The sequence below is a fragment of the Manacus candei genome, unplaced genomic scaffold, assembly GCF_025592945.1.
Source record: "Manacus candei isolate 608988 ecotype Guabito, Panama unplaced genomic scaffold, ASM2559294v1 h1tg000159l, whole genome shotgun sequence".
Lineage (NCBI taxonomy): Eukaryota > Metazoa > Chordata > Aves > Passeriformes > Pipridae > Manacus > Manacus candei.
Genome location: NW_026138207.1, coordinates 2931379 through 3211758, shown reverse-complemented (window position 1 = coordinate 3211758; position 280380 = coordinate 2931379). Strand labels below are relative to the sequence as shown.

Below are 280380 nucleotides of genomic sequence, written 5' to 3'. Positions count from 1 at the left end.
CAGGGCCGGGGCCCGGCACACGCTCCCTGCCTGTGCCCACGGGCACTCAGCACACAGTGCTGCGGCTCAGCCCAGGGCCCCTCTGGCCACCAGCCCCAACCCGCGGGCCCAGGGCTTCTGAGGGCCCTGTGCCATCGTGGGCTGAAGGACAGTCACGGCTTGGCCCCGGGCACTGCTGCCCTGGCACAGCCCCCTGCCCACCCCTCCCATGCGGCACAAGGGTCTGGGTGCTTCCTGTGCACTGCTGTGCACCCCAGCCCTGTGACTTGTGTTGGATCAAAGCTGCCAGCAACATCAGGGCACAGGCCAGCCCTACCAGCTCTAGGCATTTAATTGGATTCCAGTGGGGAATGTTGCACAGTCACTCCTGTGTTAAAAGGGAAGGTGACAGAAGAGGGAGAGTAATGGCTTTGGTGAGCAAGTACAGAACACAGAATCACAGAATTGTTACAGTCGGAAGGGATCTCTGGAGATCATCCAATCCAACCTGCCTGCCAAGGCAGGGTCACCTAGACCAGTAACACAGGAACATGTCAAAGTGGGTTTGGAATGTCTCCAGGGAGGGAGATTCCATGACCTCCCTGGGGAGCCTGTTCCCATGCTCTGCCACCCTCAACATAAAGAAGTTCTTCCTCATGTTGAAGTGAAACTTCTTGTGTTATAGTTTATGGCCACTGGTCCTCGTCCTGTGACTTTACAGTACTCACTTAAGTTCTGTATTGCCTCCAGAATATGTTTATTGTCATGGAATTTAAAGGCAGTTTAAGGTGAATACAGTCATTCTGCATAGAACTATTTCAGCCCCAGCTGTATAAAAACTTTGGAACTTGATGGTCTCTGAAGTGATGTATCTGTATATACCAATGTATACATATAATCCACATGTGGTTCAAGAAAAAAGAGGGACTTGTGTTTGCATGGGTAAAAATTGCAATTTCACGTATTTTCAGATGATGTCTGATGTTTTGGAAGGAATCCCTTTTTTTTTTTTAAAGAAAACTAAAGAAAAGCTGAAGTTAGATATAAACATTCTCAGATGTAATGGAGCATAGTAATGGAGATGGGAAACCCAGGCCATTTGATCACTTTGTAATTCAATGCTTTCTCTTATCTGTGCTGTTAGGGATATGCTTACTTTGTCTGAAACTTCAGAAGTATTTATTTTGCTACTGAAATCCTATTTCTATTAATACTGGAAAGTGTGCCAATAGCAGGGTATTTTTGCTTTCTCAAAATGACTACCACTGTCATCCCTCTCCTCATTACAGTGCACTCCAGATTGTCTCTGAAGCAGGATCAGTTCTGCTCCCAAGCTGACTCCATACATTTTTACTTAGAACTGATTTGAAATGCAATTTAGCTACTACCAGCTGCTAAAGTCCAGTTCAGCTACTGTGAACTTGATCTTTCCTTGATGTTTGTCTCAGTTCACTTGCACTTGCTGTTTCCCCAAAACATCCTAGATCAGTTTAGTTGCTCCCTAGGCTTGGAGATCTACCTTTCATTTTCAATGATATTGATATAAACAGGTATTTCTTAATGCTGCACTTTTATCTCTGCATTTTTAGAGACAGTAATGTATTATTTCAGTTTGTTTGCAACACTTTATGCTTGCCACGCATTACCAAAAGCAGAAGTTAGTCAGTTTGAAAAACGACATTACAAGTGGCTCTGGTCAAGTGTTTGAGTGAGTCATCTGCAGAGGAGTTGAGGGTAATGGAGGTGGGATATGGGTTGTTCTCATTTTTCAATCACTGTTTTTGGAATCTCCACTTGGAGTGGAGAAAGTGGCTGCAGAGCACTTGAAGTCTGCCACAAGACAAAACAGAGAGGGAGGCCTGATGTCAGGTTTAAACTTGCTGTGCAGCAGTCTGGCTCTCTGCTGGAAAATCAGGAGGTGTCTATGAATGGAAGAGTGACAGATGCCTGGATTACTACCAAAAATTATGTTTCCATAAAGCAACAATATTGCAGCAAAGATTTGGTAAACAAAGAACATAAGGCTATCAGCAGAGAATGATGTTGACCTTATGTGCTATGGATCATTAGCTCACTAGGCCTTTTATAATGGTGTAGACTGCACAATAACAACTTTCATGGTGTTTAGTAAAAGTATTGTTGTACTAAACAAGGGTAAGGGCGTTTGCTAGACTAATGGAACAAGTCTTACACAACCTTGCTGGACATTAGCCCTGCTACTCAGTAACTTGTATGACATCAATCAAAGATGATAGCGGGGTAAGACATAAACATAAACCTACAGCTTTGGTAAAAGCTGGTATATACACAGCCCAGAGATCCAAAATTAGTGCCATCACTCAGGGAAATGAAATGTAGTCCATATCTAGCCCCTATGGAGCTGCTAGCCAAGGAACATGCACACACATCCAGATACTAACCCTGGTATGTTCTTGGCCTTTCTTCAGAGCCATGGCTGCAGAATGGCTGCTCATGGTAAACAAGCAGGAGATGTAGGAGCCGTTACTACAGTAAAAGCTGTCCAGCAAGGTCAAGGCAGAGCACAAGCATGGGAGACAATACAGGTTAGGAATTTTTACCAGGAAAGAATTTCCACAAAACATGACTCCATTTTTCCTGTAGCCTTTTTCTGCACATTACCTGACTTCACAGGGTTACATCTAGTAAGTAGAGGCTTACTAGTAATAGCTAACCAAGTTTATGGTACAGAGTCCATTCTCCCTAATACACCTGCTGAAGATCATAAACCTACAAAGAGAATGGAATCATTGGTTGGAAAAGACCTCAAATGTTAACCCAGCATTGCCAAGTCCACCACTAAACCATGTCCCTAAGCACCACATCCACAAGTCTTTTAAATACCTCCAGGGATGGTGACTCCATCACTTCCCTGGGCAGCCTATTCCAGTGCTTGACAAGTCTTTCAGTAAAAAAAGTTTTCCTTCTTCTTTGGCAGAACCTGAGTTTTTTTCCTCTCAACCTATTGTTTGTTATTTGGGAGAAGAGACCAACACCCACTTGGCTACAACCTCCTTTCAGGTAGTTGTAGAGAGTGATAAGATTATCCCTTAGATTAGAGCCTCCTCTTCTCCAGGCTAAACAACTCCAGCTCCCTCTTAGGACTTGTGCTCCAGACCCTTCAACAGTTCTGTTGCCCTTTTCTATACACACTCCAGCACATTAGTGCCCTCCTTGCAGTGAGGGGCCCAGAACTGAACCCACAGTCTGAGGCGTGGCCTCACCAGTGCCAAGTGCAGGGGGACAATCACTGCCCTGGTCCTGCTGGCCACACTATTCCTGATACAGGGCAGGATGCCATTGGTCTTCTTAGCCACCTGGGCACACTGCTGGTTTGTGTTCAGCTGCTGTTGATCAGCACCCCCAGGTCCTTTTCCACCAGGCATCTTCCCAGCAACTGCCCCACACCTGGAGCTTGCACAGGTCTATCTGCATAACAATTTGATGTAGTGAAGTTGCATGAAAGGCGTGTGAATTTTTTTCAAGTATGTATAGCACAAAGAAAGGAAGACAAAAACTGCAGCAGGCCAAGTGAGTGAATTATAAGCTCAGGTTCAGATAAAGGAATTCATGGGAAGCTAAAATACAGAACTGAGAAAACACCCAAGGAGAGGGCAGGAATGAAGCTGTTGCCTGGAATGGAGAGCTGCAATTGCCAGACTTGGGAAGTACCATCAAATCAGCCCCCAGCCTACATTCTCATACTTATTTTTCCTCCGGAAATGTTGGACTAGATGACAGGGCATCAGATTTAGGAAAATTGCTTTTTAAATACATATAATGTATGTTTGGATGAGTTATTTGTATCCCAGACTCTTGCTGTTATTTTTGTCATAAATAACCAGCTGATTGAGACTGGACACTCAGCCAAATTCTATCACAAGCTATCAAAAAGCAATCAAATGCAGCTATTTTGATATGGAGAAATGATTACCATGCTGACTAATAATCTAACTGCTAACATGTTTGGTTCAGTACAGAAAAAAATCCTGGGAAGAAAAATGTGAGGAAATCAAATTAAAAATGAGGACCTGAGAGAGTCATGATTACCTGGCCTGTCAGTCTCTCCCACAGCTTTTGAACCTCCAAAGCCACTTGCAGACCAATGTGGAAGAGTAGGAGTCTTCAGAGATTTTCTACAGGTTCAGGAACAAGGGGGTGGGTGGAGATCAGCAGCTGGATAAAGAAGAACAAAACTCATGCTCCCACAAGCAGAAAGGCAGAACTAAGGAGAACGCCCCCCCAAGTATTGCTGCTTGAGGTTATTTGTGGAGGATGATACAGTCAGGGACCAAGAGCACAGAAAGACAGGTTTCATTATTTTCACTGCTATGGAACAACTCATTTTTAATTGCTAGACCACAATAACTTGGCCAATGAGTTCTAGTCTGTAGCAATTAAGAAAAACTGTACATGTCAGCACTTTTAATCAATTAACATTGCTTCTTGAGGCAGAACCATTTCAATCATCTTCAGGATAACAACGCTGCTTTTAATCTATTCTTTAAAACCACTGAACCAGGACATTTGGGCTAAGAAGGGGCAGGCAGGACACACTCACTGCTTCCTATCAGCTACTGCACATTACTGCCAGCTTTTGGTGTGGATAAAGCCTCTGGCCGTTACATTTCTGCGAGGAACATACTCCTTTTTGGTTTAGAAGTCTAATAAGATGGATCTGATCGGTTTCCATACACAAAGAAAATGAACTACAAGCTGAACTGTGTAAATAACACTGAAGAACCAACTGCACAAATAAACTGAAGTGCCGTTCTCACAAAAGCTAGGACATTATTACGCTTTAAAGATTTTATTTGCATTAAATGAAGATTCAAATATTAAAATAAGTCTATATTAAATTACAACATTAAATATGCTTTAAATACAATAAACTAAATGTTTTTAGTTTCTAAACACAAAGGGAACAAAAATAAATCAGGAGAATGCAATAAAATTAATGACACCAGATGACAGAATAAGGACTTTTAATATGTAGATCCAGATGACAACAATGTTTACTTCAAGAAGAGGTGGTGGCCTTTTAACTAATGCACAAAACCCAAGTTACATAAACTTTATAAGATATCCTCAAGAAAATATTGCTCAGTTAAATTTTTATTTATGTAGTGATCAAAACTCTCTTGGTAGCTCTTTTTCAGAATGAAACACACCCCTATGCAAAACAGGAAAATAAACAGTCTTTTAAGTATTATCACAAATGGTGTCTTCCTTATAGTTACAATTATCTAACAGATCTACAGTGTCTTTCATTCTTGAATTCAAATCGACTTACTTATATACAATATGTAACAAAGTACTCACAAAATTCTTAGTCTTTCAAGACATGAAGCTATGCTTTCACAATATTGAGACAATAAGTTTTTCGAAAAAAAGGTTTGTTGTTTTTGTTTTTTAAAGTGGAGCACACTGTACAGTAGGTTCCCTGTAGGTTATTTTCAAGGCAGAACTAAATGTTACAGCAATTACATAAACACCTGTTGCTGTAAAATGAAATACTTGTTGCCCTAAAATGAGGTAGGGCCTCTTTGACTCAGATCTAATCTTTGCCACCCAAGCCAGCAGAAGTAGTAATCATAGAACAATCCATTTTTTAGCTAAATAATCCAACAGCTCAGTACACACCTGAATGCAGTTGTCCTCTTGGCACTTCACAGATCTCACTTCAAAACCTGATTTATCCAAACCAGACTGAAGTTTGTAGTAACTTGAAAGAAAATTAACTGAACCCAAGTTTAAGGATTTTCATAACTTCAAAAATTCAGTGTATTTCAACAACACTGCTTGTACATAAGTGTTCATCAATTAAGGGTTTTTAAAAGATACCCAAGTTGTCACTGTAGCTAAAGAATGCAGCATATAGGGACTTTACGGATGCAATTAGGAACACCTAAATGAAGAAACCACACTTGCATCCATCACAGAAGTATTTCTCACACAGGTAATTTTACTTCTCCATCCAACTTCAATGACATTGTTAAACAAAACTGTAAAACTAAATTTTGAAGAACCTAGAAGAACAAAAGAGTAACGAAAGATAAAAACACCCCAGGATGTTTAAAATTAGTAAGGAGTCTTGACAAGGGTGATCAATGAACATGTCATTTTGCTTCTTTTCCACAGCAGTGCATGCAGCTGGTTGAAGAATATACATCAACCTGAAATCTGCTAAAAGGAAAGTCTGGAACAGCATAGGTATTTGGTGTCTTGAAGATATATGTGGATGATTTTGGTTTTTACTTTTTGGGTTTATTTTTTATTTTTTTAAATAAAAGTACTTCTCCATTATGCAACATAGTGGTACTGATTGGGGTTGTCTTTGTCTCTCTCCATATAGTCTCTGTCAATGAGAGATTCAATCCTCTTTTTCAAGTCTCCAGGCTAGAAGGAAAGATGAGATTAGTATAACAGTAAGTAACATAAATGCAAATATATTTTAGACAATAAGACTGCTAAAAGCCACATAACAAAATGCACCATAGTATATAGTTAATTTACTACTAAGTATCAATACCTTGATAATTAGGTTTGATTCTATGATATTTCACATTTGTTGTTCTTATGGACAAGCTGAATAGAAAAAATGTATTACATATGTTTAGATAAGCATTGGATGGTTTGACAAACAAAAACATAAGTTACCTTTACAGGAAATTTCAGTTGATTATACAATTCAGAAACAAGAAGATTATGACCAAGAGTCTTTCTCATCTTCATTATTCGTACAATAGCAGCATCAATCTGATACTGCCTGTCTTGAAATACTCTTTCAGTTGTGCTGACCTGTTCCTCAACCTAAAGAACAATAGAACACCACAAATCATATCACCTTCTATCACTGTTTTTATTAATTATATTTCTATTGTTAACCTTTACAATAAAATGAAAACTCATCTACTCTTGCTTAGCCTTGAGACAGATGCACGTATTACTGCATGTTATGAGCTAAGTGATTCTGATGTGTACTGCTAAAGCAAGTCAAAGATAAAATTAAAGATAATGTAAAGGAAAAAATAAGGTATGTCTTATTTTAAATCTATTTGATAAATTAAACTAAATCTTAAAAACTCCCTTCAGCTTTCTGAGAGAACACTCACCAGTTCAACAGCCCAAACAGTCTTTTGTGTCAAACACCAATTTGACTTTTAGAATTTTAATATGCACAGGCAAAAAACAAACAAGCCAATATTAATTAAAATATGCCACCTTTTGTCAAGCACTGGGATTCAGGTACAACCAAGACATCTGCTGCAAAGTCAGAGACAACTCTGATTTTTATAGCCCTCCTACCTGCTACATATAGAAGCAACGTGGTGACATTTGATTTATGAGTTCAGTATAGTACCAACACTTCAGCAATACCACAGAAACTTTTAAGACGGACTGAAACATCTACAAGATCCTTTCAGTCTAATATATAGGCATTTAAATTTGGAAGCACAGGAAAGAACCTAAATTTTTTTGATTCCAATGAGTTTTAAAATCTTTACTGCCTCTGTGAGTCATCCTGACTACCCCAAAAAAATTAAATACCTTTCTCTTTTCCCCATATGCAAAAACTACAAGAGAAAATATAGAGATTGTCTTTTCACATGGGATATCTAGATAAACAGTTCATATATAAACAGAATGAATACAAAAAAAATACATACTGTTTCTTTCATTTGGATTTGGTTGATCTTTATTCTAAACAATTTATGCTTGAAATCACCATTGAAGATGAACTTATCTCCATCTTCTACATCCTTGCCCTTTGGATTTTTAATCAATACTCGTGCTTTTCCACAAGCTAAAGACTGCAAGGTTCTTCTTAACTCACTGTCCTCTGTGAAGAAGTTCAAAATACGAGAGAAAGCACAACAAAGCATTAACATGAGAAGTTTTATGTGATTAATCTAGAAATACAATTGAGAAGTTACTGGTTTTATGTTAATACTTTCTTCCAGCCAAGTCCCAATTAGGAAAGAACTCACAAGCTCAGACTCACATCTTTCACAGGTAAGTGCTCAGAGCATGCACAGATTTGTGTATGTCAGAAAGACAGACTGAGGCTCATCTCAGTGAGCTTTCCATGCAAAATAGATGGAAGATTTCACATTAACATGAGCCTGGTTTTATTGTTTTAGTTTTGTTTGGTAATAACAGGACTTTAGAAGAAAAAGTCAGTGGGTAACAAGAAACTCAAGCCACCTCTTTTATGATTTCATCACTGTTTCTGACACACACCAAAACAATGTAATAGACTAAAAAAACCAGAAGCCTAAATTGACAGAAAGATGCTTTCTAAGAGGGTAGAGCTGATAGCTATTACAGTCAAACTTCCCCCACAGCAGGAAAGTAGTAGAAACAAGTGGGTTAGGAAAATTTTATCTACTAATATATAAGGCTAAAAGCATTTGGACAAGTAGATAAAATGAAATCTTAAACATTCTAATAATTATGTTGAAAAGTTTTGTATCAAGATTTTGCATTAAAACATTCTCTAGAATACTTTATTCACAATATAAGATTGTCACCAATTTTGCTGGATCTCCTGAACAGAGTTTTAGTCTAAAAATTGAAAGATAGGTTTTGCAATCTGTGCTGATGTGCAGGGTAGCTGAGTAAAAGATTCATAGAATCATAGAATGAACCAGGTTGGAAAAGACCTCTGAGATCATCAAGTCCAACCCTTGATCCAACACCACCGTGGTTACTAGACCATGGCACTAAGTGCCACATCCAGTCTCATCTTAAAAACCTCCAGGGATGGAGAATCCACCACCTCCCTGGGCAGCCCACTCCAATGTTTGATTACTCTATCTGAAAAAATTTCTTCCTAATATCTAACCTAAACCTCCTCTGGCACAGCTTAAGACCATGCCCTCTTAATTCTACTGCTGGTTGCCTGGGAGAAGAGACCAATCCCCACCTGGCTACAACCTCCTTTCAGGGAGTTGTAGAGAGTGATGAGGTCCCCGCTGAGCCTCTTCTCCAGGCTAAACAACCCAGCACCCTCAGTCTCTTCTCACTTGTGTTTGAGTCCCTTCACCAGCCTCGTTGCTCTTCTCTGGACCTGCTCCAGCACCTCAATATCCTTCCTGAACTGAGGGGCCCAGAACTGGACACAGTACTCCAGGTGTGGCCTCACCAGTGCTGAGTACAGGGGAAGAATCACTTCCCTGGACCTGTTGGCCACACTGTTCCTGATCCAGGCCAGGATGCCATTGGCCTTCTTGGCCACTTGGGCACACTGCTGGCTCATGTTCAGCTTCCTGTCAATCCAAACTCCCAGGTTCCTTTCTGCCTGGCTGCTCTCCAGCCTGTAATGCCGCATGGGGTTGTTGTGGCCAAAGTGCAGGATCTGGCACGTGGCCTTGTTGAACCTCATCCTGTTGGAATCAGACCATCTCTCCAGTTTGTCCAGGTCCATCTGAAGAGCCCTCCTGTCTTCCAGTAGATCAACACTATCCCCAACTTGGTGATGACACCCCCAACTTGGTGTCATCTGCAAATTTGCTAATGGTACACTCAATCCCCTCATCCAGATCATCAATAAAGATATTAACACTATTACTATTTTTAAAATAGTTTAGTTTTCACACAGAGAGACCTCTTCCTTTTTTTAAACTTCCAACTGCTCTATGATTACTAAAAAAACCCTTCAAACCACGTGGACTAAACAGGCTTGTATGACATTTGACACATTTTGTCTGTTTCAACTTCAGTAAATGCCGATTGTTGAGCTGTGTTTTTGTTCAAACACAAAGCTGCTGTTAAAACACTTTGGAGCTTTACTTCTGCCTTGTGTGAGAAGTTGCAGGTTGCCAAAAGGAAGGAATCTGCAATTACTTATCAATCACAGAAGTAGAAGTAAAAACTGCACCTCCTAGAGGCTTCCTTGACAATGAGAAATACTCTGCATTCTTATGTGCCTATTTGGACAACACATCTTAAAGCACCACAGTTACCAGAGAGAAGGTAAGCATTCTTTCTCTGAGTGACAGTTTATGCATTTTCTAACTCTACTAATGTATCAGGAACAATCTCATTAAAGAGACTGGTGGTAATTTATTGCAACCGTGACTAGAAAACAAATTCCAACCACAGTCAGTTAATGCCTACAAAATAATTAAGAGGGACTTTTTACAAGAGCATGTAGTGACAGGACAAGGGGGAATGGCTTCTATGGCATTGATCCTGGCCCCAAAGGAAACCTCTGGACCATAAACTGTCCTTCTTACACACATTCCTATACTACTTCTCTCTAGGGGAGAAAAATATAGACATGGCACTCAGTGCAATAACATATAGGTAGCTCCCAACTATCAATTCCAGCCAGCTGCCTTAAAAACACTATTGAAATCCTTTATTTTGTGCTATAATGGAATGGATGTCCATGCAGCAGATTTTATCTGTTGCTGTCAGGCAGCCAGAATGCAAACTCCAAGGTACAGCAATACAAGATGAGAAAGAAGGACAAAGATCAGGCTGGTGTGAACCTATGTTTTGTTCAGTAAACACTGTAGTTTCACCTAATAGGCCTCTCTGGAGGCTATCCTGGTGTTTATCATTCACACTGGCATGGATTTTCTTCAGCTCCTTTACCATTAATGGAGTAGATGACTAAGCAGCCTGAAGCATTGATGCTAAGAAGCTAGTGTACTGCCTTCTGAAGTGCAAGGATTCTTGATATCCCAATTTTACAGTATTTTACTAAATATATTACAATATTTTAGTACTTGTATGGGCTCAAATACTCTTTCAGCATTGCTGGTTTGGGTTAATCTTAAGTTTCAACATGCGAAGGGCTACTCGGTATAACGTGCTGATTGATGCAGAACTTCCAGAGAGTAAAGAAATGATAGAGTTATGGCTGTAACTATCTCAAGAAGGTGTAAGAATTTGGAAAAAAACCCCATGCAAGAACATAAGAACACAGAAGGCAGAGACTGCAGATGGTTAAAAAGAAAACTATATTTCTTCAGGTTTTCTTGTCCTTTCTGCCTTCAGGTTCAAGTGCAGAGGCAGAGTTACAAAGTATACATCCAGCACAACACTGCTGCTCTTAACAAATCAGACCAAATGGAGACTCCAGCAACAGTAATAGGAAACAGGTGGAAGAGCTCTCAAAACAGTTCAAACTGAAAATACTCTCCTGAAACACCCCCAAATGACAGCATTCTACAGCAGATCATTTTCCAAATCTAGTATGTGAACCTAATGGAATGAAAATAATTTGTACACACAACAGTGTATCACCACTTGAATTTCAAGAATTGCAATGATACGTTTTGTAAATCTAATCGGTTGTTAGTAGTAGCATATGCTGTACAGCTCTTACTATTAATTTTGTGAAGCATGTTACACACTAAGAAAAATACACTAAGAAACACCAGCAGTGTGTTTTCATTTCTTCTGGTGTCTGTATCCTATGGCTCATGAAGTTTGTCTAATGACCAAGGCAAATTTCTTAAAATTAGGCATTTACATACAAAATCATAATTCACAATCACTCAATTAATACATTTAAGAATCAGAAAGTGTTTTTCCTACCTACACCAGTGGCCATTTTAATTTCTTCAAAACTGAATTCATCTCCTTCATTAAACATAAGCAACACTAATGTCTGAAAGAGTGATACTTGAAATTCTTTCTTCCCCTAAAAGAGAAATATCAAATAATTAGAAGTAATAGTCAGAAAATTTTCTGCTGCACCCCCAACGTCTGACAAGTTACAGAAGGCATACATTTACTTTTCTATTTCTAGAAGAGATATGCATTTTAGAATGCCTGGCACACGGGCAGTATTGAGGAAACAGGATATTTCTAAAGACTCTTTTTTTTTGCTCCTCTAACAGTAGAAATACAGTACACAGCAGAAGCTCATTAGAATGGCCTGGTATTTACTTCCTATCCTTTACTTCATTTTAATTACAATATATGAAATTCTGGCATTGCCACCATCAATATTGAATCTCTTAGTAATTAACTCAAGTTTCATTTTATTGGAGATAAACTAATACAGAAGAAATCTTGGCATTGGATCAAATATGAAAGAAACAAGAAAATTTTGGTTTGCTACGACACACAGGGACAGTATTATCAGTAACACAATGTTTGTACAAACAGGCAACCTTTAAAGAACTTGAACTCTTCAGCCAGCTGTGGACATTTCTGTCAACTGACAATTACAAGCCCATCCATCTTACTCTTATGTAATGACTAAACCTCCAAGAGTCATGTTCACAATGCGTTAGCAAAAGAATTCAAGTTTTTTTGTCTTTGTTGTGGCTCAATGAAACTGCATGATTACAAGGCAAGATATAGCATGAGACAAAAGAAAACCACATTAAGAAACAATGTGGTAAATAATTCAACAAGCATTTAAAGTTTAACCACAGCCATCACATGACTAACACCCTTCAGTCTCTTCTGGTTATCAGTTAAGCATACTAAAAGCATCACTGGTATTTCTATGATCAAAACTATTCCAGATTAAAAAGAAAAAGATGCTACAATCTTCTTTCATTAATTTCCTGCTTTATCACAACTTGCTTTATCTGAATGAGCAACAATTCCTATCAAATGAGTATTACCACAAGGTATCACACTGCTGTCTTCTGTTAGCAAGGCAGTATTTCAGTTTAATTATAGAAAGCCTACTTTCTATATAAAATAACAGTGTTGAATTGTGATCGTTCCTCCATAAAAATGTTACTGCCTTTATAAAAATACAGTACATGTCTAGATTCCAAACAATTGACTTAAATTTTATCCCGACAGACTTAGCTTTAAAACAGGAAAGCTTACGTCCTTAAATTCTGCCTTTAGGACAGCATGCCCTAAAGTGGTCTGCCACTGAAGCTTTCGACCACTGTGTTTTCCCAGGTAAAAGGTTTTAAATACCTCTTGAAGCTTTATCATCTGTAAAGAAAACAGAGAAAAACATTCATTAGCATTTTATCAATGCAGTGACACCAGATGATTGCATGCGTGTAATTGCTTTATTCTCCTCAACCATGTTTCAAAATAAGTGTTTTTGTGGGGAAAACTTTAACCCAAAGAGCAAAATTCTGCTCTCAAGTACACTTGTACAACTATGCACAAAAGAAAGTCTCAATTCAAAAATAACTTAATTTCCCTGGAGTTTTTTACCTTTTGTTTTGTTTGTTTTAAATAAAAGTAAAATAACCCCCCCTGTAAAGGGTTTTAAACATCAAAAATAAATACTTTTTTGTCCTGGACTATGAATCTGACCAAAAAGTCATCAGACAAAAAGCATACATCTCACACCTTTGCCCTGGTAACTACCATCTGCTCCCGTGTTCTTCCTGTATCTTGTCCTGTACTGGAATTCAAATCTGATTCCAGTACTTTATACTCTCTTACTTCCAAGTAAGGGGTTTCTACCCCTTCATTTTCATGCTGTGTTGCTCAGGCTAGATCATTCCAAAGTAGTCTGCCACAGAGGAAAAGATGCCTCAGGAGCAAGAGCACAAAAGCTTCCACATTTTCTGAATTGAATGGGAACCCCACTCCCACCTTTGGCCTCTGAAGTGCTTCCCACAGTTCAGATCAAACAAGGTATTGTAGGAAATAGGACTACAAATACATATTTCAATCTACACCAATACCGGCAGGAGCTTTGCAAAAATATCTCAACTTGGAAGCAATCTTTTTTTGTGCAAATACTGTTTCAATGCAGGGGTTAGTTTGGTGTGACACATTGCAGGGAACAGAGGAAGGATCTTTCAGAAAAAAGGAACGTGCAGTAACATAACTATTGGCTAGATCAAAGTGCCTAACCAATGTAGTTAAAGATTGACTAAGTTAAGGTGAACTGACTTTAAGTGTTTGACTGCAATGCTAAGTGAGGATAGGAGGTTTTTTTATACTAATTCTATATTATTATTACTATTATTAAACAGGTAAAAAACCCACACTGAGTGAAGCAATCATCTGAAAAAAGTGGATTTTACTCACTACAATTTTTGCAATCCTGCAATCTTTAACATGACATAACCCCCTTAAATATCTAGCAGAAAAACATCTAATGAAGTGCATTAGTTCAGCCTGTGATAGTGATTATGATTCCACTCTCTACAGTGGATTAAGAAGAATTTAAACACTAACCTCTGAATTTAAGTGGACTTCCATAGGTGTATAAGTTGGCCAATATCCCATAGTTAATATATTTACTGTCAGGTCTATATTTCCTGGGTCACTTTGGTTCTGCATATACTAAAATACAAGAGACAAAAATCATTCAAGTATACTGTCTGAATATTAATTAGAAAATAAAGATATATTTAATTAGAAATTTAAAATTAGTTATAACAATGAAAAATTTCTACATGCCACATCCTTGGTTAGACATGCTCTGCCAGGATTTTGAATAACTATTTAAGGCCCCCCTCCCCAGTTTCAAAACACAGCAAGTGGTTTGAAGTACAAAGAAAGAACAACATGCCTTGAAATATCCTAGACTGCTGTCTCTACAGGATATTGAGTCAAAGACCTCTAATCACATGCAAATAAAGCAAAAGAAAAGCTTTTTATCATGGCAGAAGCCATGGCAGGGACCATAAGATCAACAGGATCCCCTTGGACTTTCACATCTGTTATACAAAACATTTTCATATAATTTGAGCATAGCATCAGCCAAACTAGGCTGCAAATTCTGGGATAGAGAAGTTACTTCAGTATTTTATTACTGGAGCAGGTGTCCTGGGTTTGATCTCTACCTCAGAATGCTGTCTTCAATAAGGCCCCAAAACAAGTACCCAGAGAGAACAACAGGGTGTGCATATACAGTATTTCCTCCAAGCATTCCCTTGATTACCAACAGGTTGGAAACTCTGGGGCTGAGACATGCACAGTTTCTGCACACTTAGCTACCTTCAGGGAGTTACTGTGGTGTGGGCCATTCACAAAGGATTCATCAGATCACCAACAGTTTACAGAATTAAGGGATAAAGACTTTAAAAGATGTCAGTTGACTAAATTACTATGTGGTATTTAGACTGTAATTTACTTAGAAAGCAATCAAATAAAACTATAAAATAAGCTTATCTCTGAATAGATATACAATAAATAAATTCTGTTCTGTAAAAACAGAATAGTCTATAGACTCTCTTATTATGACCAGGACCTGCTCAAAAGCTGTTTTGTTTAATTTTAGCTTAATCCAAGGTATAACAATATTAAATGTTTCCCCATGACTTCTGAAAATTTAGTTTGCAAACAAAAGGTAAATGTACCTGCTTAAACTGTACCATGACATCTTTTGACAGCTCCATGTCCTTGAACATGCCCTCCAGTTTGCTGGTAAAAGCAGCACCACATTCTGTCACACAAATTAAAGCAAAGATCCCACAGTTACAAAGAAGCACAGAACAAGCAATAAAGGTTTAATCTGAGACAGTCAAGCCACATGTGCCAGGTTACAGAGCACCCACAAATAGGTGGATTTTTAAGGATTTTAAGGATTTGGTTCCTCTGTAGGTACATTAAATGAACCAGTCTCATACCTAAGAGGTCAGCCCAATAGTTCTCACTGAGCACAATGAAAGCTGTGAGATATATATATATATAGCTAAGTACTTAAGTAAGAGTTGTTCAGTTATTACTTAAAATCTGGCTTGTCACTTCTTAAAATGAGAAAACAGGAATTCCAATTTATGTGCCAAAAAGTGATACAAATTTAACACATCTGAATATGCCTACCATGTTTAAGCTTTGACAACATGGACTTCTCCGCATCTACTGATGCACTTTTTCCAACCAGCAGTCTTTTGGCCAAGTCTTTCTTATAAAATGCCTCAAAAACATCTTTCCCTGTAAAGAAATTGAAACAAAAAATAAAATACAACTGAAATAATACACTCTATTTGCATAATTTGTGACACAAGCCTTTCTTGGGGCGTGCTGATCTCAGAAGAATATTCACTACGCAGCAGTGAAGAAAAATTTGTAGACATTTTGTTCTTTTTATATTTTAATAAATCTATTAACACATTTCGCAAAACCTTTCTTATTTTTGCCCCAAGAACATGGACTGCATTGTATTTCCCATTGGATCAGCCACAAACCACATGAAATTACTCTGGGGGGCAGAAGAAGATTCTCCCTCCTGTGGTTTGATTTATTAAAAGAAGTTATAGGGGAGGTTTTCTATGTATTAAAGAATATATTTTAAAAGTCTAAGATGAAGAAAAATTGACAGAAGTCTTCCCACTTGGTTTGCCAATAGCCTTTTGAAATGAAGCAGCCATACAGACACCCACAAACTTTCACACCTCAAACCCAAGCTTCCGCATATCTTTTCTACTGACAGTGTCAAGATATCAGCAAGTTGTTTCACTTTTAAGAGGAACAAATTCACTGTAACTCAAGGCACTATTTGCACTGCCTACAGTAGCCCCTCAATTCCTTGTAAACACCTTCCAATGTAGCAATTCCTCCCATAGTCTTCTTTCTTCTCTAACCTGTCCTCTGGTAAAGTGATGTTTCATGGAACAGCTGCAACAAGACATTACCAGAAAGTCCAATGCCCAGAAACTACCTACTAACTATCATCTGCTCTTTAAACACTAGACAGCTCAAAATAAAATTTGCACTTTTAGCTCAAAAAATATAAAGAGAAAAAGAGCTGGTGAAAATTTCAGAATTAACAGAAATTAACTTCTTACACTGACAAGTTGCCATGTTTTCAATCACCATCTCTATCTGATAAAAATCATGATGCAAATGATACTACTTTATGACTTGACTGCTTTCCCATTATATTATACTTGGTTTGGATTTTATGAAGAGAGAACCCGACAGATCTCAGAACAAACTAATACAGAATTGGGTAATACCTGCTCATTCTACCCCAGCCCAGGATACGTCTTCCACTTCCCCCAAAACAGTGGCCATGCATCTCTATTAGACTAGACCACTTTTTTTTCCTGATATCCCATCTAGAAAAAAAAAATCTCCTAACACATTTAAGGGTTTTGCTCAGATAGGGACATACATGAGGGAAGTGCATTTCAAAGGCAGTAAAACTCAGCAATAACACTTTTTCCTGTTGTGCTGAGCCCTCCGCTGTGTTCCCTCTCAGCCATGATGAGAAAAGAGAAGTCATTAGTTGCTGGATTTTCACCTACTTGCACCTACAACCTACCGAGGCAGACAGGGAAGAGAAAATCTGTACTGACATCCATTCTGTGTTGTTAGAGGAGAGGCTGTGGCTACAGAGGCGGTTAATTTATGTGAAAAAACTTCCAGCAACAGCTCTGACTCTTAGGTCTCCACCCACAGACTGCGAAAGGTCTGTAACTTTCCAATCTCCATAGAACTAGTTTGTCCCCCCGGTGTATTTATTGTGCTCCTTCAGGTGTAAGACAACCTGAATTAAAGATCAAGTAGAGCAGAAACTCATGCTGAAAAAGACCTCTTACATTCAGAGGAAAGCATCTCTGCTAGGAGCAAGGAAAACAGTTCCAATTGCATCAGCGGTGAAGTGCTATTTCTTACCATGAATGAATCTAAATATGATCATGATTTTGTCAAGGATTCTTTCCAGCTCTTCATCTGTTGCTTCTTTATTACCAGCTCTTAACTTGGAATCCACATATTTTGCTACAAATAAATAAAATCATTTAACAGCTTAAAAATAAATCTAAAATAACCAACTTAAGCATCTCCCGCTTGAAATATTACTATGTGTTAAATATTACTATATGTTAAAATACAGCATAAATGTAAAACTTTCTGTTTTCCCTTTTCACACCCTTATGTTCAGTGGGAACACAGACAGAGTCCTACTGTACTACCAGCACAATGGAAAATTATTGCAAAAAGTAACAGTCCAAGAAAAAAAGGAATACAGTATAATGATTAAAATTATCGCATTAGAAATACCCACATTTTGTGTTAGAGTCTGAACAAGCACATTTCTTGTTGAAAGACAATGTTTTGGAAGCGTACAATGCATATGAATGTATTTATGAGAAACAGAAACAAACAACATAAAGAGGACTATATTTTTTTAGAACTTTACCATGTCCCTCATGCTCCTTAGTGGGAGCATATCAAAATTTAAACAGAAGCACTACTTTGAAGTTAGTAGCTTCAGAATGCCAGAAATAAGGTTAAGCCTTGAGTTTAGCTAAGTATTTATTAAGCCACATTAGTATCCTTATACAACCTCCTGTGTAAGAAGGAAACCTTTGCAGGAGCTGAAAACACCATGATCCACAAATGACAGCAGCCCATATCACAGCTTTAACCTGTATCACTGTGTTGTGCAATCTGTCCTACATAAAGCTGATTTCAAAAGGAAGTCACAAAATAAGCTGAATAAAGGTAAAAGAATGTACAGAGGAAAAACAAACAACCAAGGAGCAGGATCCTCTCCTGGTGTAAAATGCCACAGCTCCAGTTTTGCTGCAGGCAAAATAGTCAGAATAGCTTTTGCCGGATCAGGGATAAACCAAGTAACAGTATTTTTAAAATATTTATTATTTTTCCCCCTTAATATGTAGTAGTTCCCCTTTCAAGGTCTCGAATTTCATTTCCTCTATTAAAATTCCTTGTATTTGAAAGCTTTAAAATTGTTATCCCAACCTCAGCCTTCAAGGCAGATAGATGGGCTATGCTCAGTCATTTCCGAAAGATCCAGAACGTCCAAAGAACTCCTCTACTATCACAATGAAAACCAGTTTCCTTTTATTTGCCACGGCTGCTCTTTCCCCCTAAGCATTTACTCCACTGGCAGCACCAGCCCCACGCTCTCTGAGCAGTTGTTAGCACCAGCACCGTGCAAGCAGCAGAGCGCAGGGGCAGCAGCAGGTGACATGCTCCGTCAGGACACCGTGCTCACACCTCCGGCACACCCAAGCTCCTGGAACCCGCCGTGCTCCCAGGTTAACGTTTGCCTCGTGTCCCAAAAATGAGTCTCCTAAAGCAGAATGCGTACTGCACCACTATTGCACTAGCACACTCAGCAGCAATATCTTATCATGCTTTCTATAGATTTTTGAAATATTTTACAGAAAAATATTTGTGTACCTATCAATTCTGCAGGCTTATTTGGTCTCTTGTTGATAAATGTTTCAAAGGACTCCTTCATCAAGTTTATAAATTTTTCATTTTTCTGAAAGCACACTTCTATGATATGGTCCACTTTATCCTTAAAATCTAGTAGCTCTTGCACCATATCCTTGTCTTTTTCAGGATTAACCACTATTGTTGTCCCAAAGTTCTGTAAAACAAACACTTTTGATAGTAAAATACTTTAAGAGTGCTACCTATCTCCCCCAACAGACACATTCACCCTTACAAAATTTCTCATTAGAAAGAGTAATTTTTTTTTTTTACAGAGCTACTTATGTGACTTCACGTTTTCAAAAAATGAGATGCATTGAAATTTAAAATAAAAACCCAGACACACATTAATGGATTTCATACATTATTGTTTGATTTAAAGATTATATACATTCAAGACAAATGCTAAAAAAAATAAAATAAATACACAGTAGACATGACTATGATGTGCAAGTTTACAGTTAGAGAACTACATGATTCATGTAAAATAAATTATATGGAAACTGCCTCAGAAATGTTAAGTGTAATAGAAACTTCACACTATTTTTCTTAAATCCATTAGAGAGCTCTATTGATGGAACAGGTGGCAAAAATTCAACTGCTGCTCATCACTCTAAGATTCCTCTTTCAGGAAGGGTTCTGAAGCAAAAAAAAAACAACCTAGCTGAATTGCAAGGAAACAAAACTTTCCCATACACAAGAAGCAGCCACAGACTCGACTTTCACTTCTTGTCCTATATTTATTATCTTAGATACAACACCATCTGTCTAATGACTCAAAATATTCTGTAATGGAGGATTTAAATTTACTGGACAATTTGCTTACAGTTGCTTAGTAACACTGATCAGTGCCCTGGACAGAATGGTCAGTTTTTCAAGGTGAGAAAGGGGAAACATCTGCACAGTAACAGCAAAACACTACTATTTTCATCAACTGAAGCATGTTAGCCACAACAACAGTAAAATATGGGGAAATCCCTTTCAAACCTCAGAAGTTCCACTTTAATACATAATTAGCAATTGCCATATTCATGGAGATTTTTCTCAAGTAACATTTCAGAGTGAAGCTGAACACAAAGCTGCTTGAACACAAAGGTCCTTAGATTTAACGTGTATCACGGAGTCACAGAAAGGCCTGGGCTGGAAGGGACCTCTGATGATCACCTAGTCCATCAGATCTTCCACTTATCACAGTTTCTCCTTCATTAACACAGTATTTGGGCATCTCACAGTCTCTATCAGTTCTGTTCATAAAATTGCAAGGCATTCCCCCCATTTTGCAAATGGCAAATCGAGATACAGAAAGCCAAGTACCACCTCTGAAGTCATAAAAAGGTGATGACAATACAGCACAGACCTTCAGCCCATAACTCAGCTCAAGATAAACTTTAAAAGTTCTCAAAGCCTCTCTTTAATGCATTTTGTCATATAGAATGTCCAAAATGAGATTTACTGACATACAGAAAAGGGTTTCTAACTTTTTGAGTATCTAAAAAGCCATCTCAAAACCACAGGTCTGAGTCTGTGAGATTTACTGTATGATAAGCCAACTTAGCAACCTGCTGCTGTGAAAGGAGAGGTTCAGGTCCTCCTTTCCTTATTTTCCTATCTGTCTTGAACTTCTACTTCTTTCCTTGGACTTTTCTCTGAGTCTCTTTAGTTTACTAAAGAGGCATAAAACTGACCTTGCCCAGGTACTGTGTTAAAACAGATCACAAAAGAGTCTACGTATGGAGTGGCAGGCAGCACAAGAGTTAAGTCAGGAGCCTGATCTGGGATCAAGTAGGGAGAAAGATGTTCCTCCTCAGCTACAGCAAACCATTCAACTGGCCCAGCTGCCTATGGATCCATGGACTGTGTATGGGGACACTGGATGACACCTGTGGAGTAAACTCCACCTCAGTTCTGGGGGACAGAGGGGTGTCTATATCCCACTCCCATGGGCTGCAACACTGGTGGATCATGCCAAACTCCAGACACAGGTGTGCAGGAAAGGCACCTCTGAAATGAACTGATATTGTGCACTAAGTCCTAAAGGCTGATGAACACACAAGCAATTCAGGGGAGAACCACCCCAGCAGGAATTATCAACTCCACAGACAAAACTCTTCTGTGAAGCTTTCCTGCCTTCATCTCGCAAGAGCACTAAAATGCACTCTCTGGGGCAGTATACCATATCCATATTATTCAATAGGAGCACTCCCTTCAAAATAGCTTAAACATTCATCAGCACTGCTGTAGGTTGGTTATATGTAGCACTGTAGAACAGCAATGTTCTGATGTTTCTGATGTTTTTGCAGATATGTAAACAGTTGAGTGTATTTGCAGTAAAACAACACACAGTACAGACCAGCATACTCCAAACACATGTGCATGTGGTTCTATTTAAAAGCAGAGTAAACCAAAACATCTTGTATAATGTTCAAACCTATAAGGAAAGCAATTTCCAAGTAGAAATTTAAAACCGAAACAGGTGTTGCTGTTTCTCATCATGTGATTGCTACTGGGGGGGGGGGAGCATTAACATCCCTTCCCATATTTGCTTAAAACAGAACTCTGATGCATACACCTACATATTATTCTTGGGTTTGACAGAAGACATCCATAACAGCATAAATTCTGACATCAGTAACAGATCTTAGAAATACCTTGATGTATTCACTCCAGTGTTGCAAAAGGATCTGCTGCCCACCTTTTACCCGGCTGAACAGCTGGTATGTCTGAGTCAAATCTGATATTCTATTTTCATCGAGCAGGTTATCAAGTCCTAAAAAAATTAAATTAGAAGAAATAGCAAATTTGAATACAGTTGCATAAATACATTTAGAAATATATTAGAGAAATCTATATGCAATACAGCAAAAGACAAGATGCTCCCTCCAGTGTGCTTAAAAAGTATGAAGATTTTAAAACTAAATTTCTGAAAGCAAGTGATATGTTCTCTTGTTTAAATAGGATGAAATGATTTATGGTATACTATTTTAAAAAGCATTTCAACTGAAGTACATTCCCAACAAGGTGATGACCGTAAGCCTTTTGCAGAATGGTTATGAAGAGAGCTTAATTTACAGGGTGCAGTTCTATCAAGAATCTCTAAAGAAAACAGTAAGCTAAGTAAACTGCCCTAAATTTAAAGTAAAGATAAATACTTTTTGAGATTTTTTTCTGTGGAGCATGGTGAACCATGTTTTTAGATTAAGAATGTGGTAGGAATTCTCTATGCTCCTACCAATGGAATAACACAAGACTACAAAATCCTTTCAAGCAACTTTTGCTTTACTAATTCACCCTACATGAGACTAAGCTTTGGTTTAACAAATGGAGAAGTGAAGCTCAAGGCACATAACAAGCAAATAACAACTTAGTACACATTTTTACGTTTGAGAATATAATGAATGTAGTTCCAGCGTAATCAGAGATACATTGTCTGGTATCAGTTACAGAGGCTTCAGTAATAGGGGAGCACAGCATCAAAGATTTATGACATTTTTTTAAAACCACAAAGCTTGATTTTACATGGGCTGACAATTCACATCATCAGTGTAGCTGACACTGCACAACTGTCCCACTTCACAAAATGTATTTCATTAGGCCAATTTTTAAATGGTATTAGATTACAAAGGATTTTCAATCACTACAGAATTACACCATATTCTACTGTATTTTTCAGCTTAAAAAGACTTTCACTGTGTATTATAATTTACTTACATGTTCAGAAAGGCAAGCAATGATCAAGAATGATGTCAGGTAAACTTTTGTCTGATATTTTGAGATTTCCTAAACTTTTGAGATACTAGAAGAATGAACATGCTTTAAATGTAAGAAAACAGACTACACAGTCTCAAATACAGGTGGTTTGGCATTGAGCATGGAGTTAGAATCACAGAAATCAAAGAATCATAGAAAGGCTTGGATTAGAAGGGACCTTAAAGATGAGCTAGTTCCAACCCCCTCTGTCATGGCCAAAGAGGCCACCCACCAGACCAGGTTGCTAAAAGCCCCATCAAACCTTCTTGAACACTTCCAGGAATGGGGCACCCACAACTTCTCTGGGTAACCTGTTCCAGTGCCTTACCACCCTCAAAATAAAGCATTTCCTCCTAAAATCTGCTCTTAAATCTCTCCTCTTTTAGTTTAAAACCATTCCCCCTTGTCCTATCACTATTTTTGTAAAAAAGTCACTCTCCCTCTTTTCTAAGCCCTCACTAAGTACTGGAAGGTCACAATGAGGTGTTCCTGGAGCCTTCTCTTCTCCATGCTGAACAACCCCCACTCTCTTAATTCAGAAATGCCCATTTCATCACATCCAAGCATCATCTACTACTCATTTAAAGACACCAATACACTAATTGCTTTACTACAATCTAGATCATAAAGTTTAACCTTCCCTCTTCTTCTAGCTTGAGCTCTGTGACTGAAAATTTTATCACACATTTATGTGATTAGGACATATAGCAAAGTCCACTGATTAAAAGTTTCATACAGTGTTCAGAAACCACTGTCACAGCCTTGGAAAAATTATTGTACTCACAACTGAAAAACCCCAATATCTAGCCAATGGCAGTCGTAGCGATACAAGGAAAAACAAAAGGAGTTTCTTACACAGACTCTCCATTTTTAAGCATTTTTTCTCCCATATCAAACTGACTACCTCACATGCCTTCTCTTAATGAAAAAAACCTACAAAAGGCAGTATTTTCTTCTACTTGCACAGAATACTAGGATGTTATAAGCATATTACAGCATGCTCTGAATCAAATGAATACAGAAGGTTATGCAAGTCAAGTGATGCTGGTTTTTTTCACGTTTTTCTTTTAAGTGCAGACACAGAATGCAAAAGCTGATCCAACAATACTAGAGTCCTGAAGCATAGTAACTAGAATAATGTACAAACCTCTCCATATTTACATGGATGGTTCATGTACCTTGTAAACCAAGAGAAAGTTCAATTTAAAACAAGACCACATACTTTCTGTTTAAGGCACCTGATAAACAAATGTATCACTGGAAAAGTCACTTAAAAATAATACTGAAGAGCAACCAAAATTGACATATATCAACAAAAAATAATGATTCTTACCTTTTCTGTTTATGATAAGTTTAAAAGTAACTAAGATGGAGTGACCATGCTTATTTTTATAAATATGTTGAAAACAGTGACATGACCCATTCCCAGAGCAGCTGAGAGAAAACTGTGAGCATGTGTCATCTTTAAAGGGGGCAAAGAACGACGTGGAAGGGGTATTTATAACAACATGTAAGTATTAACAAACATGTAAGTGATGGAGCTCAAAGATACCAGACTACCAGGTACATCTGTTTTGCAGCAGTAAAGGAAATAAAGATGAAAAGACAATTTGACAGAAGATCTAAAACCTAAGATATGGCTACTGCAAAAGAAGGAAAAGATCATTTAAAGTATTAAAGGATCAGGGAATACTGACCAAATCCAGAAATTCAGTGAAAAATGAGATATTAAAAGTTAAGAGGAATAAAGAAATGGTGATTTGAAGACACTAATGTCTGAATAAGGACTTCCTAGGAAGACTGCAGCTCCTACCTGAAATTGCAAGAGAGAAAGTAAAATACAGACAAAATCCCATGAAAGCTCATTGCCTCAAATGCTGCCAGTTCCAGTAACTCATGATTCTTGAACTACACAATCACAAGAATATGTGAAATTATTGAACTGGAGTTGTGTGATTATGACATAAAAGAAGCTACAACAGTAACTGCAGCTCTCATTTAGAAGTTTATATAATTCTAGGAAATAAGCAATTCCAAAGGTTTAATTCCTAAGTCCACTGCTGCAAGTCAAAGGAGATTTAGGGGCTTAGTAACCTTTACAAATATGGAATTTTATTTTAGACATTTACACAATTTACTTGTCACAATGGGTGTAATAATCACAGGGAGTTGGCTTTCTGTGTCTGTGGAAGTTTTTCCCATGGCTAATATGCCTCCTAAAGTAAAAGCTGTGAACTGTATAGCTATTGCAGAGTATGAGAGATTATCAAAGATTATATGAATTTAAAAAATTACCTTTTTGCAAAATAGCTGATAAGTGTTCTCCTAGTAGCTGCTTCTCCACACAAGCAATCAGTGGTTTCCTAAATTAGGCAAGAAAAGTATATTAGAAACATGAGAGTATAATAGAGTTGCCTTCTGTCACAGTGTAATTGTGTATAACCTACATTATAATACAAAAAAACCCCCAACAATTTTCTACTTAAAACAGAGGCTACAAATTAAGACAAAAATGTCATATGCGATATAAGACAAGAAAGACAACAATAAACCATCTATGTAATTAAAAAATAAATTCAGGTTTGAACACTAAAAATAAAGTCTTTACACAGTAGAATAGAGAAGCTGAGATAGCAAAAATAAATACAAAAACATTACTGGAAAAAAAGTTATACTGACTTTTGGAAACAAACAAGCAAACAAACAAAACAACAAAAGAAACCAAAAACCTCCAAGGGTTTGAACTCTAAACCAACATAACATAGACTGGTGATGTTTAAAACTCAATCTAATTGTGTTATATACCTACACAAGCATAAACTGAGCTAGAACCATAAGACTCAAATTTGCAAAACGTTTTAAATTTGTCCTTGAATATTCCCTATCAAGTATTTGTTTGATACATTCACAGAGTCGGAACTGAAAAATAATGTCAAGTTTTCCTTTACACCTTTCATAGCATAAAAGATGAAAGAAATTGCTTGAAATGCAAAGGGTAATTAATTTTAACATTTAAAATTCTACCACTGCTTACAATGTGACAATGTAAAGACCAACCATTTATTTCTGAGTTAACTTTTATAAAACTGGTTCTCAGATCCTTGGTTTAGATTTCCTAGAAGAGAGATGCTCAACTTGGATTTATGGAATGCTTTTACAGAGCAGCATGCACTTTTGCTGAAACATAAGTGTACCTTTGCTAAAACACTATCTTTCCTGAAAGAGGCCATCAGTGACATGCCTGACTTTCTGTACAATACACCAGTTTAGGCCCTTCATCTCAAAAAGACTAGATGAGAATTTGGAAAGGTTCAGAGAAGGGAGCAGGGATGATCAAAGTATTCAGCACAAGCTACAAGAGAGACAAATGCAATGTCAAGATTCTTTTTTCTGAGAACAAGATGACTTAACAGGTATACAGTGCATTGACAGGCAGAAATGATATGGAAAAGAACTGACTGATCACTTCTCTTTCCAATGCAAGAACTGGGTTCACTAATGATGGTATTGGCAACCAGACTTGCACAAAAGGAGGCAACTTATCACACGGTGGCTGGTGCACTGGTACAACACTTCGCCAAAGACCAGATAGAAAAGCTTATGTAACTCCCTATGAGACAGTACAAGTACTTCAAAGAAGACACAAACAGACAAACCACATCAGGTTCAGAAAATACTCAATATCCTAACAAGCAGACAAAATGAATATTTTATTTATCTTGACTGCTAGCTAAGGAATGAGCCTGAAGATTTATTCTGTATGACCTCAAAGTCATATACTTTGGTCATCTACAGACTGACAAGGAAACATGCTTATTCTGGTCAGCTGTCCAGAAAGGCATGTACTGATAGGCTAAATTAATCCTTCTGTGGGCTTCAATGACACACTTTCCATGCACTGTTTGAAGTATTTGGAATTATGTTTCCCATGACAGTTTTGTCCTGGAAATATCATTTCCATCTCAAGACAAAATCCAGTAACTAAATTTAACATCCTTTCTGCTGTTGTCATGCACGCACACACACACAGATAGTATGACCCCAGGAAAACTCAAGGGCACTAATTTTAAGAACTGCTGCTTCCCAATGTAAGGAAAGGAAATCAGTCTGAAGCCTTCTAAAAGTAGGTTTCTAAGCCTTTAACTAAGGGAAAGATTCAAAGCAAGAACTTGATGTCTATCTAGACTGAAAATACAACATACCAATCCATTTCTTAACCAAAACAGCAAATAAAAATTTATATCTGTGTTAACTTTATACACAGAAATAGTTCCACATATTTCAATGTGAATAATATTGCCAGAAAAAGTTAGTCAATCTGCAAGCAGCATTTACAGCAAGATTCAAATTCAAATATGAACCATGACACGCAATGCATGTGTGTGAGCGCATACATAAAACGTCTGAAGAAAATCCTAAGTTAAAAAGATAATTTTTATTCATTTATCCTTTTGACACCAAATGAGTGCCAATATATCATTTGGAAGACTAGAAGATAAAATAAAATGTTATCTTCTTAATAAAAAAAAAAAAAAAAGAAAGGCAAGTGCTTACTGCAGGACAAATTATGTATAGATTTAAATAGTGTGTCAGTGACTCTCCAGTACTTCCTGAATGCACATTTCAACCCAAGAAAACACAAACTATTACTCAAAACCAGGGGGAAAAAAAGGACAAGCTACTCCACACAGTGCATTGGCAGCAGCTGCACCAAAGATGATCTTCTGCTACATTCACATCCTGAACTGCTCATGAGTGATGTTCATGTCATCCTCTGTCCTTCTGGGGTTTGTTTGTTTGGGTTTTCTTGTGGTTTTTTTTTGTTTGATTGGTTGTTTTTTGTCTTTCTTTCCCGCAAGGGATTTGTGGTTACAGTTGTTATCAGTATATGAATGCCTCATTCTTACCGAAAGCATATTTTCATTTTAAAGAAATAATTTTTGATAAAAATGAAGTCTTTAAAAACCTAAGCTGTATCACAAGCACTGCCAACAAGATAATATCTGTAAGATAATGTAGAAATAGTCTTTGTGTCTCTAAAACCATGAATAATCATACTGATTTATGAAGGAGCCTTGACTTACACTAGAAATGACAAAATTTGTACTCACTGTGTGCTGTGGTCTAAATATGTTATTACTCTGTCTCCTTCTTCTTCTAAACGTTTATTAACATGGTGAAGATATTCTGGGACCTAGTGAGACAAGAGAATGACAAGTTCAGCTACAAAGGTATGAAAGACAGATAATATTGTTCCATGACAATTATTTAAACTACAAATCTGAAGAGAATATGAATTGGAAAGGACTGTTTCACCAGAATATTGTTATTTACTACATAATCTATATTTTTATTATTCTATGTTACTTCATATTAAACATATTGTAATGGCATCTGACAGAAAGGAAGAGAAAAACAGAAATCTGAGAATTTTTCAGAGTAAGTTAGTTTTTTCTCAAAATCCTTCTGAGCTAGGCTAGCCCATAAAGTATCACAGAGCAGGTTTGCAGTCGGTGTGAACCATAGAGTTCTATTATTTCAATGGCCCTTTCTCCAGTAGAGCATATTTTCCTACGGAGAGTTAACTCAGTTAGAACATATCATGACACAGGTATGTGCATGTACATATGCATCTGTGCATATATATGTGCACATGCATAAGTATGTACATGTATATAGTGTGTACATTAGGGCCTCACTCCTTTTGTCTTTTCCCGCAGCTTTCCACTAGATGTACAAAAGCAGTAAGACCCTTGATTTCAAGATCTGTGTCAAAGCATTTCACCTCAGGTCCCACTGGAATGCCAGGGAATGAGGTGAATGGTACAGAATTAGACACAAGGATTCATCTCAATGCAATGAAAACAGGCATTTTCAAAATGTTTGTAGTGACTCTGTGCTAAAATGGATAATAAACATAGTCTTCTGTATTTCAGACCACCAAGAAATACAGACATTTTCAGATACCCACATTTGCAGGCTGCTCACCACAGGACATAATTTTATCTCAAGAGGACAGAAAACAAAAATATATTAAGTCTATTTAACTAATTAAGGAAAAGAAACTGCAAAACAAATACAACAAAACAGCAAAAAAGTAAGTTGTTCACTTTGGTATTAACCACACAGTAAAATGATACCAGTGGACATTTTACAGCTCTTTGGCAAAAATAATATTGATGGCACACCTTTAAGCCTTCTGGTAGTGTGGCTTCAGCTACAGAAAATGTCACTGGGTTACTCCACACTTTATATATATCAAGTACCATGGCAATTTGGAGTCTGCTCTTCCCTTTGACACAATTGTGGTCCACACCAAAACACATGAATACCTGTCTGCCAGTAAATTTCATCAAATATTAATACACAATGGCACTACTACAAGTTCTCATGTAATCCCACAGCTGATAAAACTAACATAAAAGCAATCATCTATGGCATGCACCTACCTCTCTTTCTTGCATTAATCTTTGGCCTTCTGCAGCATATAAACAATTTGTCTCTTCCAGAAACCTCTGTTCGAATGATTCCTTGTAAACCTGCTCAAGAAATTAATTTAGTTACTTACATTAAGCTCCCAGTAACAGTAGCATATTTTGTTTGTCAGGTATAAAGGGCAAGTAAAATCTCAAAAGTGCACACCACTGTGAGAAGTGTCAGAGTAAAATTACATTAACACAGAAGTTCTGTTTGCCCACTGGTTTTAGAAAGACTGAGATCAGAGCTGACTTCCCAGCACAGCAATGGCGTGTTTCAGTCATCAGTACTCAAACAGTCTAAACTGACAGGCTTCTGTTTAAGGCACCCAGCCCAACACCAGGACCCAACATCACAGCACAGCAATGACATCGAATCCACCTGAGCTCAAAATTCCCACTGATATTTCTGTGGAAGAAAAAAGTACTTCCAACTAGTGAAACATCGGCACAAAACAGGTAATTCTCATCAGTAAAATAGTAATACACTCAGTAAAGCATCATCACATCTGCCAAGTTTCTCTCAGTGGCCCAAGAAAAAAGAATTATACCAAATAAAGTGAACTCTCTTTCTCCAGGTAACGAATAAGGTGCGCAAAAAAGGGCATCAACAACAGTCACAGACATTGAAATATCTTTGCATAAGGATAAACAGTTTATTATAGAAAGGAACTAAATTAGAAAGGACAACTATAAAAAAAAAAGTTAAAACAGTCTGAAAAAGGAAGCTAGGGGAATAATATGTAAACAGGGAGACAGTGAAAAGGGAAAGATTCCTTGAGTGTGGTAGAACAATAGAAGAAAATATTTCTTCCAAAACATATTGCTCAGCTGTAAAACTCATTACATTGTAACCACTTTTTTTCTCTTAAGGACTTCTAGCGGAAGGTTTCCAGCCCATGGAAGAGGAGTTGGAGCTAGATGATCCTTAAGGTCCCTTACAACCCAAACCAATCTATCATTTTATGACTTTTAAAGGCTTAATTTTTTTATTCAATGCAAACTTAAATATGAAACTTCTAGCTTGACAAGCATTCAGAACATGATAATTCACTAACTCAGCAGCACCAGTAGACATCAACTCATTGTTTCAGACTCCTCTTTGTCCTACTTCCACATTCAACAGAATCAAATACTAGTTTTCGTTTCTTACCTTCCTTTCTATCAGGATAACTGAAAAAAACATTAACAGTATATGCATATATGCATAAACCACATCTAAACCTCTATAATAGGAAACAGGTATAGAGTAGGATTTATGCAAAGAGGAGCCAATTTTCAGCAGCTGGGCCTCAACTGCATAATTGCCTAAAACTCAGAAACGAGTTGGAAATTAATTGTTTTAAATCAAAATACAAGATTTGCTTAATTAATCTTTCTTCAGGAGCTATCTTCTGTTCAAAGAGAGAGAAGTAAAGATCCTGGCATATAATTACAGGTGTACAATCATATCTCTATCTCAGTGAAGCAACAGCTACTATAAAAGAACAGATTAGACTGCCTTATTTGTCCTAAGGAAAAAAAAGGAAAACTACATTTTTAAGCCAGTGAAGGAGAACGCAGACTTAAATTCTGTAAGAAGGATCCAATAAAGTGGAACGTGTCCTTTCAATTAGTAGAGTACTTTGCTAAAAATTAATAAATATTAAAAAATCAACACCTAGAAAGAGATGATGCAGTTAAGAGAAACTTGGCAAATAACAATAGAGAAAAAATCTGGGGAAAAGCACACAAATCAGATCCGGACCTCCAGGTTACAATCTGAAAATCACTGACAGAAGTTTGCCTTTTCTCTTGAACAGGATAATTAGTTATTAATTCTTCTGGTATGCTAGAGAAAGCTACAGAACAAACTCAAGAGGATTACCATGAAAGGCAGAAAAACTGGTAAGCTGCCTAACCAAAAAGGACTATTTTATGCAGTCTTCCCCTTTAGGAGGAGGTTTTTTTTACCTTCAGCTAGTTTTGTAATGCTGTATGTCACTTGGAAATGGAGCACCCTCACAGTTTTTAAGAGTGAAAGACTGCTTCTAAGTTTCGTTGCACATCACACAACGCTGCAACATCAACTCAAGGACAACCTATGCTGAGGACAGAAGCACAGCATTCTTCAGTCCCCCTGGTTACTCAGTTCTGCTGATGGACAGTTCCAGCAAGTTACAGCTTGACATGATCTATTTGAAAACCTTGGCCTTAACTTGGCATCCCATTCTATCCTTGGCATTTCTGCTAAGAAGGTGCCAATACAGTCATGTTTTTGTGATACAGATTCAAGATCTGGACTCCACAAAGTGATGCCTCTTTACAGTGACAGAGTGGGTCTTTTTCTTTTCCTACATTTAATTTCACTGGGATTAGACAATGAGTGATTAAGACAGACAAAATATTGCACATACTAAAAGACTTGCAAATCTATTAGGATCTGCAGGCCATTACCTCAGCTAAGGAAAACAGGCAAAGAGGTCTCATTTAAAAGCAAAGAATAAAAGACTGTATGTCAGCTAAAGAAGAGGCAGTCTTATCAATCTAACAGCTAGACTGCGAAGCACATTTACTAGAAGAACAGAATCATTTTTGTACAAAACATGGATTAGAAGAGTCAATTTGTGTTTCTAAATGTAGGAGTTAAGTGAATGTTGCTGTACTCACCTGCAGATCAGACAGCATGCTCAACAAACTCCGCAACAAACTTCTGTCCACAGCTTCACCATTTCTTTCTCGTTCAATCAGCAGGAGAATTCCATCAATAGTCTTGGTCTGAACTTGCTTGTCACTAATGATGTGGTTTCTAAATAACTCTAGCCCCATATCCCTGTATGAATATTGAAAATCAGGAAGTCACACTGTTGATTCTTTTGAAAAATCTGTATCTCAGTTTGAAGAAAAATAAATACATGTAAAATATAGTGTATATATAATATGCAGAAAGAGACTATAATAATGGTGTGTATATTCTTTTTGACACTGTCCACTAACAAAACTATAACAACAATTATCATAAAAATACCAGGTCACGTGCTACCAGATGCATATATTTCAGCTGAGAACTGTGAGCAGCCTGTCCATCTTTCACATAATAGAGCATAACTTTCTCTGTTAAAAAACCAGAAAAATCTGAACATATACCTTAACATAAGATTCCCTGGATCAGTAAATCTCTGTGCAATTTGTAAGTTTTTTTCAAAAGCATGAATTCTTTTTATCTTTACGATCTTATCAGCTGTATCAGATTCTTTTTTCATGCCAAGATGAAGAATGGTGCCTCTATGCCATGAAGCAGCCAATTTTTAAACAGTCTTTCCCAGTACGAGAACAGACCTCTTGAACGATGTATAGTAAAAGGAAGCCAAGCACAAGGACTTGGAGAAAAGTAATGCAAAGATTGGGAAGAAAGATGTCCACTGGACAAGCAAGAGGTGGGAGAAAGATGCCAAGCTCCTCAGACAGCCTACGGAACTCATAAGAGCACAGACCAGCCAGGCAGGGAAAAGACATGCTCTTACTTCAGTACTTTATCTACAATTATTTTTTTCTTTAGAGGAAGTAACAATACCAGAAATTTTTGGCAAAGCCTGGGTTTGTTTGCTTGGGCAATGATACAAAATGCCCCTCAGGAGAGATGCTTAAAAACAGAATGCTCTAAGATTCAACTGTAGTGTGCTGAAAGTACAAAAGCATCATCTCAATGCTCTGAGACACAGGTCTCAACTCTTAAAAGGCCAGTGCTGGAAAGATAATCTGCACCTTGTCACTGTATCTGACTACTTAAAAAAACAGAGCAGGAAGTGGAATGTTGAGTTTTGTCAAAACCATAGGAGCAGCTAAAGTAATGCTGGGCCAGTACTAAGGTGCAGAGGTAGCAGTCAAGAGGAGGTTCCTCACCCGTGCTGTGACAACTACAGCTAAACATATACCTTGACTTTTATGTTCACAGACCTTCTTTTACCCTCACTTTACAATGAAATGATGTATATGCAAATGCTGACACATTTATTTCCATAAATTGACATAAAATTTTAAAGATCTATTAAATAGATCAAATATAATGTGAAAAATTTATTTTCCATCTTTGCAAATATCATAGCATGTCCGCACTCTAAAGGTGTTCAGGAATACTTACGTGGATACCTACCATATAGAAGGAAGCATTGAATTCTGAAGCACATAGGTACGATCCAAAAATAGAAAAATGCTTCTGATCATGATCTGAAAATATATAAAGAAAATGGTTTTTTCTTCACCACCATGTGGTATTTTAAATTACAGTACAAATTCTAAAAAATTACATCATATAGACATGCACTTTAATTACTGATGTGGGTATTTTCAACTCTTACGGTGACTTCTACAGTCACCGGTATGCAATTTATTAAGTTAATACTATTAAAGTACATTCCAGACAGTTTTCAAATTCATAACCATTAACTAGATAGTTTTATTAACCTGCTAGGACATACATAAGCTATTTGAACAGTACCACCAAGACAGTCAGTAAAAACCCTGAACTAGCATGCTGCCATAGTTTTTGCTTTAAAATTTAAAAAAGGCAGCTTTGTGCAGGGGCAGTAATTAGCTGTGCAACAGATCTTTTCATAATAAAAGTTAGCTTCCAAAATTCATGAAAAAAACAGAGACACATTAAATCTAAAAGGAGAAAGAAGATATAAAAATATATTATCGCATTTTTAAATTAAAAAGTGGGGGAAGGAGGTGGTTTTTTTAGCCTATTACTCTTGCACATTCAAAATCCATTTTTAACTCTGCTCATAAAACGGCTGCCCAACTCTCAAGTTTAGCATTAGCATAAATCAGGATGTCAGTAAATAATTCACCCCCAGGCCAGATACACATTTGCCCCCCTCCTTCTTCCCTAAAAGATTTCATTGCTTCTGAAGCAGTTCTCAAAATGACACAGCTTTTGGCCAAGCATATTAAAGGAAAACAGTAATAAGCCTGATTTTTTTCTTAAATACCACAAGTGCTAATCCAGTACATGGACAAGAAAGCCACTTGCTACAGGTTGTTGCTTTAAGGAAAGCAGGAAAAAAAAAAAGAATGCTCACAAGTAATTAAAGTCATTGCTCATAGTAAAAGCCTTTTTATAAAAACACAGGTTCAATTTAATTACATTTTCAAGACAATACACTTCAACTCTGTTTTCATCAGACTGTTGAGTTTGTTTCAAATAGTTTCCCTAACACTTTCCAATTTTAATTCAGATAAAAATCACACACCTCTGCCTATCCCTCACAGGGAAGGAGAGAAATGGATTTGAGGAATGAAAATAGAAATTCAACCATTTGGGGCATTTGCAGGTAAAGCTAAGTGACAATGCAATAAAAACTCATTATAAAATGCTGGTTTGGAATTATAATGATGCCTTCTTAAAAGCACAATTCTCACAGAGAGTGTTTGAGAGAAGATCTTCTGTAACATAAATCATTGTGGAGGTAGAAAACAAGAAAGGCAGAAAGAAAACAGGTTTCAATTCTTTAATCGACCCCTTTCTTTGCTCTATAGTCAGGATTATCAGCTCTGCTTTGAAAAAAAAGTCACAAATTAACCTAGTTTTTGAAGCTATCTAAAAGCTAAGATTGTGGATTCTCCGATTACTTTAAATTATAAACTGCAAACAGTTTCAGCATTGCCTGCTTAGTTTTTCTTTTCATCTACAAAAAACAAGGTGTCAATATATTTCTGAATATTTCAACTTCACATGAAACTAATGAAAGTCAGAGGTAACACAACAGAGCCTAAATTTCAACAAAAAACTGTCCTCAGCTAGCAAAGGGGAAAGCAAAAAGCAATGCTGAAAAGTTGGAGGAGGTGCAGCACAGTCCCAAGTTAAAACTATGACAAACTCGGTTTTGCCAGATTTTGTGCCTCAAGGATATGTACTGTGAACAAACATTCAACTTACCATTTGTCTGCAATGATCTTGCCAGCATTTATTTATCTTCTTTAAAAATAAAAGACTATCCAGAGAATCTGTACAGCACCCATTAAGGAAAACTAGTTTGCCAGTATCTTTTGAGGCCAGATTCTGAAGATGATCTTTGCCAGCCATTAGGCAAAGCTGCTCCACGGATATTTCAATGTTACTGTGCCTGTCAGAGATAAACCGTTAATTGCAGAGCTTCTGCCCAGCACAGGGGCTGGCAGTTCTCCAAAAGGCCTCCCTATGTTTTCAAGGAATAACACTCACTGCTCTTCAGTAATACCATCTAGTGGCTGTACTGTATAACCTTAATATAGATTTAAACAAGAAATCCCACCAGTGTCAAAAAAACCCTTGTCACCAACCGAGGTGAGAGGGATGGAAAGGTTATTTTGTTTGTTTAATGAGTTCACACTGTGCACAACAGGAGTGACCCTAATCTCTCAAAAGCAGTTACAGTTCTAAATAATCCTCAACAAATCCAAATACCACTCTTTTCATATACATCTCCAGGTCACCCTAAGTCATCTACAGACTTTCTTCATTACACAACAGATCCAACTGTTATTCAAAAATAACAGAATTTTCATGTGTCATATGAGTAAATCCAAATGAGGCTTTACCTTCCGCTCCCACACATTATCATCTCCAACTCACTCTGGCCAAATCTGATTAATCTGATCTCGTGTCCTTGGGATATAAAGTGGTATACCTGTAAAATACAAAATCCTCAACTCTCCAATCCACTAGTTCTGTCAAGAGGGCAGGGTGAAAGCAAAATTTTAAAACATCTCTTCATAAGATAATCTAAAGTCTGAAAAAGCAGGGAGGCAAAAAATGGTTGACTGTACTCTGCTTCAAAGCAGACTATAAGATTTGGTTCTCAGACATCAGGTATGTTTAAGAGACTACTGTACTGGCTAATGTGCTGTGTAGAAACCAGACTCCTTAAACTGGACTCAAAAAAGAAAACAAAACAAAAACCAACCCCAAAACATATAACCCAAAACCACGTTAGTATTTAGCTATGGAAGAAAAAAATTATCTTATTATGACTGTAGGCACCTACTTGGGAAATGCAGTGAAGTGAGAAACTGAGTCACAATCCAAAGCACATTTAATGCATTCACCTGGAAAGAAGGCTCTTTCTGGGCCCCAGTCCCTTGTTTCTTTCCTTTTATCCTATCAATTGTTGCTACTAAAATACATACAGAGACCTGGGAAACACTGCCAGCACCCACAGAACTGTAGTATCTGTTCAGTATGGCACCCTCCATTCAGCATCTGTTTGCTAATGCACTTTCCAAGAATGCAGGGACTCTACTGCCCAACAAAGTGCAGATCCAAGACTATTACACAAAATACAACTATCATATAAAGCACCTTTTCAGCATGCAAAGCTTGACTGGATTCAGACCACAGGTCTGGCTGCATCCAGGTGTCCACAGAAGATCTATAGGCACTTCTGTGACCCACTGAGACAGAAGAAAAACCCAGCAATGTAACTTCAGCAAACCAAGGCGAAATTTACCGAAGAACTTCACATGTCTGTGCATTCCAAATGATCTCCTGAACTTAGAGCTCTCTTGCAAGAACCTCTCAAGGTACACATAAGATATCTGAAGGCTTGTTGAATGCCTTTGTGACACACTGCTGCTGACCACTAGTTATTATTGGTCAAACAGGTGCACTTTATGTTTGAGAATTCTCTTACTGTTGTTGAAAAATCACTGTATTTTTTTTAACACTATTGCTGCCATAAGCATCTCTACTACTCACACGCCATAGCAATTTATACCTGCTGTGTAATCTCATAGTGCTATTAAAATTTTATAGATTAGGTGTAAAATTTGCATTGCTATTAAAATGATAAGTAAATTCTTATTTGCATGCTACTTATAGGTACACAAAAATTATTCACCCAGATGACTAAAGTTGCTAATGCCCAATTTGAAAATATGTAAGTGGTCAAAGAACCTCTTTAACAAATAAAAAATTACTGGAGTAATTTTTACAAAGTGTTGTCTTAAAAATAATTATTTAAACTAATAATTCTAACCATTTCTGTGCACGAAAAAAAGGATATTCTCTAAATTGAAGGATTTGTGCTTTCACATGTTCTTCACAGACTTGTCGTAGCTGTTTGTACAGTGTAGCAGAGACTTTGTAAGAGCAGAGATTTTCAACAGCCTAAAGAAACAAAACAAGATTACGAATGAGACAAAAAAAACCCAAATTTTTGCATCTGTATAATTGACACTGACAATAAAGGAAAAAATTCAGTATTATAGCTTCAGTGTGCGTAAAACCAAAACACCAAAACGAAATTCTGTAGAAAAATTCAGACTTCATGACTCCTTTCTTATTTTGGTCCCTTCTTATTCTGCTACATTTTGTGTGCAAACAAGGTCCACCATCACAATCTGAGTCATATTTCAGATGTGTTGTTAAACATGACCAGAACTCTACCTCCTCCAATACTGCCCAGCATCAGATTTCCTCCTGCAGGTCCATTTTGTGCATCCTTCAGTGCATGCACACATGTGCTTTTTTGGAGGGGGAACACAATCATATCAAATATTTTAATTTCTTAATAACTGTAGGGTAGATTTTTCAACTAGTCTCTCTAAATGGTAAATGAGTAATAGCTACTTTCCTGTCTTTTTATCAACTTATTTCTTTCCAAATACTAGCACTGATTTACATACTCACACTAAGGTACATAAACTGAAGGGAAAAAATAATTTAACACCATGCCCCCCCCAAAAAAACCCCAAGCCCACATTAACCCTTATCTAAAGACTTTAATTGATTTTTTGGGAGCTCATGGAATTTAGTTTAGTATTTATTCTTAGTTAACTAAGGAGATCAATTCTGCCCGAAACCAAATGTTCTTGTAGTCGCTATATTAATGGCAGCAGCCTTTATGCTATGAGGCAACACTGCAGAGAACACTGCCAAAGATTTAAAGCACTATGTCACCTGGGCAACTAGAACTGACCCAAGAATGTTTTCCTTCACTCCAGACGATTTATAATGTCACATTTTGTTGATAAATTTTTCAGTAACATCAAGGAACTTAGACAAAGTTTCAGTATTTTTGCAGTGCTAGGCCTTTATGGATTTTTTCCCAAATTCTAGCTTTCCTTAGTGTCTTATTTCTTTGTATTATAAAACATTATGGTGCCTAATGCCAGCATGTAATTCTTTACATTAGCAAAGCATTACTAGATGCAAAGCATTACTAGATGTTCTTCACTCTGTTGCAATTTAAGATCACCCAAACACACTGGCTAGCAAGTGCACAGGCCAAGAGAGAGGTGAGGGGAAAAAGAGGGCTGCTCTGAACAACCTGGTCTAATAGAAGGTGTCCCTGCCCATGAGAGGGGAGTTGTAACTTGATGATCTTTTAAGGTCCCTTCCAACCCAAACCATTTTATGATTCCTTGGGCAACAGCACTGGCTTAAAGTGTATTACAACCTGCAGCCATACCACCTCTGTGCCACCTGTTCCTGCTTCGTTTTTTGGTTTGTTTGGGTTTTTTTGGCATGAAATCAAGTAATTCCCTCCTCATTCACCATTTGTTTATTCAGATTTTCCTGCCTCTCTTTCTGAAGAAACTTGATTTGACTCTTATTCATCTTGCATATATTTCGTTTGAAAAAAAGATACAGTAATAATCACGTCTACAAAGATATCAGAGAGATAACACTTTTAGCTTCTTCACCCACACAGATCTAGTAAAAGTTTTGTTTCCAATCAACCTTTTAATAACTTGTTTGAAGCAGAGGCTTCTGTTTTAACATTTACCATGCGAGTTATTGCTAATTCTTGTATTATTTCCTCTATAGGTTCAAACACACTGAAGAGTTTGTCTTCCAAAATGTAAACTGAATCTGCTTCACAGAGTTCTCTCCATGGGGTAATTCTAACCTATCTAATGTCATTTTATTTAAATGTACATAAAAATGGCTTTCTCAATTTTGACACAACATTAAAGTATAAAAACAAACAAACAAAATTATCACACAGTGATATTATGGTTTTTTTCATCTGGTCTTAGAACAGCTAAGTAAAATGACACTTGGAACAAACAGTATTCACACTATCTGTTTTGCAGATAGTTTGTTATGTTTCCTCAGACACAGCTTTTCCTATCCACTCATCCAAACAAAAGTCTAGTCAGGACTCTAATTTTTTTCCTTTACTACTACACTGCCCTATTCTATGTCCTCCAGAAGGGCAGTGGTGCCCCACTTCAGGTTATTTAGGGCTTCATTGCAAAGGTAATTTTTTTCCCCATTATTTTTATCACTCATTCCTCAATTCTTCGAACTGCCCCAATTTCTCTATCCCACCAAGTAAAAGCTACTTCTATCAAAACTTGTGCAATCTACCACCAATCCCAGATATCATTTCTATTTTGGTCAGAAAAAATTGGCTGCCACCCTCCCATTGCTCAGTGACTATGTCTCTGCCAAACACCTTCGTGCCTGATCCCATGTTGCCTCTAATGCCTGGAAAGGAGTAGCCTTCAGGCTTCCTACAAAGCCTCATCATTGTTCTTTGGTTTCTCCTCAGCCACTGAGCCAAATTAAATAAATAAATCAGAAAGTTCAAAGGCAGGCTGGTACCCCAGCCCACTCACTGCACTAAACTCTAGCAGGCCTCTCACTTCCTTCCATAATGCTGGAAAAAGACTCAAAAAAAAAAAAAAAAAAGGCAAAAAGAAAGCCCCAATAGTAAGAACTGATGCACACTATGCTCATGAACAGTTAAAACGATCTGTAAGTACAGATCAGGTTTCCAAAGGATGCTGAACCTCATCTTTTATTCCTCTGGCACGTAAGTACCTGTCTGTGCGCAGGAACACTGACTGCTACCACCCTCTGCACAGAAATCTTGCTGATCTGCTGCTTCGCAGATTATTCGACCGGCCTCGTGCAGTTTTTACGAACAAGCAGGCAAAGAGAAAAAGCAAGAAGTACAGTTCTCCCTTCACAGTTTATCTGAAATCTCTCTTCTCCTCTTCTGCCAAAACTCAAGCCTGTACCCCAGCGATTTCATACCCATATTACTATAATCTCATTTCTGAGACTCTGAAAACAAGTTAGGTAACGCTCAAAGCATCTGTGGGATTTTCTTTTTTAGCTAGGCGTGAAAAAGCAGGATTTTTGAAATGCTGAGTTTAAAATGATAAAATGTATTATGCAATTCAAACTCTGCAAACCTGCAAGTATTAACAGATGAATACATCACAGTCAATTTTTCTATTTAAAGGGAATAAATTATATCAAGTCAATATACATGTACATAATCACCCATTTTAGATCCATATTTTATATACCCTAACTAATCACAGAGACAAGTATAGTTACAGTCAGTTCTCAAAAACAGCCTGATTTTCTTGAGCATGGACCCAATATGAACTGCTGGTCTTCTCCTCTCTCTCAAAGTCTGCACTTTGCAGACAGCATCAAACCTACCTCAACTGAACACTGAGAAAGTGTCAGGTGAGCATAATAGTATCTTAAGTCCTGATCTGCCAAGGCCATCAACAGATGGGGCATCTGCACATCAAACACCTGCACCCACAAAAAACTCGTAACTAACTTATGCTGTGTAGCACAACTTAGTGCATTGGTAATTTTTTATAACATGATCACTGTAAAAAATTACTACTTCACTTAAATACCTCAAAGTACATACATTTAAAATAACATAGAACTAAATCACATATAAATTGAGAAAGTAGAAAGAAATGGTTCATGAGTATGTCTCTCTTTTACCCTTCCTAGTCCCTGCTCTATTAGCACAGATGTTCTAGAAATACTTTTTCACCACTTCAATAAAAAAAAAATAAGATCCTGATTGTTATGTAACAGTAATCTGAAACATGGGTAAACTGACAGCTTGTTGCCTGCTCAGTTGAGATTCCTTCTCAATTCCCCAAAAAGTATTGAAGTGTTGTGTTATTATCTAATGCTAGCAAACATTTCAACTTCACTATTTACAAGAGACCATACCATGTACAAAAATCATAAAATATATAACTTCATAAGCCAGTTAGAGGAACATCCTGTTTTCAGCATGTTGAGTGGGCAGAGTATTGAAGATACCAAGAGAAATTTCAGCCCTGCCCAGGAATAGTTTTCTGTGTCTCTCACCATAAACTGTTTTTTCATGGGCCGAGATCCTGGTAACTCTCCAAGGAACTGATATATAAAACTGCAAACTGACTGGAAATGGAGCATGGAGCAAAGCGTTCAAAAAATACACTCAGCTTTTAACAAATCAAAATACGTTATGTTGAATGCGTGCTCTGTGAAAGTCTCAAAGTAGTTTATTAACTTTCTGTTAAACTCAGAGAAATGAAACCAAAACCCTATGTGCCTTACCTGGTAGAGCTCTTCAAGGTTGTATTTAATAGAAATACTACTCTGTATTGCTCCCACTGCTTCATGTAGTTTTTGCCAGGTGTCGTGAGTGTAATTCTCGGGTAATTTGGGTCTTTCTGTGAAGTAAGACACAACTAGTTGAAAAACAGCTACCCAAGAGGAGCCTGCAGCAATCTCGCTCACCCTGCTCCATCGAGTCCTGCCAAGCCATGCTGCGCTTGACCGTGTAACTCTGGCACTGCCAGAGGGAACACCAATTCCACCCGAGACGACCAAACCCTTGCACGACGGACATGATCCCCCGGCTGCTGTGCTTGACGCCCGTGTTACTTTTAGCGAGGTAACGACGCTCGCCTGGCTCTGATCAGCGCTGACACTAAGGTGGCTTTCTGCCCGCTCCCCACAGGGCGCAGCCGCCGCTGCCCCCGCGCACGGAGCCTCCACGGGCGTCCCCGGGAGCCCTGGCACGGGCACAGTGCCGGCGGCGGGCGCGGTATCAGCCCGGGGCAGCCGCCCCTCGCCCCGATAAGGCGGCAGGGCGGGTGACGGCGGCGGGGCCCCGCCGGCCCGGCCGCGGGGAAGGGGCGGGGAGCGGCCGGGGCCGCGGTAAACAAAGGTCGGGCCGGGGCCGGACGGCGGGGCCGGGCGCACCTGCTGGGGCAGAGGGCCCGGCCTGCCCCGTACCCACCTCTGAAGTTCTTGATCACGAGTTTCTTGGAGGAGGCGGTCGCGCCTCCGCCTCCTCCTCCCGCGGCGCGGGTGGCGGTGGCGGCCAGCGAGGCGGGCTTGGTGAGCCCGTTGGTGTGCCCCACCAAGGCCGACAAGTGCGGCTTCTTCTGCGGCTCGTCCGCCATCTCCGCCCCGGGCGCCGTGTCCGGCCGGGGCAACGCGCTGGGCTGGGCCGGGCCGGGGCCGCTTGGTCCCCGCCTCCGCTCCCCTCCTCCTCCTCCGCCGCCACCCAGCCGCCCTCCCCCACTGCCCGCGGGCGGCTGCCAAGCGCCGCTGGGCCGGCCGGCACCGACAGCCGCCTGCCCGCCCCGGGGCGCCTCGGCGGCCGGCTCGCCGTACGGGTCCGCGTCCGTGCCCCGGTCTCGGCCACCCGTGGCGCTCGGGCAGGGGCAGCTCCGCTCACAAGATGGCTCCCGGGCCGGGGCAGCCTCCCGCGGGCCGGGCGGGCGGCGACAGCTCCTCTCGCCATCGCCTCGCAGCCCCTCGGAGCCCCCCGCTTCTTCTCCCGGCTATGCCTGCTGGTAGCCGCCGAGGAGCAGCCGGAGCAGGACCCAAAGAGCAGCCGCGCATCCCGTCCAGAATAGCCACCAGCCCTGCTCACCGGCTCCCTCCAGTCAAGCTCAGACAACCGAGTCCAGCCTGCCGGAGCGTGTCCTTGTCTTACACGCCTCCATGGCGTTAGTGCCTTTAGGAGCAGCCTTTTCAAGAGTTAAAAGCTCCATTCAACTTTTTTGACCCAAGTTCAGCGAAACCCCCACGTAGCGCTCCCCGCGGGCAGCTCGGCTCCCGGGAGCGAGGAGAGATGGGAGGAGGGCGCTCCAGCCCTCGCGTTCTACCGGGCAAATGACTGGGGTCTCCTGCCAATGGGGTCCTGTCACACGGGGCTCACGGACGGCATCGCCCGCCACCTTTACGAGCCAACAGAACATGGGCGACCGGGGAGGGGTGGGGGGGGCCTGCCACTGCCCACAGAAATAAACACCACCCACACACCGATGAACGCACTGCGCGTCCCAGCGCACGAGGCTTATCACTGACGTGCCCTCTCTGCCCCGCCCACCACGCTTTCCCATTGGCTACCGGGGCAAAGCCACGCCCCCCGCCACACTGTGGGCGGGGCGGAGCGCGAGAGCTGCGATTGGGGGTGGAGTGGGGCAGCTGTCACGTGACCCGCCTCGGCGGGTGCCGGAAGCGCGAGGGGAGTTCCGGGAAGCGCCGAGCCGGGGCCCGGAGTGTGGCAGAGAGTGGGGACTCTTGCCTTGCCTGCTTACGGTTTAATGGCGCACATCACCATAAATCAGTATTTGCAGCAAGTAAGCCAGATTTTTTTCTGATTTTTTTAAAATTAATTTGTGGGCGCTGAGTATGTGGGTGTAAATGCGTTGCTGTAAATAGGTTGTCTTGTTTTAGAAATAGAACGAGCGATGTGGTGAAGAAATATATTTCTTCACACACGCCGTCTGAGTGCCGAGGGCCTGTACCTGGAATGCCCGAAAGGTGTGATGGTTTCTAGTGTAATGGATAGCGAGGTAATTTATCCGTGAGAACCGACACGGAGGGATGGTGAGAGAGTGCAGGAACAGGTGCAGCTCAGGGATTCGAGAAACACAGGGATTTAAGATCAGAAATGCAGAGATACTGAATGTACGGCAGAGAGGATGGAGAAACGGGAGCAGAATCACAGGGACACCATCTGGACTTAATTGTCAGTGTCAAGCTTTCAGTGTCCACTCCTGCTGGTTCTTTCGGGACCACTGCATTCTCATCATTGTTATCTTACTGCACCTGACATCAGTCAAGTCAGTTAAGTGAAGGGCAGAAAAAGAGAGCAATTGTTTGGGTTTTAGTCTCCAAAAATGGAGCATCTTGAGATCACTCTGGACAATGATCTGCTCTGAAAAGTCAACATCTTGTCCAGTGGACAGTACGCTGAATATTTAATAGGAAAAAACTAGTTAAACCCCACAAAATTAGCTCTTCCTTTTCCTGAAGGAAAAAATCACTGCCAATTTTTGAAAGAGTTCAAGCAGCTGATTTTCCTTCTTTTACTGGTATTTTAGTCTATAATTTTTTTCCCATTTTTTCCCATTTGATATATATTTCCATACAGCAAAAAGATTTTTCTTCCATATTGGGACACAAAAATATGACAAATAAAGCACAAGTAGTGGGAAATGAACTCGGATGAAGTAATATCTAAAACTACTTTCACAACTAAAGAAATTTCCACTTTGATGTCACAATAAACTGTTCAGGCAGACTAATGTTTACAAGGAGTTATCTTTAGCAGGAAGCAGAATTAAACCAGTCTCCCACAGAATATAACATTGACAGTCTTAACAGATTTCAGAAGTGTTCTGTATTGATGCCAGTCTAATATCAGATATTGCTTTTGAATGATATCTACATCTTAAGTCTGCCTGACTTTATTTTAAAGCATTACTCAAGGATTGTAACTCCACATCCGTGTTTGATGCCCATGAGTCCAACTGGAATATGGCTCACAACTGCTGTTTCACAATGCTAAGCCCATGTACGTTGTGTGGGGATCCTCTGATTTGCTTGTATCCTACAAATAAGGAAAAAACCACAATAGTGTTCACCTTGCCTTCTCTCTGGGACCTTTTTGAAAACAGGTGTATTGAAAATACAAAATTACTCATTCAGTTTTAAACCTTTAAAAACTCAGATTTGAGTGGATATTAATGAGGATGAACGGTGGTAACAAGAAGGTGACTTCTGTAGTTGTGTAAATATATTGTGTGCGTGTTGCTGGATTTTATTCTGTAATGAGGCTGTTTACTTTGGTAGGTACAAGAAGCCATTGACAGCAGAGATGGACAATTTTGTGCAGAATTAGTATCATTTAAACATCCACATGTAGCAAACCCAAGACTACAGGTGAGAATCTAGTTTTGATCTTTCTTTTGCTCTGCTTTCAGTTTTCCTAGCTTTCTATGTGGGTTTCTTTCCATTGGAGATAAATCTCAGAAACCTGTTTCATAGGCCAGAGCAGGATCCCCTTGTAGTTTTGCTTCTCTTTTCTTTTTACAGGGATATTCTATATTTCTTTTTTTTAAATTATTTTGTTTCATGAATGGTTCTTAGTGTTCTGGATAGCTACAGTCTTGAAAGTCCTTTCTCACCAGGTCTACATTAGTAATTAACATGACAGAGTGGAAGTGACTATAGAGAAAAAAAGCAGGGGGAAGGAAGGGCCTGGTGTTTGTGATCTGTGCATTTCAAATGCTTTTACTTAAGGCTACTTTTGATAAAAGAGTATGGCGTAATAAACACTTGAAGAAAAGTACCAAGATCAGTGTTTACAGAGCCATAGTGCTGTCTACTCTCTTGTATGGTTCCGAATCATGGGTCATCTACCGCCACCACCTGCATCTCCTAGAACGCTTCCATCAACGCTGCCTTCATACAATCCTAAACATCCACTGGTCAGATTTTGTGACCAATACATCTGTTCTAGAACAAGCAGCAGTCACAAGCATTGAGGCCATGTTGCTGAGAACACAGCTGTGCTGGGCAGGGCACGTCTCCAGGATGAAGAACCACCGCCTCCCTAAGATCTTGCTTTATGGTGAACTTGCCACTGGCCACCGCAAGAGAGGAGCCCCGAAGAGGAGATACAAGGACTCCCTGAAACAACATCTCAGCCTTGACCATATTGATCAACATAACTGGTCTACTCTGGCCTCAAATCAGGAGGCCTGGAGACACACCATCTATAACGCTGCTGATGCCTTTGAGAACGCACACAGGATCACTCTTGAGGAGAAAAGACAATGCAGAAAGAACCGTGTCTTGCAGAATACACCACCTAAGGAGTCTTTCTGCTGTGCCTTTTGCAATCGGACATGTCTATCTTGTATTGGCCTCATAAGTCACCAGCGTACCTGTAACAAACGTGGATAGAGCCTTCCCAAATCTTTGTTTGCAAAGCCTAACCATGACTTAAGGCTGGCTCTGATCAGGTTCTGGAGACAGAATGCACAGTAGCAATTCATTGCATTGAATGTGATTTTTATATATAATATAACTTAAGATTCTGATAGATGCCATGATACCAGATGGTCTCCAGAGGTCTCTTCCAACCCTAACAATTCTGTGATTCTGTGAAAACTGCCATGACAAAATATCCATATGACACTCTGTTTCTGGTGCATTGGACATTCCTTTAATGTTTATTTTATTCTATACTTAGCTTCCATCTCCAGAGGAGAAGTGTCAACAAGTTTTGGAGCCACCATATGATGAAATGTTTTCAGCCCACTTAAGGTAAAGATGGGCCTGGAATGTAAAGTCACTTGTGAGGCATCCAGCAGGGATGGGGAAGGAGATATCCTTAAGTTTACTTACCTATTTTAAAGGGCTTACATCTGGAAACTTGGTATTTATTACTCTTAAAAATAATGCAAGAGCTGCAGGAAATAAAGACTTTCTCCTCTCCATATAAAGTTTGCTCTGTGTATCTGGCAGTCATCTGCATATAGCCTTTGGCACAGCTTTGGTTTCAGTGTTTCCCTTGCTCTGTGTGCACTAGCTACATAAGAATTTCCAATGAAATGAATAAGAGAAACATTTTTAAAAGGGAATTTTAGTCATAAAAGTATTCTTAAGGCAGCTGTAGTACCTAAGTAATTCTGTGAGACTTTTATTTAAAAAAAAATTGCATTAACACAGTCTTTAGTTCATTTCAACAGTCTTGGATTTTTGTTTTTTATCTAATCTTGTTGACCATTTCAGTAAGTATTAGCTTAATAAAGCAAATCCTCATCCATCTCTTGGATCAGTTTTCTACAATTATCAAGGTTAGTGCTCTGTTAAAATACTTGTGCCATTTTGTTAGGAACATTCTAATCACACTTCTGTGTCTCTTAAATAAACTGTAAAACTTTATGCCTGTTAAGAGACAAAAAGAAATATTTGTTTTACATGTATTTTCTGATGCACTAATGCACCTTTTCTTTGACAGGTGTACTTATGCTGTTGGAAACCATGATTTTATAGAAGCATACAAATGCCAGACAGTTATTGTCCAATATCCTTTTCCATAACTCTTGTATATTGTTTTCAGATTAACTCTGTCTTCTTGTAGAAAAAGTTCTCCTTATGCCTTCTAAAAATCTAATAGAATGTGATTTGCTTCCACTTCAGCTGCTTAGGTTCCTAAGCAAGGAAATCCAGATACACTCTTCTTTCAACTTTCTGTAGCGCTAAGAAGGAATCTGTCACCTGGCTCTCAAATAGAAAATTAATTTCTCCCAGAGTATAGAAAACCGTCAAATCATTAATATACCTTGCAGATCATACTTGGCTAGAGGGGAAAATAATGCTAAAGAAGCTTCTATTTTATCTCTGGCCAGTGTTTCTTGCTGCTGCTGCCACATGAAGGAATGCTTGGCTGTGCTCACGTTCTTCCATAATGTGTCTTTGCATCCTCAACTACTTGATGCTTTTTTGGTTTCTAGTCTTTCATGTAGTAATATATGGTACCATTCAACTGCTGTTTCTTAAATATGTGCTTCATGTCATGGCATTTTAAATTCTCCTGAATACATTACATCTTTCCTGCGAGCATTTCAGGCACATAAAGAAGAAAATTGGTGAGTACATCGTAGAAAGCTTCTAGAAACTAGACTCATCTTTTCCATTTGATACTGTAATAGTCAAATAAAATTATGGCTATAATTTTTATTTATCCCTAGTGATGCTTAAATCCAACCTAATTGCTTTTGCTGCATGTTTGAGTTTTTATGTTCAAAAGTGTGAAAACTAAACATCTGCACCTAATTATGTAGAATGGTCCGTAAGTGAACACGTGAAGAGTTTATTCAAAGGGAGTTAGTATTTTAAAAAGTCACATTAAAAAAGGCTTCAGAAATAATAATTGCAGTGTAGATTTATAAAATGCTGAGAACTTGAAGAACTTTCCTTTTAAAAAATGCATCCATCTTTATTTAAAGATTAATGTATACTTTTCTGATTTTATGATCAACTAACAAAAAAATTGCTTTTTTCTCATGTTTTACTTATTGCATGATTCGCATATACTAAGTATATTGTGTTTTACTTTTTCAGGGCCTTACCTATTATGTATGCTGTAGCCCTTGATCTTCGAATTTTTGCTAATAATGTAAGTAGATCTGACTAAGAACCTCATTGCTTTTACCTGTTTGGTATTTCTACAATGGAAATTTTTTTAGACTTTATTGCACAGCCTAATTTTGTTCTTTAACTTGTTATTTAGGATATTGTTGACAAACTAAATTCATCCAGTCCTATTGAAAAATGAGGTTACTCAGTCTGTCCATCTCTCATTTGCAGCTTGAACTAGAGGGGTTCTGAGGACCTGCATGCAACTCCTAGCAATTGCTTAGAACTCATGAAGGGATTGAATATTTTCTTTATTGAGTAGCATATGTCACAACTCACTGTTTCCACGTGTTATCCTTGGGATTTGGTGGAAATCTTTATAAGGGTGCAGGTATCACAGATAGCTGAGCTAATCTAACCATTCACCACATCTGAAGAGGGGAGTTTCTGCTCCTTTCCCCTTTTCTAGCTGTGTGCACTGCTTTTGATACTCATTGGAGCCCTTTCTGAGCTATACAACTGCTGACATGCAAATAATCCCCAAATTTACATTATTTTTCTTGTGCTGGTGAATTGAAGTAGCTTGGGTAGAGATCTGTTGAGAACTGCTAGGCCAAGGTAAGTGGCAGAGTTGTGATTTGCTCCTAGTCACTTTACCTGAAGAGGTGAAGCTAAAGTTCAAGTTAGGTTAGAGTTTTTGTGATAATATCCACTCAGCACTCTCTTGTGCTCTTGTCACTCTTACCCACGAAACCACGCATGTGGCATGCTTGCACAGAGAATATTTTTTGTGTGTGTGACTGCTCTGTAACAAGTCTCAGTTCTCAGTCTGAATGAGACAAATCCATATATCTGAGATGCATGAGAAAGGGGAATGTTGAACCAGTCATACTGGAAGTATTTGGACTCTGTCTTCTAACTGTAGTATATTCAAAGGATGTGAATGCAGAGAAGACTTCTGTAGCAGAGGATGCATTTCCATTTCGTTATGTTTCAGCTAGTGAGAGTGCAAGCACCATAGTAAAACTTTTAAAAAAGTAATAAATACCTACTTGCTATGTTTTTTCTGTTGAAGTTCTGCATTAGTCAGTGCACGGATCTTTCCCATGTGTTGACAACTGAATTCTCTTTTTTTTCTCTTGCTGCTGTAACATAGGTTTTATGTTTCTTCTGGAAGTCTCAGGTCTCAGCATTGTGCATTACTACTGGAAAATTTTGCATATGGTTTAGAAATAAAGTCTAGTCTTCATGGCTGTGGAGAGAAACTGAATAAGGAATTCTAAAACTCAAACTCCGTAATTTTTTTCCAGACTCTTGGTCTTTGTAAACTTGAGTTGAAGTTTTAATGCTCCACTTCAGGTATTGAACCTGAATTTAGGTTTCTGAGATTTACGTATTTTCAAAGGACTGTCCTCCTGTGTATTAGATTTGGTACATGTTCAGGAGCCTCTCCAAGTGTTTCCTTTTATTCCGTGAGCCTGATTGCCTTCTAGATTTGGGAGATAGCAGGCATGACAAATCTATTGCTATAATACTTTATAAAATGCTGTATTAAGGAACTAAATTGTTTGCAACCCAGCAAACCAGGATGTAGAATTACATATTGTTTCTTGCTGTGTAATTCTAGGCAGATCAACAGCTTGTGAAGAAAGGGAAAAGCAAGGTTGGTGACATGTTGGAAAAAGCAGCAGAACTACTGATGAGCTGTTTTCGAGTCTGTGCCAGTGACACGTAAGTGAAAGACCCTCTATAGAACTTGCACTACGAAATTGTTAAGAGCTTTATGAACTTTACTTTAGCTTTTCCCACTTACTAAGGCCATGTATGGGTAAGAATAAAGACTTCTGAGTCTTGTTTCCTGTAATTTTTAGTCTGTTCTCTCTGACTATTGACTAGAAATAGAGAGCCCTCGCTTCAGGCTGCATTCCCAGCAGATGTCGTTGGGAGGGACTGATTATGTCCCTGTTTCTCAGAAAAGGTGATTAGTGCTTTTGTGCCCTGTTCAATTGTGAAATTTGCTCCATTAGGCTTAGATGGAAAAGCCTAATGAAAGATGAAAACTTTGGTCTCCAGTCTTTGCAGTTTTAACACTTCTGAAGTGGAAAAATGCTTTTTTTCCCAATCTTTCATCTCAAATATTATAAGTCACTGCTGTACTAGTGTATGTGTTACCTGCAGACTAGAGTGAGAGCCCTCATGCAGATGGATAGTACTTTGCATGACACCTTTTCATGGCATTGAGAAAAAATGTAGCAGAGGTATTTATATGGAAACACATGTTCTGTTTTGACAATGCTGGTATGCCTATAAAGAGTTTAAGGAATTTGGCAGTGACTTTTATTTTCAGACACCTACGTTTACCCTAAAAATCCATAAAATATCTATTAAGTGAATTTACTATAAAGACAAAATAGTTATTTTCTTAAAGGGTTCCGTACTAGTAGATTTTTTCTTTTTGCTTTTGACAGACGAGCGGGCATTGAAGACTCCAAAAAGTGGGGCATGTTGTTTCTTGTTAATCAGCTGTTTAAAATTTATTTTAAGGTAGGGTTCAAGTCTGGTAAGCTGTTTTCTGTATTTCATATTCTAAGTCAAACCCACCCTTTTTTATATGATGCTGTTTATCTACACTCTCTAAGTAAAATGCAATTTTTTTTTTTAACAGATCAACAAACTCCATCTATGTAAGCCCTTAATTAGAGCAATTGACAGCTCAAATCTGAAGGATGAATATAGTATGGCACAGCGAGTTACGTACAAATATTATGTTGGACGCAAAGCCATGTTTGACAGTGACTTTAAGCAAGGTACTGTGTGCCAGAAAGACACATTGAAAGTCTTTCTGCTTGGTGTGAAATCTGATGTTGTATGTGACTCAAAACATGAGTTGAAGATGCAGTTGTGTTCGCATGGATTAAAGGAAAGTCATGCTGAAAGGCCCACAGACAGACTCAGAACAGAGATGAGATTATGTGACACTTTTAATTGTAGTATATGTCCAGTTTTAAAATATTTGCATGAGGTTCAGTGAGGTTCCCTGTAGTTATATGTGTTATGTGTGTGCATTACAAAATGTATGACCATCCAGAAGAATAGGTTTGTAAAAGGTTTCACAAAGGAGGCTTTGCAGCTCTTTTGTCCTCTTCATGTTGCTGTGTGCCATGTAGGAAATCTTCAGCAAACTGTAATGTAGATATTAATTGCTCGGTGCATTGATTTTGGAAGATGTAGAAACTGCTTTTCATAGATTTCTAGTAGATTTCACTAATAGAAATGCTTCTAGAGGTAAGGTGTACAACTTCATCATTAACTGAAGCCCCTGACCAAAATCTATTCTGGAGCTGGTTTTGTTACTCTTAACACTGTCTTCTGCCTGTCAGGCTTGTCATTTTTATCTGTTATTGGAAATTGCTGAGAGATTTTCATGTTGTTATGCTGTGTGGTCTTGCTGGCACATTTCTGCAGCTCAGCAGATGTGTGCATTGCATGCAGCTTTCATCCACTGAAGAACCTAATCTGAATTTAGAAAATAGAGTGCTGTATCATCAGCGCTTCTTGAGATTCTCTGCTCCTGTAATAGGAGCACAATAATATTACAGAAATGAGCTGAAAATTCCAATATTACTTGTAACTGTTATGTCTGATATCCAGACCTTGGCAAGTTTTCTTTGACTTTATGAAGGGGAACTTACTTTTCTGGTAATACTCTGTATTTTGTGTGAATCTCCAATTTTTTTTCATGTATTTTGATTGGTGTGATTATTTTTTATGTAATTTCAGATGTCATGTTCAAGCTAGAGGTGGAAATTGAGCACAGAATTTGAGTTACAGTTTTAATCTGGTTTTGTTGTTGACTAATATTACTGGTGCTTGCATTTGTGTCTGCAGCTGAAGAGTATCTGTCATTTGCCTTTGAGCACTGTCACCGATCAAGCCAGAAGAATAAAAGAATGATTTTGATCTACCTGCTGCCGGTAAAAATGTTGTTGGTGAGTAGATGTTACTCTTCTAAATAAGGGGAGGAGGGGGACACACACACAGATAGTAAACCTGATGCTCAGTATTGTTCTTGGTTTTCCCTTACTGGAATTCAGAGGCTGTGTTTTACCCCTGTAAGAGCCAGCACATGCACACTTTGTTGTTTGAGGACAAAAAAGTCGAGCTGTCATTTATAGCAAAACAGGAAAGGGGAAATGGAGGGGTGGAAACACAGCCAAACAAACAAACAAATCCCTCCCCGGCCCACGTTAAGAAAACCAACCTGTTCCTCCTTTCCCCCTACCTTCCTCCCACCCCTCCTGAAGGTGCAATCTGATGATACTTCTGTAAGAAAGATATCTTTGAGTTCTTTGGAGAAGCACTTAACAGTGTAACTTCTGTCAGGTAGCAGTGTGCATCTCTGGTGGTCAGCTGCACAGACGAGCCAGGGAATGTGTGAATTCTCTAGGATAAATTGATCTTCTTTCACCTAGTGGAAGAAAGGAGGATGTGCAAGCAGATGGCTGAGGACTGTTGAGAGGGGTTTGCCACAGCCACAGCCTGTCTTTGAGTTTTCTATTTGCACTTTGTATATTTGCCCATGTCAGAAGGGTCATGAGGTAGAGCATTTTGGTTTTGGAAAAATCACTGAAGACTGGTTAGTATCTGATCATTTTGTATTTCTGTTAAAAGAATGAAACACATCTGCTTCTTGTTCCTGTCCTTTCCCATGTGCTGTGTTAATATTTGTCTATCCCTGAATTAGTGCAATTATGCTAACAATTAATTCAGTGTAATCGAGGGGACAAGAATTAGACTTTGGAGTTTCCTCTTCCCAGCCCTGTTACGAAAGTTACCCATGGGTAATGTTATCACCTGCCTCTGTTGAGTTACCACAATCTATTTGTGACCACTCTCCCTTTTCCATTCAATGCTCCCTGTCCAGTCCCTTGCTGTGTCCAGTGGGTAAAGGGGAAGCATAATGGGTATGATAATTGGCTTCTCTTTTCCGTTTTTTATTTATTGACTTTGTTATTGGTTACTTTCAGATCAATCAATGGTAGGGTTGATAAAGGAAAACTAACAGTCCTCCTAAAAACTGTCACAGTCCTGATTGGGTGCCTTAAACTGGTGGGTTTGGTAGTGTCTAGAATTACTGTGGCTTTTCTGGAGCAGTTCTAATGTACAAGAGCCACTAAAGAAACTAGATAAAAGGTCACTGCTTTTACAGTTACTCTTAAACATTAACACTAACCTTAAACTGTACTAAAATAGTTTGGATGTTGGTTTTTTTTAATTCCTAGCAGCTCTCAAGTAAACATGCAGCTGAGTTCTGCTCTCAGCTAATCCTCCATCCGGAAAAGGAGTTACCAATAGCATAGCATGATGTAACTAAATTTAAAGTCTGACCAAGTCAATGTGCAATCTGATCTTTGTTGTGCCAAACCAAAGTTTCCTTTTGATAGTGTAGATGGTTCAGTCTTACCTGATTCAGCAATGAGAATTAATTTTGTTTCTTTAAATTTAACATTTCCTCTCTCTCTCTTTTTTTTTTTTTTTTGGAGGGGGGAAAGGAGGTTGTTGGTGGTGCTTGTTTTTTGAGAGGACATTTTTATTTCCACATGAAGGCAGAGAGAATAAAATCTCTGCTACAGACTGAGCTGGCATTTGACAGTGCTACAGCACTGTTTGTATTCCCTTGGGAATGCTTGGTATTTCCACAGTTCTTCTGTTTGCAGATTAGATCATACAGTCATGACATAAAATTTGAATCTGCATAGGCCTCATGGCATGGGATCTTGATTTTACAAATTTGATAGCTGTTTCCTAACAATAAGTATGAAGGCTCCCTAAATCATGATAAATCAGTAGTTATTGTGAGTTGAGCTACAAAGTGTTTGACAGGGACAAGGAGATTGTCTTACAAATACTTTTATTTGCTTCTTATTCTGTAGCAAAAAAAAGTGGCTAAACATTTGTCTTTTTCTCTTCACAAATTTTTTGTAGCTTATTAGATTCTATTTAAAATGCATTTGACTTTACCCTGGAAAACTTGGAAACCATTTATTTTTCAGGGCCATATGCCAACAGTTCAGCTCTTAAAAAAGTATGACCTTATGCAGTTTGCTGAAGTAACAAAGTCTGTGAGGTATGATGCCTGTTTTGTTGCTTTGTGTTCAAAAAGTATTAAGTAAAAGGTGTTTATTTGGGATCATTGAGGAAGGCAGGGGATGCATATTCCTACCAAGTCAGAGAATTTCTTTTCTCATTTGGGTGAGACCTTCTTATTTTTTCATTTATTCATCCTTGCAGTGAAGGCAATCTTCTCCTACTGAATGATGCTCTGACAAAGCATGAGACCTTCTTTATTCGATGTGGAATCTTTCTTATCCTTGAGAAGCTGAAAATCATCACATACAGAAATCTCTTTAAGAAAGTGTAAGCATAACAAAACCTGTATTTGGTTATATATGCTCCTTAGTTCCCTCTGAGAGACCTGATTTCCTCTTGAATTGAATTTATTGTAGAAAGGCTATTTTTCTAAGAACCAGAATTTTTAAGTATTTCTCAATAACACATTTGTTCTGTTGTGTCTTTCAGATATTTACTACTCAAAACCCATCAGCTATCTCTAGATGCCTTTCTGATTGCCCTGAAGTTCATGCAAGTAGAGGATGTTGATATTGATGAAGTCCAGTGCATTTTAGCTAACCTTATATACATGGTATGTGCTGACCACTTGTTGTGTGGTCCTTCCAGACATGAGGCAGTAAAAAATATTGGACAGAGAATAAAAGTTTATTACAAAAACCACATCAGTAATCCCACATTTTCTTGTGTAAAACAGTTGATTCACTTGTGCTCAAAGTCAAATGTTTTCATTTACCCTGAGGACTTCCTCTAGTTCCTGCCTTTTTTTTTTGCAGGAATCAGTTAAAATTGAATTTTACATTACAAATCTGGTACTGCCATTTTTTCTATATATGCATAAATATTGATTTAAAAATACAAACATTTTAACTGGGACCAAAAAGGATTTGTTCTGCATTTGAAGTAGGAGACTCTTGACCTTCTAACATTAGAAAAAAATAAAGTCAGATTTCTTTGGGTTTGTTCCACATTTTGTCTTTTACTCTAAGGGGATTTCAACTACTCATGAACAGATAAAGGCTTGAAATGCAAAGATTTCTATTAAATCAGAGGTTTTGGAGCAGCACTGTGATGTCAGCAAGAAAATGAAACAGATTATGTGATGTGGTGTAGGTCACTGGAAGATTTCTTTCAGTGTTGCAGCACAATGTTTGAAAAGGAAGTACTATGTAATTTACTTTATTAGGTGTGGAATACTAATTGATTAAAATCCTCATTTTAAAGTGAACAAAGAGTAAATTTAGAAACACTTCTGTAAAGCTGTGTCTCTTCAAGATAATGTAAGCAGACCAGTAGGGGGCCCTGGCAAGAGACTCTCAAACTGAGAGGGTAGGTGGTACCCAAACACAGGGATGGTTCCAACTTTCTGCTTACTCTCCGAGTTGACATAAATTGGACCCTTATAGATATTAAGTTCAGTAGTGCAGCAGTGATTGAGCATACACACACTGCTCTGGTTAGGTTATAGGTGTTTGCCTAGGTTACAGGCCTTGTGTTACCAGCTGCCCGTACTAATGCTCCCTTTTTCTCCTTCTGCCAGGGTCACATTAAAGGCTACATATCCCACCAGCATCAGAAGCTTGTGGTCAGTAAGCAGAACCCATTTCCTCCACTGTCAACGGTGTGTTGAGTATTGCATCTTATCCATGCAAGTGCTTCCCAGGTACTCGGCTTGTCCAGTGGAACTGCTCCTAATCACCCCAAGGACACTGTAAATTGCCTGGTTCATGTCCAGAACTGGAATACCAGGAACTGTTTGTGGCTCCTTTCCCAGAAGGACCAAGACTGCCAGTGTTACAAAGTGCATTGGAATGAAATGCTGACTTTTAAATAATAATTTCCACAGGCTTTCTAGATAATTCCAAGTATTTCATGAAGAAATAAAGCAAAGCATTCCAAATTACTCACAAATTACTTAAAAGTTTTTATAAAGTACTTTGTGTTACTATTTTTGCATTTATCTTTCAGAGAGAAGTGTCAGCCTTTGTTACTCGTGTTCATCCATTCTTCAGAATGGAAATAATGTTTTCTTACATGGTTTCCATTTTTTTTAAGTCTCTTCAATAATATTGCTGGTATTAAATATTCTCTTCAAGCTTTCTCTAAAAACTAGAGAAGTGCTTGACACCAAAAGCTTTACTGTGTCAGTAATACTTACAGGTTCAAGTAAATGTGGGCAATTTGTCTGTAGGTGCCCACAGATGGGTTTGGTTTTTTTTAGTTCTGGTGATATTTGTTTTATTTCTATAATGGTGAACAAAAGATGATGTAGCTAACTTACCCATAGTCTGTTTTATTTTGCTTCTGGGGAAAACACTACCACTGGATCCAGTATTTTAAGTATTATTACCTTGGGGGTTGGCTGGTTTGCTTGTTTGGGGTTGGTACAATGTAACTTTGTCCAAACTGATGAGATGGTAGTTTGGGGGTTTTAAAATTATTTTAAAAGGAAATTAAACTTTTTCTTTTCCTATCTTTTACAGTTGGGTTTTATTTTATCCTCTAACTGACATGAACATCGTTCATAAGGGAAAACACAGGTACCATGTATGAGGGGAAGCACTTTTAAACATGATGAAAGTGTCAAAAACTTACACAGTCATTAACACAGACATGTAAAAGAAGTTCCCCTCGTCTTTGTAAGTTTTACTTGTATGAATCTTGAAATAAGAGTATGAATTTGCTGAAGTAAACCTCAGGGTACCAAGAATTGAAAAGACTCATTTCCTTCTAGCGCTATTTAAAATCCCAGAAAAACATCAAAGTGTTTGGAGTTTTAGGATGAACGGTTCTAAGAAATTTAAAGTTAAATCAGTTTTTCATAAAATAACTAGGTTTACTGCATCATGACTTCCACAGTACTGTGTGTCAGCAGAAGAAGGAAAGACAAACAGGCTTTTCTGTATAACTTGGAGTTAAATACGTGCCATCATTGCAACTTCCATTGCTGTGAATTGTGATACAGTCAAATGGGTGTACTGGCTGCATCCATGTTTCCTTGCCATGATTGGTAGGCGTTTGGTGCTTGAGAGTTGGTTGTGTTTGTGTCTTATTTCATTTTTTGTTTAACCCATATCATATACCTTGCGGTGTTGGTGAATAGAAGTGTTTCCCAGTCAGTGTCTTCTAGTGGCCAAGATCCCAGGATACCAGTCAGAAACCAAGTGCCCTTATACTCGGTAGCTAAAAAGCTTCCTCCAGCCAGTCGTTTGTCTACGGCCTTCTGGAGGTGCCCACAAAACTGCCTGTTTGTGAGGCTGATGTTGAGTATTTGTTTGCAGTCCTCAGCAGGAAGGTACAAAACCTGCAGCTCATCAGCTTTAAGTTCATCACCTTCTATGCTCCAGCCACTAACTGTACCAGCCAATTTTGGAATTAAAACGTGTTCTGCGAAGTCTCTTTCAGGGGCACATACAGGAAGCTGGTAGTTGTTGCACTCAACATGCCCTTGAAGTTGTAGCAATGCAATGTTGTTCTCACCAGTGTCTTCATCATACCGGATGTGTATGTGCTTCTCACTAACTTGCATTATCTTCTCAGTTCCACTTGTTCCATTAGGCCCTGTGAAGCAATAGCATTTCAACTGCTCTTAGGAATAGTTTATCAGAGACCTGTAAGCTGCATGCAAGACTGCCTGGTCGTGCTGAGGAACATGTGCGGCAGAGAAACTCAGAACTGCTGCAGTAAAGGGAAAGTAGGAATAATACCTTGATGGCTTTTTAATGCTGCGTAGAAGCATGCATAATTTCAGCAGTAAGGACAAAAACCCAACACTGAAGTGAATTTTGGCATGAAACAAAAGCCACCTCTAAATCCACCATGTTTAGCTTATCGCTATATGCTGAGTTCTGCATTATGTCCAAGAGGCAATTGCCTCTGCTTGGCTTGTAAAGGAGGTATGGGGCAGCTGTAGTTCTAGCTCAGATACTTGACTGAGGTACTTAAATGAAATGACAGCATATTTTTTTCCTTTTACAATATTTTTATGCAGCAGCAAGTTTAGTAAGCGTTTTTTAAATTTAGCTTGTCAATACTAAAATGTGCTGCAACAAGAGAAGATGTGTTGGGTCACTCACCAGCACCAACCCTGATTTCAAAATGGTTGTGCAGAAGAGCACACTCTGCTGTGGTCAATATGAAGTTACTTTTTAGCAGCACTCCTCCACAGAAGCCTTTCCCTTCTGAGTTTAGCAGTAGCACCTAAGAAAATGCAAAAAGGCAATAGATAGCACTGTCCATGTGAGATTGAGTGATGGGTTTCATGAATTGCTAGAAATACCTGCCAGGGAAATCGCTCGTCATGTTTCTTCCTGGTTTCACTTATCAGATTATCACTGTCTTGAAGTCTGCCACATGCACATTCATCTAGCAAATGAATTAAAAAAAATTCAAAATCTCGTACTGTACCATTTCAAGATAGCTAATACCTGCAAATGCCTTATTGCTTCCACCTTGACTTTTGGATTTTGTTTTTGAACAAAGGAAAAGGAGAATGACAGATTTCTCAGCTGATGAGAATTGGAATAATTTGCTTGGCATTTGTAGTCATAACAGTTTAGCAAGGGGCTGAACATTTTGGGTCATTGTAGTGACTGGATTTCACTGTGTCTGTAACTAAGGAAATGACGCTTCCTCTCCAGCCAAGCATCAGCACAGCTTGCTTTTTCAGTTTTATATCCTGTATTCGAATTGTGCCAAATACCTGATAGCTGTGGCCCAGTCCAGATAAGGTAAATCCGAGGTTTTCTTTGTTAAAGCTGTCACTCTAGGAATGTGCATGCCTTTCTGTTATGGTTCAAATAACATGAGTGCTCTACAACTGGATCACCCAGTTATGTGCATTTGTCACTTTCAAGTTCACCTTGTGGTTTGCTTTTGGGTCACACAGACTGGATTGTGTTCTGGTGAAGCTAAACCAGAAGACACCCTCCAGGAGCACACATAACATACTCTCATAGCTAATCGGTGCTTAGTCCACAGGATTGAACTAAAGCTAGTTTGATGTAAAGCCCACCTGAAGTGTGCACTGAGTGTGAGCATCAGGCTTTCATCACCAAAAGAGTGGCTCTACAGCTGAACTCCTATTTGGCTGCCCCACTTGCTAATACAGACATGGGTCTAAATATACTTCTGTGTTTTTAGTAGGCCTACTTCATAAGGGGATGATATTGAATGAGATACCTAGTATGAGACTGAAAAGGTGAAAAGGGCTACTGCTTTAAACTAATTAATATGGCAGCAAATGTTACCCTTCATTTATCAGATCATCAGATGCCTGATGGGAATCAATTGAACCTCATTCCCAAACAAACCGGTGTTCAGTGGACTTACTCTTTACGAAACCTAGGAGTGGAAAACCTGGTCTGGTGAGTGATATGTAAGATGATGCCAGTTCTCTCTGCAGACTCATATTTAAATGTTTAGATCAAATATCACTTCTTTTACTGTTACTTTGGCATCTTAGGTGGTCCCTAGATTTCTCCTTTTTCTACCCACTAATATTGTCATTGCTTGAGTCTCAGAGCAGGTTGATCACATCTGGGTATCAGGTGGTGGCCTGCCCATCCCAGCCCTGAACAGGTTCCTCCTGTACTTCCATGCTCACACCTACCTAATGCGATGCACTGTTTTGTGTCCTGCCCAAGCTCATAGCCATCAGCACAGGAACAGCGGTAGGAATTAATTCCTGGGTAGCAGAAGTGGTGACATCCTTCCTTTGCTTCATGGTGACATTCATTTTTAGCTAAACAGAACAAGCGGAGGAAAAACATTGGGAACAGTTCACCCGGAGTATTCTTTCATAGCTTGAGTCCTCTTTACATTTTATTTTTATTCACTTTGTGTGGAGACAGGTAGGGACTCCAGCTTGGTAGTATTTCCCAACACATTATTTTTCCCTTGTTAAGCAGAAATTTGAGAGAGCGAGTGCGACATCCACAGACTCATTGCAAACTGTGTTCCCCCAGCATCTCACTGAACTGATTCTCTGCACTTCTTGAGTTCTGGGGAGCATTAGCCCTGGACCTTCCATGTCAACCCGTGGAAGGATGCCATGGTTTTTTTAAACAAAACACAGTATCTGCAGGGAGAGGAACTGTTGCACATGCTAAGAAGGCAACTATCGCTTGAGGAAGAAGGCAGCCAAGGTTTCTGTTTTTCAGAAAGAACAAATGCATAGCTCTTATTTTGCACACTCGTTCTAAGAAACTTTAAATTATCAGCTGCCAAAGATAAGAAAAAAAGAAAGGAAGTATAAACTTAGAAACATGCTCAGTCAACTTTCCATAGCTGAACAAACACTTGAAGCTCTAGCACAAAGCAATAGGTGTTTGATCTAGCTCATATGTGGAGAAGTAGCAAAAAACCTTATATATAACATGGCTCCTTAAGGCTCACACTGAAAAGATCCAGTTCCCAGCACTGGTCCAAACTGTGTCACCTTCTGTCCTTTCCCAGAAGCTGGTCACAGTCACACCCCTTATAAAGAAAATGACCCTGCCTTGCTGCAGCTAGGGCGTCTCCCACCCCAGGGGACCTCTGAACCAGCAGAAATACTGATGTAAGGGCTGGAAAGTAGAACCTGGCAGATGTAAAAATGTAGGATATGGCCCAGGGTGTTTCATGTGCCAGAAAGCATCTGTTTTGCTTTATGCCTTTCAGTTCCACTGGAAATGGTTTGTCTTCTGGAGTCCCTCTGTCCCAAGGGACCAGCTTGTGGGTGTGAGTGGCCTCAGAGGCACTGGGCTGCCTGGGCAGCCAGCCACTCCAGCACTGCAGCCCTGGTTCTTCAGGCCACTTGCCACCTGGGACCACAGCAGGGCAAGCAGCCATGTAGCACAGGTGGCAGTGGCAGGGCTGCCTTTACAGCCCACCCATGAGGTGGTTTTGCTTCAGCCCTTTTGCTGCATCTCCAGAGAAGGGAGACTCGGGGCAGGGACAGACTGCATAGCCTTGGGATGCTGTAATGTTTTGTAGTTGGGCAGCACATATCACTCCTGCTTTACCAAGAACTGTGTTTTAACCAAAAACATGATGTTTTTGTATAATGGGACACCTGTGTATGGTTTCATGGGAACCCCCTCTGAAAGGAGAAGATAAGGCTTCTCTAGAAGGGGGCGATGCCTTACCGAAAGCACAGTTCTCTCCCTCGTAGCCCTCAGCACAAGTGCAGGTGTAGCCACGAATGCTGTCCTCACACACGCCATTGTTCTGGCAGGGGCTCGAGGAGCACCTCCTGCCCTCTGAAGAAATGGATAGGGTTGAATCACCACCACCACTGACCCCGAATTACATAGCCCACTTCCCAACACACGAGCTTCTCATTCTACTGGAATGATTAAACTGTAAGCACCCAGCAAAATAAAAAGGTAACAACAGAGAAATGTTGTGAAAGCGGTTTGCAAGGAAATGGGCTAAGTCTCACCAATCTGCTCCTCAGGGATAACTTTAGCCCAAATCTACTTCCAGAGGCACTCTTGCAGCCCGTGTCAGAGAGGCTGGAAGGTGCCCAGAGGCAGAGTCTGGTTCTGGAGGACAGATGCTCTGCTTCAGGGAAAAGGACTGAGTTACAATTCCATGTGTTGTTTAAAAATGTAGTATGAGACTGGTGTTTTAGGTCTCCCATGTTAGGTTGATATGCACTGGATAGAAAAAGTTGGCATCAAAATTCTATAACAAGCATACAGCAAGCAACATCAAAATAGGAGGAAACCTCTTGTATATCTGTACAATTATTATACAGCAGGTCACACACTAGCAAGTTTAGTCTTTCTGATGAACCAAATGCTGAAACCAGAGGATGTCCCGTTCACTACGAGTGAAGCACTGGGCAAAGCTGCCAGTTTCCCTTCAAGCTGCCTACTGGAAAGATTCCAAAAGAGTTTGGAAACATGCTCCAAAGAAAAACTGCTTATTGTAGATATAAGCTATCAGTGAGCGAGCCAGAAAAGCCTAAACTTTCTAAAATTTAACACTTCATTCGAGAGGTTAGCCTCAGTCAGTGGGCTGCCCTAGTGTGACATCAGGGACAGAAAGATGAAAACTCTACCTATTACTGCGAAAAAAAGCACCAATCACCATCTTCTCAGGCTATGGGCATGCATATCTTTGAGTGTTAAATGTACTAAAATACTGGCTGAAAGAGCTGTCACCTTCAGCCTGTCTGCAGCCAGATGCCACCAGCATACCCCAGCACAATTTAGGCCTCCTGGGAGGGTTTTTTGGGTGGGTTAGGTGGGTCTCGTCTCCACAGCTGAGCAGGCAGAGATGAGGAGTGAGGACTTCCAGGAGCAGTCATGGGTAGCTAGAGCTAGGGAAAGGGTTATGCCTGCAGCCTGAAGCAGTTAGATGGTTTCAAGCCTCTGAAATGCATGCTGGGGATACAGTAAATCTAGCACCTAGCTTTATTAAAGGAGGAAAGAGGAGACACAGGTAATTATAGAGAAATCAGCATGATTTCTGTTACTGGAATGCTACTGGGATGATTAAACTGTAAGCACCCAGCAAAATAAAAAGGTGGTAAGTAACAACCAACGTACATTTTTCAAGATCAAATAATCCAAACCATTTAAATCTAATCATATTATAGGATAAGGAATCTAGGGGGAATCAGAGAACATCATAGAATAGAAATGTCTCAGATGACATTGTCATTAAGTGAGTTAAGAAAACACACACTGCTATAAGGCATGGACAAAACTGTTAAAAAAGTAATGTTTTAAGAGAGATTGTCAATGGCTAAGTTTATACTGTTAATAAAAGAGGGTCAGGGACAAGTATGACCTCAGTTGAAGTGCCCTGACATCCAGCAAGACGCTGCTACATCAGCTTTGACTTGAAGGACAAAAGTGGAACAGTACAAAACAGAGTGAAAGGGTGACCCAGCAGTTGGGTGTGTGCTCAGCCTTTCTCCCAAGCACTCCTATTCACAATGCAGATTTACCCACTGTACTCTGGACTTTGGGGGAAAAGCAAAACAGATACCAGAAGTCTAGAAAACACGATTATTGGAAGACAGGATGGAAGAATGTGTTTGCTTAGTAAGGAGGAGGAGAGAAGCCACTCTTCAAAGGCAACACTTTAAAATGTTAGAGAAGACATCACAAAGAAGGAAGCACACACTGCTGTTCTGTAGGAAGAAGACAGAACATATGGCTTTTAATTACAGCAAGGAAGCCATTCCTCAGGCTGAAGCCAGTAATGTGTCCTGATTGTGGCTAAGCTTGTTTGCATGGACCATTCTGAACTGGTTGCCTTTCTCTCTTTCTAGAGAAGAGGGGAAGCCTGCATGACATGCTTAGTACAAACATGCAATGACTGAAGTTAGAAGTTAATCCCACCCTCACAGAAGTAATAACATGCCAGATATTTAGCATCATTCTTCATAAAATTTATATAGCACTGATGGGATTCTTCTATGTAATGATTCCCTGGACTTTATGTTTTAGTGGCTTCTGCAGAAAATTAATACTGACTGCTGGTTTTGCCACTCCTTATCTACTGTCTAAACCTAAGATTAGAAATTAATAAAAGCTAAGTTAAAAGCAAGAGAAAAGCTTGGAATGAGCCATGCAGAAAAGAGAGGGAATATGGCATAGTCACCATAAGCTGGTGCCACAGGCTCCTTGTTCAGGAGGCATCTAGTTACATCAGACCCTCAGCTTCTGCAGATTTGTTTCTTGCCTCAACAGCTGCCAGGGGATGATGCAGCACCAGCATCCAGAGTTTGTAGGTAGCCCACTAGCTTTTAACACCTATTTATCTCACTCAGGCTTAGTTGCTAGGTCTGGGAGATATTGCTGGTAAAGCTGTGCTGCTCTGTTGTATCAGTAAAACAGATATTCTCATAGCCCAGGTTAATTCAGAACAGTTTTAAGTTCAGGAAAAGAAGTAGCCTATTTACTATGATAACACTGGCTCACTTCAACTTTTATCCTTTTTTTGCAGCCTAAAATTTTTTCCTATTTACTACTCTTTTTAAAACATCAAGACTTTTCCATGACAAATAGTGACTGGATGTTCCTTGTAGAATAAACTGCTAAAAACTCTTAGAAAACCAGCACTGGATAAGATCATACTGTTCACAATGTAACAGTACTATGAAGGAGAAAAATCAAGGGGCCAGCTTACCGTAGTAGATGTCCCAAAACATTTTCTGGGGGTAAAAAAAAAGAAAAGAAAATTAGATTTTAATTCTTAAATAATGTCATAACCCATAAATATTTTGATAAAAGAAAAACATGCTATGAGAGAATATATACTGCAGTTTGATGTTTGCACAGTTGCACAATTACAAATTCTGCCCTACTAGCAAAATATGCATGAGATGGGAGGGGGTTTGTCTCCTGCTTATTTTATTGTTTCTTAATAAGCTATAAAGAAAAATAAACACTTCACAGGCCAGAGAGGAACAGTTGAATCCTTTAGCAGCTTCCTGGAAAAACTGGCTGGCTATTGTCTCCCTGGCATGCAGCAGCCTGGGAAGTGACCCCATCCTGTCCCATACTGCTTGGCCCCCAGGAGGTGCTGCTGGAGGCAGAAGGGTCAGCACAGAGCAGAGCTGCAGGTCGTCAGCACTAATCACCATCATGTGCCCTGCATTTCCCTTGGTACTGCAGCTGACTCTAATGCTGCTTTTTCCAAAGGGATACCACTCCCTACCATTCCCTTCCTCAAAGCACCATGGCTATGCATGGGCAGCCCTACAGCTGTTTCCTTTGCTTGCCCTGAAAACAAAATCTCCATCAAGATTCCCATTAAAGAGCACAGCATCCATTTGTACATGTCAGGAGGGCTTCTTGTACAAGGGATCTGCAGCTATTGAGCAAGTGAACCTCTTTCTATAGGTGTAACTACTTGCTGGTGCATTGCTTCCCTCCATCCCTATCACAGAATCACAGAATTGCATTGGAAGGGACCTTAACGATCATCTAGTTCCCCCTGCCATGGGCAGGGACAACTTCTACTAGACCAGGTTTCTCAAAGCCCCATCCAGCCTGGCTGAACACCCCCAGGGATGGGGCATCCACAACTTTTCTGGGCAATGCGTTCCAGTGCCTCACCACCCTCACAGTACAGAATTTCTTCCTAATATCCAATTTAAATCTACCCTCTTGCAGTTTAAAACCTTGCCCCTTTCCTACCACTGCATATTCTCCAACAATGGGTGGTTCTTAATTCTCCCAGTCCCTGTTTCTGACTTCTGTGACTTGGGTCGTGTGGCTGGAGCACTTGCCGTTGAACACTGGGGTAAAAATGTCATTAAGTACCTCAGCCTTCCCCATGTCCCAGTAACTAGTTCTCCTGTTTCCTTCTGGAGAGGGCCCATATTTTTCCCAGTCTTCTTTTTATCACCAACATACCTATAGAAACTTTTCTTGTTGCCCTTGACATCCCTGGTCAGGTTTAATTCACTCAGGGCTTTCGCTTTCCTGATTCCTGACTGCTCACAGTTTCTCTGCATTCCTCCCAAGCAGCTACCTGTCCTTGCTTCCACCCTCTATAGGCTTTCTTCCTGTGTTTGAGTTTGTCCAGAAGCTCCCTGTTCATCCATGCAGGAAGTATTTCTGTGTGTGGTCAGGATGGGACAACAACCATATGATTTCACAACATAAGGCGCAGGACGCATAACTTTCAGGAGGGGACTTGAAAAATGTCAGAGCTGACCTTTTCAATTCCATTTTGACCATGGAAGACAACTGCTTTCTACCTACTGAAGTGGGAAGTGCAAAGATTTTACATGGAGAGAAACCCAAACAAATGAAGCAGTCTGTGAAGCCGTGTTTAGTAAGAAAAAGATCAAGGCGGCAATTTTTATTATGCACACAGGAAAACAAAATACTTACAAGCATTTCATCATTTTCAAATACTTCTCTTGCTTCTTCATGTGTACATCTCTCTTCAAGGCATTCCCTTTCCAAGCTGCCTTGGAGGATCTCCTCCAGAAGGTGGGAACTGGCACGCCTCTGTCTCTTGATAACATTGTTTGCCTCGTCAGCTGATATAAACACTGGAACATTGTATGACAAAATGTAAGGGTTTTTCTTGATGTAAGTACTTAGATTCATTTCCTTGAATATTTTTATCTCCTTTTCTAAAAGAGAATTAATTTTGGCTCATCCATGGTTTCAGCCATGAACTTACATACCTAAAGAGCTCTACTTTCTTAGCCCAAATTCAGCAGAGAAGTTGTGACCTTTTACTTTTAGGAAATGCCTGAAAGCAGAGAGATGAAATGCTCCCAAGCAGAGAGAATTTGAGGCCCTTCCTGACACATTTTTTTACTGCATGAGACACACAGAGCAGCAATGCTGTAGCGCAGCCAGGCAAAGGGGAAACATTAACATAAAGGCAGAGACTATTTTGTGAGACTGCATAGGGCTTTCAAACTCATCAGTAGAAGTGAATATTAGTTGTGTTAGCTTATGATGGTGGATCCAAACTGACACTCTTCAGCCTTAGTTCATGGCAATTTATTTGCTGAGAAGCAAAGCCGTGACATGGCTGAGTTCTCAATTTATTCTCTCTTAAGGAGAATAAATAAAAGCTACCCCTCAGCAATGCTCGTGTTGAAGAGGGCTATATAACATACGACCCTTTATGTGGGAGATACCATAATCTTTTTTATTTGAGTAAAGAGGAGGAGGGCTCAAAGACATGAGAGTTATCAGATCTAAAACTCCTCTTTGCAATGATATATGCAACAAAAACTGCTTGCCTGCTGGGCAGCTGGCAAAGTGCTGGAGACTGTTGCCCCCACATTAGGCAGTATGTGGCTGTGTGTGTCTGCAGGTGTTTGTCAATTCTTCTGTACTTGGAAAGTAAACGTGTTGGGTCAGGGAATGCTTGGGTTGTTTTGTTTGTTTCGTTTATACAGCATTTGGAGGGCCAACACCGACAGGTTAAAATAATTAATGATCACAGAATTGGAAAAAGTGAGAGCAGTAACAAAATTATTCTGAAACTGCATACAGATGTTTATCTTTTTGAAGGTTATCCCGTAAGCAATTGGCTTGCACATGATATTAAAGAAAGAAAAAGCTTCATGACCATGATTTATATTTTAAAGAGTTATCTGACCCCAACATATATTTCTGCTGTGCAGTGGCTCTGCCACATCCAGCACAGCTGGCAGTGCACTTCTACTGCTGCCAGAGACGTTTTGACCTTCTTAAGAGGTCACCATCTTTTTCTTCCTTGCCCGACTCCTCCTTATTTTTGACAAAACATGAAGGATTAATACAAGTTTCTTCAAGCTATAACAAGAATGCATATCAGCCTCTTTCATACAATTCTCTTGTATTTATGTCAGCAACAACTAGAAATATAAAACAGTTTTCTTTAATATCTGGAGTACTTAAAAATTGTAAGAAAAGACAAAATATTACCCTGGCATAAATGATGGTACTTTAAAATTACATTGCCTCAGTAACCTACTGCAGTTTTCACTTAGGTGCATGAAATAAACAGGAGAAATATAAGGAAAATTATGAAGAGACATTCTTCAGGGATGTTACCCCGTACTGCAAAGTAGACATGATACAAAGTACAAAATTACTGGTGTTTTTAGAGGATTGGTAACACAAATTAGAATTAAAGGCACAACAAAACAAAGGCCATACCTGTTTGCTCTGTCTGACGGAAAAGGGCAGAGAGAAGGAACAATATTATCCAGGAGCACCTTGTCATTGTTACCCTCTGAGCCTAATGGCGCCTACCTGCATTTCTGCAGCTCTTGGCCAAAACAGCTACAGGAGAGATGAAGTTTAAAGTCCAGCTGCTCATGAGAAAACAAAAGCTCTAAGGGCAAATCCTGGCTGTAATGTCAACACATGAAAAAAAAAATATCAAAACCCAAACAAAAACCAACCCCCTGCTTAGTGGTGCAACAGTGCCCCTTCTCTTAGTGCCCTGGTTGACAGTGTAGACCTGTGCCAGCGTGGCTGAGAGCTGCTCCAAGATCTGGGTATTCCTCCTATGCCCCAGCCTTCACTTACCATAACACAGCGTGGGTGGAGATGAACAATATGAACATTTCTTTGTACCATATCAAAGCACAAGCTGGACAATGACCACAGGGAGCAAGTTTATGACATGGCTTTTTCATACACTGTCCCCATAAAACATTTGCCAAGGCTTAGCCACAATGGGCAAATCCCACCAGCTTCTGGAACAACCCAGCACCCAAGCATGGTATTTTCCCCCTAGGGATGCATCTGAGTGGATATGGCATTTTTCTTTTTCACTGTTAGGTTTGTAATGCCCAGCCATGAAGCATGTGAAACTTGTTTCCTAATGTCAGGATCCCAGTCCCACAGAGACAAACACACAGAGTCTGTGAAAGGAGGTGTAAATACAGAGAGGAGCAAAGCACTCCGTGGGCTGCTGAGGTATGCATCCAGTGGCTGGGGCGACCCTTCTTCCCAACCCTGGACAAGAGGAAGGATAAACCCATTGGTGTACAATGCAATGGTACTGCAGGGAGTCTTTTGGCTCCCAGCACAGGCAGGCTTCTGGGAAGAACAGGAAATGATTTCTACACTCAGAGCAACAGCTGTTGAGACAGAGAGTGGTTTTTTTTAGTCATAGAGACCATTGTGTGTTTTCATGTCATAAATCCCCAGCTATTATCTGAGTATGCAGTTCCTTTAACAGAGTATAACTCATCTGAGCATCCATGGGTAAATCCCCAAATAAAACTTCACTTCCCATCAATTTCAACTTTTAAAACAAGATTCAGTGAGTACTGAGGCAGGTGAGGGAAGCAGACCACATGCCTCACCAAGGCCAGTCCCTGGCTGATGTTACAGCTCACATCACAGAATCTAATGCCTTCAGCAAATAATCAACCTCAGTTTTAAAACTGCATTGTGTCCTGTACAATTTCCACAGGGCTGTTGCTCCAGAAGTTCACTTGGAGTTAAAACTCTTCTAATATCAAGCTTGATTTTATTCACAGTCAGTTCATAACCTTACATATTTGTTTTTTCCTCCTTGATATTTCTGCAGAACTACTTAGTACAGCCTTCCATCCTCTTTGATTAACTGTGTGTCGAGTTTTCTTTAGTAAATGGACCCTGCATTGTCTCCTCACTCCTCTGAGGCCACCAAGCCCCATCGTACCTGTCCCAGCCAGAGGTTTCTTGGCTAGAGAAAGGGAGGGCCGTTGCCAGTGGTCACATCTGGTGGGTGCTGGGAGGCTCAGCCAGTACCTCCTGTGCCCAGGAGCTGCTGTGGAGGCTCAGCTCAGCTCAGCTCAGCTCACCTCACCTCACCTCACCTCACCTCACCTCACCCCACCCTTCTTGCCTTGCACATCAGTGGTTGTGTTGCTTCTCCAAACTCTTCTGTCTGTCCATCCCCATGGAAGCACCTGCCAGTGACCTGTGACTACTTGCCTTTACCTACTCACTGGTAATAAAATCATCCTGTGCATATGCAGTACAGCAAGTTTGGCTCCCTTTGGCTTGAAAAATATGTCACCACTTGATGTCAGCACAGGACTTTCTAAAACACAAGTTTTAGAAAATGTTTACATCTTGCAAACCAATTAAGGAACTATTTAAATATAAGTTAATTATTCAAATTGGGTTAATATTAACAACACAGAGCTTCAGAAGCTGTATTCTTACCAGATCTTAGAATGGTCATTTTTTTTCTGACTGTATGTATTTTTTTAAAAAAGTATCCCTTGACTGAGAAGCTGTGTCCTTCAGAATAGAACACAGTGTACTCAGTACATATGGCACTGACTTTGCTTTTTCTGTATTGGTATCAATGCAACAGGCTTTATATTTTAATTTTCGTATGACTGTGGAGGGTTTTAAAAGGGCAGTCCTTTCTGCACATCTTTCCTTATGAAGTGTTACTGGGATTTCTTCTTCCATTCCTTTAATTACCACAGTGAGCACATGGTGATGTGTTTCATTAAGGAGACTCACACCCTATTTCCTGTAGCCTTGCCCCCAGCTTGGAGGGTTACTGGTTCCAGGATGAAGCCTGCAAGACAGTGTCAGATATGAAATTAGCAGTTCCTCAGGATGGAGTAAGAGGGAGTTGTTCCTACTCTAGCAACCAGTTCCCATGAAAGTAATTTCCTGCCCAGTGCAGTAAGCCAGGGAAAGTGGTTTTGCAGGCCAGCTGCCCAGGCAGTGATGGGGACCTGCCAATGCCACCTACCTCATGCTACAGGACCCTGGCTGGCCATCAGCCCTGCTGCAGCATGAGAGGTCAAGGGCAGCTGTCCTGAGTAACTGGTCACATGATTTTTGGAAATGCATGCCTCAGCTAGTGAAAGGGGACAGCTATTATTTACCAGAAAACATCACCTCTGCACTAAGCAAATAACGAAAGCTGAAGGCTGAGCTTGCAGCCACATTTCTCCCTCCTTCCGAGGGGCACGCAGACACAGCAGCTAATTGTGTGTTGTGGATACTGAAGATGGTTCAAGGAGAACTGGACTGTGGTGCTGGTGTTAGTAACCACCAACTCACTGGAAGTGGAGCGGTAGCAGGGGCCCCTCCAAGCCCCTCTGCTCTGAGCCATCTGTGCTGCTGGTAGACCTGGTGACTTTCTTGCCTCTGCCTCCTCTCTTTCCCCATTTTGCCTGTGGCACAGTCCTCAGCACCCTACTGGCTTCCTCTGTGCTCTGTCCTTGCTCCAGGTTATCCAGAGTCCTGACCAGCAGGGTGAGGAGGTAAGAGCAGGTGTGACTGTAGCCCCGCTGCAGCCCACCCTGGGCAACACCTGTCCATCCCATATGGCACAGGGCAGCAGACAAAATGTTGCTGAAGTCCACAGCCCCATTACACCTTTTGCTAAACCTCCCATGGCTACAGCAAGCCACCTCCTTGTCCTCCACATTGTCCTTTTCCACACAGGTCACTCATCTCCTGCCTGACAAACTGAAGAGGTAAACTGCCCTGTGCCCTGAGTGTTGACAGATCCCCAAAGCACCATCTTTTCTCTTAAGGAAAAGGAGGGGATGAGGACTGACTGCCTACTGCCTAGCTGGTCTCCCCCCACAGGGAAAGACCATGGAGAAGCTGCGGGTAAATCACAGCAATTGTTGTCATCTCCAGAGAGATGGAGAGGGCAGAGGCCAGGTTTTATCATGGCTTAACTCAGTAATTCCTCTGTCAGAGGGCTGATCTTTGGGGCAAATATGTTGTGGAGATTGAGGCTATTCTTTGCATAGACAATATGGAAGTGGAAGCAGCAGATTCAGGAACAAGAGAGAGCTTTTTCAAATTAGAGAAGAAATGCTCCCTTGCAGACAACTGTTTAGAACAACAAAATGGGAGCACATCCCTCAGCCCTGACTAGACACCAGACTATCCAAAAGAGGTGACTGTGGTCATGTGTAGTCTCAATCAAGAGCTAGCCATGAGTGACATGAGCTAATCCCATTTCCCTTCTCCTCATGTGAAGCGTGGTTATCAGCATGCATGCTTATAGGTAGCACAGGTCTTTGTGTGCAGAGAAGCTGCAAAAATGTCAGATGCACTTTCTCCAGCCAGCAGAAAGGAAACACATACTCTGCAAAGGGTTAATGCTTAGTACAGTTAAAATGGGTTATGATTCAGCTAAACACCTGGACTGCCATCAGCCAGGTCTGTTCACCACCTGCAGACAAAAACCAAAAGTTTTTCTTGCCAAATCCAACATGCATCAGCACTTCTAAAAGCAGGAGGAACGTGCAGCTGTTTCAAAAGAGCATCAGTGCTGTCTTTGTGGTTTGGTTAGAGATTGCAGGAAAACCTGAAATGGAGGAGTGAACAGGGGGAAGGAATGTAATCCCAGAGAGCTCTGATTCTCTCCTATGGATGCTGCATTCACAACAAGGCCGTGAGCATAGCCACAAGGATGTGCAAGTCTCCTGACATCCTGGCAGTGAAAACAAAAGACACCTTATAACTACTCCAACATTTGCCACACCTGTAGCAGTGTTCAAGGCCAGGCTGGATGGGACTTTCAACAACCTGGTCTAGTGGAAAGCATCCCTAACCATGGCAGGTGGTGCTGTACTAGGTCATCTTTGAATGTCCATTCAAACCCAAACCCTTCTATGATTCTATGATCTGTGTAGGTGCAAGCTCTGACATTCTCTATTTCTGTGCATATGTTGTTAAAAATAAGAATTGTTGTTAATATTTCATTTATTAAAATACATCCTTTCTTTACAACCTTCGTGTTTCTTTACCCCCTTCCCCCCACTTTAATTTTAATATCTTTTTTCCTACAAAAAGTGCAACCAATAAAACTGACCAGAAGATGGCAGAGCACATGCACAGACGACACTGTAGCACTTCAGCTCCTAGCTGATAGTTTAAAGGATGGATAACGGGGGTTAGTAAGGTGTTTGATTTTGCTCTGAGATGAGGAATATCCTGATCCCTTGTGAAAAATGAAGAAAAATCACTTTGGAGTCTGCGCCATTTGGATAAGGATTTATTATTTTTTCTCTAATTTTCTCTGATAACATCTCCCCATTGCCCTATGCTGAACTTCAGGATAAAAATGGTTCTCAGCAAAACCTAAGCAGTGGATTTTTCAGGCAAACTCCTGTAACACTGACACAGTCTGAAGTGGGTAATGAAGAGAAGCATTTGGAATGTACCTGGAATTCAGACCTGAGGGAAGTCCTGATCTGACCTCAGCAGCACCAGTAGAAAGTCTGCACCTGACAGCTTCCACCCATGGCCTAAACAGATGTAAGTGGGTGGTGGAAGTGGCTTCTGCCATAAACTTGACTCTCAAGCCATGGGAGACATGGACTCTGTGGACGTGTGCAACTGTCACACTGCTGGACTGCTTTTGGGGGCTGACTACTCCATTTATGACAGGGGAAAGAAATCTGTCCATATTGAAAAAAGATGGCAAAAAAGCCTATTCAAGTTCCAAAGTCCATCTTCCAGGCCTTTTATACTTGGTTATGAATAAACCAGGAGTGCTGAAGAGCTTGGGTAAGTGGTAATGCAGGGCTGTGTGGGAGGAGAGATGGATAGCAATGACGGAATAGGTCAACAAGTGCAAGCCCTGGGCAGTGGCCTCCCTGTAGTCCCTGGGACACATCTGAGCATGGCCACAGTTCATATATTAGATTTGGCTCTCTCAATATATATTTTAGGGCTGAACTATAATCTGAGGCTTCAGTGGAGATCCTATGGGAATTCAAGAAGGGGTAAATCCCTTGGATAAAAGAAGGAACCAACGTTCCTTGCACTTCGTATAGGTATTGTACTGCGCAAATAAAATAGACCAGTCCTATATCCTGAAGCTGTAGCACTTTATACCCATTTTGGAGGAGTTTTAAAGGGCTGCCAAAATGACAAGAAAATCAGAACTTTGCAATTAGAATAATGCTCTTAATGAAAACTTTGATATAAAGTTTTGGGCTTCATTACAATATTGCCAATGGCACTCATGATACACAACCAAAAGCCTCAACACAGAAAAGAAGAATTTTGCCCCTCTCATTTGTAGAGCAGTACAGTCAGACTTAAACAGTAATTAGATATTTATTGTCTTTTAAAACTTCAACATTCTGCATACAAAATTTACCAGTTTACATATATATTTGATCTTTCTTGATTTGTATAAATTTCTCTTTGGGAATTAAATGGACAAACAATTGGAATTTAGACAACCACAATTTTTGCTTTACTCTTGTAGGCTGAGTACAATTTTTATGACTCAGAACACCATTTTTGAGTGCCTAGAACTTGTGATAAACTACTTTTTAATAAACGACAGTAATAAATAATGTATTTGACGTTTCAGGTATGGAACAGTATCAGAATAGTATCTACATGCTGTCAAAACAGTTATTGCTAATATCTGAATGAGGCATCTGGAATTCTTCAGGGTTTGGCCAACACAGGAAATTGCATAAATGTGTAATGTTAGACCAATTTAACCACATCAGTTCAACCTTACCTGCCAGCATATCTTCCCCATTTTATATTTGGCTTCTAACATATATAAGCTAGACTAGGCCAAGCTATGCTTAAAGAAACTGTCCATTCTACAAATTTAAACATGTATTTCACGGTTAGTCAAGAGGCAACAGACACTGTTAGTCAAAAGGCATCTTGCATATGGAGGCATGAACACAGGACACTTCCTTTTTTTTGTAGTAAAGGGAAAAGTGAGAAGTACTTACCAAGAAGAAGTCTTTAGACTGGTTAATTCAATGAGCTCCAGAAAGTATAAAATACTCATTCAGAATTGTCCCCCTGCAAAACCATTCATTATACTCATCTACTAGTAAAACAGCTGGCAAAGAGAGAGAAGAAAACTAAAGCACAAAAACCTGAATAGCTAAATGAGATTCAAATAGTTTTCTTAAAGTAGACATTTTCATATGTATTTTCTGTCAAAAAGGCAATCTTCATTCAGAGGGGTTGAGAGTTACACTGAGATGTAGCTGCCACAATGGGAAACTTGTCAAGGCAGATCTTTATCCTGGCTCAAAGCAAAGTTCGTGCATTCAGTTGTTTTACCAACAGTTTCTGGTTGCTATTTTTAAAACAAAATTTAGCTGATATTGTAATAACGTTGTTCCCGCTTGGGTTTTTTACTTCACTTTAGTCTTGGCCACAACAGGAACTCAGACTACTCTTCTGATACGGTCATGCTGCTATCTGCATGATTGGGTGACTGAGAGGGAAGGGGCTCACCAAGCTCTGCATCCCATACCTGCAACCCTACTTCTCTCCTACCCTCCCCCTCTCAGCACTTGCTTGATGCTGAAATGGAGACACAGGGTTATTTATGGTAGGAGACCTGTGCAGTAACACAGTACTCAGGAGAGTGGAATAGCCCATCCAAAACGCTGATGCCAGGGAAGTCTGTCTCAGACTGGGCTAGGCACCCTTGGGGAGCAGGCATGGACAAGCACAGTGAAGACTAAATGGATGCCAGTCCTGGTGAACAGGGTCAGGCTCCTTACTTGCCATGGGGACATCCTGGGTAAACTGCCAGCCTCTCTGGTGACCTCCAGATGGCTCTTGGGGCCTCTGTGGTTTCCTCATTTTCAGGATGAGCATCTTGATTTGCTGTGATTCCTATGCCTTCTGTCAACTGGCTTCATGATTTCTCAATCTCATGTGGGAACTTGACTGCAAAGGCAAAACCAAAATGCTAATACTTGATGTTTGGATGTTATTGGGACTTTGAAGCATGTGTCACGTGCTGAGAGTAAGGTGTTCTTGTCCATAACACTGAGTACACAGCTATGAAGGCTCAGCTGCTGTTACCAGCCTCCACCTGAGCTCAGAGCTATCTTTCTTGCTGATTTAAGCCAAAATTTAGGAGATGGAGGACTATGGTCTTTCACCTCTCTGGGGGATATGGTGCCTGTGCAGTTCCTGGGGCACCAGGTCAAATGACATGCAAAGGACAGTAACCTCCAGCACAGCAGAAGGACAGACAGTTGCTGTTGAAAGCAATTTCTGTCACTGAAGTGCCATTCAGCAGAGCTTGTCTGACAGAGCCCTTGGTACAGGGGACAGTTTCATGGTCAGAAAACTAAATCTAGCTTCCAGTGCACCTTGTGTTGGTTTTCATCCCAAGAAATTATTCAAACCTGCTGGAGCATGGGTTTCGGAGTCAAAACCAGCCTTCAGAGTTACAGATAGGTACCTACACTGGAGGAACAGGGTTTGCAGGGAAACAGGTCACTTTCAGGGAATCAGCTGTTCATGAAAATGAGAAAACCTTGTTTAATAGTTCAAGAAAACTCCTCAACAGCAGCCTTTTGCGATCTAATTAGATATGCAGGTGTTCTTGTCAGGGCTGGCTCTGCTAGATTTTTCAAGACATTAACAAAACCTTTGCAAATGCAAAAGGATCAGAATGGCTGAAAATCATTTTCCACCTCTAAAATGTACCTGTTTTGAGTAAGTGGGCAAATGCATTCAGCATTTTCGAAGTATTTAAAAGTTACCTATCTTCCATTATTGGTATAATTATTTTCAGGTACCTGCTGTTATTAAATCTTTTGTAATTGAAAAATAGAGTAAAGTCTTCCATGTCTGGAATCATCAACTCATGACAATAACTTGGGATTAAATTACAAAAGGCATTATAACAAATATCACCAGACAGACAGAAGAATAGACTGAGACTAATAACTGTTAATGTTCAATTTGAATAGAGGCAAAACTGATGGATTTAAATTCAATGTCAGTATTTATTAATGTGTTTAGGTTACTGTATGTAACTACAGAAAACCTGTTATTAGAAGGAAAGAGAAAGGTGGTGATATGTGATATGAAAGGTGACGAAACAGGTGATATTTGAGGAGAAACAAGTGAGATACAACTGCAGTCACATTATGTTACTACCACTGAAATGATGAGTCCTTGCAAACTATATATTGTAAAGGAAGAAGTTTCTTGGGTTCCTATTCATTTGTATCTGTAGATGTTCAGCACAACTCAGGCCTGGAAAATAGACATCAGTTTTCACCAACCAAAAATCTAACTTATTGCATTCTAACAAAATCCTCCAAAGCATGAAGGATCTGTTTCAGTCTGTGGGAGAAGAGGAATCTGGGTCCATTGTAATCACTTGTTTCTCCTATGGCTTTGCCCCTGCTGGGACACGGGTTCTTGCAGTCACCTGCGAGAATGCACCTACTTGCATAGAACAGTTACCTGAGCTATTTTTGCTGCCACACATCCCTCATAGTTGAACAATTTGATATTACTTAAATTACGACCTTTAGCTAAGATCTTATTAAATTTGTTATCAACACCTCAAGCAATGTGAAAGGTCTGAACAATTAACATTATTTTTTATGCTACAACAGCACCGCAACACACCAGCACTTCCCAAATGTGGTGCAGATGTGATGTGTGTCCCATAGAATGAACTTTAATTCTGGCTTCCTACCTACAGAAACACAGGTTTTGTCATTGTCCAGGGCATAGCCAGCAGCACATTAACACATGACTCCTTCATCTTCAGTTTCACAGAACTGCTCACAGTTCCCGAGTTGACCTTTCATGCACTTGGTATGACTGCAAAGGAGTCAAATGTATAGATTCATGGTGACTTCATAAAAACACAAGTAGCTCATAAAAGCTCGCTTGCAAACATGAATCAAACACCCCACCACTTTGGGAAATATGGTGCAATTCCTGCCAAAGGCCTCAATAACCATAGCAGTTGTAACTACAATTATTTTAAAAATGGTAAGCCATCAACATTAGGTAGACCAGCATCATTCTACATCTTATGCTGTGTTTCCCAGCTATTACTGACAGCTCTTTGAGGGCAAATCGAGACATAATCTGTAATTTCCAGAACAACCATCATACTAAGGGAAAGATGAATACAAGTGTGGATAAGAGGCAAAAATTAGCAACTAAAGCATCAGTAATAAATGAAGTATTGTACTCTTGGTAGATCCTTGCAGTATTCCTTTTCCATCTGTATATAGTGCATGCTACTTACCTTAGCTCAGGTACTGCAAGATCACAGGCAGAATATGAGAGCTCTTCCTGGCTCTAACAGTGTGAGAGCAAGTAAACTGGTCCTAACAGATGCTGTCTAACCTGTTCCTACAGATTCACAATGAGATTCCACAGCTCACCCACGCAGCTTAATCTACTCCTTAATTAGCCTTACAATGTCTAGAAAGTGTTTCCTAATATCTAATCTGAGTGTCTCTTAGAGTGATGGGATCTCATTATTTCTTGTCCTCCTGAAAATGGAGATGATGTCTTATTTTTATTACATATTTTATAAATTTCTGTGCTTGTGTGTTGTGAGACCAAAGGTGAAATTTTGGTTTTGTGTTTACATAATTGGCTCCTATTTACGTAGAATCACTGTTCCGGTTTCACAAGATTGCCTGAACTCTCATATCAACTTATGGTCATCCTTCCAGTCTGGAATGAGCTAAATGCAGTGAGTAAACACTCTCTTCTGTCTTGCATGTCACTGTGGAAAATATCAGCATCAGAGGTCCTCAGGCTCACCTCTGTGGAGCTCTGCACTCCATATAATCTTTCAGTCAAGTAGCGCAGTTTCTCAACCAGATTTGCACCAAACTTACAGTAGTTTCATCCAGAACGGTGTTTGTCTTTCTGCTGCAATAAAAGCGTTATATAAAACGGTGTTAGAAGCCTCCCTTAATGGAGAGATCTGAGGTGTACTGCATCTTTTGCAGTTGCCCAGCCTGTTATCCTGTCCTTGGAGGAAATTGATGTGATTTGTCCCTTAGAAGAATTTGATGTGATATTTTTTTCCTGACTAGTGCAACTCAGTTTCTTTTCTCCTTGGTGGACTCAAGTAATTTGGTACTTTAAGGAAGAAAGACTTTCTTCTCCATTGGGCACAGACTAACATTCTTGGGCTTTTTTCCATTATCTCTGTACTTAGATCAGCTATTGATTTTCACATCATGTTTATCTTATTGTGCTTACTCCTTAGCTTTTCTAGTTTTATGCCAAGATGGTTACAATTCTTTATACAGATCTAGGTATTTCTGTGCTTCCTTCTGGAGGTCGTGAAAGAGCTCACAGTTTTAATCAATCCTCCTGCCCTTTCTTGACCTTGAGATAGTTAAGACACTGCCTTAAACTCTTTGGGGTTTTATGGGGTTTTTAGAAGTAGCCTCTCTTTTAAAAATACATTAATACATTTATTTTCTTTTTCTTTTTTTAATATATATATTCTCATTAATGAGGTCTGTCATTTTTACAGTTACTTTTATTAAAGTCATCTTCCATCTTTGTATTGCCAGCTACTTCTAGTTTATAGATTAAAATTAAATGCAAACAAGTGAACTCAAAATTGCTTTCTACGTGTTTGTATGTATGTTGAAAATTTTCCATTAAACATTCTGAAGAGAGTCAGGACAACCCATGTCCCATTAAGTACCTCTCCCACGTCACCTTTGGAATGTCAAAATCTACCTCTAACTCACAGCACTTGTAATGGAGATGACTCAGGTGTTTGTTCCATTGTCTCCAACCAGACCTCTGTAATACCCAAATGACTTTTACAGCAAAATTAAACATGGCAGGCATCATGTCTGCAGTATGATTCATAAACTGGATGAAAAGAGAAGCACCTCAGGGTCCAACTTGAAAGACAGGTGGGATGCTTCATCAAGTGGAGATGTGATGATTGTTAGACAACCACAATGAGTGATGGGGTAGGGTTCTTGTTCCCCCCTCATTGTTACATCTTGTGGGGTTCATTTTGTCACCTTATAAATGGATATGAAGGATTATTTAATTATCACATCTCTTGAGAACATGAAGAATGGTCCATTGTTTGTGTTGTGCATTTGAAAGCCCTGCTTATCAACCTACTGACCCCGTATTTCACACTGACACTGTTCTTTCAGTCCAAAATGGTATTCCCCGTGAGCCTTAGACCTGCATATCATTACACTGCAGCTGACAAATGGGAGCAAGGAGGGCAAGACAGCAAAGCTACCCAGTTTTCACTCATGTCCCCTAGTCCACAAAGCACAAATAAAGACAAATAATTACACAAACATGGACTTTTGTCACTCTCTTGCCTTTTCTGTGTCTGCTCTCACTTGGCTCAACAAGAACATACATACACACACCAGCTACTGTCACCATTGCCAGAGGGAGGTCCTGCCTTCAGCTGCCTCAACACCTCATACAGCCCAGTCTGCATTTTGCTTCAGTCCTCAAGCTCCAACGAAGTACAAGAAAGCCCTTAGCAGGAGTATGTAAATAGAATTTTGGTAGCATCTAGGCCTGAGGTTTTCTTTTGAAGAAGCAAATTTCACCCTGGAGCACAGGGGTAGGCTCCAGTGGGACAAGGGAGAGGAACAGAAATGCAGTGGACAGAAGAACCCAGGGAACAAACATTGCTGAGTAAACATTGAAGTTAGCCCACTGAGGGGTTATGCAGGTCAAGACCATCAAGATGGGGTAACTGACCTGCTCACTAACCTTCCTGCCCACAATCACTCCTGACTGCAGAAATACCTCGCAGCTTTGCAGAGTTGTATTTCCAGTTTGTCAGCCTGGTTTGCTTACAGCACCAGCTACACAAAACCAGCCAGTACCAGCTCAAACCCTAAGAGATAAGTGGCAGGTGTCTGGTGAAGTTCAGTGTTCCTCAGAGAACAGGGGAACATCACAGATTGGAGGAGCCTTGGAAAGGCCATCAGGATGGTTAGGGTGTAGAGCACATGATGAACTGTAACAGGCTGAGAGGTCTGGGTTTGTTAAAAAAAAAAAAGGAGCGAAGAAGAAAGAGTGTTTTATTTCAAATGCTGGTGTACATCAATATTGTACCTGACAGAAACACCCAGAAAAATAGATTTCCAATCCTCAGCCATACACAATCCACAACACAATACAGCAAACAATGAACATGCACATAAATTTTTTTCTGATGAGCAGCAATGTTTACATTAAGGTGAACTACAATCCATATAAAGCAAACCGCTATTTTAATTAGTTGCTGTGACCTGAGTAGGCCATTCTGTGGAACATATGGTTATTATTCAATCACACATTGAATATTTATTTGCGTCTCAGCTTTTGCCATGCAAGCTCCCTTGCTCCCTTACTCTTCTGAATACATCCAAAGGGACAATCTAAATAGCTCCAGTAATAACAAACTCCCTGCTGAGCCAGATGGTTGCAATACGAGGATTAACTGAAGTCCTGTCCTGCCTACTTTCATCATGGCTAGTGATTGTTTAGAATATGTTTATGAGCCTCTGGTGGAAGCACTTGAGTCAACAGACAAGAATCAAAATGGCAATATAAAAATACCTAAAGCAAACAAAAGACCCCACTGAGCAACCATTTTGTTTGGGGAAATTCCGCCATTCAACAAATTCAAAACACTACTCACAATCCACATATATGTGATTTAAAGCCAGGGATAATACAAATAGAAGCAGCACCATAACTTTAAGGAATCAGCTCTCAAAATAAATTTAGGAGATGTGGAAAAAAAAAAGTTTCTGTTACAAAAACTGCACCTAGGAAGCTATCAGAAGGATCAGGAGACACACCACCACTACAAATTCAAGGCCATTTTTACCCAACGCAAGAACCTGGACAATTTGGTATAGACACCATATTTACCTTTCTTGGCACATCCTTCTCCCCAGCTAACAATTCCAGTAACAAAATAAGTATCCTTATATCTGGTTACATGGGGGCCTCCACTGTCTCCTTGACAAGCATCTTTTTGCTCTGTGTCATAACCAGCACAGAACATGTTCTCTGTTATTGCAAAGTTAGTCGATTGCTTGCAAGTGTTCCTATTAACATAGGGGACTTCAAGCACTTTCAGTTTTTTGGATAGTCGTCCACCTTCAAATTCACGCCCAAAGCCACTAACCATCCCAGATCTTTGGTTCATCAGAACTTCATTAGCAAAGTCTGCTTTGGGAAGGCATGCTGCGATAATGTACTCCGAAAATGTGATAGGTTCCTTCAGCTTTATTAAGGCTATGTCATTATCATAAGTCGCAGCAACATATTTAGGGTGAACAACTATTTTTTCCACAGTATGCATCGTTTCAGACTGTTCTTTCTTCTCTCTGTCCACTTCACCTGTACAAGATTATTAAAAGAGTCATTAATGTGGAGATAGTATAAGAAATTAAGAACAACCTTGATAGAGGAAGAGACTAGTATACTCATTCCTAACACTTAGCCTAAGCATTTATACAATACAAGTAAATGTAGGCAATATTTATTAGCAGCAACTGGATCAGTTTTGGTCCTGAGTTTTGGTCTACAGAGATTTTTGTACCATTTTACATAAAGGCACAAACTGAGCCAGCTAAACTAATGGAATCTCTTAAAGGAGCTTGAGCCTGACGTAGAGATGAGAACATGGTCTGGGTCAAGACTAAAACAGTGAAAAGATAAAGTTGTGTTGATCTAGTGTCCCAGCTCAGAAGTGAAGCAACCATAACCTGAGTTTGTTCCTTTGCCCTCTATTGAATGTGTCACAGATTTCCTGAGTGTTCCTGCAGGAACAAATGTGGATGATTCAGATGTGTCAGAAATGACAAGCTTTCTGAGAAAGCACTGCTCTGCTGAAAACATTGATAGCCATCATTTATAAAACATTTGTTTTTAATCACTTCCAACTAGTTGGCAAAGAAGAAAGGGATGCACCATTATAATTTTCCACATCTGCTGTCCTTGTTGTTAAAAAGGAGGACTCCCACAGTAACAAGAAATTAGAAAAAGCAAAATAACAACAAAAAAGTAACAAACTGTAACACATAAAATAATGAGTACATCTCACACGACATTTAGAGCACAGAAGGTGAAGCTGCAACACATGCTCAAACATTGCAGGAGTAAAATAAATAACCCCTTACCAACAACAACTTTGATTTCTTTAGATTGGTTCATGCAATGAGCTGCAGTAAGTATAGAATTTTCATTCAGAATAGTTCCACCACAAAACTCTTCTCCCTCCTCATTTAGCAGCACAGCCTGTGAAAAGAAAAAAGGTAAGTGCAAAATTAAGAAGTGCAATTTAATGTGAATGAGCTATAAACAGGTAACTGATTTCTCTGCACACCACACATTTGCTTCTTACTGCAACACCTATGGGGCCCTCCAGGTCTCTCTTAATACTATATTCATGGGTGAAGAGGCTACAGATCAGCTTGTACTGCTGCAGAGTCTCGACTGTCTTTATGTGAAGTACGTTTGGATTCCATGTTACCGCGCTCACAGTACTTAGTACTGTCTTTTAGACACTGACTGACTGACTGACTGTGCAGCCCCCAAATCACCCCATCCCTTGGACTCAACACCCCCAAGAATTCCTGTCCAAATTCTGTTCCTGTTTGTCTCCCCCTTACTATTCCCAAATACATTTTGGAATGTATTTGGAATTCATTTTGGCTGGCCCAAACTCAAAAGTAAAACACAGAAGTGTATTTCCAAAGTAAAACACTCGCTTTATCTGACATGCTCTTGGGTGTGTTCCCTGAGTGGATGCTCTCAAACAGAACCAGACTGTAACATGCAAAAATGGCCTGGCAGACCACCATGACTCAAAAGCCCTGTGTGGGAATAGGTTAGGCAGCTCCATCTAAAATGGCACAAAGCCTTTCATTTTGACACTTTAAGGCCTCAAGTTGCAGAACAGCACATCTAAGTGCCCAGTTCACACAATTCAGCTACATCTCACTACCACTGGCAGTACACGGGTAACATTCAGAAGGCAGCCAGAGGAAAGGAGCCACTGCACACCTTCCCTCAGAAAAACACTCTGCTCACATGCAGGGCACACACCCCAGACTTACCTGCCACGGACATTCACCGAGACGGCATTCATCCCCACCTACTATCCTGGTATCAACATATGGATTCTTGCTGCTTGTTCTGTTTACAGTCTGGGGGGTTGGGCTTTCTGTAGTAAGAACAACGTCGTCCTCTGAGCTTGTTTCGTTTGTGGGAGGGCCTTCTTGATCACTCATTACATTGCTATAATCAACAGGTAAAAGAACCGACCTTTTCTTTCTTCTCACAAAAACTTTTCCACAGGGGTATTTTACTGTGAAGAGAAGAATGTCAAAATTGGAGACGGACACAAACCCCACAAGAGAAAACTCCTTGGAAACACCAAGGAAAATGAGTGAAATAATATGGTTCACAGCAGCAATGTGTTATTAGTTATAAAGGATATTAAAACCAACATCATGAGCCCATGTTTGACCCCTCTGTCCAGGACTACCAAAATAAAACAAAAATGAACAAATGTTAATAGTACCAATGATAATTATCTAATAGTACCAATGATAATTATCTAACATCGTCAGTTTCTAGCAAAGTAGTAAGTTTTTGCAAGCAGATATTTTATATGGCATGTAAGTGTTTAAGTAAGTGAGTTATTACTGCAATCACTTTTCTCCTGTCAACAGTAGAATTTACTGTGGTAATTCTGTGAAACCTTACAAAGGGTTTTAAAACAGCCAGATATTGATCAAGTCCATCACATCACCTCACAAATGGAAGGCTTTGGAAATAAAAATCAGTTGGACTGTTAAATCTATCTCATGTAGAATATTGATGTTTCAAAAGACATTCTTCAACTCTGAACCAAGACATCCCTTGACTGTGAAAAAAGTCTCACCATAATTGTTATTGGTTTATCATGTGGCTTCATACCTGTTGAAACACAGTGTTTGCCATCCTCTGCTAGGACATACCCATCTGCACAGGAACACAATACATCCTTCTGTCCATCTTTTTTGATGCTGCAGAAATGCTCACAGTCACCATTGTTTATTTTGCAGAACTTTGGTATGACTAGAAAAGAGATGGTTGGAGAAAAACTGTAAATAAACACTGACTTCACAGAAGATCTCAAACTTCACCAAAACAAAATGCACACTTAAACGGGATCTGTCTCTACATCTGCAAAATATCTGAAGTACATCTTAGGAATAACATGAGTGGTGAACACCAGCTTGTGCCTTACAAGGCAGCCACATCCACCATACAAAACGTACTTGCCAAGTCCAAGTGGGCTCAGTGGCCATGTCATGGTGAGCTTAGAAAAGCAGAGACAAGCTGTCAGGGGAAAAATGAATAAAATACTAATAGAGAAGATACTAGTAAACCCTCACACGATTCCTCCCTCCTGCCCTAAAAATCTCAACTCATCACTCCCCTCAGTCTCAGGCCTGAACATCAGTTCTGCACCCTCCACTCTTACTGCTGGGCTGCTGATACACCCTCCACCTCCATTGGTGGGATATTGTCAGGGAAGCAGCTGTATGCCACAGAAGTGAGCCTCAGGAAGGATTTTTATGCAAAATATGCTTCCTTGCAAACCTGAAAAAGTCTCTGCATTGTCTGCTGAAATCTGTTTTCTTAGTTTTTTTCTGGTGTGAGCTAAGCAGGGAGGCTGTACTTCTGAGCTTGGAATAAAGGTTTTTTGACATGAGTTATAAGAATCATATGCTTCTTAGTTTTATCCACATGTTCTGGGGATTCCAGTTCATGCAGACAGGCTCCATCATAATTAGTTCACTGCCACAGTTCTCCAAAGCAGAAACTTACCAAATTCACAGTTCTTGCCTTGATAACCATCCAAGCATGTGCAAGTGTAGGAACCAATTCCATCTTTACAATGGCCACCATAGTGACAAGGATTTGGGCTGCACTGGTCCCCATCTACAAAAACAAACCAAACACCAAATTGTTCTAAGAGTGCAAGTATTTCCAGTGAACTCTGAAGGGGTGTCAGTTTTAAGAAGCCACCTTTTATCCTTCCTTTTAAAATACAGGTCCTGTGAGTTGCCACATTCCAGATGGAACAAACCATCTAACTGCAGTCTAACTGCAATCATTCCAAACCTGCAATGATTCATACACATATCCTCACTTTTGCAATCTGTTTTTGGTGGGTACTGTATGACAGTGCATACACAAGCTTTTTTTTGTAGAAAGATAAAATAATACATTGTAGTCAAGAGCATATATAACTTACAGTGAAGCCTGTAAAAGCAGATGGGACATTTCTACATTGCAACTACTGCCTAAAAAGCCTAAACTTTTATTTCCTTAAGGTCAACTTATCCCTTCTGAACGTCTTTTGCCTGTAGAGCTCTCCATTTAAGACACAGCCACCAGCATATTAATCAGAAGATAATAAAACCTCAACACTTTACAAAGCCCTGCAAAATCCATGTTTTGTGCTGCTTAGAAGCACCAAAATTTTCCCATTGTATCTGGTGAGGCGTGAGCTTGAGCCTCAAAATATCAGCTCTTACCTCACACTGCCCACATCTGCGCTGGCATCTCCCACATTTGAAAGGTAGTTCTGCAGCCTTTCTTCCTTTCCATGACCTAGACAATACTGGCTGACCTGACTCCAGGGCCCCAGCCACAATTATGTCACAAATTCAGTTACCTGGAGGACAGGGAGGCTGCACTGTGTTTGGAGACACATTCCATGGAGCAGCCCTTTCTCCCATCCCCACAAAGGTATCTCACTCCTGCACTGGTGCCCACTGACACGGTCTTTTCCATTCAGTGTTCCCTCGTGACATGTGTTCCCTGGGCTGCACTGTTTGATAAGAAAAGCAGGATATTCAGAAGAGTGACACTTGCTTAATATCCTTGCTTTAGATTTGTTCTTTGAATTTTTGTGTTTTACCACCTGTTCTGCCCCCCCTTTGGAGCAGCTGAAACATCAGTGCCCATTGAGGAGACAATATGCAAGAAACTACTCATCCTAAGGATCCAGCTTGCTGCCTGCATGGTGTTTCTGGACTGTGACCTCAGCTGCTACAGCTCTACTTGCCACAGGGAACAACTGATGGGCTTTGCAGACTGCACTCACACATCATCATCCCTTCTGTACCTGCATATGCCCAAAACCAACAGATCTCCAAATGCTCCAGCCACAGTGGCATTGAAAACTGATGTCCATCCTCAAAAGAGGGAAGGCAAGACCAATATTCACCAAAAGAAAGACAGACTCAAGGCCTGCATCACAGATTCTAGTTACTGTGTCCTCTGAAGTGCCAGAGTAGTGAGTTTTATGTCAATGTTGCACAAATTCCCCTACTAAAAAAGGAAGCTAGAACAAATTGTTCTAGTAACTTGGCTGAGGGTAGCTGTGGTTTTCAATACTTCTGAACACCCATAAAGCATTTGTGAACTGTGGTTTAAAATGTATGAAATTGGCATTTCCGCTAAGAGCTCTGGCACTGATGTTCTGCTGCTTGTATTCTCATGAGAAAATGGTTTGCAATATTCCAATCCAGTTTACTGCAACACTGACGCAGGCTTTCCTTGAAATTTCAGCCTGTAGGTTGTAGAGTTCTTCCCCTGCTTAAAGGATTGTGAAAGTCTGCATCTTCTTTGTGGTAACTGTTTTCAATTCTCTGCAGATTCCAAAGGACAAAGCTGAGCTGTCTTTGGTCAATATTTTTGAAGTACTCCTCCTAAATGCAAGCTGGACACATACTTTCTGTAGAACATGTTACAAAGCACTAATACATTAAAAATCTGTCCTTGCATAGTGCTTACAAACACTAGATAATACGTACAACTCACACCTTTAGAAAAAAACTGAAAAGATTGTTAGGTAGTATTTGTTGATCTACTGGCATAACTTCGTTGAATTCCAAACCATTCTGTAGAAAACACATCCCACAAAATGCCCTATAATATAGGAATCAATACCACTCTGGTATGGAAGGTGACAGGAAACAGGTAAGTAACTGTGAGATACAGTTTCACAACTTAATGTTAGTTATGGCATTTAAGCGACACTCTCATCTGTAACTCTTTGTATCCTGAATTCTCCCATCTGGGGTTGCCTCTCTGGAGGAAAACTGTTTGGCAGAGCCACACGGACAGTTTCTACTTGTGATTGTCCTTAGTGTGCAAAGAGCCACTATTTTTTTTGAGAGGACAAAGATCAGCTCAGCAACTGGAGGCAGCTGAAACCTGTCTGCAAATTAAATGACTGGGTTCAAGCAAAAGCACTCAGTATATCAGATTCTTTTTTCAGAGGAAACACGATGTGAGGGTGTGCTGGAGTGAAAAGAGATGAAGCAAGGGAGCAGGAAGGGGTTACTTAAGAGGCGCATCCTTTCAATCCTTGCAGTGAGGAAGTTTAATCCACTAAACAAACACAAAGTGTTTCTTACCTACATAGATGTTCCAGAATTCCTCCTAAAGGTAGGTGTGGAAAACAGGGAATAAAAGGAAACAGAAAGAGTTGAATGAGAATTACCAAATTCCTCAGAAAAATATTAGACCTTTCATACACAGAATATTTGCAGCTAAGAATTGTTAAAAGAAATATTTAAGTGATAGGTACATGCCTTGCAGCCTGCTATTGCCATTTAATAACTTAAAACCATATTGCCCAGCTGTACAGAAACAAGTCTCATGCATTTTTCAGAAATGTCTGGAAGTCCTTAGAGATACCACAGTGTGACTCAGGATAAGCCACTTCATTTCTTGCATAACTGTGTCTTTCTATCAGTTTTGACTGAATTTACTGTGTAATGCCAAATTTTCAGTCTCCATCCCCACCCCATACTCTCATCAATCACAACCTCATAAATCCTGACATTTAAAAATATTTTGTCTGATTTGTGTTCTCCTTTCCCTCTGCACTGAGGAATCCAGGTATGTCCTTTCCAGTGACATCTGGTCACCAGGTAGAACAGGCTGTGCTGGTTCTGCCATAGTAAGTCAACATTTATGCTCTGAAGTACACTGGCAATGCACCCATGACATCTCAGTGCCACTCCAAGAACATTCTGGCCATCAAGTAATGCTAAAGGGAAATGAATCTGGCCGTAACTCCAGTTTCAGGGTTGTTCTTAACAGCCACATAGCTACAGTCGATGTTCCCTATTCTCCTCCACTACTAAGTCACTTCAAGTTTTAAAATACCACCTATTCTACTGACTCCAGTCTCCACAGCTGCCCCATTGCTTTAACTTTCCCTTGAGCTTGGGAACAGATCACATTTCTGTCTTAAGCAAGCCATTGGAGTAAGGTAGGTGACACAAAAGTCACAAATACAAACTTCATTCCAGTTAACAGTAAGGCATTTAAGAACTGTCCACAGTATACATTCTCTCAATTCAGATGAAGAGAGTCACAAGATGATAAGCACTTCAAAACTGCTTAAGTTCAGTTAAATTCCCCCATGAAGTTCCATGTCAGCATTTGCCTTCTCAGACTTCCAATGGATTGTCTTGACCATAGTCATGGCACTCAGCTATGCCACCCAGACAGGGTGAACATATTTCCAACACTGATAGATAGCATCAAAGCCTTTAAAGGTCAAATACCTCTCAGTGGCAATTAAACAGATCAGAACAAGTAAAAGGATGGAGGCTTTAAGATGGGCTGGCAGACATTTATGCCTTAGCAATTCCAACCACAATCAACCACTATTTTTTCTTTGTGTTAAGTGATTGTGAATAACTTGTGAGTTTTGATGCCCAGCTCAAAAGACTTGAATGGTAATTTTTAAACATGAAATGTACAGATCTATGTTTCATATTATTTCATCCTTACAGTTTTCTCATTGTCTTCAAAAGCTTCTCTTGCTTCTTCTTTTGAGCAGCGCTCCTCAACGCATTCTCTTTCAATATTCCCTTTCTTCAGCTCCTCTAAGAAAGAGTTAGCACGTTTTGTTCTTTCCAAGAACTTATCGGCATTTTCTTTCTTGATGAATACTAGATAAAAGAGAAAAATGATACAGATGGGTAACATTTGGTGGTGGTAAAGAGTCATTAGAAATAGGTGAGGTAGAAACAAAACCAAAACAGACCCTTTCACCCCTCTACCAGTACATAACGTTACCTGTAAAGTTAGTCCTCACACAGGCTGATACATTCCAGGATCTCAGAGCAATCTCTCTCTGAGAGTCAGTAGCCCCAGGACAACATGTAGGTCCCCAAAATTCTCTCCTACTCTTTTTATTCTCAAAAATAAGAACATGCAGGTTGCCACCGGGGGCTTACATTTCTGTTGCTCCTGCTCAAGACTCAGTCTTGAACAGAATGACTTTCCCTGAAGGCCGGGGAGATTGCATTCCTCAATTTCATTTTAAAGCTGACCATCAGGCAACATAACTGCCTGATCTAGGGGCTTGTGATGCAGAAACTAAATGCCACACAAACTCAAGATAAAGCAATGTATTTAGTAACAGACGGGAAGAGCCCATGTATGAGTTCTATTGCCCTTCACCACCCTAAATCCCACTGTGCTGCACTGGGATCCTCTGCCCTCTTAACAGCACCTCTCAAGTGCCTGTAGAAATGTTCCTGCTTTACTGATATGTGTACTGATAAGGCAGCTGCCTTCTAAGATTTAACAAAGGCAGAAGTAAATGAACATCAGCTTTAGGAGGAAAGTACAGCCTGAAGTTGGTTTGCTGAGTTGTTTTTATTTCTTAAAAGCTTGGTGTGACAGAAGCCTAAGACCTGCTGCTTTCAAGTTAAAGATGCAGGTAGCTGTTGATTTAAGCTGGAGGGTCAGAGGTGTTGGACTCATCTCAGGCATGTGGCTATGTGAGCAATAGCATTATTCTCCAGTGACTTGTGCACATATTACCAGGCAGGAAAAACAAAACCAACACTGGATGAAATAAGTTGCCAATTACTCTGTAAAAAGCATATGTTCTAGGCAAGTGTGAAGAGTTTGGAAGTTGGCTTTTAATCAAGTTCTACCATCTGGAATTTACACCAAAAAAATACTTTCCAACCACAGTGTGGAAGACTGTGCTACAGATGGGACTCAAGGACAATGCCTTATGCTCAGTGCACAGCTTGCACATACGTTCAGGAGCACTCTTCATGCAGCTTAATTCAATAATAAATAAATTGCTGATAGTAATCATATACCCTAATATCCTCCAAGTGAACAGACAGGTGACTTATTCTGCTTTCATTGAAATTGGTGGATCAGCCAAATGGAGACAAATTCCGTTTGTGCTATTTATATTAAGCAATCCCATCCTTAATTTCAAGCCCTGCTTACTTTAAAACAGCTCCTCTCAAGGAAGGCTTGCAGAAAGTGCTTGTAACTTGCAGCTCAGTGACTGTTAGTTCATTCACCTGCTATCTTATTTGCCCTTAAATCCCTCTCTGCAGTAACAGGGAAGTGACAGGACACAGCTGGTGGGGTTATCGCCTCTATATTCCTTTGCTTTCACACTACCCGCATAAGAGGATGTTTTTGTAAACTTGAACTAGCTTATCAGTCTTCTGAGGTTGGTCGTTCTCTTTCCCAAGCTTTCTATCATGCTTCCTTCTTCAGAGACATCAAGGAGCAACAGGCACTGGATAACTGAAGCAGGATGTTCCAGAAATATGCTAAAGACTTGTTTTAAACTGTAAGTGGCCTGAGTCACTGAAGGCAGAGTTAACAACTTTTGAAAGGCCACTTCTTCATGCTGCCCTGGACTTTGGCATTGAGCATGGTGGTGGCACAAACAGAGGAGTCACCTCCACGGCCAAGCACACCCAACCAAGGCTTGGCCAGGCTTCCCTTCACATACGTGAGCACCTCAGGGTGTGAGGGCAGCTGTGCTCCAGTTGCAAACGGTGGGGAGGGACAGCAATCCCACTTTCCGGGGGAGAAAAGGGAAGACGAAGCAGCCCAGGAAAGTCCCCGGGGACGGCAGCGGGACTTAGCATCCCTGGGGTCTGGCCCCCCGAGATGCCCACAGCAGCTCCCTGTCCCCGAAGCGCACCTCCCGGCGGCTGCCGGCGCTCTCCTGGTGCGCGCCCCCGGCCCGCAGCATCGACCTTTCACCGTCTCTCGGCCCGGTAGCTCCTCCCCATCCCCGAAGACTGTTCCGAAAAGGGATTCCCCCATCCCAAAAAAATGAGAAAGGTGCCACCTTACCGCCTTCCTGAGCGCGGAGCTGGCCCGGCAGCGCGGCGCAGAGCAGGAGGAGCAGCAGGCGGCCGGCCATGGCAGCGCGGAGCGCCCCGCTGATGGCCCCCGGGGACGGGGCACGGGAGGGACTGACGGGACGGGACGGGACGGGAGCCGAAGTTTTCACCCCCTAGGGCGGGGTGACACTGAAGCGGCGTTGCTTCTCCCGGCCCAGAAATAGCGGAAGCGCCGGGGCAGGGGGAAAGCCGCGGCGGGATTTCTCACTCAGGGGGGATGAGACTTTTCTTTCTTTTCCGTTTTTTCTTTATTTTTTCAAAGCCCAAGGCCGCAGCCTTTTTTTCTCTCTCTCTCTCTCTCTTTCTCTCTCTTTTTTTTTATTTTTTTTTTTATTTTTTTTTATCTTTTATTTTGGAGGAGGAGAAGTGACTCGCCACTTCAATAAGCTGGTGCCGCCCTGGCCCGGCTCTGGGCTAAGCCGGGATCTTACCTCAAAAGAGCCCAGCACCCTTGGCAGCTCCCACCCGCGTGTCCCACATCCCAACCCCGTAAACCAATGGTTCCGCACTTTGGATCAGTGACCTCGGCATGGTGCTCGCTGGGAGCTGGCCTCAGTCTCCCCTATCTTGTGGGGGAGTTCATAGTGCGCTGTGGAGCCCCTGTCTTTGGTGCTTCCAGAGCCAGCTGCTGGGTCTCCTTCATCTTCTTGGCTTGCTTAAACAGGCTGTTATATTAAAAATATATCTAAACCCCAGCTTTGTTTTGAAAAAGTCACTGTGCAGCTATTATTACTACTGACTTCTTTCAGCGTTTTACCTGTTTTTCTGCAAGATGATGATTTGTTCATAAATGTTAGTATTTACATTGGAATATTACAGAGGAGAAATCGCTTTATGGACCACGGAAACCCCAAACTGTTTTATCTTCAAGGGTCTTCAGGGATGATTTTGCACTCATCTAAATGAACATGAGGCTTTATTTGCTGGCCACTACTCCTAGTCACTTTCCTCCCTGGGATGGGACTTCTTTTCGGAGTAAGGATATGTTTGCATACTGTAAGAGCTCTTGTTTCTCAGCTCTCTGAAATTTGCTGCTTTTCCCAGTTCAGTTCACTATTTAAATGAACAGTATACCATTCTTCTGTGTCAGTAAAACAGGTTATAGGATGTTTAGTATTGCATGGTTTATGTGCCAGATGATATCAATGTTTTTCCCTAATAATAGAGTAATATCAACTGTAATTGTCCTACTCTCTGATAAGCTTTTGTGATTGAGTTGATATTCCACATTATTTAAATGATCTTGGGTATAAGTTTTGCATAAGATTGCTAAACCGTTTTCTAATCTCCTAATAATTTTTATCTCCCTTACCTTTTCATGGTTTTCATGCTTAGATTAGAAGGTATATTTTTAAATTTTATAGTTGATAGTGTTTTCAGAGTGTTTCAAGTTCTACCATTTATGCCTTAAGATTTTAGTGAGTGGTATTTGGTCAGTGTTTTTCATATGGTCAGACAATTATTTTATTCTGACTTTAGATCTCAGTATAGAGAATACAGTTTAGATTATACTGGACAACAAACGGAACAAATGTTCCCTTTCATTTGTGCTCTGTGTATCAACAAGCAAGGCAAAGATAAGATTAAATCAATGGTATTCTTCACCACCCATAAATATAGGGTTAAATATTGCATTTTATAGCCCTACAGCAATAATACTTGATGCAAGAAGACTGAAATAAACTTTTCATAGCAAACCTGTAAATGTGGAATCAACCTTTTTCCAGCTTTCTTGTTCTGGAGAATGTCTAAGGTTCCTATCCCTCAAAGCTCGTTGCCACTGCAACTGTTGGAGAAAGCTACTTTAACACAATCTAAAAGAAACATTTTTTCTACTTTTTCTGCTATTTCATAATTATATTACAGGATCCATATCATAGGAAGTTGTGAAAGCCAGACACATGAATGTGTTCAAAGGAGATTGCATACAATTACAGACAGCAGGTTCATTCATGACTGTTCAGTCTAATGCAACTTCTGACTCAGGAAGTCTGTACTTCACTGATTACCAGAAGCTGAGAGGATAGCTGGAGGAAGGATTATGATGTGTAGCCGACAGTCTTTCTCTCAGCATCTAGCTGTGTCCTTCAGCAGAAATGGATGCAGAACGAGAGGGACTTTGAGTTTGATTTGTTACGGTTCTTCTGTGCCTGCTTGATAAGAAAAAAGTTTACTAACAATATCGATAAGGAATGTATTTTGTGTATTCAAGTAGGCATTGGGCTTGCTTCGAATCATTAATAGTGGTGTGGGTATCAGGGGTACCACATATCTAAGATAATGAAGGAATGCTTCCACAGGAAAATGGCACAGAGTGATTGGGGGACAATAGCACACTCTGGAAATGCTCTGGCTCAACATCTTTAGTCCATGTGCTTCTTCAACCAGTTGATGTATTTGGACACCCTTGTGTAAACCCCATAGTTGCCTTCAACAGCACAGCCCTTTCCCCAGCTGACAATCCCAGTCAGAAACCAAGTGTTCTTGTATTTTGTAGCATGAGGACCACCACTGTCTCCCTTGCAGGCGTCCTTAGCTCCAGACAGGTCTCCTGCACAGAACATGTTCTCTGTGATATTTAAATTGGTCTCCTTTTCACATTCCTGTGTCTTTACACGTGGCAAATCAACTCTCATCAGAACAGAAGAGGTGGCACCTCCATCTAATAGACGTCCCCATCCACTTACTGTGGAGAACTTGATAGAGGACAGTTCATACACAGCAAACCGTTTCTCAGGCAAACATATTGGCACCACATAGTCAGTGAGATTCATCGGTGTTTCCAGACTCAAAAGGGCAATATCGTTATTGACTTGTCCAGTCGTGTATCCTTCATGAATGATCATCCTGGAAACTCCACTTTCTTGCTCAGTTTTCTCATCTTCATTTATTTTGTGTTCACCTGGAAAAGTTATTAATCGCAGGTCATATCAGGGAGCTCCTTGATTCCTTATAAGTTTAAGGAGATAGAGTGCTTCTAGTCTGACACCTATGAAGGACAATTCCCTTATACTACCAAAGCCTTTAACTCTGGTTTTATCAGGATGAGAAGTTGCCACCACTTTGACAAGATGAGGAGAGGAGAATACATACCCAATCTCACACGAAGCTGGTTAAGGTGGATATAGTCCAAACAGTGAGCTGCAGTGACCACCCATTCCGGGGAAAGCAGGGTACCGCCACACTTTTCTTTATTATCATGCAATATAAGGGCCTGCCAACATAAAGCAAATTTATATCTTACATAAAACGTGCTTGATCTGAATCTCAGTAGTGATGGGTTTCATATTGTTTTTTTCTGACACTGTATGCAACTGTGTATGAGAATACTGTGCTGACTTTATTGAGAATTTATGAGAGGGAGTCTTCCTAAATTGACATTGTCTTCATCTTGTAGTATGGACCTTGCCTATTATGGCCAAGAGTGTAACCCTGCAAGCTGCAACTATAATTCTTGCCAGCAGTAACGTTAAGGACTAAGGTATCAGAGGACAGAGGTGGCTGTGTTACTACTCTACTCCAATGAAACCAGGCACTCCAAAACAAAGCTAAAATGCTTGACTGAAACAGGTGTATCTGCTGGCTATGGATGAAGAGGGAATTCACTTATCCAGACACCGTACTTTTAATTAATTTTTAACATAACAGATTTAAAACAATGAATTTAAGATAGCACTTTTGTAAGGAAGTTAAAAAAAATAAAGGCAATGAAAAATTTTTGAAGACTCACTTGCCATGGACATTCACCTGGAGGACAGACTAAACCACCTACTATTCTCCCTTGTGCAGTTGAATTTTTTTTTGCCAGCACTGGTATTTTTCCACATGGGTATTTCACTGGAAAAAAAAAATTAAAAAGAAAATAACAACAGAGGGCAGCAAGTGTGATTTTATTGTACTGAATTCACAGCAAAATTTCAGTGAAGCTGTTAGTTTTGAGAACCCATACCCAGACTAGAAATCGGTGTTTCAACTAAGGTAAAGCAGCTCAACAAGTAAGTTTGGAAGCAGCCAGAAATGCTCTAAGAAATAGAGTGCAGGCCTATACATTATCACTGACACATATTCACTTACTACAGGACTTTGCAAACACTATATCTGCTCAAGATATATCTCAAGAATATGAGGTAGGCTGCAGGCTGGAGTGAAGAAGTGACTTTGTAGTCTACATTTTCAGTGACCCCACTGACTTTAATTCAGTTGTACCAAGTACCCAGCATCCATGGTATGGTCAGAGAGAGGCTTAAGCGTGGGGTGGGCAGCTCGCCATCCCTTGTTTGGACAGACCCAAAGATGTCCTGAGAGCAGACACTGTGTCTTCTGGTATGCCTCTCACAGACTGTACCTAGTTTGCTTGTGTCCAGAGAATCCTTGATTCTTCTGGACTTCACATCTCAGTCAATCTAAGGTCTGTTTTCACTCTGACCAAGAATGTGAAGACTAGCAGTAAGAGAATCAAATCTTGACTGAACGTGTGACTGAGCTGCAGTGCAGAGGAAGCCTTGGTGTTTTCAGTACATCTTCCACCCAACTGAATTTTCCTTTAAAGAAGGTCTACCACTGGGGTTTTTTGTGTGCCATATGTCTGTGATGTAACAAAACACCATCCCTTCTGTCTGGCAGTCACACTGTGATAATGCTGTGAGAAGGAGTACTCTCTTTCTACCACTTTGGGAGTCAGGGCCCTATAGTCTATGTTGAGCTGCATCCAATATCTCCATGGATCTGTAATAACTTCAGCTATATGAAGACAGCATCAGCCTTTTACAGGTACAGGCAAGGTATGGAGAAACAGGAGTAGCTTTTTGTAGGGGAAGGATCAGAACAGATGTAACACAGACCCATGGACTCTAACTTTGTATGCAGGGCAGCAGTGCAAAAGGGTCAATGTCCCAAAAGAAGAAGGGCCACTGTGAGAGATGACAAAAGGACTGTGAGGGGACTGGCAGCCTGGCAGTTGCACAGTTTTCTCTACTTGCAACACGTGGTCAGCTTTATGGCTGTTTTGGTCCCCAAGAAGCAAGCAGCAATAAGGGGAAGACACACTGAAAAGCCTGTGGGGAATATTGAATTCTTTGTTCTCAGCTTTTAACAAAAGCACCTTCCCCACCACGTGGTATTGCAGGATCTGTTAATAAGGGATAAGCAGATTAGTAGACATTTTTTTCTAATGAAATTGCTGTTGTTGACAGCTATGTTGTCATCAGCTCTCTGCATGAGTGCTCCATTGAGGTGTGTTTGTAGGGGGGCATCACCCCTCAGAATTACTTAGCATGCTCCCTACAGCTCTATCTATTATGTTGTTATGTTCATTTCCCCAGGGGTCTCTTTTTTCCCCTCTAATAAAGTAATTCAACTAGGCATCTGCAATAGAGTCAGATGCCAGCTTATGTATTGGAAAAATAATTAACTTGCACTACCCTAGTCCCAGTTGAAACTGACCTTGTCAGGTGAGAGAAATATCTAGCCACAGTGTCTATAGTAATACCAAAAATGTATTATTCCTACTAAATAGGAAAAGAAGAAAAAGAAGAAAAGGGAAGGAAGGAAGGAAGGAAGGAAGGAAGGAAGGAAGGAAGGAAGGAAGGAAGGAAGGAAGGAAGAAAAAGAAAATAACTGGGTTTTTTTTTGTTTTTAGTAGACCTCTTCCTCTCTTGACCCTTGCACTGAAATAAATATAGTAATAAAATCCAGCCACAATTTCAGATTGAGAGACAACAGTAAAACAATGCTGCCCATGAGATATAGCTTACACTGTGGGTGTAAGCTAAAACAAAGAAGGACTTGCGAGGCCCAGAGCCCCTCCATTTACCAGAAACCACTCAGCCTGATTCCAAATCCCTGACCACTTGCTGCCATGAGCTTGTCTCCACTGCTCGGTTCTTCTCTACTTGACTAGTGGTGAGCATGCTCTCAAAGGAGGAGATGGGTTCATCTCTCTCCTAACTCTGAGCAGATAGGATGTTCAAACTTGAATCTCCCATCTCCCAGAGGAGTGGAAAGAGAGGTTCAGAAGGCTCCCTGCTTGGTGTGCACACTGACAGCTGCTTTACTGGGATGCCTAACTTGCACCAGAAGCCTAAATGTACTTTTTGGGACTCCACCTGTGAAGAAGAGGTGGGGAGCTGGTATCTAAGGGTTATACCTTGTGCCTCCTGATGTGCACATGTTGAAAATCTTTCTTCCAGAGCTGGCTTAGACATAGCATCAGGCTAGTCTTACCTTGGGGGATGCAGGACACGCCGTCACTCGCTAAAGTGTAATCATCTGCACAGAAGCACACTCGTTTTCCGGACTGCTCATCAGCACAGAACTGTTCACAGCCACCATTGTCAAAAATGCACTTGAGTTTGTCAGCCACGGCTAAAGTCAGACAAAGAGCATTTAGGTTTCAAGACAGATTTTTGTGCTTAACATGAATCAATTGCATTTGAAATGTTGACAGAGAAGCAAGGCAGCAAAGCGGATTTCTGTGATTTATGTAGACTGACTGCATCAGAAGCACCTTCCATTTGTGAAAAGCTAGGTAGGCCTGGATCTCCGGGAACTAGGGAATAAAATGCTATGCTTAAGAAACATACACCTAAAATTAAATCAGTCTACATTTATACAGTAGTTGAGCTGTCTAAAGTACGAAGGTGTTGCAATTGTGTGTTAGCCATCGTAATAGATGACTGAAAAATTACAGCTATATTGTATTTATCCATTTAGCAGAAGGATGCTCTGGGATTAGTGTTGAGGCTACCTGGTTAGATTTAATGAGTGTCTAGCCCTTGCTTGGACTCTGGGTGTTCTGAAGGTATAACACTCAGTGTGAGGTTTCCACTGAAATCAGTGGAAATATGTATATTAACTTCATTAACCACTGGACCCATCCCTTCAGGCTTTGTACCATGCATATGCAGTGTAGTTCTTATTCACATAATGCATCGAGCTTCTAAGTCAAAGTAACTTCAGAAGTTGGGTAAGAAAAAAATTCCTCCTTTTCTCTCAGATGGTACACAAAAGGCAATTTTTATTTTCTTTTACAAAGTCATTATAGGGCAGTAACTATATTGCTGCCTTTCAGTGCCTGACTGCTAGGTGGTTAATTCCATCAGGTGACACCACAAGCAGTATGAACAGTAGCTGTCATAGCTAGAATGATGCAGAATCACAGAATCATAGAATATGCTAAGTTGGAAGGGACCCCAGAGGATCATCAAGTCCAACTCCTGAATGATAATGATTGTTACTACTTATCTCAATGCCTTGAATTTGAATAAATAATGGCATTTTTATTTCGTTATGTTATGCCACAAGCTGACCTTTTTCACAGCTCTTGCCCTCGTATTCAACAGGACAGCGACAAACGTAATCCTGAAACTGGTCATCACAAATCCCGCCATTCTGACAGGGGTTGGAGTCACACTGGTTAGGGTCTGTAAAATATTCAGTGTCAGTCCACCTCATGCAAAGAGCTGCAGCAGTGGAAGAGTTTCACAGCTGTTAGAACATCCTGAATAATCATACCGGAATAGATGTGCCAGAACTCATTCTAGAAGAAAAAGATGCGAGATTCAATTAAAGAAAAATTAACTCAAGTTATGTCTTACTGCTCTTGTCACACAGGAGGGGTTACAGAAAGCCAGACTGATGCCCCTTCTGCCTTTATAATTCGTGACAGTTAATATCCATGAAATACCCTACATAATTTTCTAGATTGTACGTTATTTTCATATACCAGTAGCAAAGGGGACTCAATTACAGACACAAATGGGTTACCCATAAGTAACCTCTGTATAGTTGAGGTGGGATTGTCTGAAGAATATATTGCACAATACAACAATTTAAAGTATTGTCAGGGCACGAATTTGGGGTTTGGGGAGATGACTCTGAGAGCATTCCCTAGATGGATACTGCCAAGGATGGCCTATGCAGTGTGCCTGTAACTCACTGTTGATGTGTGTCTACCTATAGATACAAGACAAAGATGCAAATAGCAGAACACTAACTGCTTTTTCTGCTCTCATGGTTTAGAATGTCAAAGCAAACCCTTGAGTAGGGGAAGTCCTTATGACAATGAGTGCTCACTCATCCAGGCCCATTTTACTTACTGTCCTTGCATCATCCCGGTAAATCTCTCTTGCTTCCTCATAGGAACACTTTTCTTCCATGCATTCTCTCTCTAGTGACCCCAGTTTTATCTCTTCAAAGAAGCTGTTGGCTCGTCTTTGCCTTTGCAAAATGCTGCTTGCCTCTTCCTGCTTTAGAAAGACTGAAAAACAGTGGCATGTTCTGTTTGTCATACAGCTGTGCTTGCCAGACAGAGAAGATCTGGGGACAATTTCCTCTGGAAGCTTTTCTGCTTTCCAAGGTTTTTTATCTGAGACACTTTAGAAAAGAGATGGGCAAATGTGAAGGAGCCTCCTTTCTGTTTTGCCTTACAGATAAAGTGACAACACATGAATTTTACAGAGCCCAGAGCTTAGGAGAAGGTGGCATGTTACAACAGTGTTGTATGTATGTGTGTTGCATGTACGCCAGTGGCTCCTAAGGTACTGTTGTACGTCACACGCATCTTGACATTTGCAGTAGTTTCTTTGAATTGTAGCAGCTACGAAGCCTGTGTCACTTTATCTAGTACCAATGTACATGGCAAAACCTGATTTTTCTGTACATGCTACAGTCATTTGGTGACAGGTGGACCACAGTCATCCCTTCAGCCACAGTCACATGTTATTTCACACTCCTTCACTTGTTGGACCTGAAGAAGGAACTTATCCCACCACTAGTAAACCACAATTTAAAAATCACTGCTTTAATATATTATCTTTAGTTTTTTGTGGAAAAACCTACGTTAAAGTACATAGGAAAGCTGGACAGTGCTGATTACTTTTCCTAGTGGAGCCTGTAGATGGCTCCTAGCTTCTGTCAGCACTATAGACCACAGCCGCAGAGGGGTCTTCTCCTTGTGTGGCTATGCCATGCTTTGGGAAGACATTGAGTACACAGGTTTGATAGCAGGCATCAGCAGAGCTCATTTCCTAGAGCTACATCAACTTGCAACTGACAGAAACGTGCACTGAAAGCACACTTCACCATGCTGACCTGTTCCTCAGCCTTAGGATATAAGCACACCACACAGCTATGCCCAGTATAATTCAGGATAAGGAATGAGAATTCTCAGTGCTACGGTGTACTTTTTCTCCATGTACTACACAGAACAAGTCTTGAAATTATCAATTTTTCTTTTTCCTTTATGTCAGTAGGGGAGCTTCTGGAGTTTCATGACAACAACTTAAATTTCAGCACTTAAACTATTTCACGTGTGATTGTGGGTAGATTTGGGGATCAAGCTTGATGTGTGTCACCTGCCTTTCCCCAGGACATTCTCCACTACATGACCCCTGAAAGAATAGGAGTTACATTCTACCTTCTGGAAGGGCCCTGAGGGATGCTGAAGGACAAGACTCATGTGTGTCCCCATCAACATACACACAAACATAAATGCTGAGAGGGTTTATTCCAGTCTGGTGAGGCATCTTCATAAATGTGTCTAATCAGAATATTTGCTGAATTACATGCAAAATAGTGGTAATTTTTCTCTATATTTCAAAGTCACTTGAAGGGATAAAGTATTGTGTGGTGTGCACTGAATGTATCCTAGGGTGCTTCATAAATATTTGATCGTTATAGGAATGTCATCTGGATCTTTCTGCCGTGATTTCAAAGTCAGGCTGTATGCACTTAATATGGCTTTCCTTGAGGGCTTTTAATTAACCTTATGCTGCAGATACATGGCACATGTATCACTGCATGGACATAGACTCTAATAGAAGAGCGAACCTGGGTGTATGGCTGGGAACATCCACCCGCTCTTATTTTGGCATTCTCCACGTATTTGCATTGGAACACTTTTGGCTTTGCTACATATTTTTCTGCCTTTCCTCACTGCAACACAGGAGACCCAGTCAATGGCTAACTGGGAATCTGAAAGCACTGGATCTACTTTATTACTATGGGAGCTGATTTTAAGACACATACTGGAGCCACTGAAGCCACCACCTCTTCTCTGCCTTCTACTGCTGCTGAAATAGGGTGGATCCTCACCTCCTTAATTACTCATCAGCTGAATGACAGGCTATTGATGCTTTGCTTTGAGAAATGTCCCAGTTCAATACGATAAAACAATAAATCACAGTTCCTTTCTTCATGCAGTGGGCAGACAGCTGGTGGTTTGCCCGCTATCTGTGCATCGAGATAATACATTCATTTAGCAGTCTAGAGGTGCTTTTCCTTAATTGGCAGAAAATGTGCATGGAACCATCACACTGAGAGCAAACAAGAACTTTAGAATACCACAGGCACAGCCGGAGACAGGAAAAACACACAACTCAAAACTTGCAATGGAAATTATGTCTCGGTAACGGGAAAGCAGTCCGTTGCCAGTAAACAGAATTACAGCCATATCCTGCAACGTACCTGCATCCAGAGAAAGAGGGATCAGCAGCAGAAAGCAGAGAAACAAAGCCACACACTGCCTGGAAATCATGATGAACCCTATGAGCCAGTGTCCTGGTAGTGTATTGACATTTCAGCAAGGACTGTTTGGACAAACAGCTCAACTTCAAATGCTTGGAGCTAGAGGAGGGGCCGGCGAGTCATGGAAACAGCAGAAGATCCATGACAGCCTGGAGAGCTGAGCCAAAGAATTTGCATGTGCCCTTTTCACAAAAGCAGGGAGCTTGGTTTTGAAGCGTGCTCTCCTGACCTGTGCAAAGGCTATGCTGATTACACAGACTGCTACCCCTGGGCCTTCATTTTCCATCTAACACACCTTTTTCATGACAAACATAAATGCTGGGACCCTGCATCCATAGGACAGGCATTAACTTGGCCCTGTAGCCTCACATGCAGAGAGCAGTGATGTGATATTTATCTTGCATGGGCAGTCAAGATACAGCCTTTCAGTGCTTTGGAGTATGATGGAACCACTGCCATCTGTCTTTTCCCATTTCTCTATCACCAGCTGAAACTCTGTGCTTGTGCCAGAACTTGCTTGGAGACACTAATTAACCAGAAAGAGACACCCTACACTGTTTCTCTCCATCTTTACTGCCAGACCCATGTAGCCTGCACAAGCTGAAGTAGCTGGAAGAGGTGCCGAGCTGATCCACGTTGTACTTTATTACTAACAACAGGGCTTTCAGGAGCTACTCTGCAGACAGTGTTTTATCTGGAACATAAGCAGTCCTCTGATTTAATGGAAATCAATAAATGGCATCAGACTGGAGAGCCGACAACATTCTTGGGGAAATATTTACTTAAGATAGCAGCAAGGTAAAGAGCATGTTTGTCTATGAGAAGTGAAGCGTTGCCTAAAGGCAATGTGTTTTCCAGGCTGTTCTGCCCTTCCTGTGTGGAAAGGAAAGAGGGTCACCCCTGCATCTGAATGCTACAGCAAAGGAAAGCAACAGCTGGATTTTCACTTTGCTCCAACATTCAGCATAACTTCCTGCAGAAGTCATGACTGCTTAGGAAAGTCAGGCTCCTGGCTATTTGCATGCAGTCGTGTTGTTTAGTGGTGGTGCACATAGCTGGATGTTCTGTTCTGCTTCAGAACCACTTTCCCAAGAGGCAGCATCCGGGCACTTCTCTGGATCACAGCCTGGCTAATTCCCAGCAGTCCTGTTCCTGGGACAGCTGGAAACAGATGGGCAGTGCTGTCCCAGGCAGAGGAAAGAGGCCAGTTACTGGAATACAAAAGAAGCTACAGCAGCCCTATGCTGCTTTTTGGGAACCCTCTCCATGCCTCAGAGCCTGCCAACACAATCCTTGTTAACTTGGCTGTGGCAAGTGAGTTGAAAATAGGAAGTGTGCGTTCAGCTTAGCAAGACCAAACCTAAGCTTGTTGGAGCTGTTTGAAAGTTTCTTCTTGTCTCATCTTCTTGGGGAAAGACCTGGCCCATCTAGTTGAATGAGTCACACACACCAGAGCATGAAGCTCTGCCTTCCGTACCTGAGGCCAGCCTGGGTCTGCACTTATGCCCTCCACTCCCTGCATTTCCTTAGGCTGGGTGGGTATCTCCCTGCTGGGGTGGGTGAGGTGGCTGCCACTCCACAGTGGCATTGCAGCACCTCTGCACCATGGTACTCCCTTGCTTTCTTCATAATGTGCAGATCCTGTACATCCTTTAGGACTGATGCAGTATTTTCATTCTGTCTTCCTTCCTCTCTTGGCATCCCTTAAACATGAAAGATTTTGCTTTTATTTCTTGGGAACACTCAGTTATTATTTTTAGAGCCCAGGAAGGAGACCAAGTGCTGGGAACAAGAGTCAATTCACATGGGGACCATCCTTCTTCCAAAAACAATTCATGCAAGTAGGCTCCATCAGGGATGAACCTGAGGAGGGTCACCACGGATTCAGCACTCCCAGGACTATGTTACAGATCAAGAAGTTCACACTCAGGGATCTCATCACAAAGGTGTTTCCTACTAACTTCAGCTGGACCAGTTCTTTGCTTAAAGAGCTATGTTTTTAAAGAGCCCTCTTTCCTTTTACTGTCTTAGACCCCAAGGTTCCTGGTTTCAGCTGACAGAGTTAATTTTCTTCTTAGTAGCTGGTACAGTGCTGGGTTTTGGATTCAGTATGAGGATAGTGTTGATAACACACTGATGTTTTGGCTGTTGCTGAGCAGTGCTTACCCTGTCAGGGACTTTTCAGTTTGCCATGCTCTGCCAGTGAGCAGGTGCACAAGAAGCTGTGAGGGAGCATGGTCAGGACAGGTGATCCAAACTGGCCAAAGAGATATTCCATACCATAGGATGTCATGTTTGGTAGACAAACTGGGGAAGTTGGCTGGAAGGGGACAATTGCTGCCTGGGAATGGGTTGGGCATTGGTCAGTGGATGATGAGCAATTGTATTGTGCATCACTTGTTTCTCTTGGGTTTCTCTCTCTCTCTCTCTCTCTGTGTCTCCTTTTTATACTGTTATTATTATTATTATATTAGTATTATTAATATTATTATATTTTATTTTGTTTTAATTATTAAATTGTTCTTATTTCAACCCACAAATTTTACTTCGGTTTTTTGTCCCGATTCTCCTCCTCATCCCATAGGGAGGTGAGCAGTGAGTGAGCAGTTGCCTGGTACTTAGTTGCAGGCTGGGGTTAAACCACAACAGCCCCCTTGGTGCCCAACGTGGGACCTGGAAAGTTAACTACTGATCCAACCAGAGCATATTAAATTAAGTTCATTATAAGCTTTCATTGCATTGGTTTAATAGTGACTGGTCCCAATGTTGGTTTATTTGCCATCAGAGTGGTTGTGCTTGTTCTCAGGGTTGTGTTATGCAATACCTTACTTGCAGCCTTTCTTTGCTGTTTTGGTGTTCATCGCCTGTGGGGCCTGGGCTATGGCTGTAATTTTGTTGTACTTCACAGTATTGGCTTACAGTCTGATAGAATTGCTAGTTGTGAAACTAGTCTGATGTGTTCTCAGCGTTGGCATGACCTCTGTATTTCGGGAGCCATCTATTGGGGATTATTAAAAATTACACCTTTAGCCTTTTCTCCTTGCAGAACCAATCTATTGAGGAGACTCCTCCCTCCCTCTCTCCCTCCCTCCGTGCCTGCCTGCCTACCTGTCTTCCATCTTCAGAAGCCCTCCAGACTGATTAAAGTAGCATTTGAAAATTTTAAATGTTTTTAGTATCCTTTGAATACCCTTAAAACCAGCCTGGCCCCAAACCCCGTGACAAGTACTGCTACTTAAAGGAGGAAGAGAGGGATTCAAATCCCAGCAACAGGCTCTGAAGCTGCTGACATTCTGTTAACAAGTACTGGGGCTACTCACACTCCAGTTTGATTTCACTTGGAGGGGTGTCCAGCACAGCTAAAACTGAGGGGTATAAGCACAGGCTTACCATCTGCCATGGACACATCCAGACTGCACTGGAATAGGTTGAAGCTCTGGAACATCTGCAATGTATTGATAATATTGTCATGTGGGATGATACAGCAGAAGAAGTTTTTGAGAAAGGGAAAAAAATAGTTAAATCCTTCTGAAAGGCAGTTTTGCCATAAAACAAAGTAAAGGTCAAGGGATGTGCACAGAAAATTCAGTTTTAGGGAATACAATGGCAAGATGGGTGTTGCCACATCCCAATGGATGTGATCAACAAAATAACAGCAATGTCTCCACCAGCTAGCTAGAAACAAACACAGCTTTCCTAGGTGTTGCAGGTTTCTGGAGAATGCGCATCCCAAATTGCAGTCTGATTGTCATCTCTCTCTATCAAGTGACCAGGAAGAAGAATGATTTCAAATGGTTTCACCCTGAGTAACAACAAGCCTTTGAACAAATCCAAGAGGAGATAGTTCACACAGTAGCCTTCATTTCAGTGCAAACAGGGCAAGATGTAAAGAATGTGCTTTACACCGCAGCCAGGAAGAACAGTCCTATTGGAGCCTCTGGCAGGAAGCACAGGGGAAACTCAAGGTTGACACCAGAGGATCCAAAGCCTGCTATACTCCAGCTGATAAAGAGACACTGGCAGCTTATGAAGATGTCAGAGCCGCTTTGGCAGTGATTGCTTCAGTGAAGCACACAGCTCCTCCTGGCACCCCAGTTGCTCATGCTGGGTTGAATGTTCAAGGGGAGGGTCCCCTCTTCACATCATGCAACTGATGTTTGTGCAGCAGTGATGGAATCAGAACTCGGTTCACCATGCAACAATCCAAATACCACATGCCATCTTTCCTGCCCTGAAAGACTGTTATGACAGATGGGGACCAAAGTCATGAACTAAATGAACTCAGTGGACTTTTATAAGTATGGTCAATAGACTAAGAGAATGGTATCTGTGTGTATAACTATCAATAATGGGAAAGGTGATGGGGTATTTGATAGTGTGGGACTTGGAATGATGTACGTGGTATAGAATATAAAGGGCTAAATACTGTTCTGGTTTCGGCTGGGGCAGAGTTCATTTTCTTCTTAGTGGCTGCTACAATGCTGGGTTTTTTGAATTCATTATGAAGATAATGTTGATAACACGCTGATGTTTTGGCTGTTGCTAAGTAGTGCTTACCAACTAAGTCAGGGACTTTTCAGTGTCTCACACTCTGCCAGTGAGGACCTGCACAAGAAGCTGTGAGGGAGCATGGCCAGGACAGGTGACTCAAACTGGCCAAAGGGATATTCCACACCACAGAATGGCATGCCCATTATATAAATTGAGGAGTTACCTGGAAGGGGCCAATTGCTGATCAGTGATGGAGGGGGGGCATCGATCTGCAGGTGCTGAGTAATTGCATTGTGCAGCACTTATCCTTTCTTGGCTTTTCTCTCTCTGTTACTATTATTATTGTTGTTGTATATCATTATCATTAGTATTACTATATTTTACTTTGTTCCAACTATTGAAGTGTTCTTATCTCAACCCACAAGTCCTACTTTTCTGTTCCTGATTCTCCTCCCCAGCCCACTGGGTGAGCAGCTGCATAGTGGTTAGCTGCTGGCTAGGGCTAAACCATGACACCACCCAGAGGAGCAAACATCAGTTTGCTTTTCTTTCCCAGAAGTGTTTTCTTCCCCTAAGTGTTACTTTGTTTTCCTTCCTGTGTGGTCCTGCTGTAGTTCATGAAAATTGCCCTGGTGTCCTGCTCTATAAATCTTGCCAGTGCAGGCTTTAGCCTTGGCTTATGTTTCCTGAGGAATTTCAAGAAAAATAATCTGCTATTCAATTAAAAGTGAATATATATTAATGAAAACATGCACCCCTGCTGCTCATGGGTGCTACTAGAATCAGTCTGGGGACAGCTGTTCAGAAAATATTATGATATTTTTAGTGTATGTGTTTGATGTGCCAAAGTTGCTCTATTTAAAAAAATAAACAGTTAAAAAAATTAAACATGAAAAATATTACAATGTGAAATAAAAAAATCTAAAGCAAAAACATTAGCCTGGAAGACATGATGAACCGATATCTTAGAACATGTCCTTTATTTTTGCTTTGTTTCCTACTCACATTTTTAGAAGAAAACCACAATTTTTCTATTTTTAGTTTCATATTTTGGGTTGGAGAGAAGATGTATGGAAGCTATTTGGAACTGGGCAACTTGATCTGATCCAACAAGTCACTGGTCATTTAAGCATGAGTTTTCTAGTCAGCACTCAGGAACAATTAAAAATAAAATCAATAAATTCCATTTTGAAGAGGCTGTAAGAGAACATTTGAGTAAGTTGACAAGGCTGTGTCTAGGTAAGAATGCCTTTGGAATGAGCTGCTTCAGAAATTCACAGAAAATTAAATTTAAATCTCCAATAATAATAATAGTTTGCCATTATTCATTCATCAGAGTAACTGAAAGCAAGCCAAGCCTGTGATGAAGTCAATAATTTCGTTTCTGTTGTAGTAATCTATAAATATATAAGTATCAAGCTGCTAAACTTTAAAGCAAATTATTTGGGATTTAGACCTCAAAAAACGAACTAGTTCTTTCCAGGAGAAAATTACTTGCCTGCTTGATGGAGTTCTGTATCTCCATACAGCAATTATTCTCAAAAAGAGGAAATAGAAATTGAGATATAATATTTTTGATTTTTTTTTTTTTTGCGACCAGCTCTAAATACAAATGCTTCACATTGTAGTTTTTAGTTTTGATGTTCTTTCTTTTCTTTTGTTGTTTGAAGGGAATATTTGAAGATACCTAGTGAATAAAGGAAGAAAAAAGATAAAGACAGCGTGCCACAAAGTTTGTCTGTTTCATGCCCCCTATCTCAGTTGGCAATGAGAGACATTAACTCTGCTACAGAGGTTTTCATGACTGTGTCCTGAGACCATCACAGCTGCAACAGCACCACTGGCAAATCTAGTCTAGTAGTCTTTTAAATGCAGCTGGGGACCTTGCTGTCTCATCAATGGATATGGAACGAATAAACATTCATCTCCTTTCAAATGAAAGCTTGGAGAGGCTGCTTCAACATCTAAACATCTTATTTTGGTAATACAGTCTCTAGACTCAGTTTACACAAGGTCTTAAGGGACAACAGAACGCAGCTCTTTTATTCCTACATCCTTAACTGAGGGAATTGAGTTTGGGTAGCTTCCTTGTTCCAGGCAGATCTGGTGCTCGCCCATACACATCTAGGGACACTGCTAATTCTGGGCACTTGTGTGGACACTCCAGACTTAGTGCAGTTCATAACATCATCTGACATATGACAGAGAAGGGTAATTGGAGTCCCTGTCATTCTGAGGTAAGTGATGTGAGCTATGGTCCAACATTGTCGGGTTTGTTCAATGACATCTGTGCAGTACAGAGAAAAGGGTTTGTGTTCCAACTAGCAAGCTTCTTCTGTGCCTATGAAAGACTGTGCTCAAACTTTGAGCCAGTGATCTAAGAAACCAAATATTATTAGGTTTTTATATAGAAAACTCTTTATTTTCCACTAAGGTAAATCTGGGCTGGAATTCCTTCATTCTTTTTCTCTAACAAGTATGATATGGCTCTACTAAAAAAGGTTGGACCTCCTTTTACTCAGCAAAGTAGGACTACATGCTATAGAGGGAGCTGTTATGTTAACAAGAGTAAACAAAAAGCAATCAAACCCTAGTAACACCTTAACTGGATTATGTAACGTGCATGGCCACCCACTCAGCCCAAATCACTCCAGTCAGTGTGAAATTCACCTTCTACCATGGTATGATGGTCCTTAAAGTCATTAATCAGTGGATGTGCGAACATGTTCCTCTTCAGATGCTGCAAAAGTGAACATGGTGTCTTGTTTCTCACCCAGCTGTAGCCAGATGTGGACCTCCAACTTGTTCTTCTAAGACCATAGGATCAAGAGGAGCATGCCTACAGGAGAAGGCGAACCATGGGATACACAGCTTTTTTCAGGAAAACCCAAGGGCCATATGCCTTCTTTCATTAAGGGGTGTATGGGAAAAAGGGAGTCAATCCAATTACTTGGTAACAGCTTTCATTTTTTATCCCCAACCTGCTTTAATTCCCCAGTGCCAGGTAAGTGAGACCAGAGCACAAGGGTGAAATTTTCTCTGAGATGGTCCCAGAATGAACAGGCAGAGGACTGGAACACACAGACCCTGACAAGCAACAGCTGGACAGCCCTAGTTTTTCATTCCAAATCCTCCAGCCTCTCTCTGTTTTTATGATACCCATAAGAAGCTTTCAAGACTGTGAGACAAAATAAACCCCAGAGAATGTCTATATAAAGGCATTCAGCAAGAAGTGCTGAAATTTATTCAAATTAATTACAGTAGAGACCTCTGACTTTGAACTTCTAATTCACAACAGCAGTAAAAAAGGAAATGGTGAAATCGGTTGTATTAAAGTGCAGTGATGTGGAGAAAACCATTGAAATAACACAAATGAGGCTGCAGTGAGAAATGAAACAACAGTCTCATCCTAGCAACGACAGCAATATATAAGCAAATTATGTTACAGATAATTTACAAAATAATTTACATAAATGAAGATAAGCTGAATCTCATGTTGCCATTTAATTGTTAAATATCAGACTAAATATTCCTGGTCGGCACAGTATTATATGGGATAATTAAAAAAAAGATCAGAGGATTTCTGCATTGAAAATTTTGGCTGAAGTAAAACTCTGATCAGCCTTTATATTGCAGTATTGCAAGAAACCTAAGTATTTATGAATTGTAAAGTGACACATTCAGCAGCATGAAGACTATAAATACATCTTTTACATTGATATCTACACACATATACATATCTACACACACACAAATATATACACACAAGCACATACATGCACATACATATGTGCATAAATATATGCATGTGTTTATATATATACGTTTCAATTTGTACTGACCATGGTCAGCTGCATTTTGATTGTGTCTGGGGTGGGGTTGCTTTCACAACCCAGGCGTAAAATCATTCTTAGGAGTGTTTGTCATTTACCTTTCCTAAGCTGCAGCCTCTAAAACATAAAATTTTGGCATAAAGATAGACTTCAGGGCTCAGCCATCAGAGGGTCTGATGATTACCAGCAGTTCTCATTGACATAATCTCCTGTGCTTAGCACTTCTGAAAAATTATGCTCTTAGTGCTCACTTTATTTTTAAATAATATGATACATGAATCAGTTAAAAACCTGTTTTCATATAAGCAAAAACATTTGAGAGATAGACAGAAATGAACACGGTATTCTACACATGCACACAGTTTTGTACTGTTTTTAAGGATGATGTGCAAAAAATGTCTGACAACATGAAAACTTACAATGTTGGCTTACATCATATCTTGAAAAGTGGCAAGTTTAGCATCACCTTTCCTTAAAAAAAAATTAAAATATTTATCTGTAGCATAAATCTGACTATTCTCTAAGATTTTTTTTCTCCTGTGCTCCCCTTTTATAGAAAAATTATGTCATTGGGTTTTTTTGCTCTTTCAATGAATCTGGAACAAACACCATGTAGACTGAAAATACACTGGATTTCCAGCCTTCATAGGTTTGACTGAAGGAAGGCTCTTGACCCACAGTGCAGCCACAATAGTTTCCCCTGTCTGTAACTGCACGTTAATTGTGAGAGCTGAAAGTAACCATGCAATTACCATTTATTAAAAAATCATTTAGTGAATAAGAACATTTGTGCATCATTGTGCACCTATGTAAGGAAAAAGATACTACTAAATTGCCAAGGCTATCTAAACACAGTGATCTTGGTAAAGAATTTGGTTGTGAGACCAAAATACCTCAGAAAAGAGCTGTTCCATTGCACACATCATTAAAAGGTTGGAAAGGATAAAATAATAGTTTCTTTTGATGCTGTTGTGGTCAGTGAATTGGTCATATCTGCATCCCAGTCTCTAGGGAGCAGATAAATACCCTGAAGACCCAGGATAAAAGGGTGAACCAAACCTCCTCCATCGTTGCTGTAAGAGTCCCAGTCACCGCATTGACTGAGGTATGTCCCTGGAGAAAAGGGGTTTTGGGGACAAGAAATTGTAAACTTGGATTTATTTTCCTCATACTTATCCTGTAGAGTGATTGCTGTGTTATTAGTTTACAATGAGCATTGAGCACTGAACACATTTTGTTTGCTCACATTCAGATTCTGGCTGTTACAAAATTAAATTTCAGTTCTGCAGAAACCTGATTGTGTATCAAGAAGAAAATGCGTTTTATGCTAACAGCTCGGCAGCTTCAGACTTTAGAGCATAAACCTCTACAAAACCCTACTTCAAATCATTTAACTTTTATTTACAACTTCACATTCCATGCACTTTTCATTGTGATCTTCTGTGAGAACCTGTAAAAGTCACCACTAAAAATACTCAGAGCTGGCAACACAGAATTGGTGGTTCTCTGATGGAGTCCAATGTCCATAACGCTGCAGCAAATGACAGTCTCTGAATTCACCTTCCATAGAAGTGGAATGAAAACTTCATATTAGCCCTTAATGTCGGAGAAGCTGGTACTGCTGACATTGCAGCTATCACTGCAACTTGATGATGTGCTCAAAGTGCTGGAGGCAGTGCCTGATTCTGGAATGAAAGGAAAAAAAAAACCCACAAGAAAATATTATATAGTGGTTGTTTTTCATTACTTTCTTTGATAATAGGAATCTCCAGAGACACAATAATCTCATTTAAAATACCTACCAGAGCTGCTCAAAGACTGAGCTGATTTTGAATTGCCTATGAGCATCAGCACATTGTTTGCTGGGATCCAACCTTCTCTACCAGTGCTCAGGTTCTTTACATACCTAAAAAATATATATAAATAAAATTAGGAGTCCGATTGCTTCATTTGATGCCCTTGAAAGTTTTGCCCTAAACATCTGCCTTCCAAACACAGTTCTGCGTATAAAAATTTCCAAACACAGATCTGCGTACCAAAGTCCATCCTCCCCTTCACGAATCAGTTGAACTAGATCTCCACTTTTCACTGTAAATTCTTCAGAAACTCCTTTCTCATAATCAGTCACAACTGTATATTTACCAGGAGTCTAAATGCACACAGAGGAAAAACAAACAAATTATTTCTATTGAGTACTTTAAGGTACGTTGCAGCTTTTGTTATGAAATTATAGTACTTTTCCCTTCTTTCTCATGCACCTACATGCTGAAGAAGTTGTAAATATACATACTGAGGTAGTAAAACTCTGATTGATTACATGCAAATTCAGTACATGAATTCTCACACCTTGAAAAACATTCAGTGAAATGCTTCCATTATAACAATTAATTCATATGTCTACAGAAAATACAATCAAAAGAAAAAAACTCCAACAATACCAAGCTGGCAAACTGCTGACATGATGTACATGTGGAAACCTGTTGACATGGTAGCTGATCATGTCATCACTTGACTGCTGTAGCATGGCATAAGCAGACACAACTCACTGGTCTGTAGGTACGTAAAGGCACAGATGGACCTTCCGAATTTACAAACACAGGGCCAATTCAGGAGAAGGGGATCTTCTCCACTGCCCTAGGAATTTTGCCCAGCTGAGCATTTCAAGGCAGACACTTTCCTTCCAGCAAGCTTCAAAAGCATTCCTGTACATTGCCACACACAATGCATTGGTATCACTTGCTTAGCTCAATAGCAAAGCATTTCTGGTTACCAGCTTCATCTCGCCTCCTCCTCCTCCTCCTTCTTCCTCCGCATCTGATGAATTCAGTGGTTCTTCAGCACTAGACCAGCCGTCATTTTCTTCAGATGCATCAAGAGAATGGGATGGTTTGGCCCAACCTTGTGGAATAAACAGCTGACTGTTAGCTTAGGAGCAGTGAGCCACCAAATGGGAGGAACGTTCTTCCCAATGATAAGCTCTTAAAGCAATCAACATGAACAGGAGAAAAACTGTACAGACGAAAGTTATTACAGTCACTGGGTGAAATTCATTGCTGGCAAAAGCTGGCCTGCTTCCATCAGAGTAAATGGAGCTGTAGCAATGCACAGCTGTGAATTCGGTCCTTTGGATTTATATAAAGGGAAACGAATGGAGAGAATGCAAATTCCTGACTAAAAAGTAAATACATATAAATATTTGTACAATAAATATATATTATACAAAGATGAATGGTGGATAGATACTCTTTTTCTCGGGAGGAGATAGAAGACAGAAAGGTACACTTTTTGGGAAGAGGTTGACACAAAGGGATGTCACCCAAAGCAACCTAAACAGCCTGCTGGAATAAGGGATGAATGGGGAATGCCTCCTTCAAACCGTTAAGCACTTAGAGCTGTCAAGAAATTCAACACAAGCTACAAGCACTGCGTACTTCACCTGATCAGGCAGCTCATTATTTAAGGGTGTTCAGGCTGACACAAGGATACTTAAGCACACTGAGTTATCTTGGTGTTAAGTCACTGCACCAGACACTACAAGAACAATCTCCCGCCTGTCATTTATTCCTTATTCTCTCTCATGGTGAAGCATTTCATTTATTTATAAAGCTGAATCATATCCAGAGTGCACAAAATCCTTTTCCAAATAAAAGTACGGTAAGTTTTTAGTGGGATGCTTTATATTGATGTCAGCAGCTGTCAATAAATGTGTCGAGTTCATAATGAAAAAAAAGTCATAAAAAAGAGACAAATATTTGTAAGTAAGATTTTGCTTCAAGCCAAACAGTAACAACAATGAAACGCAATGAAAAGAATGAAAGGAAGAACAAACCTCCCACTTTTATGTAGCTATTAGTTAAGTTGAGAAAGCACCAGCATTTTTGTGCTTCACTGCTTCCAAGGCTGGTCATGCCAGTGCCTGAGGAAAAAACTGAACACCAGAGTAAAGCCAAAGAAATCTAAGAATCACAGAATCAAATCACACCCAGAGCACACCAAACAGAGTGGGATTTTTACCTCGCCTGTGCTGCTGGATGACCTGCACAAGATTAGAAGTACTGACCCATTTGGCCCTGTCCAGGGTTAAGAATGAACTTCCATCTGTGAAGAAACTGAGTAATAAATTCCTGATGTATTCCATGAAAATTTCCTTGGATACTTACATCATCTAGTCGGCTTGCTGGACACAGATGAAACCCTTTCCTTTATTTCCAAGTTAAGAACAAAGGAACAAACCCCCCCCGATTTCTCAAAATTGTTCCTAGCTCTCATTAGAAACAGAACCAATGAGTTGCAAAAAAAGAAAGGGAAATCACTAAAGTTCTCTGCCTGTAGCCTCATACTGGCCTGCTGATCTGGAAAATTTTGTGTAACAGCTCTTGTCCCTCAGCCTTTTCTTTCCTTATATTTTGTTGATGTGCTAGGAGCAGACAGGCCTGATCTTGCCATAGTAACAATACTACTCCTCCTCATACAAGATGGCACTGGGAAGGTCACTATGGGCACTGAAATGATGCATGCACATTCAATGTGTATGTGTGTATTCTGCATGGTGTGACTAAATCAGAGCTCTCTCTAAAGGCAGGAAAGGTAAGAAAATGATAGGCAGTCTTGAGAAAAGACAAGGTTATGCAGAAATGAGTTTAGATAAGATTGGTGCCAGGAAAACCATTTAACGCTTCTCTTCAGAAACGGTCTCAAGTTTCTTCACAGAGCTATGACCTGCCTACAACGTGTGATTCTGACACTAAATCATTTTCCTTGAGCTCACTCCATACAAATCAGAGCAATACAGCAGTGAAAGGAAATGAGTGGGGACAACGCACTGTGCACTGGGAAGTTGTGATCATCATGTGGTGCAGTTTCACCCCAAAATGCCTGGGTCAGCTGCTTATCCCTCTTTGAACTGGTGAAGGAGAAGAGATGAAGTGTCAAAAAAAGATCAGAAGGTGCAAGACAAAGGGGAGTTAGTGGATGTTTTAAACTAATTTAGTTGGTTTAGCAGTTTCATAAAGTGCGAGGCGCTGGGACAGAACAGCAAATCAGACAACCCTGTTCCAAGGACTCAATAATTTTACTGTAAGTTAGCAATGATCAAGGACTCTTCCTTGGAAAATTCCAGCATCTATGGAAAGGGCCATAAAACACCCTTTTCCTGCAGAGAGCACTTCTGGGCCCTCAGGATTTCCACAGTACCTGGAGATCTCAGAGTTTTGACTGCTACCTGCAGAAAATCAATGTTGCAACTTTCATATCCACCCCTGCGGTGTTTCTGCATGTGTCCAGCCTAGGATTACATTGTTTGCTGCTCAGACAAGGTGACTGGTGTTGCATAGTTTCTGTGGCACAGCAGCTGAACCTGCATTTCCACAGGTAAAACAAAGACTTTGGAAATCTGGAAAGGAGGTTGATGGTAGAGGCTGAAACAACTTCACCTTTAGATGAATATTTTCTAAAGGAGATGGTGGTGGAAAGAGACAGGAAGAGAAGGACTGCTCTTCTTGTCCTGTCTAGTGAATTAACCCTAGGGATTTGTACTGAAACCTTCACCAACAGCCTTACTGGTTAGAAATGGGTAGTTTAATTGAAATGCATTTCTATTCTCTGCTTAGCTGTGAGCTAGGAGAATAGGAGGCAAACTGCTGCAAGGGGTTCGAGTTAAGTGATCTGGGGTTCACAGGGTGGTGAGAATTGCCCACTATCACTCAAAGAAAGATGCAACAGGGCAGTGACTACTGTAAGAAATGCAGATCTAAAATGGAAATTCCACATGACAGTGATCTGGATACATGAGTGTCAGATTTTTTTTTCTTTTTTTAAAAGTTAAATCCTTTCCACAAGGGGCGCAGTGACAGAAGGATGCTAACACATGGAAAACCATGTGTCTCACAGCAACTGGACACCCTTCTAAGTCATTAAACACCCAGCTTCTGGTTATTTCTTCAGCAGCAGACCTCTTTCCCACTGTCTTCCCCTAAAAACTAGTTAGCCATATGCTACTTTATTTGATACCAAGTTAAAACTTCAACTGGTTTTGCTATCAAAAACAATGTATACAGAACCTGAAAGATCCACTTGGAAGAACAACTGATATCAATACTGCTGCACACAACAGCACCCTACAGGTATCCCCAGCACTCTGATGTAACATATTACATGAGGGATGTGTGGATATTTGTGGAGTACAAGATGTGGTATCACTGTACCTCTTAAACCAAAAGGAGTTGGGTCACTCACTACTTCATGTCGCTTAGCTTTTTTGTCAGGACTGGTAGGAGAAGCTGCAGGAGGATGAATAGGCAAAAAAAACAGAAGAGAGATATTGAAGAACTGGAAAAAAAGAGAATAGGTGGATTGCATGCTAAATACCTTTGAGTTTACACTGGAAAACAAGTGGATTTCTGTAATCTAATTTTAGCTGTCATTGTTCCATTGTAGAAGAACAAATTAATTATTTACAAGTAGTTATTTGAAAATAAATTGACAAATTTATGCTAGAGTAATAGATGAAAATATATGTAAACTTTTCTAAATGAACGAGACATCAACTGAATACAATTAACTTCAATTTTAGACAAACATTACCAAATTAAGCAATCATTTTTATAGAAATCTAGTGCTACAGCAATACCTGGTCCTGTAAGAAGGATCATTGGCAATGTCTGGCTTTTAGCAGAAGGAGATGGAGTTTCTGTCAAGGCAAGCATGGGATATTAGTGCTCACCTCATTAGCATTAGATATACAACCCTAGAGTCTCTCCAGAAAGAACTCAAAGGTAATCAGGTTTCAAAAGGCATTCTGGAAAGATGTTTTTGGGGAAAAAATATCATGCTCTTGAACAAGTGCCATCATCTTAATGCAATTCATACTGTTCAAAGACAGCTGTTCAAAGCAAGAAGTGACTGTACCAGTGTGATTACTTGGCAGGAGGAAGCAAGAAAGGTCTTAGACTCCTATTGCCTGTTTTAGAAAAAAAGAAGTAAAGACCATTTCTAGAAGAATAGAGAAATTTGTATTTATTTTTCTATCCAGGAAAACAACATTGTCAGCCACATTCTGCTGTAGTTATGCTTTGGGAGTTTTGGTAGAATGGATGCCAATACAGAAATACTCTATAAAACCTTGATTCCTTTTTGCCAAGTACAAGTGCATTTGGGGCAGATCCACTGAAGCTAGAAGCAGGCCAGGTGTCTGATCAGATGACAACTTTCTTCCTCTAGTTTTTCTACAGGAATGAGGCACTCCTTCTTTGGCCTTGACAGTGAGATTGGAGACATTGGAAACTGCACTCCTTCCCTTGCATCTCCAACAGCCCCACTTTTCCCAGCTGCATCTCCCCCTCCCACTCTGCAGCTGCTTTCTCTTGAAATCTCCCTGTCAGCAGCACTGACTTAGGAACCTAGCTTGACCTTAGAAGAACAAGCTAGTGTGTACACTGAAAACCTATTACACTACACACACATACAAGGTGATACTTCAATTACAGCCTTACACAGAAGACAGTCTAGCTTTTTTTAAAATTACCTTTCTGACTTTTCAGGTTAGTAAAGCCCTGCAGTGTAAAGCGCTTTTTTGACAGTACAGAGCATTCTGAGGTAGAGCTACTGTTGTCTACAAAGGAAGAAAGAGACACAGAAAGAAAAGATAGAAGGCCATGAAAAGATCAAGGCAAAAAGTCTTTTGCAGCCCTGCCAGGGAACTTGCATGTTAGGATGAGAAAGGACAAGTGAAAGTCCAGGTACAACATGTGCAGCCAGTTGTTCTTGCTGTGCAGGACCTTGTACTGCCACTGGTTCAGTAAATAATTTCCATGATTGGAACAAAATTAAAGAGAAAAAACAAAACAAAACAAACCTCTTTAGAACAGGTAATGCCAGTAAACTTATACAGAGGAAGAGCACCCTGAGAAGATGGGCAGGTCTAAGGGAAGACCTACTGCAGACTTTGGCCTTATAACAAGTAGTTCCCATCTGCTTTTTGGTGACCATTCATTCAAGATGGCTTTGGGCCTGCCCACACCATGCACTGGAATGCAGAAATCAAGCCCAAGTTAAGGACAGATGGGACCAACATGCTGGTGCAGTGTGGGCAGCACTTTGTTGGTGGGCTGCCTTAGGGTTGAAAGCAGCAAAGCCCTGCTTATTCAGGAGTCATGCTGCCTTCCCTGCACTACCGTGGCTACTCTGCTGGTGGATCTGCCTGTGCAACTGCAGTGCAAGGCATGCTTTTCGTAATTAAAGACAACTACCCGCACGTGTAAACTCACCTTTGCCTTTCTCAGGGTACTTTGGTGCTACTGTAGTGACACAACCTTCTAGACTTGTGAGATCAGCCTTTTTCTCCTCCATTTTTTTGGTATTTCTGATGTGGTTTCGTGAAGGACTGTTTATTGGAAGAAAATTAAGACAATCAATCCATTTCTAGCAAATTTGGGTCTGAACAGGGGTGAGGACCTTCAGTCACAGTTTGTCTTTTACATATAGATATATAGGCTGAAAAACATTTATTTGCTACTTCCCAAATCACAGCTTCCAGGACTCAGAAAGTAATTGCTCATTGTGCATTTAAAGACCATGAGCACATACAAATGAGAAACACCTCTCCTAACTGGCTGCAAGTGCATGAACTGTGGCAGTGGGAGCTACTGAAAAGATGGCTCAGGACAGCTTCCACTCATTTGCAGCCTACAGGTTCCTCCTGAACATATTGGGAAAAAAAGAAGAAAGATAAAGGAGCTGCCTCTTGGATGCTCTTAACACAGGAACAGATGAGGGATGAACAAAGTCCTTGGGGTGGATCTTGCAGCTGGATTCCCATCACACCTCCATTTGGGAATGAAATAGAGAAAGACACTCCACAAATACTATATATCTGGGAAGTTCTTCCTAAGCAATAAGTAGATGCATAAAAGATGCAGTGTAGAGAGCTACCAATACATATTTGAGCATGCACCATGTGGAAACTGAAGATAGGAGCACATGGGCTTATGGGTACATAGATATACACATATGAAAAAACAGAGTAGCAGTGAAGAGGTGTCAGACAAGGACAGAGCAGCAGGTAAGGGACAGAAGAATATACAGGTTGGTATGGTGAAAGATGCAAAACAAGAAAAACTTGACTCAGGAGTTGGGACACTGGAAGAATTTACATATTGCTTATGTAAAAAAAAAAAAAAAAAGGAAAATTGGAAAAAAAGAACAAGGGACATAGAAAAGATAATGCCCTGAAAAAGACAAAAAGGAAGGTTACATTGGACATTGGAAAAGAAAGAAAAGTTTAATCCACATGAAAGAAAAGAACAATGAAGGAGGAAAAAGGCTGCTCCATAAAACTCTTATCTGGACTGTAACATATATAATTAGCTGTTCAACAAGCAGACCCATAATATAACCAGGATTTTGGCTGGCACAGAAAATTACTTTTCTGTGTTATTCTCTATCAACTGGCAAAGCCCAAGCCATTGCTGCTCAGTTTAGCAGTTCTGGATATGTATAAAATCAAAGCTCTATAGCTTTATGGTAGGAAGAGAACTAAAAAGCCTTAAAACACAAGGACCAGTATTAAGGGATAGGATTAATGAAGTAATGCAAACCAGATGTATTAGTATATTTACAAGACAGCCAGGCTGATTTGACAACAAATATACTTACCTTGCACAAGATGATGCTGGTAGAGGTAGAGGTAAGCTCTGTGTTTGCTCTAGTGTCCTGTGCTGACTAGCTTCTGTAATGGAGGAAAGAAAAAGAACTATTAAAATAGATTTGTGTCCTACACAGGGAAGATATACTGGGCAGGATTTGAAGTTCAAAGAGAAAATAGATTAAATATATATGTATCTCCAAAATATTTTACCTCTGCATGCCTGCAGTTGACTCGTCAGTACTTTTCTTATTTCATTTACCCAAGTAGTTTTAACTTCAGGGGTTGGTGCCTGCCCAAAAATAAATACAATCAGCCATCAAGCACAGAATATTTATTACACAAATAGGTGGATGCCAAAGCACAGCCTCAGAGGAATTTTTCCATAGGGGCAGACAAAACTCCATCTCCAGTCCTTTTGTGAATAGAAACTAGTTGTAGCAACTGGAACATGCTGTGGCAGAGGCTATGCACGTGTGACAGTCAAACCTCATCTCCCCCAAGCCATCCACTTGGCTTGGCAGTTGGCAGAGTCGGGCAACAACTGGCCCGAGTCAGTGGCAGCTATAGTAATGGTGTATACAATACCCTCTGTGGATATTATAGAATGTGATTCGTTTTTCCCCCAGGAGACTCTTCCTTAAGAAACTTCCTTATGAATTAATCCGGTGGTGGTTTGTTTGTTTTTTTTTTTCCTACATTTCCTCATCCCACTCTATTAGTGATATAACAGAGGATTAGGGTTAGACTTCTGCTTCCCTTTTTTCTTTCTCTCTCCTTTTTTTTTCCCCCCCATAGTGGCATATTATTTACCTGTATAATGTAAACTTCTTCCCTTGCATTATACCAGATTTCAAATTTTTTTGCATCACCTTTGACATTTTCTGTTATTCCAACTGCAGCCATCTGGAAGCAAAGAGAACAGAAGCTCACTTACCACATTGTAATTACAGTAAGAACAGAAGCAGGTGGATACTAGCATTCTATAGTACCCTATTTCTGAAAAGGAAAAACCACATTTGGCTTCTTGCTCAAAGAAATGAATAATATATCATCTGCATGTTGTACACAAGAGATTTAGTGCTTTAGTGCTGGCTACCTTGGAGGAAAGAAAGGTTTAGGTACACTACCTTGAGACTGACTCGTAAGATATCTCTTAAAACCCAGACCATGGACTCTTACATCTATTTTATACTACCCTGCTCTACATTTTCTGTGTGATTAATGCAACTGCCATTCAGCTGCCCTATTACCATTTGGATTTTCTCAAAAATTGCCATTTAAGAAACAGCAACACAAAATAACACAGACCTGCAGTACCACTCAGGTTTGCCTGAAAGAGTGAAGTTTTCAGTGCAATGCTGCAACACAGCTTTGCAGAGAAAAAGCTAGAATGTTGTCCTACTGCAGGCTAAGCCCCCAGTACCTTGACCTTGCTGGACTGCTTGGTGTCTTACATTTAAGGAGTGTTTGTAGCTGTAAGAAGGTGCTTTCTCATATCCCTCTCCATTTTCTTCCCGCTTTTTACAGAACAGCACTGCTTTCTCGTGGAGGAAGAGGTGTCGCTGCATTGGCTTGAAACGTGCCAAATCTTTCACCTTCGCATGACCCTTTTTATGATCAGTCCAGACATTGAAGGATCCCTGCATTAAAAGCTTGCCCAGCTCATTCAGATTTCCCTGGAACAAAAGAAATGATATTTATAACTACAAAGAGATAACATCGAACCAAAACACACATTCTGAACAGGTCTTTACAAGTCTGTCATTCCAAGTAATCTCTCACATCAGTGTTTATGTTGGATTTGGAAATGTAATACAGTTAGAGTTGGATTTCTACAAGTAATTTTCACTGGCCAATGCTGTTCAGGCAGAATTTTACAGTCAAGAGTACTGGTAGCAGAGATACAGAGAACTACACATAGAGAGGGGGAAAGCACAACACACATATTTGGTTGTTTGGTTTTTTTGCCCAAACTCTGCTCCTAAGATGCTTATATAGTCTTTTGCCTTTTGTTATCTTTTGTAATTGGAAGTTTTGGGTGTATTTTTACACATAGATATAAAAACTTAGTAGTGACTCCCATTTGGCAGTAGCCTAAACCAGACTCTCCAAGACAGTTTTCAGTTTCTAACTCAGTGTCAAGCAAATCAAAGAAAAAAACTTGGGTAGATACAGCAAAATATTATTCATAGCAAGAAAACTTCAGAAGAGTATAGAGAGATCCATTTTCCATTATTTTCATTACACAATTCAGTTTACAGGCACCTTTTGTAAAATATTCTTCTCATTATTTATTAGTACACAGTATAGGGTATGCTTTACATACATCTGAGAAAGAAATGAAAAGAAATTAAAAAGTAAGTAAAAATACTGCTACTCACATCATAACCTGTAATGGCTATCTGGTGCATAGAATCATTAACTGCTTTAAGAATGCCCAGTATAGAAGTTAGTGCTTCCTGAAGATCTTCAGCACCTTCACAGTTCTTACTATACTTCAGCATTTCCTGAGCGGGAGGGAATGCCAACACACTTAGCTTTGGAAACAGCAACAACTAGAAATGTGCAAATTTTAACTCAATTTGGAAACTCCTCTCTTTACACAAGCTTAAATGTAATTAATTCTTTAAAAGCTGCTAACAGCTCAGTTTTAACTCAAGAGTAAATGTGGCCTGAGGCAAATTTTTTAAGCTACTGTTAAATACAACCATTGAAATATGTGTCTATGTGAGAAACAGTTCTTACTTCAAACATGGCAAAACATTATACATTAATTTGAATAAATTTACTATATTATATCGCTCTCATTTTGCTCAGTATAGCATGTTAATGTGAATGACAACAGCATCCTTCATAAGTGTTGTCTGTCAAGTGTGTTTCCTAGAACCCAGCAAAGTAAGTTAATCCCAAATACTGGGGTGATTATGACTAAATAGTAATAAGTACTTCAGATATTCTTTTCTTTGTTGCAAAGGTTTCTTGGTCCTTCTGATTCCCCTCATCAACTTTTCATTCTTCTCTTCAGCAGAAATCTATGGGCAAAAGTGGTTACACAAGGTGTCTCTGTGTAACATCTGCTTACTAGCAGTTTTTTGACTAAAAGAAAAAATAACTGCGTTGAAAGCTGATGGACTGGGATTTATCTGTTTCCATTTATATATCCACTCACTAACTTTTAGGTTTCTCTCCAGCAGGCTGAGAGAAGCAGCATTTAAAAATACAAATGCACAAAACACACTTAGCATTATAGTTCAATAACACATACCTTTAGCAAGAGTTGATATTTGGTTATTCTTTGAACGGGTTTCAGTAAGTATGAGTCCAAACTGAGTTTGTGATCAAGTTTCCTTTGACATTCCTGTAATCAGTGTTGAATTTCATCAGGACACTAATCAATAATTGTGTTATTTGTTCTTGAGATGATTAAGTAAAAATAAACCAAACAAAAAACCCAGACCCCAACAAAACCAAACCCACTGTTATTTTAGGGATTCAAGCAAGCACACCTGAAAGAATACAGAATCTGAAAACTGCCTCCACAAACTTTCAGATCGAGGTTTATTTTGACAATATTTTTCATAAATCTGGAAGTCTTCCATCTGGAAATGGGGACACAAGAAAAAAGTTAATAAATTCTTGTGACTTTGACAGACAAAGTTCATAAGATTTTTTTTTTCATAATCACTAATGTTATGAAAAAAACCACCACTAACAAAAATTGAATCATTGTTTTTTGCTTGAGATGCCTCAAGGAATTGCAAAATCACCAATTTTGTAATGGCTCCTATTTTGGTACTTGGAACAACAGAATAAAATGTTCCCATTATTTTTTGCTTCAGTTGAATGTTAAGCATCTTACAAAGAAGTAAATATTGTTCTTACAAATATATTTCTATTACAATATGAAAAATATTTTTATGAATGCCCAACCATGAGTCCCTCTGTGCAACTTTTTAAAAAGGCTTTGTCCTTTTTCTTAATTTTCATTTCAGGAATGTGTTTTTCACTGGGAGTCATGCTAAGGTAGATCAAGCAGTTTGTTTCCCCTTATCATTTTGGCACCTAAATAGCATGACTTCAGCACTTGCTGAATGGAAAAGGAAATAAATACTGTTGAAAATGCCATAGTAACCTTAGCTGTAAATGAAAGACCAGGTAGGAAATCAGCAGATACAGAAGTACCTCTGTCCCTCTGTTTTAGGAAACTGCATCTCCATGGATGCCAGTAAATAGAAGGGGGAGGGATGGCTCCACTCAGGGGCTTTAGAGAATCAATAGATAGCAAAAACAGGACATTGATTTCCATAAACACATATATATTTAGCCTGTAGTATACTTTAGGTGAGACTCATGTTTTAATAAATCCCAGATTAAAAAAGTTTAATTTTGTCATAAATTTCTATATTTTTATATTTTTCTATATTTTGGACATACTCTGTTGAGATGTACTCTTTAAAGAAAACAGGAAAGAACATTAATAACAATCCAATACAGAAATCTAACCAAGTAAACAAACCATTTATATTGATGTGAAACAATGCAGTGCATGACTCTTCTTCATGCTTTCCTAACTGCCACCTTAAAAAAGCAGTTTTCTTTTAAGGAGATAATAGCTTTTTCTAACAAAATTAATTACCCTGCACAGGGGAAAGTATCCCCACCTCTCAGTTAACATCTACATTCTCAACCTATTACATGCTCAGGACAAACAAAAGGGATGTGGTGGTAATTACTACATGAAAATCACACTCATAGGTTACAGTCCTAGAGAGCTTATGAACAAAGTGCCAGCAAAAGATGACACACGTACCTGATCCAGAAAGCACCGTCCTACTAGTTCTGGGTATTCTACATAGTTTTCTAATTCTCTCAAGAATATTCTATGAGGAAGAAGATTTTCTTAGAGCACGGGTTAAAAAAAGTTATCATAAACGTTCACACTCTTGCAATCTGTTTTCTAAACTTTTGGAAACAGTTGTAATTCTGTACTACAAAACTGAACAAAATTCTTCTAGATTATGTACTTTAAAAGGCAAAGCAAATTAAACCAAACATTCTGACCAATTTCTTTTAGTTTACTATTGCTACAACTGAAATAAAATGTCAGATTGGGGAGGGAAGGAGGATTTTGTTTCCCTGCCTTATGTATTCAGCAGTAGGATTTATACAGTTCAAAGTGTTTGGGTTTTTCTTCCAAATACCACAAACCAACCAAACCCCATGTTCCCAAATCTAGAAAAAAAACCCATCCTCCCCCCTAAAAAATCAGTGGCTAAACCTTCCATTCTAGTTTTGCCTGAAAAAGAAACAACTATTTAATATGCTTAACTTCTCTTGAAAAATCAATTTATCTTTACTATCAATTTAAATATTATCCTGTGAAGAAATACCTCTCTAGCAGCAAGGACTCAAACTTCAGAGGTCACTCCATATATATTTTTAATGTATAAAAATATATATCAATTTTATACATCTATAGAGATATAAAATTAATCAGCCTCAACCAGATGTAAGAGTTGGGACAACCCCTTAAGAGTTGAGAATCTGTGGTCTAGAATAGTAATTTACTTTTCACAGCAAATATCACAAAAAACTAAAAGAAACCTAAAGAAACCTTACTTTAATTAGCTTGTAGATCCAAATAACTTGCTTCAGGAAGAGGACCACAATGCAAAATTTTACCTCTGTACTGCAAATATGCAGTTTCACACAGCTTCACTCATCTTTTATAGATATTTTGCTTTACCTCTTCTATGTAATACAAATGTTGATGAGCAGACAGACAAGTAGAATTCAGTAAGGCTCTTTTAGCAATGTAAAAAAATTAAAAAGTAAAGAATCCCATGGAAAAGCTATTTTTAGATCTGAATGCAAATTCCCACCTGTTGTGAAAGTGATAAATTTCTTCCATATTCCCAAACAAGATATCCTTCTTATTTTGGAGTTCTGGTGAAATGAGATGAGCCATTAAGGGGTTGTCCATCTCTGCAGCATAACCCTGCAACACAGGAGAGAGGCACGATGATTTTCTCCCTTTACTTGCAGTACTCCCCTCTCTGACATGGCAGTCTGCCTTCAGCCTGATAGCGAAGAAAGAGCTCAGTATTAATCATGAAAGAAACATACAAAATCTGTTTTTCCATCAGCCCAGTCAGATACACACACAGTTTTTAGAAAGACACTTTAATAATTCCTGCGATTCTAGTTAAGCGAGGATGAAAAATTTCACAATAATTTTCACCAAGGAAAGGCTCTGTATTCCCATACTGCTTACAAACTATAGTTCATACTCTTCCTGTTAAGGCTTTACACATCTGAGTTTCAAGCCACAGTTCCAGCACACACACAAACCTTCATGCCTGTCTCAGCCGTTTGTATGAAGGAACAAGCTGACTGTGGTTATCTCTGCAGGTAACAGAAATCACTGAGCTACAAATTCTACCTTCAAAGCACTTCCATTAGCTTTGGTACCAAAAGTCATAACTTTAGATTCTAACATCTTCCATTTGTCATATAAGCACACATCTGTTTATCTGGCACAGATAAGGACAAGAGTACAAAGGTGGCTTTAGCCCAAGACTGTGTTCTCCTCTGGTCCCGAGGTCACTAATTGGTGTTCTCTCAAAACACCAAAAAAACCCTAAACACTCCCACCCACCCCCAACCCCCACCAAAACATCCCCAATCAATCAACCAGAAAAGTGCCAGAATGCTCCAGTACTTGCATTAAAAGCAGATTTCTTAATGTAAGTACATTTAGAAATGTACTCTTGTGGTTTGTTTTTTGTTTGTTTTCTTAATTTTTTTAAACACACGGTGATCATTACATTAGTCACACTGATTATAATAAACTACACCAAATTATAACAAACTGACAAATTAAAAGAAAGGATAAGCAAAAGTGCACCTACAATTAGGAATTTCAATTTCAAAGTGTGGTCCAAAGTACAAAAAGTAGAACTAGCTAGTAAAGTCAGCTAACCTGAAGAATTCAAGCATTTGGATAGGACAATGACTAATTTTTTTTTAAAAAACAGAATCATCCCTTTAAAAATCTTGATATTTTTTCCTAAATCACCACATTAAAAAAAAAGGAAAAAAACCAGTGGTCTAGGCGAAGATGCTGGAGCTAATAGATAATTAACTATCGCCCCCCCCCATATCTCTACCCCAAACAGAAAAATGCAGAGTCTGAAAGAGAGAGGGTAGAATAAATAAATTAATAAAAATGGTACAGCCTTAAAAATTATAAAAATAATCCATATAAAATGAAGAAGCTAAACATTTGTAACAGGGAAGGAACAACTGCAGTGACCATGCAGTTCATATGAAGAGATACATAAGGAGAATGATTCTTTTCCACTTGAAGTAAAGATGATGCTGAACATAGCAGCATAGTCAATGTTGGCATAAAGACAGGATACCTAATTTAATTGAGTTGAAAAGAAGCCTGACAGAGCTGATTACTTTGGAATTTTGAAAGAACAAAAGCATGAAATCCACACATTGACAAAAACTTTTGTCAATTTTTTTCCACCTGAGGCTGATGTAGTACTTATTTTTAAAATTTATTTTGAAACCTTCATGTTTTACTACTTATGCAGTAGTTGTGTTTTAAGGAGAGAGCAAGCTACTTTATGCAGCCACAGAGATTATTTAATCTTACTTAAAGAATATAAAAGGTTTTGCTTTGTCTTTCTTATTAGAAGACTCTAAAATCCTGAATGCTCATCCAAAGATATGACAAGACACAGGTAAGGAAATGTATTTGAAAGCTGTTCTAAAAGCATCAAAGTAAACGAAAAAAGGTGCAGAATTCAATATCTAAAACCAGACTAGTCCAGTATTTTTTCCCAGTAAAAATTACTGAATTTCACAGACTAAGGTGGGATGATTGTGGTTATTAATAAAAGAAAAATGACCAAACTTGCATAAAGGTAGTGATAGCAGTTTCCTAATAATCAATCTTGGGAACTACCTTGCTTTTTTTTCTATCAGAATCCTTGGCAGACAGAAGATGTATGGCAAATAAACATGACATAATAAGAAGAGACACTGTCCCTACAAAGGAGTATCAGGTTATTTTACATGAAAAATGGAAAGACTATTAGAATAGGAGAAACAAAGAAACTGGGTGAACAGCCAGAACTATGGATTAATAACAAGAATTACTCGAAAGCTGGAAGACTGCCACTGAACCATACCTCAGCATGTATTGATCCAGAATTACTGCTGGCAGCCCCAACAACCCAAGTTCAAGAGAGAGGAATCCCAAACAGCAAGGAGTCACAGAGAAGTGTGCCTGGCATGGTCAGAGAACTGAAGAGTCTATCACTCTGGCAGAAAACCAAGACAGCTTGGCCTAGCAAGACAAGGGTTGCACTATACTCTATGGAAAACAAGAGTAATACTATGGGCATAGAAAGATTCTGCAAAAACCCTTCAGGAGCAGCAGTAAGGACCAAAAATCCTCCAATTATTCAAGTTCTTGATTTTATGGACTAGAACTGTACAGATGGCATTGCATACAAAAGCAGAGAATAAAACTATTATTCAGGTCCACTCCAGACCCATCGTGCCTTATTACCACGTGTCAAACCATCCTAGTGTAATCAACACTTCTAGCACTTGGACTGGGCACAGGACATAAAGCTATAGGAAGCCAGGCACAAACTAGCAAAACCAGGACAAGAGTCCAAAACTCTCATACAGTACCCTTACTTGAAGGTATGTACTCAGAAATTATCAATCCTGGCCAATAACTTAAGACAGCTCCTATCTAGGAGCTTAACATTGGTATGGACACTAAGAGTACTCACTTGGCTCAATTCCAATTCATCCTGATTAAAATAGTTCAACCCTAGTTATCTACAACTTCATCATCCCCTACAGTCAAATTGGATTACAAGAAAATACTACACATCCATATCTGAAGACTTAAACTTGAGGAACAACAGAATAGTGCAGTGCAATTGTGTAAGCAACTCGGCAGTACTGCAACTGTGCCTCCTTAAGTGTGGAGCAAAAGGAGCACCTTTGCTTCCTTGATGATTTCAAGCAAGGATATTACTAAAACTAAAAGGCATTCTGTTCCCACAGTTGTACCAAAGACGTGGAAGATGACAAAGACATGCAAAGAGGGATGCAAGAAACAAATTTTCTCCTCTGACACAAGATTCTCTTGATGTAGATTCAGATTCTTGTGTGACACATGACCTTCCTGGAGCTGACCCAAGATTCTGGAAAGAATTTTTGCAGGAATCAATGACATTGCAGATCTCACCATGTCCCACCTAAATACTAAGTCATATCTTATTTTCTGCTCAATTTGTGTTTTCTGATAGAAAAAAATCTAGTTGTATGAATATTTCTAGAAAAAAATTGCGCATTGCTGCCTCTGTGAAAATATGATGAGAAAGGAGAGATACAATGATCATACTGCTTGACAGGACAAACAGAAGCTTTACAGTGGTAAGGAAAACATAAGAGCATTCATGAAATGGAAAAGACAAGTAGATTCACTAGCAGCCACAGTGAAATTTAATCTTTACCTCAAGAACACAGAGAAGTTCTTCCACATATGCTCGTTCAGTCTCAATAAGTTCATTAATTACATGCCTATGGATAAAGAATGACAATTAAGGTGGGCCTATTCACTCATGCAAAGTAATGAGGCAACATTAACTTTGTCTGTGTTTCTACTTTACTTTAGACAATAAAAGAACAATTTCCAGGTGATTTCCATGAAAATGTGATGTTTCATGGATATTTCTGTCAGCAGTTGATATATCCTTATTGAGAGATATGTATTTTTAAAACATTTTAAATTTTTTGAAAATGTGTTTAAACAGACAAAGAGTCAAATCTAATAGTTAAAGTGTTGTAGTAACTAAATTGAAGCTGTGAAGCCTTTTATCACTGTTCATACAAACTCTGGTTACACTGTGTTCATAAGTATCATGGAAGCTGGAGTTCGAACTGCATAGGATTATCAAACACGGACTTAAAACTACACCGGTGATTTTAAATTAGAGGCATTTAGGGCACACTTCAAATATCTCAACACTGCTTTAATTTCCCTAACAGTCAAGTAACATACATTCCCCAGCCCCCTTCCTTTATGATTCTGTATGTTGTAACACAAGGTTGTAACACTGAAAAGATCACATAAGTAGCCAGTTTACAGGTGAAGATGCAAGATCTGCTATATGCATTGCAGCTACCAAGTTATTTCTTTAATAAAAGCGATGCTGTTCAGTTTTTATATAAATGATTTTTGGTAACATTTATCAGAACAGGGACTAAAAAGAGTCCAACAAAAAGACAGTCTTGAGGCACGGAGACCAAAACCTCCAATAGATTTACAGGAGGCTTATTACTCAAAACTATGTCATCTCTGAAATGAAAATATGTCGTTATCCTGCCATAGCCTCACCTCTCTGCAGCAAAGGTAGAGTCTAGTACTACACAAACTATAAATAATGCTGCAGATAGATTGAAATATCTTCCTTTATGTACAGAGCAGAGCCAATGCATTTCAAAAAGCGCTGAGGCTTATTTCAGAGAAGCATCTTATCAAAGACACTTCCAGAGAAATGTCTTATCAAATCCTTAGCCAAACTCAGGCTTTGCTGAAACCAAATCAGAAAAAAAGCACGCTTTTTTGCTTATCAAAATATACTTACTGTCGTAACACAGCTAGGTTTTCTTCATCATCCATTGTAGATCCTCCTCTGCTTTGATGCAGGTCTGTCATTTCACTCTAAAGAAAGAAAGAAACAAACAATGAAAAAAAATAATCATGGCATCACATATGGGGGGAAAAGGCTTTAAAATACAGAGCTTTGTGCTCAGCTCTACTAGTATGCCTTTTCACTGGAAAGGCTGTACTCCATTAAAAATTAGGGCAATTTGCAAGAACGCTGCAAAAAAAATCCAAGTCATCCTGAAGATCTTGAAGCACACAACATTTGGACACAAGAAGTTCTCCACGAGAGGCCAGTTTCAAAAAGATGGTGGTTCAAAGTCCCTTTTCCAGGAAGACAACATCGAAGCATCAGCATAATCTTGTAGGCAACACTGGCCTTAGTCTGTTTTCCAAGCTAAAAATAAGGTACTGTGCTAACTTTCTAGTTCTTGACACAGAGATTCACTCTTAAAACTCCTACTGTAATGGTTAAACTTAACTGTGGCTTGCTGAAAAAAAGAAAGAGGCTCTGCTTTCAACCCCACCTTGAACTAACCCTGTTCTCCAAATGTTGTCCGTCCTGGTCATGTGGTCCTGCTTTTCTCCATGCATTGCCTTTTGCTGAGTTGATTCAACTCTCTAACCCAGTGAGAAACTATTTGTTTCTGTTTCTGCCATCAGGTTATTTTCCTTGCTGGAGGTAGGGCCGGAAGACCATCCCCACTTGGGAATGGCAACACATTAGTTCAGGTGAAGTTGTCTTGGAGCCAATGAGAACTACCTCTTCACTCTCTCCAGTTTTAAGAGTAGCCAATTACTACTGGCAAATAATAAATGTTTCCTGTTCGTAGATTTTATATTTTGCTGCCCTTAACATTTTTCCTAATACTGGCAACTATTTACTTTACCTTCCCTCATACTCAGCCCATCAACAAAGCAGCCTCTATTTAAACCATGTGACTGTTTCACCAGAGTTACTTCTACAGGGACAACACCATCCCTTTTCCAGTGGAATTGCCTCATCCTTCTTGAGAGTTCCTGAATATTCCATTGTATTATGACTTTCTCAAGCAGTACATACATAAAAAAACAAGGGAAAAAAAAATTACCTTTCCTCTTCTGTAGTTTACCCTCCGAAGTGCACTGCTTTCTGAGTTGGGTACATATTCTCTTTGAAGACCTAAGCAGGTAAACCAGAATCAAACAGCAATTAAAACTTGATCAGATCTGACACAGATGTTTGTGCAACCACAAATTATGGTTGAAAGTTTCTTTAAGTTTCTCAGCATAGCACAAAAAAATTAAAGGCTAATACAGTTCCTTACCTGGAGAGGTACAAGGAGATTTTACAAATGCTTCTGGTCTTGGTGCAACAGGCTGAACAGGACGTGTCTGCTTAGCTGCCAGTTTCTTAAGACTTATTTGTCTCTTTTGAAACATTTCTTCCATACTTTCTTGCTTCTGGAAAACCTTTTGCACATGATCCTACCATTGCCATAGAAATAAAAAAATAACTTAAAATAATAATAATTTAAATAATTTATTAAAATTTTTAAATTCCTGTCAGAGACCTATCAACAAGTTATATTGACATTTAGCTCATATTGATTTAAAATTGCAATTACTTTTATACCATGTATGGAAATATTACCCTAATTCTTCTCTCCTAACAAGGCATAATTTACTCTCATTTAGTACATTTAAAAATTGGAGCATCACTTCATAAAGTATTTTGTGTGCTTGTTAAAGAGAAATCTGGGATTCAGGTTTTCAATTTAAAGAAAGGAAAAGTTTTTTTGACAGTGTCTAAAGGTTCTGTTACATGAAGAGATCAATCAAGAAGAAAAGGGATACGTTCTCAAGTTCTTAACAAAAACACCAAAAAACCAAAAGCAGTTACAAAGCAGAAGTGTGCAAATATCAAGGACAGAAAGTATCATGGTTTTGCTACATAAAAAAAAAAAAAAAGATACTTCAAATGCTCAGGAGAATTTTTTCTTTAAAAGCAATCCTACTGTCTGAAAAAACTAAAGCAGTTATTAAAAGACTTTGAAATCCTTAATGCTCATCCAAAGATATGACAAGACATAGGTAAGGAAATGTGTAGGCTTTACAATTCCCAGGTATAACTCCTAGTACTTATTATTTAGCTTTTTCAATGGCAGTACAAGAGAGCAATTCTAAAACAAACAAATGGACACACAGATACACATAAACGTCTTTTGGTACCTTTAGGTCCTCATTGAGGATGTGTGCATACTCTCTGTAAATTTTATTCAACTCCTTGATTTTATTGCCAGCACCAGTATCCAGGAATTTCTCGATCTCCTGTAATGCTGATTCTGCACCATCCTGAGACTGACACTTGTCTACTGGTTGTGAAGCCAGCAGATAAATTCCTTCATCACACCACTTCATAGACTAGAAACAGAGAAGAGAACAGGCTCAGAATGCACCAGTGTCAGCATCAAACACTAAGAGGCCTAAAACACCTCATACCTCTACTTATGATGTATTCAGCTACTTAAGGATGAAATTTCCAGCACACGAAGATAATACTACCTACCATTATGACAACTGGTTGACTGAGGTTTTAGCAAACAAAATGAGATTCAACTGTTCCATTCAAAATTTACCTTCTCTAGTAAGTCATGCAGTTCCAGAGATTTGTTAAGATGATTTCTCCTCCGTTCTGTCTCAGTAGTGAAGGCATCACAGAGATGATGAAGTTCAGTGCATTTTGGAATAATGGAGTCCACAGCATAATGATTGCTTTGAATAAAAGCATCACCCTCTGAGGCTAGCAGTCTGGCTTTTGCTACAGTTTCCTAAGAAAGCAAGCACTGATTTAGGTAAATCTTTCCTTGTATCAAGATCAGTGAAAAAAATTTCAATATTATTTTTATGCAGTAAAATACTCATGCTGATAAAGAATACCTCTTTAGTTAACAGGTGCCTTGATTAAGAAATTAAAGTGATTTCCTGTTTTTCCAGATGCCCAAGAACTTTTATGCCTTCTTCCTTTCTGTACCAGAGTACTTCAGAAACATTAATAAGTTTAATCATATTCCTCCCTGTGAAGTAAACACTATTGTCTTCCTATGCCTTATTCAGCAACATCCTGTGTGTATATGTATGCAATCTGGGGTACAGCAGCAATCTGAACACAAATTAAAAAATATCTATCTCAGCCTTAAGAACAACGACCTCACCTAGAGAGCAGTATATTTCACTGTGAAGCACAGATCAGAAAAAGCTTCCCTTTCTACATTGTTCAGAGTGCATGTTTCTGTTGGCCATCTTTTAACACAGCTTTCTAATTTCTAAGATTTAATGAAACAAGTGGCTTTAATAGGAATCGAAGTGGCCCCTTGATCACTAAGAGCAAGACTTGGCTATGTAGACAATTTATGCAGTTCTTCAGTGAAGCAATCACACTTTGCAACTGGTTACTCTGCTCTTCATTGAGGGATGCCCTAGAATTAGTCTCAGATGTAGTCTCAGCTCTAATGGCTAAAGACATTACTCCAAATTCCTTCTGCACGTTACTTGAGACACTGATTCTGCCCTGTTGTCAGCTTAAGCTCTGCTCATAAGACATACTCAACAACCAAATACTATTCCCTTCTGCACATGCTTTGTCATAGTAGAAATTAAGGAGACTTGCAGAGTTCTTACACATGACTTTTCTTCAAAGTTGGCAAGATCTTTCAAAATATGTTCCACATGTGATCTGCTGTTTCCTACATCTGTGAAAGCAGATAGTCTCTCAGACACAATATCCAAAGCTGCTTTGACCTGAAATGAGACACAGGTATGTATGAATGAAAAGGGTTGCACCTCTCTGGAGACCCATCACTTAAATAGCTGATAGCAACTATTTGCAGTCAGGTGACTCAAATTATGCAGTTACTGGGGCACAGAGACAAATCACTTTTTTTGTCAGCCTACCTTTACCCCCAATTCTAAATGAAAACAAATACAAAGAAAAGGCATTGAAGTAATCCTGTTTCCTGGTACTGAAAAAAAATGCAGGAAAACTAATAGAACTCAGGAAACATTTATGATCTTGCTTTTACCAGATGACAATGATACAAAGCAAAAATTAATGTCCCCAGCAAAACATGAGGCAGAGGTTCCCACTCTAGCAATTGGTTGAGAGATAGACAGACACACACTTGCAACAGGGTTTCTGAGTGTTGCTCTCATGAAGACACAGTGGCTGTGCTCTGAGATCAGCTACACCAGCATAAAGGGACTGTAGATGCCATCAAGCATGCGAGTTAAACAACGTGAGATCAGAAACTGGCTGTAAAAACTGTAGTTCAGTCTCCAGCCTCCACCCAGCTTCTAACAGTGTGGTTGCAAATTCCCACCCGCAGTGTTGGAGACAGCTTTTATAAAATTTCAGCCAGAAGGTTTAGTTGAGTCTTGGTTCCACAAAAGGGCCTATTGGCAAGATGAAAGCATTGCAGCAGCATTTCATACTTCCATGGTACAGAACAGGTTTCAAAGGGGTTTTTGAACACTTATACCCTGCTGGGTGCATGGAAAAAAGACTGCAGAAGGAAAGCTGTTATGTCTCTATAGGCAAGAATTCAAAGTAGTAAAGATAGCAGTATGTCAAGTAAGGACAAGTACAAGAAAAAGGCTGGAGAAAGCTTTCAAACACACACAAGAACTGCAAAAACAACAAGAAGAAGTATTTTCTTCTGAATCATTTCTATATTATCAAATATTGACTGCCACCAAGAAGTTCTCACCTCTCTGAAATTCTGTTCAAAATTCCGAAGGCGCAGACACTGCTCAAGTTTTTGCTGATGCTTAATCCAAAACTCATCAAAGGCAGTTTCTGTTTCATGTAATTGAGCCAATAGTCTTAAAAAAAAAAAAGACAAAAATCAAAACAAAACACAAAAAAACCCCACTGTAAGAATGATGGGTAAAACCTTCAAGGGACAATGCAATCTTCCACAGTAAACAAACAGTCTCCCTAAAGCAATATTTTTCAGATCAAATAAACTGGATACAGGAAACATTTTAGTATTGCACAGAATTGTTTCCTAGAATAACAACTGATGTAAAACCGAAACTCAACACAAACATTAAGTTGTGAAAAACTTGCCCACACAAGGGCAAGTGTGATTTGAAGCACCTCAGCTCTGGCCTGGGGACAAAGGGAGTTGGGTCTAACACATAAATAAATAAGATATGCAAATGTGTGTGGGCTAGGACCCAGAGGAACCCAAGCCTTAGGCTGTAAGGAAAAATTAAAGTAAAAATTTGTACTGCTGTGACCAGCCAGCTGCCCTTACATTTCATTCCTTGAAGCAAAGCTCACAATAAACCTGAAGGCCATTGCTTCTTCTCTTCCAAGCAGAGTTACTACTTAAATATCACAGGCAAGCGTACAGCAGTACGACAATGAAAAAAGCCTTCTTCAATTATATTTCTATATACTTTTACTTTTTAACTTAACTTCTAATATTGCATTTGACAGTATGATAACCTATGGACTTTTTACAGTGAACTTTGCTGTACTTAGCCTACATCCAGGGAAGGCTACACATCAGAACTTTAATGAGCTTTTGTCTTCAGTAGCACAGAAACAAACTCTGAATTTAAAAGTTAAAACTGATTAGAAAAAAGGCAGGGACACACACAGAGTTTGTTCCAGCTTCTGTCAGATATTGTATTGAATAGGAATGTTAAGGATAAATTAGCAACCCCCGCCCCCATTGTCCTTGGATAGCTGATAGCAACAGCGACCAAAAAAACTGAATTCTGCCAAGCTTTGTGGATTGTAATGGACAGTTATTTGGAAAGAAAAGTCAGCCTGAGTGTAATAGAAACACAGAATGACAGATAAAAAAAGAATGCAGAATACTGCCTGAGGGAAATGAGCTATGCTTTCATAGCTTTCTGAAAATTTACATCTGTCCTATGGTGATATAATGTCTAAAAACCTGGCAGTAATTTAAGGTGTGTGTCGGGGGGTGTGTGACAGGCGGGAAGCAAAGGAAAACAACGTCTATTACTGACCAAAGGAAGCATATAGGAAACTGTGCATAGATTCCTCAAAGGTGGTGTACTCCCTAGTAGCCCTTTAAAGGCTACTAACAATATTGATAAATATCAGGTTTCAAGGAAAAAAAAACCCCAAACCCTCCCACTTCAAAAGGACCTGATGAAAATGGACAAATCTACTGAAAAGAATGGATATATTACTTCCATCCTCCCCTCCTGTCTTCCCTACAGCAGCAAAATTTCCTTTAGTCTCTAAACAAAGCATTGATGTTCTTTAAAATAAGGCACAGCTGTTCAACTATATAGTCCAAATATGCCAAAAGAGGAAAAATAACAGTGTTGTTTTGTTGGCACCAGAACTCCAACCCCATTTCCTTATAGCCAGGTGACCTAGTAGTGGATTACTTTGCTCAGGACAGATCTGACAAAAGATAAGTTGTTTCTGAAACATTTTATAATGTTCACATTGCAACATATGCTTATTTGCAAAGCATGCATATGGAACTAAGCAAAAGAGCTGGGGAGGGGTCAAAAAATCCCAGAAAAGCAGCATGTTCAGTATTTCACACCTCTCACCTTTCTACCGTTGTTTGATTGTCTAGCTGATCTTGATTCAGTTTGTATTCAGGATTCTCAGTAACTGGTTTTGTAATACTTCCGAGGATATCATCTCCCTGTTCTACTGCTACCCTGATGTCCTCCTACAAAACAAAACAAAACCCCCACAAGCTGTAGTTGTGCGGTGTTGTTTTTTTAAGCAGAATTCATAAGGCACCAAACTGGAAGAAGGATTTTAACAGCAATAGAGCAAACACAGTTTGATTAAAAGTAGTGTTTGACAACAGACAGTAAATGATAAATGTCAGCTTTTTCTATGGTTACCATCTTAAGATCTCAGTGTAACTGAGTTGAATTATCATAGTAGACAGCCTTCTAAGTGTCGCCTTAGGCTACAAATATCTAAAAAATTTTAGATGTACAGTTTTGAAACCACCAAATAGTTTTCGTTTAAGCCTATTTGAAAGAACATTTGTTCGTGCTTCAAAAGGCCATATATTTTCATGTGCATGCAAATACAATCAAATTTCCTGTTGCAAACAAAAGTACAAATTAAACACACCATACTTACAAAGAAATTACTGTTTCACATACAAATCATTATGCATTTGTACATACATAAACTTAGCCTCAAGAAATGTCATTTTTGAATGCAAAAAGGATTTTTAACATCAAATCAAGTAAGTTCAACAAGATTTCAGTGGTTGACATTGTTACTTTCTATTAACATGTCCCATATTTTCTATTTATGTTGCTAGCTATAACTTAAAACACAGTTTAACTATAAGACAGCATCTTTACAAAAATTACATACCTTCATTTTGTCCTTTTTTTCTGTGTGTGTTGCAAGAAGGGAGCTGGTGGATTGCACATCATTTGGTAGTTCTGTTTCAGCCAGCTCAGTCCCAAAGGACTGAAGAATCTGAGCTGTTTGCTTAACCTTTTGGGCGAAACCTTCTATAGCCTTTTGGAATAAAAAGCATTAAAGATATTTTGAGCTCATCACACACATATGCACAAACAAACACATACACACAAAATATAACTCTCAAAACAAACCCAAACAGATGAAAACAGAAGACTGAAAAATGGTCAAAGTATAATTTTGCAAGCAACAGATACCGTCACCATTAATTCCTTAATTGTATGTTTTTCTTAGGCTTGTAACAGGTGTATCTTCTTCATATTTTTATAATCTGGAGTTATTTGACAACTTGAGCTTTTTCCTTCTTGTAGCAAAACCAATAAGCCTCAACACAATAATACACTGTAGTTCCTTTGCTCCAAGTGTTCAGAAAACCACTCCCAAGTTATTACTCATATTATTTCTCTAAGATGACTAAGTACCATTGGGAACATCTTCTCACTCTGAGCAAGTCAACTTGCATCACTTGGAATCTGTTTTATAAATGACAGGGTATAAAACAGAAGGGTTCATTAAACTGAAAGGTTAAAACAAAACCTAAGACTTACAGTGCGACGGGACAGCCATCTGTTATGGCAGTAATCCAGGGTGCCACCAAGATCTTCTGTTAATTGTGTCTTATCAATGTAACCCTGCAGTTCTGATACTGAGCCCAGCATTATGATCTGCAGAAGGAGAGAAAAAAGTGAACGTGATCAGTGGTGACAAGTCCCTTGTTAAGGATTCTAAGCCCCATCCTTCAGCCACTGAATACAGAAGTAAGTGATGGAATTATTTCCTTTGGGTATAGAAAAACAAACTTAACAGTTGTTTCAGTTGAAGTTGATGTAAATGTAAGTAACTGAATAGAAACATGAGCACCATGTATACTAGAAAAAAGGCTTATGGTTTGTACAACATAAATTACACTGCCAGGTTTTTTTAATCTTGATAAACCATACTTGGCTATTTTCTAAGTGCAACATTCATTTCTTCCTAATTTTTCTTTGTTATCCTGGGTCTCCGTGAGAGAACAATAGTGTCTACATGGATTTGTCATGTAAGGACTGATTCCCCACACTAAGTGAAAGACAGAGGAAAGACTATCTTTCAGCCTTGAAATTTACATCTGATAAGCATATAACTTTTGTATAGTTTCAAAGTTTATTTTAAAATATAAATGCTGTAGTTTTGCAAACAAAAGTACAATCAGTGGGTTTACTGGCAATAAAACAACAAGCATCCATTGTATGTTTGCTCAAATGACAGAAACCATAGCATTTGTCCATGGGAAATGCATCTGCCTCAAAATTCACATATTCTTTCAAGAGTAAACCATCATGAATTAGCTAAAATTGCTAGAACTGCCTTTAAACGAGACTTTTTGGTGGGTATTTTTGGTCCTTACGGGCTACATTAAGTACTTTTACAGATTCCTGGTAGTAAAGGGAAAACACAGGATTACTTACAGGTACTTTCATTTTAAACTCATCTTTGCCGAATTTGAAAGCAATATCCGAGAGAGCTCGATGAAAAAATCCTGTTGGGCGCAGAACAAGGACCAGTTGCAGGTTTCCTGGGAAAGAAGCCTGCAAAGTAAGTTTAGTCTGTTATTTTCTGTGTCTTAGCTCCAGAAAATATTTTTGAGCAAGGAGAAGCCCCTGATAAACCACGAACCAACTGTATCAAAGGCCTCTCATAATGGGGTGACCAATCATATAGTTACATGACTAGTACAAAGAGCTTCATTCAAAAGACATTTACTTGTCTTTGGGAACAGGGACCTATTCTCTAGGAATCAATTTTTTTTCAGGGCTGGCTTGTACTGCTCTTCAGCTAAGATCACAACCTACCCAAGGAGGCTAATGAAACGAACAGCAGTGGTTTAGTATTTTTTTAACAGCAGTACTTTCATGGGTACTTTATCTTCTCTTTAATAGAAGGTGCCAAGAGAAACCTCCGTTATTGTTTGAACACCTAACAACATATTTCTAATTTGTGCATATGCTACCTTGCCAGTTGCCTACACAACTTATTGCCACAGAGAGTGAATTTCTCAGGCAGTAGCTTAGAAGTAAGCTTTAATTTTGCAGACAAAAATAAAAATCAAGCATGACAGCTGTGTTTTTTTCATCATCTTCCCACTAGTAGTCAGATGGATCTTCCCCAGTTCTACAAGTGATAGAAGGAAAACACAGGAGAAGCAAAAAAATAGCATTAATTTACTAAAAATCAACCTCTGCTATGGCAGAGGCGTGCATATTTGGCGTTGAGCCATTCTTGAAAACATGCAAGTGTTCTCCTCTATTCAGTATTTCTACTGTAGGGAGGCACTGAGACTTACTAAAGAAATTATCATTATAATGATTATGTATGCAATTTTCTTCATTATACTGTTAGAAATTATTTCACATTTCTAGCAAACTGAGTCACTGAAGGAAAAATTAAAAAAATAAAAAAGCCAACAAAAAAGCCCCACTGACTGAAGGAGCTGTTATGCTATGCTGTTTCCATGCCTAGTGGAACTGTTAGTATCTGGAAGGTTGATGAGTGGCTTAAAACTAATTTTGAAATTTCCAAGGGTTCCAGGTACTTATCATTGCAAATGATAAACTTTTAAAGGGAAAAGTAGTTCAAAACTTTTCTGGAAAATTTCACAGATTCATTGTGGTTCCCCAGATATTCAGTATAAAACAAAGGTTTCAATTTGATTAGGTAACCTTAAAGGCTTGAGCTTCTCAATCTGACTCCATTTCAGTGAAGTCCAAATTTTCTAGAAAGCATAGTGGCTCACTCCCAAAGAAGTCTGAGGGCTGAGAACAGAATCCAGGTAATTCTGAGTGCCCTCAGTAGCTCCTCATGCTTGAACTGTAAAGTTCATTTAAAAAGTACCCTGTTCACAAAAACTAGTTACTAACTAGTGAAATTAGTAGGCTAACTAACCCACAGTTGTCAGAAGAAAAACTTTTTATAGAAAACTACTCACTGTATTCAGAAGAAAAAGAAAAGATGATCCTTTTTTACCATTTTTTCTGAATTATCACACAAGGGACAACTACAAATTTATTTAAGAAAATTATTTCACTCATACTAAGAGATATTACAAGAACAGCAAAAAGATTTTTTAATTAAATTTCCTCAGTAATCTTTTTAGAATGATAGATGTATAGTTTATTTATTTCACATACTTGACAGACATGTTAATTTATTTTGGGCCTGTAACAGCAGCGTTTGGAGTCTGAGCGAGCTGTTACTTTTCACCTCTAACTTCCAAAATGTAAAGTTTATTCAATGGCAATGCCAAAATCTCAGAAGAAAAAGCTCCAATAAGTAATATCTTTTAGATAACACATTTTGAAAAAAAATAAGGTGCTGTCTTGTGAGATATCCACCCCACCACATGACTTCCTGACATACTGTCTATGGCAGCAAATATTTGCAACCCCTTTAGTGTCACCCAGAGTGCTGGGAAATGCCCAGCCTGCTAGCCTCAAGTTGGGAAGATACATTAGAAACACATAACAGCACAAAATTATGAAACAAAAAGACTCCAAGCAGGAAAAGGAAATTTAAGGTACACGTATGAGTAATAAATTTCTTCATTCTAATTTTAAATTCTCACTTTTACACATTGTGACTGTAGCCCAGATTTTTACTTGAGAATTTCAGAGGAAATATGCTGAATGGGACCTGGGGCTGCTGGTGGACAACAAGCTGAGCAGGAGTCAGCAGTGTGCCACTGTGGCAGACACGGCAAATCGGATCGCAGGCTGCATCCGCAGGGCTGTGACCGCCAGAGACAGAGACGTGATCGTCGCACTCTACTCAGCACTTGTCCAGCCACACCTGGAGTGTCCAGTTGTGGTACCCACAATTCAAGACAGACTGGAGAGAGTCCAAAGGAGAACTGTGAAGGTGATCCAAGGGCTGGAGAATCTGCCCAGTGAAGAAAGGCTGAAGGAATCAGGACTCTTCCCCCTGGAGATGAGTCAGGGGGCACCTCATTGCAGTATTGCAGCTGCTACTTAAAGGGTAGCTACAAAGAGGACAGAAGCTCCCTCTTCACCAGAAGCCATGTGGAAAGGACAAGAGCCAATGGATACAAGTTGTACTGGGAAAGGCTTCATCTCCATATAAGAAATACATACTCTTTTTTACAGTGAAAACAATCATTCACTGGAACAAACTCCCCAGGGATGTGGTAGAATCCCTATAATTGGAGGTTTTCAAGATGCAACTGCACAGGGTTGCAACTAGATAATCTCACCAAGGCTCCCTTTCCCCATGAAAAGTTGGGCCACATGGTTTTTCAAGGTCCCTCCCAACCCAAGCTGTTATTCTGTGATTCTACAATATATAGGCTATTACTGAAGCAAACAGTAGTACCCAAAAGCAATGTAATGGTAATTTTTTCTGAACTTTGTATTAGTTCTTATGAAATAGAGTTTGATTGCATGACAAAGAAAACAGAGAATACATATTACAGTTATTGTCCATCTCTGTGTGTCTACCCAAAATGATGATGTTGAAGTCAATAGTCTTGTATCACTTGAATTCCCATTCGAGGTTTGTCAAAATTTCTCCCTCTCTCTGAAGAAGCTCAAATTCTAGATTACTCTAACTTTGTCTACAATAGTGTCTTGTCTTCACTAGTCTGTCTCCTATTTAGTTTGGTTTGGTTTTTCTTCCTTCAAAAAACCCTCAGGTCTTAGAAAATTATACCTCCTCTGCTTTTTGTTGCTAGGAGTCAAATCTGCAAATTGATCTTTGTGAAACAAACAAAAAAAAGGGAGGATTACTACAGCAAATGATGTTGGACCTGTGCCAACAGCATTTGCAGTTTATCAAAGGTTCACAGAATCACAGAATATGCTGAGTTGTAAGGGACCCACAAGGATCATCAAGTCCAACTCTTAGGCCTGCACAGGACCATCCCCAGGAGTCACACTATGTGCCTGAGAGCATACAAACACTTCTTGAACTCTGTCAGGCTTGGTGCTGTGACCAATTCCCTGGGGAGTCTGTTCCAGTGCCCAACCACCCTCTAGGTGTATCTGCACTGTCCAAATAGTGCTATTTTTACTAACACTTTTTTTTTTTTTCTAAAGCCCTGGTGACTTGAAGAGACAATACTATGATGTAAGAGATACTCCTTAAAAGCCTGTGAACTTCATTGACCAGTCGATGTCACCCTGAACACGAGAACAAAACAAAACAAAAAAACTGCTGTTCTAGTCCAGCAGCATATTTGTTTGAAGTCATTGTATGCTAAGCAGGCAGAGCAAACAATGACTCCTCAATAATGCTGTGCCAAATGTTAAGCACCAAAAACTGGTCGTGTATGTTTAGTAGTGCCATCAAATAAAGTGTCTTCAAGGACTGTTTCACTGAGGTCAATGAACTTCACTGTGACTTAAAGAAAGGCTTGTGTGCTTGAAAACTGGTTGGTTTTTTTTTTTTCCCTCAAAGTGTCTTTCTTTACTAGATTAACATCTACAGCTTCTTTGGGCAACCTGTTCCAATAGCACTAATATCACAGTAAAGAATGTCTTCCTAACTTGTAACTTAAGTCTCTACTCATTCAGTTTAAAACCTCTCCCTCTTGTTCTATCACTATCTTCCTGTGTAAAAAATTACTCCCCCTCTTTTTCATAAGTACCTCCTTTAAGTACCAAAAGGCTGCAATGAGGTCTTCCCGGAGCCTTCTCTTCTGCAGCTTGAACAACCCCATTTCTCTCAGCCTGTTCTAATACAAGAGGTGCTCCAGACCTCTGATCATTTTCGTGGCCTCCTCTGGACCACAAGGTAGTTGCATATAATCCTAACTATCACATTTCTTCACAGAATATTAATGACAGAGGCTGTTTGTACCACCACCCGTACTGACCCTGAAGTTAACCCAATTTTCAGAAATATCAGAACCATGTGAGCCACTAAAGAGCTAATGCTTGCCTCAGTGTTAGCAGTTCTGTCTCGAAATAGTTGGAACAACACTAATTTTCATTTTATGACCAGCTTCAATATACCCACATTACAAAACTCTGTGATGGTGTTTTTCCTTCTGCACTCACTAGCATGCCATAAGCCACAGCGCACTTCTTTCCAAAACACTTTTGTATATAAAGGAGCTAATAAATACTCTTTATTCCTGGCTAGAATGAAGTCTCTTACACAGACTTCTTGTCAGGAAAGAACCTTGAATTAAATCAACTCATAAAAGCAGCAGTTTGAAATCTAGTTTTAAAAGCACTGAACTGTTTTGCATTAGATCCGTGTTTAAAGCTTGTGACGTTATGATGCTGTTTTCAGAGCTTAAGTGACTCACTTCTCTCTTTTTATATATTAGGAAAACAATGTAACAAAAAGGAAAAATGGTTGACTATACCAGGATAACTGCAAAAGTACCTGCACCTGTAATAGGCTCAAAACATCCAAAGAAGTAAGACGAAACCATACTAATCTCAAGATAAATTTTTCATTTATCATTTAGTGGACTCATTCATAACAATAGCCACAAAATTAATACAAATACTGTTCTAGCTTCATCACACTGCCAAGTTCTTGTTTTGAATCCAAGCAAAATGAGAAACATGACCAGAGGCTGAAGGAAGTTTCCTACCTTGGATGTCAAACCAATGATAAGACTCCAGACGGCCCAAAAATGGGACTGCCTCACTCCTGCAAAGTTTAGGTTGGTATTACAAAAATCACAGAATCCATTAGGTTGGAAAAGACCTCCAAGATCAAGTCCAACCTAAACACTCTAGTCTCTCCATTGGCTTTTGGTCTCTTCCTACCAGCTATAGTCTTGGCCCATCTTCAAAGCAACTGTTGGGCTAAGCCTCTGTTACAGTGATTGCATTTTGATTCACAAACAGCTGAGAAAAGCAGTGCTCTGGACAATGCAGTCCAAAACAGAAGTTACGAAATCTGCATGCAATGCATCCTTAGTTAAAGGTGGCAAATCACAAAGCAAAGTTCTTCTTCAGGAGGTTGGACAAAACCCATCTCTTGACACATTTAGAAATGGCTGCAAAGTTTTGTAACTGGATCAAAATTCCTCACTACCACCCAAGTGACCTCCATACCAGCTGCTTCCTTAAGAGCAGTTGCTCAGATGTATGTTATTCCTTAAGCATCAAGTTTAAGGAAGTTTATTTTCTCTGGACTTCAATATGAGGCTGATGGATGGCTATGGTAAAACTTTTAATGATGTTGAGTGCAGTTTTTTGTTTGCCTAAAAGTATGAGTTCACACTTCAACCCTTCCCTCAGAATAGAGGAAGACAAGAGACAGGACAAGAGACAATGTAAGGATTAGGTTTCATTTTTTTAAGAAAATACACTGGAACTATGAAGAAAGCAGTGTGAAACCCTAGAACACAATGACTAGTACAGAGCCTTGCTCCTACAACTGCAGATTGAATAAATAATATCAGGACTTCACGTGAAACAACATGAAACTTGGTTTTTGGAATCTCTACCAGAACTCCACCTCTCAGCCTGACCACCCTAGTAGGCCAGATTCTTCCTAGGCTAATAAGCTCACTTTATTTAAATCAAGGGGAAAATAAAAAAAAAAAATGTTGCTTGCAGTGTCTCTTAAGTCACAGAGTTTGCAGTCTTGCACTGGTTATGGACAACCTCCTGGGCCACCTACCCATTGCAACTTCATCAAGTAGAGTATATCAGAAGCAAAGCCTCCATGCTGGGCATGTTCTTGCCACAATCTCTGTCACATCCCAGGAAAAGAGGGGCCATCTTTCAGCCCAGTGCCTCTGGCTGTGCTTTCAGTCCCACTGTGTATGTGCTTGAGCAGCAGTCATCCTGGGCAAGTAGTGCAGTCACTGACCTTCCACTATGTCTGCAAAAATAGGTTTACCTCAGCTTCACAGTCTTGACTACAGCAACCTTTAAGTATCTTGATGAAATACAGATTCAGTTCATCACTGCTCAGTGCTTACAAATGTACTTCCTACAGCTGTCAGAGTACTACTGAGTGGCAGATGCTCCATCCACAGCACTCTATGCTGGCATTTCTGATTTGACAAATCAAGAGGGTCAACTCCCTTGGGATGATAAGAGAAAAATCAGGAAAGATGGCAGAAAGGACACTGTAGAAACTACAACAAATAACACAACAGCCAAAACTCTTTTCTCAAATAACATGAGACATTTATCCTAACACACAACAATAAGCTTTAGCAATCAAAAAAAAAAAAAAAAAAAAAAGGCACTTTTTACAAGAGCAGGGAGGGATAGAACAAGGGGGAATGGCTTCAAACTGAAAGGAGGTAGGTTTAGATTGGATATTAGGGGGAAAAAAATATTTTTCCATCAATAGGACCTCATGACTTTGGCACAAAATACATGTCTTGTATATTTGGCTGTGTTTGTTTTTTTTTTAAGGAACACACAGCTAAAATGTATTAAATTTCATTTATTGCAAATCCTATAGTAAAGAAATGATGGACAAAAACAATTTTCACTATATCTTCTTTTGAAATAGGAAGATAAAATTTTACAGTGTTCAGGGTTGATGTGACTATTGCTGAAGCGCAACAGGAGGACTGCTGCATACACCAATGGATGCAATTCAAAGCCAACACTGTTGCTGTTCAAAAAGAGAAGTAAATATAAAAAAATATCATGCCTCTAAGAGACTAGACTTCAGCTAGGAAGCATGATTTCTCTTTTAAATAAACCTCACAGAAGAATGAGGAAAGATTAAAAAAGCAAAATACTTCATCATCAACAGTACCGAAACCTGCAGTGTTCCCTGCACTTAACACCCTTCTCTGGGAAAATCCCTTAGGAACCAACACTGTCACGACAATGACATATCCCTTATAACAGGGAATAGTTACTCAGGTTCTGCAAATAGTGCTTCTAAGCAAAATAACACACACTGGAGAAATGTCTTCATAAATGTTGTCATTACGGCCATATGCAATGTGTCTGTAGTTCTCCTTGACCCTTACAACCCCAATTATGCAAATAAAAAGACCATCATCTGTGCAATGCTTATCTGCCCTTGAAGAGGAACTACAGCACTGAATTTTAAAAGAGATTCAAAACCTCCTGAGATATAGTCCTTTTTCTTTAATCATCTCAAATTATGCTGCTCTCAGTTTTCACTACTGGAATCTACTCATTGCTGCATCTCAAAATTTCAATATGACCTGCAAAAGCAAATTTTGCTAATACTTAATGTATTTGCAATATTGTAACATTCCTAACATACTTATTGTGTAAAAATTTGTACATTTGATATAATTTGTGTATTATGATATAATATTTGGGGATATTATATCATTATTTAGTAATTCACAATATGTCATATAGTAGGAGTAATATAGTACCTTTAAAGAAATAGCTTTAAACTTATAATACAGAAAAAAGTTCTTTGGCCATAATGAGGCTACACAAACACTTACTGTTTTGATTTGACTTTTATCTTACAGAGCCAACATTTTTCAGCAATTAAATATTAAAGAAAAGATGCTTACAGTTCTGTTTTTCAGCCTTTACCGGAAAGATTACTGACACAATTCAAGCAAGAAAAAAAAAACAAACCAGTCAACCAAACAAATAAAAACTAAAAAAGTAAACCAAAAGTAGGATAAGCACATGATAAACATGAATCTGTCCTTTCCTAGTTCTGTTAAAAACAAAAAGCCTCTAATAAGCTTATTTTTCAGATTTTTAAAGCACTGATTAAAAGGGAGACTGCAAGTTAACAGCATGTGCTGTTGATTGATCATAGAGGGCACATGAGATTTTTGTGCTTACAATTAACCCTTGTTTTAAACCAAATATTACAAGATCGGTTTTTACATATGAATTCCTTTCACAAGTGGTAAATTTAACCAGGACCCTCACCCTCATCTCTTCCTAAAAGGGAAGCTCACTTGAATAGTGAGAAGTGGACCCAAAGCTCTGTGGGACAGATGGGATGTCCATGCAAATATTAGTTCCCATCTGGGAGAGCTGCACACTGCACACATTCAAACGCATACACACACACGCTCTCCAAGTGCATACTTGGGAAGATGTACTGACTTGCAGAGTGCATTAAAAGCACATTATAGATGCATGATGCTCGGTCCATTCAGCCAGGATACAAAAGAATAACTGGTTATTTTTTGTATCATTTATTAGCTGACATTTTGTTGAATAAAAAAAAATACTTGCTGGTTTTCCACTTGTAAGAGGAAGGTTCAACACAGAAAAATCTTTCTAAGGAGTTAAACAGTACTCACGGCTATCCGCAGTATGGAAGCTTTCACAGAGGTCCATTTGTCCTGTCTGCGATCTATGACAAGAATAAATCCAATTCCAGCATCTCGTAAACTAAGTTTGAAGGAAGAAAGGAGAAAAAGGGAAAGTTTAGTTGAAAATACAAATGTAACTCCCGGTGCTCTCACTCAGAAAAGCAGTTAAAACATTGCTTTAAAAAAAAGCTTGACCTTTTTGTGCAGAATCTTCATTAAATAAAGATATGCTATACACCATTGCAAAGATGCTGCAGTTCCATATGTGCTTCACAGAGTTTCAAAATGTATTCAAATAATGAATTCTTTCTCATGAAAGATAGTTTTTACATTTCTTGTACAGGGATTATTTCAGAGGAAAATAAACCCTTTCGATTCTCCACTGTTTTGGTGCTGATATAATCCCTTCTTCATGGTGTTTTCAGTATAATTTCAGGATCAAAATAAAGTTGTTTTTCTTTCGCATCTGCTTTTAACCTTCTGTTGGAATTGTCTTCCTCCTCACTGATATTTAAAATTCCTTATAAACACAGATCCTTCTATCATTCCATGATATTGCTCCATGCATCTGAAATTCTCATATGCTTCCAGGTTGCAAACTTCTTCCTAGGTACGTTTTTACATTCACTGAAACAAGAAAACCTTACGGCATTTAAAAACCCCAAGTCACAGATGAGAACAGTGAGATCAGATGCACTTCTCTGGAATGGAAACATCTGTGGGAGAGATTCTGCTCAAATCCTTGTGTACGGGTGACCTTTCTTTTTTGCCTGTGCTCAGCTGCATGTGCTACCGAGTCCTGATCAAGGGATATGCTCCTGTTTTGTAATTCCCCATCTAAGCCAATTGTGCAATGCCAGCAGCAGCCCTTGCCAGCCAATCGCAATCAAAATGGAAACAGCAGGCAAATACAAGGCAGACAGGTTCAGATTTATTATTTTCTCATGTATTTGGTAATTTTTTAATGTATGTGCTATATTTTTAGTCCTGATAATAATTTATTACAAGGCCTGCTGTCTGCACGGAGTGACTTTTAGAAACACTGTGCATCTATTTGTTATGGTAATATGTTAAAAGGCAATATAAAAATCAGCACAACAGAATGTCAGGATTCCTTATTCAAGATTGCTGAATCATGGAAACACCAGCTTTGCTTTATAAGATTATGTCAGGAGCATAATGATAAGAGGATGTTTAAGAGGATGAAGAACACGGGTACCCAGATGTGTCATCCTAAGCTATTCCTCAAAATGACAAATTTAAACATGACTCACAGTCTATTTCCTCTCTTTTACAAAATGCAGTATCTCTCGAATTTACAAACAAAATATTTAGGGGAAACATGAATAGTCATTAAAAATACACAGGAAGAAGCTAAGCAGTCCTTTAAACATTGCAGAATATTAGAAACAACCCTCACTGCCCACATTCAGCAAATGTTACTTAACTCTTGCCTCTGGGTTAGGACAACACTGATAAACAACATCTGAGCACTTGTCTTTTAAGCCTGAACAACCCTTGCAGACAAACAGGGCTTTAGATTAGCAATATGCTTCCCACTACAGTAAATTTCCATGATTTACTAAACCTTTCCCTCTTATTTATCTTCATTTAAAGAGTGAAAGGAGGAGAGAGATCCAGATTGATTTTAGCATCTTCCTGTTCCCATTTAAAGTTCCCACCATTTTAACCTTTAGTGACTGAGCAAAATAAAATTAAAATAGCAATCGTTTTCCACAATAATCATGTAGCAAAACAAACTCCCTGGGTACATAGCCTTAATGGGGATGAATGGAGTTAAAAAGTTGCTACAGTTGTTCCCATAGGAGTTCATGTGTATTTTGGAGTGTATTAAGACTCTTAAAGAGTTATTTTCTCTGCTAAATAGAAGTTCTCAGGAGCCCTGAAATTTCTTCATACATAATCTCAGAGTACCAAAATGCAACATCTGTATCATATTTTAAGAAACTACTGACATTTCTGTGAAACATGAATAAAATTAAAGCCTCTGACAGAGCATCAATCAGATTTCTGTTCAGGAGCACAGGATCAACTCAGCTGGGATCCCAGGGACAATCAAATGGCAGTTCTACACAGTTAATCACCTGCCTCAACATCTGGCAATAAGCAGAACTTAATATCATTATCCTAGAAAAATAAAAAGACAAGGCTTACTTAAGTGGAAGAATTGACAAAGGAAAGTGCATCTCTAAGATAGCCCAAAAGATGTCTTTAGCCAACCTTCTTTTTCCACTGGATCAAATATGTTGTGTGGTTGCATGAATCAGTATGGGACTCCTTTCCAGGCTCAAACATAAAAGACAGGATTCCCCACTGCTGCCTAGACGAGACCCAGTGGCAAAGTCTTGAGCACCTGACTTCAAACCGTTAACACTCCGTTAATATAGACCGCTAAAAACAATTTACATGCTCTGTTCCAAACAGATCAAGGTGGGAAAAATATTTGTCATCTTGACAACAGTGTCTTGTTGCAAAGGCCTGGCTATGGAAACAGGGATCCAGTTCCAGCAAGTTGTAGGCAGGAAGCAACAAACCAAACTAAGACATTGTGTACAACAAAGTTGAGAACATTATCAAGACAACAAAGTCACGTATTCAAGAAAAGCAAATATTCAAAACAGGTCTGTTTGCCAATGCACCCTTGCTCTACTGACCTCTCTTTGCTGCCACACACATATCTGCATATGGAGTTATGTGACAGTTTGCAAAACCCTCTTGTTCTTTTAGGGCATAGGATGAATGGTGCTCTGGTAACAAGCACATATTCAACTTTTGCTTTGGATCTTGATTTAACTGTGAGTGCCAGCTGTCCCTCTTCCCCTAAGCCAAATTTATTACATTTTATCCCAATACTGATTTCTCCCTTCCCCCGATGGGGCTGAGAGGAATGCATTCTGGTCTCTACTCTGTGTCTCAGCAAGAGCAGAGAGGTCTTGATCTTTTTTGGCATGCAACTGTAAGCCTATGTAGGAAGGACTTGGAACTGGTTCATCCACTCATCACTGGTCATACTACTGCACCACAAAAGAGCAAGCATACAAGACATGGTGGCAGATCACCTTAGGAATGGTATTACCCACCCTGTCCACACAGCAGTTAGGTCTATGCTTGGGCATGCCATAAGGTTTGTGTGGATCAGCTCTTAAAAAAAAAAATTAATCTGAAAATATACTGATTCTATAGACAACTGTATAGAGTTGTATACAGTGCAGAAAAAGACAAGGTGGAGCTCAAACAGGTTCAGCATATACAAGGAGACAGTCCAGTAGTAGAAGTATGCTCCTGCTCATCAAGCACAGCCTGTCCTGCTCATCAAGCCTTGTTCCAGTTGCACTGTACCCATCAGCTTAGTCCACATCTTCTGATACCTCTGTATCACTCTCCAATAAACTTGTCACCACCAACCACATTTGTCTCTCCCATTCATCCCTTCAACCATTCTAATTCCTTGCTGCCTTGACCCAAGAACAGTTAAAAAAGTAATTTTATTTTTTTTTAAATACTGTCAGGTCAAATGATCAAATCAGTTCTCACCCCACTCCTTCTTGAATATTGCAGTCCCTTCATCCTCCAATCCGAGTTTCCCGTACCCTGTGTCCCACTCAATCTTCCAGTATCCTCCCTTGGGTGAACAATTTGGTCAGCTGTGGTCCTGCCTATGGAGTCAGGCAGTTTGCCTGCACTGCCTGCTTGTCAACAGGCGATACTCACATTCCACCCAACAGCTTTACTGTTCTCAGCCCTGGTAGTCAGACCTGGCTTTGGAGCAGCTCATCCTGCAACCACAGAGATGCAGCCCCTGTTCAGCCACGGGATGAAGCAGAACATTTTTGACAACAGGCTTGGGTAGCTACTGAGCATCTGTGGCCTGGGAGTTAGGTAGATTTTTCTCAAGGTACTTCCTTGACACAAAGGCCATCATTCTTCTAAGTGTCAAGTCTGAGTCCTTGACCAAAGGAAGGAGACACTTGAGTTTCTCAAACAGTTGTTTTAATGTTTGAAAAGCAGGGCAGATTTGTTACCTGGCATCTTAGGAACTACTCAGCTGTTTTGGTTGAACTTTACACCAAAAACTCAGGTGGGACCTCACAAATGGAAAGAAAATTTGCCAGAGTTGTAAATGACTGCAAATCAACCCTAACAGTGAGAAACAGCAGAAAACTTTAACAGAAGCACCTCTGTATTAAGGTTTCTTAACATTTCCCTTACAGCCTCTGTTGTCTTTAATGTATTAACTTGTATCCGGTGTACTTTCTGAAACATAATTTATATAAGCTTGTAATTCAAATTTAGTATTTCCTTCCTTTGTTTCCCTCCTAACATATGCAAAAAAAAAAACCCCAAAAAACCCAACACCAAAACCGAAACACCAAAAAAACCCAACATAAAACCCCCCACTAAAACTGAACGTCATGGGGTAAGCATTGTTCTTCTGTTTATTCAGCAGAACAAAGAACAGAACGTTTTTAGACAGGCAGAGAAACCATTCTAGCTCTGCAGGAAATGTGTCCAGCAAACTCACAAAGGCCAGGTCAGAAAGGTAGAAAGTGGGGGAAGGGGAGTAGGGCCCCAGAGGACAGGAGAAAATGCATCAGAAGGTAGATTTTCTGCTTAGTCCCCTCTGTCCTGGGAAGCCAGTGTAAAACCATTTGGAGGAGATGACAGTGAGATTGAAGTACTTGCCCAACAAGTACCAAGTTTTCCACTGTAGAGCAGGAACTGAATTTTCCACTTAGTGACTCCTCAGCTTTAGATTATGGGGACACCCCCCTCTTTGTCTTGTTTGCAAGACATATGAGCTCATACACCTGGGGGAAAGGGTGGGAAAGCTTATAGTACATAGGACTGTGGAACAAAACTTCCCTCTGGGGTATGTGGAAGCAATTACATAAATACCATGTGAAAGTTCCTTGCATTTCTCCAAGGTATGGGTGGTGACAACTACTACACAAATAAGTGTGCTTCTACACTGCTGTATGAAAACTGTTTGCATACATTGATCTCTATACAAATGGAACAAAGCAAATGTTCGGGTTCATGCCAGAGACCTGAAAATATCAAACCTTTGCATGTTTGAAATTCTGTACAGCACTTTCGGTTACATAATTCCCGTTTTCTAAAACTGAACTTCAGTCTTAAAGCTTTATTATTAAACAGTTGGCTTACGTTACACTCAGGATTGTTCCCTACCTCAACTACCTCTGCCTGTACATACAAACGGACTAGAAATTCTTGCTGAACAGCTATTTTCATAGTAGGACTTCAGTAACATTCCATGAAGAATTACTGCACTGAGCAGAGCACCAAGGCAATGTCTGTGGCAGAACCCTGGTACCACCCATTTTTAAAGCTTTCTCACCCAATGCAGCTTGTCACTGACCATCAGTGTGCATCAGTGACATGCACACACTGTTTCAAGAGATGGGTGGTCTTGGGCGGCTCACAAATCCTGATCTTTTTTGGCATGCAACTGTAAGCCTACGTAGGAAGGACTTGGAACTGGTTCATCCACTGGTCATACTACTGCACCACAGAAGGGCAAACATACAAGACAGGGTGGCAGACCACCTTAGGAATGGTATTACCCACCCTGTCCACACAGCAGTTAGGTTTATGCTTAGGCATGCCACAAGGTTTGTGTGGACCAGCTCTTAAAAAAAAAAAAAAATTAATCTCAAAAGTAGAGTTGTATATAGTGCAGAAGAAGACAAGTTGGAGCTCGAACAGGTTCAGCATATACAAGGAGACAGTCCAGTAGCCTGAGCACAGAGGTACCAAACACTGAACATCAAGCACTCCCATCATGCCCCCAGTGATAAAAATGCTTCCAGCAGATATCATTCTTTGAATTCAGAAGTCATTCTATATTCAGTCATCAGCAAACAAGTTAGAGTAATCACAAACAGAATTCTCTGTTACTTTGCTTAGGAACAGGCCATCGGAAACCAGACACTTCTCAAGTGAGGTTGTTGTTTCCCATGAGAAACTTTGCATCCTATATTTTCAGACACTTCAACTGACCGAACCTGAGCCACTTCAAAGATCACTTTTCCATCTCTCCTGTTGCTGCTAGGAATGATTTCCTGGGGAGTGGAGACAAGAAGTTTCTTAATCATCAGTGTTTCCCACATGAAAAAAATTATACCACTAATGCTCTGGCAATGAATGAAAGTAGAGAAGAGTAACCTTTTTAGTGGCCTTTATAAGCTATAGAAGACAGTCAATATGGTGAAGAATGTGATATTAATGGTTTTAACAAATTGAGATAAAAAATCTCCAGTATAGCAACTATGAAAGAAAAAAATTTCAGTTAAGTCCTGTGGTGACATTTCACATTACCAGTTTTATGCTGGTTTCCCATCAAGGAAAAGGGTAGGAACAATTCACCTGGCATAGCCTTGCTGCACATCTGCCCTCCTTCTGTCCCTTACACAGGATAACCAAGACTATTCTAATCGATAATTAGCTAAGTCTTAGAGGATGCAGTTTTTTCTAGGGAGGAAGAATTTAATGGACTATGAACTTGACAAAGAAAAAAAAAAGGTAAAATTCAACTTTAACATTAAATAAAACCTAGACACTAAACAGTAACAAGATCTAGAGCAGTTTCATTTTCTTACAATTCTTTGTTTCAGAACCGGCCAATTTATCTACTTCATTCCAAAACAAATCCACCAGCTGGGTATTTTAAAAGAGAAAAAATATCATATTTGGCATGTTCCCCTAATTTTAAGAGGTGTTCTACTTAATAATATTAAAATGTTTTTGTACTCAATTGGTCTTGAAGTGTTTTGATCTTATGGTAGCTTCTTTCTCATGATCCAAAGTAAAACTAAAATTAAGGACTTAACATTTTAAACCACAGTCTCTAAGGAGAAGAAAGCAGACTCATGCTTTCTTGAGTAAATGATCAAAATAACATGATATATCACACTCCACTGATATCGCAGGCTTTTATAGCCCATAATACCAGCCTCACTGTAGAAGGTGCCTGATTAAATCAATTTAGAGATAGCAGGAACTGAAAAAGAACTATAAACCAGACATTTGAGCTTTAGGTTTTAACACAGTATCTAAGCTGAATACTGCTTTGTAATGCCACTGCTATTACAGATCTTACTTACGTGTTTTCTAGAAACCTGCACTTAAATTAGTACTTGAAAGCATTTAACTGAAGAATAGCCTGGCAAATAAAATAATGTTATAATGCTTTATAACACCAGTGCTACAAATGATATTCCGAATCTGCAAGGTATCATATGTGATATGTATGAAAATATATACAATCAAAATGATTACACATCTAAGACAAGTTAGAAGTGTTCCGAAAGCTGGACAGTAATACCTTTCCACTAAATACGCTTGCTCTAAATTAGCAAACTTTAAAATTATATTTACTATTTTTATGACAGAAAATCTGAAGTTTTCATTGTTATTGAGATATCAGTGGCAAAAAAACCCTCTGCAAAAAAAACAAATAGCATGAAATCATATTTCCAAAGATGGTTGTTATATAATTGTATATTGCTGTCATGGCATTTAACTGGTAAGACAGAAAATAGCAGTTTGGTGCCAAGTTCTGCCACAGATGTGTGACTAACTGAGGTCAAAGAACATTGAACACTTATCTCTCCATATCAAAATCTCTGGAGTCAGGAACAAAACTTGCCATCTACTCGTTACTACGTTTAATTAGTGAGCACCTGTACTGTGTTTCAAGACGAAAGAAGGCTATTGTTGTATAAGAACTCATTTTATTTGATTATTGGGCCCTCTCAGAATCAGCTCAATGAACTTTAACTGTGGAAGGAAAAACCTACCCAGCTCAAACTAAGACTGACCATTGGTCATGAAGAAATATAGGAACAATTTAATATAACAGTCAGAAATGCTGTTATACAAGTGCAGCCTCTAGTGGTCTGTATAAAATCACTGAATGCCAAGTAAAATTATTACTTATCAAGCTCCTAGCAGTAACAGCTGCATTTCACCCAACACAGCTGATACTGAGACACTCCACAGCAGGAGCACAACCTGTAAGCAAGGAGGCAGCATTTCTCATTGATGCTTATGCTTCAAAACTGATTTTGAAAGTAAAAACTGCTACCCCTGCCAAAAAAAAACCAAACAAACAACAACCCCAAACAACTAAATCACTATGAATAAAACAGCATGCACATTATTCTACAATCTAATTCATTCCACACTGAACTTCTATAAATAGATGTATTTTTAAATGCACATTCAAAAAACCCACAGCATTTAGACCCTCTTTACTTTGGTTTTGAGAGTTACTGCCTTCACTTCAGAGAAACAGATGAAGTGGCACAGAAAATTAAGAAAATCTGAGTCTTTGTGTTGGAGCTGAAGCTGTAAAAGTTTCATCATTAGGCAAGGTTCAGATAACAAGTCTGATGCGTTTCCCTGCCTCCACTATGCACCTTTTTTTCTTATTTCTCCACATTCCATCTAATTCCCCCTAAATCTTACTCAGTGTACCACTGATAAAAACTTCCTCTTTCCTATCCTATTATGCTTATTTTTGGTCTCAGTTATTACTTCATGCCCCAGGTATATCTGAAAACACTCAATACTGTATTGCAATTTTCTCAGGCTTGGGGAACCATCAGATAGACAAAACTGTATTTTAGAATCTCTCGGCAAGCAGGCAAAGGAGAATTTAGATCAATGATGGGTTGTGAGGTGGCATAAATAAAAATGTGATAGGCAAGTGTTGTTAATTTGGTCATGAGGCAGAAGAAATGAGCAGAATCATACAGCCTGGCAGAGCAACACCATGGAAATGCCCTTTGCAACTTTATAAGCATAGGCAAGATAATTACACATTACACATGACAGTGCCAGTGACAGGAGATCTTAAAAACCAGATCAACAGGAGAAAAAATAATAAGGAGAAGGCAACTTCAAAGAGCTTTGTCTAATGGGCTACTAATAATTCAAAACTCTGGAATTTTCATCCAAACTTCGCAACAACTGTAGCCCAGAAAGCCACGAGTGGTTCTGTGTATCCCTATGCCTGATCTGAAAATTCCTCAGTCACCAGAGGACTGTGACAAGAGCTCACTGCATCTGCCTCCCAATCAAGATCCTGCAAGGAAGATGGGTTATTATTGCAGAGGTACTGTTGATGAGGCAAGTGCCGACTCACAGACAAACAAGAGAGTTGTTCTCCAGCCTTGGTCCCAAAGGCAACCAGAGGTCTTTATCCTGCACAGCAGTAGGTCCCCTGAAATTGTGAGATACGAATCCAAACGCGATTACTTGAGGTACTTCTGTCTCAAGTGCTGCTTGTGTTCCTCAGCCAAACAGACAGCACAGGTATTTACACCAATTTATAGCACACACAGTCACATTTCTCTTTTATCTCCCTGCTCAGTGGCAGAGATATCTTCCTTGATTGGTCCCTATAGTTCCTCTTTATCTCCTGTGCTACTTTAGGTCCTCAAATCAGTCTCTCTTCCACTTTCAAGCCAATTCCTCCTTAAAATAAACACAAATGACTAGAGTACAGTAATACTGGCTACATTCCATCATATATGCTGACCTTCTTTCTGCTCCAAAAAGCTTATGCTGTTGAGGGGGGTGGGGGGAAGCTGAGGGAATGTAGCCAGTGTTAAAAATAAGAACTAAAGTGTTCAGGCATCATCATCTGCCTGGGCCTGGACATCTGCTTATACCACATGCACTGATTTCCTTTCCATGGGACTCATTATCTTTTTTATGGTAACTTCATAGAATGGCTTGGGTTGGAAGAGAGCTTATAGATCATCTAGTTCTAGCTGTCCAGAACTTCACAAGCCTTATCCCACCAAGGAACTAAAATCAGAGTGACCTTAATGCATTTTTGCAGGTAAAAGAAATATAATTTAAAAAGTTGTTGCTAAGTGTGTGAAATTAAGTAAAATAAGGGGTTTTAAGGAAGAGTTCTAATTTTCTAAATGGAAAACACAGTGTAATTTCTTCAGGCCACACAGAGCTGCTTTTGGAAGGACTGACTGAAGAAAGACAACTTTGAGGACTCATTTAGACTTAACTACAGATGGCTGAAGTAGGTCATGTTATCCTGCAGGGGCAATTAAGGATAAATAGGTCAATAAAGGCAAAAGGGCTCCATGTCGGTTTAAACTTTAGTAAACTGAGCAACAGAAAGCCTATGTAATCCTCATTTTAGAACTATTAAGTCCAACTCCACAAAAGCCTCTTTACACCTATTCAGAACTATGATATTGGAATATATTTCCAGGACACTGCGACAATCATTAATGCCACTGCACAAAGTATTGGCACAACCTTACTGGGAATGCTGCATGTTTTGTTTTAGAATGGTGCCTTTACACTTAAATAGGGAGTTAAATTCTCTGAATTTAATCCTGGAGTAACAAAAACTGTGTGAGGGTCCAACGTTTTAGTAATTAACTTTCATAATTTTACAGTGCTTAAAATTTACAGACTAAATTTACCACTGGACAGTGTGTGTCATACATACTACTCAAATCATCTAAACCCTGAAAGTATAAATGGGATTTAAAGACTATAGAGACTTTGCCTGTACAGGGCTGACCTTTAAAACAAATTTAAGGCATTCATAAGGTGGACACCAAAAGCAGTGTAATTTGTTCCAAACCCAGTAACAATTCAAACTCTAAGTAACATTTTGGGCTTTAACCTAATCTTGCCAAAGTATGTATCTGACACAAAAGCTTTGGACTACCACCTAAATTTAAGATAAAATGCTCTTACTTCAAACCTAAGACTTTACATTTCCTGTCTGCTTACAGCAACATATGGCATTTACAACTGTTTGGCAGCTGTGCTGAGAAAGGAAGGGTACACACAGCACGACAGATTTTGCTGGAAATCCTGGGATGTTCTCACTGACAAATTTGAGGGGCTGCCAAGGTAACAGCAGGGTACAGGTTCCATATCTTCAGCCTGGATTGTAATCCAACAAAGAGGAGAGCATGGAAATTAAACACAGCTGACAGAAATAAACTCTGAAGCTGCAAAGCTGTTGCTCAGCATATCAGTATGAACTGTCAGGGCATTTGTTTTTTGGCACTTCTTACCCATTACGTGGTGATTTTCATCCCTGGCACTCTATAAAACAGAAATGGTTAACTCTTAGCTAGTGGTGGACTGCCCATTTAGTTTGCAGATAAATGAAGAAACACATGAAGTTACCCTCTCACACTGGCTCTTCATAAGGTCTGCTGGACCCTGACAGACTTACTAGCTCAAAACACAGCATTACCCCAACACTGCTGCCTCTGCTTTCAGAGCCCAGTGCTGGACCTGTGCTGAGGAGACTGGCCATGCCCAAGCTGTGTGAGCCCTGTGCTCTCCAGTGCCCTTTGCACTGAGGTTTGTTAGCTCCAGCAACGCCCATGCCACGTTGTGGCATGTTCTCCTGGTGCCTACCTAAATCCACCCTGTCATGCTTTGCTGTGCCCACACTAGTGAAGTCTTCCCATATCTGAACCCACTGGAAGGCTTAACACAGACACTTCCCTTTCAGTTTTCCAGTGTTGTCCCAAACTATGGGGAGCTGTTATAGTAAACAAGGAAGGGGGGGTCTACCAGAAGCATAGCAAACCCTAACACTGAGCTTTCCAACTGTTAGACATCAACACTTTCAGAGGTCATCTCGTTCTGTTCCATTACTTGGACAGGATGGCTCCCTAGTTCCCCCACACCGGACAGCACCACAAACAACAGGATTTCTTAGAAGGCCACATAGTGTTCAAGCATTTGTAAACCATTGGGAATCTCAAAGAAGGGGACGCTCTCCCAGGCAGGAAAGTGACAGGGACAGCTTTCAAAACAGGAAACTGCCGAGCACACCGAGATAACCTGAGTTATGCTCAAGATCATGCATTCGGACAGAAAGGCATTACAAAGACAGGCTGTACAAGGCTCTGGTTGAATGCAAGTAAAAAAAGCCCGTGTATTGTATTTAATCGGCAGTGTGGGACTCAAACAGGCCATCAAAAACTGTTCTGAATTTTCTAATCTACACTATTTCCTACTTTTCTTGAAAGGAACTTCGTGTTTAAGATTCAGTTTTACACTTCTAAAATCGTAGCTTTCCAATCACTTGTGACGATAAGAATTTTAGCTTGCTCTCTTTGTTCAAAGATGAACCTATATGAGCAGCAAAGCATTAAAACTATACTCTTTTGTTCTTATAAACAGCACATTGTTTTCAATTTGCAGTAGAAACTGCTAATTAACCAGAAGCAAAACCATATGTTGAAAAATCCTGTCTGGTTTTGGTTTGGTTTTTGGTTTGGTTTGTTTTTTTTTCCCTACTGCAATTATCTATTAATTTCTTTTGGACCTAGTTCTCATTCTACAACACACATATGGTGAATTCATATACTAACAATGTGTAAACACTTAAGTTAATAAAATACATTTCAAGTAACAGTTGTGATGGAGAGAAGTATGAATAACACTTGCTTTCGGGGTATACTGCAAATCTTAAAAGTTTATTTAATATATTTAATAGGATCAACAGAAAGAGGAAAAAATACTTTCAAAACAAAGGAACAAAGAAGAGAACACTGAATGCCCTGAAATGCAATCTTTAGGGTATAGTTGGCAGCTATTTCAGGAGTCTTTTGCAAATCTGAATGTAATATTCTTCCTTTAGCCTTGGTAAATTTGGAATGTAAAAGGTACATTCCACATGTGCCTCTCCCACTATGCAGTAAGAATGATGGCCACTGTGTATGGGGGTTGTCAGGTTTTTACTTAGCTAAGAGATGAGACAACCTTGTTCTCTTTTTCCTAGTGAGCTCAGTGGTCATCCCCAAAAGATTCACAGAGTGAAGTAACAGGAGTCATTCTTCTCTGCAGAAGGAGAATCAGACCAGCTATATGGACATTTTATGATGTCCTCAAAACATGCCAAATAGATGCAAGATTTGGCTCACTGTCCTCTACTGAAATAGAGTTGAATTCAAAGATCTCACATCTTATAGTCACTGAATAAAGTAATATCTGTAAAGAAGTAATTCCATTGATAAGAACTATTAATTCCTGTGGATCAATACTTACACGTAAATGATTTGTACCAATTCAGCATTTTAGTTAAAGTACTCTTCCTAGAAAGTATTGCCTTACATACTGCCATAGTTCTCCTTGTTTTGTCCTGGATAGCATATATATCTTTCTAAGAGAATTCTCACCTTTTTAATAAAACTTTGTCTTATACTTCAAGTATAATGAAAAAATATTATCTGTTAAAAGGAAAAACCTGCTTCAGAAGTATTACACGTATATCTTTACAACATCTATTTCACTACCAAAACAGCAGTTATAAAAGGATTAGCTGTAATCTTCCACTGTCCATTGTACTCATTCTTAATCCATCATTTTTTCCTGACAAAGCAGTGGTTTTTCAGTACATCCTATGTCAATAAACTGTACCGAATATTTTGAGATTATTAAAAACCATATGTTAGACATCACATTTTATCCAGCCATCTATAGAACAGGAACTTACCTTGCAACATTAACAACACCCACCTGAAGAATATGGTTCAGCTCTCTGCTTAATGATATGCAGCTGCACCAGGGTTAACTGAGTATCTTTACATTGAGATGAGGTATTCCCTTTCCACTGTATCCTTTCTTACAATCCTCATGTATCAGGCATTTACACATCTGAGCACATACTAATAGCTCTCCTGTTTGGACTTTTCTACTCCATGGTCATCTAAGTTAGTAATATGCAACTTTCAGTAGTTCTATTCCTAAATGCGAGGTGCCCCATGAGATATTTAACTCTTCATGATTAAATTTTACTACGAAAAAGATAAGAGAAAGTTCACACAGAAAAAGCTTGGGGAACTCAGTATTTAGATAATATAGAACAAGTATGCAGTGAGAGGTGACAAGGTCATGTTTATCTATAAAATTAGAAGGAATAATAAAGGTAGGTTTAAGAGGTTTCAGTTTTTCCTTTTTCGAAGTTGTAAGCTAGTTTTCTTTCACTTGGAAAAATCTTGAAAACCCGATGCTAAAACCCACTGCTAAGATTTATTATACCAGTAAATATTTTATTGGGTGAACTCTACAGAAGAGCACAGAAAGGTCCTTTCTTATGAGGCTCTTAGAGCCTCCTCACTGTCATCCCCACAAAATATTATTTCCCTTAACATGTGACTGCAGGCAGTCACACAATGAGGTTTGAGTTACTGCTGCCAACCCCTTACTGTGATCTTGTATGGGGCCAAATAGCACAAGTAGTTTTCTGAGGAACTGTTGTGGCACCAGACATGTCTCTGCTCTACAGGGCTTTTCACAGAAAAGTCCATTTCTCCTCAGTCAGTCAGAACAGCCCAAAGACAGAGTTCAGTATCTGATAAACTAAATAACAATAGCCTGGGAAAGCAGTCCATGCATAAAAGCTGTGGGCTCCATTTCTATCCTTTCTGTAATTCTGTACTCCTTACACCTCTTTAATCAGCTTACAAACTAAGAAAAATTATTAACTAACTGCCTCCACTTCCCTCAAAAGCAGCTTCCAAATCATCCAAAACAGCATTTGAACACTCAGATAACAGGAAAAATCCTATCTTACAACACCTTTAATAGCATTAGAAATATCTCAATTAAAGAAAAATTGCATTAATGCCCTTCTTAGGCTTATATGCAGCCAATAACTTATCATTCACAAAATATACTTCATAAGGGGATACATGCTGGCATCCAGCTAGTGTCATTTCTGTATCATAGAATCATAGAATCAGCTGAGTTGGAAGGGACCTCCGAGATCATCAAGTCCAACCCTTGATCCACTACTGCTGCAGTTACTAGACCATGGCACTAAGTGCCACATCCAGTCTCTTTTTAAAAATCTCCAGGGACGGAGAATCCACCACCTCCCTGGGCAGCCCATTCCAATGTCTGACTACCCTCTCTGTAAAGAAATTCTTTCTAATATCTAACCTAAACCTCCCCTGGCACAACTTGAGACCATGCCCTCTTGTCTTGCTGATAGTTGCCTGGGAAAAGAGACCGACCCCACCTGGCTACACCCTCCTTTCAGGGAGTTGTAGAGAGTGATGAGGTCTCCCCTGAGCCTCCTCTTCTCCAGGTTGAACAGCCCCAGCTCCCTCAGCTTCTCCTCATAGGACTTGTGCTGGTAGTTTTTTATTCCTATAAGCCTGCACAAGGGCTTACAAACACAATTTTAAACTAAGCTTCTCACACTGCTAGCAAAGACATGATGGATATCGTAAGGCCTTTGAGATTACAGCAATTCTTAGACACGAAAAGGCCACAGGTTTATCACTACCTTAACAGTAGCATTATTTTTACAAGGTTTGAAACTGAAATGTTATCACCTTAAACCTGAAGAATTGTTATGTTCACAATAGTTAATACCTTCACATCTAGCCAGCTGGGCTATTTCCCTTGTTTACACAGAACAGTCATCTCTTTCTAAATAATTATAATTTCATCATCATCATCCTACAAGAACAGCCAGACTTAAGGAATGACCTTTTCTGGCTCAATACCTATAGAATAATTTTTGTCAGGTAGAGGCAACTAACAAGAAAAACCTCCAGAAAATCTGCTCTCAGACTTTTAATTAGTAAAAATGTGCTCCTGTCAAACTGGTGTGCTGGGATGCTCTCAGTGCTCCTCCCCTGCACCAGATGCTGTTTGTTCTGATCAGAATTTCTCACATGAACCCCACTCTGTGCAGAAGCTCAATGGGTGACCATAAAGTGCACCACCAAGGACTTTCAAAAGGAGAAGCAGATGTGAATTTGGTATATAATTATTTGCAATAACAGTATCCATGATACCATGAAGGGATGCTTGGTACCATGCAGTTTAACCAACACAAGGACAAACAAAGAAAATGCAAAAGTTGGCTGTTGGCTTCACAGCTCCATTCCTTGCTAAAATAGGATTAACAAGTACATCCAGGAGGGCACTGCACAGTGCTGTGCTGTGTATAACCAGGATTCCCTCACAGCGAGCAGGTCCTACAGAATAATTAACAGGAAAGCCCTTTACAAGAACACTACTATTTCTCTTCATGCACGTACAGAAAACAAAAGCATACACGTGCATTAAGGACATCTGCCATGACTAGTTCCAAATGTGAATTCAGCATGGTCCATGCTGAGCTGCTCTGAATGCTATCAGCAAAAAGAATGCAAAATACAGCCCCCACTGCCATCTCCACACGGCCCTCTGGTTGGTGGGAATGGTGGCTGTTGGGCCCAAACAGCTTTCCCTCCCCAAGCTGAGCAAGCCCTGCTCCTGTAGTCTCTCCCTGCACAGCAGCTCCAGCTCCCAACCACTGTGGGGTCCCCACTGGACTCACTCCTTTTTGTGAACCCCCACTCCATGGTAACTCAGAGCTGAGCCCAGTGTTGCAGGTGGGGCCTGGAGAGAGCCAGCTAGTAAATCCCTTGCTGTCACCCACTCCTTGTTATGCTCCTGCTGGTGCAGCCCTGGGGCTACCAGCCTTCCCTGCTGGCTCATGGTTAGCCTACTGCTCACCAGGACCTCCAAGTACCTTTCAGAAGAGCAGCCTCACAGCCAGTTTAGTTCCCAGCTTGCACTCTTGCAGGTGGTCAGTTCATCCCAACTGCCAACTCGGCATTTGTTGTTGCAGAATTTCATGAGGTTCCTGTCATTCCATACCTCCCACCTGTCTAGGCTCCTGTGAATGGCAATCCTTCCTCAAGTGTAATGGCTGGTCCACCAGTTTCTCGCATACACACTTGATGAGGATGCACTTCATCTCCTCCTTCAGATCCTTGCCAAAAACATCAGGCAGCATGAATATGTATGGTTCCCCGAGGAACTCTGTCTCCAGATAAAACATGAGCCATTAACTACCTCTCTTTGAGCTGAATGATCCAAGCACTTTCTTACCCCCACCCAGCAGCCCACCTGCAAAAACACAGTAACTCAAAGTGGACAGAAGGGTGCTGGGGGAGACTAAGTTGAAGGTCTAACTTAAGGAGAGGCACAAGACATGCACAGCTTCACCTCATTGATGCATCCAGCAACTTCATCACAGAAATAGGCTGGTCAGGAACAATTACTGTTGTTTAATTCATGCTGGCTACTCCCCATAACCTTCTTCTTTTATGTGCCCAAAAGTGTGTTCTAAGAGGACTCACTCCATAATTTTCTCACAGATCAAAGTGAGGTTGACAAGCCTATAGTGCTCCAGATCATTATTCTTGCCCTTCCTGAACATGAATGCAATATTTACCTTTCTTTGGTCATTATGGTTTATCTCTGATCTCAGAAACCTTTCAAAGATGATAGAGAGCATTTCTATGACAGTGGTCAGCCTCCTCACCCCTCTCAATGTAAGTCATCTTATCCCAAAGACTAGATTTGGGTCAAGATTTCTCAAGAGATCCTTGATTTGATCCTCACTGATTTCTTGTCATTCTCCTCCTTGAACCCTCACTCTGAGCACATAGGCTGGGGTGACATTGTCAGAGAAGACTGAAGTGAAGAATTCAACTGTCTCAACCTTCTTTGTGTTGGATGCTACTAATATACCCAGTCCATTCAGCACAGGTCCACATTTTCCTTGCTTATTCCTGTACTGCTAAAGCAACAGAAGTTTTTTTTGGGTGGTCCTTGATGTCCCCTTTTTCTTGTCCCTCAGGTCCAGATGTGCTTTGACTTTTCTGACACCATCCCTATGTGTTTGGACGATGTATCTATATTCCTCCTTTGTATCCTGTCCCTGCTTTCACCTCCTGTATGATGCCTTTGTATTGCAGCTCAGTCACAAGTTCACTTTCGGACAGTCGGGTCAGTCTCCTGTTACGTCTATTCAAATTCCAGGACATACCATTCTTGTGCTTGGAAAATGCTGTCCTTCAAAACTTGGCAGCATTCCTCAACAGATTATCTCTTCAGAGCTGCCTTCCATTGTATCCCATCTACCAGTTCCCCAAAAAAGCCAAAATCTGTTCTCTTGAAGTCTACAGTCTGTACTTTGCTACTTGCCTTCCTCACCTCCATCACGATTTTGAACCCACCATTTCACTCCCCAACCATCAACAAAAATCACAATGTTTATTGAGAAGCCCATTGATAACACTACCGTGTCCTCCAAGAAAATCAGGATTTTCTGGGCCTGCTTAGCACCCTCAGGCAAAGCTTTGGAAATCTACAAAGACCTTACATTCAACTGAGTCAGGGAAACATAACAAGTGGCGACGACAAACTTCTGTTTGTAGTTATGGAGTATTCTCTCAGTGAGTAATATCTTGAGTAGTATCCAGGAATTAGCATGTTCTGCCAAAATTATATGTTTTCAATTAAAACACTGAATATTGTACTCCAAGATACAATGAAGACACAAGAGGACAACATCCATCACAGAATCTATATCCATACATGCCAGGAAGTAATCTTCTGATGAAATATAAATACCATTATATAAATAATTTAGCAACTACATTAGGCAGCTAATGTAGTTGTAGCACTAATCAACACTTACTGAACCTGCACCAAAAAGCTGCATTTCCCTTTTCTTTAATTAAATGCCAAGTCGATCATTACACCATCATGTAAGGGACTGAATGTGAAAAGTCACTTAGCAGATAAAAGATTATTTTCTTCTAGACAGGTGCTCACCTTGGAATGCTTGTCAGGTAGGTCAGGACATTCTGGAACTCTTTTTCGGGGATCTCACTGAAAGCTGGATAGTCTGGAAAGGTGATAACAGGGCAGCCATCTCCCCCTCTTCCACCTACAAAAGAAACAAGCAGCAAGCATGTTAACATGCACATTCCTTTACCTAGACTGCAATTTCCCAGGAAAGAAACTACTGTATTTAATTTTTTTCTCTCTCTTTTTTCTCCCCTCCTTTTGTGCAGAACTCATCAGCATGGACATTGTCTATTCTGAACAGTGTATTCTTTAGAGCTTACAAAGTTCGAAAGGAACTTGTTACACCACATTCATCACAGTTTTTTTCTGTACTAATGTCTTGGCTCCTGGGAACACAGTTTTGACACCAGATGGCAGTGCTTCTTTCTTTTGATAAACGCCAACTGCATGTAAATATAACCCATCTGGAGAAAGAAATGAACTAATTTAGGAAAAAAAATGTTAATTCGGAATTAAGTAGGCGAATCTACATCTTAAACTGAATTCAACCTTCTTACTAGTTTGAACTCATTCATGCAACACCCCCTTTACCCTGCCCATTAGGCTGCTTTGCTTCTAGGATGGTCTAAAAGAAAGGAACAGAACACTAAAAGAAATGGATGTAGCTGTTTCAAATGAGATTTACCATTCTCAGATTATGTACAAAAGGTAAAGCAGAGCTTTTTTCACAGTATCTATGCTACAGCAGAGCTGCTGATGAGCTACATATCAGTATCTCTATCTTTTCTGGCATTTGCAGCCCTGGGTAGAATTAAAAACCACAATGCTTCTTAATGTGCTTCGCACACATTTTTACATGCAAAAGGTAATTATTTCTTTTCAAAAGCAATATTAATGTTTCATGGCTTAAACAAGTATATTTTCATAAACACAGGCAGGACAAGGGGCTTACTGAGCCCTAGGAACTGCATGAAATTAACAGTTTGGGGGTGGTAAGAACACGTTTACTGGGAAGTTATCTTTGCTTCACACTTCAAAAAGAGAAGAAAAACAATGAAAAATTACTGTTGGAAAATAACAAGGTTATTTTAGCCTTGAAATCCAATATTTGTGTAGAAATCAGCTGTAAACTGTATTTGCAACACCAATCATGAGAACAACAGTGATTTGTGAAGATTACAGTGTGCTTTTTTGGCATCTGGTTACCAGCCTATTCCTATCTGATAAATATTTGTTGGGGCTGCGACTTTGTATGGATCTATGCACTCACTTCATTATAGCACTCTGCTGGTTTTGTTTGGATTGCTTCTGTTTGGATTTAATATCCGTAGGGATGGGAGTTTGCAGCTGAAAAATTTGATAACTCCATGACAATGGTTGTTGTAAGTACTGTGTGACTGGCTGCTGGTACTGAGATGAACGTAAGCACAGACAGTATTTCTCACTAGGAAAAGTACTCACACTGTTATTTGCTAGTGCTCAGCTTCACGTGGTTCCTTTTCTACAAATGCAGCCAGTTTTGATTATATACTATTCTGTTTTGATTAAAAAAAAAAACCAAAAAACCAGCAACAAGGCCCAAACCCACTCCCAGTGCCTTTGCATCTAACCTCACCAGGAAAAGAAGAGAAATATTTGAGCTCAGATTTGCTTGATAAAAGAAACCACAACTTCCCTCCAAACCATAAGTAATTAGAAGAGCTCAAATAGTATCCTTATGTTAATTTGTGGTGAATCTGACTTCTACTAGTTTACAAGCAATATGGTGCTGCCACTGTGAAGCACTTGAAATCAAAATACATGAGTAAACGCACTCTGGATGCGTTTAAACAACAACAAAATGCAACTATTATGCAAATATCATAAATTTGCAAACATGACCTTTACAACACATCTAAATACGGCAACATTACGTCAAGGGAGCTAATTTTAGCTATACAAATGTTCGCAACAAAAATATAAGTTAAGAACCATTTTGATTCTATTATTTTTTGTTCTACCCAGGCTCTCAGAACTTAAGTATTTTTCTCTCTCATTAAAAACATTTTTCAAGTATGATAATGATTATTTCTGTTGCTCATGAGATGTTCTGCTCTCTCTAGAATATCTATTTTTAGATACAATTATACATTATTTGCTGTATCCCCATTGGTTACTTGCTTTGTTCTACATAATTTCTATAAATAGGATGTATGAAACAAAAGAAGAACAACGATAGACTTGCAGGACATGTCCTAAAAGCAGAAGCCCGGACCATGACCTTCAGGAAGTTCCCAGACCACCACTGATTGTCCAGGGCAAACAGAGGCATCCTGCCTTGACACTGCCTATTAATTTTCAGTTTCTAGTACAGTCATCTGTGGTTATCTTGAGTGGAGACAACTCTGTCCAGCCTTGTGCTCTTTAGAAGATCGTTGTTCACTGATTATCTTTTTCTCCAGTGTTTTCCTGCTGGGACACTTGAGCACACATATACCTTCAAATGCTGCTCAACCACTTCTCCTTATTAGATCCTCACTGCTCAAAAGAGTTTAGGGTAGAGTGACCTGAAGTGCTACACATAACAAATACTGTAAAATTTCAGCTTTAATAATTTTGACCTATCAAAGTCACATTCTATATTGCAACATTAAATACAGGGCCATCAATGGAATACAGGTCACTCTAGCAAAGCAGTCCCTACTTACAAACGAGCATTTGTCACAGCAACCTACAGAAAGGGCATGGGAAACAAAGTAAAAATCCTACATATTAAATAATAGTAAAAACAGTAGGCAGGTTCACTTTTTAGTGTTCTTCATTTTTATAATGAAACTAATGCAACACGGAAATTATTCTTTCCTTTATTTAGAATCACTTTTTCTTGCTTCACCTCTGCAAAAGCAACATTACACAGTTTATTCCTAAGTTAGCTGTGCAAAACGTGATTTTCGTGTCTTCTCCCAGAAGTAAATCATGCCACAGAATTTAGAGGGAGGGGATAAAAGGGAAAATTTAGAAAGCTAAGCTGGGTTTAGGCTTTAGTGAGAGGGAAAGCATTCAAGTGACAAAAATGAACAATTTCACTTCTCCCATCCTCCTTGAAATGGAGGTTTAAGACAAAAACTTCAATATAACCATCCAGCATCTCAGAACTATATACACCAATTACAGAAAGGGACACGTAAACTGAGATGAACTCTGTGGGTGCTAAAACTAATGAAAATAATTCAATTTGTACAGAGTAATTTTTAAAATGAGTGACTGGAATTTTAATCATCATCCAAAAAAGCAGTAATTTAACTATAATATTTTAATAAATTCAGGTCAGTTGGTAGAGTGGCTGTCTAATTACCTCATTCATAACCATTGAAAAAATCATGTCTTTCTCATTCCCCAGTAGCTCACAGTCCTGAAATTCCAGCCACAGCTGTGGAACAGCCTAAACTTGTTTGCTGGGCAAGTTCTGTCCACAATGGCACACACAAGCCCATTCTCCTATTTCTAGGCCTACACAGGGATACACTGACCTATACAATTGGAATTTAATCATTTTATGTGTTATTAACAACCAAGTATACAACCAGGTATCTGAGAGCATTGGGAGCATTTTCTTAGTCTAATTTTAGGGTTTTCTTGGTTTTTTAAATCTGAATTTCTGAAAACCCTCTTATTTTTGTTTAAATAATTATAAACACTGTTGTGACTACTCAAATGTCAGGTTGGATGGAGCTTTGAGCAATCCGGTCTAGGTAAAGTCCTTACCCATGGCAGGGGGGATAGACTAGATGATATTTAAAGGTTCCTTCCAACTCAATCCATTCTGTGATGCTATGAAAATGCTGGAAAACATTCAGCATTATTTCAAAATATTAAACAAACATCACTTGAGAGTCAGCTTTTGTTTACAGAAAAGAGCAGAAGAGAACGCATCAGTCCTTAAGCAAGTGCAATCAGTCCACACACATCTTACCTGAAATGATTCCCAAGAATTACTTGAGACTTGCAGCTATAAGAAACATTCTGCAAGGGAGAGGATTATTACTCTCCAGTCTAAAAATGGAAACACCATAGAAGTAAAGAGTACTGAAACTTATGCCTGCAATTAAATAAAATAAAAACACCACACTACTTTAAATTAAGCAGATCTGCTTCCACCTTACTTTTATGAGTCTTCATTAAAGGAAAACTTTGTTCTTAACTCACCTATACTTTGGCAGCCTATTCAACTGAAACTTCTTCAATAGATTTAGTATCGAATAAAACACAAATTACCTCTCTAGAATGGAAATTTTTCAGTGGATAAACCTCTACAATTCTAGTAAACCTCCAGTTAAGTGGAGTTGTTCTAAACAGATCTACACTTCTCAGTCTAAGGTCAGTTTTTTGCAACAGAGACAGTCCTGTGTTTTGGAGAAACATGTTTTAAAAACATGTTGAATTGTACAAGGTCCACAGTTCAGGCATCAAAATGACTTAACTGTGCTTAGTATACAGCACTTCATGTTCCTAACCTTTGAATACAATTAGCACCAACAATAGTACCAACTGTTAAAATTATGTGGACCCAGAGCATTGCGGTCTCGTGTATGAAAGGAATGGAAAAATTATCCTTGGAATAGTAGCTGTGCTACTGTAAGATGGGACTGGTAAAGTTTACCTTAAGTCTAGGTAATTTAGCATTTATTCTTTAGATTCTGCTACATATATCTTTTCCCATCACAGTTGAAATCTCTTTTGCATTTTTCTTTTATTTATTAAGCAGGTTGGGTGATAGACAAGTGCCAAGGAAATTGCAACAGTATTTTACAGAAATTCTAATCAAGAGGCATGTTAGTGACGTGGTATCTAAAAACAATCTCAAGTGAGAAATAATTAGCATTCTTCTCAATTTAGAAAGGTATTGACAGGGAAAATTAAAAAACCTGTGAACTGTACAGCTGCTAAAAACCTCACACACAAGTGCACATAGAGAAAAGAGTCATTTCCCACAACCCTATGAAAGATATACTAGTTGTCTGCGTTTTGCTGTATGGCCAGCAAAATTTGGCAGCAGCAAAGAGACTGCTCAGACTTCCAGGAAAGATGAAATAATTACATTATTTTGTAATGTTTCCCTAACTATTTTGCTGCTGTTTGCATAAGAAAAGGTATTCTCAAAACACTCTGACCAAAAGTGGTCAAAAAGGAAGTAAAGGAGTTGTATATAATTAGATGACAGAGAAAAGAGGTAGATTTTCTGGCCTGAGTCTATAATGCAAATGAAATAGTATTTGGACTGTAACAAAAAAATATGATGTCTATGTTTATCAATGTGCACACACATGATTAAAGAACATTTCCTTGTTAAATGGCTTAGATCTACAACTTTAGTTCAAAAGACCTAGCTTAAAAGTAACCTTGTTTGCAGTCATGTCAAAAGTGAGGTCCTCACATGAATGAGAGAAAGGCTTACTTCAGATTTTTCTTTACTGTTGTGGTAGTTCATCTATTATGTTTGTGTGTTTCTGATAAAGAATTTCTCCTTTCTAATCTCATAATATACTTAAGTGGAGTACTCAGAGTATTTGAAATTACATGTGGACTTCAATGAGGTAGTGGATAAAAGTTTCATAGAATATCCTTTGCAAAGAAAAACAGAATCAAGAAGAATTTATTAAAATTAGAGAAGTTTTAGTTGTATAATTTCACAAGTATACAAGTTTTTGCATTTTTCCCCAGGCTGATCAGCAGCAAGTATACTCGCTTAGAAATCAGATTGCAGTAACTAAATTTGTACCTGAATATATTTGAACTGGAGCTCTCTTAGGATTCACTTTTTTTTCCCTGATTTTCTTTGCTACTTTTTTTTTAATATAATCTCCACAGTGGGTTTAACACAGTGAATATAAAACAACAGTTAAACTTACACCCATGCAAGGGAAAAACTGCTAAGCTGTACCTCTTCCACTGTCCATACACAGCACAGATACTGCCTATATTACATCATCAACAAAAATCAAGCTGATATTTTTAAGTAACTGTTACAATGTATGTGGTACAGGATCGACTCAGAAATTCTCAGATATAATTTTACAGACTCAGCACCTGCAGCTACTTCCATGGAAACAGTTTGACCAGTGAGGTATTGACAGATCATTTCCACAGAGAAGAGCAAGAACACAGTGAAGTAAATAAAGTTACAGAGAGTGAGAACCTTAGTGTTTAGAATGTATATAAGCCAAAGATATAAGCATTTTGAAAGCTAGTACCAATGGTAACTTTTTCAAAGGCAGAAAAAACAATTAGGAATCAATAAACAAAAATGCAAATAGTATGAAATCATATTTCTATTTCCTTTAATTGAAATACTTTGAAGTTGTTCAATGCATAAAGAGACATTCAAAGGGAAGTGAGTTGGAATAACTGGTTCAGCACTTATGGTGGCCAAGAGTCTTTCATTTGCACATCACATAACTTGAATGATTTAAGATGCATATCAACATACACACCTGTCTGCATGCTCTTCATCCACATTTATTTTAATACACCTGCACACTGCAATGGCAGATAGACAAAAGGTTGGGTGGGTATAAAAGTCACCCAGCAACTTTACAGTCATGGAAAGAGGAAAAAAAAAAACCTTATGAAAGAAAGTATAAAATGTGAATGAAAGACTGTACTGAATACATAAGAAATACATTTTCCAGAGACTTTTAAGTGGACCTTATAATGTCCTTCATGGGATAAAACCCAAAAATGAACAAACAAAAAAGGCAGAAGACCCTTTTCAATGCAGAAGAAAAAGTGGTTGCACAAGTAGTAACTAAAGGAATAAAATGGTGAGAGAGATGAAACAGTGAACCATATAGCGAGGACACTTAATAAGCAAAACAACAAAAGAGAGTAACAATTCTAGCAAAGATAAGGACCTTGTTCCACAGAAAGAAAAAAACTCCAAGGCGAAAAGTAAACAGCTGTGTCTGAGGTAAAATATTAACTTCGTGGTTTATAAATTTGCTGTGTGAATGACTGAATAAAAACCTCATCCACAGCCCACCCCTCCATTAGCATTAAGCTGAACACATGACTCCATACTCACAGCTGAGAAAGCTAGTCTGCAGGAGTTAGCTAGCACCTTGATTTCATGGCACTTTGCTGTATTTACTGACAAACTGAAGCATTAACATAAGTTTTTGCTTTAATTTGTTTCATTTCAAGTCTAATTTGGATGTCGCTGCAGCATTTCCATTACAATCCAGGAGAACGAGGGACAAAAGTAAGAAGTGAGCCCGACTTTGAACAATACACAGAAAGTAGCTTGGGAAGGGCTACAGCCTTTAGGCACAGAAGCAGACTAGGTTTCATTTACCATTCAAGCAAGTGTCCCATGAGACCCAGATACATCCTATTAGAGAAATTAAAGCAATTCTCAAGTACATGTTGTCTTGCTGTTGAAAAGCCAACAAGTAAAGTCAGAAATGCATCTAAGACATTCACCAATAACTGCAAAGATGCTATCCACCAAAGGCATTCATAATCCATGGATTTTCATTTTAAATGAGTTTTATGCCATGTCCTAAGATTCTGTTTCGAAGGCAGTTTAGTAATAAGCAAAAATGCCCCATTCTGTGGGAATGTCTTAAAATGTCTTAAGACACTTTAAATGTCTTAAGTGGCATTAGAGCAAAGACATTCGTAAGCACAATTGCAACAACAAGCAAAATGTACATAAATCAAGTATCAAAATATTGTCTCTGTTCCTTCATTCACAGAACCTGTAACACCACTATATGGTACAGCACAGAGAACTAACTGTCAGTGTCCTGAAGGAGAACATTAGGGTAAAAGATGCGGAGTCCAAAGTGAAATGAAAATGCCTAATGGTCAACTTGCCCAAGAATAATAAAATACAACAGAGAATGTAATGTACAGTAATGCAGCTGTCCTACTATTTCAGGCAAAGAAAACAGACTTCTAACAGACTATGAATTAAATAGAAGAAAATAGAGTGAGGAACTTACTAAGCTCCACTGCATGGAAGATTTAATGAGTGCTGAAGACACTTGTGGATTTGTGAACTCAACAACTCATCTACTGTAGGCACCAGTTTCCCCCCTCACTTCAGAGAGGCAAAATATAAACCCTATTTACAGTTTCCTAGATAAGTTGATTCTTGCATAACACTATTACAAGACAGTTTCTGCCCTTCGATAAGAAGAGCTTGGATGTCAAGAAGATAAACCATCAGAGAAGAATAGTAGACTAAAGGCTGTCATCTCAAATGGAGCATGAACAGCCAACTCCATAAACAAAATATTCTTACCTCCCCATAGAAAACAGTCACTACCACAGACCTACACCTAGTTTAGTTTGTGGGGCAGAAATAAATCATAATTAATAGCTAATTATGAGTACAAGAAGATTCAATGAGCTTTTGCCAAGCAAAGCAGTACATTACTTCATTGCTGTGTGCCTCTTGATTTGATGCAGGGAGGGATTCAAAGAGAGAGAGAACAGTTACAGAGTCCAGCTACAGCCCAGAGAGGTAAATCTCCTTTATGCTGAAGGATACAGAGTGGCTCTGCAAAGCCACTTTCTGTGTCTTGGTGGGAGGGCAGGGTTGGAACTCCAGCAAGTTTGCTGCTGCACACCTGCCAGAGCTTGACAGGCAGGAAAACAGGAGAACAAACTCAGAAGCACATCAGACACCTTCCACACAGTCTGATCAAAGGCCTGATCAGTGAGCAAAGGCAGTATCTCCCTTTGCCCAGTATCAGCCAGCCACAGCCTCAGCATGGAAATGGGCCAAGCTCAGCAATCAACACTTGCATGGCACAAACACAGACCCCCATCACCTCCCTGGCACAGGTTGTCCAGGGGCAAAGACTCCTTGTGCTGTGGGAACATGGCTGTGCTGCTTTTAGAGATGGCTTTACACCTAAAAGCAGGTTCCTTTGCCAAGGCAGTTAGCAATACCAAGCCAAAAATCTTGTCCAGAATCTGATGCTGCACATGTCTGACCCCAACACTGAGGCTGCAGAGGAACATGGTGTTGTGGTGCTCACTCCACCACTTTGGCCAAGACTAAGGTGTCAGCTTGGGCTTCAGTATCAAACATGATAGCAGAGCCAGTAGCAGCTGGGGCTGTGAGCTGAGGACTGCAAGACCATAGCAACCACCAGCATATCCACGTTGCAATCTCCAATTAACTGGAAAATTAACTGTAATTTGAAAATTTATATTATACTTCTAAAAAAAATCTCTTCATAAATCCTTAAAAGACAAGTCTTGATAGTCTGCATTTTGATTAACTCATTAAATATTAATGTCTCATATAAGAGATCTCAGAGACAGAAAGCACAACAGGCTGAACAGTACATCTAAGCAATGTCAATAGGAGGGAACACCGTAAACCTACCTGACAGATAAGCAAACTGTTTCTTTAATTGGTCTTGAATATCTGCAGCATAGAGGGGGATGATGTCCTGATTCATGATTTCATCTGTGGAGAGAAAAAAAAATTTGCATTGCAAAGTCATTTTATGTAAAATTTCAAAATTTCACAGCAGACATTAAAAAATAATCACCCTTAGAACACGAACACCCAGAAAACTGTCCAAGTTTTGAAAAATATGTGAAAATCTTTGGATTCTTTCAAGTGTTTGCCAAAGACAAGCACTTTGAACAGCATACTGATAAAAGAGTAATGTAGATTTACTGACATTCAGAAGCAATACAGGACTGTCAGTGAATCAAACACTGTAGAGCTATTATTCCTCAGGAATGACTTTAAACAGTGAGGGGTTTACACATAAAATTCAATTTTTATTAAAATCTTCTCATCTCATGCAAAACCAAGAAACTTATGATCCCTCTAGCCTGTTGTCTAGTGTTCAAATACCCCAAGAAAACAGCTTTTAATAAGATAGGTAGAACAGGTTTGAAAGCACATCCTCACATTGAAAACACACACATTCTGCCTCAACACTGAAAAGCAATGCTTAAGCTTTTATCTCAGTCCTTGCACTTCAGCTTAATGACAACCATACTGCTTTCCTGATCCTTGATTTTCTGCCACAGTGTTTAAGCAGCAGCATTTCCCACAGCATATTTCCAGAGGTCAAGTAGAAACCTGAGTTTTGCTGATCGCAATAAAGACTGCATGACAAGAGTTACCTCATTCATTAAACTATAATGTCATTATTTTTACAAAGAAACAAAAAGTTTTACTCTTTTGCAATTCCTAAAAAATATTCTACATTTTTAGCCTCATTGAAAAGTAGTAAAGAGATAACACAGCTTTTTCATTATTCAGTTTTCAACATTTCTTTTAATCCGACATTGTATTGGCATTGAAGTTTTGGTTTTTAATGTACATTGAAATGCCATTACAGTAGTCTCCAATCTGACACTCAAAGTTGTGAATACGCACAGAAAAACTAAAACCTAAAACTGATGTAAGGATAAGTGCCATCTGCATTGAAGTACAAGCTGAAGTAGAGCTCTGACCCTCAAGGAAGGGACTTGTTTTCATTGAGATCTTTCAAATGGTAGATTGTGAGCAGACAGACACTCACTTCTATAAGTGATTCTCATATATATAAAATTCTGAGAACTGCGATTATCTGAGAACAGCAAAAAAGCCACTTTCAGTTACTTCTTCCAGATAAGCAACAACTTATACTGTGAAACAGAACTTCTCTGTTTTCTGTCGTCCAGTCAGGCAGAGGAAGACCCGTGACCACTTTCAAGGTCACACACTGATCAGGGCTATTTTTCTGCATCCGGTGAACTGCTGCCTGATCAGAAGACCTCTGCATACCATGCTGTCAAATCCATAAGTGGATATGTTTAACTGGCAAGACATATTTCACCCAGACGTTCAGTTATGTCATCATCTTAACTTTTTGATGAGAACACTGAACATAGATCTTTCACAAGTCCAATCTCAGATGGCCAAGTAATTTCCAGAAAAGGAACAACCCACTCCCACAAAGAAAAAAGAATTCCAATTTTCTTTTTGTTGTCCATGTTTTATAATATAAGGAACCCTCCTGCAGCAGTGTTTAAGAAATTGATTCTGCAAACCAGTGCCTGCAGGTGGACCCATTTACCTGAATATAAACTACTACAGGGTCAATGCCTATATTTTGGTGGGAGTTGGGAAAAGGGAAAATAATGTACTCACTCTGCAATATATCATCCTGCCTAAAGTCAAAGGCAGAAATAATTTTTATTATTGCATAGTATTGCACTCTAAGCATGTAATAAAATAGTTGTGTTTTGCATAAGTACATATATGACACACAACATTCAAGCAGGCAAAACATTCTTAAGGAAGAGAAACTCTGTGTTTCCCAGATACATATTGATCACTATTTCCTCATGTATCCATGTGATCAATCCCACTGCAATCCTGACTTGTGCCATGTGGAAGATGGAGTCTAGATTTGATTGCCCCAGTGTTCCCTCTGATAGGAAAAGCAGCTTTTGCAACCCACACAGGTAAGCCCCATAACCTTGTGGTCAAATAGTGCTTCACTGAAAAGATAGTATTTTCCTTCTCCTGGTTTTAAACTCAGGTTTGACTCAAATTTAGGAGCCTGTCTATTTGCAACTGGAGGAGCAGCACAATGTGACTATTTACAGACAGTAAACCCCCAGAATCCCTTCCTGCTGTGCTCTCCTCCACCAAAGCACATCTCATCTTGCTCTTGCTGATTCAGTTTCTCAACATACTTCTAAAAGCTAAGTATGCATTAAGATCAGAGCTGATTTTCAATAATTTGAAACAACTGTGATTGAAAATAGCAGCACCAAAAAAAAAGGGAAAAAAAAAAGGGGGGGGGGAAGGGGGAAAAAAAAAAAGGGGGGAAAAAAGCGCAAAAAAATGCAGCTCTTGGAATTGCCAAACAGGTCATATCCAGCAGCTCAATTGGATACACTTGAACCCAGTATCACTGCCCGTAGATTTAGCCATAAATCCCTTTTAAATACCTTGTTTTCCTTCAGAGAAGATGCTATTGTAAAAACTCACTGCTCTGCATCATTTCCTTCACATTTAGCATTCCTCTAGAAAAGAGAGGTCATCACAGTTTGTTTGGGGTTTAATCTGATTTTACTTTAAGGCTATCCATGATTACTTGAATATGCTATTTCTTTAACTGGATAAGGCAACAAAAGGCACACATACTAAACAGACTGTGAGGGCACATGCTCCTTACAGTAGTGGCCTTTGGGGAAAATAATTTCTTGGAAGTATTCTTTAAATAGAGAACTTGCCACCTGCTACATTCTTTAGGGACAATTTCCATTTTTGTAGAGTTAATTAAGTGCACATTAAAATACAGAATTACTGGAAATCTGTTCCCTGTTTTCTAAGAAATTTTTATAGGATCAAACTCCACTTCCACTTAGATGGATTAAGATTCGCACAACCCATTATTTTCCCTGTTCTATCTTTACTGCTTTACGTATTTTTTTCAAAGCAGAGACTTAAGAGTCTGCCTGTTTTACTGTATCCAAAATCCATAGCTGAAAAAAGTTGCTCATATCAATTCATGCCAGAACATCCAGTCTTTCTTGAGGAGCTCATTTAAAGAGCTTGCCAGACTTGCTTGCTTAAAAGAAAGCCCCCAGGATTTATAGTGCATCTGGTATTGTGTGTGGTAATGAAGAGGAAAATAAGGTTTTCTAAAGTTACTACTGCTTTTTTATTATCACTGTTTTTTTCTAAATAAACACATACAATAGCTGGTATGCCCAAAGATTTTTTTCTAAGCCAACAACTAGAGGTTCTTTAAAAAACCCACATTAGTATTTGAATTACGAGTGTAAGACAGGACTGGAGTGTCATCTTACTAACATAAAGGAATCAGTTAGATATATGGCTCTTATTACAAAAAAGTCTCTCTAAAAATGTGAACCTCAATCTTACAGATATATAATCTTTTAATTCAATTTTAAATATCGCTTTAATAGTTCTGTCTCCATGACAGAGGATGATGGCTTAGAGGGGCCTGACCCCATCCCATCAGAGGCACCTGACTGCATTTCAAATGAAGCAGGATGACAGATTTGAGCATGAGGGCACAAAGATAACTTGTGCTTGAATTACCTAGTGCCTGTAAGCCCTGAAGAAACCTGGATCTGAGAAAACGATCAATGTCACTCAAGAATTTCCCTTATTGGTAAAAGGCTCCTCTTTCTTTTCCGATCAAACTGAAACTCGTCATCATTTGGAGTTTGTCTGACATGCCAAAGCAAACCCATTTTCACAGAAGACAATGCTGGAGGAGAGTCTAAACTGACTGTACCTGCATGGCACAGAAGGAAGACTCTGGACATGACTTGTGAGCCTCCTGTAATGGTTTAATCCAATTCCCAGTGTGCCAGCTGGAATTACACCAGCCTTTAAGTAGTTCTGCAGGAAATTCTATGGCCATTACTTTATACCATCTTGAAAGGCAACCTATTTGTACACATCCGGACACAGTTACATCTTTCAGCACAGATTCCAGTAGCACACCAGAAAGCAAAATGAAAATAATTTTTCCTCCTCCTCTTTCTAGCTGAGTCAGCAAGATTTTCATGAAAACATGTCTATGGTTTCTCTATGAAATTCATGCCTTAAATTGAAGAAATGTATTTTTCTCAAACAGTTTTGTTTTGCTTCTGCTCTGGAACAGCCTACTCACTCAAAGAGTTTTATAAAGGGGATCTTAATTTGAAAAATCTCTTCTTTAACCACCCTCCCATCTGGTAATTATAAATGCAAGATAATGACTTTCAGAGCAGTCCCTTCATCTCTCTCAGCCCCAAGGCAAACCTTTCATTTCCTCATTCTTCCCTCTTCATCTTTGTCCCCCGACCACCATCACTAACAGTCAGCTCCTTTGTGTAGCCCCCAAAGGAGGAAGGGCCAGAGCAGCAGAGCTGGTGCAGATAACCCTCTTCCACACTAAGCCATGTAAAACTAATGAGCTAGTCAAGATGCCGAACGAGATTTCCAGCTTTAAAACTGAATTTTAAAAATTGTTGCTGATCAGTGACAATGCCTGCAAGCTCTGTGCTAGGTGTGCTCAGGCACAACAGCTGCAGACTGAGCTCCTCAGGTCCTTGTGCTATTTTTAGCCACACAGGGCTGATGACGGGAATTTATACAAGTGTTCATAAACTAAGATTTGAAACTTCACCATTTCAAAATGCCTTCAGGAAGAGTTCGTTTCGATTTCATTTGACTACATTGTCATCAAAAGGAGGGTCCAGGAAAAGTGAGTGATTAAACTTCTGGAGTTTGCATGCAAAACACAGTTCTCTACTGAAGTGTAGTTGTGAAGGAAGTTATCACCCAGGCAAAACAGTGCTCTGGCAACTTGTTTGTTTCTGGTGAGCTAAAATATCCCAAGCAAGCAGAAAATACAAATTCTTTTTCTCCATCAACATTCCAGTTGTTAGCACAAATAGATATAGAACAATCTAGTGCTCCAAACAGCTTCATTTGGCATTGAGTGTCCAATAAACCTTTTGCATTATATAGTTATGTAAGAATTTTACTTGTAAAAGCTTTACAGCCTACAGTCAAGTTACATCTCCCATTTCCTCTTCTAGTCAGAGAAGACAATTTCCTCTTATGAGCCCTAGCACATAAAACGGATCCTGTTGAGATACTTTTTCTTTTAAGAGAATCATGCTTTATACAAGTTCCACTTCTGCAGCATTACTGACATCAGTAAATTTTCTAGGACTGTATGGCCTACACCCCCCATGTGCATAGAACAGCACCACTATGTACCCAATAGGCTCCAACAGGCTACGGTGGAATCCCAGGCATCTTCAACGTTAAGTTAGGATCTAGTCAAGTCAAGACTTGGAAGTGGTACTGTCAAAGAAAACCTAAAACCTTAGGAGTGATGTTCCCTGTATTATAAGCCCATACACAGTGGACACAGTTACGAGTTTTTTGAGTGTTTTTTAAATGTTTTGTGCATCAGAAGCCCTGACAGACCTTTGACAAACTCCATGATATTTCTCCAGCACTTCTCATAATTCCTAACTTTTGGTAATATTTAAATTATTTCACTGAAATGAAACTTGATAACTCTGCTTTGTTAATCATACCTGAAGAACACAACTACTATCTAGAAAACACGTAAATTAGTCCAAAAAGGTTGCAATTACAGAATTTAAATATGGGGCAGGAACTTGTCAAGGGTTAAATAACAAAAACCAACCCCCAACATGTTTGTATTATACAGATAGATGCCTGTCAAACCCCGTGCTTTACACAGGCAATTTCTACTTACTGTAATCACAATTAAAGAAAAAATATCCACCTGTTTCTTCCTTGAGATCACAGAGTTAGAGATTTGGCACAGGACAATCAACAAAACTATGAGGATGATGGTTTGGTTTCAGATAGGGAGATTAAAAACGGATCTTTCTTTAAAAAAAAAAACATTTTGAGGTGTACAGCAAATGCACAGTTGCTGGCCTGGCACAAGATGACAGAAGGTATAACAGTTCTCATTTTCTTGACTCAAATTATGAAATACCTGCTCAAAAGCACACTGAGAGCTAACCAAGATGTTGGTTTCTTTCAAACTCTTATCTAGAATTTTTGGAGACCACTTATTATGCATGTCGAAGTATGTACCTGTTTTTCTCTTTCTTCTTACACCTCCCCTATTGTAAAAGGCAACCAAGTTCTTTGTCTTATTTTGCCTAAATAATATCACCTCAAAGCACAAACATCAGAGGAAATACAATGCCCTCTATTTCATGTGTAATAGATGTATTCACAGGATATTATGAGTGCCAAATACTTCAGCTTCTTCCTCCTCTGCTTCATCAGTCACACCTACTTGACACATGAACTCTGTAGTCCCACAGCTTGTCAGGGATCAGCTTTAAGTTTGATTATGGCTTCCAAGAGTGATTAAACACTAGCTAATCTGTAACTAGAAGAAAATGATGTAATAATTAGGAAGTCAATCTAGGGATCAACAACAAGACATAGTATTTCTTTGTTCTTGAAGAAAACTTAAAGTAAGATAAAAGGAAGGAGTGGGAGTGGTAATGGTGTTGCTGCAATTTTGCAAGAAATCTGAAAGTGTTACCAGGTACAGCATTTAATCTTTTTTGCCATGCTTTTGGTCCATATGTGCTTAAGTGCACTTAGTCTGTTTTGGCAAGAAACACATTCTTTGTGCTATAGTGAGTGATAATAATTACTCCCTTCCCAAAATGAGAAGGAAGAGGAACTTAGAATCATGCCACACAGCCATATTATATAATAAATTTTTATTAGCCACCAAAAGGCCTTAGAGATAAAGGGCAGTGACACTGTCAGATGTACTTACTACCCAAACATATAAATTAACCTGGTGTGTATGGTAAACAACAATATTGCTCTCATCTTTTTTCCAGGATGTCCCGAAGAAAGCCAAGCCTGCTGGTAAACCCTTTTCTGTTATTTCAGAATAGTTTCAGACTGCTAAGAATATTGCCTAAATATTGTCAAAACTGCAGCATTATTAACTCCTTAATACTGCAAATCATGCTGAGTGTACGGTATAAAAATATTTCTACAGTATTAGATATACTTAGTCACCTACAAGCAGCAGATTTTGCAAAAACGAAAGATTTTTTTTTTTAATGGAGAAATACTGGATAAAGACTGAACAGCAGAGAATGTTCCCCTAGCCAGCACTCAAGCGATAGGAAGGCAAATGACCCAGATGTGTCTCACTTGGTACTTTAGCAAGCAAGCCTCCATGAAATAACAAAAAGGTTAGATTTTGCCAGCTGCATTTAATGAGATTTAATGCTCTGAGAAAATTATTACAGGAATTTTGGTTTCTGAGTACTAAAGCCTTACAAAGAAGAGGAAGCCTTACTAATACAGAAAATTGAAAGATGCACTCTGAAAAGAAGAGCCACATGTAAATTAAAGAATTCATCTTCAGCGAGCCTTAAAAACTAGTGATGCAATCACGCAGCTTAAACACATAAGTTAAAGTGGATATATTTTCAGGCAACCAACCCAAAGATTTGTCTCCATCAAAATTACCTGCTTTCAACTCCTCCTCTGCAGAAAAGTAATGTATCTCAAAGCAGGTCCCAAAACTTTAACTGAAAAGTCAACATGCATGGGAGCAGCTGCATGAATACCTGGCAATACTATTAAACAGAATGCTACTTTTGTGTGCTCTTTTGGAAGCAAGATAAGATTTTAAACAATGAGCGTTTTACTCTTTATTTGAAAAAAACCAAACACTTTAATAAAACAGCAAAGTGGTAAAATCTAATTTCTTATTATACACATCTATTCTGGAGATAAATTATAGCAGTGCTAAAAATTGTCAGGTTGTCACAGAAAGGGTTGGGTTGGAAGAGACCTACAAAGACCATCTAGTTTCAACCCCCCTGCTGTAGGCAGGGACACCTTCCACTAGATCATGTTGCTCAAAGCCCCATCCAACCTAACCTTGAACATTTCCAGGGATGGGCCTTTCACAACTTCTTCGGGCAACCTGTTCCAGTGCCTCACCATCCTCAATGTAGAAAAATATTTTCTCTTTATGCCCAAGCTAAACCTGCCCTCTTTCAGTTTAGAACTGGTACTTCTTGTCCTGTCACTGCAGGCTCTCGTAAAAAGATTTTTCCTGAATTTTATAATTTCAGCGACATAGAGGAGGGCTATAATCACTTCTAACAATATATTTTATGGTACTCTGACACAAGCACAGTTTTTCATGTAACTGCACGTTTATAAACTTATGTTTTGAGAGGGGATGCAAAACACTTCATGGGTGTGAGAGAGAAGGAAGGGCTAAGTGTTCACTAAGCGGCTTATTTAGAGCTGTGTACTAGTTTTCAGCGAAGACATTCACTTGCAGCTGCTAATAAATTTCCCAGTATTTTCGACTCTCACTACAGGTGACTTAGAAAGAAGAGGTTGCTGAGTTTGTAACCAAACTGGCTACCCCACTTACCACACAGACGACAGAATTGTTAATGAAGCAGCCCTTGAAGCACTGTGGCTTACTGCTTAGTGCCACTAAAAATATGAAACCCATCATGTCTTTCTAAACCACTGCTAGTATTAACTGGTTCATGTAGCACAGAGGCAGGACATGGACATGGTTCAGTATTTTGCGTGGGCAGCTAAAGAATCCTTTAGTGCAATACAGCGAGCTTTGCTGCTCACATGCAGTGTTTCGCAGGCAGTGTGCAAGGAGTTTGAAAGGAGCCCCCACTCCTTTGCTTTATAGACCCCCATTTTCACCTCTTTTAGGTCTCAAATGAAGCCTCTATTCATTATCCAATCTGAGAATTTGACACATGCCTGTAATGATTAATCAAGGTCTCCTAAATAAAGCTCTGCACTTGTTAGCAAAAAGCTATTTTTGATGGAAACTGCGCAAACCAAATCAATGAAGATATAATTTCTTGAACTTCAGTGTCTCATCTGCAACAAAAAATCTTCTGTAAGTGTTATAGTCTAACTGGATGTTACCTCTAATTTGAGAGGCTGTTTTGCTAGAATTTCAAGTCCAAAGATTGATAGTTTTCTCTTAAAAAATCTGCCCTTTTGTGCATACAGAGAAACTACTTCAGATTCCTGAAACAACAACAAAAAATTTCTTATTCTGTGTGTGCAAAGTACAAAGTAGATACATATTAAAAAGGTAACAATTTGCTCCTTGTTAAGAGAAACTGTGGTCCATCAATTGCCTGGAGTGATATGTGAAATCCTTGCCAGAACTTAAAACCAACAAAACCCTGTCATGTTCAAACTGAGAAGTTAATAAATACATCACTTACTCTGAATTAGATGACCTACATAATTTCTCTCACCTAACTAAGCATAAAGCAGGAAACAAGTCTAAGTACAGTGAAGCTGAACTTAGTTTGCTGCAATTCCACAGGCTTTGTGGAATGAAGGTTTATAAAAGACAAGATCTTCAAAAGGCAATATGAATGACTGCTTTTCCATTTTCAAAGGCTTTGAGTCTTCTGCACAAAACAGAAATGCAGTAGGGCTGCATTTTGCAGAGAAAAGCAATGTAAATGAAAAAAGTTCTGAATATCTGATGCTTAGAGAAGTGCCTGAGACACAGCATCTATAAAAGCAGTTGAGGAAAAAAACCATATGGCTCCTTCATTTTGAACCTCTCATACATCATGTGCAGTAAAGAGGCTGAAGTGCAAACTTTGACCTTGAACTTCCCCAGTGGTGGGTTCTCATCTGGAGTCCCATTTGACCTCACTGGATAGCCTGCTCCTTAGACATTGAAGGCAGGCTTAAAAAACAAATGAACAAAAAAAGTCACATCATCAGTTTTAAGATGGTGGTTTGCTTTTAAAATAGCTGTGCCTAGGTGCCAGTGAGCACCAGGTTTCAATGACATCACTGAGGTGCTCTATACAAGTTTGGAGTGGTCATTTTAGTTTTTAAAGGACACTAACACTTATTAGAAAGGAGTGAATGTCTTTACTGAAACTTTGCGCAGCAAAGGGATGAGAGGCAACGGCCAGACAGTGCAACATTGTAAATTCCAGCTGAATACAAGTCAAAAAAATAGACCATGAGAAGAGCCAAGCACTACAACAGGCTGCCCTGCCAGGCTGAGTGATCTCCCCTTGGAGATATACAACACTTGGACAAGTTTCTGAGAAACCTTCTTAGCTTTAAACTTGCTTGGAGCCAGAGTGGGAACTAAGTGGTATCCAGAGGTCCCTTCCAACCTAAATTTTCCTGTAATGCTGAAGGAATTCCCTAGTGAGAAGTCCCTAGGCCTACCTCACAATCCTGGAAAGAAAATAGAAACTTCCAACATAGATATCATGGCCTTACAACAAATGATCACATACAAACTAAATTGCATAATAATTCAATATGTTGACTTCAAAAATGAATATAGAATATAGTGTAAAATTTGGTTATGTTCACACATTTGATGAATCTCAGGCTAATAAAGTCTGTCTACAACTATATATTATAGTTGTATATCAATTTTCTGAAAAACAAAATTAAAATAAAAAAATGGCTTAGGTAATAGCTTTTCCAAGCAAAAGGGGAAATATCCCTAGTTCTGCTTTCTAAAAAAAAAACAACTCCAGCCAATAATTTCCTGAGAACTGTTCACAACCCACCAGAACGGTCCCACGTTAACAACTAAGAGGTTCTCAGGACGCAAAACTATCACCTAGTAGCAGATCCCATCCCAAATCTTCATTTGCGAAGCCTAGGCATGAGCAGATCCTTTTCCTGCTGCAGTTCTATAGCTCTGAAAATATCACATCATACCTGTCTCGTGGGCAAACAAGCACAGTACTGACCTGCCTTGCTTCCCTCCTTTCAGATAAAGCTTGTTCTTAACACCAAGATGTAGCAAGTGACATGACGATTCATCCACTGCAACCTTCGTTCCCTAACATGCAACTTGCATGTGCCGCACTTGACTCCAGCAGATGAAAGGCATCCATCTTCATTGCAAATAAGGCTGTGATAGCCAGATTTTAAGAACTCCCTTTAATTACAAGCACACATAGAAGACCTCTGCTAGGACTCCAAGTCATCCTCTTTCCTACTGACAACAAAATCCAGCAGAACCTCCATGACAGATCCTCCATAAGATCCTGTCCCTTGGAGACTGCCTGTTTACTCCTGGGGATCCATGGCCACAGATAGGCAGTGCTGGCTCCCACACCCCACTTGTGCAACAGCCAGAATGTGTTAGAGACTTTTTAGTCTTGTATTGTACCTACAAGACAGGAGGTGCTTACAACTGCATATTGATGCTGAAAACCAGAACCAACACTGTTCACAACTACCTGCACAGTCATTAAGCAAAACAGAGACTCAAGTCCTGGGCCTATATTCCAGACCCATTCTCTCTTTTCAGTTTGTACATCTTTTTTGCCATCCCTCTATCCTCACTCCTGGACACAAACTGAAAAAAGAATTCTCCAAGGAGATATTGTTTTCCTTGGAATTTTTCAGAGTTGACAATGGAAAGACGGGTATCTGAGACCTCTCTCCTCTACCGACTGTAGGGACAAAAAAAAAAATCTCATGGAGTGCTCAAGAAGAAGAGGAAAGAACAGTGCCAGGGAACAGGACAACCCTTTTGCCCACTTTGAGCACAAAATCTTTCAACAATTCTCCAGAAAGGAGTGATCTCTGGCACATTGAACATGCCCACAAGAATTGGTGGCAGTCAACAGGTGAAAATCAAGCCTTGGCAGTTGCCAGCAAAGGCAGCCCTGCTCACTTATTTCTCAGTAATCAAACACGAATTAAAACACCCTATTTTAAAAATAGCAATTTACACAAGTAGTCCTGGCATGGTTACATATGCATCATTATGATTTGACACCAAACACTCCCTGGTTTCGCAGTTTAAAACAGACATTCACTCTGTTATAGAATAATCAGTGGTTTCCTAAATCAACCCCCTCCTCTCTCCGGACCAATGATGATGCACATAAAGAACAAAAGTTACTCAGACTGATTAATCCCTCCACCGTTTCCATATGGTTATCTTCACCTTCCTTAAACCTTTCATTCATTCCTCCTAAGCAGCATGCCTTTTAGTATTACCCCTAGTAGCATCGAGCGCTACTTGAGAAGCAGAACACTCAGACTAGCATGTTGTTAATTAGTAATACTAATTAAAGATTAGTAAGAACATCCACCCTTCATTTAGAAGATCCACCCTTTACATACCTGTTTCATTTAAATCTGACATTTCAATAGCAACAACACTGGAAGGTTAGACACCAACCAGTCCATGGGCTCAGTGCTCTTTGTCCTCCTCTGCAATAGTCATGCATACCAAAAGCAGAAAACAGAACTGGGAACATGGATTCAGGCACCAGAATAAGGAAGCAATTTTTGCTTGTCCCTGTTCCACAAAACACGCTTTCAGTTTGCAATGGACTGTAGCTGCACTATTAACGGCAAATAATATCTTCACTATTTAATTACATCTTAACAGAAACAACACTTCTATAGAAAGCTCTGACTGAAGGAATCCAAGAAATAATGCATTTTAGATTAACCCTCCTATACTAACAACTAGGGAATGCAAACTGTATCCTGTAAAAGAAACTATGCTTTTTCCCTACCTCCAACAGGGATTGGAGAAATTATGTATCTGATATTCACACAAAATGCAATGAATTGAAAATTAAAACACACTGTACACCAGGAACAGCAGGACAGCTCTCTGCAATAGCAAATTCTCCTTGTAAGCTTTACTAGCAGTTCTGATCACCATAATCATGGTGTGAGTGAACAAATTACCTTCCGTGTAAAATACCGGAACAGATTTAGTGGATACATCTGCTGTACCAAGAAATACATCCGCAAATAAAAGGATACACTGCAAATTTACACAAGGACAGAAAACACACACATGTAACAATAAATTATATTTATACATGAATGTACACAAGCAAAATAGAACTTTTGCCTTCGTACTAAAACACATCTCATTCTCCTCAGTAGGATAACATTATCTGGCAAAGTTCCTGCCTGACCTGCAATCAAGTAACTAAGAAAATTTGAAATACTAGACACACCTGTGCTTTTCTTCAGAAGAAGCCACAATTCAGCAATATCTCTGTAGAGCAAGGAGATCAGGCTTAAGGTCATGTTGCTTCTAATCGATTTAGTGCAAAACAGTTCCGCGGACAGTGACCTATTTATCTGTGAGCTCGTCTTCAGTGCAAAATGAGAGCACAAAACTCCATCTTTCACTCAAAGCCAAGCCACCGGGGGCACAGTGCCTTTCTTCAAATTACATGCAGAGCAAGTGTGCCTGTCAGCAGGCTCAGAGGTCTCTGAAGGGCTTGCTGGCTGCTGGTTACCACTTCTTGTCTTCCTGCATAAAGTGCTGGCATGCATTATATGCAAGCTGTTTGCTTTAAATATGAACACATGCCCTGTTCAAATGTTATCAGAGGAAGAATGTATTAAAAAATTAATCCTAAGTGTGCCTTGTTAAAACCCTTCCCTTTAAAAGCCCTAGTTTTAACAAAAATTGTCCAGTAAATCTATCATTATCATAGTTTTCCACCACCCACCCCTACGCACAGGGAAATTAACAGCCCAAGGGGCAGATGTCCTTTTTCCAATGAACCTTTGGCTAGAAAGCTCCCCAGAAATGTATTCAGTTTTTCCTGTTTGTTAGGGAATTTTCACTGATATGTCTTTGGTGGAACCAAACCAGGTTGTTTTCTTTGATGGGAAACTCATCAAGCACCTGTTCCCTATTAAAAAAGCCTACCCAAAGCAGCAGGAGCTGCCAAAAAGACATGCATTCTACTAATGTGACTTTGCAAGTTGAAATATTTTGAAATCTTATTCATAAGACAATGAGAAATAAGGCAACAAATTACAAAACCAACTAGAACAAAAGTATTCCATATGATCTTTCAGACACGAATGCTGGGCTGTCTTGCTTTACTTGATCCTTTAAAGTCATTGTCCAGTGACAGACTACCTGTTAATTAATACACTTGAGATTAGTTATCCAGACTCACTAATACAAAGAATGAACCAATGAGCATGAGTGATAGCAACAACCATATGAAAACAAATAGATTGGTTTTTTTTCACTTTACAGTGTTATAAGAGCCTTTACCCAACAGGAGAGGTCAAGGAAAGAGGACAGCGAGGATAAAAAGCTTGAATTGATGGTTACATCTGTTCACAAAATCCCATTTGCAGATGGAAAAGGCTCCATTTCTGCTTCAGCACTCCCAGCCATCAACCAATCCCATAAAAACAAACCCAAACAAACCCAGGTCACCCACAGATCACACTAGAGGTTATTTTCTGAAGTGTCCTACATCTGTGTTCTCATCACTCATCTGCCATGGGGCAGGAACTGTTAATAATGCCACACCAGTCAGATGTATTATAATAAATCTACCATCTATATAAGCAGCTATATTCAATGCATGACATTATAATGTAACCAGAAGAATATAATCAAAGTAATTTTTTTCCAATTCTGCTATTCAATTCAATTTCAGTTTGGAGGCCACGACATTTTATACTATATCAAAGCACAAGGGTTTCCTAAGCAATATCAGATGTTTTTACATAAGATAGATTTAAAAGAAGTAACAATCCTTAGAAATGTTATACTTAACTGTTTGGTATTGTACATGTCATTAGTATATTGGATTTTGCAAAAGAGTTCAAAATTAGTGAATGAGTCTTCATCTTCACACCCCTCCCAGAAGTCATGTAAATGCTCACACATGTGAAAGCTGAGATGGAGCAAGTGACCTCTCTTAGATCAGGTAACAGCATCTGTTGCAATGTCAGAAACAGGATCTATGTCTCAGCTATAAGCCCATACTCCTGCCTTCTCAGGACTGTCTCCTAACCAGCCGGGTGGAGGTGAAGGCTCCTAGATCAGTATCATGACTTGTAGTCCCTCAGACAAAGATCACAATTTTATTTCTAGCTCCTGTGCTACAACATGGCTCCAGAAAGAACAGTCTCAGAGCAGCTAGAAATCCATACACCATATGCAAGTACACACACTTGTGTGATATTAACTGCTTACTTAACAGCACCAAGCTGGTATCAAACATTTGAGAGCCCTCTGTAATATGCTTGGATATGTCTGCTAGTAGTGCCAGGATTTTGCTGTCACCTGCATGAGGAAAATGTAACTCTTGTTATCTGATTGATAATAAATGATGATAAAGCAGGCATGAGAGTGCTTTCCAAACATGTAGAGAGGAAGTTTTATAGCCTTCCTCCAGAGATTATAACAGCAAGAGAGGAACTACACCCTTCTCAAGATAGGCATCACCCCAACCTAGACCCATTCAATAAGCCACAGGAATCTAATATTTTAGCAAGCTGGCTACTTCCTTAAAAAACCAAACCAAACCAGAAAAAACAACCAAAAACCCCTATGAATGTAGAAGAGGAGAAAGAATGACCTATAGCATGTTGGCTGTGCTTGTTCTCATTGTTAAGGCAGAGAGGAAGTATAAACCCTTGTATTAATCCACACTGCCTGTTTCAGAGCCCACTCGTTGTATGTAATGTGGACAACCACTCTTCAACAAACTTCTGCCTTCAGATTTCAGAGAAGAGAAAACAGTGAAACAAGTAATTCAGGTGAAAACCAAGTACTAATTTAAAAATAATTTAATTTCTTGGACTAGTGCAACAGATACATGGAACAGTTACCCTCCAGACTTCCACTCAGCTTCCTCCTTCCTCACGTTCAGATCTCCAAAAACCATAGTTACATATGTTTTAGAATCATAGAATCGCCTTGGTTGGAAGGGACCTTAAAGACCATCTAGTTCCAATCCCTCTGCCGTGGACGGGGACACCTTTCAACTAGGTTGCTCAGAGCTCCATCCAACCTGGCCCTGAACACTTCAGGGATGCATTTTTCCTGGACCAATCAAGATGTAATAATGACTGTGGCTAACAGCATCAAAATAAAGGAATGTATGTTTCTATCCTGCTGTCCTTTAATATTAACCAGCCAGCTGCACCTTCACCTCCCACTTTTAGGGACCAGAGTGATCTTAGACTTAACAACACACGTGAAGAAATGTTATGTACAGATAGCTCAGCCTGTGCTGTAGAGCAGACTTGGAACCTGCTCTGACTGTGCTGAAGGGACAGAAGCCTACACAAAGTGTCTCTGAGGAAACTGGCCTCAGATACTTGGCTTAGGGGTTTAAGGCAAAGGTGATTTTCTTTGTAGCAGTTCCATTCTCCACAGAAATCTGGACTGGGCTCCTGTGAAACACTCTCCTGGGAAAAGAGGGATCCAGCCAGTAACCGAATGCATTTTTACTTTAGCACTCTATTTTGGGGTGTGTGCATGGTGAAACATTTGCCCCATGGTGATAATACCAGATTTCCTAGCTGTGCACTTCAGAGAACAGCAGCAAGAAAGAACAAAGGCGTTGAAGCACAAGACCCTTCCCTAGCCTTCATGATCCAGTTTGAAATACAACCAGAGGGGAAAATTGTGCTATGTGGGCACACATGTCAGCAAAAAGATTTTAGTGCAAAATTAAGCTCTATTAAAACACGAAGGAGCAACAGCTCTCTAGAACAAAATGTGTGGGAATAAGTGTATATATTTATAAATGCAAAGAAATTAATTTCAACTCCACTCACGCTCTGCACTCAGGTTAAGCTCTCCCTCCCACCTCAGCATGGGCTGTGATTGACAGGCTCCAGCCGGCAGCACAGAGGAAAATGTTGTGGGAGAAGCTGTTGAAGATGCATGCAAAGTCAATTGAGGGTAAAAGACTGTGTCATCATAGTTTTATGAACCCAGAGAAGGAAGCTATGACTGTGGTTTAAATATACAAGACACTGTATCTGCTTTATAAAGCATGTGCAAGTGTGCAGCATGAGGGTGGCAACATTTGCGGTAAAGGACATTAAAGTTTGATAAGTTCAACATTGAAATATAATTATTAAACATATTTTTTCTTCAGGGGTGTGGTACTTAGCAAAAAAGCACACCAATAAAATTATGTGGCACTTTGTGCAATTCAGTATGACAAAAGCTATCCTTAGAGGATCATCTTTAGCATAATCTAAATGTATACTCTCTCAAAAAAAACCCTAGCAAAATACACCTCTCACACCTGTAACTGCAGAACTTATAATTGTGTGGAGTTTTGAAGACGTTGAGCAATTTGATGCGTAATCTATTGGCATCTAGTTTATCACACTAAACTATTTAAAAGCCCTATTCATTTTCTCCTAATCCTTCTTGATGTTTTTTCCAAAGAACGAATGCAAAAAAGGTTTCATTCTTTTTGAAGTCATCAAGCATTCAAAATTTCCAATTCTGTCTGGTTTACATCAAAAGATTTCAAGGATTAAAATTAGTTTATACACACATAATACATATGTGCACACACAAACATATGTGTTTGCATAAATCCATTACACTAAGCAGCTACTTAAATATTCACACAGCAACAAAACTACCCCCCTTCGAAACCGCTCTAAAAAAGGCAATAAAAACTGCCAATCATGAAGAAAGACACATTTTTCATTGAAAACAAGCATGCTGGTAATACCAATAGTTTCTGGAGCACTAAAAAGGAAAGGATGCTGTTCAATTAAAAGGCTGAACTCTGTGGTACCTTTGAAAAAGACAATGTCGGGAAAAAACAAAGGAAAGCTGCTGAAAAATTCCATATTGAAAGTACACTTTGCAATTAAGACAAAACGAAATGTCAAAGTTTTGAAGACTATACATCCCTTACACCAGGTATCTGAAAAGTAAAACAAAAAGCAAAAGAACACGTCAGTAATTTTTAAGGCAGTGTAACACCCTATCAAGGATGGTACTTCTGTGACCTCATGACTACACCAAGGAGCTTTCCCCAAAACCGTGATAGAAGCCTGGCCACTGAACACAGTTGTCACACATCTGCTTCAATTTCCAATTAAAAAATTATATCTTTCTGGTGTTCTGAGAACTGAATTTTAATCAGTTTATTTTTTTTTGTTTACATGTCCTTTCTAAACAAGCTCTCCCATAAGTATTTAATCATAGGCCTCTCCTTGGCTGTGCTGCAGGATTCATCAAGGTTTCTTGCTTCACAGAGACACAAAAACTGGACTTGTCTTCGGGTTGAGTTTAATCACACAGGAGTTAGTAGTAACACACTTTATCCTGTAGTATTTAGTGACAGCTCTGACTGTCCACAGCTGCAACACCAACAGAGAAATGGAAGTGGCCTTTTTAATGTCACAAACTGCAGTGATACTCGGTGCAGCAGTGTCTGCAGAGGGATGCTGCTACTCAGGTAGCACTGGGGTGAGGAAAAGAAGACTCCTGGCTTGGGGCTGAAGGTGTCTGCAGTGGTGTTCAAAATTCAGAGATAGGAATTGCAGTCTGATAAGAACTGAAAACTGTAATTAAGGATGGAAACCAAATCACTGCTGAAGTTAGACAGAAGGTAGGACTAAAATTCAGAAAAATGAAGAAGATAAGATCTATTTTTATATCAGCAGTGGGATTAAAGGAGTAAGTAAAGGAGGGGGAAAAAAAAGGCTGTGGAGTTTAGAGGCAGCAGAAAGGAGAATCCAACAGTAAGTAATAAGAACAGAAACACGTGATAAAAGCAGCACAGGAATTTGACTCAGCAAAGGAGAAACAGTTTTATTAAGTATTCTGAAACATCACATTAATAAGAACATTACTTCAAAAAGTAAGTAAAACCAAAAGAGACCATTACAACAAAGTAAGCATTGTGACACTCTCACAACTATATTTATAGTCAAAATATAAAACTTTGTCACCAATAGGAAACCTTTTTTATGGCTCTTGAAGTACACAGAATCATTTTTTTTCCAGATGAACAAGATAATCGGGAAGCAGAAAATCTTTCAGGTCAAAAGTTGTGGGAGAACCGGTTCCAACAAAAATATCAGATACTCCTGTAACACTGACAAACACAGATAAAGCCTGCAAAACTTTATTACAAAGGAAGGAAAGGAAAATAAAAAGTTGCAGAAATCATCAGTCCCAAAAATCCCTAAAGAGCACACAGGACAGAGAGGAGAGATGAGAAGAGAAACCTAGTTTTGATCTGTGGCAAAATTAAGAGATAAAAATTATTAGTTTTATCACATCTCAAAAATAATAATTTGAGGTAGGTTTGGACAAGTTAATTAAAATATTTCAGTAGTGGAAGATTATTCATAGCTCCAAATGAGTTTAAAAAAAATCTGGTTATGAGATCATATCAGTTATTTGTCATTTTAAATTAGCAATTACAGGCAAAATTCTTCAGAATTGGCCATCAACCTTAGGTCCTTGCACTGCATAAATCTGGCCCACATTATTGCGAGGTTACACTTGAAAATAGCAAAACCCACATAACTGATAGGAAAAAAATGCTACTGTCTTCTTATTTATCAAGGCAGTTTTGATTTTGACTTATGATTTGGAATTTTTGTAGCCAAGGTATGCACACTGCAGCAAGCTGTGCAACCCACCCAGGCCCCACAAATGGGAAAAGTGTGAAAAAATGCAAGCAAACACACTGAGCAATCCTCAAACCCCTTAAAGGTTTCCAAAACAGTATCTCAATTTCTCCCTTAGCCAGTCCTTTCACCCTTCTGGACTTCAACAAGCTCCACAGTTTTCTTAAGAAAAGAAGAGTCTTAACATCAAGAAAGAGTAACCAAAGCTCATTTTCCACCAATCAAAAAGAAAAAAAAGCAGAAAACAGACTAGTTTCTTCTGGAGAGCTAACCAGGAGAACTGCTTCAGGGTCTCGACAGAAATTAGCTTTTAAGAAAGTCTCACTGCAACGAGAGAATAAAGTACCTTATCCCTTGTGCTTAGCAGCATGATATTGGTTAGATTAAGTCAGTGGAGCAGAGACAAAGCCCATGTGGGTTGCTCTCTGTGGAAAGACATGACATAAAATCACACCTGACCTTTTTACTTTGTAGATGCAGAATTTTTAAGAAAATATTATTGTATCATTTAAAAAGGCAGTGAGCCCTTTAATAAACCACTTCTTCAAAATAAATTTAAAAAAACCCCTAACCCTGTAAAGAGCTGTTGTAACATCCATAAACTACTGCAGCGTAGCAGCCATATCTGTGTTCTGTTTCCAGTCTCTGGGAAGCAAACAGGAAGCCTATACCCTTACCTGATTGAAAAAGCAGCCAGTCCCTGAGATGTTTATCAGCCTAAAGAAGACCTTTTCCTTCTTTTCTAGTTTCCTGGGATGCTTCCTGGCCTATTCAGGAAAGTAGTATGGAGACCAAGCTCTTTAACAGCAGCATTACCTTCATTTTCCACATTAAAGACTGCTACTTGCCCTGGTACTGTATTTACTTTTGGCCTAGGTGTGACAGCTCAGGCAGGGTTGTGAACTGAAACAACAAAGCCCCACCTCTGCCAAGGGCAGTTTATCAGCACTTAACCTCTAATTTCGGGAGGCCGGCTTTTTCAGTTTGCCTCAAAAACCTTCACACTATTTTGAGATGAGCAATAACAAAAATAGATGCACCAGCCACGTAAGAGATGTAATATTTCAAACCTTTAGGAAAGATCTATAAAAAGTTGGCAACCCATCGCATCAACCTCCTAGTCTCCACTGATCAGGATTTTGCAATTAACAAAATGCAAAACTTGCAAAGTTTCTCCCTTTTGCAGTTCTGGGAAACCACCCTAATCCCAAAAGCTTTTGAAGCAGTTTTATATTTCTTCTCCTTTCCATAAGGAGAAAGAAGACACAAAGAAGGATGAAACAAATGCCAAAGAGCAAATTCCACTTGTTCTGACACATGCAGCAGCTGAACTAATGCCCGTGAATCCCACAGGAGTAAGCGACAACACAGACACAACCCCCGGCCATTCTTTCTGCTCTTCTTGTTGCCTCTGCAAAAAATGCATTTAGTTTCCACCAGCCCCCAAATATTCCATTTTCCCCCCATCCTAAGATTCTGGAAGTGTTTTCCATCAGCTCTCACGGTGTTTTCTTCATTAGAATTTCTTTTCCTGCACTATGAACAAATTTGATGCAGCTCACATATATAATACATATTCAATTCCCTACCATTAGCTGCATATAATTCCTTTAAGCAGGAAAAAACCCCACTACACATCTTTTTAACCACCTAGTTCATTAACTTGTGAAGAAAAAAAGCAGCTCGGCTACAAAGAGGTAACACCATGTAAGTATGTTAGTCTCCACAAACCAACAACAAAAAAACATGACTTCATGGAGCTTATTTCATGTTTTCTTCTTCAGGCAAGAAGGAAGAAGCTCTCATTGTACCTGAGTGAAAGGAAAAGACTCACAACTCTATCATCAGCTTGCCCAAAAAAGCAGCATGCATCCATCTAGCACCTCCTGGTAGCTGACAGGTATTTAACTTCAGCCAGCCCAGCTGGGCTGAATTCACAGGCATTTAAAGATTCACAGGTGCAGCCACCAGCAGTTGGCTGATAAAGAGCTTGTGCAAACATTACTCCTACAAGGTCTTCAGATTAAGTGCTGTGCTATAAACCAGTAACCAAAGTTTCTCCTGAAGCTTAAACACTGAGAAACAGACTCAGTCCTAATGCAATCCTGTTCCGGTCTGTGGCAGCAATTCCACTGAAGTTACTGCCCTCCATGCAACAGCAGAGATTAGGAGCTAATCAGTATATTTCTGGTGTGCTCCCCAGCTTGGCAAACTAATGCAAAACCTACTTTGTCATGTTTTCTCTGTTCTGATATTATTATTTCATACCATACTGCTTCCCCTCACTTGCTTAACTGTTGGCATTGTGCTCTAAAACATGTTTACTCTCTCTGAAGCAGTGCTTCTGTGTGCAGGTAACAACAACAACCTCTGTTTTTTCCTTTCTAAAATAAACATGGTCACACAGAGGAAATTGTTTTTAAAAATTTAAACTATTCAAGAGTGAACAAGCCCATTGTTTGGACAGGAGACTTCGGGGCAGCAGTGTGCTGCAGAGCATCCATAAAAATCCTGTGGACCACAAGGATTTGAGGTTGGTGTGTACTGGGACAGGGAGAGAGGACAGAGCATGCTTATTATTTAAATGTAAACAATGATAGTAGGTTTTTGTAACCAAGAGAAGGAAGCAGTGTAATGTGGAAAACAGTTGTTATTACTCTGTTTATGACTCCTTGTTCCCAAAAAATATGCTCGGTTACTTTGTAACACTGAAGCAGGTAAACTGAGGTGACCTGAAACTGGGCAAATGGCCAAAAATGTATCTGATAAGACAGGCTTGGGAATACCATTTCTCTTTTTTATACTGAGAGCATGCTAGAATGGAAAATACTGGGTGGAAGTTCCATAACTCTTGCGACTATAAGATCTTTAACCTCAAACTCCCATACAAATTCCAGGTGTTTAGGCACTAAACTGAATTCACTGCCAAACAGTGGCTTAGGCACTTTCAGGGAGAAAGCTGTTACTTGAGTCTAAGGGCATGATCCTCAAAACAACCTCCTGACACCTCAAAACCTGAAGGTTCATTACAAATTTTTCCAACACAACTCAAGTTCTCTGCACACAGTCTGATCTGTATTTAGAAAATTGAATACTGAAAGCAATTCCAAGAGCTGGGCCAAAACCCTAAGTCCTTCCTTTGGCAAAGCAATAGGCTTTGTTGGGAGCCACTAAGACAGTTATGTTTTTAAGTTTTAATAGTAAAGGTCGGTTCCATCAAAGCTCCTTTAATGCTTTCAGTGAAAATGGCAGCAGAGATTGGTTTTGTGCTGAACTGTTGAGTGCACGTTACTTGTGCTTGGAGCACGCTGAACAGATTAGAACAGTTTATGGGACGTAGGCAGAGGATCTCCTTGGTTAAGGATGCCACTGCATTTCAGGATGGCATATCTGGCATTCCCAGAGGGTTATTTCTGGGCACTGTGAAAATTGTACTCGTCAAGTAGTGATACCCAGGGACCCAAAAGACCAAGCCAGGACTCTGAGGGTCCCACTTTTTGGCTGATGTACCCAACTTCCATTTACATCATTCTGTGTCTTTGAGCCTTGGTGGTTCATACAATGCTTAAGTAGCACTGTACAGACAGTAACCTGAGCCAATGCAGCTCCCCTCTCAAACAGCAAACAATGTTAGTCTTTTTGATTGACATGACAAATTTTAAAAGTTCCAGTCATGCTCAGGAAAAAAGCAATCTCCCACCAGGCTATCTTAAACGCACATTTTGTCTTGCTGCTTGAGTTAAAAGATGACTAAACCTCTGTTTTATTTCTCGGATATCTTTTCTGCCATAGGACATTCTGTTCATCAATATATGAGCCATGTACATACTTCATTTGGTCAAAGGGGGTATTTTCATGAAATATTAAGCACTCTTTGTCATTATTCAGCACGTGCATCTGGAGACTGTTATATCTTAGCTAATTCAAGTAAAAAAGATCATGTATTTCTGTAAGCAAAGCACAGTATAAAACATTTTCATATTACCAACATAAAAAAATTTTGCTTCTCAATTATGAAATAACTTCCAATTAAACAGGAAAACACTCAAACCCCCCTGGAATCATGATTTTTTTTTTTCTTCAAGGAATTGATCCTTAAAATAGCTATAAAGGCACATGACAACATCTGCAAAAATAATTATTACAATTTACCTTGCAGACAAAGAACATAATTTTCAATAGCTGGAAGTCAGAAAAAAATCAGAGAAAAAACCAAGGTCAAATGTTATCAACCAAAAGGCTAAAAGTTTATACTGAAGAAGATAGTAGACACCACCTGTACTTGGACCTGAAGTCCTTGAACAGCTTTTGATGGCCATCATGGTAGATGGCACAGCGACAGATCACAAAACATTACCTGTGCCCCACGTGCACAGCCAAGTTAAAATGCCTGAAGACACTACTGGAGTCCTAGAGATATAGATAGTAGAAGCTAGAGAGTTTGACAGGAGAGTTGAAGGAGAGCTGTGTGGTTTGGGGCTCTCTAGAAGGACATTTTAAGTTTCTACTTCAAAAATCCAGTTATAACAAGCAGTATTGGAAAGGTAGAATTTCTCTAATGTAAAAGGATAGAGGCAGCATCTTGAATTCTTCGTTTCACATACCAGCTCTTTTTAAAAACAACTGATCCTTATCCACTTTCTCATATACACATTTGGAATCCACCAAAGAGGGTAGGTATTAGATAAGTGTTTGGCTAAAATACTTATTTTTTAATCATGAAGGTTTAGGAATTAAAGAGTAATTCTGCTCCACAGGCTCACTGAATAAAACAAGTTGCTTGTTGTTTCATGAAATCTTATCTTTCACCTAGAAGAAAAAAAGGAAGGAAATATATATTACATCTTTCCTTCAAATGAAAGCCTGAAAAGCAAGTAATTCCTTCCCCAAAAGCCAAAGGACACAGATATATGAGTTCTTCAATTAGTCCTCTGACATAGAATCATGTAAACTATATGTCACATACTGTGGAGACCTCTAAAGTGATTTCTCAAATAAATAAATTAAAAGAGGGAATCATTCAGAGAATTACTCATCAGTAATACAACTAAGTAACTATGTTAGGACTGTCCATCTGAAAGTCCTGATGATTTTCAGAATACAGCCTTGTCAAGATTAAAATTACTGTAGGGAATTCACAAATCACAAGAGTTATTATAATCCAGGACAATAAGATAAATTGTCACCAGAATTTTACTAGAGACATTTTTTAGAAGCATACTTTTGACTAACCACTCACATTTGAAATTATAGAATCACTTTCTCCCAGCTGCCTCACTGCTATGTGTTTGTTAAATGAACAAAACTCTTTAATAAGATGGATGCAATCCATCTCCTCTGAGCCCTTCAAGGTCTTCTTCTAGCTCAGTCCCTGGACTCACTTTTTTTGTGACCTCTATTTACAAAAGTTCCAGAACTGACTACAAACTTTGAAAATACAAATAAGTGTAAGACTGATTAAAATATGTAAGACTGATTAAAACGAGACCAAAACTCACTGCATGCTGATAGCAGAGCAGCTGGAAAAATCTCATTTTTTTTCCACCTGGGGATGAGAAAGGAGAAGAAGCAGCCCCTACAGAAGATTCCCATGTCCTTCAGTTAGTTCTTTGGCCTCACTCCAAAAGGGAAGAATGAACTTATTCAACAGCCTGGTCCCTCACCCTGAATTGTGTGCAAGTTGACAAACTCACAGTCAATGACACCAAAGACTGCTTAAGAGTAAGTAAATGTGAAAACTAAGACTGTAAGCAGCTCTTAGCCATTATTTACAGAAAAAACACCTACCAACAAGACAGAGAAAGGTTTCATGCCATACTTGAGTCAATGTACAACAAACAGAAACTGCATGTGAGGTTGGATTAACTGCTGACTAAAATAAAATGTCTTTTGGGGTGTTTTGTAAATCACTGAGCAAGAAATGCACATTAAAGTTGCACTGGTCTTCACTTCCTGCTTTGGAAGAAGACATAGTGGCTCAACAGGATAAAATACATAAGTAAATACAAGAGCTAGCTTCAATCAGGAAGCGCTGGAAATCTTACAATAAACTTTGATCCTTTTGACTTAGTGTGCTTCACCAAGAGGCCATGTGTGTTCAACCTTTTCAGGTTAGCTTAACCTTTGAGGTTAATTTGGAGATCATGTGGGATTTCATTAAACACTGTAAGCATACACAGTAAGAGGAAGTAGTGCAAACTGTCTTATTAAGCATGACTTCAGTACAGCTAAACAGATTGCAACAGCACATGAGAATTGTAACTTCTTGAAAGAACAATTAAGAAGATAAAGGGTGTAAATAAAGTTACATCCTGGCTCCAGGACTGGTTCTGCCCAAAGAACAAATATCTACTTGTTGACAATTCTCTATTTGGAAATGCAAAAATATGTTGTAAGAACAGGAAGTAATTTTCCTCTAAATTATTGAAGCAAAGTCTCTCAGATTATTGATCAGGAAAACCCTAAGTTCTTTTTTTCATTATTGCATTATTTTTTTCAAATATTCTTCAGCGGCCATGAAAGCAGGAAAAATATAAATTTGTACTAGCTCACTGCCTATTACAAGAGTAATGTTGTATATGCTAGTGTCTCTAATTAAATGGGCTTTTCAGATAGTACTAACGCACAGAAAGACATTTTTTTCCCCCATTTCAAGCATCACAGACACAGATTTTGTTGTCTGAAGATTTATATTACATGTATTGAAGTAACTATTTTTCACATCTTTTCCTTCCATTCACATGTGCAACCCTTAATGTCACACAACAACCCTTAGAAAAGGTCTGTTCCCCGTAAGAAAACTCATAGGCAGCCTAAATCTTAGCAAAAAGGGAAAAAGAGGAAATCACAGGCTGACGCTGGGGAGGTCCAAGGGGCAAGGGAACAGGCTCATGGAATTCAGTCAGTGTGGATCTACTGGAAAAGGAACCTAGAAGCAAGGTCTTTTATTGCCCCTAATTCTGTGTGTGTGTCTCTTGCTCATTACAAAGACTCTTTAAAGCCCTTGTTTTCTTGGAAGAATCATCATCCAGGAAAATAAAAGTGGTGGCCTGTATATCAGTACCTCAGAACCTACATATTCCTTTGTCATGCACACAGCTAGAGAAGTAAAATTCTTCCCTCCAACTTAAGGTATCAAAAATTTTAAAATAGTAACTTTTCAACAGTGTAATTTAAAATATTATAATTTAATTCAAATTACTTTTTAACACAAGAAATGTGAAATAATAAGCAATTTCAGGAATCTTGAGTGGGACCATTTCAAAAATCTCCTGATAATGTCATTCTTTTTAGATATTTCTACTTTCCATCAAAGCATGCATCTCAATGTGATTGTAAAATACTCTCCTCAAATCATGCATTTTCTTCACTTTTACTTTTTAACACAAAGAATAAAACTTCTTAAATTAATAAAAAGGCAGCAAAAAGGATTTAAAAAAGAAAGGCTGAGGTCTCTCAGATTTATATAAGTCAAAACAGACATATTAAGTGAAGGAAGAAAAACGTTTGCCAGTATCACTGAATTGGTATCTCTGAATAGTAGCAACCTCTTAATCAGAAAACATATACTGAATATGTCCCTATTAAATTGTATGATGATGCTCTGAAAATTATTTGAAGAAAGAAACAGTTCACTTTTGATGCACATACTGCTTAGAAACTTTTCTGTCTTTGGAAAGATGTCAGCTGTTTTGCTGATGTACTCACTTTTCACCAAGTAACTTGTCTGAGCCCAATAAATCACTGAATTTAGGTACATCACAGATATTAAATGGTAACAAGTTTGGGGTGTGATATTTGAGAGGAAAGAAAGGTCTATAAAAACCTTATATGAAAATTTAGAACCCAAAATATCTAATATTTTACTTCCTTTGGAAAAAGTTCTTAAAATCCAAACACTACCATCCACAACACACACTCTCCCAATGATGTGTATTCGATGAACAGAGTGTATTTTCAAGAATCAGTGAGCTCACAAAATTTATATTAAGGTTCTTGAAATGCATGTTTTTTTGGCATACATAAAACATGTTCAAAACTCTTCCAAGAACGCAGTCCCAACCCACACACCTTACACAGCCCTGACTTAACAGACTACACAGGTCTGTTTACATTTGCAAGACGTAGGAACTATTATAAAGTTAAGCCAACTTACCCTGCGCTACAAAGTCCAGCCATGAACACCACTCTGAGAAAAAATAATAGCTCTTCATTTCTGCTACTGAAATTCCTCTCTGATTCATCATCAGAGAAGAAAAAGGTCCACTTTTCTCTTCCCCTGCTCAGAACAAACTACCCTGAGAAGGTTAGAGCTTTCCTATTAACTGAACTTTGTTCCATAAATGCAACAGGTGGCACAAGATGACTTTACAAATATATTTTGCTCCACTAATGCCACTGTTCTTGTAATTATCTCTTTAATTATAGCGTTCTCCCCTCACGTCCCCACCCTGAATATTTACAGACTGCTGATATACCCAGTGTCTCATACAGTATATCTAAGCATAGGCATAAGCCCTAAGCATATTTTCACTAGTGTTAGGTTTTAGCGAGGCAAAGCAAACTGTTTTTCATGCAGATATTCACCATACTATCTGGAACTAGTTGTATTGAATTGCTCACTCAGAAGTACAGTTTGTCACCTCTGCTATGGATTCACACCCAACTCTCTTCTCTATCTTTCTGATGGAAAAATTGCAAGGGCATTTCAAGCAGGACAGGTAATGAAAGTCTCAAGCATGGAAGCTCAAAATCTCAAATGAATTCATTTTCAACACATTTATCCAGCTAGCAAACAAAAATGTGAAGGCAGCAAACAGAAAACACAGCCTTACATGCCTTGACCTATCTAGCATCAGGACTAACAGTAATAAAGTTGTTGTGGCAGACTTGAACACCAACCAGAAATGTCAGTATTTGCACAGGCTCCAGGTAGGCTTTGGCTGCATCAGGTACAATGTACCTGACTTCAGGTACATTGAAGTCTTCAGATACTTAAATATTTCTGCTATATTAGTATGCTCAGTCTGACATTTTCTGCATCCACACATTTTCCTAGCCTGTCTGTAAGCTCATTCCCTCTCCCCACACAAGAATGGTCAATATCTAACAGAAATATTCATACAGCTCCAGAAGATGTACCACATCTCCGTCCCCTCGGCTGACACAGAAGATGCAAAGGTGCTCTTCCTCTAGACTCTTCTTCACTCTTTGTTGTGGATTATTCAGGTTATCTGACACCTTTACTACAAAAATCTATTAGTATTAGACACACACATTACAGCGCTGCCTCACTGTACCTTTTTGCAGAACTTCTTTGGCTTGGAAGGACCCTGTGACATGGACAGTCTCTTCATTCATTACACGCCTAGAGCTACACATGAAAGCAAACTGCTTCAGTCATCTTCATCAGAAAACCAACCTGAATCCAGTGTGAAAAGATGCAGACTGCAGGATGTCTCCAAAGATACTCCCCATCCATACTACACGCAGCACAGACTGAAGACAGATGTCTCTGGCGTCTCTACTTGCCAGACTTGTTTTACAGCTCTCAGTTCAAGCCGACCTACTGTTCCCATTTGCTCAGAGAAAGCGAGAAGAGGGAGAATCTCAAAGGATGGCCTATGAGCATTGTGTCAGGAAGCCCACCACAAAGGGCCACAGCAATTCAGCACCCTGAGAAATCTCCCCTGCTGATGGGAGACAAGTGTCCTCACAGAAGACTGCTCGGAACCACAGCTTTCCAGAGCTGAAATCCTCCACAAATCCACAACTGCTGCCCCACCTGCTTGCAGTCAGAGATGCAGAAGTACACAGAAGAGACACAGTTCAGCGACAGATTCAGAAAACACGATGCTGCCTCACACAAGCCTGGCTGTACCAGCCTGGGCCTTGCCTACCCAGGCAGTAGAGGCCACGTGGCAGCTGGTCCCAAACCTCTGCATTCCAAAGAACAAGTGTCACCAGAGCTAGGGCTCAACTGGCGTGTGTGGATAAGGGCAACACAGCCTGCCCTGAGTACAAGACACCTGCAGGGAACAGTGCAGTGAGGATTAGGCCAAGGAGGACAGATCCAACTGTCCACGAGCTGCAGTAAATAAAGTCTGCTTTGTTAAAATGAAAATAAAACAGAGATGGAATTCATGAAGTATGACAACTGGAATCAAGCCCAGCTTCTCTTATTAAGGTAAATAAGATAATGCAAAATCAATATATGAACTAGAATATTTATTGTTCAGTTAAAGATTACTATATTCTATATTAAAGATTTTAACATCCAGGGAAAGGATGAAGTCACAGCGAAGCAAACATGCTCTCAGCAATTTCCAGAGATGCTAATGAAGAGAGAACAAAGTTTTGTGAGACCTGGGACAGCAGGACAGAGTGGCTCAACTTTGTCACAAGGAGAAGAGAGGTGCATACCTCATGGGATTCACTGAACCACAGGCACATTTACTTGAGAAATACATTCTTGCCAAAAAATTGTAATTTCACCTAGCATACCTACAGGACAAAAATGTTCCCAGGCTGGAGTACCTCTTCCCTTCTACAATCTAAAACTTTGATCCATCTTCTGTGTAACATTTGGTCTGAAAGTGCCACTGAAAGCTGAGGTTTGCCACCAGTAAGGTGTGAAAACTCCTATCAGTCCAAAAAAGGCCATAAAACAGCCTTGACCAAAACAATTGAATAATTCTTACTGAATATATAAGGTTAACATCAAAAGCATATAATTGCTTTCCTACTGTCAACATAAAACGGGTAACAGGAAGGAAAGGAAACAGAATTTTTGCATACTTGAAGACTTCAAACAGAAAAGGCTGCAACACGATCAAAAGGAGTTTTGCAATAATAATAAAAATGGGTGGGAGACAGAACAGACAGCTTCCTAGAGGAACATACTATTTTCTGACTATACACACACTTATATATAATGAAAGGAACCTGTAAGTAAAAGATGATTGTACAGCATTACAAGATTTATATTAAGGAGCTTAGTCTAAAGGAAATTAGGTAAAAATTAGGAAAACTATGTTAGAGTGTGTTTAATAGAATAAATCTGTGGTTTTCTCCTATGTAGTCAAGCTTTGCCTGTACTTGGAATGAGCTCCAATCCATTAATGAATGGCCAGCAGGTGCCTGAAACTCATAAAAACATAATTATTATAAAATATTTGGTGAAAGTGATGGCTTTTATGGCTACACTTAGGACTTGACAGCAGTGTGAGCGCTACCAAGTGATGGTTGAATGCTACATGAAAGTAAGACTCAGAGGAGATCTTGTTTTGCTTTGCTTTGCAAGACTGCGTCCCATGTGGTTAAAATATTACTTAATTTTTCTTCATTTTTCTTTACTATGATTAACAGCAATTAACATAAAAACCTTTTCTATTCTGAGCTGAATAGAATTAAATGTTAAATTTTTATAATTTACTAGTTAGTACTCCTAAAAATACCAAGCCTTGGCCTCATGAATGTTTAGAACTAGTAAGTCAGGAAAGGTGAAATCTTTACGTTTCAGAGATTATAAACAAAGTTTACAAAAAAACCCCTTACGATTTTAATTCCAAACCCAGTAGATGACAAAAGACTCGTGAACACAGTACAAATGAAGGTATGAGAAAAATGAATCACCAGAGAGGCATTTTTCTCTTCTTATTTTTTTTCCTATCAGTAAATGTCAACATTAAAGAAAGAAATATTGAAAAGCCTTGAAAATTAACTAAGGTAGCCTAGCTTACGTTAATTTCAATTTTCAAATTAATTTAAAAAGAAACAAAAAAAGTCCTCTTTTTTTTTTTAAAGACCACAATAACTCACGATACATAAAAAAAAAAACAAGAAAGTTTTAATTAATTATTGAAAAATTGTAATTCAGCTTATTTTAGCCAGGCAGAGTTAACTTAGTTCAGAGAAAAAAACTCCAAAATGCAGCTTTACTAAACACAAAGATTATATAATTATCAGTCACACTAACGTGTTATTACACCACACACTGTATGAAACAGACTTTGAGACTGAGTAAGTGGTGGCAAGTCCTAATTTAAAAATTTTAATTTAAATTTAAAAATTTAAAGATCAGAGGCTTCTTGATTTTTTGAGTACAGTTAAAAATATTTTTTTTGGCTTAATTAATTATATTTTTTAGGAGAGGAACCTCAGTGACATTCTTCCAGAATACAAAAGGAGGGCTGGTGTAAAGCATTCAGATCTGTGTTAGATACTGTCATACACCTGGAATTGCAAGGAGAAATAAGATATAATTTTTTTTTCCAGTAAATACTGGTGAAAGAGAGTAAACACTATCATGAGTAATACCTCATATTGACAAAGATACATATTTTTTAACTGTAACAGTTGCTGGATCCCTACATGAGTTCGCTTTCAGAGACAATACTTGTTCCTGCAAGAATCATCAGTTGAGAAAATCAGGAACACATATCCTAGGCTAATTACTGCTCCTTTCAACTCACATGCTCCTCAAATTTAAGTGCAACATTCTCCACACACATACATCACACTATAGAATCACGTACACATTCATCTCACCAGAGCATATTTGATGTGGGTTATTTCTCGAGTGCCGTCTGCCATGAAGGATTTGGAAGAATCTTGGTAGGATCCTAAAATGACTTTCATGTCTTTCCCTTAAAAAATGGCGTTGAGACATGGATGTATCTTCACCAAGTTAATCAGTAAAGGAAATAAAAAATCTGCTCTTCGGAATTAACACTTCCAGAAAGACACTCTAATTTTGTTTTTAAATGTCAACGGAGCGTGAAACTTATTTGCCAAATTCAAATGCTACCAAAAAATGATAAAAAAAGGTGGGATTTAAAGGCCTGGAAACAGCCGCAGTGCAATTATTTGTATTGTATGTGCTTTTCCTCAGGAACCAATACCTGGTTTTACTAGAAAGGAAAAAGAAAAATCAGTTGCACTTAATGGACTGAAAATGCCAAGATTGTTTCTGTATAAAATTCAAGGCCCTCTCAGTTCCTAGTGTGCTGCACCCAGCAGACAGGACATCTTGCCACAACTTTCAGTCTACTCTCCCTGTGATTACTATGAATAAGGAAGGCACAGCTTGTCATGTAAGCAGGTCAGACGAGCAAGTGAAATTTAAAAAAACTGTGAAACCGTCTCTTTTTGGTGTTTTATCCAAAATAGCTATAGTCAAACTAACAGCCCTGCCCTGTTTTGGATGAAGAAAAGCCCCCAGTTGTTAGTGCACTCCAGCAGCATACGGAGATCCAACGCCACTGCTCGCCCCAACTAGCTGATACTTTAGGCTCCGTCTTCACATCTTTCTCTTTAATGTGAGGGATCTTCAGCTGTGGCAAAGAAAAACGCGAGGTTTCTCCTGAAGAAGGGCAAGTTGAACGTCTTTCTTTTAACTTTATGGTCTTGCTTGTCAGTTCACAACTTGGCACTCCAAGGGCAGAAATCTCACACTGACACTTGCTGTGTTTCCTGATTCTGTGTCTCAAACACTCGGTATTCCTCAGGGGCAAGTGCTGTGTTCGTGACAGCAAATTAAAGGAAAATACCTTTGCGAATACAATGTTGTCAATTAGAAACTCCTCTTCAGTTCGCTTGCCCGAAGTCAGACTTTCATCATCAAAACTCCTCTTCCTCTCCCTGTATCTGCACAAAAGTGAGGACTGAGCCCCTCAAAGGCAGAGCCCGTTTCCAGAATATGTGAGCAGAGAGGTCTCACAAGAAAAGCCTGAATCTTCCTGGGAGTTAACAAACAGCTAATAGGAAGGAAGGGTGGGGAAATGAATCCCAGGCTTTCTTAAAACATATCAGGAAACCCTACACTGTCTGTTCCCCCTGTCTCTTTCAATGCAGGAGAGAGGAAATTGATAATACTGCTTTACTTGGCAGTCAAGATTTTCCTCTCAATTATGTTTAACTATGCTCTGTGTGGCCACAGATCTACCACAACCCAAATATATACCATTACACACATCTCCCTGAAGAAGGTTTTTAAAATATGATGTACCAACTATTACTCTGAAAGCAATTCAAAGAGATAACCTTTAGTTAATCCCATTGAAGTAAATATTAAATAGCTTATTACAAAATTCTAGTTCGCATATGCTATGTTAACAGAGGAGAATCATTACAGTTCTAGGTGGAATCTGTTCAACTTTCAGCATGAAATCATGGGCAAACGTGGCAATCTTGAAATGGGACAATGAAGAAAAGTATCAAAGTAATAATTAAGAACTGATGAGTCATGCAAATATCACTTGTTTTCCAAATTCATTATACGAAGCAAATGGACCATTGCATATTGCAGCTGTGCTACCTGTCCTGGGTCAAAGGCCTACTAAGCTATTTAAGTACACAGATATTAAAAGGAAGGAAAGATGAGAACAGCATAGTGGTAAAAAAGCACCACGATGCTCATAGCCAATGTACTATATACTCAGGCTTCAAACAAAAGAAGAACTGAGATTAGGCACAGTATCCATATTAGAAAAAAAATCCACATTTTCTTGTTCTGCTTGTCACTGGTGGGCACAAAGCAGTGGTTCTGGTCAGACACAGGGTAACAACAGCATTGGCAGAGACAACCTGTTTCTTGCTGAGTTTAACAGGGGAGGCACCAAATGGGACCAGGGGACACCTGCGTCAGATTGTGAGCCATCAGGGCTTTTCTCAGCACAGGGGCTAACAAACACTGTTCTGTTCTTGTCCCAAGGGGCTGAGTTCTACATCTGTCTTTAGGGGTTAAAACCAGTTTTCTATGTATCATTGCATTTATTGTAATCTTTTTAGTAAATTGAAACTCTGACTTGTAATCTCTCGAGTTGGGTTCATTTTAAACCAGCACAGGTAGGCAGAACAGGAGAAAATGGTTTCAAGTTGTGCCAAGGAGGTTTAGGTTGGGTATTAGGAAAAATTTCTTCACAAAAACAGTTGATGGGCTGTCCAAGGAAGTGGTGAGTCACCATCCCTGCAGGAATTTGAAAGACATACAGATGTGTCCCCACCACAGGGACGTGGCCTAGTGGTGGACCTGGCAGTGTTAATAGTTGACTCTATGAACTTAAAGGTCTTTTCCAACCTAAATGATTCTGTGATTCTTTGAAAAGTGACTCATCGTCCCAGAGGTGTTTTGAGCATGCAATGACACTACTGACACACGGTGAAAACCTCACCAACAATTCGTGCAGAGGATTATTACCGTGAAGCAAAAGGATGTTCTCCTCGCTTTCTTCACATATCAAATGCATGCAGAAAATTGATGATTTGAGCTGTGAAGTTGGTAAGTACACACAATCCTACTGAAATCTAGCCATTAGCTACATCCCTGTCTGCAAACAAGCTTTTAATCTTCTTTCAAGCACTCAAATTTGTGCCTAGAAGCAAAGAAATTAATCACAACAATGGCTATGGTAGTGCGCAATCAGAAGGAAACAGATGGTGTAATGCACTGTTTTCCAAACAGCAGCAGCTTCAATCTCCAGGAAAATAATCTGAATATTTTCCCTTGCCATTGGCATTACTATAACAAAAGCTCCTATTAGAAGGGTATCTTCTCTGCTCTGTACTGCAGAGAAGTTTAAAGACAGTAATATTCTTTGAGTATTGGGAGATCCAACTAGACTGCACCTAACTCTTCTTTCACATCATAAAAATAGTAACATTTAGTGCATAACACCTCTCCCCCCATTATCTCTAAATGACTGCAGACAGCCTGATGGAGTCAACAAAATTGTGGCAATGAAATAGGGCTTATTTTTCTCATGCTTCTTTCCAGGTCTGTTTCTGACCACAGGCAGAGTGTTGCACACTGACAACAGAAGCAGCCACACTGACTTAAATCTGTATGCTCTGATTCTTCCTTTCATTCCCAGGGGCTCTCACAATATTTTAGTAAAATAACTTCAAGTTTTCTTGGGAATCATTAAATTAAGAGGTCATCACTTTCTTTACCATTGAGTGTTCGCACTGCTCCTTTTGATCTTTTTGTTTGTACAGGGGCCTTATCTTTACAGGACATCTCAAACACCCTATTATGATTTTTACTCCAATTCCTAACAATTATATACAGGCCCTTCCTTACATCCTCACATTCAATGTGATGCTGGAAGGTTCACATTATAGGACCATGTATCCCTCTTAATCGTGCAGAGCAGGAGGCTCTGCTAGCAGAATCATCACTGCTCTAGTGTTTCCTCTGTATTTATTTCACTCCTCAACACAAGTTATTCTTCATATTTGCTGATATGTCACTGCCACTGGTGTTGCTCTTCCTCCTACTGTAAACCTCGTTTTTCAGGCAAAAGAGTACATCTCACAGACATGAAAACATGGCACCTCTCACGCACTTCAAGATCTCACCATGCTCACAGGGCATAGGAGTCCACTTATCTTTCGCTCATCCAATCTTTTTCCCTGGAGTCCCGGCAGGGAGGAGCTTCAGCAGAGAAATTTCAGTATTGGAAGTGCCATCACATCCCCAGTAAAAACCCAGAGGGCTGCAGAAGATATCTGGCACGAGGAATATAAAAGACTATGAAAATTATATGGGGAATTGCATCTAACATACACATATGCAGAGCTCAGAAATGACTATTTCTTGGAACAGTTTCTAAAAAAAATATAAGGGCACATACAAGCTAAATCTTGCCATGTGTATCTTTCAGCATCAGCACACTCACAGTTACAGTGGAAATGAAATGAGGGGGAAGGAAAGCGAAATGTTGTTTAGATTTTTCTCTTTAAAGCATGCTTCATCAATTATCTCTGCACATATATTTATTTTGTTGAGAACAAAATACAAACAGAACGCTAAACTGGGCTCATGCTACCTTTTTGAACAAAATTATTGTTTTGCACACATTAAAATATAACATACAAGTTACTTCCAATCTAAAATGTAAGCTGTTTTATAAACACCCATATACCATAACAAGGCAGCATTGATTGTTATTATGCTTAGTCCTGAGCTTTCTTATAACCCTACATTAATGCTGAATTATGGTGAGTTGCTTGTGTTGATTTTTAAAATGAAAAACAAGTTGTCAAAGATTAATCCATGCCAGAGGCTAGTCACTAGGCTAAAACAGTAAAGAGTCAACTAGAGGCTGATTTTGGTGTAGCTGAGATCTTAAAGACACAGGACTTGATATTTTTATATGCACATATCCCAGAGAGCTCTTGGAGATGGAAAATGCTGAGATTAAACCTGTCTGAAAATGCAAAAAAATAAATCATTATTCCAGGAATATTCCAGTATTCTTGAAATACAAGAAAGGACTGAATCTTCATTTTTCAATGTGGATGAGATTAATATAAAGTTTTGGTACAATCTTTGCCTTTATTATTTTTATGCTTGTAACAATTGGATATCTGTGCTTATAATTCACTTTCAGACTACTCTAGCAGAACAGTCCCTCTAGCAAAAAGTTTAAAAAGGGATCCCATAGTGTAATCTAGAGAATCTATGACCTGTAATTATATTTAATAAAATACCATGACATATAAGGAGAATCTGGAGTGGGAAGAAATCTGAGAAACAGATATGAATGGAGGTTATCTTGGTGAACCTAAAAGCAATTACAAACAAACCCAATATCTCATAAAAACAAAGACAATTACAAATATTTTGATATTAATTTATTAAGGGTTAGGAGTTAAAAGAATTATTTGGTTTCACAAGAAATCTACACAGAAACCCTGAATTAAGTTACAAGTGTGAGTTACAAGAGCGAATTAGGTTAGTTGTCCATGCTTAATCCTAACTGGATATATCTGCTCAGAGACAAACCACGATTGTAATAAGCATCAGATGAATATAAGTAGATCAGGACTGAGATAAATGGACAGCTTGCATTCTATTTATACTTGCACATTATGCTGCTGAATCACTGCTGCCAGTCTTTCCTTAAAGCAATCTCTCAAAAAAAATTAAACTAAAATAAATCCTAAAATCAATACACAGCATTTCATAATTTAAATATATAGTAACAAAGAAACAAAAAAATTGCAATATATAAAATTAGGGTTTCAATATTCTGGAAGTGTTAGCATTTAATTGTCAAGATAAGAACAAGCTTTTAAAGCGTAACATCTGTCCCTCTAATATAAGTAATCTTACATTGCATGTCTGAATTTCCTGAAGGTTAGCAATAAATGTGACCCATCTCCAAAAGAACAAGTTCTTCCACCATTAGCAACACAAAATACTCAGAAAATCACAGTGGATCAGAGAAATAACTAGAGGAGAATGTCTCTTTATTATCTGTCGAGCGAAGTGAGCTTTAACACCTAACAAGACAGCACTTCTACTTTGTCCTTTAATGTAGATCCTTTCACTTTTGAAGGCAACTAGCAATTGATTTCAAAACTTCAGAGATGGTCTAGGAAAGTGTAAGGAAACTGGATGTATGCTGGAGAAGACCAGGAGGTCAGAACATAGGCAAAGCCTGATTAGTATCTGATGCCAATCAAAAGCAGCAGGTAAAGGCTATTGTGATATTGGAGCTAATTAAGCAACAGTCACCACTAGTTCACTCATTTACTTAAGTTCTACTAGGTCAAATGACCTGGGAGATGACAGTTACAGATTATGATTGAGCAGATCTGTCAGAGGTATGAGGTCTGCCTTTTTGGTCAGAAGTGAAAGCACGTGAAGAAGAGGAATCTGTTCGCATTAGGAAGCTCCTGGGAATTATTTCAGTCCTATGCTTGAGATGGGCCCACACTTTCACCCAAACACAGCATCTCAGCTCTGTGTTCAGCAACCAACTGCTGCTGTTCTGTGAGCACAATGTGAGGGGCAGGGGGACCATGGCAGGTGGTGGGCCTGCAGAGAGGGGATTTTCACAACAAGAGGAGAAAGAGAGTGATACGAGACCTTTGGTGTCACTACACAGCTGTGCCAGCACACCACAGAGTCACTGCAAGGGGAAGCTGCTGCCAAAAACCAGATAAAACAATTGGCAGCAAAAAGAAGTGGCTTAAAATGATTTATCAAATACAGTTTCACTGACAATGTCCTGTGAAGATTACTACAGTTTCGGGCATATTGGCCATTCCTTGCACATACACCATGGGACACAGTGGTCATTCCCATCATGTACCAGATAATAATCAAAGAAAGGGACTCAGGATAAGTAGTTGCTTTATACATTGTTATGCTAGTGAAAGCTCCGTTCAAAAATCACCCGTATCTAGAATGTGCATATACATACCTATATAAACACATGTGAATGTATAGAAATGAATAATATAACAATATTGACTGACCTTCCAGCAAACAGCTCTGTGCAGAATCAGCTGGGGAAGAGAAAGCCAAAATTTTATGTTGGAAGAACTTCTGCTGGTATCTAGAAATACTTTGACCACACTCAAAAGAGAGATCGAGTTCAAAAGTTGTATCTTTTAACAACTGCAGCAGGTACATAGTATTTCCTCATCAGGTTGATTTCTGCTAGATGCAGACAGAGAAGGAAAAGGAGGTTATATGCACTTACACTCTGGCCAGATACTACTGCTCTCCCCATGTTGGTCTGCCCATTTGAGAGTAGTGAACACTATTCACTAATGAAACCTCCACTTCCTTAGTTTCTCTACGGGAGACAGAGCAACCTGCTGCACCGCCTAGGAACACATTTCTCAGTTGTCCAGGGAGGCAGATTTTACTGAGGTCCAGGGCATTGCAAACCCCATGATTAACTGGTTGACTTTCAGAAGGTCTTTTCCTAAAGACGATACCTTTGACAATTACGAAATGCAGAATATGGTACAAACTGCTGCTGGATCAAAGCATTTTGACAGCTCCCAGCAGGGGTGAGCCCTGGCTACAGCTTCTACTGTTCTCAATAACCTAATGTGCACAGTGAGAAATGACTGCCCCACACCTGCACACACAGAGGATGTTGTCTTGCTGTGCCGCCACAGGCCAGGAGCACCCTTTGAGCCTTCGGTCTCTGCTACCCTAACTTCCTTCTTCTGAAAAGCATTCTCTGTTACCATGTGCTTTGGACCCAAGGAATCCAGTGCTCAGCTCTCACGTCTTCTCTATCAGACTTCAATTCTTTTCCACATTTCACAATCCTCCCTCTTTAGTCTCTTCATGAATGGGCTATTAATAAAACAAGAGAGTTTTCAGTTGAGTAGCTACTTTGAAATTCTTCTGCATGCACTGTTGCACCAATTACAAATTTGTACGGCAGTAATCCACTCTGTGCAAAGGAAGTAGTGCTGTTAATACTTCACAAAGCTTGTATGCAGTTATGAGTAATACCTTTTAGGGACTTTTCAAAAATGCTGCAAAAATCCCTACGCTGTAAGAACCTCAAGCAATTTTTCTCAGGCTACTGTTAGGATACAGCAGAGCAGGTGTTGTACAGCAACCTTCTGAAATGGTTATAGAGTGATAAATCACATAAGTGTTGGGAGAAGGAATGAGATTTTCATAATATTAATGAACATTCCTGAACTGCCGATTTTGACGATGCTCATGTAGGCCTCCAGCAAAATGGGATTTTCCCCGTGCGCAGATAAGCCTCCTTAATTGAACTGGGATGAAGGGATTTATTGGTGGGATGTTCGCCAGTCTCCTAGCCAGTCAAACTTTTAGTTGGTTCAGAGTTAGTTTGCCTCATTCTGCTTATCAGCTAGTCAGTTCTAATAGACATCTTTTAATTACACAGCCATAATTTAGGACATGCATGCTAGTATATCCAAACATACAGTGGAATAGAGAGGAAGGGTCTTGTCCTAGTTACAGAGGCCAGGACCAGTTTATTACTATGTGAGTATAACCAACACTGTGTATTCTACACCCTCTATGTAATTTCTGATGGACTGTTGATAATGGATCATTTGCAGCAGCTGCCCAGGGCACACCTAATGACTCAGCTGTGATAACTCCCCTCCAGGGAGGAATTAGCACCTTCACACCCAGCCTGAGGGGTCATCTCTGCTAATGGCCCATACTGGACTGGCATAATAGGCAGCTGCAACACCTAGACCACCAAAGATGACAAAAATAACCCAAGACTCGCAGAGTTAAATCACCCATTGTGAAACCCTCTGCCCAGGGGGAGGTACTGGAATCCACCTGAACCTGAGCATATATAATCTTCGGGTTTTGGGACTTCTGGTACTACTCGTCAGATCCAGAGGAGGACCAGAACTCCAGTAGGGCCGCCACTGCCACTCTCAACAAGACTGCAATCATTACCTCAACAGAACTGCCACCATCATCTGGACCAACAGGTTTTCCTTTCCTTTTACTTTGCACCCAGAGGGGCCACAGGGTGCTCAGCACAGAGGACAATGAACACCGTTCTGTTCTTGTCCCAGGGGGCTGGGTTATACATCTGTTTTTCATGAGTTAAAACCAGTTTTTCTCTGTATCGTTGCATCTATTGTAATTTATTTTTAGTAACTCCGATTTATAGTCTCTCTAGAGTTGGGTTCATTTCTCCTGCCGGTTTACTTTTTAAACCAGTACAGGTCTTTATGCCATCTGGAACTGCAAAGGACTAGGACAAGTCCATGTTTCAGTTGAATAATGAAAAGCTCTTTGAGAACTAAGAATCAACCATTTCCTTTGAAAAATTTTTTTAAAATGCCGGATGATATGCAGTTATTATCACTGTAATCCTTAAAAGGACTGAGAAACTCCTTCCATCTATAGCATCATATCAGCAAGCACCAGCACTGAATACTGCCACCATGACACAGAAACTTTGTTTGACCTGACTCTATACTGCTGTCAAAGGGAAGATTCCTGCTCCCAGTGACTTCTAGCTTCCTTTGTGTGGGCCTTTACATTTGTGCAGCCAAACAGTGAATTATACATGAATACATTCCAGGTAGAGCAAGCAGGACAGAGACACATGATGTGGCTCCTAGTTGAAGAAGTCAGTAACAATGGTGTGTAATGTGGCATGTAAAAAGCTGCTGAAATTATAGGTACCTATTGATTTCCAGGTTGAGTATACTGCTTAACAGTTATTTCCTAAAATAGCACTGCAAGCGGTGCTTGTCTTTTTTGGATTCTTCAGCTGAGATCTTCACATTATTTAATAAAATAGCACTAGTCATGACTATTTATGGCTATACACTTAGAACCCCAATAAAGGCACAATGGGTAAATGTATCATTGGAATTACAGTCTCCAAATAAATTACTAACTCAAAATGTGTTGAAAGACACTGAAGATTTTGTGAATTAAATATATAAAGTAGAAATAGGCAGTGATGAAATCACGGCTCCTCTTGACATAGTCATACAGCATGAAAACATTGTTAGTATGGAAGTTACTGAGAAAGAAACAGTCAAGACATTGCCAAAAAATCCTAGGTTATACCTGAGCAAAAACATTTTCCTGTATATTCTCTCATGTGAATAAAGCCTGCAAAGGGTACAAAATGTGGGTCCCCACAGCTGTAGAGTCGTACAACCAAAGGTCAATTGCAGCCAACAGCCCCTTCCTCCCTCACTAATTTTGGTCTCATTTGTTACATTTGGATTCACAGATTATTTTTTTCCAGACAATCTAAGGAAGGCTTCTCACTTGTCAGTTAAAGTTAGCACAGTTAAAGACAGCAGTTTTGATTTATTCTTTCTTTATACAGAAGAAATGTTACACAGGCATGCTCTGCTCTCCATTAAGGATGTGTTTCTGAAACATTTGATAATTAAAAACATTGCACTATTGCTTCACTCTTCATCCTCAAATCAACTTGATAAATCCCAGTTTGTTTGAGGAAAATGCTGATGACCATGAAAATGCAACTACTCAGGAAGAGGGGCCCAAATGCTCACACTAAAAGACTGATACCGGGGACTTGATCTCAGGGATGTAGCAGTTGGGATCTCTGAGAAGGGTAATCTGCAGACTACCTCCGGAAAGCTGGCATCTCTTCCAGGTCACAATTACTCCATCCACCATGCCATACGTAAACTGTCCTCGTGCATTTAAACTGTGTGTATTTTCGTCTCTGTACACATCCCCTTCTCACTGCAGAAAAAGTGATTTGCTCTTCAAACAACCTCTGGAGTTTCATGTAGGTGACTGACAACAGTTAGCAGAGAAGAATGTTCAACAAACAGCAGTGGTAGACCAAATCCAAGGGTAGGATCATCTTGGGAGCTGGTCCTCTCATTGTGCAATCAAACACAAAACAGACTTGGTCACAGGAGCAATCTTTGCTCAGACCTGTGATGTGTAAAGCCATCAGTACCAGGCACCTCTATTAGTTACATACAGGTCTGCAAGGGATATTTTTCATTTAGTATCCACAAACACAGGCAGGGCATCTGGAAAGCATCATGAGTACTGACATTCCCCATCAGAAGAATATACAGGATTCCCAGATATACCCCAGGAGTGAGAAGCAGGTAGAGAAAACGAAACAGAAAAGATGCTGCAGTTCGTGCTAAAGGTATACAATACTCAAATATTTCAGAACTTCCCAGCTGTTTGCAAATCCAAGTAAATCCAGATCACACCAAAGTTATATCAGGGGAAAGGCTGTTACTGAGTGTAGAAACTTTGCAGAATATTAAACCACAAATTACACAATGCTCTGCTTTGCAGCTACATGCCTGGTCTTTGCTTCTGTTATGGATACTAATAACATCTTATCACATTTCCTTATGTACAATCATTTAATTCTCTTCATTAAAACAATCTGTGACAACTACTACAATGTATAGTATATGAATATGCCAACATGAAACAAGACATAGTAAGTAACTAATTGGCTACTAGGAAAATTGAAAAAAACAAATTATTTTAAGTAGCAAGACCTAGAAATCTTCATAAAATCACTGTGTTTTAATATATTAAAGGTCCATTTAGAGTGAGCTGCAAAATTTTTTGCTCTGCCACAACCACACTAGAGCACCTGTATGCTTTACCACAAAGGTTTTAACCACTGGGAAAACTTTTAACACTGCAGACTACCATGAAAATCCATCAAATAGCTGGGCAACAGGTCCGATGTGCCCTGCCTGTGTTCCCAAGGACACAGGAAACTCCTGGAACATCTCCACAGTGGAACGTCTCCACCCTTGGAGGCATTCAAATCTCGACCGAGTATGTGTATGGTAAGTAGGTTGGCTTTGAGCAGGTGGTTGGGTAAGATGACACCCACAGAAACCCTTTCCAATCTAAATTATACTATGATCATCTTGTCCATTTAGCTCCCTCGCTGTCATCCAATTGTGTTCACCACTTTGATTCCCACAGAGAAAAAGGGAACCATTTTTAGTGCTTAATTTATGTCAGTTGTTTCAATTTCCCAGTGAATGAATAATTTAGAAGAATTTTATCTTCTTCATTTTAGAGTTATGTGAAGAGGCCAAGTGGTAAAGCAAAACATTAAATTATTTACAAGTTGTACACACGTGGAGGCAGATAAATGATGTAGCATTATATATTTAACAGTTGTCAGAAAGTACAGAAACTATAAGCATGACAGTCAAAGTCCTTTGTCAAAGGAGAGAAAAGTAGCCTTCAAGTCTGTGTTAACTTTTCAGACATTAAAAAGAGCTAAAAAAATGTATTTAAGGTAGATCTGAAGTCTGCACAAACTTCAGAGCTACTAGAGTAAGCAGTTTCTGTTTGCAAATGAATAAATGAGGCTCCATTTCCCTACTGGCAAAATTCTTCCCAAAAGGCAATTAAAGCCCTGCTCCATGTTTTAGGGGGATGGAATTGACTAAATCATAAGTGTGAAGACCTTTCCAGTGCTGGAAGGTGATTAGGTTATCACAGACTAGGAGAATAAATTATAAAAACAATGGACAGATCCTAAATCTTCAAGCCTTTAATTACCAAGTCTATTCTGTTTGCTTGAAGGATTACATCTTCTTATTTTGGTGTTCAAAAAATAAAGATCTAAGAAATAACATTAGCAGCTGAGTTTTTATACAACTCCAAATAACCTCTACCCATGATGAAGACAAGGACAGCAAACAGAATTCATTATAATTCAGCCTTTCTAAATGTATTGACTGCCTTATATATGCAGCTGAAGAACTTCTTTGAAATAAAATTCAATCAGAAATAGGTTGAAAAAATGGAAATAGGTTTGAAGTACCATTCTCTGAATATGTACTACAAAGAGACCATGAAACAGAACAAAATACCACTACACTATTTTTTTTCAGTAACTTCACATTTTTCTCAAAAATTGATTTAAAATATATTTCTTTCTTAATGTGCATATATTTTACACAAAGACCTTCTGTTAAAATTCATCTGGCTCTCTGACCCCCCTTCCCCCAAATGTGCACAGACAGACATAGTCATTAAAGGATTGGTAGAACAAGATCTCCATTCTTTTCTGAAAGGGGCCCTACTAACAAAGGACCTCCAAAAGTAGTCTGTATTGTTAGGTGCTGGGTGGGAGATGCAATCTTTTACAGCAGTGAGGATTTAGGATCTACTTCCTCCATGTCCTGTCAAGTAGACACATCTCTTACCCACACTGTATTAGCATCTTTCTACCTTCTGGTTTTAACAAACTCTTATGTCTTGTCATTGACTTTAAGTTCAGCAGGAACCTCTTTGAGCATTTAAAACAAGCTCCACCATACCCAGAAGACAGTTTTCTATCCATAATGTGTTCAGCACATAAGATCTGGTATAATGACAGCAACTGGAAGGGGTTAAGGCACCTCTAGCCTCATGGTTTGCCACGGCTCCCCAGAAACACTCAGTCTGGCCTGGAGCTCACTCCTTTCCCTGATGCACACCTCTGCCTCCTTTCACTGGTAGAAAGACCACCAGGTGTGGGGGGCAAAAGGATCCCCAGCAGGGAAAACGTGGCTGCTGGGACTAGGTGGACTCAAGCCCACAGCTTAGGGAAGGCTTGCAAAAAGGGGAAAGGATGCTGGACCTGGGTGACAGAAGATGCTGGGCAAAAGCATCTTTTAGTGAAAGGAGACACTACAAGGAGGCCCGTGGAAGGACAGGGACTTGGTACAGGCCGGGGAGGGCCAACAGGGACTGAAAACCAGTGAGGGCAGAGGAGATACAGGCACTAGGAGGGGAAGTGTGGTGTGAGTCTGGGTGCAGCAGATGGATCTGACAGGAGATCTGAAGAGGGACCTGCTTAGGACAGCAGTAATGCGAGCGGAAGGCCAAGATGAGAGTTTTCCTCTCCTCATACAAGTCCTGAGAGGTTGAGAGCAGCTCTACCATGGAAGGGAAACTGCTTCTGGCTTTGCCTGGATGCCCATGTGCTTCCTGTTCAGTGCGCTGCCTGATTGGTCCTTCACTTTGAGTAGCAGTTTTGCTCGAGCATCTTAAAGAAAACAGACAAGCAAGACTTGGGATCATCCTGTTCGTATTTTATCGATGCAGGTATGTGCCCTACCATGTAGGCAAGGACAGAGGGGGAGAGAGAGCAGTGCACATGTGCAAACAAGATATCATGATAAGAAATAACATAATTACAGTTTATTTTGACAAGTATTAATGGTTTTTAGGGGCACAAATTTTAATGAAGTGTGGTGAGACACCAACGCTTTCATGATCTTACAGATGATGAGCAGACAGAGCAAAAAACATGAGGGCTCGAAGGGGCAAACATCTGGCAGTCATACAAACCTAGATGTACCTTGTTTCCTTTTTGAAGTAAATCTCGTGCCTTAATTTCATGATTTAAGGCACTTTTCCAACTGAAATAAGAAATTTGAGAGCTTGAATATATTCTCATCAAACTGTAACATGAATTGACAGCATACACAAAGTATAAAAATACGTATATCTCATGTTAACTTTGCAAGTATTATAAGTAAATAATAAAAGTTAATACCCAGTAAATGGCAAAACGTTTTTAAGATAAATAATATAGCACTGAATGATGAGTTTACTATGAGTATAGACTTCTAAGTGGAAAAAAGAAACACCTAATAAGATGTTTCAAATCAAAGCTAGCAAAACAGCACATAGCTGTCACAAAGTTGTGTTTTCTTGGACAGAACAGGATAAGTGGCAAAAATATTTGTAGCTCTCAACAGATAGGTTTGGAAAAAAAATCAAAAAAGGTATTTCATTAAAAAAATACTTCTAGTTCTTCTTATCATTGCAGTTCATTTCTTACAGATACTTAGAAGTTGTTACTAATACAATGTACGCTTTGTCTCTATTCAGTTTGAGCAATGATGTTTTTCAAAATTTTTTCTCAGATTCAATTTTAGATTCAGCTAAGGCAAAACTGTAATTGATAATATTCACTGAATAGAAAGGAATATACACTAACTCACTAAAGTCACAAAAAATATCAAACTAAAAGTAACACTTTCTAGACTTAGTCTGTACATTCAGCTTTCAACCTTGTGTCTTCCCAGTCACCAGGATTGGTTTATACATACTGGAAATCTGAATTTCCTTGTAATTTCTAACTACACAGTTTTCATCTTTGAAGTCCACTGAAACATATTGCTGAAGACATCAGGTATTTATTTAAGAGGTGTGAAAATTTTTGCAAAAGAGCTTGGATAAGTGGTGCCATATAAAATGTAAATATTTCTACCTTTCACAGCAATCAAATAAAATTTTGCATGAAAACAAACTGTGTGAAGATATCACATCTTAAAGCGCAGCAGTCTTCAGTTACAGACAGAGGAGAGAATGAACAGAAATATCACGTTTCTAATTCACACAACATGAAAGACTAAGAGCCTGATACTACACCTACTAAAACGAACTCTAAGATAACTGGTGAGCTCAAAATTAATTAAATTAAATACTGACAGAAGCATGCATCAAGAAGTTAAAAGACTCAGCCCAGAAACTTAATGGGCTTAATGGGTAGCTTAATGCGTAGTGGATCCATGCAGATCTCTGCAGAAGTCAGGCAACAAACAGATCTCTCTGCTTTGCCAGCCAACAAACCAACAGCTGTAACATTCTACCACAAAATACCCATTTCAGATTTGAGGTTAACCAAGACAGTAAACTTCTAAAAGAGATGATCATACATGATTCAGTTATCCAGGAAACACAAATTATGGGAGATGGTCACAGGAGTTTCACCATTTCTCCCCTGAATTCACTGCAGAGCACTACTGAAGGGACAGTCATACCCCATCCTGTTCCTCCAATACCACGGCCATGTGTTCTCACTGTTGCCCTGATATTAGCTCAATTGACCACAAGATGAGGCAGGGCAGGCTACAGATATGACAGTAAGCACACTTCTCTCCCCTCCACAAAACAGGCAAACAAAAAAACAAACACCCCCCCCAAACAAACAACCAAAGAAAAACCCCAAAAAACCCAAACCAAAGCAAAAAACGGCAGATTTCTGTTGAATCAACAAATCACACAAGTTCGATCACTCCAATAATTGCAAGGTACCTATCTCTCACCTAATGCAATAGAAACCATGTGAAGCCAAAGACAAGGAAGAGAAAAAAAGTAACATTCTTGCAAAATGGTTTGGGACCAACTGTTTTCAAAAAGCTTAAAAAACTAAAAACTTTATTAAAAATTATTGCAGTTGGGGTTTGGTTTTGTTTGTCTGTTTTAACTGGCCTCATTTATTAGATAGCAATAACATGGTTTATTACTAGGAGTCAAACTGTTGCTTCACATTAGAAGCTTTTGTTTGGGAAAACTACAGTTTTGTTGATTGACCGTCTAACAGCTGTTAGAACCTAACAAGCTAACCAGGAGTTGTCTCTACACCATACAAACCACAATTCTTCATTAAGCGTTATGAAATGTGACATTTTACACCATTTTTCAATCAATTTCTCAAAACCTAAAAAAAAGCCCTAAAAAAAAATTACAAAGATGGAAACTAACACATTGGAGCAAAAATGCTATTTCATATCTTACTGTTCATAACATAACTTTAGTTGCTTGCTGACAGAAGCATCCGAGGTGAAGAACAAGACCAGGTAATAGCCCTGGATATCCAGGTTCACATACAGTCATCACTGAACAGATGCCACACAGGCTGCCTGCAGATGAGAGGAGTGACTGCTGTTTCCCCAGGCTCCCACCCTACCCATGCCCTGACTTTATCAGGGGAGGAGATGCACAGGTGCCGAACTCTCGCTTGCCCTGCTCCCTCCCATTCCACCTCATCTCTAGGAGAGTAAACCCAGGTGACTCAGCCGGGCAGGAGCCACAACAGGACTCTCACCTCTGCGCTGGTGAGGCCACACCTGGAGTACTGTGTCCAGTTCTGGGCCCCTCAGTTCAGGAAGGACATTCAGGTGCTGAAGCAGGTCCAGAGGAGGGCAGCTAGGCTGGTGAAGGGACTCAAGCACAAGTCCTATGAGGAGAAGCTGAGGGAGCTGGGGCTGTTCAGCCTGGAGAAGAAGAGGCTCAGGGGAGACCTCATCACTCTCTACAACTCCCTGAAAGGAGGTTGTAGCCAGGTGGGGGTTGGTCTCTTCTCCCAGGCAATTATCAGCAAGACAAGAGGGCATGGTCTCAAGTTGTGCCGGGGAGGTTTAGGTTGGATATTAGGAAGAATTTCTTTACAGAGAGGGTGGTCAGACATTGGAATGGGTTGCCCAGGGAAGTAGTGGATTCTCTGTCCCTGGAGATTTTTAAAAAGAGACTGGATGTGGCACTTAGTGTGATGCCTTAAGCCCCTAATGGTTTTTTATTTTTCTAATATTGGTAAGCCTTATAAGTTTTATAAGTAGGTTTTAAAAGCAGCAACCCCCCTTCCCTCCTTTGTCCCTTTCTCTAGCACCCTTGTTTACACATTCCTTAACCCTCTTACCCCATTCTATGCTCCCTATATCAATCCTACCCCTGAATATAGCAGAGATGTTTAGTCTTTTGTCAAGGCAAGGCCTAGATTGTTGGCAGAACAGCATATCAGGGCCTAAACCACAGAATACGGTCAAGAATTAGGTAACTATGTACCCTTTGTGCTCTGATGAAGAGGAAGGTGGGATGAACATGGGGTCCCAAAACCCCCAGACCCATTTCTCAGGGGGTGGACCCCAGGGTGGTCCAGAGTAAAGGCCACAGGGTGGACACATCTGGGATTGGATGGATGGTATTATAAAATGTAACATCTCAGGCACGGCCTGCGCGCGTCGTGTAACATCTACTGCCTTGGCAAAATAAACCTTTTCTTATCTCGCCCCTAATTAACTGCTCTGGAGATTTTTTCAGCACTAAAATTTCACGGCAACAGTGCCATGGTCTAGTAACCGCAGTGGTAGTGGATCAAGGGTTGGACTTGATGATCTCAAAGGTCCCTTCCAACCCAGCTGATTCTATGATTCTATGATTCTAAGCAGAGGACTGGACCTGCCAAGAGATACTGTGGGGCACAGCTCCCTTATTCTCCAAAACAAGAGCAAGTGCAGTTAGAAAAACCACTTGAAGCCCACTGACAGTACAGTGCAGTGATGAGCCTGACCTTATTTCTGCTGGGAATGTTCCTCCCTCCCTCATCAGTTCCACCATGCTTGTCTAATGTTTCCTTTTTTGCTGTGTCAAATACAGATAACAAGTTACTCGAGGCAGGGAGCTGTCGAGAGCAGTATAGCTCATCTGGAAAGGGTTTGGTAGGTTGTGCAAAAAATAGAGCAGAGCAGATGACCAGCCTTTAAAACAAACACAGTTTCATTTGTTCATATCTTAATAACTTACTAATTCATTGCCTAATGTCTTATTAGCAACACACTTTAAAAATCAGGCTTTGACCATCAAAAAATTCATTCTAAAGGCATAAATAGTGCAAACTAAGTTTTTCCCCCTTAAGTGTTTTGTGAATGCATTGGTAATGTTCAAAGTCTAAGATCTCCAGCATTAATGATGCTATAAAATTAAACCTGACGCTTTTCGTAACTTCTTCCTAAGTGCTTCCCAATTCTAGTAAATTGCTCTGAGCTCAATGGGATGAAAGTCCCTGATGGCTATGACAACTCATGAAGTCTCAGATAGGTTGTAGGGTAGGACCTGGTGAGAGGCAGGCTCTGCAAAACCCTGACACAGCACCCAGTGTGTTCCTGCTCTCTGCACAGGACAGCAGCACACACATGGTAAGGTCCCACAGAGCCTAATGAACAAAAATAGTCCTCGTATGACCAACCCACAGATGATCTGCTGCCAGGAGCACAAAGCAGTGAGAAGTGTTAGGAAAGAGTGGAGAGTGGATGTATATTTGCCTTGCTTCCTTTTCTTCCATGTGTATCTTTAAACCTGATAGTATATACTGCATTTGTTCTTCTTTAATGTCATAGGTCTAACTATATGGGCCATCACACGTCTCACGTGTCATGGAAACTTGCAAACTGGTTGTCAAACCAGCAAGACTGCTGGTCCAGGATGATGGTGATACTGAGTGAGTGGGAAGGCTCCTCTGTCTCATAGCACTGCCTGCTCCTGCCTTCCTTCTCAGGCAGGATGCACACCAAAGAGCCACGAGCCACGCTGCAGCTCAGGCAATGTCCACGTGCAAAAAGTCAGGAGCTACTTGACGGGAAAGGATGGGAGAGGAACTCCTAAGGGAACATGGGGGAACAGGAGGGGCTTCTCCGGGATCTAAGTGCCAAACGGTAACACCCATATCCCTTCCTGCCTTGGCAGTCACACATCAGGACGGTCTCAAATACCTGTATTTCCCTTCAAACTACTACTGGATCTCTCTAATCTCTCACCCTCCTTTGGGGATAAAATTGAAATCCTGCCTGTTCTCACCAGCTCCAATAAGGGTTCCCTACAGCACCATATAAATGTCAGACAGAGTCATTAATGAATGCAGCCCTAATCCATCGTGGGACTTAGACGGTGTTTAAAAGGAATGTCAAATAAAGCCCAGAGTAACTGTGCTGTTTCCATGTTTTAAAAGGCAGGTGATAGGATGCAGAAACGTTTGTTCCTGATTTTCTGAAGGCTGGGTGGGAACTGTTAGTACTACTTTAACTTGGATAATTGCTAAGCACACCATGCAAAATTAACAACGTAGTATTTAATGCATATTTTTACTCTCCTAATACAAAATTATGTCAGCCCTCTGTGCCACCTAGACATTTTTAATTCCCTGTCAGATCTTCAAAAATGTAAACAATTACTTTGAAAAACACCTCCACCTGCCACACTGAAATAATTAATCTTCTGTCTTCATACAACAACAGAGAGCTGTTTCTATTTATATCCCTCTCCTGCTCCAGGCTGTGTGCTCTCAAAGCAATTCAGGTATACCATTTTCAAAGGAAAGAACGACTGCACTGAAGTCAGAAGCGGACTGCAATGTCCTTGAAAGACCAGTAAAACATGAGCTGGGGGTAAGAAACACTGAAGAGATTCAGCAGAAGGAAATTAAGAAAGCATACAACTAAAAAGCTAAAAATGCTATGCGTTGTTTTATATATTTTTCTTACCTTTACTTCATAAATTACTTCACAAGGGATTTGTCTGATATGGAAATGCCCATTTTCTCCCACAGATCACTTGCAGCCTCAGCAGCCTTTCCACAGAACCCAGAAATGGAATTTTTGACTGTGGCTATTCTCAACAAAACCAGCTGTGCCAGGATCACAGCAAATGTCTGGGTCCTGAGCAGACAGGAGCTATCTCATAATTAAAGCCTGGCATCTACTCAAGTATCAATTAAGTACTCATGATAAATTTTCATCATTCTTGTGATTGTCTGTATGTCATATTCCATCATAACTATTGAACATAAAGCTATTGTGTTTCAGATGCTGTATTATGGGGAACCCAGCTTCACGTCCTACTAAATGCCATCTATGACCAAAACACATAGAAAATCTTTTTATACCATCTCATTTCTGCCAGCTTTCTATTCTCATCCAAGCTGCATAACCAAACACACCTGTTTTGCTTCCATACCCCATGTTCTCCTTTTTTTATTCCATTGTCAACAATCTTCAAAGTAAGCTGGAAAAATTCCTCCCTCAAATACAAACAAAACTTCTGTTAAAACACCGGCGGGTGACATGAGGTAACTTAAACTGACCAGCTAAGTGACATGGGGTAACTTGGAGAGACAACCAACAGCCTAGGACAAAAGACTGACCAAAGGAATGCACTTTGTCCAGCCCAGAAGCTAGACACAGGACTGCTTACAGAAAGGCTGCAATTTATAGTTTTATCTTTTTAACAACAAAGGTTGCAGCCTGAAGAGTCATTTTTAAAATCAGATATGTGTATTCTCATTATTTTCTATTTATATCAATTATCTTGGTGTTTCATATGCAAAGCCACCCTCCCTTTACATTACAAGCGATAGGCAGGAATTGAAAGAAAAGGAAGATACATTTCTGGATCAACAAGAATTCAAACTATAAAAGAACCAGGACAGTCAACTTCTCAGTGTAAATTTTCTGCCTGCCACATGAAATGCTAAAGACAGAAAGACTTTTAGTAAAACTATCACTTACCAAATGCCTCAAACACATGAAGGGGGACAGCGCTTACACCCCTGAAGTAATAGCACAGGTGAAAAACAAGAGCTTATCTATCACACAGCAGTGCAGTTCTCAACTTGCCAAAGACCTGTTTGCCCAGATTATCAATTTTAAGAAGGCAGACTGCTGCCAAGTGGCATTACACACCTAAGTCTCCAAAACCTGGCAGTACCACGCTGCACTGTGCTTTATCAGCTTGCCACAATTTGAACACCACATCCTCCTAGAAAGCTGCCTTCCCCCATGTCCTTGAAGGGATTTAACCACCTAAGGCACTATGACACCTGCTTCTACTAAGCTCAAAACACCATCAGCCTTCACATGAAGATAAAAACATTTGGGGATAGCTATCACAAGGCTTCTCCATTTCAGCTTACTCCCATGTTGGAATTCACAGCCAGTTACACTTTTTCTGTAACACCTTTAACGTATCTTCATTGCAGCACAGGTTTCATTGTGCCTGAGTTCCTGCTGCTTCAGGGAGCCATGTGGAAAGCCCAACAGCCAGCTCCATGCCCCTGGTACATCACAACTCAAAGAGGACTTCCCATCAGTCGTCAAGGAATTTAAAGCTTTAGTACAAAAACTCAAAAGCCACAAAAAGACCAGCAGAGACAGATTGAGGATATAACTAATATCCAAGATTGCTGTAGGTGAGGGGATCTATTGTCTGAAACTGCCCAGACTGCAGGAAGTCAACCTCCAAGACAATGATCCTGTCTCCATCACAGCCCAGGACTGTGTGCTTAGGCTGACTGTTCCACAAGGCTTGAGGTAGCTGCACCCAGTGCTGTTAAAGGCAATGTTAAAGGCTGGACTATCAGACAGTTTGCCTCAACCACAAAGCTGCATTCCTATGTATGGTGAGCCAAGAGGCTCATGCTTGAGCTATGCAGCTATGGGGATAACTAGAAAGAGGTCAGAATAGCTAACACAGTATTGCAGGCTTAACTCAAGAGACCTACAAGTGATTAATCCACACAAAATCATCCAAGATCATGCTCTCTGTCTGAAATAAAAGCTGCTATTTAATAGGACAAGACAAAAGAAACAATGGAACTAAATTAAAGTGGCTTTGCCATATATTGTAAAACAGAAGCCCCAAACTTCCAGCTGAAATACATTGTTTCAGATACTGAAAACCTTAAGAAGTTGTTGGGCTGTCACACAACAAAATCTCAAGTAGCTCACTTGATGTCCTTCATTAAATGAAAACGCCTCGCGCTCCCTGGCTTTGCTCAGCAGGTCAGCTTAGAGCAAACACCTTGAAGACAAGACCCCTGTGTTACATACAGACAGCTCTGTGCTGTTCCTTTTCTGCAGAAGTTCCCTGTTATTTGATATGCACGAGGTAATCTTGCAGCTTGGCTCTCTGCAGTTGGAAGTGTGGCAGGCAGCTGTGCCAGGCACTCTTGCCAAGAAAGTATTTTGAGACACCACGATAATAAAAATGCATCAGTGTAACAGGCTTTTTTCTTCTTTCATATCACTAAGTACATAAGTCCAGGTAGGACATTTCTGGCTCTGCAAGCTTTAAGTATACATACCCAAAGTTCAAAAACTGAATGGGAGACTGACAAATATACGCCCTGCAATCCTCTGAAAAGCCACTCTAAATGGGTGATCATTTACTGTTTAATAACTGTTTTGCCCCCAGTCTGTTGAAAGCTATCCGCATAGGGTGAATTTTCCTACTGCAGTTCAGCAACTGCCATTAAAATCAGTGAAAGACTGGGGTAGATGATATAAAGAGATCACTGATAGTCCCAAGAAGAAGTGCATATGAATATAATTTTATTTTCTTTGGTATGTAAAAAAGAAACCCTTTAAGAAAGCCATCTTTAAGTGACAATACCTTGGTTAATAATAAAATTTAATCAACCTTAATGTTGATCAAAATATTTTTCCTCAGATTCCCAAAAAGGCAGCTAGCTCACTTTAAGAAGGATAATTGCTAACTCTGAACCTTACTCCCACTAATTTCACTAGGTCCCTCTGTTTCAATATTAAAGATGTTGATTTAGACCAGAATATACTAAGAAATGGATGCCATGCAGGTGGTCACAAAAGCCGTGACAGTGCATGCTCATAGAAAACATGAGCAATATAGTCCTATCTGCTTAACTGTTCAACTGCAGCTCCCACTCTTATTTTTCAAATTTTAAACCTCATGTCAGGAAGACCATGCCTACTTTATACTCTCTGGGCTGGAATATCAGAAGCATCTTTCACAGTTCAGCTCAACATAGGTGCAGGAAAGCTGAAAGGAAGGGACAGCAAATTAATATCAAGCAGAGGCATCCCCCCCACCATTAAATTTCACCTGGGTACAGCAGATGTGCTAACAACCTGCAGATTTTCAGAGCTCTCACATGGATCTCTTCAACTCTACCAGCTATGTAAAAAGTTCTCAATAGTAAATTAATGATGTTCACGCTCAGGCCTGCCTGCCAAATTAACATGCATACACAGAGTATTCTGCCATGTGCAGAAAAGATTTCTTTGAGTTCCCAAACTGGAAAATCATGTGAACCAGGGACAGATGCTACAAGGGTAAGAAAGAGCAGGTAAGCTTGCAAGAGTATAGGAGTGGGGAAGACACACAGAACAGGTCCTTCCAGCTGCACACAACTTTATAATACCCCTTCAGTGTGCCTGGGGGTGTTCCTGTTTCTCCTTGCAATAAGCCAACTCATCCCAGTGATGCTGGGTACTTGGAGATGGGTATGTGAGTCCATTCCTCCTACATTTGTGCCTAATTTGTCAAGACAGGTGAGCCAGCCTTCAAAACTTCAGAAGCCTGCCTGTCAAGAACACAAAGCCAGGGAAATTAAATGTAAAGTTTTGGCCCAAATTGGGAATAAGACAGAAAATATGGAGCTACTGAAAACTGACTGAAGCTGAAATGGCTACGGGATGTTACATGTACTTAAAATACTAGCACTGCGTACATATTTACTGAGGAACAACACACATGGTTTCCTTCTTTGATTTGCAGATGTTTCTTCCTTTTGCAGAGTGTTAAAATTTTGTTTGAGGAGAGGAAACAGATGCTAGCTGTAATAGTGGCACCTTTCCAAGATGGAAAGAAACCATTAGTGGGGCTTCCATGGGATTAAGGATGGGAATGTGAAATCTGTATTGCCTGTTTGCATGAATTAGACAACACCATCACCACAAGGCTTCCTAGTGCTGATGCAAATGTAGAGTAGTGACCAACATTAAGAGCTGGTGCCTTAACACTGTTTCTGTATCAGTCAGACCAAATGGAGTCCTAAGCAGAAATGGCACAGCAGACAGCAATATGGACAATGCATGAGGTCCCAGGCCAGAACTATTTATTATCTTGTGCTTCAACCTCTGAGCTACTGTTCTACAGGGAGAACATAATCAGAAATTTACAGAAAAGGGTTGAATTTAACATAGCAACAAAACTCAAAAAGAAGACAAGTAAAAACTATGGCCAAATGAACAGAAAATGTCATTATCAATCAAAACAATAAATGTGGACAGAACCAGGATATTTTTTAAGTATCAATAATAATTTCACAGTTTTTCTGAAATAAATCCACAATTCTAATGGAAAATAAAAAAACCTACACAACTTAGAGAATGTTTCTAAATCACTTCTCCCTTGTTTTATGGATTTATATGAAAACAGCAACAGCAATTCATCTGGTCATCCAAGTCTAGGAGGTGATTTGATAGTAGTGGAGTGAATGGGAGGACTGAGAAGCACATAGGGGAAAAAATAAAAGAAGAACACCTTTTATAGTTGTTGAAAAGGGCAGGGTACAACATTATTTTGAACTGTGGAGCAGGAGTCAAAGCAGGAATATGAAGAGGATGATAAGGTTAAACTACAGAGTATCTTTACGATTGTGACAGTGAAATATGTCCAGAAGCAGAAAAGAACGTATCTGCAAGGTGTTGGAGGAGGATAAGGTGAAGGTGAGGATAAGGTGAGGAAGATGAGAAATAAGCAATCAAAGCTTTGCCTGAGAAAGCTGCTAAGGTTTGTGAAATGTGGCAGAGGAAGGCTGGGATACTGTGAGAGGATCACGGCATTCATGAGATAGTAAGGAGTAGGAGATCAGTAATTTACCATAGGGGCTGAGAACGTGAGTAAATCAGAATTTAGTCAGAGCAGAAGGAGCAGAAAGACCACTAAGGAAAGCGCTGGTGTGGTAGTGAGGGATGAGTAGCCCAGAAAGGTTGTGTGAGTGCCAGACTAACACAGGGGACTTTGTAGTGGGAGAGCAGCCAGAGGCAGAAAGGCTGTTGTGGTAGAACAGCAAAAGATTACAGACACACCCAGACTCACCAGGTTAGGATTCCTGGTGAGTAGGTATTCCTAGGTTAGGAACTGAGCTACTCCAGGCTTCCTGGCCCCCTGTCCCTGTCAAGGGAAAGACCAGTGCACCTCAGAAGGTGGAAGGACTTTCCTTCTTAGAGTGCCCCCTTCTCTCTGTTCAGCGCACATGGATTTTGGAGATTTCCTCTTCTGACTTAGAAGCTTAAAACTACCCAGGATGAATCTCAGCCTGCCTGTGGTATCATTCAGAAAACAAACAAACAAACACAAAACCCCCAAACCAAGCTAAGGAAGAGGAATAGTCTTTTTTTTTTAACCTAGGATCCTACAAAGGAAAAAATCCCTTGATGCCTGAAGGTGGACAGCTGTGCCATGGGACAGCCAGGGGAACCTTTGCATTTCAATCATTCTTGAGCAGGGAGCTATTGAAAAATGGGCTTGGAAAAAGTCTGCATATGATCTTGGGCTGTTAAGGAAACCTCTGCTTACAAAAGGTTTCTGAGTGAACAGAAAGACAGCTGTGAAGCCAGACAGGAGCTAATTTGACCCAAGGACAGGGTACAGCCCAAGAAAGGGAGGCAGCAACAGAGAAAGGGTCTAAGCAATCTGAAAGCAATAAGGGGGGTGGAAAAAAGGGAAAAAGGAAACTTAAAACAGTCACCTATAAATACAATCACTGGCTGTAGGAAAGCATTGCCTTTGGCCTGGGAATACCCGCACAGGGATTACAGAGAGGAAGAAAGAGAAAGAGAAGGGGGAGGAGAGGGACCAGCACACGAACATGAAATTGGTTGTAAAGTAACAGCTGCTTTTTTTTAAAAAAAAAAGCAAGTTTAACAAGCTAAATACCAGCACACGGGCAGAGGCTGCTAGCAAGTGTGAAAACAGCAGTTTGGAGCTGCTGCTGGCTTACATGAAGGTCACAGTGTACCTGCAGCTGCACAGCTGAGAGACAGGCGGTGTCACAGGCAAACCAGGCAGCCTGCTCCCACTCTGGACGATCCTTCTTCAATTCAGGAAGAAAAGGCTCCCACATTCCCAACAAATTCTACCATATATTCTTAAAATTCATCTTGCCTTAGAAAAACTAAAGCAACATTTTTAAGGGAGTGAAAAAAGTAATATACAGATTATTAAAATAAACAGCAAAAGACAGTATGCCCTAGCAAATATCAGACTGACTTTCTTCTTAAACATTCAGAAAATCAAAACAGGCAATGAAACAAATATCCAGACATTTAATAAAGATATGTTTTGAAAATAGAAAGATAATCAATAGGAAAAGCAAGGAAGAAGAAAATAGTGTATGGTGACCTTTACTTGCAATTTAATGCTTGTTCTCATCAGATTAAATCTTACTTCCCTCCCCCCCCCCCCCCCCCAAAAAAAAAAATATTACTAAGAAGGTAAAATACCTACTTTCCCTGTCCAGGAAAACAGATACAGCTGGTCTGTTCATTCCACATTTGTCATTTAATCTATCTGTTCATCAGACTACAGCATCAGCCATCTTGCTAATTATCTCCTTGCAACACACAGAAATTGAAAAAGATGAAAAAGTCACCCATAAGAAACAGAGGACTAGGAAAATGGAAAGATAAATTCCAGCTTTTGATACTGCAATGAATAATACCTTAAATATTCTGTATTCTCAAACCACTGGTTTGCCTCAGATGACAAGAAGATGCAAGACTTCTGTAATCTGTCAACCAACTAAGAATAAAGGGCAAACCAAATAGTTTCTAAGGATGCAAAACCCACATCTCTTGTCTTTCCAGGTAACTTCTTATTCTGAAATATATTTACATCTCTGTATGAGCAGTAGCTCGAAAAATACTCCCAGATCTAATTACAGATCACCTTACTGTACACTGCTTCTTAGTTCTAGTTTTGAACACACAAGCATTTATATTTTCAAAAAATTATGAAAATCTCTCAGAAATTGTAATAATGTTTCTACAGTGCTAAAACCATTTTAGCAAATCTGCTGCAATTTTTAATCTATACAGATGTAAAACTACCTTTACCACGATTAATTCACACAACTCTCCATTTTAATGAAAATGCAATTTAGATCCACCCTAAATACTGGCTTGCAATGCCTTACAGTTAGCTGAGCTTTTCACTGCTTCTTAGACCAGTTCTGCTAGAGAAATCCGTAATTTCTCCAATTTAGGTAAAGCCGAGTCAGATAAAAAAAGGAATCAAGACCCATTTAGAGTATTTGAATGGGCTAACAGTTACTCAAAACTACTCAGGACGGTCTTCTAAAGCATGCCTCAGGAGTATCCAAGCACTAAAAATGTTAATTAGTGTTAATATCAACAGAAGTTTAACCTGGTGACAAAAGCTCCTAACGTTTTCTTTCCTATTAATTGCGAACATGCATAAAGAATGCTAGTCAGATTACCAGGATTTTCTGTAAATCCTACAAAATCACTAACAGCATCCACACAACACATTATTTAAGACCAGCAGCTCCTCCTACCAGCGCACTGGGAAACCGCATTTAATCTTTCCATCAATTCTTCCAGGGCCATTTCTTCAGTTTTCAGCCAGCATCTCATTCTCAGATAAAACAAAAAGAATCCACAGCAAACATGCCCTCCTGCTCCAAGGATGAAGGGAGGCAGAGGGGGGGGAAAAACCCCCAAACCCGACCACTACAGCAGTGCTTCTCAGCCTTGCATTTCAATCGCTCCGCACGGATCCCCTCGGCACAAAGGGAGGCAGGAGCCCACGTTCCCTGCTGGCAGCGCCTGGGTGAGGCGGGCGCTGCCTGAAGCCAGAGATGTGAATGTTAATGACAGCAAGACCGCTTAAAACTTCTCTCCCCTGCGCTGCGTGAGAGTTCGCCCGCAGTGGAGTCCTCAAACGCCAGAATTAATGCGAAGCGTTGATGAGCCGACCTATCTCCCGCCTCTCCCAAGCGGCAGGGAAGGGCTGCGCTGCATCGAACGGGGAGCAGCCGGAGCTCACAGAAAGCCCCATCCTCACTCACGCTTACGTGAATGCTAAGGCTCCTCTCTACCTTCTTGCCAGTTTGGTGCCAGGGTGTGTAGCTGGGAATGAAAATGCCTTCCCACTGAACACGCCAGGGGCGATTCCGCTCTCACCAGCCCGCATGATACCTCCACGTTCGGTTCGAAATGGTCATTTTTGAAGGCTGAGGACTTCAAATTTCCTTTTAACACAGCTGTCTTCTGGACTATTTGGAGGAGTTGAGCTACTTAAATGTGCCGCAGCAGTCTTGAAATTTTGCGAAATCCGCATTTCCACAGAAACTGTACCACCACCTTAGGCAAGGGACTATGAGGGTCAGGATCTATGGACCTCTCAAGGTGTATGGAGTACCCACAACAGAACTGCTGCAGCAAGCCTCATAAACAGTACATTTCCATTTGCTATAGAGGCTACAGTGCCACTGGAAAACTTTTAGGGATACAGAAAATCCTACAAGACTGAAAGCAGTACAGTGCTATACGACTGCTCCTCATAATTGATTTTCAGTGCTTTTATACAGATTGTTTTACAAGTTTCAAACTATGAGGCTTTTAACACTTGTGTTTTTAAAAGGGTATCTTGACATCTGCTAAATCTCATTATTGGCATGTTTTTGCTGATGGTCAGCTGCATTCTCCCACTCTTCTAATCATCCTATTGGTTTTATCCATGTCCTCTTATATTTTAGCCATTAAAATAAACAAATAGTTATCTATGGCTAAAAGAAAAAGGGATGTTTTTCTGTGTGCTTAAAAGGACTGTACTGTGTTATTCAAGATAAAGATTCTTTTCTACAGATTACATACAGCAGGCAAAAACCAATGGCCTTTCCCAGGAAACTAAGTGGACAACTATGATGACTTGTTCATAACTCTCAACAATAACATTAGAGAGGGCATGAAGTAAAATTTAAGAGGACCCATCAATGTATCTGGGCTTCCTCTGCCAATAAAATTGATTGAGGTAATTAATTTACTACATTAATTTACATTATTTCTACTGAAATTATGGCAGGCCTACAGCAGCTCCATGTATTATATATGACTAGAGCCATATATGTTTGTATTTCTATATTAATAGAAATGACAAAATGAAGTCTTCACTTAAGCTTTTCCATAACAAAGTATTACCACTGAAAAACAGGATCTGCAGGAACTTTATATGCAAAAAGTATTTTGTTTATCTGACTGTCATTTAAGACTGCATTTTTACAAAGGAACAAGTGACGTGCAGCAAGACCACGAGTACCAGGTCAGGCTCTGATCATTCAGATGGTGAACCAGGAGGAGCAAAGGAAGGAAAAAAGGTGTGCAAGGCTGCAGGTGTATATGGATTACTAGACTTGTTTTGAAACAAAGGCTGTGCAACAGAACATTACATCCAAAGACAGCCCAGGGAGAACTCCAGTTGTCAGTCAGTCAATGGGATTTGTTGACTGCAACAAGTTAAAGACCTAAGACATTTTAGCATATGCAGAACAGCAAAGTTCACTTGTAAGATTACACTATTTCCTGGTGCAGCAGGAAGTGCAGGAGACTTATTCATTCATAAGCACCTACTGCAAGAGAAGATGCTAGTTCAGTCCCAGCTTTCCTTGAATGTCCTGCCTCAATTCGACAGTAATTTCATATTTTCCTTAGAAAATCAGCAGGGTGCTTAAGCCTCCCATATATCATAAGATCCATCTTTCCATTGAGTTTATCAGTGAAATAATAAATGACAAGGAAGATATAAATGTAGTGATGAATTTTATCACATCAGCCAGTGAAGTCTCAGGATCACGTGCAAAATGAGTGGAGAACCCTAATATGCTTGTTAAACCTAAGTTACACCAACACTGCCACTTTATATATACGTTCTACACCTCTGAACAAATTCAAAACATGCAAGGCATGACCAAAGCATCCAAGACTGAAAGTTAGTTTACCTAAAAGTGGGTTATTTGCAATCATGTACTTGTTTAATCATGTTCCTTCACTGAAATCAGGCACCCTTGTCTTCCTAAGAAGCTTTGGCCTAGCTTTTCTACTGAGTGAAAGAGACAAAGTATTTTCAAAACACTCAACTAAATGTGAGATTATGATCTCTGAAGGTCTGAAATAGGATCACCCATGTTTTCATAAACAATCTGGAGTCAGAGTAAAGAAACAGACCTTAAACTAAAATCAACTCTTAACATGAAGAACCAACTGAGCTTTCTTGCAACACAAATCAAACTAATATCTAACCATGAGCTACCTAAGGAATTGAAACAGTCCTGAAAATACAACATTAGTATACTACAGTATTAGAGATGAGCTATTGCAATTTTCATTCTCTTGAAGTTTGTACTTGATCCCCCACACATCTGCAGGTCATCATGACAATCATAATAGGGAGTTAAACATGCCATTTCAGTCCCACACACCTCATGCCAAATTAAAACTTAATAGTAAAAGGACTGGTGTCCAGTTCTAGCACTGAGTCTGTAAACACAATAGGAGATGTTGTCATTTTTCAGGTACAATGTGATTTTTTTTTTAATGAAAAATTCAAGCAGCTTCTGGAATTCTGATTTTTAACTTCTGCTGATGTATCACCTTTAGCAAAATATCTTCACCAGTCCCAGGCAAGCCCCTACTGCAACAGAGGAATTCTTAAAGAAATTTGAGGAACACACAGTTTTTCAGTTCTGCCTTACATATTTAAAATGCAGTGGAAACATTTTTGTCAAATGGTCTATACTCCTATTTCTTTTAGTGAAACTGCAAAGATAATAAGCAAGGAGCAAATGTATTGCAGAATTTAATCAATTGACTTCCATGGCTACATGGATGTAATATATGATCTGATTTGTATTGACTTTTTTCTCAACTTCTATTGGATTTGAAAGCCACAACAGTGTTATTTTTTCCTTCAGTACTCTATTATGCTTTGGTTTTGGCTGTGGTCTTCAGCAAATCCTGTTCAACCACAGCAACATCACACATCTCCTGTTTTCAAACAGCTTCACCCAAATAACATTACCTAGTTTTTCAAGAAATTGTAGCTATTTTGAAAATGTACCAGAAGTAACACACAGCTGTCCTCTCACGTGGGGAGCCAAACCAGTAACCATTAGCAAATAATCATTTAATGAGTTTTGCTTGAGCAAAAGACACTTTCTATAATATACCTAAAGATTTCTTTGCTCAGTTTACTTTGATCTCCATTCACTAAATCAGTCATCAGTGAGTTTCAAAATTTATTTATGTGCTGTGTGAAAAACTGTTTTTGTTTAAACTACCTTCCTGAAAGTTTTCTGTGTGCCCCAGTTTGCCTTTTGTGAAGCAGTGGAAAAAAACCCCAGGAAATAAACACTCTCTATTCACTTCCCCAACCCATTCATGACTATACAGACCTCCACTGTAGGTGATATTATGTCTCCTCCAATTGCCTGTTTTCCAGACAGAAAATTTCCTACACTAATTAGTTCCCATTTGTACAAAAGCAACCCCATACCTCTGACTGCCTTCACCATTCCTCCACGTACCCTAATTCTACTGTAACAAAGAGAACAAAACTGGACATGGTACTCGAGAAGTGGGCACAGCAAAGATTACAAAATGACACAGGGATTTTGTTGTTCTTGGTTTCCCTCTCAGCAGTTTGTAGTGCTCTGTTTGCCTTTCGGACCAACACTGAGTGCTGACAGTGCTGCTGCTGTTTTCAGGGCACTACCCACAGTCAGTCAAGGTCTCTCAGTGAGGGGAACACCTAGAATAGCATTGTCTTTTCTCACAGGTATCACTCTGTTCAAACAACTAATTTCACTTTCTCTACTGATCAGTTACTTAACATCACCAGTTTATCATCCGAGCATTTGCATTCAGCACTGAATTTTACTATTTTGCATAGATATTTTCACATATTTGCAAATTTTAGATTTACATGCTTGCTTTCCATTTGCAGCTCATTTGGGATTATGTTCAATAGCTGGAACCCTTGCAGAAATCCTTGCTTTACTCCACCAGTAACTCCCCTTCCACCCACAGAAAACTCCCCACCTAAAGCAACTCCCCATTTCTTGTTTTTTAATCAATTATTAATCCATGAGAGGGCTTCCAGTTTGACCCATAGGAGCTTAGTAGCAGTAGACGAAAAACTATTTATAGAATACAAAATAGGACTACAAGAAATGAAAACACATACAGGTCTCCCTGCTGCTTTACATGGGCACATCACTTGTGGCGAAGGGAACAGGCAGAGCATATGGATGTTTATGCCTGTGCAGCCCAATCCTCTGCCAAACATTCCATACTGCTTTCTAGTGATACCACATGGTCCATATCAGGCAGCCAAATCAGCACACTCTTTTCTGGATGACCCCAACATCACATGCCACAAAACCATAAACTGTGCAAGCAATGAAGCTTCAGGCATCCACGTCATTGTCTGAAGATCCTGCAAATATAGCCAGAAAGACTTACCTAAGCTGGGCTCCTGCAGAGAGGGAAGAGACCTGTATTTCATAAATCTAGGTCCTCACAGGTCTTACAAAAAACTTCCACATACACCCACTGCACAAGAGCAATACAGTCTTAAATAAAAGGAAAGAAAAGGGAAACAGGACAGTTGATATGAAAGATCCAAACAGAAAATGCATTTTTAACATTTCAACCTCCTCTTGGCACCAATTCTTCCTTCATGAAGCAAGGGGATTTTTCCCTTTTATTTCTCTGAATGACTGAGTTCTCTTGGTAATCAGCCCAGTTAGGCTTTATTATGTAAAGCATCTGGGATTTGAAACTGGGATTCATAAGCAGAGATGGCAGTATTCTGTTTTTGGCAACACCTCACTCTTTCACAAGGAGAAAATTGTTCCTAGATTCGCAATCTAAAGGAATACACAGAACCTAGCAAATACATGGAGGAAGGAAAAAATAAGTCTTTCCTTCTTAAAAACTTGACACTCAAACACTTATAAAAGGCCAGACTATACAGGCAAGGTTCATTCACACAGGAACACAGACTAAAGATGCTTTCAGATGTGCAGGAGCCTTTAACAGAGGAATCCCATCACAATTATGCCTTGTTTTATTAACATATAAATTTACCAAATCTCCATCAAGTCCTCAGTATCTCCTCAACTTCAATACCTTCCTTTAAGAAAGTAAGCACCGTACAGAAAAAAAAGGTCCTAGCAGTTGTTCTCCATGCTCCCTCACATGGAATGTGTATTAGCTCCACACAGGGACCAGGCCAAGGTGGTAGCCAGACCAAGTACTCAGCAGCAGAGGAAAAGCTTCACTCTGCCTTCCTTTCCATTATTGCCCAGGTCCATGGCTGAGAAATAAAGGAAGATGGATGAAATGCAATATAGTTATCTCTATTTGATGGCCTCTTTCCAATGAAGCCCAGTCCTGCTACAGTCCAGCTCCCAGTACTTGCAGTCTTCTTCCCTAAACACCTTGCCCTTTCCCCTATTACTTGCAATCTAGTCTCTACCTACAAAAAAAAAAATCAAAAAAAAATCAAAAAAAATCAAGATTAGTCCTTAAAGCTTAGCTTAGTTACTAACTCTTCCCTATTTCATTTCTTTCATATCTGTATCTCAGTTTCCCACTAAAGCAGCATTCCTCATACTTCTGTGAAGTTTTGTAGTTAGGCTCTTCAGCCTGAATTAACTGTAAATGATTGACCAGATCACAGGTTTCAGTACTTCCTAGCATAACAGGCAGCATCTTCTTTTTCCCCAGCCTCCCTTGCTTGAATGAAATGTCATTGGAATCTCTTCTACGGGTCTTCTGTGTTTCAAAAGAGCATCAAGTTTCTTAGTAACTGCTTCATTCAGTTTTCTTCATCCTCCTTTTTTGCCACATGGGATTAAGTAATCACTGCAGAGCCAACAGCCTTGAAAGAGTTTATTTAGTTTAACACCTCCAACTGCCCCCGCTCAGCTGAGATCTGCTCCAGTCCTTTATCCTTCTCCAGTCTGAGGAGATAAACTATCCAGATGTGCCCACAGCTGCACTCCTCTAAAAGCAGGCATGGTAATAAATGAATGATTATTGCCTTCTGCCAGTGCAGTGCCAAGTAAGACCCTACCTTTCTAAGTTTACTGAAATATCTTTATAGATGAAGGAAGCACTTCCTGTAGGAAGTTAGGAAGACCAAGGACAGAAGGCATAAAGGTGAACAGGGAATGAACTTGCTGCAAACAGAAGTAATATGGAAAGAAATGAAGCATCACTGTTACTTCCTTCTTTGGGGCACTTCCATATGTATGTATAGTTAAAGGAAAGGCTACACAAGGGAAATTTCTCCAGTCTCTAAAGAAATGAAACCACAGTGCTTTAATCATAAAAAAAAAAAATTGGATATCAGGGAGATCTGGTTTTAGGGGGTCAGATATTAAAAGGTACCATGATAATTAAATAGATGTATGGATGCAGAGATGTCATAGTCTTATTCTTCCACAGAGTTAGTATTACATATATAAATGCAGAAATTAAATGGATGCAGAAAACACATCTTTTGTCTTCTGTTTTCAGGGTGACTTTCTTTTCAAAGGAAATGCAGGATGAAGGATCATAAAATTAATTTCTTCCCTCCAAAAGAGTTCGATATTTTTTTAAAAGCTCAAACCTTTGAGGTCTCCTAAAAACTATTAGATTTTAAATCAAATCATGTGTGTGTGTTCAGATTTAGAGTATTAAAAGTCTAAATTTTATTATATGCCCTACTTTCTAAAAACTGCTGTTTCAAAAGAACTAGCTGTAAACATAAAAGTTCAGCAGGTCTACCATTCACGAATCGGGATTTAAAACACTCATGAAATTTCCCTGTAACAAAAAGTGATATTTAACAGCCACTTACAATTGTTAATTTTACATACAATCAGCAATATAAAAAATATTCAGAATAAAAAACTAGGGTATTTCCAAGACCGTTCCTTTTGATTACACAGAGTAAAACTGAAGTGCTTCCCCCTGAGGTACAGGCTGACAAGTTTTATCACAGATAAAGGACACAGTAGAAGGATGTCAACTTTAATTCAGATATTTTTAAAATCACAGAATCATTTAGGTTGGAAAAGATCTTTAAGATCACTGAGTCTGACCATTAACCCAGCACTGCCAAATCCACCACTAAACCATGTCCTTAAGTGCCACATCTACGTAGCTTTTAAATACCTCCAAGGATGGAACAGAATGTATCTTAAAATTTGATTACCCTTTTCCACTTTTACATCTTTTAAAAAATAGCACTCAGTGGAGTTTTAGGGTGACAGAAAGCTTTTCCCTTTTCCCACCTCTGGCAGATGTGCTGCCTCAATGCTATGTACTGTTCTACCCTGGATGCTGGCCTCCCTCCCAGACTGCACCTCAAGTACTACTAAAGGACTTGGCTTTCTCTTGATGCCAAACAGGAAAATTTAACAAGTCTCAAAAAGCACCTAGAAATCGGAAAATAATTTCCAGCAACCACGAGGGTATTTCACCTGCAGCCAAAGAGGCTGAATGCAAATTCAGTGCTGAATGCAAGATCTCAGCCTTGCTGCAGAACACTCCCACTCATCACAAGTCCTTCAATCATACCTTTGTGTCTTTCACAGTAGAGCTTGAAAACTTGTCTCTGTATATTTTCTTAACAGGCCTATTGCCCCATCTATTTTACTGCATACAATCTTCAGTTTATAAAGTAGTGTTATTTTCTTATTTGTGTTGATGGATGCTTAATACAGCAGATATTATCAAAAGTGGCAGGAGATTCCAGGTAGTGAGAAAAAAATGCCTCTGAGAAAAATGATTGGCAGTTACAACTTTTTCATTTCTTGACAAGCGAAAATCACTATATCCCATCCACAATTTATTTATTTTTTTTTTTAAATTAGGATATGAAATACTGAACATTTTGAGATCTGTTTTTTGTTCCATTTAATATTCTTCACAGAATGTGGTACTTCTCAAACAAGACAAATTAAATTGATCTTTCCTGAGAGATAGTCTGCATAAAACCTCAGTAGGTGAGGGAAAATGACTGCTCTTCAGTTTATAGTTCTCTGCTTCATTATGGTAAAGCTGTTAGAAAGGGAAATGTCACTTAGATTTCTTTACATTGTAGGCCACCTCCAAACAATCATTTCACACATTCTTGAAACAGAAAGATTGAATTTTTGCTTTAATAGGTTGATGGAAGTAATGCTGTAAGTTACTGCTTTGGAAAGAAAAATGTAAGCAAGCATGCACGCAGGTCCTTGTTATTTTGATTACATACTGCCATTTTTTTTTCTTACTTTCCCTCTTTCACTCTTACAGTTATTTCCAATCCATAACAAGGATTCTCTTGTCACTGACAAACTTAATGCAATACTGGGTTTTTTTCACTTACTTTAAATGCAGTAAAATGAAATGCTTTTTGACAAACCATCTATTACACATGAGAGGTTGCATGGGCTTCAATTTAAAATAATTTTTTTAAGCTTTATAATGTCCAGATACTTTAAAAAACATCACATGATCACATGATCAAGAATTGGCTCCATAAATCCACAAAGATTAACGCAGAGGAACAGGCACACAGAGAGACTCATCCCCAGAGTCCAGTACACCGTTTCCTATTCCAACTCATGAGGCATATTTGTTTCTAACCCTATCCAATGCTGTCAGTTCTGCTGCACAGTTATTGGTAACTAGTCTCCAAGATGCACCAAGCGGTGCACTGAAGTATCTTCAACACTGGTATTTTCAACAGCTAATTTTTAATCATGCTCTTCTTGTACTGTATCTGTTGTCTGTTAAGTCATGTCATGTTTTATAAGATCTAAAAAAGTTTGAAGTGAGATTTCCACAAAATGTCAGGTTTTGCACTCTTGCTATTTCTCAAGCACTTCAAGTTTGTTTCTGCAAAGTTTTGCTCTGAGTTCTTCTCTTTACAAAATCAGTTTCAACAGGCTAAAACTACTCACTCCTTCAAGTGCCAGCTCCCTCCCACAGCCTCAAAACATCAGTGCTGTCCTCTTCCACACATCTGTGTTTACTCATCAGCTGCAACTACGACATCAAGGTTGAACTGCAGCACAGAGCTCTGTCAAAAGCTCAGTAGCTGAATGCCTACTGAAACACGATTTGGTATGATTTGGATGTGCTGATTCCAAGAGCACATCTAAGTGCAAATTTTGGTTCAGCTCATCAGATACTGTTTATGATAACACTGGAAAAAAAAATATGATTTAATAAAAAATTCAGAAGTACACAAAAATTTCCAAGACAGTAAAGGAAAAATACATTAATGTCAGACAAAAACCAGAGCATCTCACAGTACTTCATTGTACATGGCTCATATATTTGTCATTGCATACAATGCTTCTGCATGATTATTGTCAGGATATAGAGCCTGGGAAGGACTTCAAGGAAAGAAGAAGTTATGGTACCACATGGCCTTTTGCAAGACAGCAGATGAAACATGGACCAGTCTCCAATCATGTTCCTGAATACTTCATGGCAATGTCTGGATCTCTGAAGAGGAACACTTAGATCCTCTTCACCATTCCCACTCGTGTACCCAAGAGAAAGAGCATTTTCAGGGCTTAATACTGTCACTGCATCAGCAGAGCACAAACAAGCAATGGGCAGAATGGGGAGGTTTAGCATTTTGAACTGTAATTTAAAATCGCGATTCCAAAGGGCAGCATAGAGAGGCCTGAGGATGACAGATACAATGCACTGAAAGGCCTGACTTGAAGCTTTAGCTATACCACACCAACACACATGAAAGGCAAAGTCTCTTTGGTCCATGCAGACTGATTTACATTAGCACCCCCCTAAGAGCCATTTGATTCCTTCGAGATCTCAACCAACCCTTTAGAGAAAAACAAGACAGGCATTAAGGAAACAGTCACGTTGGCATCTGTGGTTATTAGTATGGCTGGATCTGCCATTGCTAGGATCCCCTGCTACAAAAGCATAAATCATTAAGTAACTTTGGCTGGAAGGCTCTACTGAGTAAATCCAAAGAAATGCATAACAATAAACAATCTAGAAAATAATGTTTCAAATTATGTTATCAAAAACAGAAGTCAGAGATTCTTTAAGTATCAAAAAGCTTTCCACAACACAAAGTTACATGTAAAAAGTGTTATCCTACTTCATCTTTCTAAATATCAGATTTCTCTTCACTGTCACATGTATGGACAAATGGGATGTCTTGTAGAGTAATTGGCAGTGGGGCAGAGGGCTGCAAGCAAAGAGTTCTCAAAAAGCAGAAGTTGCTATTAAATGGTTTAATTTTATTGCTTTCATGGAATGAGGCAGCACAGTTTTCAAGAAACTAAATTGTTTGCTTTACAATAGAAAAAATGTTTTTGTAGTCTAGATTTTTAAATGTGTAAAGGCAACAAGGAGAGGTAGGATAGGATCTGGAAAACAGAAACGAATAGCCACGACATACAAATAATTCTTTCACTCTACATCTGCCTTATCTGGCTGCTCTTCCCACCTTCTCAATCCCCAAATAGATTCAGTTTGTACACACTGAGCACATGGACCATTCTCATGCAATATTAGTAACTTAGAGCACCCAAAGCAAATAGTAATAAAAGAAAGTCCATGAAAACTTCTTTCCTAGAGAGAGAACTCTTTAAAAAGAAATACCTCAGCAATGACAGCTGACATTATCTGTGGGGGGAACACAGTAAGGTCTCAGATTCAAAGGTTGTTTAAAACACTAAATACAAAGGCCTAGTGATTAAACTCATATAATTTCATGTGAACAGCTGCCTCCTTTTAGAAAGGAAAAGGAATTTATGAAACATTTTAAAACCTATTTTAGGAAGCAATCCCACTATGGAATTACTGCCTTTACTGACAATGTTTTGTCAACATGTGTTGTGTTTTTCTGTAAAGCCTAGTCTTCTCAGAACTATATGTTATTTTTCCAATATATATGGGAAACTCTTTTGTGAACAGAGAGTCACAAATGTGCCTTCTACTTCATGTACTTGTGGCCCAGGTACACAAATATGTGTAGCTGTGCTAAACACATCTGCTGAAAAACAATCTAATTTTTACACAATACTTGCTTAACAGAGTTTTTCTTTCTTAAAGTTCAATAATACAAGTAAGTTTTAAATTAATTCTTTCTGATATAATTACACAACCACACATAGATTTATTTTTGGCTCGAACAGTTGAAGCTAATCATAAGCATCACTAAAATCTTCTAACACAATATATGAAATCATACTCCTCTCACAGTCAGAGCAAAAATACTCATCTGTGAGAGCACATACATGTATCCCATATTAAGTTACTTACACGAACTACAAATAAAACCAATGTCCTGCCAAAATTCTGTTATATGGCAAATGTACTAGCAATTCCTTTCAGCAGCACTCTGATCTCCAGCTCCAAAAAACAGCTAAGACTGCAACAATATACAAACAATAGCATTGAGCTTTAGAAGGCAAGACTTTAGAAGTAAGTGTTCAGAAAAATAGAAGCTGTAAGTAAATATTTACACACAGATAATTAGTCCACATTTAGGCTTGTAAATACCAACCTTTTTTGTTGTTCTGTCCAAAATCCAAAGCATGTCGCACATCTTCTTTAATCAGGCATTTTATAGGAGAACAGCACAAATGACACAGCATTTGAGAAACAAATGCAGTCAAAAGGCCCAAGTGTGCATGTTAAACTCTTCTCGAATGCAGTAAAACTGAAAGGCTCAGTGTAGTGCATTTGGCTTTTGCAGTGAACTTGTTACCAAGGAAACCAGCAGCTGCAGGTGTTTTCCCATATACCAGGGAATGAAAATTGAGCAGTGAGATTACTTGTCTCCTCAGTATTTTATTCACATGGGGTTTTTTGTATCAATAACAAACTACTTCTCAAACTCTGTTAGAAGACCAGTCCTCAGTAAAAAATAATTTCAAAAAAGCTTCCCCTGCACATGACCTTATTGAACAGTGAATAGCACCTTTAAATGTCTTCCTCTTTCTTCTCCTCCAGTCCCCCCTCCAGAAGTGACCTGCCTCCCCTGAACAGTCTCCTTCAATAAGTGCACAAAGCCCACCCCGTGTCATGGGTTTTCATCCTAAAAAGTGCTTCAACAGCTTGGCAAGGCTCCAGCTACATAGAAACAATGCAGACTTGGGAGAGGCTGCAGGAATGCCTATTCTGACCATATAGCATAGTTTGCAAAATTGTATCATGCTACAGAGATATCTCCATGACTGATATGATTCATGCTTCTTAGGATGAAAGTATAAATACAAATATTTAATAAAACTCTCATGGAGATGCAAGTAGGAAATCCACTTTCAATGCACTTCTTCCACAGGACATTAAACCTATAACTCAGTTACACACGCAATGTTTACTTCTCATTTATGCTACAGATTCTCAAGGCCAGATATATAAATTTAAATATGGGCACTGCTTTTTTTTTTACATTAGCCCCTTTTCTCATAATAAGATACCAGAATATTTACCATATCTTCTGAGCTCCGAAAGCTTTTTTCCACTTGTCCTCTTTCAGTGTTATTGATTCAACAGCAGCATCTACTGGGCATGGAAGGGCAAGATTCAATTTCTTAGAAGAGATTAAAGGGCCAGGCACAGTGGCATGCAATACTCACAGCATCTGTCTCTGGATACTTTGGCAGTGGTCACTGTGAAACCAGAAAGGAACTGAACTTTTAAATATGCTTTTGCTCTCTATTCACCTCTCCAAAAGGAAAACAAACCCAACAACGAGATGGACAAAAAATAGTAGCGACTTCTTGTTGCCCTCTGGAGATAACATAACACATATACATATTACATTTAGGAATATTACATACACTGGGCTAACAGAACCAGTTGGCAAGAATTCTGCCAGTAGAAGTATTCAAATATTCTTAAAGTTCATGCAATGAAGAGTTTTATTATAAACCTTTTTGCTCTTACAATCTATTTTTCTTCATTGTTAAGCAATTACACAGGTTTTCAAAATAAATAAATAGAAAAACCTCCACCAAACCAGTACCAACCAAACAGCAGTGACTAATAACCAACCAGATCAGACCAAGCAGAAGTTCTTCAGAACTTCACAAAGAACAAGATTAACACATGTGAACCTACTAAATGCTCAAAACAAGGATTCCAAAGGACTTTGGCCTTATAACACCCAGCATTTGCCTTCCATAATAGAATCTACCAGGGTCTAAATTCTGTAAGTGGAACACAATAATCGAGGGCCACATTTCTGACAGGCTCATCTAAGCAAGCCAAAGAAAATGACAGGGCAGCTCAGCCTCATCCCTTCCTGTGCCCTTCTGCAGAAACTGGTATTTTATCTGCCTGCTGAAAGGCACACACCACGATCAGGGTTCACAATCATACCCCTTGCCTGGCTTTTGACATCTACACAATTCTTTCTTCTAAAAAGCATCCAGATGAGAACAGGAGCCCTATTCCAAGCACTCACTGTGCATCACAAACCAAGTAATTCTTTATTAGATGTACAAATGCTACTGGAGACAGAGAGCAAAACTCAAGACTTTCATTTTACAAGTTGGGGCCTCAGTCATCAGCAAAACAAGTTTCCCCTTGCTACCACCCCCTCTGGTCTAGTGAATCTTCACTCCTTCAACACGGAGTCGTCATCAAAGAGGAGTCCAGCAGCCAGTCAACTGAGCATCCACCCAGACTTCAGGCTGAGAAGGAAACTGAGGAGCACTCTTTTTGTGGGCAAATGCTCCAATCCCTTTGCTATGACATGTTAGGAACCCCAATGCCTTTTTAACCAGCCTGCATAAAGCTGCATAAAGCTGACTATCCTACCAAATGAGAGGCCAAGCAAGGTGTATGCTGGGCACATGTAGCAGCTCAAGAACATCACACATCCCAAACTAAAGATGAATCCCTCCTCAGAAAAATTACTGAAGGAATTACACCCTCTTGGACTTAAAACATCTAAATGCTACCAAAGCACCACAAACACTGGTACTGTTCTCTCCTTCATACCACTGGTAAACCTTTTCTTCCTTTGCAGTGCAGTGAACTACAGCAAGTCCAGCAGCACTGCTGGAGCCCCCCCAGTTGGTAAAACAGGAAGACAACTCAACTGTTCCCTTTGGGATCAGTCCAGGCTACAAACACTATTTTGATATACTATTATAGAAGGTATCAAAATACTATTTTGATACCTTCTATAATCTCATCAGTAGCCTTCCTATGTAAATGTGTTTTGCAAAAGTGAAAAGGGCAGGCAAGGGCCATTTCTGTGGAATGAAGTATGCCAGGGTACACAATACACCACATACCATTGCTCTGCACTGAAACTACACAGAGGCACGTTACAGGACACAGAACAGCAAATTTCAATACATAGTATGGTTCTATAACATACACTGCATGTTCTAAAATGAGGTGTTTCTCAAAATAAGCAGTAGTACAGAGGGAGAAAAGAGTACAATGGCTTAACGTGTGTAACATGGCATTTTTTTCTGTATTTTCCCCCTGATTCTCTGACTAGAAGCCCTGCCTATGTGGAAAAAAGAAACTTCCAGTATTTCTCCTGGAAAAAACTTCTCATCACAGAGTTCTAGTGAAGAGGACTTCAGGCAGCATTAAGAGACCTGACTCTGCTTTTAGGCCCAACAGCCTTGTCTCAAGTGGATTTTTTGGCAATTCCAGACAGCATTACAAAGGGCCCCAATACCTTCTCTGCACATAAGAGGCCTCATGCATGTATCTGCACACCTTACTGGAAAAAGAAGCTGCTAGTAAGACTGACTGGTTTTAAAAGACCAGCTCTCTAGCTCAAAGCAACCTCAGCAGAGCAACACTGATGTGGTTTCCCTAAAACCTTCACCTTTTGGACATTTTCTTGGCAGCAGTTAATCCCAGGTGGCTTATTTTCCATTCAAGCCATCATTTTCAGTGTAGTTGTTTTTCCCCAACATGATTTTTGGATGGAAGTGACACGTGTCGCAGGGATACCTCAAAGCCTTCCCCTCCTTCTTCCACACACTTAGTAATCAGTAGAAGTTAAGGTAAGTCTTTGCAAAACAGGTCGCACAAATTTAACAGTGGAGACTTTTAAGTGACAGACTCCAGATGCAATATCAAATTTACTTCCCTCTTCTCTAAACAGAGTTGTTTAGCAACAGTCAATGGAAATTATATTAGTCTGTTCAATAATTAGTTTAGATGACATTTTAAGATTATAAGCAATAATCTAATTATGTGCAATAAATAATTTTAAAGAATCACAATTTTTCTAATGTACCCTATGATCAACAAATAGGCTTAAGCAGATCTGGTAAGCTGAGCTGTGAAAATAAAACTTATCACTAAGGAACTTAAATTGCCCAAATTAAACACAGTATCTATAGCTGAAGGAAAAGGTTTTCCTTTGACAGCTGGTCATTTAACCAGTTCTGGTCAACTCTAAATCAGCACAATTTTCAGCATCCAAGAAACTGAGTCATATCACTATGCATCCAGTCTTCAGCTTGTACCTGAATATAACAAACAAAGGAATTCCTAGATAGCTGTCTTTTCAGTGGTAGAAAGATTTCTAAGCACCTTATTTATGGACATAAATATTTGCAACTATAGCAAAAAGTAAAACTATAGTTGAAAAAAAAAAATCAATATTTTATTTCATTATTTTCTACTGTTTACATTACCAAAATACCCTCCTCCTATGCAATGACTTTGACTTTCTAAACACTGAAAGACAGTGCATCTGATTAATCCCAGCAAATCTGTACATTTGCATGAAACAGCCCTGAGTAATTCCTCAGTGCCAGAGGCAACAACTGAACCCAACATCTAATCTGGGTACTGGTTAGAACTGAGGCAAAGCAATTCATTTCTATGACAAACAGTCCAGCTGGAAGCCAGTGAGTCTGTCTAACCCCACCACATTTTACCCGTACAGATATGTAGATGACCCTGAAATGACATCAAGACAGCATGTGAAACCTTGTCACTGAGATGGTTTCTACTGCACCTATCCAAGACCTAACATTTACATTCACAACTTCTCCATCTTCATGGCCTAAGGAGCAAGTGCCAAATCCAGAAAGCATCCTGCCCTTGCAGAAGAATAAGCCAATTTCTAATACAGAGTTTGGGTTTTTCTGTTTGGATATTATAATCAAGCAGATTTGCAAAGATATCCACTGACTACAGATGCAGGAAAATGGGATTTACAAAATGCCCAAACAGGTTAGACATGTAGCCCCTCTTGAATTTCAATTATATTGCTGCTTAGGCACTTTTCCAATTTCTTTGGAGCCACCTGAGGCACCAAAAGCACAAAGGTACTAATGTCAGAGACTAAACAGAATTGACATAGCTTTCCTGTTTTAGTTTCAGCAAGTACCTGAGGCTTCATCCTGCACTAAGAATTCCTGAAAAACAAAGCATAATTTACATCAAACGAGAAAGATTTGTTACATTCAGATGCATCACAAAAGCTAGGAATTTTCATAATAAACTGTTATTGCTTTCTCTTCTGATTAAATGGCTATATATTTCAAACAGATGATAAACAGAAATACATCTATAACTACATAATATTAAAATATATCATTCCAAGAAAGTTGTATTAACTTTTCACTTGCTGTATTTTGCTGGAGAATAACTTCATATCTCCCTATGTCACATAAAAATGCCACTATTTGAGGAAAGGCCAAATTTCAGTTTACATTCATCACTTCTTACCATGAAAGTATTCTGAACACCATGCAGAACAAAGCAGGTATAGTTGCCCTGTAACTTAATCTTAAAAAGTTCTTGCTTCTTTGTACAGATAATTGCAGTTTGCATCTCCCTCGGCAAGGAGCTCTCCAAGCACAGAACAGGCAGTGAAATGAAGGCAGAATTCCAGCTATACCTCCCAAGTTCATGTGATCTCCAGCTAAAAAGGAACCCCAGTCAAACACTTTCTGAGAAGCAAATCACTCTCTAGGAAATGGGAGAATAGAAAGGGAAAAATAAATGCTGTGTGACTGGACTGCTCATTACAACAGGGAAAAAAGTAGAACGAAGTGTAACAATGCAGCAAAAGTATTTCCAATACACCAAGTACCCACTGAAAGTTGTGATGTATAAGCCATTGCAGGACATGTTACTTGGAACATCTCTCTAAAATCTTCCTCAATCGAGTTCAGAGAACTTTGGAGAAAAAATTAAAAATGCTTTCCCACCTTTAATAAGGGCTAAGAGGAATTTCAGGCAGGACGGTTTCCTGAAAAAAAACTTTTCGGCAAGCAGCAGCTGAACTGAAAGTTCATCAGCTGTGGCACCGAATTACAGACATATATATATGTTCACACATATGTACACACACACTCTGAATTTTACTGCTGACATATACCAAAATACCTCTCCATAGCTCATTTTTAGCTGGCAGTGCCTTTTTACACTAATGGAACTTTTCTGCTCTAACTTCTTGAACTGAATGATACTAGCTGAACATTAAGTTATTTTTATATATTCCATATTTGCTGCAATTCCCAGGAAATAAGGAATTAGAGTAAGATGTCTAATATTAATTTCATTTAAGAGGCTGGTTAACCTGCATAGCTTAGAAGTCTTAAGAAGAAAATCCTGACAAGACTCCTACTGATTTTAATCAGACTGGATTTTACTGCTCTATTACTCAAAGCAGCAACACAATACAGAAGGTTTACCATGCAAAGGTTCTCTTTTCCGTGTTAGATAGATTATTTCAATTAGCTTTAAACCTGTCTCATTTTGAAAAGTTAAGCTCATAAGAATTTGCCAAATTCCTTCAGTAGAAACTCAGTTTTAATAAAAGGCAGACCATTTAACTAAGACATAAAAACATTGGTTTGCAAACACGTTCTGAGACTGGTACCAGTCCTATAGCAGCCAATAAAGGAACAGGTTTGACAAGACATTTATTTATACAATTGAGTTCCACTGTAAGCAAATAGCCTTGAACATCAGGAAATGCTAACTGTGCACACATATCTGCTGTATCTTACTTGGACATGCACTCAGATCAATCAAACTACCAGTACCAAACAAAGCTCCACGTGAATATACTTAAAAGCTCCAGAGTAAAACACATCTAGTCTTTTAGGGACAATCCACTGTCACCAAGCAGACGAAGAAAAGCATACAGCAAAACAAATACTCTTCTCTGCCAACTGTCACGGTGAGCCCGGAACAATGCTCATAAAACAGAAGATAAATCCTGAATTCTCCCTTCTTGAGCATTGTGACAGATGCCATCTGGGACAACAATAGCTCCCAGCTACGTGCTGGACTGTGTATCACTAAGTGGCTTGTGCATTATAGCTTAGGGACTCCTGCCCTGGTTGGCTTGTATTTAAAGGTAAGAAACGTCAGGGGCTATTTAGCACCTGCACGACGGGCTGAGAAGTACATAATGCCATCTTCATTCCACTGAAGACGTACCAGTGTTAATCAGATGACAGTGTCACTCCCATGAAAAAAAGCAGTTGTGTTGTAGCTGCATATGGATATTCTAACAAAGAGGAAATCTCCAACTGCCTCACGAATTTTGGGTTTAACATGACATTTTAGTTGGGGGGGGGGGGGGTTGAGTAAGCAAACAACGTCAAAAATACTTGGTCTGATATTCATAGCCTCATTTTTCACATATACCTGCTAGCTTAAGTGATAATTCATCAAGTGTGGCACCAAATTACATATATATATATGCACACATATATACACACATACTCTGAATTTTACTGTTGACATTACCAAAATATCTCTCCGTAGCTCATTTTTACATCTAGTATATACTAAGTTACCTATATATCTAGTACATACTTATATATCTAGTATATAAGCTATCTAGTTTATATGATATCCCCTGAAAAAAAGCTTTTCATCAAGTTGTTACTTAAAGTATGCTGTAATGTACACAGCTTTGGCAATTAAAATTAAAATTCTAGTGAGATATTCTCCAAGAAGCTTTATCATATTAAATATCAAACACCTCCAAAAATCAAGGAACTTTTCAAACAAACTGCCTTTTTGTGGAGAAGTCCTTCATTTATGCAATAGCACTCTTTTAGCTACCAATAAAAGCAGTTTCTAAGATAAATTTCAGTTTTCTTATTTTTTAATTAAGATTTTTTAAAGGTTGTCTTTGTAGAACTTGAGGAATAGAAAGGACTGCATCCAAACAGCATTAGTTGCTGTTTTTCTGAAAAGTCACTTAATTTGAAACAGTATAATTATTATAACGACGAATACCTGCAATGCTTCTGTTGTACATTACTGTTGAAATCTTGTATTTATGCAGTTCTGACTAGTGGAGGCAAGGGACTAGTAAGTATAACTGAAGTTATACTGTGGGTTCAGAGCATAATCAGAGTTACCAGGATATACAACTGTTTAAGAAACAACATGTTGTTTTTTCCCCCCTCTCGTGCAGGTGACGAGTCATCATCAGTGGTCTTGATAATGTAACCTGACCATACTGTTCCAGTGATCTTGCAGCACATATATTATTCAGTCAAAGCTGTCACCCTCAGTAATGCCACTGAGCAGTACCTCGAAAGGTGTTTATGTATGGAAAACAATTCAATTTAACATTTTGAGATGATACCACACATATTTTTTCCAAGAGCACATCACTGTAACAGATGAGCATTTCAAATGCCTGTGAGTACAACAGCTGATAGTGTGTTTTGCAGCACTGTTACAAGTGTTAGAATTGGCATATCACAGTCCTTAGCTGTCTTCTCAGCTGCCTTGTAATTTCTCATACAAAAGTGCTAAAAATCAGGTAAAATGCTAAAAAGGCACCCGTTTTATAATTTAAAATAGTTTAAAAAACTGTTTTCCTACTCATGAAGTATGTCATCTTAGGTTAAGTTTGGACCAATGAAACTTCAGACTTCAGTCAGTTGTCACATTTATTCCTGGATTCCTCAAAACCTGGGCAGAACCTTGATAGTCCCTTACTTTTGTAAAAGCTTTGACTATAGCACCCTCATGGCTACTACATCAGCAATCACTAAGATGTAACATTAGCAAATCCTGATACCACAAAAGGTTTCCTCTGCTTCCTTACTGCATCATGGCAGAAGGCTGAAAAACCATGTGAAAAGATTAAATTCCAAACAGACCTGAGCTCAACAGAGAAAACAAACAAACAAACAAAAAATAGCAATTTGAATTTCCATTTGAAAGGGAAATCTCTAGAGCAGAAAAGCCCCATTCAAAAAAAAACAAAAAAAAAAATTGTTGTTATGTAAGTAACAACAGTGTGGCACTCCTGAAGTCCAATGCCAGACAGGTAGAACATAACAGGCACTAAGAAATTACAGTAATACTGGATTTTTTTTTTTAATTATTTTTAAAGACTCGTGACTGTCTTTCATGCCTCCATCCTTTCTCCAGGATCTTTCCATTTTTCAGCCTCTGCTGAAGATGAGGGGAAAGGATGTATTATACACACAATCTGAAATGAGGCAAGAGAACACACAAGTTGATCTGACATTAATTATCATGCTTCCATCTTGGTTATGCTCTGCCACAAGCCAAATTTTGCATGCTGCTTCATCTATTGCTTTCAAGCTAGACTTTTAAAGCTTTCAAGATGCAATATGTTCTCTCTGTGTGCAAACTTGCAGACACAATGAAGACCTGATCTTAATTATAACTTCTAGAAAGTCACTGTAGTGAAACTATTGCTGTTAATATATTATCAATAGCACAGCAGATGAGTTCCTGGGGAGGAGGAGGGAATTAAAACTTCAGTAACAGCAACATATGGTTTAATGAAGAGCAGCGAGATGCTCTCCATCATACAGTATTATTAGTCTTCATGAGAGACTAAGAACTCTCCCATTTGCTTTCAGAAGCCAAAAATAGAGAAGGGAGAAGACTCCAACATTGTTGGAGTTTATCTTCTGCAGCAACATTTCCCTTTCTGCCTTTTGTCACCTATAAAGCTTAGCTTCACAGAACAAGGGACTATGGCTCTGTTTACCAGCCACAAGAAATACTTGCTTATTTTCCTGAAATAAATATTTGGATAAGTATTAAAGCTAGAGCAAAACAACTGCTCATTCCACCATATACCCAACAAACAAATTACCCATTTTAAATGTTCACTATGTTATGCCACTGTAGTTCTTTTCAGAGCAGATTCATTTTAGCAGTCCCTTGAGAAAGTCAGAAAATATTAACATGCAGACTGCATCAATTAAGAGTAATAATTTGTTAAAAATCAAAACTCAGTAAAATGGCCACAAACACAATGATTCATTCAGTCCTCAATACTAGAAAAGCCAGTATTAATTATGACACAAGAAGAGCCTTCATACTTCATTTAGTTTTAAAGTTTATAACTTTAGCAGAAAATTATCCATCAGTAAGTTTCTCATGTAGAGTCTCTGCCTAGTTCTGGAAAAGCTCCTTTCCCAGTCTATACACTATTGTCTTTTTCAAGTCAAAAGAAAACACTTCTTTTTTTGAAAATTACATCCTTGTTTTTCCAGGCATAAAGAGTATCTTATCATCAGGTCCTTTTCAGTTTCAATTAATGACTTGCAATTCAGCTGTCGAGCCAGGTATGGATGTAATCCACAGTGAAAAATCTGCTGCATCTCAGGCAAGGAAACTCGGTCCAGAACTTCTTTCACTAAACCTCATATCCCTTGCACATACACTACAGTGATAGAAGGACAGCAGCCACAGCTAAAAGTGAAATTAGCATAGCCAAGTATGTTCAGGCTGTTATAGGCAGTCTCATGCCTATGAAGTGTATGTATAGACTCAGTTCCTGGTCCGCCTTCAGTGCTTTCATTCTGATCTGTGCAGCTTACTAAGCTTCCTTTGTAGATCAACCAGTCAACCATTAACTCACCAATACTTAACAGAGAGCACACATGCACCTTCATCTGAACCCAACACAGCTCTGCCCTGAATTCCTGGAGAGGAAGAGTAGTAATTTCCCATTTTAAATCCTTTAGATAACATGAGACAGAAATGTCTCTCCTCTGAGTTCATACTCCAGGCCTGCCTTCCCAGGACTTTTTTGTTTCTTCTTCCACCACAGAAGCACAATCCTCTTAGCCTACCTTAAAGCACTGAGATGAAATCAAGTACACCTAGCTCACCTCCAGCAGTGGGTTGTTTCACTAGAGATTTCATTAAGAACAGGCTAGAGACTGTGCAAGTTCTTTAAGTAGCCTGTTTAACAATTCTAATTATGTATGAATATTCTCTGCAGAAATCAAGTTCACATTTTCTGTTACTCTATTAGATATGGACAACAAGAAAATTAATACAAGCACATGACCACCTTCTTCCATAACTTACAAAGAGCTCCACTATAAAGTCCAAATATGAGTGATCTCCTTTCAGTTTTCTCTTGCAGTCTAATACACCCTCCTTATTTCCACAGAAATCATACCTGACGAACACTGACATCATTCTGTGGAATTACTACAGGGTTTTTTTGCATCTTTCCTTGTTGCCCTCAAAAGAAATCTCATGTTCTGGTGAGGCATCACTAGTACACAAGTAAAATGATTACCCTAATCACTACTTCCTGTTAAGTCAGAGCAAAATATGAGTCATTCTGTAGTAGCACCAACATCATTAGCTCATTACAGCTGAAAGAACGAGCTTTTTTTCTCTTAGGACAAAGGAGTCATATTCTGCTTTATAATTATATATTAAATGCAAAATCGCATTTTAGTGAATTTCACCTTTCTGGTTTTGGATAATCCTTCCAGCTTAGAGAGGTTTGCATTAATATGTGAAGGTGTTCTTTAATTACCTATGAGGCTTTATAAAAATAAATTTGCAAAAATGAAATTATGTGTTAATAAAGACCAAATGCCATCAAATGCAATTGCTAATCAAATCTTAAAATTACAGTCCATCTGCACTTGTACCAAGGCAAAGGTCACATAGTTTATATATGAATACAACAACCTCCTGCATGGGTAAATGTAAGATCAGATGGTATCGTAAAAAAAAAAGGAAACACGTATTCTTAGTCCCAGTAACTATAAACTAGAGTTCACTACAGTTTTCTGCTTATGGACCACAGCAACAAAAGCAATGTGACACTGTGCAGAAGTATTTTGTACTTTATTCTCAGCAGTTTCAACACTATGACTTCAAAACTGTAGGAAGGTAGGTCAGGTTTCTCTGGGATACCTATTTTTTGCTAAACAATTAATTCATAGAATTATTTTAATTTCTTATAATAAGCATCAGCCCTCCTGAGTACAGGTCTTCATTCTTCACTGGCTGCTATTAAATGTTTTTGTGGTGACATCAGCCTCCTCTAAGTGAATACTCAGCTATTCTTTTACTTGGGATCCTGCCCTACTCTCCTTGCCAGAGACACTATTGCTAAAAGTCTTGAAGCCACCAATCCTCTTCTAAATACAGTTTGGCAGCCAGCCAGACAATTTCAAAATATACTATATTTTTCTCACCTGCTGTGCTTTCTGGCACCTCCTGCTTATCTTGCACAAGCTGCATGATATCTGACACCACAACCTGATGGTTTGTATCTTCTTCTTTCTCTTCATTAGGCTGGCTGGCTGTTGCAAAACAATTGCAGCTTCCAGTTTCTTTGCACAGGATCAGGGTCCGATACCAGTAGTCAGACATGAAAATTCTGTAAGCTGATTTCTAAATTTAAAAACAAACAGAAAATCATTTTCTGCAAAATGTAAGGAAAAAACCTAGCTACTTGAAAGAAAATGCTCAAATAATGTTAAGACTGACAGTAATATATATCTTCATTTTATTTGAAGAAAAAATATGTTGTCTACACAACAGCCATCCATGGTATAGTATGCAAAGTAAAAACTCCAAGAGTCCCCTGTAATTTCTTAAAGTGCTGATATCATACGTCAGGAAGCTAATGAAAAAAAAACCCAAAAAACAATATACAAATATCAAGTCACATATGATTTTAATAACAACTGCATAAAGGCAAAAAATATCATTATCACTCCATATTTTCAGCAGAACAAGTCATTATTTGTCTTAAAAGCACCTTCCAAACCTCAGTTTTAACTAGGTGAAAGAAAACCCCAGAACACTGACTGTCAAAAAGTGAAATAATATAAGAATAAAATAATAATAATTAAAAAAAACCAAGATACTATTATTCCCTTATATGAGGAGTTGAAATTACAGTTCAAAATTTTCATAAACAGATCAAATGCATGAAGCCTTGACACTTGAAATGTGGGAGGAAGAGAAGATTTGGTTTCTGACACAGCACCCAGATCCTTTGGGGCTACCCTCTTCCTGAGCAGAAGGAAGAGGCAACAGTTCCCTTAGCCTAGAAAGAGCTGATTAGCAGGATTATTATATGTGCCTAAAAGTAAGAGAGCAAGCATGTTCTTAAACACCTGCAGGCTTCTCAGTTTATGTCAGAGAACTAAAGGGGGGTTTGTTTGGTTTTTTTAACATAAACAAAAATCACCTTCTCGAAATTATAACTCAATCATTGCTAACTGTAAATGATTTCTTCTACATGAAGAAACAGCTTGATCTTTCCTAATACTTAGGAGTTGCTAAGAGGTATTTGGGTACTTTGCAAAGTAGAATCATTGAATAGTTTGGGTTGGAAGAGACCATTTAGAAGTCACCTAGTCCAATGCTCCTGCAATGAGTAGGGACATCTTCAAGTCAATCAGGTTGCTTAGAGCCCATCCAACCTGACCATGAATGTTTCCAGGGATGGGGCATCCACCTCTATGGGCAACCTGTTTGTGTCTCACCACCCCATTTTAAAAAAACCTTTCTTATATCTAATCTAAAATCAGCTCTCCTTCAGCTTAAAAATATTACCTCTTCCAATCCCTCCATGCCCTTGTAAAAAGTCCTGGTCCAAATTTCCTGTAGGCTCCCTTCAGGTACTGGAAGGTGCTGTAAGGTCTCCTTGGAGCCTTTTCTCCTACAGGTTGAAAAATCTCAACTCTCTCAGCCTGTTTTCACAAGAAAAGTGCTCCAGCCCTCTGATCATCTTCATGGCCCTCCTATGGACTCACTCCAAAATGTCTACATCCTCCTTATGTTGGGCTCCACAGAGCTGGATGCAGCACTCCAGGTGGAGTCTCACCAGAGTGGAGTAGAGGGGCAGAACCACCTCCCTCGACCTGCTGGTCACACTGCTTTTGATGCAATCCAGGATATGTTTGGCTTTCTGAGCTGTGAGCACACACTGCCAGGTCATGACAGCTTTTCATCCACCAGCACCCCCAAGTCTGCTCTTGATCAGTTCATCCCCAACCTGTACACATACTGGGGGCTGTCCCAGCCCAGGTGCAGCACCTTGCACTTGACCTTCTTAAAACTGCATGAGATTCCCATAGGGCCACTTCTCGAGCTTGTCCAGATCCATCTAGATGGCATCCTGTCTTTCAGGTGTGACAAATGCACCACTCAGCTTGGTGTCATCTGCAAATCTGCTGAGGGTGCACTCGATCCCTTTGTTTGTGTCATTAATGAAGATATTAAATAACACTTGTCCCAGTACAGACCCCTCAGGCACACCACTTGTCATTGATGTCGATCAGGACTCTGACCTGATTGATCACTATCCTCCCAATTCCTCATCTACCAAACAGTCCACCCACCAAATCCATCTCTCTCCAATTTAGAGAGAAGGAAGTTGTGGGGGACTGTGTCAAAGACTTTACAGAAGTCCAGATTAATGACATCTGTACCATTCCCTTGTCCACTGATGTATTTACTCCATTGTAGAAGGCCCCTAGGTTGGTCAGGCAGGACTTGCCCTTGGTAAAGTCATGCTGGCTGTCCCAAATCACGTCCCTGTCCTCCATGTGCCTTAGCATTGCTTCTAGGAGGATCTGTTCCACAGTCTTTCCAGGCACAGGGGTGAGGCTGACAGGTTGGTAGCTCTCAGTGTCCTCCTTTTTATCCTTTTTGAAGATAGGTACAATGTTTCATCTTTTCCTGTCACCTGGGACTTCACCTGACTGCCATGACTTCAAATATCATGGAAAGTGGCTTGGGAACAACATCAGCCAATTCCCTCAGGACACTGGGATGCATCTCATCAGGTCCCACACATTCAGATTCCTCAGGTGGTCACAAACCTGATCTTCTCCTACAGTGGGAAGGACTTTGCTCCCCTGGTCCCCACCTTGCAGTCAGTCCATCTACTCGAGAGGTGTGGGAAGAGAGGTTGCCAGTGAGTACTGAGTACCTCAGCCTTCCCCTCATCCATTGTTACCAGTTTGCCACCCTTACTTGTCAGCAGGGGTACACTTTCTTGGACTTTCCTTTTGTGGCTGACATATCTGTAGAAGCCCTTTTCTTGTTATTCATTGCATCCCTTGCCTTCAGCTTTGCCTTGGTCTTCCTCAGCCCCTCACTACACAACCAGACTGCATTCCTGTTCTCTTCCCAGGATACCCGTCCTTGCTTCCACTGTACTAGCAAGGTGTCATTTCTTTAGGAATTTACACCACATCCAGAGCTGGGTTTGTTCCCACTCTCCTCCAGAAGGTATGTGGGGAATAAAAATAATGTCCCAAACCTCCAAGCACAAGGGACCTCACATGCTTTTCCAAGGCCATCTGGAAAACACCAGGCCCAAGCAGGGGAGATGTGCATCTCCCTGGGCAAAATTCATGCATTTTGGATAAGAAAGAGATGCACAATCTCTGTCCTGTAAACATCTAAATCCAAGTGTTTCTAGTGTATCTCTGTTTCTAGCTGCTGATTAACTTGAGTAGAAGCCTCACTCCCGAGTATGGATATTAGCAATGATAAAAGTCAGGATTCTCTATATTACATTTAAAGGTGTCAGTTTTATAGACTTGAACAAAATAAAGTCCATTTAAAAAGTCTTCTTAATATAAAAGGGTTATCTGTTTCAAAAGAGACAGGCAAAAAAAGACACCCACATTATTTAGCCCCAGATCTCCCAAGAGTCCCCCATAAAGAGTAAAGTACTCTCTCTGGCACTTACTGCACTACTTCAACAGAAGAGATTTCCAGATAAAACACTCTTCAAGTATTACAGCAAGGTGCATCTTCTTTAGCCAATATACCGCCAATTTCCTCAGTTCTCCCTTTACCTATTTCCAGAGTTCTAGGTTTTGCAGCGTTTGTCAGAGGATGGTAATGCACTTAAAAGCAAATCTCTCAACTCTTTTTCTAGCTGCTGGACCTGACAGGTTCAGTGCACACATCCTCCTTGGCACACAGACAGCAGCAAACACTTACAGCTTTACTAATGCATATACTGCTTGTAAATAATGTATGTAGCAAATAGTTCACAGGTTTAAGCTGCATCTGCCTCTGCAACTGTCTGGCATGCCACATGCAACAACACACACAGGCGTGCACACACAGGTACCTAAGCAGCACTGAGGTTCTAACCAAGAAAGCATGCCATAGCAATTCAACTTTTTTGATTTTTAGTTCTGTGGAAGCAAGGGGAATTCTTTCAATTACCCTTACACCTGAGACATTAAATAGATTTTACTTCTTGAAGCCACTTGGTAAAGTTTAAGGTTCTCTAGCCCAAAACTTCTTTTTACTGCAAGAATTGGGGCAGAGATGGGGAAGTCTCCTCTAAAAGAGACAAGAATCCCAGATGCTACCAGCAGTTTTTCTCCTTGATCCTGTGCAAGGTGAACTGAAAAGCAGCTGGATCCATGCTTCAGGAGTCAGCAAATTACTCTAGGAATAAATTTTTAATTTATTGCTTTTCCTTAAGGAATGGAAACTCCTGAAGATTAGCAGAAATAATTATATCCAAACATGCAGTTAAAGACACAGATTTAATTTATGACCTTAATCCTTATCTAGTTTTCTGATCCACTCATCATCTTGACTTTAAGAGCAGTAATGTGAACTTAGTTTTTAAGCCAACACAGTAGGGACTCAGGGGGGCAAACAAACTGGGGAAAAAAGTACGAGAGGGCTGAAACATAACCACTGTTTTTCACAATTTCAAGAAGAGAGGCAGCTTGCACAGACATTCACAAAATTACTTGACCAAGATTGCCTATAAAAAGGAAAACATAAAAAAAGGGGGGGACCCAAACAACCCAAACTTACTCTTTTAAGAGCTAATGTAAAATGTTCCAAATGGCCAAAGCATCCCTGATGGATATATCTCCACTTAGATCACTGCAAGGATACTGCAGACACAAGTAGTTTTTCTTATTATTCCAAAACATCCAAAGATAAACTAATGCCCTCAATCAGCATGAAAACACTAGACTGATGTATCAAGAAAAAAGTTCAAGAATGAAATCTCCCTTTGAAATTTACAGGTCTAAACAAATGCTCCTGAACCTCAGTTTTGCATGCTAAAATCAATACTGCTTGAGAATTTTGGGGGTTCTGTTTGTTTTAAACAAGATTGCAGACATCAAAGTCAGTGAAATACCCAAGGAAAAGCAAGGGCAGAATCTGGATCCATTTGTCAGGACACAAAGGCACAGGTAGACTTCACTGCTGCCAGGACCTCTATCCATGGGCCCAAGAGTTACACCTAAGCTTAGCTCAAGGCCTTTAGTCTGTTCTTCAGCTACACCATTGGCATGCCTGTCTACAACCCTGTTACATGGGCAGGCCTACATCACATCCCTGCCTTGAGTCCTGGCTCTGGATCCATTCACTCCTGACTGACTCCCTGGAGGGACCAGGTTTGTTGCTGGCCAGGTCAGGGATAGGTGGTAGAGCCTGTTACCAGCATCCAGGTCAGTGCAAAGCACACAGGAACGTGTAGGACTTGGCAGGAACCACTGTACAGACCAGGCACAGTTACATTACAGCTTTGGCTGTGCTCTAAGTTAGGAAGGAGGGGAAGTCTCTAAGAACACAGCAGGTACAACACGTCACTGTGAATTCAAGTCTTCATGTAAAAGCTGTGTTCTCCTCCTGTGGTGCCAGTTATTTCCACAGGGTACATTGGGTAGGGGTCACCATACCCCCCATTTACTGCAAATAGTTGCCTGCTCTTCTGATATCAATTAGGTATGCTGTGTGCTTTGTCTGCAAGTTCTGGCAGCACGTTAGGTGGATGATACCTTAGCTTTGAAACTGAAATTACATACAGGACCCATAATGCATTAATACGCAATATAAAGACTATATAATAATATTCTTAATATCCATGGCTTACTTCTTAACTCCACATTACTCCTTAATTAAGGTACAAATGCTTTCTGAACCATTGCTTATGAAATTCAGACAAAAGAGCAGGTTTTGAAACCTCTGTTTCAATCACTTTGCACACACACTTTGCTGAATTTGCTTCCCCCTTTAATTCAAGAATAACATTGCAAAGGCAGTAGTTAATAATTATCTTCAAATATAACTAGATTATGTAAAGCACACAGCTGTCTCTTAAACTTAAATCTATACTCTGCAGCCATGGCAGTTAACTACTTGGGTCCCCATCACCCTGAATCCATTCACTATTCCCCTGGTTATTTAGTCAGGGCATTATTTCTCAGGTGTAACACAAGCATTTAAATATATCTCACTTTGAAGAACATTTGTCTGATATTTTCAGATTGCCCTGTGAATTACCTCACTCAGCATTTAAAACACTGCAGCATTTTATCATGCTTTCATCATTGCTCCATTTAAGTCACTGGGAAATAAAATATATTTGTGTGGGGAAAACTGGTCCACATTTAGCACTTACTAAGATTTCACACCCTTATTTTCCATATACACAATGACACTTTATTCCAATGTTCTTAAAGAAAAACTGCTTAATATCTGGCCTGAACAGGCAGGCTTAAACTCAGTAATTCACCAAGCTCAGTACACCCACATCAACAGAGGCAGTGGAGTTCCACCTGCTGAAGTAAGAGCTCATCCATGTATCCTACAGGTCTCTGCAGGAGAATTGGACTGAATATCTGTACAGGACTAATGGACGTTTCTTTATTTTAGAATGCATTAAAATACACTGAACGGTATTTAAACCTGGCAGTATTGCTCTGATCAGAATCCTTTAGTGCATGTGTCTGGTCTGCAGCATTCTTTCCAAATTTTATGCTTTGCAATACCGGCCAGTCATTCTTCCCATTGCCCAGTACAAGGAGAAAGTGCAAAATACGTAAGACACACATTACAGCCTATATTTCTCCCATCCAAAGTCAGACATGAAACTGAGAGGTCTAAGTTAAGAACCTACTTGACCCACATGACTTCAGCATTCACTGGTGTAAAAGAGATGTGCTTCCTGAGGGCTCATCAGTCCCTCTCATTGACTCCAGAGAGAGTCCAAGGCAATTGTGGATGAACCAGAGTTTGTATCATGAAAAGTCCCACTTTTGTATACATTACTGATAGAGTGCCACAAAATGTGAGTCATGTAATAAAAACAATAAAGCATTTCAGGATTTTAGTAGAGCCCATTAAACTACTCAAGTTCTGCCTATGGAGATATTTTATTTCTACTCTTGCCCCTCCCCCAGTCCTTTCACATTTTGTTCAGAAAGATTAAGACAAAAAATCATCAGCAACAAAGCCCCATTCTCATCTCTCTCTATGGGAAAGTAAAATACCCTTTTATGTTTTAATTCAAAATCAATTTAAAGACTAAATATTTTCTCATTTGGAGCTTTACATTTAAACTTGAGTACTAAGCAGTCCTTCAAGATAAATGGTCTCATTTTTTATTTAAAAGCCTTTCACAAAATATTAGAAATCATCAACAGATTTATGTGGAAAATACTAATTTCAAAGAAATTGTATGATTATTTAGCAAGAGATAAACTGAGGCCTTTTCAAAGGGAAAAAAAAATCAAATGTGTTTCATAAGAGAAGTGCTTTCTTACCTATTCAACTTTTTGTCTTAGAGGTAGCCACTTCTTTTTTGAGGAACACTTTCAAGTTTAAATGAAGTCCTCAGCTGTCTTCCTTCCTCCTTTTGGGGCAGGCAGACAGGAAAAGTTTATCTTTTGTCACTTAACTCAGAACTGGGCCTTATATTTTAAGACCTTTAACAAAACGAATAAGAAGGTAAACATACATCACAGAGCTTAGCTGAGTTCCCAAGACTTGAGCAACCTTCCTGCCTGCCTGCCTACAACCACTCTGCACATGGGTGAAGGAATAATTTCAAAGTAGTCAGCCAGATTCTCCCTCCCTTTTCAGAGCTACAGGCCCAGTGCCCACCAAGCTGCCCACAGACTGTTGGAGCAGAGCCTGAGGGCAAGGGAACAGCTTCTTACAGGACTGAAATGAGGTATGGGCAAAGCCAGAAGTTACTCTTCCTGCCCCATCAGCTGCAAGCATCTTCACCAGAGCTGCATCCGAAATCCTTCAGAAACCTGGACCTTATAAGTTATTTTCCCTTTGGATCCACCACAGGAAAAACCAGAGGCCTTCAACTTTAACACGGCATTGGATTTGAAAAGTGGCTTGCTGTCCATTCTGTACAAACTTCATGTCTAATGCCGAGTGCAAGATCTTCCCTATTTTCAGTGAATATAGCCAAAGAAAGTCAGAGTCTGAGGAGAGTTGATGTAAATGTGGGGAAAAGCACCATATTATAGAATTCTAGTTGCCTGGAGATCATTATTAGCAAAAGCGTTATTTTCTTAGTCTTCAGAACTCCCACCAAACCACCTACATTCCTTTTTAAATTAGGTATCTAAACTTCTCCTCCCGCCCCCTCATACTGCCCCCACACAAAGTCTTCTTTCCCACTCATTTCTCCATCCATCCATGAGAAACCAAACAATCCCACTGGCCCAAACATGGTGTCCTCTAAAGTGGCATGGAGAGCAGCTTACACCTCTCTAGAACTGTTCAGTCTGTATCTGTTTCCACTCAGATTTCACACACTTCAGGGATTTTCCCCTAGACCCCAGAGAATGACAAGCTAGGTTTCATTTTTAGAGTGAGCCTGAAACACAATAGAAGCTGATAGTGCTATGCAGCACTCTGTGGAGAATGAGGTGGTTTTGTACTTGACCCCTTATTTCAAGGGGCTGATAAATCTCCCCTTATTCAAGTTGTTCTCATGATAAACCCAAACTCCCATCTCACCGATGTGTTATACCGGATGCACAAAGCTGTGATGAACACAAGACGCTGCCCACCAGCACGAAGACACTACACAAATACCATTTGCTTAACTCAAAGGTACCCGTGGCCAAGCATGCAAATTCCAACTCCTAGACTAATTCAGCTGAAAAAAGAAAAATATATGCTACTTTCTATAGGTCGGTGAGTACATGGTATGTTCTATTTTAATTTATTTATCATGGGAACAAGCATCATAATATTAGCAGTTTCTCCTGAAGGTAGAACTTCAGGAGAATGCCTAAGACCTTTCTCTGCAGAAAGCTTCAAGGACAGCGCCTTTGTTCAGTAACCGTAAAACAGGAGTACGTGCTTTGCTCAGCTTAGAGGACACAGGTCTCCAAGAGATCACTTGGGTCACTTCATCCCACTGACTTGCTGACAAACATATAATAGGTGTCCAGTTTCAAAGGGCTCACAGACCATCTACTCCACATGTCCCTTCTCTTCCTCCTCCCTCCTAACCCCAGCTTGTGGTAGATCAAAAGCATTTTGTAATATCCCATAAAAAACCCTCAAGACCTGTAGCTTCAGCATTCAGCCTTTTACCATCACGCACATGGGGGAAAAAAGGCATGGCTGAGGTTTCCTTAGGCTAAAGAAACCTTTCCTAACTGCCTGTCTACAGAGATGGAGAGCACTGCTGCCAATGTATCCTGTGCCTGCAGAATTTGTTGCACAGAAGTGCAAGGTAAAGGAGATACTTCAGGAAAGAAGAGACAAGTTCTCCTCCCATCTGTCTGGGATTTAATTTCTTATTAAGTAACCATGATGACTACTTCCTAACGAAGTTGTTATAGATTTACCCAACAGAGTAATTTTGTTAGAAACAGCAACTGACAACAACTTTCATCTTGAAAGGAGAATTGCATTCAAAATTTCAAGTTTAAGACAATTACACCTGGTAGCTATTTTGAAGCTCCAGCAAAGCCTCAACAGTGCACACAGATGGCTGCCTTCAAGACTGATTTTACAGTTGTATTTGTTATTCAAAAAAAAAAGGCCTTTCCATGCAATTTCTGTAATTTTGTATAGTCCAGTCGCAAATCAGTGAGGCATATCAGTTCTGGAAGCCATCTGAAACACAAAAATCACAAAGTTCAACAGAAAAAAAATCATATGGATGCAATCCCGACCTCCCTACAGAAGGGACAAGAATGGATAAGAGGGTTGTGTGGTAGCAGCCAGGCCCTAAATGAGAAATAACATGCAATATCAAGTACAAAAACAATGCTCAATTCTCTACCTACCACCGTGCCTTTATTAGGCATGTGCTTTAGCACCTCCTTGAATTAGTGTCCAGATCAATTTTTTCCCTTCCCCCTCCTACTAAAATGACAACATGTTAGAATACTGTTCTTTATTTTTCAACATGCTAACCCAACTTGCACGGCATAAGAACATTAATAAACATAGACCCTGTTACTGAGCATTAATTTGACTGTTCCACTCCCCAAACCAGAAAAGCCGTATGAGTACTAACAAACTCCAAAAAGCACTTGAAAACTGTCATAAAAAGGCAACCTACAGGAGATCTTTTAGAAAATAAATCTGGTTTCTTTTTATTTGCTTTCTCACCTTTTATTATTCACATTCTCAGTCATTCTGCAATCACTAAATCAGACTGGCTTTAAAAATTAAATAAAAGGTTTGCAAGAACAAATAGGCAGTAGGCATTGCCAAGGCTATTGAAGTTTAAAATTTCTTTTCAAGGGTTTCGGCTAAAAATATCTTTAAACAAACCTTTCTTTCTGGTTTTTACATTACAAACACTTAAATCTCCTTCCTTTTGTAGATAAAAAAGGAACAGAAGTAAAAAAAAAAAAACAAACCACCAAACAAAAAACAAAACAAACAAAAACCCCAAAATAAAACGATCAAATCTACAGACAACACTGCTGGCAAATTTAATAGTCCAGTCCCAGTAGCCCCAGTGAAATGCAAAAGGTAAATAAACACTACCAGCGGCAGAAACATCCTATTTTACAGTCTGTGTGATTAACCATTGCAGGTAACACCAGCCAACACCACTTCTTCACACCAGGGGACCGCTTTGTCTCACTAATTCGGGGATGCTGTCGAGTTTGCTTCCACAGTCCCAGCTGCACAAGCTCTGCTCGCACCCTCGCAGCGCAGGGCAGGCTCGGCGGGGCAGCCCCGGCCGCCCCCGCACCCCCGGGAGCAGAGGGCATCCCGTGGCGACCGCCCCGTTTCATATTTATCCGCTCGTTCTCAGGCAGGTTACCGTACTTGCCTTTGTTTGCCTTCCTCCCCCAGCCCGGATCTACCGCCACCGAAACTGAGGGGGACTAAATAAAGAGGAAGGAAGAGAAACACGGACAAGCCCCCGCCGAGGAGCCCCGGTGAGCGGCGGTGCAGCCGCCCCGACACGCCCGCCCGTGACCCGGCGCGGCCCGTCCTGCCCGGGCCCCCCCGCTCTGCCCGGGGTCGGGGCGCTCCCCGGGGCCGAGTGGGGCCGAGTGGGGCCGGGCGGGCGGTGCGGGGCTGCCCGCGGGCCATGCGGCGACCCCACTCACCTCGGCGCCCTGCCCGGAGGACCAGGTGACCGCTGCCGCCGGCGCTCAGCAGCTCGCCCCGGCGAGTGGGGCAGCACCGCCCCCCGGCCGGCGGGATGGGAGGGAACGGGATGGGATGCAGCGGAGGGGAGGTGTCGCGGGGCCCCGCCCGCGGGCAGGGGGGCGGTGGCGAGGGGTTGCCTTTTGTCAGGGCTCCGATCCTCGCCCCAGCACCGGCATCCCTCGCCCCGTGCGTGCTCCCGGGGCAGGCGGCCAGAGGCCCTTTGTGTGGCGGGGCGAGGCAGCGGAGCAGAGCTGAGCTGAGCGCTCCTCCCCGCCCCGGCCGCGCTTCCCTCGAGCACCTGGAGCGGCCGGGAGGCACCGCTGCCTCCTCGCAGCCGCTCACAAAGGGCAGGTGCTCACCAGGTAGGGATTGTTGGAGTTAAGGGCTTCGCATGCCTTTTCAGGGAAAAGTGGTTATTTCCAGGAAAGCCGTTGCTACCTGTAGGAGTATCGCATCATCTTTTGTGGCACTGTGGCAATTAGGGACAGGGTTTAGTGGCAGTGCTGGGTTAACGGTTGGACTCAGTGATCTTGGAGGTCTTTTCCAACCTAAACAATACCATGATCCTGTAATAGCAGAAAGATACACCCTGTGCCATGCGAGTTCTGCAGCCTTAGTTCTGCCATTTCCTGGTGTTTCAGTGCTTGGCTCGCAGCGTTCTGTCTTGCTTTTATTGGAATGTGTGTATGAAGGTAACAGCATTTTTTGTGTTTACATCTTGATCAGACAATCACACAGCTGGAAGTAGGTTAGTTTTCCCAACAGAAAAAAGAAAAAAAGGCAGCAAACCAGCCAACAACAGGTGTTTGCTTTTTCATTCAGGTATCCCCAAACAGTAAAAACTTTGCCTGTAAGCAAAACAGTGTGCAGCGTGTGCTTTCATGTGCTGCATGTATAAACACGTGGAAAACAGGTGCTGTAGAGAAGACGTGCTTCACGGGAAGCATCCAAGGTGTGTGCCTAACTGACCACATGGGCTTTCCCAATCCCTTCTCCTCTCAGGGGGACAGAAGTCTTTCATGCTACGCTACACCTGTGCTTGCAACAGTGATGGTTTACATTCATGGTAACTGAACTGCAGGTTTCAGAAATGAAATTTTTTAGGAAGTGTGTTCCAGGACTGAGGACGAAGAGGGGTTACCACATATTTCGTGCACTATCTTTCTTTAGCAAGAGGCTTCTCATTTTTAGAAATTCATCAGATGACAAAGATATGCTGTGTACACTTGTCTTCTTAATAGCCTGAAATGCTCTTTCTTAAAGCCCAGTGACCCAGGGTAGTGTTAGGAAATGGCTTACAGAAACAAGTTTCAGTATCTAGCAGGTTCTTATGGCAGCTTAACCCAAAATGGGGTCAAACTGAACCTGAGGTAGGTAAGTAATCAAGTCACCTTAGCAGCACCCATGCTCTGTTCTCACATGCTCCACTGTGTCATGGGAAAGAGTGAGCCTGCAACATGGCACTGCAAAACTCTGCAGAGAGAAAGTGCAGATTCAGATAGATCACTGTTTTTTCATTTCTTTTTTTTTTTCAGTACCTCACAAGAACATTTCAGTGTTGGTTGAAAAGATCTGGTTGGCTGTCCAGGGAAAATGGCCAATTAATGATGACATGAAAGAGCAGAGAGGATGCCTTAATTTGGAGATACTGTCAAAAATAGCTTTGAAAGAAGTCTCTGAAGCACAAGGGAGGGAGCAATCAAACATACAATTTAGATTTCAGTTCTGTTTTGTGTTGCAGGCATTTTTTGATCTCTATCCACAGCTACACCTACAGAAGTAAATCAAAAGGGGTTGGGGTTCGGGATTAAACCACAGCACTGGTCAGCTTCTGTACTGTCTCCAGGGCAGTGGTGTCACCAGTGTGATTCTGTCTAGCAAACCAGCAGTCCCTGAGGCAGCTCCCAGCACAGCTCATGGGTCAGTGTGGGCCAGGGGCCATTCCCAGCAGACTGTCTGCATGCAGCTGACCTATTTTGGGAGATAAGAGAGTTTAGCTGTGTGTATGCAAGGCCATGTCGTGCCAGTTGGTTCCTGTGCCAAAGGACAGTTTCTGACCTGCTTTATGGGTTAGTAGAAAGATGAGGGGTTTGACTTTTGTGATCCCTGCTGTGTTCTGTGTCAAACCAGAACCTTAGACACTGGATTTCAGCAGGGAAGCAGTTAAGTTTCAAGCAAATGTCAAGAACAGAGTTCTAAAGAAATTATTAAAGAAAGTAAGTAAGTAAGTCACTAGAGCAAATGTGCTTCAGCACATTACAGCAGCTGAAGTTAAACATGGATTAGAATGAGATTGAATTATTTTAAGATATCTGTCCTAAATATGAGTAGTAGGGTGGGATTCCTCGGAATTGTAAACCAATGAAGGTATTATGGCTCTGGAAAAAATTGTGCCATGGAGCACCTCCTTCACAGGCATGTACTTAGTATTTTTGGTGCCCTGTCAGTGTGAAAATTCTATAAATAAATATGGTGGTAGTTTTTATTGAATTTGTGTTTTGGGTTTTTTTTTTACTTTTCAGCTCAAACAAAAGCTGGGATGAGAAAGCCCAGAAAGATCTAACATAATGCTGAGGTGCTGGACATGCTCAATTATTGCACAGATGTTGAAGACTATGAAGGGATAAACTCTGCAAGGTGTTTGAGGCTTGCTGGCACAGCAGTATTTGGGGAGTCAGATTGGGAAGGCAGACGACCATCCTTCCAGTGAAGGAAGGGCCTTTAGTTCAGGAGTTAACTTCTGATCCTATGCCCGGTGTCCTTTGCAAAATTTGTCCAGAAAAACACTGTAGAATGCATGTTTATATTAAATTTCATGAAGAGGTGTACAAAGGTAGGAAAAACAGGGAACCATTATTGTGTGCTCTGGTGTAATTCCATGTGCATGTGTAGATGAGAGCGCGCATTCAGGCGAGAGCAGAACTAACTACGGCACTATGGGAAGAGATTACCTTAGTATGAGCTGTACCTGTTTCTGCCAGTAATGAAGTCTGGAGGGGCTACAAAATAACAACAGGTTGGCTTTCAGGGGAAAATTACATGAATTGTGTCTATCAAAAATCTGAGACCTTTTTTTATTTTAACTGGTCTAAGCCACATCTTGTACAAAATCTTGTCTGTAAAATCATAGTAATGTACTGAGAAAAAAATACACAGAAAATTAAGACTCAAAGATTTATCAGTGGCAAATATAATGGAAATGGGAAACGGAAGAGCCCAGACTTTCGTGAATCCCACTGGTAGGCTGCACGATTCCATGTTTTTACAAGAAGTAAGCAAAATATTTTACCATAAAATCTAGCCTGTCTTATTACACTGTGAACATTAACTAACATGACTCATAGACTCAGGGGATGCTATGCAATCATACTCTGCTTTCTGATGGTGTAAAGTATCTCCAGAAATTTCTCCTCCTCTAGTATGAAATATTTACCTTAGTACAAATCCTAGGAACTCACTAAAAATAACCATTCTCTCCATAAATAATAGAAAGACTCTTGATTTCAGGGTTATTCTAAGGCTGAAAAATCAAGCTGAATGTGCTAGAAATACCAGCAGAGGCCATAGTAGTCCTTTTAGCCTGTAGTAAGTTAGATTTTATCCAAAGGGTGCTGCAGAAGATTCAGCTTGTTAGGGTTCGATCATCCTTTTGTGTCCACCAGGATTCTTGATAAAACACAGGGCAGCTGCCATAACAAATGGGAAAGAAACTGGCTTGGGCAGGAATCAAATGGATAAGACACTCAAATATGTGCAGTGAATAGGAAGAAAGCTCATTAGCTACAAGGAAAAAGAAATGTGCACACCAACTGCTCTTTGATGCCCTTTCCGAACTCATTTTGATCAAAAAAGAGTGTACAGACTTGGGATTTGAAAAACAGATGATTGAATGGGAGACTTCTTAAAGCATTGTCATCACTTCTGTGAAAAAACACAGGACTCTGGAGATGAACTCATTCATTGTAAACCTTCTACCATTTATTGCCGTGATTCCCTGAACTAGTGACTGGGACAACCATGAAGATACACTTTAGTCTTGTAAGAGGAATGAATAAACCAGGATGAAAGTTATCTCTAGGGAATCAGCTTATAAAGGGGAATCCTTCAGTGGGACCTTCCTATTGGGAGGTTCTAGGAAACCTGTAGCAATGGGAGCAGGGACTAAGGGAAACTGTAGCTAGTGTGGAAAAAGCCTCTTTATTTACATAGCGTTAAAAAAGCATGTTAAAGAGCTCTAAACTCTTCTGAAATCCAGAAAGTGCTTTTCTATGCTCTTCCATTCTAATTGAACCAACACTGAGGAAAGCACTAGCAGCACAAAGCAGGCAGAGTTCATGCAGCTGATGTGTGCCTTAGCTATCCCGCGTAGCAGAGCTTGCAGAAAGGGCCTGGAACAGCAATACAATCTCAAATGGGCCTGTCACAAGACAGAAGGTGTTTTCCTGCAGGTATGGGAAAATCTATAGGGAAAGCATCTCCCCATATTTTGATTTAGCAAATATGTGAGATTTCTAGCAAATTTGTGCTGGAGGTGTCCATGGAAAAATCTGTCCTGTTGTTTACCTGGGTGATTGGCACAGAATCAGACTCTTCCACCACTTCCAGTGCCCGTAAAGCATATCTGACATGTGGAGCATATGATCCTCTTTCCTCTCCTCCCTTCCTTCCTTTCAGGGTAATAAGTGAGGGCAGGCCTTTCATTAGCAGTCTGTTAAAGGTCTGGGGAGGACTCGGAGGTCTTCCTGTAACCCCAAGTATAGAGTATATCTAAAGGGAAGGAGGAAGATTCACTGCTAGAGACCTGGGATTCTGAAGATGCCTAGGTCCTACAAAATTCCACAGCTTCAGGCTGCAAGGTCCAGACCTTGTCAGCTAAATAAGATTAGTCCTAATCTGTGTATTGGGGACATGGCCACAGGGAATAAAATCATGTGGGAGGACGAAGCTTTAAGTCCATCCTGCTAATGGCTTGTGCGAGAGCCCCAAATTCTACCTCCAGTATTCATGTTTCAAATTTTGAGTCTTTGTTGCCATAGTGACAGAAGTCACTGAGAATATTTTGGGCTTTTTCTTTGTCATGGATGCAAAACATCACTTGCCATGTATGTTTTCTGTCCCTTCTAGTTGCCTTTTTTTTTTAGGCAAGAACTTCCCCAAGAGTTTTTTTGAAAAAATGAATTAATTAATGGAGTTCATTGTGCTTATGTTCAGTACCATTAGGCAGTAAATACAAACATACACAAACAAATACATACTAAAAGACTTGGGCTGAATGTCATGATTAAAAATATGTTGTAAGTACTATTTGTTTTTATTCTCAGTGACCATCCAACAGTTGTGCATTGAACACAAACAGCTGTAAGTGCCTGAACCTGAACCTCACACTTGGCATCTTGGATCATATTTTGAGATTGAGTTGTTCCAATACACAGCTCCCACTTAATTCTGCTTACGCAGAGAAGAGGCAGAAAGGGAGAGGAGAGTGGAAAAGTTTGTGGGACTAGATACATGGTGTGCTTTGATCTGCAGTACATGAGGAGAGGAGTTCAGTCATAGGTGCTGCTGTCTTGTTCTGTGGGAAGCACAAACTAGATCACTGTTTTGGGCTGTGCACCATGAAACAGCTGAAATGTAACGATGAAGATTCATAGTAAAGGAAGGAAATGGTTTGAGACTGAACAAAACCCATGGAGTTTCTTTAAAAATATTACTGGAGCATGTTAGTTTTGAATACATATGGTGTGGTGGAGAGAATAAATGGATTTGCTAGCCTATTAGAAGAGTGGTGTAACATGGCAGGAAGATGAAATGTCTGTGAACAGTAATATAAAAGGTGAGGTGCAGGCAAATGTACAAAATGGACATTTATCAGAATGAATGATTGACATTCATCAGAATGAATGACCTCTCACAGGTCAATCCATGTGAGAGGATGCCTGAACAGGAATAATAAAAATTTATTTTTATGCCACTCTAATTAACTTTCCTAACTCCTAAGCTGACATATTTTAATATAACATCTGTAATGTCCACATATAGATAGATAAGAAGACAAATCAGTGATGGGAGTATTGTGGGATCTGTAGTGCCTGGCAGCAGAAGCCTGACTTCTTTGCAAAACATACTGTCTTGGCTCAATATCTGGATATAAAATTAATTATACCAAGATTGGTAAGTGTGCATCTCTGTGAAACATAAAGGGAATGTAAATCTTCATAAACTGAAACAGTTAAAAAGTTAATAGTGTGGTTGGATATTAACCTTATGGAAAACACAAGTACCTTCTAGAAACCAATTATTTGCTGTTCTATAATAGCCACAGCTCTCAAACAATGAGTAAGGGTGGAGACTTCTCAAATGAGAAGATTAGCTGCCAGTGAAATTAAGATTTTATCTCAACTTTCTGTATTTCAATGTTCATACGCATTTGGAAATAAAGTGTTGACAGATGGTTCTCATGAACTATATCTGAAAATATAAAATGCCAAAGCTGAGTGCATGAATATTATTCAGATAGGATATGATAGAAAGATTCATGGGCTGAGGATAATATCATATTTCCCAAAGTTAATTGAAGGATATAATCATGATTGATGCAGAACCAGATCAGTATGAGGGAAATGTATCTTTCAGATACGGGTAAGAATTTCCTTGATGGCAGTGATAGTAGAATTTAAATAGCCCTTCCCTTTCTATGCTAGATTCAAATGTTTGGGTATGGATGAAAATGGACCTTTTCTCTTGTCTAACAAATACTATCACTCTTAAATAATTCTCCCTGGAGACCCTCAAACACGAGTGGTCAGGTAATGTGTCACTCAACAAAATTATAGGATACAGGTAGTTTGCAATAAATTAGGTGGGTTAAAAATTCCTTTTTTTCCCCCAATACCTTCAAATCACAAATTTTTATAAGGAAACAAAAAAAATATCAAAAAGTCCCCTGAGACTGTGTAGCCTTTTATAACAACTAGCAGAAATGAACTCACTAGGGAGAAGGTTAATTTCCAAAATGTGCACAATTTTAGTAAAAAAAAGGATAGATGAGCTTACTTTGAGTGTTAATTTGCTTAGAAAGATGCCTGGGAAAAGCAACAGGAGGAAGGCAATAGAAAGGTTATCTCCCATGTGAGATAGGGTGGGGGGCATGGTTTGTTGTGTTTATGTGCATGTATTCAAGTATTTTTTGTATAGAAGCAACCAAGGCAGTAACTGTTGTGGTGGTGACCACGTTGCTTCCAATCAGCTGGTGGGTCTGCTAAATGCTCCTCTGAGAGAGCATGAAAAAGAGAGATTGCTCTTGTTAACATGTATGGGATTATGTTGGCTCAAATGTAAAAGAAATGTTTTTTTTTTCCTTTCAGAATTAAGCTTGGTGTGCTAAAATAGAATTATGGGGTAAAGGGAGGTACTACAGCATGTCAGGTACTACATAAGAGGCAAGAAAGGGGAAATGTAAACATATGTATCCCATTTCCTAACTATAGGGAGAACAAAAGCAGGCATTAAAATTTGAAACCATGGTCAAACTCTAGATGAACAATTCAAGAGAGCTGGTTTCCAAATCACCTGCTGCGGGCCATATCCAAGAGGACAGAGAGAAGCCTGACTCATGTTCCAATACAATCTACAGTGGAAGAATCTTCAGTTTTTTTCCATCTGGACCAGTACCTTTCAGCACAATGATGCACAAACATTGCTTTTGTGCTAAACTAATACATAATTTGGACTAAGAAGAGTCACTTAAAAGCCAAGTAAATCTCAAATGTTACGAGCTCTATCACTGCATCAATGTTAAATGGTCTTGTGCCTGAAATGCCTCAGGAGGAGAGATATTTTTTCTTGGCTATAATTTTATCAGAATAAAATTATACACAGTATCTCTTCATAGCTGGGAATAAGCAATTAAATCTCAACCTAATTAACACTGACAACTTTCTCTAGCTATGCAGTTATATTCATCCTAGAAGCAAGCTATTCAGGACTTCTAGAAGAATGCTCTTCTAGGCTGGCTACTTGGTTGCAATTATTTTCTGAAATTAAAGTCAGTGTATACCACCTGACGATCTTGATCCTTAGACCAGGATTTGTTTTCCTTCTTTTCTAAAACTCAGTGTTTATAAGATTGCAAGATCCAGCTTTCAAATTTGGTTAACATTTCACCGTGAAGTGTCTTTACAAAAGGTGTTTGAAATCTTGAGGTAAGTTGTTGATGTGCTTTTTAACATTGGTGTCATCATTAGGAAGAAGCAGCACATCAGCTTCTCCCAAATTAAATAAGGAGACTGGATGTTAACATTTCTCCCTGATACAATGCAAACAGCCTCTGAACCTAGCAGGACACTGCATCATATGTATTTTTAAAAGTGTAATGCACCATGAGATTTCTTAACCAAAATGAATA

At 39.6% G+C, this 280380-nt stretch overlaps 7 protein-coding genes across 17 annotated transcripts; 1 reads left to right on the top strand and 6 right to left on the bottom strand.

Annotated features, from left to right (window-relative positions):
* Positions 1-4965: 4965 nt before the first annotated feature.
* Positions 4966-42569, bottom strand: CUL4A (cullin 4A). Of its 2 annotated transcripts, XM_051772828.1 has the most exons (20): positions 42341-42567; positions 41653-41768; positions 37340-37443; positions 35236-35305; positions 33448-33521; positions 31965-32127; positions 29289-29378; positions 27951-28033; positions 25135-25202; positions 21741-21859; positions 19057-19249; positions 17521-17625; positions 15724-15834; positions 15258-15343; positions 14131-14238; positions 12808-12921; positions 11551-11656; positions 7668-7840; positions 6658-6810; positions 4966-6396 (listed from the first exon to the last, which is right to left on the bottom strand). In XM_051772828.1, exons 1-20 carry the CDS (start codon positions 42504-42506, stop codon positions 6301-6303), a joined length of 2298 nt encoding a protein of 765 aa, XP_051628788.1. In that variant the 5' UTR covers positions 42507-42567; the 3' UTR covers positions 4966-6300. The 2 variants fall into 2 exon arrangements, 1 of the variants encoding a protein (XP_051628788.1); XR_007900830.1 differs by lacking the exons at positions 4966-6396; positions 6658-6810; positions 7668-7840; ... (3 more) ...; positions 15258-15343; positions 19057-19249 and having other exon boundaries at positions 42341-42569.
* Positions 42570-43526: 957 nt separating this feature from the next.
* PCID2 (PCI domain containing 2) lies at positions 43527-56751 on the top strand. Its single transcript, XM_051772851.1, has 14 exons — positions 43527-43694; positions 45193-45282; positions 46598-46671; positions 47369-47436; positions 47960-47999; positions 48475-48529; positions 50117-50220; positions 50958-51033; positions 51155-51296; positions 52378-52478; positions 54543-54616; positions 54781-54906; positions 55069-55192; positions 56159-56751. Exons 1-14 carry the CDS (start codon positions 43659-43661, stop codon positions 56246-56248), a joined length of 1200 nt encoding a protein of 399 aa, XP_051628811.1. The 5' UTR covers positions 43527-43658; the 3' UTR covers positions 56249-56751.
* Positions 56752-57111: 360 nt separating this feature from the next.
* PROZ (protein Z, vitamin K dependent plasma glycoprotein) lies at positions 57112-68501 on the bottom strand. The gene is made up of 8 exons (XM_051772850.1): positions 68238-68501; positions 66462-66625; positions 64747-64771; positions 61746-61859; positions 60230-60361; positions 58898-58983; positions 58695-58818; positions 57112-58179 (listed from the first exon to the last, which is right to left on the bottom strand). The coding sequence occupies exons 1-8, from the start codon at positions 68302-68304 to the stop codon at positions 57668-57670; spliced, it is 1224 nt and encodes a 407-aa protein (XP_051628810.1). The 5' UTR covers positions 68305-68501; the 3' UTR covers positions 57112-57667.
* Positions 68502-74416: 5915 nt separating this feature from the next.
* Positions 74417-78199, bottom strand: LOC127463442 (coagulation factor X-like). The gene is given in 4 exon segments (XM_051772860.1): positions 74417-74914; positions 75569-75633; positions 75636-75699; positions 77519-78199. Coding segments are annotated over 4 exon segments (348 nt in total). The 5' UTR covers positions 77630-78199; the 3' UTR covers positions 74417-74806.
* Positions 78200-80861: 2662 nt separating this feature from the next.
* Positions 80862-92168, bottom strand: F10 (coagulation factor X). Its single transcript, XM_051772845.1, has 8 exons — positions 92004-92168; positions 89667-89827; positions 88277-88301; positions 85674-85787; positions 84777-84917; positions 83912-84162; positions 82973-83090; positions 80862-82190 (listed from the first exon to the last, which is right to left on the bottom strand). Exons 1-8 carry the CDS (start codon positions 92071-92073, stop codon positions 81649-81651), a joined length of 1422 nt encoding a protein of 473 aa, XP_051628805.1. The 5' UTR covers positions 92074-92168; the 3' UTR covers positions 80862-81648.
* Positions 92169-94104: 1936 nt separating this feature from the next.
* Positions 94105-102661, bottom strand: F7 (coagulation factor VII). Its single transcript, XM_051772846.1, has 8 exons — positions 102518-102661; positions 100150-100310; positions 99566-99590; positions 99361-99474; positions 98276-98416; positions 95784-95890; positions 95147-95267; positions 94105-94955 (listed from the first exon to the last, which is right to left on the bottom strand). Exons 1-8 carry the CDS (start codon positions 102585-102587, stop codon positions 94417-94419), a joined length of 1278 nt encoding a protein of 425 aa, XP_051628806.1. The 5' UTR covers positions 102588-102661; the 3' UTR covers positions 94105-94416.
* Positions 102662-110281: 7620 nt separating this feature from the next.
* Positions 110282-272070, bottom strand: MCF2L (MCF.2 cell line derived transforming sequence like). Of its 10 annotated transcripts, XM_051772806.1 has the most exons (34): positions 271934-272070; positions 260783-260981; positions 177030-177113; positions 167675-167789; positions 148982-149072; positions 140190-140309; positions 139290-139406; positions 138631-138780; positions 137835-137959; positions 135995-136109; positions 134910-135029; positions 133868-134059; positions 133461-133652; positions 132557-132716; positions 132341-132411; positions 131230-131306; positions 130096-130162; positions 126427-126542; positions 125355-125424; positions 124051-124143; positions 123810-123902; positions 122926-123051; positions 121999-122220; positions 121355-121447; positions 120755-120833; positions 120553-120625; positions 119166-119281; positions 118424-118510; positions 117530-117589; positions 117105-117179; positions 113672-113799; positions 112938-113050; positions 112704-112807; positions 110282-112586 (listed from the first exon to the last, which is right to left on the bottom strand). In XM_051772806.1, exons 2-34 carry the CDS (start codon positions 260958-260960, stop codon positions 112492-112494), a joined length of 3717 nt encoding a protein of 1238 aa, XP_051628766.1. In that variant the 5' UTR covers positions 260961-260981; positions 271934-272070; the 3' UTR covers positions 110282-112491. The 10 variants fall into 10 exon arrangements, with proteins under 10 accessions (XP_051628766.1, XP_051628770.1, XP_051628772.1 ...); XM_051772810.1 differs by lacking the exons at positions 260783-260981; positions 271934-272070 and adding an exon at positions 248878-249129; XM_051772812.1 differs by lacking the exons at positions 260783-260981; positions 271934-272070 and adding an exon at positions 236843-237057.
* Positions 272071-280380: the final 8310 nt, after the last annotated feature.

Coding starts and splice junctions, on each gene's coding strand:
- CUL4A (XM_051772828.1), bottom strand. CDS start 42,506: ATGGCGGACGAGCCGCAGAAGAAGCCGCACTTGTCGGCCTTGGTGGGG. Junction 25,203..27,950: donor TATTTAGACCACAGCACACA/GTGAGTACAAAT, acceptor TGCCTAATTTAG/GAAACCACTGATTGCTTGTG. Junction 11,657..12,807: donor TAAAGGCAGAATTTAAGGAC/GTAAGCTTTCCT, acceptor TTTCTCTTTTAG/GGGAAGAAAGAATTTCAAGT.
- PCID2 (XM_051772851.1), top strand. CDS start 43,659: ATGGCGCACATCACCATAAATCAGTATTTGCAGCAA. Junction 50,221..50,957: donor CGAGTCTGTGCCAGTGACAC/GTAAGTGAAAGA, acceptor TGCTTTTGACAG/ACGAGCGGGCATTGAAGACT. Junction 52,479..54,542: donor TGCCGGTAAAAATGTTGTTG/GTGAGTAGATGT, acceptor TTTATTTTTCAG/GGCCATATGCCAACAGTTCA.
- PROZ (XM_051772850.1), bottom strand. CDS start 68,304: ATGACAAGGTGCTCCTGGATAATATTGTTCCTTCTCTCTGCCCTTTTC. Junction 66,626..68,237: donor CCGTCAGACAGAGCAAACAG/GTATGGCCTTTG, acceptor ACAATGTTCCAG/TGTTTATATCAGCTGACGAG. Junction 58,180..58,694: donor TGAAATCAGGGTTGGTGCTG/GTGAGTGACCCA, acceptor ATTGCTTCACAG/GGCCTAATGGAACAAGTGGA.
- F10 (XM_051772845.1), bottom strand. CDS start 92,073: ATGGCCGGCCGCCTGCTGCTCCTCCTGCTCTGCGCCGCGCTGCCGGGC. Junction 85,788..88,276: donor ATTCTGGAACATCTATGTAG/GTAAGAAACACT, acceptor TTGTTTTTGTAG/ATGGGGACCAGTGCAGCCCA. Junction 82,191..82,972: donor AGAAATCAAAGTTGTTGTTG/GTAAGGGGTTAT, acceptor AATCTTGTACAG/GTGAAGTGGACAGAGAGAAG.
- F7 (XM_051772846.1), bottom strand. CDS start 102,587: ATGATTTCCAGGCAGTGTGTGGCTTTGTTTCTCTGCTTTCTGCTGCTG. Junction 99,591..100,149: donor ACCGGGATGATGCAAGGACA/GTAAGTAAAATG, acceptor TTTTTCTTCTAG/AATGAGTTCTGGCACATCTA. Junction 95,891..98,275: donor CGTGTCCTGCATCCCCCAAG/GTAAGACTAGCC, acceptor TTTTTTTTCCAG/TGAAATACCCATGTGGAAAA.
- MCF2L (XM_051772806.1), bottom strand. CDS start 260,960: ATGTCTGACTACTGGTATCGGACCCTGATCCTGTGCAAAGAAACTGGA. Junction 140,310..148,981: donor CTTCCATACTGCGGATAGCC/GTGAGTACTGTT, acceptor CTTACTTTGCAG/GCTTCTTTCCCAGGAAACCT. Junction 136,110..137,834: donor AATCAAACAACGGTAGAAAG/GTGAGAGGTGTG, acceptor TTTTTTTTTAAG/ACTATTGGCTCAATTACATG.